A 233,056-nucleotide genomic window follows, 5' to 3' on the forward strand; every position below is an offset into this window, starting at 1 on the left:
AGGTGTGGGAAGGCTGCCCGGGGCTCCTGGGAGCTCAGCGGCCCCTGGCTGGCCACCCGGCCCTGCTGCTTCTCCCCAGAGGCCCGGCCTCCGCCTGCGGTAACCGTGTGAGCAGGGGGGATGAATGGCATTCCTGCCGAGGGCCGGAAGGCATGCGGCGGGGCCGGTTTGGCCACTGCCCGCTGTCCCGGCAGCCTGGCATCAGGCGGAACCGCTGATCAAACAGCCCCCGTCTGCCTGGGCACCCACGGAGCCTGGCCTCAAACCCAGATCCCAGCGGAGGGGCCACCAGGTGGGCTTTGGGAGGAGGACACGCCCTTCCAGGGCGTGGAGGGGGGCACTCAGGAGAGAGCCTTGGACTTGGCTCTCCTTGGCTCTTGGTCCAAGTCCTGCCCCTCCCAGCCCCCCAGGCACGGCAGCCTCTGGCATGGCTCTCCCCATATATATGGCCTCGGTTTCCCCATCTGAGGGCAGGAGGTGGCCGGGGCCAGGACTCTGTGGTTGATGGGATCTGTGGGACCCGAGCCAGGCCCGGGCCGGGGAGTTTGGCAGGAGGCCCCGTTCCCCGCGAGACGGTAAGCGAATCCGCAGCGGTGGCTGCAGCGGAGCGTCAGGGTCCGGCTACTCCCACAGGGCCAGGAATGAGGAAGGAGCGCGGAGAATGCCCCGGCCCCGGTGCCCAGACTATACTTATTTCTTGGCCACGGTTCAACCCCAGCCCCGGCCTCCCAGGGCCGCCCAGCACATCCTCCAAGGGCCTTGCCTGAAGCGTCAGGCCCACACCGCCTGGCCCCACCTGGGGGCCCCCTGACCCCCACCCCCAGGCTGACATCTTGGAAGCGTTTCCCTCGGCGGCCCCCCGCCCCCCCGATGTGGTGGCTTGTGGCACTCTGAGTGACACCTGTGCCCCCCAGCTCTGGCCCCTCTCTCTCAGCTGACCCGGGGCAAGCCAGCTGCCTTCCTGACTCTGCATTTGCCCAGGAGGGGCCTTCTCCAGGCCTGTCTGCCCGCTGCTCTCAGAGTCACCAGGGCAGGAGCGGGTCATGTGGGCTTCCCTGGGTAGGACCAGGGACACGAGCAGGGGGAGCCCGGAGGTGCCGGGACGCATCTCTGCCACCTATCAATTCATTCATTCATTCGCTTGCTCTTTCTCTCATTCAGCCTTGCGGGAGGCCAGGCCCTGATCTGGCCCCAGGGACAGCAGTGGCTCACACCTGGCCTTGACCTCCAGGGGCTCTAGATCTTTGTTCCGCTGCTGCCGTAAGTGGTGCAACCCCATTCTAGTGGTGCAACTGCGGACTGAGGCAGCCTGGGAGACAGGAAAGGGCTTTGGACTGGCTCTGTCCCCCGCCCTGCCAAGCCTCAGTGTCCCCCTCTGTAGAATGGACCCAGGGGAGCCAGCTCAGTCCGGCCAGGTCAGAGTTCTGGCTTCCGTTGTCTGGAGGACACCCCTGCCCACACTTTGCTCCCAGGCCGAGCTTTTGCATGGGGTTTACCCACTGTCTCCCCACAGGCCTACCCAGGCCATCTGGTGACTGAGCCCACAGGGAGCCCTGTGGCCGTGGTGGGCAGAGACTCCCTCCTCGCTGTGGCCTTCGAAGGCCTCCCTGAGCCTCCGTCTCATCTCTCACAGCTAACTCCTACCCCACACCCACGCCAAGCCCCCGGCCCTGCTGCCCATCAGCCTCCTGCCCGGCCTCTGCTCCAGCTGGGCTTCCTAATCTTTCTTCTCCCATCCCTCGCCCACAGCCCTGGATCCCATAACGCCACCTTCCCCAGCAAGCCCGCGGGGCTCCGGTTGCCCTCTGTCCCAGCTCTCGTCCCTAAGGGCACAGGTCTCATTGCAGGGATGGCCTTGCCCTCCCCACCCGCCCGGGCAGGCTGAGGGCCCGGGGAAGGGAGCAGGTGTGTGGGACACTAGGTCTGGTCCATGGTACCTTCAACCTTGACGACGCCCCTTCCCCAGAGTGCTCAGCACTAACTTTTTTATAGATGGGGAAACCGAGGCACAGAGAATAACGGGATGTGTCCAAAGTCACACAGTGGGGGAGAGGCAGAACTAGGCTTTGAAATCAGGCCTTCTGGAATCTTCCCTCTACCTAACTCACATGCCCCAGGGCCCCAGGGCCTTGTCTAAGGCTGTTTCAGGGAGGGAGGGGATGACAGCAACACCCTCTCATCACCAAGGACAGTATGGGGAAGACTGGGCTAAAAAGCAGTAAGCAGGACCTGGGTTAGACCCCCGGGTGAACTTCCCAACTCCCAGAGCCCGGAAGAGGGTAGGGGTCAGGAGGGCAGAGGGCTGGGTGGATTGTGGGGGGACAGAGCTGTGGCCCAGGGGGAGGGAGGGGCCCAGGAGGGGGAGGGGTGAGTGGGAGAAACAGGGAAGGGGGTGAGGTCGGCTGAGCAGAGCAGTGGGAGCTGCCCCTGGGAAGAAGGGCCCTGGGGCTGGTCCCCCCCACCTGAGCCAGGAGGCCCGGCTGAATGTCAGCTGGAATCTCACCTGCTGTAGCCCCGCCCCCAGGCCCAGCTTGCTGCCACCTCCCTTGTCTGTGATGCCGCTGGTCTGCTCATCAGGTGCTTGGGCCTCCCCAGACTCTGGGGAATCAGAACTTGTAGGTCTTAGAGGGCCTGGAAGTCACAGGCCTGGTACCCACAGCAGTGCCCGGCAGAGGCCTGGAGGTGGACAGGTGGTTGGCCAAATGCACTGGTGGGGACGTTTAGGGGCCCACCTGCAGCTGCCTGGGAGGTGGGCACTGCTCCTAGGGTGCCAGAGGTGAGCAATGCCCAGGCCAGGCTAGCTTGGCCAGCTCCCCCGGCTGGCCTGTCCTCTGGCGGCCTGGTCTCCCTGCCTCTCTGAGCACCGCCAGCATCCTGCAGCCCCCTGGGACGCTGTAGAACGGAAAACTTGCACAGCCTCGCAAGGAGGCCGCCCAGATGCAGACGAAGCAGGCCCCAGATTGGGAGTCCTCTTACTCCACCTGCAGGCAGAGGCCAGTGGCCGGCAGGGCAGCCAGGGCTGGGCCACCCTCCAGGTGCTGGACACAGGTGGCCTCGCTCGTCCCCTGTGGGTGGCCAGCCCACCCACCCTGAGGCCCGAGGGTGGCCTCTAGGACTCCAGACCTTCCAGACTCGCCCAGTGTGGGGTCCTGCTGGCAGCACTGGGCAGGACCGCTTGGAGGCCCCTGCAGGTGTCTGCAGCTCTGGAAACCCCTGCCTGGGCCGGCGGGGCTGGGCCACCGCCGGGGCCATCCTGCTGCTCTGCCCTGTGCCTCCCCCCACAGCCGCAGAGAGGCCTGGGGGGCTTTGCCCAGATCCCTCCCCTGGTTTCTGGCTCAGACCCCCACTCTGGCAGCCCCGCCTCTCCTCTCGCCCAGGCAGGATGGGACAGTGCATCCTCCATCCGTCCGTCCCCACTTCCCTCCGTTCATTCCTCGTCACTGCTGATGTCCCCGGGGCCTGGAGCTTGGCTGGGCCTGGGCCTGGCGGGTCCTGGAGCTGAGTTTGGAATGAGATCCTCCCTTAACAGCCCCAGGCCGGGAGGGGGGTCCGAATAATGACTCGCTGGCCCCGCCGCACCCCACTAACCATTCCCGAGGCTGGGGTGGACAGAGGAGGGGCTGGATGCCCGCCTTGGGGGGACACAGGGCTGTCAGCAAAGCTTCCTGGAGGAGCAGGCGTCTGGCTGAGACCTCGGAGGAAAGGAAAGGACGGAAGAGATGCGGAGGGAGGCCAGAGGAAGAGAGACGCTTCGGGCTCAGGATCGGAGGTGCGTGAGGGTCTGGGGTGACCCTGCGATGAGCTGGAGCGACATGGAGTGTGCGGGGACTGGGCAGTGGGAAGAGTGGAGACGAGGCTCTGGAAGCTTCTGGAATGACAGAAGGGAAGCTTGCCTTTGAGCCTCAGCTTTTCCAGCAGGTGTCAGGAATTCTCGCTGCCCGCTCCTCCTTTCCCCAGGGCCAACGAGGTCCCGCGCCTCCTGGGCAAAGCCAGCTGGCTTCCCTGACACCTGCTATCTGTAGCCCCCCGAATGCATAGAAAAATCTCCCAAACAAGAGCCCCGGGCTGGGAGGGGTGTGCAGACGAGGCCTGGGCCCTGGAGGCGCTCCACCCCTCTCGCCAGGGCTGTCCAGTTGCCCTATGTGGCTGTCTGCTCCCAGGATCCTTCTCAGACCCAGGATGGCCCCGACTTGGTGGTCACTGATCAGGCCGCCTGGGCTCCCCAGGCCTCCCACTTTGAGCTACCAAGGTCAATGCCGGGACTCTGAGCTTCTCCTTGTCGACTCGTCTGGGGAGGGGGCACCTTGCCTGCTGAGGAAGCGGGGGTGGCCTGGTCTCCGGGTCCTGACACAGACAGGGGGACTCACGCCTTCTTCCCCTCCTGGGTTCCCAGGAAGACATATCGATTAAATCTCAACAGCAAACACTCTAGGGGAGGGAGGGCAGCTGGCGGGTGGTGGCAGAGCTGAGTCACCAGGACTGTTTGCAGAGGCTGGGGGCGTGCCCACTGCGGGAGGGGCACTCCCTGATCCCAGCTACCCCACCGTGTGGAAAGGCCTCCGGGCCACTGTGGTCGGCCAGCACCGCTCACAGAGGAGACTCTGGGGCAGCCCTCGCAGGTCCAGTGGGGGACAGGCCTCAGGCCACGTTAGCACTTTCTCGCTGCCTGAGCTACTGGAAGGAGGGAGCTGCCTGTCGATGGAAGAATTCAAGCACGGTTTGATCGCTGTGTGATGGAGAAGGAGGTGGGCAGCCCCCAAGGTGCTCTGATTTGTGAGTCTCAGAGGCTGAGGGTCTGTGCTTTTCCTCTTCTTCTTGTTGTCTTTTTAGGGTCACACCTGCGGCATGTGGAAGTTCCCAGGCCAAGGGTGGAATCAGAGCTGCAGCTGCCGGCCTACACCATAGCCACGGCAACACCGGATCCTCAACCCGCTAGCAAGGCCAGGGATCAAACCTGCATCCTCACGGATGCTAGTTGGGTTCGTTACTGCTGAGCCACGACGGGAACCCTCTGGGAGGCTGCACTTTCTGTCTGGGCTTCCTGGAGCCCTGGTTCTGTGGTTGGAAGAGGTCTGAGTTCTGGGCCAGGGCCCGGGTGCGGTGGTGATGGGGGTGTGGGGCTCTGGGAAGGCCACCTGGCCCAGGTCCCCTTCTCCTGTCCTTGACCCCGGAGTGTCCTCTGGAGGCGAGAAGTGCTTTGTCTCACCCTGATTCATTTGTTTGACAAATATTCCTGAGTGCCTCGCCTGGGTCAGGCACTGGGGATGCAGCGAAACCCCTGTTTACTGGGAGCTGACAGTCTGGAGATAGTGTAAGACACCAAGCATCTATTAGAAATGTAGGAGTTCCCTGGCGGCTCAGCCAGTTAAGGATCTCGTGTTATTGAGGGTTCCTGTTGTGGCTCAGTGGTAACAAACCTGACTAGAATCCATGAGGATGCAGGTTCAATTCCTGGCCTCGCTCCGTGGGTTAAAGGTCCGGCATTGCCGCGAGCTTCAGTGTAGGTTGCAGACATGGCTCAGATCTGTTGTTGCTATAAGGGTGGTGTAGGCTGGTGGCTACAACTCCAATTTGACCCCTAGCTTGGGAACAAAAAAAGAAAAAAAGAAAAGAAACAAAGGATCCTGCTGCTGTGGTGCGGGTTCGGTTCCTGGTCTGGGAACTTCTGCATGTCACGGGTGTGACCAAAATCACGAACTAAACATCATCAACCCTACAGCACTGGGCGTGGGAGAAGGCCCTCGGGGCTAAGGAAAGCAATGTGTAAGGTGGGCGGGTGGTCAGCCTGAGCCGCGGGGAGCAGGGTCAGGGGGACAGGAGAGGAAGCGGCAGAGAATCTTCCAGGCAGAGGGACCAGGTAGGCCGGTGGCCTCGAGGAGAGAGAAGGGCTGTGGGCTGCGGGGGCTGCAGGAGGCTGACATGGCTGGGACAGAGTGAGGGCAGGAGGGCGAGGACGGGTGGGTGGACGGGCGGCAGGCTGGGGTGCATGAGCCCCCGTGCAGGGCCGGTGGGGGGGGCTTTCCTCCCCCGTGACAGGTGCTGCACGGTTGCCGTGATCAGTGCCTTTATCTCCAGAAGGATGGACTAGGCCCTCACGGGAAACGTAGGGGGCGGGGCGGAAGCAAGGAGACAGGTGAGCAGACAGGTGGGAGACCTGGTGGATTCCGTAGGTGACCAGGCCCTGGACAGGAACCCCAGGGAGGCGAAGGCCGGAAGTGGCCCAGGTGGGACTCACTCCAGGGCACGCGGGGTTGGGGAGGGACCAGGACGCGGGCCTGTCTCCTGCTCAGAGCCAGGGGCAGGCTGACCACAGGGCCTCTGGGTCCTTCCTTACCTGTCTTGGTGTCCTCGCCCGCTGTGCCCCAGGTCCCCTCTGTAAGCTAGGACGTGAGGGCCCGTCTAGGGGCTGTAAAGAGGGTGCCGTAGGGGTGGGCATCCCTTCCCCCTCCCGCTCGTGAGAGCAGCGCTGTCTCCCTGGGGAGCTCTGCCTGTGAACAGAGCCCTTGCCAGCCTCCACCTGCACCCCCCCACCCCCCCCAGGCCTTGGAAAGACAAGAGCCTGGCCCTGGTGTCCCACGACTTCCCAGTGTAGCTGGCTCCTCATTAGCATATCTGGCTCAGCCTCAGGGCCAAGAGCCCCAGGTCCCGACCTGTCCCTTGCCCTCGGGGTCCCCTCAGCAGGTGCCCTTCCGGTCTCTGGTTGCTCCTGGGGGCTTCTCTCCTGTGGACGGCCCCCTCCTGTGTCCCTCACAGGTGTCTCATGGCCATGGGGCCAGCTGTGATGCCCATTCTCTGCCTCCCTGGCCAAGTGGTCATTGACGTCTTTGACCCACGGGCTCCTGCGGGCAGCACCCGGCCTGTCCCCAAACGGCCCTTCCCTCTCAGGGGACTCCCCAGGGCCATTTCCCTGGACAACCCCCCAACAGCCTGGCCAACCTCCCTCACTGAGAAGCCACCCAGAATGCTGCCCCGTGCTGCCAGGGCACCCCGGCCCGTGGTGTGACCAGGCCACCTGGCAGCACCGCTCCTTGACTCCTCAGACCCCCCTGGAGCTGGTCACACGTCCTTACCTCGCCCTCCACCTGTGCCCTGCTCCATCCCCCGCCCTCCTGATGCTCCCCCTCCCCTACGGGCTCCTGGTCACCCCTCAGCTGGGACGAGGCTCCTTCAGGGCACCCCGTCTGTGTCACCCCCACCCTGGCTGTGTGACTGCTGTCTGCTTGTTAGTGGGGGAGGGGTTACGATTACTATCTGGTGTGGGGGGGCCAGGACGGTATCCAAGCCCCTCCTGTTGCCCCCCACCCCCGACGTGCCCCTGGCCTGCCAGCCCAGCGCTGACGTGCCTCCCGCGCAGCCGTAATGGGCACCTTAATCCCATAATCATTTTCTGATACCTTCGTGCTCCTGTCACCGGCAGTTAAGTCAAAACTTGGCAGGAGACCCGGAGCGCCAGGCTAGGCCCGCCGGGCGGGTGGGGCAGGGATCCCCGCAGGGACCCAGATGCGCCTATTTTTAGCCTGGAGAAGAAAACTAAACCCCAACACATACATGCAACACAAATATTTGTTTTTATTCTTAAAAGGGCTCGAGTGGCGGGTTTGGGGCCTGCAGCGCACGCTTGGCTGGGCCACGCTGGCTCAGAGGAGGCTCGCCTGTCCCCACACGCCCCAGCCAGTGCTCCCTCCCGAGGCCCCCACCCTGCCTCCCAGGTCCCCACCCACCAGTGCTGTCCCCTGGGGAGCCAGAACCGCAGAGTGAGCAGGCAGCTTCCTGCCTCCTGTCCAGGCACCTTGCCCCACCCCCTGGAGCAGCCACAGAGACCCCAGGCTCCCGGGACGTCCCCCCTGCTCGGGATCCCCTGTTGCCCTCGGACTGGCCATCTGTCAGCCCTGTGGGGTACAGACATGCCCTATTTGGGGGTGCCACCGTGACTGCCCCTGTTGGCTCATGCCTGGCATCCCTTACGAGGAAGATACCCTGGGGAGGTCAGCCCTCGGGCGGGGGAGGGGGTGCATAGGAACGGCCCTGCTGCAGTGAGGATGCAGCCCAGCTTCCCTGGGTGCTGGGCAAGGGGGACGGATGATCCCTCCCGCGGCTGCGCTGACAAAGGACCACAGCTGGGCGGCTTGACACAGCAGACATTTCCTCTCACGCTTCTGAGGCCAGAAGTCCAATGTCAAGGTGTGGGCAGGGGCGCCTCCCTTGAAGATTCTAGGGAACGAGCCTTCCTGTCTGTTCCAGCTCCTGGTGGCTGCCAGCATCCTGGACTTGTGGCTGCATCACACCAGGCTTGGAGGCTAGTATCTTCCAACCTCTCTCGGCCCCGTTGTCACACGGCCGGCTCCTCCGTCTCGGAAGGACACCTATGCTGGCCTTGGGGGCCCACAGATAACCCAGGATGACCTCCCATCTCAAGATCCTTACCTGCGTCACACGAACCTTATAAGGAAGCACACCCAAGCTCAGCATTAGCACTTGGATGTCTCCGAGGCCATTATTCAGCCTCCTCCAGACAGCTTTGGCTGGCAGACTCCCCAGAGCCCCCCAGAGGCAGCTCCTTTTGAGAAGGCGGCAAAGCTGGGGGGCTCCACATGGCAGAGGGCAGCCGCTGTCTCCAGAATTGGGGTTTTGGGGAGCAATGCAGAGCTCGTGGCTGCACCCCAGCCCATAGGGTATGATTGCTGGTGGGGTTGCGATGGCTGCTCTGGAGTGGAGCAGGTCTGCTCCGCCTTGGCTCACACTCACAGGCTGTGTGCAGGGGAGAACTTACCTGAGGCCAGTCGGGGTGCCAAGGGCCCTCCTTGGTGCTGGTGGGGAGTGAACCTCCAATAAACAGCGGCTTTAAATACTTTCCTGACTCTGCTCTGTCCCCAGCCAGCCCCTCCTGCCCAGCTCTGTCGGGCTCACCTCTGACTTGGTCAGGGTCTGCCCGGGCCCTCTGGAATCCCTCCTGTCCCCCATCTGCCTGTCCTCCCCCTGAGTGGTCACCTGCTCAGAGAGACCCTCCCGGGCCCCCAACTGCAGAGGCCATGTCCACAGAGCTGGCTCTCACTGAGCTCATACCCCAGGGTTCTGGTTGCTTCCATAAGCATGTATCTGGAAGGCCCATGGCTGGCTTGTCATCATGGAGGCCCAGGGACAGGGCCCAGGGCACAGCAGGACTAGGGCCATGTTTTGTTGACCCAGTCAGTGGATGGATATTTTCCAGACATTGGTTCAATGAGAAAATGCCATAAATACCAGAAAACAACAATTCGTAAACACAAAACCAAAACCGCGAGGGGGGCTAACAGAGGAGCCAGCCAGACTCCAGAAACCCTGGGAACACTGTATGCCCCGCCCCCTGGGCCCGTGGTCCTGGCTGGGGCCAGATAACTACACGATCAGGAGCCCAGGTGGAGCGTTGGTCCAGTGAGTGCATCTCTTGAGCGCCACTGTATGCCAAGACTGCCCTGTCCTGAGTGCCAGGTCCAGGGACTCTCCTGGGGTGGGAGACCCTGACGAGGTCCTAAACCCCTCCCGAGGGCCTAAGAGATCTTTCTGGAGAAGGATGTGAGGCTGGCCATCTCCCGCCGTGTCCTGGGGCCAAGGACACCACGGGGCTCAGGGCTGTTTTTGGTTCTCTTTTCTTGGCTGGGTTTTTTTTTGCAGCATGTGGAAGTTCCCAGGCCAGGGATCAAGCCCGTGCCACCGCAGTGACCCAAGCCCGTGCCACCGCAGTGACAACATCAGATTCTTTCACCACGAGGCCACCGGGGAACGCCTTGTTTTTCAAACCAGATCAAACAGAAGGTTGAGACGAGACCCCGCCATCGTCGTGCACACAGGCAGGCAGAACTCCGAGATGTGTCCTCAGTGATTAAAATCCTAAACCCTCTTCCACCTCGCGGCCAGCGTGTGTGCAGGGAGAAGGGCCCGGGGTGCGGAATCACAGGCGTGGCCAACTTGGGGGGCGGGCACAGAACCAGTAGCGCTTTCCCGCCCGGACCTTATTTCCAGAAGGGGGTAGCGAGGGGCAGACCTTGGGGTGTGTTCCCTGTGGCCCGGAGCTCAGGGCAGGGGTCCAGGTGCTGCTCGGGGCAGGGGTTTCGGGCCCTCCGACCCCCCTCTGCAGAGCAGCTCTCAAGTGAGTTTTCTAAGTCGGGGTTCCCCAGGATGCTCCGTTTGAGAAAGGTCTCTGCCATTAGAAATGTTTGAAAACCACGAAGGAAGCCCAACCCCGCAGTTTCATGGAAGGTATGTGAGGCTCAGAGAGGGGAGCCCTGGTCCCCTGGCCTCCCAAGCCTTCCCGTGGCCCCTGTGGCCACCGAGACACTCACCGGCCCTGGAGCTCCATGGGCCAGACAGCTGCACTGGCCCCCTGGCCCCCATTTGCCAGAACCCAGGGGCTCCCCGCCAAGCACAGGCTCCCTGCAGCTGGCCTCCCAGCTTCTGCAAACCCACGGGGATGGCCTGGGACAGAGCAGCCCAGCACTGGTCCCATCACCCCACACTCAGCCGGGGACCCTGGGGGAAGGTCCTGGTGGGAAACCAAAGCCAGGAGGTTCTGTGCTTGAATGTTCCTAAGAGAAAGACAAGTTCTAGAAATGCTTGGAGAGCCTTTGGGCATGCTAATTAGTCACTGAGGACGTGGGTCAGGGCAGGTGGCACAAGGAAGCCTTGTTCCCTGGTGCAGGTCGGCTTACCTGGGCTTCTGGGCATGACCCCCTGCCATTTCCCAGGAGGTCTGGCCGCTGCTGTCCTCTGTTGGCTGTCTGCCTCTGCAGAGGGAAGGTCCTCCAGCCAGAGCTGGGCACATGGGCGGAGTCCCCCTGTGCCCCATGGGTGGGCGGGGGCCTCGGCACTGACTGATCGCATGAGGGGACAGTGCAGCCCACCAGCCAACACCACCGCGACTATAGCGCTCCCGCTTGGACCTTGTGGGGTGAGAAAGAGCCAGAAGGAGATGCCCAGCAAGGAGGCCGGACACAGAGCCAGAGAAAAGCGTCCAGGGGGAGACAGGGTGCCAGGACTCCCAGGACCACCCACCCTCGGCCTCCTATGGCCTAATTCAACTTTCCAGATCCAACTGGTGGCAACAGGGTGGGACTTCAGGAGCCAAAGCCCTGTGCAGGAAAGCCCAGGGAGCTCCAGGGCCGGTGAGTGTCTGGGTGGCCACAGGGGCCACGGGGAGCCCTGGGAGGCCAGCAGGGTCAGTCCAGGGTGCGCAGGGCTTGAAAGCACCAACTCTGCTCCCACCCCAAAAGCATGGCAGCCCCCTGGCAGGGCCTGGTGACGTCTGGGGTCCGATCCAAGGGACAGGCTCTCGGGTGTTTGTCACTGATGGTTGCCAATGTCATCAGGAAGCTCTCTCCTCCTGGGCCTGCGCCCAGCCCCTGTCCCAGGACTCCTAAAGGCAGGAAGTAAAAGAATGAGCTACAGGATGGATGGACAGAAGGATGAGTGAGCGAATGAAGGAGACGCTGAAAGCATCAGAGGAAGTAAGGAAGGAGCGAGCCAGGGATCATCTGAGGAAGAGCAAACCCACGAGCAGAAGCCCTGCCCGCAGAGCTGACCGCCTGAGTGGGGCGGGGGGCACACGCCCAGGCAGGACCATGCTGGGCGGCCAGATGGGGGTCAGCCCCGGCCCCTGGCCCCAGGGCCTCGATGGCTGATGGCCAGTAGGTCTTTGAACAGCCCAGTGGTTCCTACGGTTCTGCAGGACCCGTGAACTTGGCCCGAGTGGCCCACCCTACACCCCTCAGGGCTCAGGCCCCTCCCTTCCCTGGTGCCACTGGTGGCCCAGCCCCGGGGGCTCACCTTTCCTTCTGCAAGGGGAGCCTCCGGTCCTCTCTGCTGGGTGCATTGCGCATCCTTGAAGAGAGGTTCCCACGTCACCTCCTCCAGGAAGCCTCGGGTACTGCGCAGACGAGGCTGCTGACCCATCCCAGCGGCCGTGAGGGGCTATGCCATCCTCCTGTCACACTGGTTCCCAGGGCTCTTGCCACGCCCAGCCGGACAGGTAGGGCGAGGGGCCTGGCCCGTGGGAGCGCGTGGCCTCCATCCCGGGCTGCTCCCCTGTCACCGCCTGGAGCTGAGGCCCTGCCGCCTGCCTCTCTGGACTTCGGTTTCCTCTCTGTAAAGTGGGGGTTTCTCCTCCGCGAGAATTAGAGGGCGCAGTGTCAGGTACATAGAAGGCGCTCGGCCTGGTGTTTGCTGCTGAGAGCGGCCAGTGAACCCAGAAACCCACCTCCAGGGTGCGAGAGAGCCACGCGCCGCTCGGGACAAGAGGCTGCCGGTCAAAAGCATCTTCCTCCTCCCGGCCCCAGACCTGCTGCACTCAGCACCACAGCGCCAGCCTTACCCGGGCCTGAGCCGCTGGGGTTGCAGGGGGCGCTCATGGTCAGCCCGGTGCCCGCTGGAAACCCCGGGGGGTCACAGGACAGGCCCGACTTTGGGTGGTTCCTCTACTGCCTGGGCCTTTTCTTCACTTGTTCAGTGGGACTTGCACCTGCCCTGCAGGGTGATGTCAGGGGCCCATGAGGTCCCAGGTGCCCATGGTGGTGGCTGCTGTCACAGTCAGCAGAAGGGAGAGTGGTTTATCTCCATGGCCTTGTACCATTCCCTGTGAACAGTGACATTCGCTGACCTTCCCTGGTGACAGTAGGGCTGCGGATGGCGCGTGGGAGGCTCACAGGCTGGACCCACTCCTGCCCCACATTCCCCGGCTCTGGTTGGGACCAGGAAGTGGCCTTATTGTCCTGGGCCCAAGGAGTCCCCTGAGTTCTCTCCGTGGGACCTCACGGCCGTCACAGCCACATCCCAGCCAGGCCCCACTTGGATGAGCGGTTGGGGCTCCTGCCTTTTCCCGGGGATGCCTCGGAGCTCAGGGGGTGGGGGGCGTGGGGCCACGGGGAGCCAGGCAGGAGAGCTGGCACTGGGGGGCTCTGGCCTTAGTACAGACGGTCCCTTCTGGGGCCTCAGCTTCCTCGTCTGTGGCCTGATAATCCCAGGCCCTGGGAAGACGCCCCGGACCCTCCGCTTGGGCCCAGGGAGGTGACCCCTGGGGTTTTCACTGGTTGCCCCGCCCCTTGGGGTAATTGAGAAAGCGGCTTCCTTTTAATTAAAGTTCTGCAGAGGCCTGAGCGCCCCGGGAAAGGAAAAGCGGAGATGCAGGATAATTAGCCGGACAAAAGGCAAATCCTCTTAGCATCTCCCTGGGCGATGGCAGGCTAATTGGCTGATGCTCCTGCCACCCGCCCCGGCCAGACACCCGGCTTTCCCGAGCCTCCCGCCGTTCGCTGACCTCGAGGCCACACCTGCCCTGCTGTCCAGCGTGGGAACCCAGCGGGGACTCAGCTTGCCCTCTGATCTCCCTGCCCCGCCAGGCCCTCTGCTCAGCCCCTGGTCCCTCCCTCCTTGCCCCTCGGAGCCCGGTTGAGCCGCCCTGGCTGGTCCCCCTGGATCCCTCGCCGCCACAGAGGCACGCTTTCCTGTGGCCACGTTCTGGCCACAGAGCGCCCTGGACCTTTGCCAGGGCCAGCCCCTCTGCCTGGCAGGCCCCCACCCAGGCGACACCCCCTCCCGACCCCAGACAACTCCTCCTCCTGGGGCAGGACTGGCCGAGCCTCTCGGAGACCAGCCCCCAAGGCAAGAACCCCCCCTGTGGCCCTCGGAGCAGGTGGCCTGGCTGGCTGCAAAGCCCAGCTCTCCAACTGGTCCCTGTCCTCTTCCGTCCCTGGGCAGGGGGAGAGTCCCATCCAAGGACTCGGGGCCCAGCACAGGCCAGCACACAGCAGGCACTCAAGGATGGCCAAGAGCCGGCCGAGCTTTTCCACAGATTTGGTGTGTGAGCAGGAGGAGGGAGCTGGCTCCGAGGAACTGGGAGGTTATCAGTGAACAGAGGCAGGAAGGAGGAAGCGGGGAGGGGGGAAAGGGGGGAGGGGAGGGAGGGGAGGAAGGAGGGAGGGGGAAGGGGAAGGAAGGAGGGGGGAACCAGGGAAGAAAGGAGTTCCCCCTGTGGCTCAGCAGGCTAAGAACTCAGCTAGCATCCATGTGGACATAGTTCGATCCCTGGCCTCACTCAGTGGGTTAAGGATCCCACGTTGCCAGGAGCTGTGGTGTAGGTCACAGATGCAGCTTGGATCCCGCGTTGCTGCGGCTGTGGTGTAGGCCGGCAGCTGCAGCTCTGATTCCACCCTAGCCTGGGAACCTCCATATGCTGTGGGCGCGGCCCTACAAGAAAGAAAACAAAACCAGGAAAGAAGGGAGGCAGAGAAAACAGGAAAGAAGATGGGGGGGCAGGTCCTGATGACCAGACCTTGGCACCTGCAGGGTCATCAGACCCCCCGAGGGCGCCAAGCCCAGTGGGAGGCCCAGGCCGCTTCCACCCTGGCTGACAATCCTGAAACGCCCGGTTTTCCAGTCCTGCTGTGTGAGGCCTTTCGCTGGCCGTGGCCCCTGGTTGGATCCCAAGGCCGCCGGCACCAGCATCCGTGTCCACCGCCCTGGACAGAGCGAGAGCACCAGGCCTGCTTCTGGCTCAGGCGAGGAGGCGGGGCAAGTCCGGGCCCACGGTCACGGTCACGGGCTGAGCCTCTGAAGGGCAGGGGTGCCGGGGAGGGCCCCGTCCCCCGGGCTCCGTGAGGAGTGTGGGGCCCAGAGGGGGGCAGGCCTGGCCTGAGGTCACCGCAGGGCTCCTCGGGGCAGCCCTGGGCCCCCTCTCGCTGCCCCCACCCTGCTGGACGGTGAGTCAGCCCCACAGCGTGGTCTGAGGCCTCGGGCTGCGGTGGTGTTTCCAGTTGCGGAGAGAGGAGAACAGATGTTTGTTTTTCTTGCAGTGAAGGGGGGTGGCGGGGGCGGGGGCGGAGGGAGCTGACCCTGCTGGTTCTCACACTGGTACAGGCTCCCCCGGAGCCCCCGAAGGAAGGAAGCCTCGGGGACAGGCCGCCGGGGGGTTGTGGGGCCGGGGCCTCCCACCACACTCCTGGGGCAGCCGGCCAAAGCCAATTCCACAGGCCAGTTCCTGGAGCGGGATGGTGGGGTTTCCGAGGTCGGGAAGGAACTGGCAAAGCTCCGTTCATGATGTCACCGGCCCAGCCCCGGCCCTGGCCCAGGCCCCAGCCCTGCCACCGCCTCTCGGGGGCAGGAGGCACCCTGGGGGCTGCGGCGGGGCTCCCGGGGAGGGCTCAGGTGCCTGTCCCAGAGGGGCCCTGGATGCCCCTGCCGCTGGACACCTGGCTGCTAAAGCCACCAACCCCAGGAGCCCCTGGGAGGTGGGGACCCAGCGTCCCCACTGGGGCCCGGCCTCAGTGGCATCAAGGGGGTGTTTCCTGAGCCAAGAGAGCATTTTCCTAAGACGCAGTGATTCGCCCGTGCTGGATGAGAACAGCAGACCCTCCTTCCGTGGGAACAGGGACCCCCCGTCTGGCCCAGGGTCCGAGGTGCAGAGTCACCGGGGCACGGTCTGCAGCCCAGATGCCCCCTCCCGAGCCTCCCAGGTCACGGACCCCTCCCCGCGGGGAGAGTCTGAGCCAGGGGAGCCATCACCTTCTCCTTTTCTGGGATTTCAGCTTTCTGCCGCAAACACTATTTTTTCTGGAACTTTTTAATGAAGTACAACCCACAGGAAAGTGGACACAGAAGTGTACAGCTCGACGAATTTTCGCTAACCAAACCCTGCACGTAAGCGGCACCAGATCAGAAACAGAACGGGGCCGGCTCCCGGAGGCCCTGAGCCCCGCCTGGCTGCGGTCCCACCGCGGCCGCTCCTCACTCCTGCCGGCTCCATACCTCGCGGGCACGGGGCCCAGCCTGGCCCTCGGCCGCCTGGGGTCTGGGCTCCCCTCTGCCTTTGTAAAGGAAAGCAGCACGCGAGGTGAGCCACAGTCGGGCTAGCCGGATCCGGGTGGTCACAGCACCCAGTGTATGTTCTCCAAGCTTCACGCTCTGCATGTTTTATTCTTCTTTTTTTTAGGGCCACGCCTGCGGCCTATGGACGTTTCCAGGCTAGGGGTTGAATTGGAGCTGCAGCTGCCGGCCTATGTCACAGCCACAGCCACGCCGGATCTGAGCGACATCTGCAATGTACGATGCAGCTTGTGGCAATGTCGGAGCCTCAACCCACTGAGAGAGGCCAGGGATCAAACCCGCGACCTCGCAGACACTATGTTGGGTTCTCAACCCTTTGAGCTACAACGGGAACTCCTGTGCATCTCAAAGAACACACTTTCTAGGGGGCAGGTGTGCCTCTGTGAAGCTGGGAATAACTTTAGCTTTGCAGCAACAAAGCAAAATTGTGTTGGTGAGATTTACCCACACTGTCGCGTGTGTGGTTCTAACTCATGTAATGCCCTCCCCTCTTTTTTCCTTTTTGGGCCACCCCTGGGCATCTGGAGTGCCCGGGCCAGGGGTCAGCTCCAAGCTGCAGCTGTGACCTACTCCGCAGCTGGGGCAACGCCAGATCCTCAACCGACGGCACGGGGCTGAGGATTGAACCTGCGTCCCAGTGCTCCTGAGATGCCATCCTCGCGCCCCAGCGGGAACTCCACCTCCCCCCCCTTTTTAACACTTTTGTTTAGAGCTGTTTTGGTTTACAAAAAACAGAGGCAGCAGTGCCGCCCCGTTCTACACACCCCACTGCTCACCCCCGAGGCTTCCCCGTTATAATCCTCTCCCACTAGTGTGGCGCATTTGTTATGACGGATGAGCCTGCTGTGAGGTATTATTATTCATACAGTCTAGAGTTTATTTATTTTTATTTTTTTAATAAAGTCTGAAGCTTACGTTAGGTTTCACTCCGTGTCATACATTCTATAGGTTTTGACAAAGGTATAGGGACATAGGTCTACCGTTATGGCATCGTCCGGAGTGTTTTCACTGCCCCAAACATTCTGGTGCCCCCCCCCATCCCTCACCCCCGGCCCCGCCCGACTCCTGCAACCCTGGTGTTCTTACTGACTCCACAGCCTGGCCTTTTCCAGAATGTCAGAGTGGGGATCATACGGTCTGCAGCCTTATCAGACTGGCTTCTGCACTCAGTGATAGGCATCGAAGGTTCCCGCATATCTTTTCATGACGAGAGAGCTCATTTCTTTTCAGCACCGAAGAATATTCCATTGTCAGGATGGACCACGGTTTGACTATCCATTCACAGGCTGAAGAAGATCTCGGCTGCTTCCAAATGTGGGCAAATTATGAATAACACTGCTGAGAATGTCCATGGGCAGGTGTTTTGTGTGTTGGTTTGGTTTTGTCTTCTTAGGGCCATACCTGTAGCGTATGGTCAGCTCTGATTAGCCCCCTACCCTGGGAACCTCCATGGGCTGCGGGTGTGGCCCCAGGGAAAAAAAAAAGAAACCCCACCTGTCTTCCAAGGCCGCACGGTTCTGCATTCCCACCGGCAACGAACAAGAGTCCCCGCTGTTCCGCGTGGGTGTCAGCACTTGCTGGTGTTGGCGATCTGGATTTTGGCGGTTCCGACAGGTGTGCGGCGGTGTCTCACGGCTGCTGTGATTTGCATTTCCCTGATGATATGCGACGAGAAGCATCTTTTCGTGTGCTTATTTTCCGTAACTAGGTTATGAAACAAGCCATTGCACGTGCTGCTTTATCACCATCGGTGGGGTATCTTTTCAGACTTTTTGCCAATTGGAGACATTGAGCTGTTGGCCTCATCACTGAGTTTTAACAATTCTTTGTATTTTTTGGGTCCCAGGCCTTTACCAGGCGTGTTTTACAGATAGTTTCTCCCGGCTGGGCTTCTCATTCTTTTGCCATTTTTCTCTCGCAGAGCAGAGGTCTTCCATTTGAATAAAGTCCAGCTCATCAACGATTTCCTTCAAGGACCCCACCTTTGGGGCCGTAACTGAAAACTCATCCCCAAGGCGTTCCCCGTGTTATTTTCTAGGAGTTCGAGAGTTTCACATTTTGTGTTTACACCCATGATCCATCGTGAGTTCGTTTTTGTGAAGGCTGTGAAGTCTGTGTTCAGAGTCTTTTTTGGCCTGTGCCTGTCCAGTTGTTCCGGTGCCACCATTTGTCAAAAAGACGTATCTTTGTTTCTTTGTGTGGTGCCTTCATCAAAGGTCAGCTGACCGTGTGGGGAGAGGGTGTCTCTTTCTGGACTGTCTGATCTCGTCCGTTGATTTACTGATTTATTTGTTCGCCAAGACCACGCCGTCTTGATTTCTACAGCTTCACAGCCCCGGGTATGGTGCATTATTTTAGCTTTCTAGTAAGTCTTATGGAACACTCTTTCTTTCTTTCTTTCTTTCTTTCTTTCTTTCTTTCTTTCTTTCTTTCTTTCTTTCTTTCTTTCTTTCTTTCTTCCTTTCTTCCTTTCTTCCTTTCTTCCTTTCTTCCTTTCTTCCTTTCTTCCTTTCTTTCTTTCTTTTTTTGTTGTTTGTCTTTTCAGGGTTGCACTGGCGGCATATGGAGGTTCCCGGGCTAGGCATCCAAGCAGAGCTATAGCCGCTGGCCTACACCACAGCCATAGCAACATGGGATCCTTAACCCACTGAGTGAGGCCAGGGATTCAACCCGCCTCCTCATGGTTGCTAGTCGGGTTTGTTAACTGCTGAGCCACCACGGAAACTCCGGCACACTCTTTTTAATTAAACATGATGGCCCATACTATTTTTAAGAGATGCTGCAGTAGGAAAGGCTCTGCCTGCTGTTGCTCTGCTGTTTAGGGGTGTCTGCTCTGCTCGCTCCCTGGTCCCTGGCGGTCTCTTCCAGGCCCCAGTGGGCCCCTGGGTGGCAAGGCCAGGAGGGGACGGGGACCCATCCTCATCTCCCCATGGTTGGTGAGTTTGGTTTTGTTTCTCGGGCTTGTGGTAAGTGTGTGAAGGTGGGGAGAGGGGGGACTTCCTCGCTGTGGGTTGAACATTAACCACTCCATCAGCCAGATCAGGCCGGGTGGCAGCGGAGGCGGGGGGCCCCCAAGGTGGACGTCTCCCACTCTGGCTTCCTGTAGCCATCACAGAGAGAAGACCCCATCTGCGCAGCTGCAGACTCGGGGGTGGGGGGGTGGGGAGAGGGAGGCGACGAGGAGGGGAGCCGAGACCCCGGGGGACCTTGGGCAAGTCACTCCCTCTCTGAGCCCCTGTTTCCTCACCCACTAGATGGGCCCTAGTGCTGCCCAGAGAGGAGCAAGGCCACTTCAGGCAACTGGCAGAAAGCCCTCTGCAAACTGTAAAGTGCCAGCCAGACCGGTGAATGGTAAGGTCAGCTGGAACGTGAGCCTGGGCCGGGCTGCCCAGTGAGGTGTGGAGATGGGCTGGGCGGGGGCTTTCCGGCACCTCTGTCCCCAATGCACAGGTGTCTCCCTGTCCTGAGGGACGGGGGGTGTATCTTGCCAGGCAAGCAGGGAAGGCGCAGGAGGTAATGGGGCCCCGGACCAGGGCCCAGCTGCACCCCTGCCCCAGCTCGCTCCCTGGCAGGCCATCTGCCTGGTAAAGCGCTGCTGTTGAAACCACACAGGGCTGGTGCTTCACGAAGGAACTCCTAAGAGATAAGCTTGAAGGGGGAGGAGTGTATCCTGCCACCCGCTGGAACTCCAGGCCTGAGAGTTTAGACTCTGCTCTGGGCCAGGTGGAGCCACGGAAGCTTCCTGAGCTTGGAGGGGATGGTGGTTGGAGGGAGGTCACCCTGGTGGGCCCCCTGGTCTCTGTGATTTCCAGGCCCCTCTCAGGACATCTGTTCCCTTGACTAAGAGATGGTCCATCTGGGGCTGGAGTGAGGCCTCATCGTGCCAAGGATGTGAGGCCCCGGGTGGGCTCGGGACACGAGGTGGCCTCGGGACCAAGAGCAGCCCCGGTTGCACTTGGCGCCAGGCTGGGGTCCTGATGGGGACCCCGGGGCTCTCGGACATGGTTACAGCCCTGGGGACGAAGCCCAGGTCAGCCCAGTCGAAAGGGCGGGCTGGTGCATAGTAGGCCTGGCAGTGCCATTTGTCAAGCCCACCAAGCCAGCCGGGGCTCCCCCGGAGGACATTAAAAACTGGCCAAACCAGTCACAAGTGCAGGCTCCCCAGCCAGCAGCTATTCCTTCCCTTTTTACCAGAAGCTTCACCTTTCCCACCTCCGAGGCCAAACGGCCAGGCACAGTGGCTGGGTCAGATACCATGAGCCTCCCTCTGCCGGAGGCCCGGCCTCCCCTCCTCCCCTCTCCGGGCTCCCCACCTTGGCCCCCCACCCTCTAGCAGCCCTGTCTGAACTCAGATGCCCCCTGGCTCCTCACCTCCCTTTTCTGCCAGGCTGACTCCTGCTCACCTTCTGAGACAAAGCGCCTGCCCCGCCTCCTCCAGGAAGCCCTCCCTGCTTTCTCTTCGGGCAGGGCCCTGATAACGGAGACCCAGGGTCCATGGGAGCCCTGCCTGAAGGTCGGGACGGCTTCCTGGAGGAGGTGATGATGGAGCCGAGGTTTAAGTCAAGAGGAGATCAGTAGGAGTTATTGGAGAAGGAGGGTTAGGTGGGCCTCCGCTGGCCTCTCACAGCTTTATGGAAGTGGGCAGGGTGCATAGCGGACAAGAAAGGGAGTTCTGGAGACCCCGCTGGTCTCAAGTTTGGCTCGACCCCTCCTTCGCACTGTGACCGTGACCTCGGACCAGTCACTCAACCTCTCTGTGTTTTGCAAGAGGGCAGTGGTCGTGGGGACCAAGTGTGTAAAGCAGTAGGATCAGGGCCAGCAAGCGTGGGGACACGGCCCCCCCCGTGGCCATCTCATCACAGATGCGCCTGTGGTGAGCTTATCCGGCTCCATGACAGGCTGGCTGGGGGCTCGGAGACCCCAGGAGCCTGTTCTGGGGGCCAGGAGCTGATCCAGACAGTCTGGGCCTGGAGGGAGCCTCCAAACCCCTTAATCCCAGGGAGGGACAGAGATCCCAGGAGTGGAACAAGGACCCTGGGGGGGGGGGACAGAGACCTCAGGAGTGGGTCGAGGACCCCAGAATGGGGACAGGGACACCGGGGGAGGGACAGAGACCCCAGGGGAGGGTCAGAGACCCAAGGGGAGGGACAGAGACCTCAGGAGTGGGACAGAGACCCAGGTGGAATTCCCAGGATTGTGACAAGGACCCGGTGGTGGGTGGGGGATAGAAGTCGCAGGTGTGCCATGGGACTGTCCAGGTCCAGGAGGGGCCGAGGGGAGAGTGGGGCTGGCCCCGGGCAGGCCAGGCAGCAGTCAAAGCTGGGAAACGAGTCAGTTACCGTCCAAACAAGGACACTTTTGGAAAAGGATGAGGGACACGGGCAATCATGTCAATTACCAGTTGTTTGAACCAACAAAATGGGTATTATTATGATGGTAATTCTATAAGTGGCTGTATTCAAAAAATCTTTTGAAACAGTACGATTATTTCTGACATAATTTAAATACATTTTATCTGTGCCCATTAAGTCCCATTTAAAAAAACAAGTCTCTCCCAAATACTGATTAAGAACATGAAAAACCGCACGCAGAAGGTCGATTCTTGGCCACGCAGGCACCTTTGCGCCCTGCTGTCTCTATTTGCTCCTGGAATTTCTCTCCACTGTGTTTTGTTTTGTTTTGTTTTGTTTTGTTTTGGCTGTGCCCACGGCACACAGAAGTTCCCAGGCCAGGGTCGAACCCGTACCACAGCAGCGACCCGAGCCGTAGGAGTGACGACACCAGGTCCTTCACCTACTGTGCCACCAGGGAACTCCCGCAGTGGACTTTTTTTCTAATACGGTCTTATTATTTTCAAAGTTTATTTCCATCAATCTTCCAATCATCTCCAGAGTTGCACATCATGTGAGTGTGTGGGTGCCTGTGCCCAATACTCACGTTTTAGGTGACAAGAGTCTTTGACTCTAGAGCTGGGGGACCTGGGGAGCTCAGAGCAGATTCTGTAAACAAAGCAAGTCCTAGATTCTAATATTTGGTGTTGAGATGTGCAAATACGCCAGCCCTGGCGTCCTCACGGACGCTGTCTTTGGTCTCCACTCAGGATGTAGAAGATCCAACAGCCAAAGACAGACACACGTCATGTCAAGTAAATTGTCTCCTTTCAGATTCTTCTTAAGGAGTCTTCAAACGGAGATGCTGTGAAACGGTGGGCCTTTTCCAGCCCATCCTATTTCAATCCAGAGTATAAATGTGGCCACTTAAGAATAGGAACTCCACCCACAGATGCTTCTCAGGTGTTCAGCTATTCCCGCGAGCGACGGTACAGTTACAGGATGACGGCTTGTCACCTTCTCTCTCTGGCAAGTGGGATCAGCTCTCATGCTTTTGTAGGGATGGACTTTAAAGCCCTCTGGTTTAGAAGTTGCATTTTGAATCCTTGTCATCTTGTAAAGTCTTCAACATTGAAAGTCTTTGGTGCTCTATTTTTTGAAAGACCTGATTAAGGACTTATGACTTTTTTTTTTTTTTTTTTTTTTTTTTGTCCTTATCTGTGGCATATGGAGGTTCCCAGGCTAGGGGTCTAATCGGAGCTACGGCTGCTGGCCTACACCACAGCCACAGCAACGCCAGATCCGAGCCATGTCTGTGACCTACACCACAGCTCATGGCAACCCTGGATCCTCAACCCACTGAGCGGGGCCAGGGATCAAACCCACGTCCTCATGGATATTATTCAGGTTTGTTACCACTGAGGCACGATGGGGACTCCCTGAGAGATTTTTTTTTTTTAACAAATTGCAAATGAAATTTAGAAAACTCATCTCCAGATATTTGTGAACCTCCTAGGTCTTCGGCTGATTTCCTAGAGCTGGGCTCCAGAGGCGCTAGGGCTGAAGGGCTAGATGGGGCGGTGCCATGTCAGCAGAGAGACACGGCCGTTCAACCCTGGCCTGGGCATGTAGGTGAAACACGTGTCCAGGCTGATCACCACAGCTGCTGCTGCTGCTGCGGCTGCTGCTTCTTCTTCCTCTTCTTCTTTTTCTGGCCTCACCTGCGGCATATGGAGGTTCCCAGGCTAGGGGTCCCCTTGGGGCTGTAGCTGCCAGCCTACGCCACAGGCACAGCAACGCCAGATCTGAGTCGTGTCTGCAACCCACTGAGTGAGGCCAGGGATCAAAATTGAATCCTCACGATGCTACGTCAGGTTCTTAACCCTCGAACCACAAGGGACCTCCCAGATGCCCGGAGCCTCTGACCTGCCACGTACAGTCGTGAACTCTGTGCGTGTCAGAGCCAGGCTCCCCTCGCCTCCATTGGTTCATGAAGGTAATGGGACCACAGCTTTACCACCAGAATCCGTGTGGCTCTCGACCCCGCAAAAAGAAACCCTCTTGCCTTCGTGCTGAACTCCCAGCAGAATTTACGAACGTGTCCGCAGTCAGGTCACCCGCATCGCCTGAAGTGACCTCTGAGCTCTTTACGGTGGCGGCATAAATGGGGTGGAACACCTGCTATTGGGGGGGCCGTGTCCGGAAGAGGGGACACTCGGCCCCCAGGGGTCCCGAGTCAGGGCGGCTGCAGCACCCCCCTCCCAGGACTCTAGCCAGCCACCCTGCTCCTGGAGCCACAAGGGTCCCCCTGGGAAAGCTCTGGGGGGGAGAGCTGAGGGGTGAGAGGTGGGCCCCGTGCAGACCCCCAGGGCTTCTTCTGCCGACTCAGCCAGCCACCGTCCAGAGCGCAGGGCTGGGACCACAGAGCGGTGGGAGACAGGCCCTGGGCCTGTGGGTGCCGCACCCAAGGCGAGCCAGGGCAGAGCCCGGTGTCTGGCCGCACCTGCCTCCTGGGGTGAGAGCCAGGGCACAGCCAGGATTGCTGCCCACAGGGAGGGGGGCCCAGCAGGGCTCTGCCAGGAGGTGATGGCTCCTTGGGGACATCCCAGCTCCATGTCGGCCACAGCCTGACCTGCCCCCACCCTCACGGCCCTGTGTTCTGGGTGAGGTTTCCAGCACCTCCGTGACCACTGAGCCCTTTACGACCCAGCTCTCAGCCCTCAGGAGGTTCCGTGGAACACAGTTTGGGAATCACTGGGCAATGCCCACCTTCCACCCCGTTGCTGTGAGGGTGTTCGGAGCAGCTGGAGGCCTGGCCCAGCAAAGAGAGCCTGCGACGGGGTAGCTCCTGGATGTCTCACCTGGGGAGGGCTGCTGCCTCCCTGTTCGGCCTCCAGCTGTGCCCTCCCCACCGCCTCAGTTTCCCCACTTGTACAGTGAGGTCACTGGCCCTTCCCGCTGTCGGGAGCTGCTGCCCTGGGGCCCTGGGCACGTGTGCAGTAACGACAAGGTCCTGGGTGGGTCCACAGAGCTCGGGGGCTGCTCATACCACTTCAGACCCTGTGGGGCCCCCGTCCTGCTCGCTGTTACCGTCTCTGCCCAGGGCCAGGCCCACACAGGGAGGCCCAGGAGTGGGCAGGAGAACCAGCCCCCATGCCACTTAGAGAGGCTGCCCCGGCACAGGCAGCCCTGCCAGTGGCCAGAGGAGCCCCCCGAGGCCAGCGGGCTCTCCACAGAGGCTGCTTTGTGCGACGGACAGTCACTAAGCTCAGGTCTTGGGCCCTGGTCAGCCCTTCCCTTGCCTGGGCCTCTGTCTTTCCGTCCAGAGCTGCCTGGACAGCCCCAGGATGAGATGGCCACGCCGGGGTTCAGGGATGGGGCTTCAAAGTGTCCAGGACCCATGGGGTTCCTGTTGCGGCTCAGCAGTAACAAACCCGACTAGTATCCATGAGCATGTGGATTCGATCCGTGGTTCCACTCCTTGGGTTAAGAATCCAGCGTTGCCGTGAGCCGTGGTGTAGGTCGCAGACGCAGCTCGAATCTGGTGTGGCTGTGGCTGTGGTGTAGGCCAGGAGCTGCAGCTCCAATTTGACCCCTAGCCTGGGAACCTCCATCTGCTGCGGGTGCAGCCCTAAAAATAAAGGTATAAAATAAAATATTACAAAGAGAGAGAGAGCAAGGGAGGCACCTGTGAGCCAGGGTTGTGCGCACAGCGGGCTGGCAGAGGCAGGGAGCTGGCGGGGGCGGTCCTGGAGGTACCAGGAGGAGTGAGGCTGGGGGCTGCTGCAGCCCCCAGGAGGGGGGGGGCAGGGGCTGGGTCCAGGCCATGGGGCGGGGTGGGGGGTGGGAGCAGTCAATTCGGGAGGCCTCTTTTTTTTTTTTTTTTTTTGTCTTTTGTCTTTTTGTTGTTGTTGTTGTTGTTGCTATTTCTTGGGCCGCTCCCACGGCATATGGAAGTTCCCAGGCTAGGGGTTCAATCGGAGCTGTAGCCACCGGCCTACGCCAGAGCCACAGCAACGCGGGATCCGAGCCGTGTCTGCGACCTACACCACAGCTCACGGCAACGCCGGATCGTTAACCCACTGAGCAAGGGCAGGGACCGAACCCACGACCTCATGGTTCCTAGTCGGATTCGTTCACCACTGCGCCACGACGGGAACTCCCGGGATGCCTCTTAAAGGTGGAGCCAGTAGGACTGGCTGATGGATGGACTGTGGGGCGAGAGAGAGAGGAGACCAGGAGGTTCAAGGTTTTGGTCTGAGGGCTATTTGCTGACCGAGACGGGACGGGCTGGGGTTAGAGCAGGGGGGAGGGTAAATGCAAGGATGACGCCCTCCCTGGGGAAACAGGTGGTCTTGGAGTGACAGGTGGTCTTGGGTCTGATGGGATCACGTGGGCGGGAGTGCAGGACGTGACCCCCTGGGGCCCAGCCCTGGCTCTTTTTTCTCCATGGCAGCTTGGTTACTGCACGCGTCCCAATGCCTCTCCTCGGCTGCCTCGTACCCGGGCCTGGCACTCTCGCGCGGTCTGCTGGGCACAGAGCCCTGTGGGCAGGGGAGGATGGGGTGACATCCTCAGACTCACATGCAATAGCTCTGATGTTTGCAGATTAGAAACCAAGCTGAGGCCCGTGGGAGGGGGCGGTTTGCCCTGACCCCACCGCGTTAACAGGGCGAAATCCGCCACCAGCCTGCGGCTCCCGGTCTGGGGGGGCAGTTCCTCACGGCCTTTTCCAGCTGGGGACTCGGAGCTCGCGGGGCGGTTCCTCGCCCCAGGCCTCAGGGCCAGCGCTGCGACGTGGACCCTGGAGTCACAGACCAAAGCCGCTGTTTTCCCAGGGCTCACGCCTGCCTCTGGGCCTGTGGGAATTCTCTGTCCCCAGAGCCTGAAAGGCCAGAGGGGCGGGGGTGCTGAGTCCAGCTGATGGAGGGGAAAGGGCCGCGTGCTTTTTGTGGTTGAATTATCCAAACACTGAACCGCTCTATCCGCCCGGGCGGCTGTGAACCGACCGGCTTTGTGCTGCTGAGAACAGCGGGGTGTGCGAAGCCAGACAAAGGCGGGCGCTGACGCGGCCTTTTCCATGCACCGGCAGGGAGAGAAAGGGCCGTGGACAAAGCCCGGCCCCTTCAGGGGGGCGGGGGCTCCGGCTTTAGTCACGGTGCGGCCGGCGGGAGGTACACGGGGGCCCCGCCGAGCATCCCGCCCCGTCGGGCTGCCTAGAGTGGTCAGGATGGGAACTGAGTGCCCGGAGCCGACCTGCCAGTGGAGGGGAGGGGACAGCTCTCAGGGCTGCAAGGCCCACCTCCGCGGGCGGCCTGACAGGGACACCGAGAGACACCCCAAGTCCCCAAGGCCATCAGCACCCACCCAGCCTGGCCCCAGGACTGGTCTCACCACTCCTGGCTGGGCAAAGCCACCCAGCCCAGCAGCCAGCAGCCCCTGAGGGGAGTCCAGCCAGCAATGGGCCAACAGCAACATCTTAGAGTGTGTGTACAGTGGGGGCTGAGGGGGCTGGGGGGGAAGGGAGTGGCCATCCTCAGAGCTGCAGCCCTTAGGGGCTGGGGGACAGGCCCACCGGCTAAGGCTGGGGGCCCCCTTGTCCTCACTATTCTGGTCTCTGGAACCCAGCTCTGCTCCAGGCATAGGTGGCCCAGGAGGGACCCGAAGCCGAATGCCAGGCCTATGAGGCTCAGAGAGAGGCCCCAGCTGGACAGGAGACCCAGCGGGAAGTACACGCGGAGCCGAGCCCCCTTGGCTCCCTGGGGACTGTCTGAGGCTCCCAGGCTGTGCCCCAATCTGTGGATGGGCCATGTCTATGCCCGGGGCCCCGGGCGCAGGGAGCCCCAAGCCAATGCGGGAAGCAGGTGGGGCAAGGAGAGTGCTTCCTCCTCAGGCCAAAGGCTTTGAGAGAGGGAGGAGCAGACAGGGGCAGAAGGAAGGAGGGGGTCCTGGGCGTGGGCAGGGGGTCCCCACGAGCCCTGAGGTCACAGAAGGGGGAGGTGCCGTTTTACCAGAAAGGGGAGAAAGGGGCGCCCAGCTCACTCCTGCCTTTCAGGGAGCCTGCCTTCTCGAGGCTGCCTGGAGAACGAGGCAGCGGGGAGGCCCAGCTCCAAGCAGGTGGGCCAGCGGGAGGCCGCTGTGGATGGTTCCAGACTGCATTTGGTGGAGGCGAGGGCTGCTGGTGGAGGCGGCCGTCAGGAATCACCAGGCTGTGCTGGAAGGGGGGGTGGCGGGGGGTGGGGGGGCTGGGCCAGCGGGGGGCCGTCCTTCTCTGGGGGGCCTCCAGACACCAAAGAGCAAGCCCTGCAGACAAGGACCTGACCTGCCGGGCCTGGGACAGCCTCGTCACACGCCACAGTCACATCATCTAATCCTCAGAACTGCCCGGTGTGCGTTGTCACATTTCTGCCCAGAAACCGCAGCTCCAAGGGCCTGGGAGTGCCTTACCCGATCCCAGCCCACGGCTGACCCCGAGCCCCCATGCCATCCTGCAGAGCCCCTGCCCTGTCCCTGCAGGTGAGCCCAGCCCACCTGGGGACCCGGAGCGCCCACGGGCGCCCAGGGCGTGGCCTGCTGGGAAGACACCTGGGCGTCGGCCAGGCCGGGCCTCACCCTCCAGCAGGCAGAGCAGGTCCCCTCCATGGGGAGGGGGAGCCCCCAGCCTCACCCGGCCCGCACGGTCCTCGGAGGCCTGCCCCAGCTCCCATCTGGGTCCCATCAGCTCTGCCCTTGGCCAAGAGCGTGTGGCGTCCGTGGGAGGAGGAAAAACAGCCGCAGGGCCCGCCTGCTGCCGACAGGCCTGGCTCCCCCCCAGCTGGGAGGGCGCGTTTCTGATGAGGAAGCAACTCGGCTGATCCATCATCCCCCAATCCCCCATCAGGTGGTGCCCTGGAGGCCGCCCAGGCCCCCGCCCGGCCGTGGCCACCAGGCTCCGGCCACGCTCTTCCGCCAGGATGTGACTAAAGGCCTGGCCGAGGCCTGTGGGCCACCGGAGCGGGGGGGCGGGGAGCAGCAGGGGCCGAGCGGGCACTGAGGGGGTCAGGAGTGGGGGTGGGACGACCAGCCGCTGCCAACAGGTCCTGGGAGGCCTGCCCGGCTTCCAGCCCAGCCAGGCCCGGCTGACCCACGGCAGACAGCTCTGGGTTTGGGTCTCTGCTTATGCCTCCTTCAGGCCCCGAGCCTCCACTTCCCCAACTGGGAAGTGACCGCGAGAATACTTGATCCGCAGGCCTGTTTGATCGGCAGGAAGCAAGGGCATGGGCACACATCCCCTGGCAGAGCCCTTGATCTGAAGCAGGTGCTCAGTGAATGGTGACTTGCCCTCTGAACTGTCCAGAACTCAGGGACTTGGCCAAGGGTATCAGAGAGACCTTCTAAAGGAGGCGGGGATGAGACCTCAGCCTGCATCTTGGTCTCCTTACAGGCCATCCCACCGGGCTCAGCAAAACTGCCCTAAGGTCCTATAGCAGCCAGGCCTTGGGTCCAGGGTCCAGGGCTAAGGATCCCAAGATGACCAGAACCTGGTCCTCACCCGTAAGTCTGCCTGGCCCCTGGCCCCTGCTTCATTGGACAGGGGTGCAATCAAGGAGGGCTTCGTGGAGGAGGGCTTAGTGGATAGAACAAGCACACGTCTGCCTGGCGGATGAAGAGAAGGAAGAGCCTGCCTGGGCAAAGGCCTGGAAGGGAGGCTGCACGTGGCGTCCCACGTGGGATTGAGAACCTGCAGGGAGGGGGCAGGAAGGAGGGGGAGGTATGCAGGGTGGGGCCCCAGAGCAGGGGCACAGATAACGGAGGCCCGTGTGGACAGTGGCTTCCGCAGTCCTCTGGGCCCGGGCGCCGCCGATGTGAAGCATCTGGCAGTGAACCCCCAGCGTGACCGGCTCTTCCGGGGCCACCTCTGGGGGTGGCGGGGGCGGCTGTGTGGGTCACATGTGCTGGGAGCAGGTGGGCAGAGCTGCCCCAGACAAGGAGGCGGCTGGACCGGCCTATCCCTCGGTGAGTTGGGCCCTCTCTGCTCTGTCCAAGGCAGGAGGTGGGGGCGGGGGGTTGCTATGGTCCCCAACCCTGCAGGTGGCTGTGCGGGCTGCGGGGCTGGGACGCGCAGTGGGCATGCTGCTAAGCCTGCGGGACCCGAGGCCGCCTGGGAAAGGCATCTGCGTTGTGGATAATGAGGGCGGAGGGAGCGAAAATTCCAAAAAGCTTCTAATGTGTTTGGAGAAAGCCTGTGAACTGCCCGAATGCTCGGTCACTGCTGGTCACCGCCTGGCCCGGCCTTTGTTCCCTGGCCTCTGGGGCTGGAGTCTGGGGGTCAGGGGGCCTCCTCACCGTCAGCAGAATCGGGCAGGTCCTGTTCAGACTGGGGGCGGGGGGTCGCCACCCCTCCCCCACCTCCGGGTCGGCCTCCCTGAGCACGGGGCCCACCCTGGCCCCCCCAGGCCACAGCAGTAGTGGGCAGGGAGGCAGGTGGTGGTGGCAGGGGGGACAGTCAGGGATTGGGGGACACCCTGAAGGATGAGTGTGAGGAGCAGGGGGGCCAGGAGCCCCAGGGGCCTGGGGAGCAGGCTGTGGGCGGTGGTGCCCGGCCCTCTGTCTGAGGTTGGCCTCAGCTGTGTCCCTGGATCCAGAAGCCCCCCTGCTCAAGGGCCAGGGCCCTGCTCGGCCTCCTTGCTGATGGAGGCTCCACAGGGGGCTCTTCCGAGGTGCGTACCCCAAGCTGACTTCCCGCCTGGTTCTTGAGGGGTTGGAGGCGCTCAGCCTCCAAGAGCCCGCCTGGCCTGCAGCTGGCTTCTTGGTGGCTTTTTCTCCATTCAGGTCCCACAGAGCAGACTGGCCGGTGCAGGATCCTTTCGGGAAAGAGACCACTGGCTGGGTCCCGGAGGGCGGGGGAGGGGGACGGTGCTTGGCCTCAACCTTGAATGAGGCCCGGGATGGGCCTGCACTGAGAACCTGAGGCAGGTGCTCCAGGGAGCGGGGTGACATGCGAGAGGGTCACGTCATGTCACCACAGCTGGAGCCGGGTCAGAACTGAGGGTGAGGTCTGGACCCCCAAGCAGGGGCTCTTGGTGCTAAATCACCTTTCCTGGAATTGCTAAGCACCCACTGCTCCCCTGGTCATGGCCAGGCCATTCTCTCCAGGTGTCAGTGACAGGGCCAGTGACAGCCACCTCTTGGTGGCCTCTCAGGAGGGCTCTGTGCCAGGGACGTGGCCTGGGCCCCTGCCGTCCTGGCTCCAGTGTCCACCCTTCCGTCCATCACAGACCCTGAGCACACTTGAAGCCTTAGCTTGGGGCCGAGGCATCCACAGGCCTCTGGTCCCCTGGCTCCCGAAGGCATCCCTTTGAGCCTCTAACAACAGAGGCCATTGGGCACCTCACTGCTCTGGACTCAAGAGGGATGAAGACTGCCCCTCGTCTGTGTCCAGCATCTGGCGCCAGTGACCCCATCCTGGCCAGGGACCAGGCACTGGTCTGTGAGCTGTGCTCTGGGAGTCCCGCTGGAAAGCGGTGTGGGCTGGACCGAGGGCTGGACAGGCCCTGGTATCTGGAGTTCCCTCCTGATGGACACCGATGCCATCCTACCCGAGGACACGGAGGGACCCGGCTCGCGGTCGAGGATGCCACGCGCCCTGCCTGCCTCAAGCGACGCCTCCAAGCTGGGAATTATGGTTCGCAAATATGTACTTACTTGGGTTTGCTTTTGAAAAGGTTAGGATTTAAGTATCTCTCCACAACACACGCAGGCCCAGCTACATCCGAAATTACAGAGCAGCCAGGCGCAGGGGCTGGCGTGTGCCGCGGTTTGGGGAGGAAGTGCCCCCAGGCCCAGGGGCTGGCGTGTGGGCCACACCGCCCAGGGAGGGGTCTGTCTGAGCCATGCCGCCTACCTGAGCCGTGGTGGCGAAGGAGGGTTTTCAGGGCACCCTGAGGACAGACGGAAGCTCCCCCCGGGCTGCACCCACATGCCAGGATGGCTGGTCCCTTGTACCAGGGAAACGACACAGGCTCATTGTCATCCCCCCCCCCCAGCCCCTGGAGCCGAGTAGCTGCTCGGAAGATGCACGAGGAGTTTGGATTTCAGACGTGGGCTGGCACTGGGCCCCCTGGGCAAGTTCTTTCCCTCTCTGTGCCTCAGTTCATCATCTGTAAAATGGGGGTAAGGCTCTTGCAAGCAGAGAAACCCACCCCAGTGCCCACCGGAGGCAACCCCAGGAGGTCTGGGGGCGAGAACGGCACGGGGCTGGGCAGACGGCGGCGGGCCCGGGCGTGCATGTCCCAGCACAGGGCCTGGCAGGTCCCACGTGCCCAATAATGGTGGCAATGATTGTTATCACAACAACATTGTTATTCTTGGCTGCGTGCAGACCACCGGCGGGAGCGAGGGCGGCGGGGCGGCAGCGGGGATGCCAGGAGCTCTCTGCAGATGGTACAGATAAAGTCGGCGGGAGTCAGGAGCAGGCTTTGGGGAGGAGCCCAGCGGGATGAGGCCGGGTGCCTGGGACACGGAGAGGTGCCACCACCCCCCATCCCCATCTGTAGACCAGGGCCTACATTCTGCAGCTGCAAAGCCAGGCTCCCCAGTCCAAGGGCTGGGCCCCAGCGTTGGCTCCTACACCCTCCCACCCAGCCTTGTCCCCTCCCTCTCCATCCATCCTGGCAGGTGTGGGGTGGAGCCCGCTCTTTCCCCTAGAGCTGTGGGGCTTTGGGAAAGGGAGTCAACCTCTCTGTCCCCAGGTTCCTCTCTGCTAATAACAGTCACGCTGTTTCCCCAGGGCCGGGTTGTCGGGGCGCAAGGGACAGCCCAGCTGCTCAGCCTCATGCCAACGATGCTGCTCAGGTCGGCTCTGGGGACAGTGTCTTGAACTGCCAGGCCAGAGCTGGGACCCTGACCCACCGTCCAGGCCCGCCTGGGGCCTCCTTGGCTGCTTTGGCCAATTTGCTTAACACAATGTCCGCAGGGTCAGTCTGTCGGCCGCTGGAGTGGGAGGTGCCCCCGGGTGGGGACGTGGACGAGGGGTCACCTGGGACTGGTGCTGAGGTGCCCCCATATCCTCAGCAGGGGAGCGGGGTAGGCCCCGCCCCGGATCAGAAATGTGAGCTGCGTCTGGAGGGGCTTTTTTTGGCTTCAGGTGCGCAATGCTTCCTTGTGTTAAACCCCCGGGAGCAGCCTGATTGGGGAGGGGGCAGTGGGACACAGGCGTGGGGGAGCTCGGAGGCCAGTGGCAAGGGCTTGTCAGGGCAGGGAGTTGGGGTGCAGGTGACCCTCCTGTCGGGCTCGCTCACCCATCTTGAGCAATTTTGGCCCCAGTCTCTGATGGACACATCAGGGAGCTCTGGCCCGGACGGGAGAGGTCTCCACAGCTACAGCCTCCTGGACAGAGGGGCTGGCCTGAGCCTTGGCAGCTGGGCAGTCCAGGCCCCCCACCCAGCCTGGGATGTGCCAGCCTGGGGCCGGGCACGAGGACACGCAAGAGAGGCACAAAGCCAGGGCAGCCTGGAGGCCGTGGGGCTCAGCCCCCCGTACCTGGTTTCCTGGTCTCTGGGGAGATGAGCGGAGGCCCCTGGCCGCGCCCGAGTGGAGGAGAGCCCCTTACCATCGCGACTGTTCCCGCGTCACACCCACCGCCGTGTTCCCAGGGAGAGTGGCCAAAGGCAGTGCCAGCTGGGACATCCCAGCGGCCTGGCTCATTCGAGCCATCCCTCAGGATGGCAACTGAGGGAGCCGCCAGGCGGTCAAGTGGAAGCAGAGGCCTCCCTCGCTTCACTGGCTTCGCCACCAGAAACCCAAACCCAAACAAAACGCGGCACCAGCCCCCACCCGTGCCTTTGTGTCTGCAGAGCCTTCTACCCGCTGGGACATCTGTGGCTGCCCCGGCAGGGGACAAGGCGGGAACAAGGGCCACATTCTGAATGGGGTCTTGGGGTGTCTGCCTTCACCAGGGTCCCCGATCCTGGGGCTGGGGTGGGGGTGGGGCATCGTTTGGGCCCCACCCCCCAGGGCCCTGGGCTGCCTCCTGCAATCTCTCCTCAGGGCGGTCCCCGTTGCCTGCCATCCCTGCTGAGGGATGCCCAGGGGCCTGTGGGGATTGTCCCCGGGCCACCTGTCCTGTCCCGGGCGGGCACTGGGGTCACGCCAGCTCTGGTTCATTCACACGGGCTGAAAGGAGGCCCTTCCAGGCAATTGCCCTCCTCCTGGCCGCCTCTGAACCCCGCAGGGGGAGGGGCGGCCCAGAGGCAAACAGTATTTTTTCTGTTCTCTCCTGCACAAACGGAATTCAATTAGGACAGAGGAAGCCCAAGCCCAGCCAAACAGTGTTTTAAAAATCCTGCAGGAGAGAAACATCCTCCCCCACCCTCCGAGAATCAGTCCGTGAATCCATGCGATCAGTGGTTCCTGTGCATTTTCCTCCCCGAATGCATAGGGTACTGCCAGAAAGTTCTCTCCCGCACGCAGCCAGGGAGGCCAGGCAGTAGGGAAATCTGAGCGAAGCCACGGATGCTCACTCCAGCCGCTGACCCTGTTCCTGCCCCACAAACTGGGGTATGAAAGCAAGACTGTCCTGAGAAGAGGGGGTGGCCAGCAAACCAGGCCAGCTCTGCCCCCTCCCTCTGCCAGACCCTGGGCAGGTCGCGGGGGTCACTGGGCTCTGAGTGAAGAGAGCTTCTCGCCGCTGTCCGGCGGCCTCCTCCGCTCTTAGTCCGGCCTTGGCCGCTACTCTCGGCTGCTAGAAGCAGGCAGGGAGGGCCGGGGGGCCTGGACACGGGACGTCGCCCTGGGTGGCTGGATCCTTGGGCCTGCTTCCGCAATGGTCTCTGACACCAGGCCCCTTCCAGGCCACTGCCAGGGCCCCAAGAAGCCGTTAGGCCTAAACAGTCTCTGCAGAGTCCCCTCGGTACACAAGGAGCAGCCCCCTTCCCAGGGGAACCCCCCAGAGCCACCTTGATGGCCAGGGCCCCACTTCTTGCCTGAGTTTGACCTTCACCTTCTTCCTCTTCTTCTTCTCTTTCTTTCTTTCAGGGCCGCACCTGCAGCATATGGACGTTCTCAGGCTAAAGTTCCAATCGGAGCTGCAGCTGCCGGCCTACACCACAGCCACAGCCACGTGGGATCCACGTGTCTGTGACCTACACCACACCTCATGGCAACACCGGGTCCTTAACCCACTGAGTGAGGCCAGGGATCGAACCCGCGTCCTCATGGATCCTAGGTGGGCTCATTACCGCTGAGCCACAGAGGGAACTCCGGGTATGACTTTTTTGGAAGAGGATTGAGGGTCAGTCGAAATGTCCTGTCTCCAGATGCTGTGCGTCCCCAGAGACTCACTTTGCAGAATATCAACATGAAACCAGAAGAGAAACAGACCAGACTTTAAAAAAAGAGCTGCCTCTTCTGAGTGAGGTCCTGCTGTACAGCTCAGAGACCTGCAGCCGGTCTCTTGGGATAGAACAGGACGGAGGATAACGCAAGAAAGGGGGGATTGTATATATATATATATGGGTCACTTTGCTGCAGAGCAGAAATTAGGACAACACTGTAAGTCAACTATACATTAATCTATAATTTTTTTTTTTTTTAAAGAGCCACCTCTGACCCTGGGTGTGGCGAAGTCAGCCCTTGACCTCAGGCTGTGGGAAGCCCACGGAGCCGAAGTCCAGGTGTCTGGGTCAAGGCCCCTCCACCCCTCCAGACTCAGAGCAATTTGGCAGATCCTTGCTGCAGAGCCACCCCTTCTGGGGAGCGGGCAGCTGGGAACCAGGATCCAGGCCCTTGGGGCAGATGGGTGGGGTGGCAACATGTCAGTGCCACACAGAGGCGTCTGCGTGCCAGCTCCTCTGGGCCACGGTATCTACTCTTTCCTCTCCCTGTGGGGAGACCGCCTGCCCGGCTCCGCAGCCCCCACCCCAGCTCCTCTGCTGTCTCTACTCCCAGGAGTAGCCTGTTTTGCCCCAGGCATGCTGGCACCCTGACCTCCCCCGGCTATGATCTCCCCGAGGGTGGCAGCCCCTCTCCTAGGCCCCCAGCCCCAGCACAGAACCGGCACACAGAAGGGTCCGGGGGGACTTTAGCTCCGACCCAGTGGCATCAGCGTCCTCGCCGCTGAGCGGTGAGCATCCTGGGGAAGCCACCACCGGCCTCCCTGCATGTGCCCCTGCATCCTGTCCCGGGGACACTCGTGCCACGTACCCAGGTCGAGGTGGCGTCCCCTTGGGGAAGAGCAGGGCCTGGCACCCAGCCTGGTGCCGTGAAAGCACGGCCTCCCTGCCCCCTCCTCGCTGCCCATTCTGCAGATGCAACCCGTCCAAGGCCGCCAGCAGAAAACACCCGCGTCTCAGCAGAGCACTGGCTTAGCTGCCTTTGATGTTCTCCCCCGGAGGGCGACTTGGCCTGGGGGACTGTCGCGGACTGCCGTGCACTAATTAGTGCTAATTAGAATCTGACGGCCTCGCCAAGCCTCCCTGTCCTGCTGGGGCAGGCGGGATCCCAGAAGCACGTCTGATCTCGAAGGGAGTGGAGCCTTTGCTGCAAAAAGACCCTGTGGGTAGCTGGGAGGTGGGTGTCTTTGTGCCTGAGAGCTGGCTTTGAGGACGTCGCTGTTGGAAGCGATTCTGCTCAAACGTGTCTGACATATTCCAAGGGGAGGTGGGACAGACAAACGCACGCCTCTGAGAGGCGTGTGAAGAGGAAGAGGGGCGGGGCCGGACCAGTGTCACCTCCAGCCATCTGTGCAGAGGCACCAATGGGGCTTCACCGGCCAGGGTTGCCATGGGAACGGTCCCCGAATGGAAAGGGAAGGTCATACCCTGAACCCCCCTCCCTCCCTCTTCCTGGGAACCCCTCCAGAGCCGGGGTGGCCACCGACCCCTGGGCCCTTGCAAGACCTGGAGGGGACCTGGAGGTGGCAGGAAGAGGTCCCCGGAAGCCTTCCTTTAATAGGTTAAAGAATGTTCAGGTTATCTATTTCTTTTTTGAGTGAGTGTTGGCTGTTTGCGTCTTTCAAATAATGTGATAGTTTAGGGTTTTGAGTTTCTAGGTATAAGTTTGTTTATAATTGTCCCTTATTATCCTCGTAGTATCTGTAGAATCTGTAGTGATGCCACCTTCCTCATTTATGATTTTAGTAATTAGTATCTTCTCTCTTTTTCCCCTAATTAATCTGGATAGAGTTGAATCATTTTTACTGATCTTCCCCAAAGAGACAGCCTTTGATTCCACACACACACACACACACACACACACACACACACACACACACCAATTATTTTTGTTTGTTCTAGCTCATTGATTTTCATTTGCTCCTTATTTATTTTTTATTTTTATAGTATAGTTGCTTTACAATGTTGTTAATTTCCTCTGTGCGGCAAAGTGATATGTATTCCTTTTCCTGCTTTTCTCCATTATGCTTTGTCACAGGATGCTGAACCCAGCTCCCTATGCTCTCGAGCAGGACCTCGATGTTTACAATCTTCATTTCTTTTGCTTACACTGGGCTTAATTTGTTCCTCAAGGTTCTTTTTTCTTTTTGGCTGTGCTCGCCAAATGCAGAAGTTCCAGGGCCAGGGATTGAACCCGTGTCGCCACCGTCATCCCAGCCAGAGCAGTTATCTACCCTCTGTGCCCCCAGGGAACTCCTTCTTCTAGGTTCTTAAGGTCTTTGAAATCTTTCTTCTTTTCTAATATAGGCATCTCGTGTCTAAAGCTAAGGTAACTTCTGCTGTAACATCATCTCACAAATTCTGATATGTCGTTTTCATTTTCATTCTGTTTTAAGTTTTACTTTGGATTTTGTCTTTGACTCATGGCTTCCAAATGTTTGAGGATTGTCTAGATAGCTTTCTATTCATATCAGGTTTCTGTTATGGTCAGAGAACATACTACTGGTAACTTCAGTCCTTTTACATGTTACGAACCAGAACGTGATCCTGGTAAATGCTCCATGTGTAGGCAAAAAGAATTTTATTCTTCTTTTGTTGAATAATAATGTTGCACAAATCTTCTCTATCCTTGACTGATTTTTTTTCTCTTTAGGGCCACACCCGCGGCGTATGGAGGTTCCCAGGCGAGGGTTTGAATCAGAGCTGCAGCTGCCGGCCCACACCACAGCCACAGCAACACCAGATTTGAGCCACATCTGCGAACTACACCGAAGCTCATAGCAACACCAGATCCTTAACCCACTGAGCAAGGCCAGGGATCAAACCCGCATCCTCGTGGATAACAGTCAGGTTTGTTACCGTTGAGCTGCAAAGGGAACGCCCATCCTTCCTGATTTTTGTCTCCTTGTTCTTTCACAACTGAGAGAGGCGCCTTTAAATCTCCCTCCTTAACTGTGACCCATCTCTTCCGTCAGTTCTATTAGTTTTTTTACATAGTTTGAGATATTGTTGGTAGATAAATGTTTACGATCGTTGCATCCTCTTGATTAATCGACATCTTCATAATTGTGAGTGGTCTTCTTTATCCCTGGTTATAGTCTTTCCTCTGAAATACACCTCAATGATATCCCTAATCAGCTTTCTTCTGGCTCCCATTGTCATGGTATATCTTTTTCTACCCTTTAGCTTTTAGCCTATTTGTATTTTTAAATGTGAGGTGCTTTTCTTGTAGACAGTATGTCGGTGAACTTGGATTTTGTAAAAATTTAATCAGATAATTATAATCTCTGACCTTTAATTTAGACGATTTACATTTAGTGTGATAGCTAATACATGAAGTCTCTGTGTTTTCTATTTTTTGTTCCATCAGTGATTTGCCCCCCCCCCCCTTTAGAGTTTTCTTTTGGAGAATCTTTTATTATTCCACTATCTCAGTTGTATCGCTTTGTGCTGTTATCTTAATGGTTGCTTTAGGGTTTATAGTATAATCCTTAACTATCCGAGACTACTCTCAAGAGGTATTATGCCGCTCCACCTGGTGTAGTATAAGAACCTAATAATAAAATGGTATACTTCCACTTTTCTCCCTCCTGGCTTTTATATGATCGCCAGGCATTTTACCTAATGCATATGTTTGAATCGTCAATTACTTTACCTAGTTAATTAATCTGTAAGATTAAATTAATCTTCAAAAATTTAAGCGATAAAATTAAGCTTTTTTGAAGTGAACCGTTCAGTGGCATTTGGTACATCCACACTGCTGGGTAACTACTCCCTCTACTGAGTCTCAGAACACTTCCATTGCCTCAAACTATGATCTCATCCTCATTAAGAAGTCCTCCCCGTTGCCTCTTCCCCTCGACAGCCATGCATCTGCATTCTGTTTCTATGGATTTGCTTATTCTGGGTACTTCATATAGTTAGACTCAGGTGATATGCGGCCTTCATATCTGGTTTCTTTCACGTAGAAGGATGTTTTTGAGGTTCATCCACGTCATAGCACGTTATCAGTACGTCTTTCCTTTTTATAACAGGATAATACGCTCCTGTATGGATATACCACCGTTTGTCCATGGATAGATATTCGCATTGTTCCCATCTTTTGGCTGCTGTGAATACTGTTGCTATAAATATTGATGTACGAGATGTAAGTCCTTGTTTTCAAGTCTTTTGGGCATGTATCTAGGAGTGGAATTGCTGGGTCATGTGGTAATGCCATTTATCTTTTTGAGGAACAGCCAAACCATTGCCACAACAGCTTAACCATTTTATAGTTTTACCAGCAATGTATGAGGGTTCCAATTTCTCCACACCCTTGCCTACATTTGTTTTCCTTTGTTTGTGTGTTTTACCCATAGCCATGTGAAAATGTGTAGAGTGGTATTTCAGTGTCATTTTAATTTTGCATTTTCCCTAATGATTAATGATGTTGAGCAGCTTTTCTTTTCTTTTCTTTTCTTTTTTTGCTATTTCTTGGGCCGCTCCTGTGGCATATGGAGGTTCCCAGGCTAGGGGTCGAGTTGGAGCTGTAGCCACCAGCCTACACCAGAACCATAACAATGCAGGATCCGAACCATGTCTGCAACTTACACCACAGCTCATAGCAACACCGGATCCTTAACCCACTGAGCAAGGCCAGGGATCGAACCCCCAACCTCATGGTTCCTAGTCGGATTTGTTAACCACTGAGCCATGACGGGAACTCTGAGCATCTTTTCATGTGCTTGTTGGCCATTGCATATCTTCTTTGGAGAAATGTCCTTTCAAATCCATTGCCATTTTTAAATTGGGTTGTTTGTTTTTGTTGTTGAGTTTTAAGAGTTATTCACACATTCTGAATATCAGACTTTTCTTAGATATTTGATTTACAAATATTTTCTCCCATTCTGTAGGTTGTCCCCCTATCATGAAAATGTCCTCTGATACACAAAAGGTTTTAGTTTTGATGAAGTCCAATATATCTATTTTTCCAAAGCCATAAAGATTTTAACTTTTATGTTTTCTTCTCAGAGTTTTATAGTTGTAACTTTTATATTTAGGTTGTTGCTCCATTTTAAGTTAGTTTTGTATATGGTGTGAGGTAGGGGTCTGACTTCATTCTTTTTCATGTTGACGTCCAGTTGTCCCAGCAATTGTTGAAGAGACTTATTATGTCCCCATTGAATGGTCTGGGCACACTTGTTGAAAATTAATTGGTCCTAGATGTACGAGCTTATTTCTGGATTCTCAAATTTATGTCTTTGGTCTATATGCCTATCTTCCTGTCTGTACCACACTGTTTTGATTACTGTAGCTTTGTAATAGGTCATGAAATTGGGAAGAGTGAGTCTCAAATTTATTCTTTTTTTTCAAGATTGTCTTGGCTATTTGGGGCCCCTTGCAGTTCCATATTAAACTGCAGATGGGCTTTTCTATTTCTGTATAAAATGTTGTTGGAATTTTGATAGAGATTGTATTAAATCTGCAGATTATTTTGAGTAGTATTTCCAGCTTAACAATATTAAGTCTTCTGATTTATGAACATGAGCTATTATTCCATATATCTAATGTTCCATGTATTTTTGTACTTCGATCTTCTTTTTAATTATGTTTTTAAGAGATTTGAATTTTAAAAAATATTATGTACTTACCCATGTAGATACCATTTCAAGTGGTTCTCTCTCTTTTTTTTTTTTTTTTGGTGGCCACACCCATGGCATGTAGAAGGTCCAGGGCCAGGGATTGACCCTATGCCACAGCAATGACAATACCAGATCTTTAAGGGCCACTGGGAAACTCCAATTTCCTGCATCTTCATTCCTTTATTTAGACTTCTATTTCCAACTAGTTTTATTTCTCCTCTGCATGAATGACTAACATTTCTTGTATGTGTACTACTGATGAATTTTTTCCTGCTTTTGTGTTTGAAACTCATTATTTTGCTTTTCCTTTTGAAAGCTATCTCACTGGACATATATTTGCTAACATTTTTTGTTTTAGAGATAAGTATAGGCTGATTATTTTTGTCTAGTATTTTTTTTCTTCTAGTATTTTAAAGGTATGTTTTCACTGTCTTTCCACTTGCAATGTTTCCGACAAGAAATCTGCTGTCATTCTCATTTTCTTCCTTTCTATGTGATTTACCCTTTCTCTCGCTTCTTTTAATATTTTTCTCCTAATCACTGTTTTTGAGCAATTTAGTTACGATATGTCTTGTTCTCCTTCATGCTTATTGTGCTTGGAGTTAACAGCTCTTGGATTTGTGGGTTATAGCTTTTATCATTTTGGAAAATTTGTGGTCATTATTTCTTCAAAAAATTTTTTTTCTTGTTCCCTGCCTCCTCACCTTCAGGGACTCTAATTACACATATATTAGGCTGCTTAAAGTTGATTGGTACTCTTTTCACTGGGGGATTCTTTTTCCTCTCTGTGTTTAATTTCGGATGGTTTCTATCGTTATGTCTTCAAGTTCACTCATCGCTTCTGCAATATCTAATTTTCTGTGAACCCTATCCACTGAATTTTTAATCCCATGCATTGTAGTTTTTGATGAAGTTTGATTTATCTTTTTTATCCTCTATGTCTCTACTTTATTATTTGAACTTGTGGAAGAATACTGTTAGCTTGTCCTTCTCACTAAATCTAACATTTGTGTCTATTCTGGGTCAGTTTTGACAATTTAGACAATTCTCATTATGGATCATGCTGCCTGCTTCTTTGCATGCCTGATAATCTTTGATTGAATGATTGACATTTGTAAAACAAAAATTACCTTTGGGGGCACTAGATAGCATTGTATCCCAATAATTATTCTTGAACTATGATCCGGGAGGCAGCTACATTACTTGGAGTCAGTTTGACCCTCTTGGGTTTTGCTTTGGTGATGTATGAGGTAAGTCTGGGTGAGTAGTCGGTCTAAGGCTAATGTTTTCCACTATTTTTCTGGGGTACTCTCCCCTCTTCCCCCAAATGCCTCACTCACCAGAATTATGATTTTTTCCAGTCTAGCTGGTGGGAACAGGCACTGTTCCCAGCCTTATGAGAGCACTGGGCACTGTTTTCTCTAATCCTTTAGGATGATGCTCTCGTGGGCCTTGAGTGGTTTCTCACACACTCAGGGATTGGTCCTCTGGGAAATACGTGAGGGGGACTCTGTGCACAGTTCCAGGGCTGTCTCTCTGTGCAGGCCTCTCTTCTCTGATACCAAGTCCTGTCAACTCGAGCTGCTGTGGTTCTCCTGGACTCTCAAGTCCATCTCTGGAACTCAGGGAGTCTCCTGGTATCTGCCTGGGCTCCCTTTCCTGTTCTGTGACCTGGGACCGCTCTCAAGGCAAAAAGCTGGGGACATTGCAGAGTGCACCTTGCTTCCTGCCTTTCAGGGGTCATTTCATCACCCAATGTCCAATGTCTTGAAAACAGCTATTTAATCTGCTCTGTCTGGTGTTTTTGATTGTTTCATGTGGTGGTAAAAATAGCCTGTTACTTCATCTTGGCCAGCAGCACTCTCTCTTTTTAGGCCAAGCATTGGCCGCCTCCCTCTTGCTGGGTTGTGATCCCATGCAAAGCTGGACAAAATGCCAGCCCTCTCCTGACGACAAGTCCTCCCCACTCCCTGGTGGTTTGCAGGGTTGGGGCAGAAGAGTGGGCAAACTTACAGAGGTTTCAGCAGAGACAGAGAGAGTGAGAGTGACATAGGATTTTGGGTACCTGGCCTGGGCAGGGAAGGACACATTATGTGGACAGAGGCGAGCCAGCTAGACCCAGCCTCCTGGGAAGCTTTGGTTCACACGGACAAAAAGAGCCTGGTGTTCACTGAAACAGCCAAGTACCCCAAGTTCTGGTTCCGGTTGGTGAGCAGACAGCAGTTTTCTCCTGAGTTGGGGAAACAGACAGATGACCCAGCAAGAAAGGTCCAGGGTGTGACGGGCCAGGAAGAAGGGGGAGCGCCTGCTGTGGCTCAGCGGGTTAAGAACTCAGCATAGTGTCCATGAAACTGTGGATTTGATCCCTGGCCTCGATCAGTGGGTTAAGGATCCAGTGTTGCCACAAGCTGCAGTGTAGGCTGGCTGTGATGTAGGCCAGCAGTCGCAGCTCCGATCCGACCCCTAGCCCAGAACTTCCATATGCTGCAAGGACAGCAGAAAAGAAAAAGGAAGAAGAGGAAGAAGGGTGAGAACTTACCTACCTAGGTGAGGGCAAAATGAAATAATAGCCAGTCAAGGGGCTTCCTGCAGTTCAGGGTGCTTCAAGCTTAGCCTAGAATTGTGGTTTCCACAATCACGGCTCCTGCTCTTGAGGCTTCTGTGCTCTGGCACGTCCCATTGGTTGTCTGGTTTGGTCTACACAGTGCCCAGCATGGTCACTCTTATCCATCCCCACTTAGGGGAGGTGGCCACTGGGGCGGGTGCTGGTGGCACTGTCCTCACAATGTCCACAGCTGGCCTGGGGGAGAACACGACCCTTGGAATCGGGAGTGAAAGGTCATGCAAACTACATCGTCCCTCTGGCAGGGCCCTCGCCCGCAATGAGGCTGCTGGACCAGGTCCTCTGGGCAGGAAGGGCCGGCTGGTGCTGACTCAGGGGTCCAGTCCGATGCCAGGGCCACCATGACTTATTCCCAAACTTGGGGACCCCTGACTCCCTAAACAATGGCAGCGCCAGCAAGTGCCTATGTGAGTGCGTGCCTGTGCGTATGCGTGTGCGTGTGCGTGTGTGTGTACATGCGCAGGCGGCCGTGGGGACCCCTAGAGGTCTGAGTCCAAGTCTGAGACTGGGGCCACTGAATCTCTCCAGCCTGTGACTGTCACAAGAATGTGGCAGGAGGGGTTAAGCTGGGAGCTAATCTGGCTTTGATGCTGACCCACTGAGCATCCAGGGCACGGGGGTCAGGACCACCTGCTCTGGCCCTGGATGGAACGCTGAGTGCAACCCAGCCCACCCAGCCGACTCGAAGCCTCTTGAAGGCTGAGGGTGGGGGCCCTGGGATCAGAGACAATGTCCCCCAGACCCTTTCTGTTGGGACTCATGGTTCTCAACAAGGGGCCAAGGGACCCCCAAGTTATTCACTCAGTGGACACTTAACGTGCACCCACCACGCACCAGTGCTGTTCCGGGCACTGGGTATGGAGCAGTGGGTAGAGAGGGAGCAACCCCTGCCTCCATGAATCTGAGGAACGTAAAAGCGGCGGCGGGCCAGCTAGATGGCTGTTAAGTGGAGAGGCTTGCAAAGCTGGGGGGGAGGCAGGGCTACTGCGGGGAAGAGGCTGCGCTGCAGTTTCGCTGAGAAGGTGATGTTTCAGCAGAGACTGGAGGTGAGAGAGTGAGCCAGGCAGACAGCGGGGCAGGGACAGTTTAGGTCAAGGGAAGAGCAGGTGCCAGGGCCCTGAGGCGGCAGAGAGCCTGGTCCATCTAAGGGGCATCTTGGGCCGACGGTGGGGGTGGGGCTGAAGGCGAGCTGTAGGGAGTTGGGGAGGGTCTGGAGCTTGGGGGAGGGTGCTCTGGGCCGGACATAGTTGGGGGGGGTCAGAATTTTACTGTATTTAAAGCTTTAGAACTGGATAGATTTCTGAGGAGAAGCTCCACCAGCTACACCCGGGAGAACCCCAGGGTCCATGAGCTGGGGGTGAGAATAAGCCCGCAAAGAAGGCAGCCAGGGCAGGTGCTGAGGGAGTCGTCAGGGACGTGAAGGGCTTCGGAGGCCTCGACAGGCGCCTTCTGTGTCCGGAGCTGAAAGACAAGCAGACTCTGGCTGGAGGGGCGCGGGGGGCAGGAGTGTGGCCCGGGGGCGGAGGCACTAAGGCGTCAGGGTCACGTCTATGCTCCCGGCTGCCGGGCAAGTGCTTCCTGCAGCCATGGAGCGGGCAGGAGGCTGGACTTAGCCAGGACAGGGTTTACGCCAGAAAAGAAGTCCCCGTGGGAGAGGGGCCCAGGGTTGAGGGTGTGCTGGAGTGGGATGAACGCTGAGCCCAGTGCAGACGGGGGTGAGGAAGTGAGGCCTCGGGAGATTCTGGGCAGGCTGGAGGCCGGCTGGGAGGAGACGGGAGGCAGGGGGTGTCCGGGCACTGGGCGCAGGATGCAGCTGTTGGCAGTGCCCAGTTCCAGGGAGGGAACTTGCCGGGGAGAAAAGGTCTCAGCAGGGTCACTGCAGGCACTCTCGCGGCCTCGGTTTCCTCATCCGTAAAACAGAACAATGGCGCACTGACCTTGGAGACCGCGGAGGGTTAAGTGCGGTGTGGACAAGTGTCTCAGGATGGTGTCTGGTGAAGAAGCGTCGCCTGTTGCCCCCACCATCCTTGCGGGAGGAAGGGGCGCGAGGAACGGAGAACCGGGCTGCCGGGACCAGCTCTGCAGGTGGGACGATGTCCAGGAACCACTGGGGAGAAGCAGGGGTGAGTGCGGACCTGAGGCCCCGGGAGGGAAGGAAGGGCGGGGCAGATGGGGGGGGCCCGGGGGCAGGGTGGGGGCTGGGGTCAGGAGATGGAGTGCGGGGTGTCGGGGGCGGGGTGGGGGGGGAAGGTGTCTGGGTCCTTGGGGGTAGGGAGGGTCTATGTTCCTGGAGGTGGGGCTCTGGGTGCCTGGGGAGGAGGGGGTCTAGGCCCCTGGGGGGAGGGGGGTCTGACTTCCTGGGGGGGGATGGTATCTGGCTGCCTGGGGGGAGGGGTCTGGGTGCCGGGGCTCCCCGCTGCTGCATGTCCTCCTCTCCCTGCGAGGCCATCCCCCAGAGGGCAGTGCAGGACCGCCTCTGGGCAGCACAGCCTCCCTGCGGCGGGAAGCCGGCTCTTCCCAGAACCCCTCCACCTGCCTGGATCGGATTCCACGCTGGAAGCTCCAGTTTGTCTTCCTTCCGGGCCCTTGGCCCCGGGTTTAATGCGTCAAGGGCCCAGCACTGCCCTGAGCTGCTGGGCGCGAGCGTTCAACCTTCAGAGCAGCCTCGTGAGGTGCTTTACTGTCATCATCTCTGATTTGCAGAGAAGGCCCGAGAAGGCCCGAGAGGTCAAGCAACTTGCCCAAGGCCACACAGCGGGGAAGGAAGGGGCTGAGGTTCGAATCGGGGAGGATTCGGTGCCAAGGCGGGGCCTCGGGCCCCTCCACTCCGCTGCGGGGGTGCGGTGCGCCCTGCTACTGCTACCTGGCCAGCCCCCGACTCTCCCAGCGGCCTGGTCCCCTCGTGGCCGTGCCACCACCTGCAATTTCATTACTTATTTGTATCGGGCTCTACAGTCGGCCCCCTGGCCCCTGCCCCCGAGGGCGGGGACCTGGTCTGAGGGCTCAGGGCAGTGAGACCACTGCTGACTGTGGACAGAAGGGCAGGAAAGGACCCCCTCAGGGCACTCACAGGGTTCTCTGGTCCTTTGATCTACCCCCCTGGCCACTCGAACCACAGCAGCCACCAGGAAGCTCAACTTTTTCCCAGGGGATGGAAGCCGCAGTCCTCGCCCCTCCCCAAGCCAAACCTTGTGGTCCTCAAGGCTCAGCCCCCGCCAGTGGGGAGAGGGCTGCGATGGCTCGGGACTGCTCTGGCCTGGTCTCCACGCTCCCCACCACCTGCCTGGCCCCTGGGTCATGGTCTGTCCACGCCAGGGTCCAACTCCCAGCCAGGCTGTGCCCTGGGGGGAGAGTATGAATGAGTGACACCCCCCCACAAAGGAGGGCAGAGGGGGGCAGGGACCCCAGGAAGAAGCAGGAGAAAGCGGAGGGAAACAAGAGGAGGGGTGGAGTGGGAGGGAGGGGGAGCGGCAATGTCAGGAGCTGGGGGAGGACAGGAGTGGGGGGGGCAGCTTGGCTCCCGAGCAGATTTATTATTTACAGGATATTAATCGCTGGGAACAGAGTGCAGCTGGAAACCCTCTAAGTGCCAGCTACATGCCTCAGAGAACACCCTACTGGTGCAGGACTCTGGGAACAAAGGCTCCCGTAAACACCTCCCGAGGTGTGGAATCTCTGGGTGCATCAAGGACCTCACATCCAGACGCCCAGGTGGTGAAACCTGAGTCGCCGATTGGCTGGCTGCGCTGTCTCCCGGCCTGAGGACGGTGCGCCGCTGCCTTCCGCACGCGTGAGTCACCGGCAGGAGCAGGGAGTTAAACACCCAAGTCACCCCAATTACAGCGTTATCAATCGGGCAATCGCTCTGCAGCCCAACCCAGTGAAACTGGAGAAAACGCCAGCTGGGCCTGGCCGGGAGGAATCCAGCCCTTGGCGAGGACGGCCTTGCTGGCAGGGGCCTCGGTGGTCACGCCAGGCCACCAGCCCTGTGTGGTCCAAGTGGGCAGAGGTGTCAGCCCCGTTCCACAGCCATGGACGTGGAGGCTGCCCCCTGACCCCTCCGGAGCCAAGGCCGCTCCTATGGCTCAAATGCCCAGCAGAGTATCCTGAAAGAGAAGGCTGCCTGGAAGGGGCAGTGGCCTCCGGTGGCCAAGGGCGGAGGGTATGGGGGAGACTCAGGTCGGCCATGTGTCACCCTCTTGGCGCTGGGATGGTGGCTGCTCGGGGAGCATCTGTTCTATGGACCAAGGAAGGCATCTGAGTGACTTCATCAACCTCAACTAGGAGGCTGCCACGATCTCCATTTCACAGATGGTGAAACTGAGGCACACGGAGTCCGTCACGTGCCCAGCATCACTCAACTGAGAAGCAGCCCTACTGACCCCAAGTCCACGCTCCTTCCACGGTGACCTGCCGCCTTTCCGTCCCGACGTGAAGGTGGACCAGCAGAGCGAAGGCACCCGCCCCATCTGAGTGGGTCTGTCCAATGCCCCACGTGTGCCCATGAGGTGTGCGCTGGGCGAATCCACACCGTCTGCTGCCTCCGACACGCTGCGGGCAGGTGGCTGGGCCTTGGAGAGCGGGGAGGCCAACTACGCTGGCCCACCCACGAGCCGGGAGCTCTCCGTGCTCTTAATCAGTAAGATATGTTTCTGGAATAAAAACCACATCAGCATTTTTATTTTCAAGTTCAGACAAGGTTTTTTTTTTTTTTTTCCCTTCCCAATTTTCCCTTCCCATGGGCGAGGCTAATCCTCTTGCCTTGAATGACAGTTCTTTAGACTTCGCTGTGCACATACAGAAGTAAAGAATCAATGACAACTGCACGGGGCGGGGGGCTCTCTCTCCAGATTTCGGCCAGACCGCAGCCTGTGATCACGAGGCAAAACGTTGAAAAAGTGATAGACAAGTAGCCACGGGGCCAGCTCCGCGGCGCGTCCAGCCCCGAGTACAAAGGGATGGAGATTGTCCTGCCTGCCTGCTCCCTTTAACCATAAGCCCAAGCACCTGCCCCGGGGCATGGGGACAGGTGGCCCAAAGGTAGATGGGCTCCCCGGACTGAGAGCGAGGAGGGGGGACAGCTGGACGAAAGCTAGACCTTGGGAGACAGATGAACTGAAACAGCAAAGAGCAGAGCTGGAGGGGCCTGTGGGAGGGGAGGAGAGCGGGGCCATGCCAGGGGACCAGGGGTGGGCCCGGGCTCCAGAGGGACACAGGCAAAGAAAACGGAGATCAGGAAAAAGCCTCTCCTGCAAGAGTGGGGCAGACACACCATGGTTACAGAGCAAATATTAGAATTTCCTCCCCCCTCCCCTTAGTGCCTTGCGGGGTGCATTCGCGCTAAAAGTCTCTGCCCCTGGACTCGAACCTGACTTCTATTTAATAAAGGGGTGCAGGGGGAGGGAGGCACGTTCGAGGCAGTAGGTTTGTTGGGCATGTGTTTGGAAGCAGAGCCCAGGAGGCTGAGTCACAATTAGGCAGGTGAAGACGAGGTAACACCGGGAGGAAATTCATCCTGGCAAGACTCGGTGGGGTTCTCCTGGCTTTCTCAACAGGGTGATTCTTCACTGTGGGGTCTGTGGCAGGCATTTAGGGATGTTTGACGCCCTGGCTCCTGCCCCCTGAATGTCAAGTCACGTCCTCCCATAGCCGCGGTGACAACTCACGCTCCCACGAGTTCCCAAATGCCCCCTGGCGGGGGTGGAGGGTACTGCCAGCGGAGAGCTGCTGCGGTAGAAATCAGGCTTGTGCCGAGCCTATGCGTGTGCGCGTACGTGCGGGGAGTCGGGAGGGATGGTGCTTAGAGATGAGGCTGTGGAGAAGCACGCAGCACCCAGACCAAACTGCCTGGAAAGGCATGCTGGGGGGTAAGCCACCCTTGGAGTGGGGGGATGACGTGGCTGATTCATGTTCTAGAAACTTCGCGCTGGCTCCCGGGTGCGGCATGCTTCAGAGGGCGTTCGGACTGGAGACAGCGGCCTGGGATTTTCTTGGTGGAAAGTTCAATCGCCAATTCAATTTCTTTAACAGATATAGGGCTCTGTGGATCTTCTATTTCTTTTTTTGTCCATTTTGATAATTCATGTCTTTAGCAGAAATCATTTCAATTTTCTTGGGGTTTTTTTGCACACACATTCCTCTTTCCCTCATTTTCCTTTTCATGCCTGTAGGATTTGTAGTGATGTCCCCTTTTTCTTGATCTTGTTAATCTGTGGGATTTTTTTTCCTCGAGCAGGCTCACTGGAGATTTGTCAACTTGATTTTTTTTTTTTTTTTTTTTAAAGAACCAGCTTTTGGTTTTACTGAGTTTTCTCTGCTGTTTGCCCATGTCTTATTTTATTGATTTCTGCTTTTTAGGGTCGCACCTGCAGCATATGAAGGGTCCCAGGCTGGGGTTCAATCGGAGCTGTAGTTGCCGGCCTACACCACAGCCACAGCCACACCGGATCCTTAACCCCCTGAGGGAGGCCAGGGATCGAACCCGAGCTCTCTACCATCTGTTGCTCAGGGTTCCTAGTCGGATTCGTTTCCACTGCACCACGACGGGAACTCCTGATCTCTGCTTTCCCTGGTAGTTTGCTTTCTTCTACGTCCTTGGTCCTTTGTGTTTCACTAGCTCTTCTTTTTCTAGCTTCTCATGGTGGAAACTTCAGATTGATTTAATCTCTCCTCTTTTCTAACAAAACATTTAAAAGCTCTCAATTTCCTTCAACACAACTTTAGCTGCGTTTCAGAATTGTTCATGTAGAGCTGACCTTGAACAACGTAGGTCTGAACTCTGCAGGTACACTTAGCCCTCCGGTTGCCCTCAGACACCATGGTGCCACATGCTCCCGGACGGACTGAATCCGCAGATGCGGAACTTTGGCCATGGGGGGTGGGGACAATGGGACTTGAGCATCTGTGGATTTTGGTATCTGAGGTGAATTCTGGAACCCACCCCTCACAGATACCAAGGGCTGGCTGTATTCTCTTCTTCTTATCACTCAAACATTTTAAATGTGTTTTATAATTTTTCTTTCACCCACAGGCTATTGGGCAGTGTGCATTTTCATTTCCAAATATTCAGATATTGTCCAGGTATCTTTTTCCAATGGATTTTAATTTCATTCTCATATGGCCAGAACTTAATTCTGTATGTGATGTGATACATATTCTGTATGACTTCAAGCATAAGAACATGACATTAGGAGAAAATTCTGTGAGTAAAGTGAAATGGAAATGCAGCTGCTAGAAGAAAACGTAAACACATTATTTCCAAACATGAAAAGAAAGCACATTCTGTCTATAAAATGGATGTGGCGGGAACTACATTTTTCTACATGTCAATTCTGTTAAAATCACTTACAGGAGTGATGTATTCGTTTTCTTTAAAGCCTCTCTACCATCTGTGGCAAATGATATTATTTGTAACTCTAAAGACTTGAGCTGTAGAACAATATCAGCTTGAAATGTTGGTGTAGATTTTTTTCAAAGTTCTTTTAAAAAAATATGAACCAAGAGTCAGAAGACAACGGAGCTAAATAATGAATGAAAGGGTGTCTGGAACTGGGGAGTTGTGTGGGGTTTTTGTTGTTGTTGTTGTTGTTGTTTTTAGTGAAACTTGAGCCTGTTGGAAAGGACGCACACAGGAGGAAGAGAGAGACCCCCCACCCCACGACCGTGACCCGGGATGGCATCCCTGCTCAAGTGGAGGGACCAGCCCCCAAAGAAGGAGGGCTGGAGGGACCGGTGGATGCAGAGGCAGGAAGAGGAAAGAGACATTTGGGGAAAACAAGCTCTTGCAGAGCCTTGTGGAGCTCGTTGCAGGGGTGCAGGTGGCATGACATAGGTGGGTATGGCGGCGACTGCTATGCACGCTCGCTGCAGGCCCGAGTGTCCCTCGGGGCACCCAGCACAGCTGTAACCGCACTTTCTTTCATGATCTGGTCAACGTCTGCCTCCCTCGGCACACCGGGGGCAGCACGGGGACCACTGACTGTCCAGACGCAGCGCCCGGCAGAGTGCCCGGCACTTGCTGTTTGCTGGAGGAGGGATGGCTGGCCAGGTGTCGGGGTCACAGAGCACAGCTGCGTGAAAGTCACGATGCGCTGTGGTGACCATTTCCCGGCGGCCTGCTGTGCAAAGGCGCCAGATCCACGCCCCCACCCCACCCCCTGCAGCGCCACTTCTGAGTCAGTGGTCCTGGCGCATGAAACACTCTAGGCAGTCGCCGCAAAACCCAGGGGTTCGTGGGAGGTGAAGGTTAAGGTGAACCTACGCCCTTGACAGGGCCCCTGGAGAAGGGGCGTGTTATGGGGGTTTGGGACAATGGGCAAGACTTAGGGGAACAGAGGGAGAAGGATCCACGCAGGTCGGGGGTCAGGGGAGGCAGCGGGGCAGGGCTGGGCGGGGCTCCTGTGCCGCTCCCGCCACGCCCCCTGCGGGGGAGGACCCGCCCAATCACCGAGCATCTTCTAAAAGCGAGCCCCTGCCGCAAACCGTCAGGTTAATCCTCGCTGGATTCTGGCCTGATGGAAAAGAGGTAGGCGCTGGCACTCGGAGATGCCCGGTAACTGGCCGTCCCCAGATGGGGACGCTGCCGGTGGTGAGCGAGGCTTTCTGCTCTGCCAGGCTGCCTCTTGTTTTGCTTGGTCCAACACCTCTGCAGCCGCCAGAGTGAGGGTCTCCTGCTGGGGGGCGGAGGGGGGGCTTCGCACCGTCTCAGGCCAGGGCCCAACTCCTTGGGGGGGCACACGAGGTCGCCCCAAGTTCCCAGAGGCGCTGTCCTTCCGGGCTCCAGGCTGATGCACACGGGCTCCCTGCTCAAAACGCCTTTCGAACCCACAGCCACGGGGAGTGGCCGCCAGAAGCCTTCAGGAAGCCTCTTCTGTTCCCACGGTGGCTTTTGGGGCCCAGGGCTGCAGCTCCTGCTTCGAGTCGGCCTCCCCCATGACACAGGGGGCTCCTCCAGGACAAGGGCCACCGTGGTTTATTGCTTTGACCTTCAGCACACACGGAGCACTTGCACTTGTGTCTGTCTGCTGGGGCCGCCAGAACAAGGTGACAGACTGTGACTTAAGTCCCAGACACCCAGCCTCTCTGTCTGGAGGCCAGAAGTCTAAGACCAAGGTGTCAGCAGGGCGGGTTTCCTCCGAGGCCTCTCCTTGGGCTTGCGGACGGCCGCCATCCTGCTCCTGTCTGTGAGATGGTCCCTCGGAGCACGCACGCCCCTGGGGTCTGTGTCCAGTTAGACTGGACCGGGGTCCGCCCTAACAGCTTCCTTTTAATAAAATCACCTCTTTAAGGGGCTTCTCCCCCGATTCAGCCACATTCTGAGGTCCTCGGGTTAGGGCTTCAACACACGGATACGGGAGGGGGGACAATCCAGGCCTCAGTGCTAAATACCCATCAGGCCCAGCCCCTGCCAGCCCAGCGGGAATGCAGAGGGGCAACCAGGCAGTTAACATGGCCAGGGCCAGCGGAGGGTCCCTTCCCGCCCCAGCTGCAGCAGCCTCCACTGCAACAGGACACACACAAGCCCCCCCACCCCTAGGACCCTGGCAAGGCGTGATGGTTCATCCTGTGTCAACCTGACCAGGCCAGGGCATGCCCAGACAAGGGGTCCAACACGGTTCTGGGTGTGTCTGGATGACTCACACTGGACCCGGTCTGCGTAAGCGAGGCAGACAGGCCTCTCCAGCAAGCGGAAGCCTGAGGGCAGGTGGGCCCCATCGTATTGCTTGGAAGCCCCGAGAACAGAGAAGCTGACCCTCCCCTGAGACGGAGGGCTTTTCCTCCTCCCGACCGCCTTGAGCTGGGACTGGGTTTTCTCTTGTCTTTGGACTTGCAGTGAAGCTGGCTTTCGCTGGGGATCAAGTTCACAGGCCTTCAGGCTGGAACGTACACCCCCGGACTTGCAGCCTGCAGATTTGGGGACTGACCAGCTCCGTGACCACAGCTGCCAGTGCTTTTCATCGGTCCCTTTTCTGCGCAGACCCTGACAGGGCCCCTTTCTCAGGAGAACCTGGTGCCAAGTGGCTGCACCATCCTCACCCACACAGACCAGGAGACTAGGGCTTCGGGCCCCCGAGCAGGGCTTTCCTCCAGGGCGAGAGGTGCCGCCGTGCTCCTTTCCAAGCCCCAGGGCAGCACCTGCCTCCTCCTGGCTCCAGGGAGGGCGAACCGCTCACGGCTTGAGTCAGGCCTGCCAGGTCCTGCCGGCCAAGGTGCCCGCATATTTACTTCAAATGAGGACTTCCAAAGTTCCCGGCCACGGGCCCCCTGCTGAAGGGAGTGCTCTGGCTTCATATTCTCCGCCTCCCCACCCCTCTGTCACCATCTCCCGCTCCCTGGCTTCTCTTTTTTTTCTTTTTTGGCCACCCTGCAGCAGATGGGGTTCCCAGGCCAGGGATCAGATCCCAGCCGCAGTCACGACTTAAGCTGCAGCCGTAGCAACGCTGGGTCCTTAACCCACTGTGCAGGGCCGGACATCGAACCAGCATCCCAGTGCTCCCGAGGTGCTGCTGATGCTGTTGCACTGTGGTAGACACACCTTCTCTCTCTCTCTCTTTTTTTTTTCTTTTTATGGCCGCATCTGTGGCACATGGATGTTCCCAGGCTAGGGGTCAAATCAGAGCTGTAGCTGCGGCCTACACCACAGCCACAGCAACACCAGATCCGAGCTGCATCTGGGACCCACACCACAGCTCATGGCAATGCCAGATCCTTAACCCACTGAGCAAGGCCAGGGATCGAACCTGCGTCCTCAAGGATACCAGTCGGGTTCATTACCACTGGGCCACAACAGGAACTCCCCCCTTTCGTTCTTGAATTGCCCTGGCCCTGGCCCGACCTTCGTGCTCAGCTCTGGGATCCCTCTGTGGGCATGACCCCTGGCACTGCTCCTCAGGCTGCCTTATTCTTTAGGCCATTCGTGCCAAATGCACCTGCCCAAACAGCCCTCGGCCGCACGAGGAGGGGGCTATGAAGGGCCAGGAGATGAAGTCCCTCCCCGCATGGCAAGCACGCAGGGCTTGACGTCACACCTGGGTGCTGTCCCCACCACCTACCTTCCCTCCTTCCTGGGGTCAGGGGCCACTAGCGCTCAGCGGGCGGCAGGGGGAGGCACAGGCTACCAACCGGACACAGCATGGCCGAGCATCACGCAGGCTGAGATGCGGCCACGGAGTTGAATTCTCGCTAAGAGGAGAGTACAAGACGCATTCGAGTCCAGGCCGCTTCCTTCAAAGGAAACTGCCTGCCCTCTGCTCGGCCTCCTTCTTCCCAAAGGCAGGAAACGAGCACTGTGTGGTCACCCAACTTCAAGTGCACACACGGGGCGACACCCCGGAGAGGGCAGAGCAGTAAGACACGGAGGAAGTGGCCCCCGGCTGAGCCCAGGGCTCTTGGCACCCACCCCGCCTGCCTGTCTGCCTCCAGGGACAGCCCAGCGGCCACTCGTCACGTGAGAAGCAGCAAGCTTCATGCTGGCTGGACCACTGCCGTCTGGGGTCTCTGTTAGAGCGGCTCAGCTTGCGCCCAGCGGAGCAGGTGAGCGTGTGGGTGTCCTGCAGAAAAGGACAAAGCCCAAGGGCACAGCCCAGTGACCTGTCGCAGAGGGAAACGCCTGTGCGACTGCGCTTCGCACGCCCCGTCTAATCCGCTCACGGCCGTCACAGACACATCGTCCCGCCATCACTCACCACTGGGGACCTCAGCCCTGCTGAGAGTGGCCCCCGGCCCCTGCTGCGGTGAACGCACCATGCATGTCACCATGACACGGCTGAGGACTGGCTGTCCCAGTAACCACCAGTCGCCTGCGTCTCCAGGATCAGCCACGCGGGTCTTTCGGTTCCATGCGACCCTTGCGGCGGAAGCGCCGGGCATCCTGCTCAAGTTCAAGCTTAGTGGATAACGAAGGCCAGGCCGTGCCTCCCCGTGGTTACAGGGTGGGGCCACCGACGCCTCCCGCAGCAGCGTTTGAGGAGTCCTGTCTGCCCCACATCCTCCTCAACAAACACACGGTGTTGTCAGGCTGTTTACGGTGACTGTGCTGGTGGGGAGCGGGGCTGCTTCACTGCGGTTTCATCACTTCCTTGATTACCGACGAGGTTCTTAGTAATCCACTGGGGAAACGGGCGTCGTCTTTGTCAGCTGCCTGGTCAAGTCCTGTCCCCCCTTTTCCCGCTTCGTGACTGGTGCATAGCTCCCTACATATCTGGGAAGTGAACCCTTTGTCAGTTGCGTGTGTTTCCAATAGCATCTCCCGTGGCCTTTTTCTTTTTTCTTTTTTTTTTAGGGCCACACTGGTGGCATATGGAGGTTCCCAGGCAAGGGTCCAATTCGAGCTACCACTGCTGGCCTACACCACAGCCATAGCAACACGGGATTCGAGCCGCGTCTGCAACCTACACCACAGCTCACAGCAACGCCGGCTCCTTAACCCAGTGAGCAAGGCCAGGGATCGAACCCACAACCTCATGGTTCCTAATCGGCTTCGTTTCCACTGCGCCACAATAGGAATTCCTCCCGTGGCCTTTCGGCTCTCTTGATGGTGACTCTTTCATTTGTAATAAAGCCCATCTCGATAGCTCTCGTAACACGGCTGAGAAATCTCACCCTTGACGACTGTGGTGAGATTCTATATTCTAGGATGTAGCGCTTTGCTTCTCCCACTCAGATTTACAATCCAACTATAGTGGCTGATATTTTCACAAGATACGAGGCAGGGGTCAGGTTTCCTTTACCCTCTGCAGACAGTCAATGGTCTCAGCAGGACTTGTTGAAAAGACCACCCTTTTCTGAGCTCTGCCAGTGCCACCTCAGACATACACCCAGTGCTGGAGCTCCTGCTGTGGCACAATGGGATCAGCAGCATCTTGGGGGCGCCGGGACGCAGGTTCAGTCCCCCGCCTGGGAATTCCATGTGCTGTGGGTGGCAGCATCCTTAGAATGCACGGTTTGCTAATAACGTGTTCAGGGTCTTTGGAGAGGCTCTTATTTGTTCTTTTCTTCCAACAAACATCAGATTTTGGGATCAGGATCGTGCTGGCCTTATAAAGTGAGTTGTAAACGGTTCCCTCTTTTTCTGGAAGAGTCTGTGGTTAGCAGAGTTTCTAAAATGTCGCTAGAACTTGCAGCTGAAGCGATCTGAGCCTGGAGTTTCCTCTGTGGATGTTTTAGAGATTTAACATTTAAACTAGAAGATTTTAATTCATTTTGTGTCTGTTTTGCCCCCTTTTTTTTTTTTAAGGAATTTGTCCATGTCATTTTAAAGTTCAAATTTATTAACATAAAATCATGCTTATTAGGTTATGGGTCTTATCTTTTCTCACATATGCTTTTTAAGGTAATACATCTCGGAAGAGCTTTAGCTGCAGCCCCCGTCTCTTGCTATGTGGCTCTTCCATTAATATTCAGTTAAAAATATTTCCTAGGAGTTCCTTTTGTGGCTCAGCGGTAATGAGCCTGATATCCATGAGGTTTCGGGTTCGATCCCTGGCCTCGCTCAGTGGGTTCAGGATCCAGCGTTGCCGTGAGCTGTGGTGTAGGTCGCAGACGAGGCTCAGATCCCGCATGGCTGTGGCTGTGCTGTAGGTCGGCAGCTGTAGCTCTGATTCAACCCCAAGCCTGGGAACTTCCATATGCCATGGGTGTGGTCCTAAAAAAATAATAATAAAAAAAATTTCCTAATTTCCATTTCTTCATTTTTGACCCTTAGGTAGTTGAGAAATAGGCTGTTTAATCTCTAAAGTTGTGGGGATTTTCTGGTTAGTCACCTTCTTGGTATTGATATGGAGCTTAATTGCACTAGGGTCAGACTGCGTTATGTATGATTTCACCCCTCTGAAATGGGCACGGCCGAAGGACCCGTCTTGGCAAGCGGGTCCATGAAGACGTGCAAAGAATGCGAGCTCGGCCGCTCGCCGTTGGGCGTGACGCTCTGCAGGCATCAAATCGGGGCAGCCTGGCAACTGCCCGGATCAGAGGTTTCTTGTGGGTTTTATCACCCACTCGGAGAGGACGGCCGTCTGCGTGCTGATCCCGTGACTCCAACCCGCTGTGCAAATGAGGGGGTGGCAAGAACATCCCCCAGGGGTCTCTCCTCGCCGGGCTGGGGGCCCGCGGAGACGGTGGGGGGAGAGAGGAGACAGAGACGCAGCCCCTGCCCTCTGCTGCTCACGATGTCGGCTCCGCTCATTGAAGGAAAAAAGTCCTCTGAGCCAAGTGGGGGTCAGTGAATTTTCTCTCCCTGTTGCCTTCTTGGAGACATCACAAACTGAAGCTTGAACGCTGACTTTCAGGCGTTGTCACCAAAAGCGAAATCGCCCCCGCCTCTCTTTTTAGACTCTCAATATGGACACTAGAGCTTTCCACTGAACCCCACGTGGCTCTCATCCTATCTTCTGTACCTCTCATCGTTTTGTCTCTGAGGGGTTCGTTTGGGGTATTTTCAACCTGTCCTTCCCGTGCGACTTCTCTTTGGAGGCTGACCTCAGCGACGGATTTCTTGATTTTCATTCCATGTTCCTCAGTTCCTGCGTTTTCATTCACTCTCCCTGCACAGCGGGTCCCATCGTTTGCTGACGTTTTCGGTGTGACTTGTCAGGCTTGTCTTTTGTCTCTTCGGACGCCCTGAGCCCAGGTATTTTAAATGTGTCTGTTGGCGCCATCCCCTGGAGCTCCTGTCTGCCTCTGTTGATTTTCACATTCTGTTGTCTTCTCACCTCAAGCTATTTTTGACCGAGGGCTACAGAACCACTACGAGAAGTTACACAGATAATTGGAGGCCTAAGAGGATGCATCTTTTTCCAGAGGACGGATGTGCCACATACCTGGGTCGGCAGGGCTCCGGATGCCTGGTGGCACAGACTCTGGGACTGAAATTCTGTGAAACTGAGTGTGGTCTCTGGCGTGAGCTATTTCTGGTTCACTCTTCCTCTTCCAAGGCCGCCCCTGGGGCCCCGACGTAAAGAAAGGCAGGTGTGCCAGGCCACAGCCATTACCCAGTGCCTCGGCCACTTTGCTTCTTCTCCGAAGCAGAAGAGCAGCCGGGATGCCAGGCCTGTCTCCTGGCCTCTAGCCCCAGCCCCCAGCCCTGTCATTTTTCACCCTCTCTTGTTAGCGCCTTGGTACCAGCACAGAGTAGTTTTAAAAGATGCTTGGCCTGCTTTTTAGTTCCCTTCAGGGAAGTTTGGTCAGAATTACCTGCTAAGCCACTGTCGGGTTTGGAGGTGCCCTCTCTTTTCCAACATAAATAGCTCTGAGAAAATCCCGAGCCTCTCACCTTCCTGTTCCTCCTGGATCGCCCTCGGTTGGCATCCGAAAATGCACACACAGCTTTTTCGCACCAAGACGTTCACTGCAGCACCGCCCGTGAGAAGCAGAGTAACAGTAAGAGAATGCTTAGGTCTATAATGTTAGGACATTTCCATGATGCGGCCATCGAAACCTTTTTGGGGGGCCTGGCCCATGGCATGTGGAAGTTCCCGGGCCAAGGATCGAACCCGCACCATGGCAGCGACCCGAGCTGCAGCGATGACAACGCCAGATTCTTAACCTGCTGCACCACAAGGGGAGCTCCTAAACCTCGTTCTATGAGGAGTTTTTAACACATGGAAAAACCTGATGCTAGAAGGTCCAGTGTAGGATTATAATGTGAACTCCGTGTGCTCGTGGGCCCGTGGCTTTGAATGTCACTGCCACCTGAAAACAATGACTCTAAACAATCATTTCCAGGACTGACCTGTCCCAAACAAAACACGCATCAGAATGATTCTCCAGGCATTCCCGTCGTGGCGCAGTGGTGAACGAATCCGACTAGGAACCATGACGTTGCGGGTTTGATCCCTGGCCTCGCTCAGTGGGTTAAGGATCCGGCGTTGCCGTGAGCTGTGGTGTAGGTTGCAGACGCGGCTTGGATCCCACGTTGCTGTGGCTCTGGCGTAGGCGGGTGGCTACAGCTCCAATTAGACCCCTAGCCTGGGAATCTCCATATGCTGCAGGAGCGGCCCCAGAAAAGGCAAAAAACAAAAAAAAACAAACAAACGAAAGAATGATTCTCCAGTCAAACTTTTCCACCTCGGCAAAGTATAGAAGCATCTATCCGGTTGTACAACAAAATCTTAGGACTTATTCTTGTTTACTTCATTTTACTCCCATCCTCACCAAATAATCCATCAGCAGATCCTTCTAATTCCACCCCCTACACACGTATCACATTCAAACCCCACTGTCCACACTTCCTAAGTCACCTGCAGCAGCAGCCTCTCAGCGTTTCTCTGCCTCCATCCCAGACGGTGGAGAGGCGGCCACGGGAGACGGGAGGGGGTCCTGTCGCAACCAGCACCTGCCCATGCGCCGCAAGCAGAACTCAAACTCCCCTGGGACCCTGATGGGCTGCTCTCCTGGCCCAGACCCTGAGGCCTGGCCAGTCCGTGGGCCTCTGTGCATCCTGCTTCCTCAGCTGGGAACCTCTCCCGCAGTTCTCTGCACAGGTGGCACCTTTCAACCTTCTGGCCCCAGGTCAGATGTGACCACCTCAGAAAGGACACCCCACTTACTAGGGATAGACTCACCCTCTTTATTTCTTTGTGGTGTTTGCTACAATATGCGATGCTCTTGGTTTTTGTGGGTTTCTTTGGGGGGGGGGCGCTGTGACTATAGCATGTGGAAGCCCCAGGGTCAGGGATCGAACCCAAGCCACAGCCGTGACAATGCTGGATGCCTAACCTGCTGAGCCCCCAGGGAAGTCCACCTCTCATTTTCACCTGTTTGTTTACTTCTTAATTTTCTGCATTCTCATCAGAACCTGAGCTTCACGAGGGCACCGGCTGTCCCTACCTTGTTTACTGCTGTAGCCCCAGGAGCTTGTGGAGGACACTTAGGCTCAGAGCGGTTAAACAACCGGCTCAGAGCCCCATAGCTGGAAGAAGTGGAGTTAGGATCTGAACTTGGATTTTTCTAACTACAAAGCCCAGAGTCTTCCCAAGAAGCTCCTCCTGCTCTGTGTCTAGAGTCGCAATTAGGCAGTTCGGCTACGTGTACTTCCTGTGCTTCTGGGGAAAGAAGCCACGTGTTTCCCTCATTCATTCCTTTCTAATCAGCCACAGCCAGAAATTATTACGCGTTCACTGCTGTGTGGCCATTGGGCATTGACCCCTGCAGCTCCACTTCCTCATCCGCATAATGGGATTAATACTGGAACATACTGGGTCGCATACATGACAATTACATGATTAATATTTTTAAGTGCCTTCAAACACAGGAAGGCTTACACAATATCTGCTAAGGAAATAAAAGACGTGCTGGGTGCCTCCTGTATACCAGCACTGTGATGAGGGGGGTGCAAGAAGACAGGACGCGGCTTCCAGGCGCCTCCATCCAACACATGCACAACGAGGGTGTTAAAGGCTGAGAATGCCTGTCGGGGGGAGGAGCCTAAATGTCCATCGACAGATGGCTGGATCAAGCAGATGTGGTACATATACACAGTGGAATACTACTCAGCCATAAAAAAGAAAGAAATCATGCCATTTGCAGCCACACAGATGGACCTAGAGATGATGGTACTAAGTGAAGTACTCAAAGACAAAGACAAGTACCGTGTGACATCACGTACAGGTGGCCTCTAAAATACGGCATGACCGAGCCTTTCTACAAAGCAAACACAGACTCACAGACAACACACTTGCGGTTGCCAAGAGGGGAGGAGGGCTGAGAGTGGGAAGGACTGGAAGCTTGGGGCTGGCAGGTGCAAACTATTAATATACAGGATAGATAAACAATAGGTCCACCTGTACCGCACAGGGAACTGACTCCATACTCTGTACTAGCCTATAATGCAAAAGCATAGAAAAAGAATGTGTGTGTGTAACCGCTCACCTTGCTGTACAGCAGAAACTAATACAACATCGTACCTCAACTATATGTCAATACGATGAATTAAAAAAAATTTTTTTAAATGCCTGTAGAGCAGTAAGAGTAAAAACAGGCGTTAGTGACTGTGGACCACATGCCAGGCTCTGTCCTAAACCCTCTGGCGAACTCATTAATCCATCCTTGTCTCCTCCTAGAGGGTGGAGGCATTATAAGCCCCCTTTTAGTGATGAGGAAGCGGAGCTTACAGACTCTGCCCCGAGTTAGGAGGTCAAAAGCGGGCCGGGAACCGCGGCCCTCGCTTCGGAGTTTATGCTGTCAACCCCCGTGCCTTACAGCGTGGTTGTGACAATAACACGCGTGCTGTCGCATACCACGTAAGCCCTTGCTTAACCGCAGGTAAGAGAAGCAGAACGCAAGGCTGCGGGTAGACGAAACATGTACATTATGTTGTTTAAACAAAAAGAAGCAGTTAATGCAACGGTTCTCATTCAAGGTTTCGACTGAAGCAAGAATGAACCATTAGCAAAACCTTCCGAACGTCATTTCTGGAGTTCCCGCAATGGCACCGTGGTTAAGAATCCCACTGCAGAGGCTCAGGTCACTGTGGACGTGCAGGCTTGATCCCCAGCCCCGCACAGCAGGTGAAAGGACCTGGCGTCGCCGTGGCTGAGGCGTAAGTTGCATCTGTGACTCGGAACGGATCCGGGCCCGGGAATGTCCAGATGCTGTGGGTGTGGCCATTAAAAAAAAAAAGTTACCGCCACCGAGAAAGTCTAACGAATGAGTTTTCTCTCTAACCACTACACTTACAGAAAAAGCCTACCTTTAAAATGTATACATACTGCGGATGGTAAATCAAATTTATATTATAAAATGTCATGGAAATAAGATTCGATCTGCACATTGCAAATAAGTCTATAAGTGTGTAGGGAAGAAGAAAACATTCTATCATACAAATATAAGGGGGGAAATCTGAATTTGGGGAAAAAAAGGGTTTTTTACTTGATTTTCCACCGTCAGGCCACTGTGGCTGAAGATGATCAGAACCTTGGACAGCACTGAGGGGCTCTTCCCGCCGAAGGGCTGGTTTTGTGGTGGTCCTTAAGTGTTAGGGTACTTCCCTCTTTTCTCTGCATTTAACAGTTGTCGTAATTTTACCTCCTCTTGTATAAAAACTGATTCCTTTATATGTAGAACTTAACTGATAATGGAAGAAAAATATATATACACACAATTTTTTTGTCTTTTTAGGGCCGCACCTGCGGCATATGGAGGTTCCCAGGCTAGGGGTTGAGTCGGAGCTGTAGCCGCCGGTCTACACCACAGTCACAGCAACACCACAGCCACAGCAACGCAGGATCCGAGCCCTGTCTGCGACCTACACCACAGCTCACGGCAATGCCAGATCCTTAACCCACGGAGTGAGGCCAGGGATCGAACCCGCAACCTCATGGTTCCTAGTTGGATTCGTTTCCACTGCAGCATGACAGCAACTCCCCCAATTAAAAAAATTTTTTTTCCTAATTCAGCTATTTGTTTTCACTTATTATTATTATTATTATTATTTTAATAGTCATTTCCCCAATACAATTTTTTTTTCTGCTGTGCAGCATGGTGACCCAGTTACACACACACACACACACATTCTCTTTTCTCACATTATCTGGCTCCATCATAAGTGACTAGACATAGTTCCCAGGGCTACACAGCAGGATCTCACTGCTAATCCATTCAAGAGGCAATAGTTTGCATCTATTAACCCCAAGCTCCCCAACCCCCCCCCTCCCCCCTGGCAACCACAGATCTCTTCTCCAAGTCCATGAGTTTCTTTTCTGGGGAAAGGTTCAGTTGTGCCATATATCAGAGTCCCCTCATTTTTTTTCCTAAAGTCTTCTTCTGGCAAACAAAGACTGGCATTTTTGCTCCAGCACCTTTGTTTACTCTTTCATATTATTCTTCTTTGCATAATTAATAGAAAATAAAGGATAATGAAGAATCATTTAAATAACATTTAAATCCCAGGTGTTGGGGCAGCGTATCAGTGCCTTCAGAAATTAGTGGACATACGTAAGAGCTTAATTTTTGATTTAAAATTTACTAGTTGGTAGCACACATGCCTGCCATCATTCCTCTTCATTACATTTTGCCAAGCGGGCATCTTTTAGTCGCTTCCAAAGCGTGGTGCTTAGACTCAGAAGCTACTGAACAAAAATGCACCTACGGTGAGCTTCCAAAAACACCCAAACCCAGGCAATGTATTCATACGGACAAATTCTGATCTATGTTACCAAACTTGTGAAAACAAGTATTTTTGAAATAGCAACGCCCATTGTTAAGGTATTTAAAAAAATCATTCTGCAAATCCTTGGACTCAGTGTCGAGCAGAAAAGCTCTTCTCTGCTGTCTTTGAAAAGAAAGCCGGCGAAAAAACCGAACTGCTTTGTGAGTGTGCTCTCGAAAACCCTAATACGGTCCCAAAACTCGCTGTGACCATTCCGGCTCCTTACAAATGTTGTCAGGCTGGCCTGCCTTTAAGTTTTTTTCTTCCTTCTAAATGACTGATTGAGGTGGCGCTTTCATCCTCGGCAGCATGTAAAACAGGGGTCCTCAGCAGCTCCAAGGCCGCTGGCGGAGGACAGGGGAGCTGTTGTGCTCGGGAATTAATCTGTCCAAAGGCATCAAAAGCGGCCACAATGCAGCCATCAGCGTGTTTTCACCAGGCAAGCCCCGCATTTCCTATTTAGAAAACACATAACCAGCGCCCCATTCTGAAGCCTCACAAGCCCCCCTCTTATTTATCTGTGTTTGTTATTATTTGGCTTCTGCCGCCCTGTCTGGGGGACGCCTTGCTGTGCACGCATCCATTGAGGGAGGACAAAAGAAGTGTCTATTGCCAACTTGGTAAAGCAAAGAGGGACTCCCACTGCTTCTTCCCTCTGGCCAGGCTTCGATGGCGACAACGGGGCTTAACTCTTTGTGTCCCAGAAGACGACGACTCCTTTGTGCGCTCTCAATTTTGCCAAGGATGAAATGTCACCCACGGGAGAAAAAAATGTCATTCGTGGCCTATTGCAATCCCAGAAGCTGGCGTCTCTCCAGCCACGTAGAGGGCATCAGGGACCGGGGGGGAGACGCGTGTGCCTTCCTCACACCCTGACGCTGTTTTGCGACAAAGCGATGAAACTGCTGCGGCAAAGGCTTGCGCGGCCTCTGCCCGGGGCCCAGTCGGGTTTTCCCCACAACGCCTGGCGGGGTCCTTGTCGTTTCCGGCGTGGCAGCGTCCACAGGAGTTGTGCAAAATCTCGCTAGTTTAGTTCAGTAACCTGGTTGTTCACGACGATGACACGTTTTCAGGATTCACAACCTCATCTCCCGTGAGAATTTCTGCGTCGACTGCGTGAATGAGCCAGTGCTTACAGAGACTCTAGTGCTCGTTTCATCCGGTTCTCCCTCTGAGTCTGTCTGTCTGTCTATCCATCCACTGAGAGAGGCGTGGAGGGGGAGAGATTCAAGACAGACAGACACAGGCCAAATTAACGACCCCCCCCCCCAACCACACACACCCCACCCGTCCAGTTCCAGTGAAGCAGCCGCCAAGACCGAGTGGTGGGCCTTTGCCAAGACGGAGACCAGTGCTTTTAATTTTTAATTTTTTTTTTCTTTTTTGTCTTTTTTGCCATCTCCTGGGTTGCTCCCAAGGCACATGGAGGTTCCCAGGCCGAGTCGGAGCTGTAGCCGCCGGTCTATACCACAGGCACAGCAACGCAGGATCTGAGCCGCGTCTGTGACCTACACCATAGCTCACGGCAACGCCAGATCCTTAACCCACTGAGCAAGGCCAGGGATCGAACCCACAACCTCATGGTTCCTAGTCGGATTCGTTAGCCACTGAGCCACAAAGGGAACTCCAAGCGGTGCTTTTTAAACTCGAGAAGACACCGGGGCTCTGTTACACGGTGGCCCCGGACTCCTTCCCCTCAGGGGCCTGCAGGTTGGGGAGCAGACCCCATGGCTTTAGCGAGCCCTCTGTCTAGGACGACCCGGACCAAGAAGAGTTAATGGTCCCGCCACATCCCAGAGGGCCGGGGCTCAGTGACAGCAGCCCAGGACCTGAAGGGGAGAGGGACAGCCTTCTATTCTTTGGGATCGTCTCTCGAATTAATTAACTGGAAGTGAGTCTTGTCAATGTTTTGGAAAGGCAGCAGGGTGAAAAGAGATGGCTAGAATTAACCACAGTGAGAGACGACTTCAGCGCTGCCAGGGCTCAGAAAAGCCCGGGGAAGAACAAAGAAGGAAAGAGGCCGACTCGCCGTCTGAAGGAGCCCGCGGACCCCAGCAAACTTCAAGGCTTTGCCAAGCAAGCGACGCGGGCTCAACAAGAGGAATTTATTATCTGCAGCCACAGTAGGTACAATTTTTCACTTAAACGCACAGGGTGTCTACAGGACAAAGGCAGAACGGACGGGATTTTAAAGCAAAGAAACAACAGAATGCTCATGTCGCTTTTAAGCTTATCCACACTGAACTCTAATATCTAAAAGATTCACAGGTTCTTGAATTGGTACTGGAGAACTCTTCAAACACTTGCAACTCCACATACGGCAGGTGATGGGAAAATCCATGAGACAGATGCCAGAAGTTCAGACTCGGGGATGAGAGTTCACTCACTAAGAAGAAAAAAGAAACAAAATTGCAGATTAACAGATCCATTTACAAGAATGGTGGGAAAAAAAAAATACAGAGAATTTGGGTCAATGAGAGAATAACGGGAGAGGGACCTGAAACGACCCAGTAAATACAAGTTTTCTGTTCTTCTCACTGTGGTTGACATGGGCTAGCTTTTAAAGACAATCTAATTTCTGGCAGAAACTTTTATGCCACGTGAAAAATTTTTTCTTGATTTTGCTTTTTAGGGCTGCACCTGCGGTGTATGGAGGTTGCCAGGCTAGGGGGTCAAACCGGAGCTGCAGCTGCCGATCTGCACCACAGCCACAGCAACGCCAGATCTGAGCTGCGTCTGCAACCTACACCACAGCTCATGGCAATGCTGGATCTTAAACCCACTGAGTGGGGCCAGGGATCGAACCCGCGTCCTCAAGGATACTAGTCAGGTTCATTACCGCTGAGCCACAGTGGGAACTCTGCCCTGTGACAATTCTGACATGCCTTTTCTGTTTCTTCCCTAGAATGAGTCTGAAACTTCAACTTTTTTTTTTTTTGGTCTTTTTGGGCTACACTTGCGGCATATGTAAGTTCCCAGGTTAAGGGTCGAATCACAGCTGAAGCCGCCAGCCTACACCACAGCCACAGTAATGCAGGTTCCAAGCCACATCTGTGACCTACACCACAATTCATGGCAACGCCAGATCCTTAACCCACTAAGCAAGGCCAGGAGTTGAACCCATGTCCTCATGGATGCTAGTCGGGTTCGCTAACCACTGAGCCAGGACGGGAACGCCTGAAATTTCAACTTTTTTCCCTGTTTTGTTTTTGTTTTTTGTTTTTCTTTTTTGGATGCACCTGCACCATATGGAAATTCCTGGGCTAGGGATCGAATCCAAGCCACAGCTGCAATCTATGCCATAGCTGCAGCGATGCCGGATCCCTAACCTGCAGCACCAAGCCGGAACTCCTGAAATTTCAACTCTTAAGAAAATGGCAGTATAAACACTGAACAAAAAAAATTATTTGCAATTAAATTCAGCACTTTCTTGGCCATCTTGGAAGGCAAAATGCTCCCGAGTTCTCTTCTTTGTTTCCCCTTTTTGTTTTTTGGCTGCACCTGTAGCATGCAGAAGTTCTTGAGCCAGGGATTGAACCTGCGCCACAGCAGTGACAATGCTGAGCCCTGAACCTACGAAGCCACCAGGGAACTCCGCCCATCCATGTTCTTATGGAGCAACTGTGTCCCAACCACGGTGATGGGGAAGCAGGGACCACTGTCTATGAACCGAGAGGGTGGCCGTACTTACCAGCTGAGGTGTGTCACTAGCAGACTTCAGGATCAGCTTGTCCCCCCTCTTCTCAACTTCAAACCCCATTTTTTTAAGGAGGGACGGGTCCGCCAGGCCCTGCTCCTCCATCTTCGCGATCAAATCCTGGTTCCGGCTGTTGTCCTCGGTGAGGTTTCGGATGGCGTACACCACCCACTGGGTTAGAACTGGAGCCAGAGTGAAGGAATCTGCCAGCACGCTCGCCGGGTGCAGAATTACTGGGAGCATGACTGGAAGAGGAGGAGCGGCTGACACCCCCAAACCCAGTATCAATGCACTCACTTTTCTTGAGGATGCACTGTGATATGCGTACCAAGTGGGAAATCACTAAAAAGGTACAATACGTCCTACGTGGTGTGTGTGTGTGTGTGTGTGTGTGTGGTGTCCAGCAAGAGAGGTACTTGATCAGGATTTACTGAATGAACGAACAATTCGAGGCAAAGGCTTAGTGTGGCTGCCTCTGAATTTTATGAACCCAGACACGCGGGGAGGCGAGCACACACACACACTTGCTGGATAATTACATTACTGAGTCACCAGGGAAGGAGGAAGCGTGTTAGAGAGAGTCACCATGGTGCCAGGTTAGAATCAGACAAGAAAACCATCTGTCTAAAGCCAGCCCGGTGTCCTAGGCGCTGCCATGGAGTGTCCCTCACTCCCTCTTGGAAAGACGAAGCTAGAAGCCCTCGGAAGGGCTGGCTGTTCAGGGTGAATCCTCGTGCTCCTGAGAAAGCCCCTCTTTCTCTTCGCCCCGCTGTGCCCCAGGCCTCGTTTTAAACGCCATGCCCGGCCTCCTTCGGGCGTTACTGTCTTCTATTCAGCTACCGGGAGCTGTGTAAGCCTCACCAGGCATCAAGTTGCTACTGTATGTCGTTCTAGAAAAAAAAAACATGTATAAAAACTGCTGCAGCCTTGGATCCAGGGGCACAGAGAGATGCCAAGAACAGTGGGCCTGGCACCCTCCATTGGTTCAGAAGGAACAGCGTGCCAAGCGTGAAATAAACACATTTTCCAATGAAAGGAGGCCGCCCTGCCTGTGATCAGATGGGAGGAGCGAGAAGTTTCGCTTTCTCCTTACTACCAGACGTTTCCCACACAGGCACTTGTGACGCCAGAACGGGGGTGCCTGTGCCCCCAAAAGGTGTCAGGAGGGTCGTTCAACACTCCTGACCCTGACCGAGACCCCAGATGAGCCGTGAGGCTGCGCCGAGACCCTCCCGCTCCCAACGTCAGCGCAGGAAGCCACAGAGACAGGGCTGGATGTTCAAAGACAGTGAGCCCAGCTGGGCCCCTGGTTCAACACCGCAAAGGAAAAGCCAGTACAGAAGAGCCTGTCCACTATTGCTGGACGATTGTACGGCAGGCATCGGGCTAGCTCTGCCTTCAGGAAGTGTCTTCTGGTCGCTCCACCTCCATCCCTCCGACGCGGCCCAAGCTGGCCCGCAGCGCTGCCCAGGCCTCTGAGGCTCCCGGGGGCTGGCGGGGTGGGGGTGGGGGTCCACCCGGGGCCGCCCTGATCACAGGCGGACCCCAGGCTGGGTCCAGCTGCCAGCTGGCCTGCCTCTCCAGCTCCTCCAGGACAGGCCCCGGGGTGCAGGAAGAAGAGGCCGGCAAACGTGTGCAGAGTAAATGACCCACTGGTTTTGGAGGGTTCGCATCCAAACCACTTGTGGGTGTGACTCACCTTTTCCAAAGGGCAAAGAATGGGAACGGCTGGTGCCCCGCGGATGAGAGGCCATACTTAGCTGTCCCCTTTGGTGGGGACAACGTTCTCCTCTCGCCACTTATCTGTCATCCTTTCACGATAGAGCCCAGGTCCGTATAATTACACGTCTGGATGTCTTTGGGGGAGATGAAGCCATACAAATACTCGCATGCGTAAAACCTGCATCTGAATTGCTCCTTCTCTTCCACAACCACCAAGCCCCACTCTGCGACAGGACAGAGAGGAAAAACAACGATCCCAGGCGACAAAACCTTCGGAAACGTTGGTAAATTTCTCTACGGGGAGCCATCTGCTATGATCAACTTCTCACCGGGGGCGACACCATCAGACAGACGCACTTCCTCACGGGCTGCGGGAACGGAGGGGGCAGAGCCCACGAGGACTGACCGAGGAGCAAACACCGACTCCGGCGCGAACGTGAGTGAGGCTGGCGATCGGCCGTGGCCACCGTAACTCTAACGCCAGGCGACAGAAGCAAAACACGTCTTTCTGAAGCTTCCTGGCTCTTCGCTTAAATATAACTGAAAGGAAGAGAACTCAAAGTGCCAGAAACGCACTGAAAGCGCCTCAGCCTCGGAGGGCTGGTCGGCTCCGGGATCGAGGACTCCGATGCCAGCCTCGTCGCCACCAGCTGCCAGTGCTGAGTGTCTCCGGGGGAAAGATCCACCTTCCAGGGCGGCAGGCTGTCCAACGGAACCCCTGCAAAGGGCGCCCACATCCCTCTGCTGCCAGGGGCCCGCCACACCCTCGGCTCCGGCCACGTCACCACGCCAGGCGTCGCCCGTCTGTCCACATGAGACCCTGACCCACGACACGTCCTTGCTCGCCTGTCCTGGGAGTCCGCCTCTCCGTCCAGCTACCCCTCACCGCCAGCTTCGGGTGGACTCGCCCACCACCCGTTTCCAGAACATTCTCCCCTCCTCCCCTAGTTCTCACACTGCACCTGCGTAACTGCCCACGAGTCTGTGAGCTTCGCGGGCAGGAGCCGTACCCACTCCTTCTCCGCGTGCCTGGCCGTGGATCGTCAGTACGTGCTCGGGGACGTGATGCTGGCTGCGGCTCTTTGCAGCTCTATCGCCCTGACACCCTGTAAAGCCCTCGTCAGCACGCGTGACGTCTCGGTCACCCCTCTGTCCAAGCTCGGTGCCGGGACACGTCTGCTCGACGTCAGCGCGAGCGAGCAGGTGCTGTCTCCCATTCGCCGTGTGTGTGCATGTGCACGGAGGGGGCGCGGGGGCACTGCAGGGACCCACTCGGGCTGTGCTTTTCCTTCTCGTTCTTGGAGTGGTTTCCTGGCTCAGCGCGTTGCAGGGTTGAGAGATCAGACGAAAGGAAACCAGTATCAATGCAACTGGGGCAGAAGCTGGACTGTGTCCCTCAAAGGCCCAGGACAGCAAAACCCCCGAGTTCCCGTGTGGACAGGCAAAAGGGCGGATCTGATTCCTGTGCCTGGGCGGGGCGGGGGCAGGGGGTTTTGCAAGTACTGTTACAGCATCTTAGCATTTCATCGTTTTAAGTGTTTAGCAGCTCATTCCTGTAGAAAAAGACACCCAAACCACCCAACCACCAATTTATACGTAAGAAAAGAGGAACACGAGAGCAACGAGAATTCTCTGGATGGGCCCGGGCGCCTCTCCCGTTAGGGTGCTGCTCTCCGGGCAGGCGGGGGCCGGGGGGGGAGGGGTGCTTCAGGAGCCAAAGGGACAGTAGCCCCCTTCACGGGGAGCAGATTCCTGGCGCAGCCTCCACGTGAATGGAAGCCGCACTGAGGCCCAAAGCAGAACAGGCCTTTCAGTCTCCGTCCAAGTGTGTTCGAAGGGCAGAAGGGTGTGTGAGTGGGGGGCACGGGGGAGAGGGGGAGTAAGGCCCCCCTCGGCACCTTGAATATCAGAAATAACAGACAGGTGGCAGAGAGACCCGCAAACACTTCACTTAACCGCGTCCTCACGCTCTGACGTGGCCTAAGCAGAACGGATCTGAGCCCCCCTCGAAGGAGGCTTTCCCGACGTGAGAACACCGTACCGCCCCGTCTGCCTACGGCTGGGCCCTAAGCGAGCCGCGGCATCTGGGGTCTGCACGGTCTCCAAATGAAACACCAAAGGGCCTCTGACTGGTCCCAATTTCCAGTGAGAACATCTCAGCCCTGCTGTCCAGGGCCTCCGACTTAATTCAACAACCACATTTTCACAGCGATTCCCTTCCATTTGTGTGGAGAAGAGAAACACTGGCGCCCCATGCGCTGCTCCAGTGCACGAGCCTGGCTTGCAGGTGCACTGGGCTCCCCCTCGGGCTGTGGGGGGCCGAGCCCTGGGCGCCGCCCGGACCCAGATGGCCCTGGGTGTCCCGAAGGAGATGAAAGCGAGTCCCAGTTAATATTCACATGGCCCTCTTGTTCCCCCGCTCAAGAGACAGAAAGCCAGCCAGAGTGGGGGAAGATTAAACAGCTTCTAACGCCTCGAATCCCACCCACACGTGAAGTGCCCCATTGTCCGCTTAGCTGGAGAGGGAGAGCTTCTGGAGTTGCCATGGCTACTGCAAACAGAAGGCCTGAGCCTGTTTGCTACCCCACTGCCTGCGAGGAACCCCGCGAGCAGCACTGGAATGAAGACGAGACTGAGTGGCTGGCTTTGGACCAGAACCCTGCGTGTCTCGAAACGAGCAGAGATGTGACGAGATGGGACAGGAGCAGAGGCTGAGAACGGGTCCTGGACTCTGAGCACTGGTGCAGCCGGGGGCGCATCCGGATGCAGAAAGACTCAGGCTCAATGCTGGGCCCTGCAGCCCTGGACCAGTGAGGCGACGGGAGACCACGCGAGACACAACAGAATTCCACGACAATGCCATTACCAACCAGCAGACTGATGCGCCACACTCACTTGTAAGGTCAAGTCGGCTGAGTCAAAACGTTAACATTGGAGCTGATGAGAAAAACGCCACCTAACCGAGAAGAGAGCCCAGACGCCCGCAGGTACCAGAATGAATGGTACCGAGTCCCGCGGGATGACCAGGACGCAGGTGACCGGGGAGGCAGCCCCGTGATGACAGGGACTTAGCTCTGGTCAAGGCTCTCGCGTCTGCATCGATTACAATTTATCTTTTGCTCTCAACTTCCGTTCATGCCACTCAGATTGCACACTCTTCTCGTTCAGCGCGTTAAAGTAGAAGCCTTTACCGTGCAGCCTCTGCTCCTGGCCACCTCACATGACGCTGGAAACCAGGGCTTGACAAACGATGGCCCAGGTTTTTGCACGGCTGCAAGTTAAAAATAGTTTTATATTTTTAAATGGCTGGGAGCAAAAGTGGAAGAAGCGTACTAATTGGAGACCCATGAGAATGTTTTGCAATTCAAACTTCAGTGCCCGTAATAAATAGTTTTGCCATGCTCATTCATTTATGAAGTGTCTGTGGCTGCTTTTGTGTTGCAGAGACTGAGCTAGAGGTATAAAGAGACAGTATGGTAAAGCCAAAGATATTTATCCAATTTAACTCTTTCCAAAAAAGGTTGTCAAACTCTGGACTAGAACGTGGAAGGAATCAATAAATGTTTGTTGAATGACTACATGAGCCTTTAAAATTACTGGCACTGAAACTATTGAAATTTATACTATTTAAATTAAGGCAATCTTATTTTCTTTTTAGGGCCATATCTGAGGCATATGGAAGTTGCCAGACTAGGGATCAAATCGGAGCTGCAGCTGAGGCCTACACCACAGCCACAGCGATGCAGGATCTAAGCTGCATCTGTGATCTACACCACAGCTTGTGGCAATGCTAGATCCTGAACCCACTGAGCACAGCCGGGGGGCACTGAATCCGCATCCTCACAGACACTACTAGAATAAAGCAACTTAGGAGTTCCTGTCGTGGCTCAGCAGTTAATGAATCCGACTAGGAACCATGAGGTTGCGGGTTCGATCCCTGACCTTGCTCAGTGGGTTCAGGATCTAGCATTGCTGCAAGCTGGGGTGTAGATCACAGATGCGGCTTAGATCCTGCATCGCTGTGGTTGTGGTGTAGGCTGGCAACCACAGCTCCGATTAAACCCCTAGTCTGGAACCTCCATATGCCACGAGTGTGGCCCTAAAAGGACAAAAAGACCAAAAAAAAAAAAAAAGGCATTTCCCGAGTTCCCTGGTGGTGCACCGGGTTAAGGGCCTGAGGTTGTCACTGCTGTGGCACAGGTTCGAGCCCTGGCCTGGGGACTTCCTTGTGCTAAACCGCTGCCCAGGGACCCCAAGGACTCCCTGAGGCTTCTGCTGCTGGAGGGGGACCACAGGTGGCACCGAGTGGAGACAGGGCTCGAGAACCAGCCCATAGCTCGAAGAGTAAGACGCGCTGAGGGGTGCAGGAGGGGTGGCAACTTCCCTAGGAAGACAAACGGGGGCAGGGGGTGTCCGGACGAGACAGGGTCCCCGCAGAGGGAATAAACCTGGAAGTACACTGCTCCTGTGCCTGTGCAAAGGGCCCCCCCACTTCTCCCGCCCGAGTTAACTCTACCTGCAAACGCCAAGAGATTCTTCACGGCCCTGCTGAGGGCATTCTGCCTCTGTCTGCATCTGTTAAGATTACCGTTTGCTCTCAACTTCCGTTTATGCCACTCGGACCGCACACTCTTCCCGTTCGGAGCGTTAAAGCAGAAGTCTTCACCGTGCAGAGCCGGCTCCCCGCCGCCTCACGTGATGCTGAGAACCAGCGTGTGTTCAGGAACCACCACCCACCACCCATCCGGGCTCCCCTCCTCCTCCGCCAAATCGTCGGTCTGTCTGGGATCTAATTGCCCTCCGCATTTTTGCCTTTTAATAGGAGGGCACATCTGCAGTCCAAGGGCTGCAGCGCCCGCCGTGCTGACACGCACTGTTCTAGGTTTGCAGTGTAGCCTGAGAGCACTTCCGGATCCACGGGCGTGTTCGCTCTGCTTCGCCAATCAACGGCCGACCGTTAATACTGACCGTGGTTCAAAAAAGAAGAAGAAACACCAGTAGAAGAGGGTGGGGAAAGAAACTGCCAGGTCTGTAGATTACAGATCACCGTCTGGAAAATACAACATGATATGTGTGCTTATCATGGGCTCCACGAAGCAGCAGCGTTTCGGTCCTTCTTGAGGACAAGAGGCATCAGAGACACCACCGCTTGGACAGCTGAGGCTTTTTGGCCTCTGAATCCCGAGGACACTCAACATCAAAGGAGGTGGTACCAAGGCCCGAACCAAACGCTGCTGCATCTTGGCAGACACACCGAAACCTGCAAGGGTCAAGCAGACAGACTCCAGCGCGGCGCTCAACCCAGGCGCTTCTCCGTGATGCTGCAGCAAAGACCACGTGCGCGTCCTGGCTCCGCACGGGCTGCTCTCCCCGAACTGACCGTCCAGAGGGAGGGACCGACGACGGTCACAGGGTTAAGGCCTCGTCTCCTCTCCGGTCTCCGGCCCTCAAGGCTCTGCTTCCTCGCGTCCTCACACAGCGAAGCACCGAGGAGCTGCCGTCCTCAGCCCCTCTCCGAGTCCCAGGCGGACAGAGCACACGCGTCCAAGGGTGGCTTCCGTCACCCCCGCTGGCGGGCCCGTGGCAGCGCGGGGACGGGAAGGTGGCACCCCCGCTCTGGCCCACGCTCTCCCGACTCCAACGCGGCTGTGGCCGGGCGAGGGCGGGGCTCGCAGGTGCCCCACGTCCACAGAGTCTGTGGGAAAGGACCCTCCAGCACGGAAACTCCTCCTGCCCACATGTGGGACTCATCTCACTCGCCACTTCAAAGCCCGGCCCGCTGCCCAGAGGCCAGCCCAGCAGCTGGGCCACACGATAGGTTTCAGATCAGAAACCACCAATGCCACTTCTAAGAGCAACCGCACGGATGCACATGCTTGGGGGCAGCGCGTCAATGTCACTTGAGACTCTGAACGGGCCACTGCCTGCGACATGCTGAGCAGAGAGCCTGGCACGTAGCAGGCGGTTGCTAAACGGGGCCCGGAAGAGTCCCTCTGCAGCCTGTCCTGCTGGGTGTCGCTGACTCCCAGAGCGGGAAGGCACAACGCCACCTGCGTGCGGGCTCCTCTCTCACTGTGACTCCCAGCAGCGACACAAGGAGGAGGGTTTCAATTATTTATTTTTACGCGGAAGTTCAGGACCAGGGATCGAACCCGTGCCACCGCAGCCTCCTTAACCTGCTGAGCCACCAGGGAACCCAAGTCCCTGCTGAGTGAATGCTCCCCGCTGTCTGGCCTCCACCTAAATAAGGGGGTGCCGCCCCACTTCTCCTGTTAGATCAGACCCCCTCCCCCACTGCTACCTCAGCCTCTAGGCTTCGGGGGCCACCTCACCAGGGAGAGGCTTTCTGGACACAACAACGTCTAAGGAAAAGACACGGGCCCGGTGCCTGGCTGAGGTGCCAGCAGGGGGCTGTGGCGTCACTGGAGACGGCTGGGCTCTGACAACTGAGAAATCCATGAACAGAAGCCAGGGTGAGCCCCGCAGACACACAGGGAAGCTCCAGGCCCTGTTTTATCCACGACTGTTCTCTTTGGGACAAAGAAACTGCTGGCTGGAATCAATTTCTACCCTCCATGTAAGCGAAGCTTTGCAGGAGGAATTAAGTGTCTCTCCCACAGGCTAAGATCGCCAGCTTATCTGCATAAAAGAAGAAGAGTAAAGACAGGACGGCAGCAACCCTCAGAGCCCCAGGCACACAGTCCGGGCCGGGGCTGTTCCGTCTGCGCTCACCAAGACAGCCCTCCATCCTCACAAGTGCACCCTTTGGGGGGACCATCGCCCCATTCTACGGACAGGGAAACTGAGGCACAGGAGGCGGATGACTGTCCACAGTCACGCAACCTGAAGCGGTGGAGCCTGCGCCTGGACGCAGCTCCAGGGTCCGCCCCTGCTGCTCCTCAGCCCTCTGCAGGGACCGCCGTGGGCGAGGAGAGGCAGCTGCAGGAGGCCAGGGCCCTTCTTCCTCCCGGCCGGGCTGAGGGCAAGCTTCTCAGCTCAATGGAAGGAAGGGCAGGTTTTAGGACACTTGAAACACAGTCCCTTTCTCTGCAAAGAAACTTCCTCCGAAGACCAGGTGAGCGCGCCGTTGCCAGGGAGAGCGACCATCCCTGCAAAACACCTTTGGGGATGAACTCAAACCGTTCAAAGTGAAATTACAACACGGAGTAGAAAAAGGTGAGTAATCCCGTCTAAATGATACCAGATTGCTACTGGTCTAGTGCCGAGGACATCTGAAACGAATAAAGGGTCAAAACCAGTCCTAGGACACGATGGCTTCGATGACGACCACCAGCGGTGTGGGGCAGCCGGCGGACCTGGGACCAGACAAGGCACGGCAGGTACCAGAGCCAGGGAGCTCTGGCACACTGCGTGTGCGGGTGCCCGGGCATCTGGGAATCCCTGTCCTTGGCCCAAAGGTCGCTGGTCTCCTGGGGACGATCCGTGCTGGGGGCACAGGCCCAGCAGGCCCCCCCCCCCGCCCCCGAGCCTGCTCCTCCCAGGAAGTCGGCAGTCGGGGCGATGGGCCCGCAGGTTTGAACAGGCCCAGACGTGCAGGCGCTTCGTGCTGTCTGCTGCCGTTTCTGTTCCTAACGGGTGAGCCGGGGGCTGGGTGCACACGTCTAATCCCGCTCCCCTCACTCGGGGAGGGGCGCTGCTGCACCCATTCTGAAGTCAAGACAACCTTTGGTGGAAACCTGTAACATGCAAGCAACACGAAGCAGAAAGAAAGGCCCACTGACACCTGAGACTGTTTCAAAGCCAAGTGGCTGTGGTGGTGGTATCGAGCTCTTTCTGGACAGCTCTCTCCTAAAACTTCTGCAGGATTGGACATCTCAGTCTGGCGGGGGGGGGGGGAAACACGCTTCGTTCAATTATCAAAATCTGAACCTTCCCCATGTTTTTCGTCTCCTCTATAAACGGCAGGCTTTTTGATTCTTACACTGGAATCAGAGCAGGTGACTTTGATGGAAACACACCTGAAAGTCTCTGAAGAAGTCGTCACGATCCGTCCACTAAAGTGACAACCACGAGGCACTTGCTGGACGCCGGGGACATAAGAACTCGCAGGACAGTCAGCCCCCTCCCGCTGGCCGGCCTTGTGGCCTTCACGTTCCAGAGAAGAGGCAGGCACTGGCCCCCCAGCGGAGCCTCGGGGGAGGCGTGATCACAGCAGGACACGGTCGGGCCGGAAGGCCTCTGTGAGGAGGTGACACCGAGCTAAGACCCTCGGGATTAAAGGAACCCGGTCCCCGGGCGAGCTGGACGGCTGTGCTCGAGAGGAAGGCGCAGCGAGGGGGCAAGGCCAGAGCCCCGGGGATTTCAGGCTGTCGTGAGGAGCCCACTTTCTCTTCTACCGCAATGAAAAGCCACAAGTGGGGACAGGGTCCAACCAGGTGTCCACACGGCAAGGGGAAGATTCTGGAACGGGACGGACCTGGGCCCAAATTCCAACCCTGATAAGCTGGTGAGTCTGGGCCATGTCTGTAACTTGGCCAGGGTAAACCTGGACGGGCCACACGTGACGGTGACAGGAGGGGACACCGCTCACTCGTCCTGCCCAGCACCGCGGGGTCCACCTGTCTCACCCTTGGCCCCGTGCGACATGTGACCTTGACTCTGCCTCGTCTCCGTTCCCCACGGCGGCCAGGGACAGCCCAGGAGTCACCAAGTCCAGGGTCAAACCTCCATTCCGGCTGCTCCCGGCTCGGGGCCTTGGCCAGTTACAAACCCTCTGCCTCAACTTCCTCTCCTACAAGATGGGGGTAAGAACAGCATCTACCTCACGGAGTGACCAGACCACAGACCCCAGGGCCTGGCAGGAAAGAGGCACCAAGTGTCGGCTCTTTCCGTTCAACCGTCTGATCTGTTATTAGTCAGTCACTGTGGCAGGGGGTTACCTTGAGATAAACAGAGCTGGGCTGCAGGTTACGGACGTCGCAGGAAAGGCCAGACCACCCACTCTACGTAACAGGCAATGGAGCCCCCTGTCTATTGAGTTCTCAACCCCAACTTGTCCTCCAGCGGCCATCCCACTGCAAGGACATGTGGCCGACTCCAGGGCCCCTGGGGAGTCACTGTTGCCCAAGCAGCATCTGAAGCCCATTTCTTCCAACACGACACCCTTGTCTTAGGGCTTCTCCTTTCTCCCTTTGCCAATTTTCTCTTGGGGATGGAGAGCAAAGGCAGATGCCAACGAGGAAGGGAGGGAGGGAGGGAGAAGCAGGGATGGTGGGTTCGGGCGTGCGTATCTGGTTCCTCAGGAAGCTTCGATGACGTGTGCGTGCGACGCAAAGCCCGCGGCTGCGGCGGTGCTGAATCTCGAGGTCTCCGTCTCCCTGGAACGTTCGCTCCGTGCGGAGAAACAAGCATATCACTAACTGGACTCGCCGCTACACCGTGAAACGGCAGGATAAATGAAACAAGAAAAGGGGGCCTTATCGGAGCAGGATGCTGGAAGACCCTCAGGCGTAAACAACCTTTGCTCTGACGGGTCTGAACCTGGACGTGGTGACGGCTGGGCCGTCACAGCCCCAAGGGGGAAGTGAGCAGCGGGTGGCCAGTGTAGACGGGATGGAACCCTGGCAGAGAAACAGGCTGGGAGGCCAGCGGAAGAGGAGGAAGGCCAGGGCTCTGGAAGGGAAGGGCTGCGTGACCGTGGGGGTGACCGTGAGTTGGGGAGGCCTAGGGAGAGGCCCCCCCCCGCCCCCGAGAGCACCAGGGTAAATCCGGTGCTTTGCCCCCAGGGCGCTCACGAGCAGGCAGAGGTGGCAGACCTGGAGCGGGCACAGAGGAGGCTTCCTGAGGGAGAGGCCAGGGCCCCTTTCCAGGGACGCCGAGGGTCTGTGCTCCAGCCTGGCTCGTGCCGTGCCCACCCACGCCGGACGGCAGGCTCCTCGGGTACCCCTTTATCCCCAACAGCTGGGACGATGCCCAGCGCACTACACAGCAGGGACTCGGGTAACACCTGCGGAATGGACCAGCCAGCATCCAGCAACACAGGACAAGGACAGCGCAGGAGAGACTGTCCACACGCCAAGTGCCATGCGCCTGCTCTCCGGATGGCAGCGTCATTGAGATGAAGATGGCATCACTTTGGACGGAGGAGGACAGAGCGCACGCACGCACGGGACAGTGACAGTGACTCGGGGACAGAGGAGGACAGAGCGCACGCACGCACGGGACAGTGACAGTGACTCGGGGACAGAGGAGGTCAGAGCGCACGCACGCACGGGACAGTGACAGTGACTCGGGGACAGAGGAGGTCAGAGCGCACGCACGCACGGGACAGTGACAGTGACTCGGGGACAGAGGAGGACAGAGCGCACGCACGCACGGGACAGTGACAGTGACTCGGGGACAGAGCGCACGCACGCACGGGACAGTGACAGTGACTCGGGGACAGAGGAGGACAGAGCGCACGCACGCACGGGACAGTGACAGTGACTCGGGGACAGAGGAGGACAGAGCGCACACACGCACGGGACAGTGACAGTGACTCGGGGACAGAGGAGGACAGAGCGCACGCACGCATGGGACAGTGACAGTGACTCGGGGACAGAGGAGGACAGAGCGCACGCACGCACGGGACAGTGACAGTGACTCGGGGCAAGATGGCCCTGCAGAGCCGGGGTCAAAGTAAGGTCTTCCCAACACGGGGACAACCCAGGAGGAAGCGGAAAACCCGAGCCCCCCCGCATACCGCAGACACTCGCCACCGGCAGGTTATCGGGCTGAAGCTTTTAGATGAAAACTCGCTGTTGGTCAGACACGAGCTAACGCAGGAAAGCAGCCGTCGGGGTGACCGTCAGGCAGAACCCGCCCTGCGTGTCCTCGTCCATCCCAGCCCCTGGCAGGGCGTCTTCAGGGCGCTGGTCCCACGTGCTCCCCATGCACCCTCGGTCGGGGCCCACCTCCTACGCTGGTGGCCCCAGCGCTCAGCACGCGGTCGCCTGTTCCTTCCCAGGCTCACTCGCCCCACAAGGGCTTAGTTTTCTTAATCTTTGGGTTCCTGAAAAATAAGTGACTCCAACCTCCTGCTGAAGATGATGATGGCAACACGGCAGCCCGGGGACGGCCGCTGAACGTGCTCAAGAAGGCTGTTCGCACAGAGGCTCGGACCAGGCCCTTTCTGTAATCGCTAAGTTGGACTAAGGTCACTTCAGGAAAAAATACTGATATTAGCCAGGGACGCCGGAACGCATTTCTTTCTTTCTTTCTTTCTTTCTTTCTTTCTGTCTTTTCAGGGCCACACCCGCAGCATGCGGAGGTCCCCAGCCTAGGGGATGCTGTGCTGATGCTGTAATAATATAGTGGATACACGTCATTACATATTTGTCCAAACCCGCAGAGTGTTTGACATCAACTGCGAACCCTTCAACGATGGCCTTTGGGCCATAATGGTGTGTCAATGCAGGTTCAACTTTGGTTTAAAAAAAACAGGGAGTTCCCACCACGGCGCAGTGGAAATGAATCCAACTAGGAACCATGAGGTTGCGGGTTCGATCCCTGGCCTCGCTCCGTGGGTTAAGGATCCGGCGTTGCCGTGAGCTGTGGTGTAGGTGGCAGACGTGGCTCGGATCCTGCGTTGCTACGGCTGGGGTGTAGGTGGGTGGCTATGGCTCCGATTGGACCCCTAGCCTGGGAACCTCCATGTGCCGCGGGTGCGGCCCTAAAAAGACAAAAGCCAAAACAAAAAACAAAAACAGTACTCCTCTGGCGGGGATACTGATAGTGAGGGAGGGTCCGAATGTGTGCGGGCTGGGGGTGTCTGGGGGCCCTCTTGCTGTGAACCTAACAATTCTCTTAAAAAATAAGGTCTTTAGAATTTTTTAACGGATGAAAAAAAAGGAATATAACAATAAACAAATATTTCATATAGATCCTTTCTCCTTTCTTTTTTTTTTGGAGCGTGTGGAAGTTCCCTGGCCAGAGATTAAATCTGAACCATGGCTAAGCAAATGCTGGATCCTTAACCCACCGCGCCGCAGCGGGAACTCCCTAAGATAGTGTCCTGTAGTTTCAAAAGCCAAGTAACTTCCTTAGGCAAACTCACGACTGCCACGCAGAATAACTAGTGACTAATAATGATTAAGTATTGCTGACACGGGTTCCCAGTGCCACTCTCGCCCTCGAGGTACAATCCCCGGATGGCATTCGCTGAATCATTCAGCCACAAGCTGCGGGTCCTTAAGAATAGTAACTACTGGAAACGCACGTTCACACAAGGTCCTGTTTCTCTCTGAAAGGGACTTCGCGTGGTGGCACTTACACATTAATAGTGACCACTGGGACATGAAACGAAGACCCAGTGTCACGTCCAGGCCAGGTGGCTCAAGTCACAGGAAGTCCAGGGACCAGCTTCCAAGGTCACCTTCTCACTGTCCAGCCCTGGTCCCCGCCCAGCTGAGGGGGGGGCGAGGGGGACGTGGCCACGTGCAGACCACATGGTCCAGGCAGGCACCTCACCTTGGAAAAGGACAGACCCCGCCCCCCCAACTTCCGTGACAACAAACCTCAAGCAATCCTGTTTTCCGTGCAAGTAAACGTGACGGTGGGACCAGGGCACACGGACCTCCTGACCTCTGGGAGACAGGGAGGTGCAGCCGGCAACCCGGGCTGAGCCAAACAGCAGAGGCCAGGGGTTCGTGTGGCCCGGGGTCAGCGTGCGTGGGGTCGGGGGGTGAGGGGGGGAGACGCAGGTTGTCGCCAGCCTTCACACGCCAACGTGTTAGTGGTGACGACAGGTTAAATTTCTCGCCTCTAGGATTTCAGAGCTGTCAGAAAAGCAGAGGCACACACCATGTGAAGGAGCAAACTGGACGGACTGTGGTCTCATTTGAAAGTGGTCTGACTATTTGCCAAGACGCCTGAATAGGGAAGCAGAACCCACGTTTGTGCAAAGCCTCACTCAGGACATCACATCCCACGCCTCCAACCTCTCTCTGGCTCTGAGCCCTGGGGAACTGGGTGATAGGAGACCACAGGGGCTGCAGGACCCAGGGCTTCTCCCCACCTTCTCCTTGGATGGGTCTATTCAGATGCTGACCGGGCCCATCAGGGCCCCTGTGCACGTGCCGGAGCAGCAGCTTCAGAGCCAAGGCCACCTGGGACCTCACACTCGGCCTGCCCTCGCCCGGGGCCCCAGGGGGGCTTACCCTAGGGGAGGGTAAGAGACTCCACGAGAGGCTTTAAAAAACCAAGTCAAGTCACTGGGAGACTGAAGTTTATCTTTTTAAAGCCAAACAGCACTAAGAAGTTTTAAATGCCTGCTCAGCGAGTGAACACATGGCCACTGAGGGTTCCTGAGCTGCTTACGGCTGGGGACACAGACACCACCAGAGGACAGCCGTCGCCCTCCAGAGGGGGAAAGACTGATTCCCGCAGAAAGACGTCCTAGCCACTCAGGCTCTGAGCGTGTGGATGGGCAAAGTAAGGCGTTAAAAGCAGAAACGTTATCATTTTGGGAATGCAGCACAAGCGCTCCTCCGGTGTGGAAGTTCGCTGATACCCTTTGCAAACAAGGTCAAGTTTCGCCAGCTGTGCTGCTCCGAAATGCTTAAGGCACTTCCCTGGTCGCCTCCCTCTGGCGGCTGCATGGCAGGGGCCCGTCACGAGCTAGTGTCCCAGGAAGAAATGTACAGAATGGAAGGTGTGTCTGTGTTTATTCTCAAATCCCCACACTCCCCAAGGTGTGGTACTCGAATCCAGAATTTCCACAACGCACACGAGACATCAAGACTCCACGAGTCCTGCGGAAAAGACACCTGCTTGCCACAGACGCTATACCTACGTATCACGTAGAGGCCTTCGCTCACGTAAGAGCAGTGTGAGACACGACAGGAAAAAACACGCTTTGCAACACACGATGGCCACGCCCCCTTGGCTTGACAGGGTCCAATGGGGGACACAGACGCCACCGGGGATAGACTTTTCCGGAGGGAAAGCGTTACACATCCAGGTATTTCCAGGTGATGTGGTCACGGGGTGGCAGGGTAACCGCTGAACCACAGACGGAAATCAGGCTACCTGCTTTCTGGGAAGGCCACCCTCTCAGGGCTCAGGTAGCACCCTCATTATCGCCCGAGGCTAAAGCAGGGCCGTGAGCAGAGACCACGTGCCAGATGCTCAAGAGGACTAACTCAAGACTTCGTGTCCCAGACAGCTCAACTGCTACAGGTCACCCAGGAAAGAGCACCTGACAGATACACCAGAGGGCGTGAAGGACGCACCTGCTCGGAAGTCTGGACACCGAATCAGGGCCACAGCACAGACAGGCCCGGCCGTGCGCCCTGACCAGCTGCGGCAGGGATCTGACTCTCTGAGCCTTACTCCTTTCGTTGGCAAAATAACCGTCCCCAGAGATCCCATCATGGCTCAGCGGTTAGCAAACCGACTAGCATCCATGAGGACACGGGTTCGACCCCTGGCCTCAGTCAGTGGGTTAAGGATCCGGCGTTGCCGTGAGCTGGGTTGTGAGTTGCAGATATGGCTCAGATCCCAAATTGCTGTGGCTGTGGTGTAGGCCGGTAGCTGTAGCTCCGATTCGACCCCTAGCCTGGGGCCCTCCATATGCCGCAGGTGCAGCCCTAAAAAGACAGAAAGACCAAAAATAAAAATAAAATAGGAGTTCCCAACAAAGAGGGTTGTTAAAAATAAAACTGCGCAAGATAACGTAGGTAAAGGGTTTGACACACAGAAATAACTCAATAAATGATCTTTAAAACGTGAGGTGCAACAGAACGCACCCGCCCTACGAGTAACGTCTTGGCAGGTGTTCTCACGGGGACACCATGAAACCCCACCCAGAGGAAGATCTAGAACACGCCCAGCAGCCCACGAGGCCCCGCGTACCCCCACCCCAGCAACCTCCACCGTCCTACCTCCCAGGGCCACCACTGCTCCGACCGCTACTGCTGCGGATTAATTCTGCCTGTTCTTAAGCGTCACATAAGTGCAATCACACAGTACGTACTGGCCTCTTTAGCTCAGTACCACATTCATGAGATTCACCCATGTTTGTTTTGTTTTGCCTTATGGCCACCCTGGCGGCACATGGAAGTCTCTGAGCCACAGGTTGAAGCCAACCCAGCCCACAGCAGCAGCAACACCGGATCATCGGATCCTTCAAGCCACTGCACCAGGCCAGGGATCGAACCCACACCTCCACAGTGACCCGAGCTGCTGCAGCCAGGCTCTCAGACCACGGCATCACAGCGGGAACGCTCATCGTCTGTTCCGCAGGGAACGCGTTCTTTACCGCATACAGCATTTCGGGGGATGGATGGACACCCACAACTGACCTCTGCTACTACGATGACCGTGTGGGATGCTTGCACTTGGGGGCTGTTGCAAACAACGAGAGGGCGCCCACGTCTTCCGACAGACCTGTGTGCGTGTCTCCGGGGCATGTCCCCGGGCGGGACTGTCGGCTCTCCGGGCAGCTGTGTGTTTAGTGCTAGCGACCTTGCCAAAGGGGGCAGGGTCTTTCCAACAGACACGTCAACTTACGAAAGCTCAGACTGCTCCACGGCCTTGAGCCACTGGGTACTGCCAGTCTTCGTCTTCTTTCTTTTCTTTTTACAGCTGCACCTGCAGCATATGGACAGTCCCAGGCTAGGGGTCAAATTGGAGCTGCAGCTACAGCCAGCCTACACCACAGCTTGTGGTAACACCGGATCCTGAACCCACTGAGCGAGGCCAGGGATCAAACCCATATCCTCGCAAAGACCATGCTGGGTTCTCGTCCTGCTGAGCCACAAAAGGACTCCCCCTGTCCGTTTTCTCATGAGCCGTCCTGGTGGGTTCTGCATCGTGGCTAAAAACGGCATCTCCCGGACGACCAATGACACCGAGCTGTTTCCACACGCTTGGGGGGCCACCTGGATTTCCTCTTTTGTGACGTGCCATGAGCCTTCTGTCCATTTGTAAAGACGGAACTACCCTTTCCTTGCTGTTGTGCTGGGGTCCTTTATAATATGGTGGATATAGGTCCTTGTCAGCCATATTCAAGGCAAATACCTTCTCAAAGTCTTTCTCTTACGGTGAGTACTTTGGGTTATAATTTTGATGTCTTAAGACATCTTTGCCTATCCTACGATAATAACCGTATTCTCTTGTGATGCCTTCTAGAAGCTCTTGTGTTTTACCTTCCACATTAAGGTCTATGATTCATCGGCAATTCATGTTGGTGAGCGGTGTGAGGAAGGGGTGGCAGGGGGCTTTTTTTCCCCCCTTTCGAACAGTAAATCGGTCTCGCACCATTTATGGAAAAGACCATCGCTTTCCCCTCAGCCACGGTGGGACCACGGCTGCGTACGTGTGAGTGTGTTTGCGGATCCTCTATCCTGTGATATGACTATAAATTTCACCCCTTACTCACCCTGCAACCACAGAGGGGCATGTACCTTTTCCCCAAAGCCATCGACAGCTGTAACAGGATATTGCACAAGAACATGCATTTGTTGAGAAACTATAGGCTGGGTCCTTTGCAGACTCGATGACATTTCGCATTCGCCATAACCCTGTGGGGGTAGGTCCCACTTTAGACAAAACAAGCTATGACTTAAGTCAAGTGTCTAGAGGTTAAGAAGAGGCAGAATCTGCGTCTGTCTGGCCCCAGAGTCCTTGCCACTGTGTCATACTTCCCCGACATAATGTCACTGGGGGACAGACGGTCTGGTTATCATTCCGGTAAACAGTTACACGTCTGTACACAAGTGAAACGGACAAGTGAGGCTTTTCCGAAAGCAAGCAAGCAAGCAAGCAACCCCAACCCTGTGTGGACTCTCATCTGATCCCTACCCCCTCCCCCTCCAATAAAAACAATATAAAAAAAAAAAAACAAACCACATCAAGGACAACTGATCAAAACACAGATCAAAAAAGAATCAAAGAAAAACATTTCAAATAAAGTTCAGCTGTTTCTGTTTGGAAATAACAACAACAAAAGAATCCCACTTGCCACAATAAACTGACAAATAAGAAATTGACTGTGGTAGCGGGGCTGGAATTTTCCGATGGCTTCTGCTACTATGTCATTTCTGCGGGTGACCCACAAGTGAGCTGGGCAAGGGAACAGCTGGGCGCTGGCTGGGCGTGTGTCCCTGACGCAGCCGCCGACGAGGACAGGGCTTCGGAGCTAAGCAGCCCTTTGAGATGCTGTCCTCTCCCTGGAACTAGAAACTCTCCCCAGTTGGTCTCTAGAAAGGGGACAGTGGGCCTCCCAGCCTCATTCCCAGCTTGGGGGAGTGTTTGGCTTAGTTTGCTGTGACTTGCCACCTGGAAACTCCTCATCCCCCAGAGAAAGTCTGTTCAGGGTCCTAAACCCAGACGTCCCACAGGGGACAAGGAACTGGTACCCTAAGGTAGCAGGAGCCCTCCCTCCATCCCGCAGGGATGTGTAAGGGCAGGGACACAGCCAGCTGGTCCAGAGCCATCAGAGGAGGGAGGTGTTTTGAGTCCGACAAACTCATCCTTCATGGAGATCCCCCCACACACTTAAACTACATCCCGAGCCTTCACCCCTTCGCCTGGCTCTGTCTGTCCCTTTGGGGCCAGGTGTCCTTCTGCCTCAAGTCCTCTTAGAATTTCTTCTAGGGTGAGCCCAGTGGTGAGCAACGAATGAGCTTGTTTAAATGTACGCCTGACACTAGCGCTTTGCTGGGACTGCTTCGGGCGCTCAGTGTTTGAGGGTGTACGGTCTGACTTAACGCCAGCATTTCCAGCGAAGTATCTGCTGCACCCTTTGCATCCAGTATCCTACATCCAGAGCGTCTCTACCTTTCTCGTTGGATGGGCTTGGGACCAAACCTGGAGGGGAGACAGGAGGCCAAGGAAGAACTAGCCTCACAAGTGGCTCCAAGCTTTCCGACCCGAGCGACCGGATGGATGGGCTATTCCCCGCTTCGTGGAGAAAGAGAGTCATTTCAAAGGAGAACACGGGCTGACGAGTGCGTTCACACGCTTCGTCGTTTGCGCAGTGTCCCTGGTCACCCCGCACTGGCACAATCCCCGGGCGCCCTGATGTCCTTACGTGAAAACTCAGCCCGGTGGCAGTGACCACTTCCTCCAGAAGGGAACCCATCTTCCTCGCACCTCCTCCCGGGTTTTCTTCACATCCTGCCGGCTCCTCCTCCTCATTCTCCGTTGTCACGTCCTCTTCGGCGCGAGATTTAGACGGAGGAGGAGTACTTCCGGGCCTTCCAGGGCTGGGGAATGGCCTTCTCACGCTGGGCCCTCTCCCTAAGTAGTCCCACCATGTGCGCCTCCACTCCTTGATTCATTCAACGCGTCCCAGACGCTCTGCCGGGCCCGTGGCACGACAGGGACTCCTGGAGGGAGGCTGTTGCCATCATCCAGGCACAAGGGGACAGCGGCTGGGGCCAGGCCGGTAACCGCGGAGATGGGAGAGAGGCCTGCTGCTGGGTATTCTGGGGGCTTCGCATTTCATCTATTCGCCCAGGTCTTTACCCCGTTTGATGCTTAAGACAGACCCTGCTTCCGCGTCCCAGACTCAGGTCGCCAACACCCTGCTTTAGCATTTTGCTTGTGCATCTGTCCTTTCAAACGCAGCCTGTCTAAAGTTCAACTATTAACACCTCTGCAAAATCATCCCCCCCCTTTTTTTAAATAAATGCAGGGATATCTCCATCCATCTAGTTGCTCAGGGCAAAAACCTGAGAGTCCCAGAGGCTGTTTCTTTTTTATTCTCCTGTATCCAAAGAATTAAAATATATATCAACGATAGCAGCATATAAACTGGCGTATGTGTGTGTGCGTGTGCGCGTGTGAGCACATGCACACATGCTAAGTGGTCCTATATTATCTGGGACGTGTGTAAAGGTTTAAGAAACATTAGATTTTTCCTGGTTAAAGATGTATGTTGTAATTTCCCAGGGACCTATTAACAGAATAGACGGGAAAAAAATAACTAAAAACTTTTAAACTAGAAAAAGAAAAAAACTGAATTACATAAAACAATCAATCCAAAGAAAGCAAGAGAGAAAAAGAAAACAAAATAGGAAGGAAAACAGAATAGCTAAAGTATACACAGATCAGTAACTACATTAACTATAAATGGCTAAATGCAACAGCTAAATGACAAAGAAACTAGATGAAGAAGAAACCAACTATGCCACTGACAACAAGTACCTCTGATACCCAAAGTTAAGAACTTCGGTTCATCCAAAGAAGCTATAAAGAGAATGACAAGGGAAGTTGCAGAATGAGGGAAAGGAAATATGAGCAACACATGTAGCTTCTATCCAGAACTACTATCTAGAATATATACAGATCTGTTACAAATTGTAAAAAGACAACCCAGTGACAAAAGTGGATAAAGGTTTTGATCAAGCACATTTACACACGCACCCACACAATCCAAAGGGCAGATAGGCACTTGAGAAGGGTCAGGTCAGCCAGGCAACCAAGTGGAATCTTAACCACAGCAGAAGCATGGGGGGGGGGTGCTACGAGAGCCAAATCCCAGGGTCCTAACAAGGTAAACAGAAGACACCCAGATCTGCTCTTTCAGGAAACTGCAGCAAAGCCTATCGCGCAGATACGCAAAAGCAACTACCAGAAGAAAGAGCTGAAAGAGTTAAACTGCAAAGGGTGGAGGGTGGAGCCACGGTTCTCAGTCCCCCATTCAGTAGCTTCCAGCATTAAAAACACAAAAAAAGACGCTGATGCAGATTTATTATTTTGCTGTATGAAAAATACAGCAAAGACAAAGACACAAGAATGGGGGCCGGGGGAGTGAAGGAGGGGTGAGGAGGCCGGGCCGGGGTAGCGGCGCAGAGGAGCGGCGGGTGGCTTTATTCTGCAGGCTGCGTTAGTCTGCCCTATTTGCTCTGGCCTCCAGGAAGCCCAGCTTCTAACTCACGAGGCGCTTCTACAGACTGGATCCCCAGGCGTAACATGTCTTCATTTCGGAACGTTCAACCACCACCCTTCCGTTGCTCTCCTATTTTGGTAGGCAGCCCATGTCTTTAAAATCTAGTAGGCTGGGAGTTCCCATCATGGCTCAGCACGATTGAGCTCAACCAGTATCCATGAGGACGCAGGTTCGATCCCTGGCCTCACTCAGTGGGTTAAGGATCCAAGTTGCCATGAGCTGGGGTGTAGGTTATATTTTCTTTTTTTTCTTTTTTTTGGCTTTTTAGGGCTGAACGCCCAGCATATGGAGGGCCAGGCTAGGGGTCTACTAGGAGCTGTAGCTGCCAGTCTACACCACAGCCACAGCAACACCCGATCTGAGCCACGTCTACAACTTACACCACAGCTCATGATAACGCCAGATCCTTAACCCACTGAGTGAGGCCAGGGGTCAAACCTGCAACCTACTGGTTCCTAGTCAGATTTGTTTCCACTGCGTCACGATGAGAAGTCCTGTGGTGTAGGTCATAGATGCAGCTTGGATCCCGCGTTGCTGTGGCTGTGGTGTAGGCTGGTAGCTGCAGCTACCATTCAACCCCTAGCCTGGTAACTTCACAGGCTGAAGGTGTGGCCCTTAAAAAAAGGGACAAGACTAGATTTTCATAAACCAAGCTCCAAAGAGTTACTAAATATACCTAAAACTACACATGTGATATTCTGCCTTTCCTTGACAATTCAGAGGAGATGCTGAGATCTTGCAATGCTTTGTTATTTATCGTTTTAAAAACCAGTTATCTATATAGATTGGGCTTTTTGTACTTTTTCTTTTTTTTAGGGCCACCCTTGAGGCATACAGAGGTTCCAGGCTAGGGGTCTAATCAGAGGTACAGCTGCCGGGCTACACCACAGCCACAGCAACACCAGATTCGAGCTGCATCTTCGACCTACACCACAGCTCACAGCAACGCCAGATCCTTAACCCATTGAGAGAAGCCAGGGATCGAACCCACAACCTCCTGGTTCCTAGTCGGATTCGTTTCCACTGTGCCACGACGAGCACTCCTATCTATCTATCTATCTATCTATCTATATATATATATATATGTATTTTTTTTCCATTTAGAATTCTGAGTAATTTCTCCCCTACATGGATAGGTTACTGTGGTCTCTCTGTGTTCTGTCCCCACCCAGTGACTCATAAGGAGGCAATTTAGGAAAGTGGCTAAGAATCAGGCACACACCGAGTTTAAATTCTGGGTCTGACCTTGAGGGCACGTCTCTGAGGTTCTCTAGGTTTATTCGCTCATCTGCAAAGGGGGAGGAGGGTGATAACAGCATCCGCCTCGCAGAGGCGTCAGGACTCAACACGGCAACACGAGGGACCACACAGTAAGGGCCACGAAGGCTTCCAGGGGGCGGGGAAGGAAGGAAGGAAGGAAGGAAGGAAGGAAGGAAGGAGTATCTGGGAGGAGAGGCTGCCCTGAAAGACCCCAAGCACGAACCCCATGCGGCGTCTATGCTTTCTTTACCAAAGACCAAAGCGTAGTGATCAGAACCCTGTCTCAGGAGAAGGTCAGTTCGGGGACCATTTAAGCAAAACTGGGCTCCTTCTTTGTTTGTCATCAGTCATCTTTTTCATCAGGAAACAAAACACCTGCTGTTGCACCTGAATGTTCCTGTCCTGCTTTTTTTCACTGCTTTCCTGCGATGGAACGCATGCTTCTTTGCTTTTCCTTTCCTTTTTGGGGGGAACTAAAAGATTTCAAAACTCTTTAATGAGCGCCGTCTGCAGTGCCTGATTATAATGCAAGGCAGGGAAGCCCCTTGCTTTAACCTTGGGGAAAAGTCTTCGGGGGCTGTTTGTCTTTCCCCGACGGAGCCTAGCAGCTCTCGTGCTCTTTAAAACAGGAGAGTTCCTTTTACTGCTAATCAGACAAACGGCAGTATCTTTAGCACCAATAATAAGCATTTCTCAATCTACTTACTTTGAAACACATGATTTTCATCAGCTCCTTTTCTCCTCTTGGCAGAAACCACAGTGAGCATTTTAAAAATAAAATCCCCTTCCTCCTGGGTCTCCTAAGCCCTAGGCGGGGCTCCTCACAGGCTCCCCCTGGGTTCCGGCCTCAAAGTCCTTGCCGTGGCCTGTTCACCCTTAAACAACCCCCCCCAACAACCCACAATAAGCACAAGGCCACACGAAAGCCACGGCAGGGGACTGGGCTGAGCCGGCTTCTCACCAGGGAAGGTCTCGAAATTAAACAGCTTCCCTCTCAGACCTGGACAGGCCTGGCTGCTCAGCCCTGTACCAGACCAGTGAGTTGCGGGGCAAGACGGCGGGGGAGGGAGCGGCCGGGATAAGCAGGTGCCCTGCAGAACAGCTTCCAGAAGGATGGTCAAACCGGGCATGTGAAAGAGCCAGAGTCCCCAGTGCAGCAACAGGGGGACCAACACAAGACAGGGACCAACGAATAGCAGCATTCGGGGCCCCTGACACGGGTCCCCGGGCTCCCGAGGCCTCACAGGGCCCCTCGTGGTCTGTCTCTAAGCCACTCTTAAAATGCTTCGGCCACAGGACCGGATGCTTCCCATCTCTACGGAAAAGCATGAAAATTCCTTACACTGACCCCGAGGGACACATACAGTCTGGACGCGTGACCTTAGCCCCATGCAGGGAACACAGAGCCAGCGGGGACCGTCTGCCTCGGGCTCTTCCAGCACAGCTGGGCCGTGCGCTGGGGCAGCGTGAAAAGCGGAGCTCACTCCCCTGCACAGGCTGAGGGGCGCGACCCCAGCTGCCTGACTCTGAGGAGGCGGCTTCGGTCTCAGGAACAAGCCAACCAGAGAGCCAGCCGCTGCCTCCAGAACAAGCAGCAGGGAAAGGACCGGACGGCCGAGGCCCCCACGGGCGACCTACTGCTCACGAGTCACAGGCAAGGATACAGGGGTTGCTGTCGTCGATGCCGCAGCTGTCCAGGATCAGGGGAATGCCGTCCAGCTCGCTGACCTGCGGGGAACAGAGGAGACACACTGTGTTACGCGGGAGATTTTATGGGCTGCTCTTTTGTTTTTTTGGTCTCTTTAGGGCTGCAGTCGTGGCATATGGAGGTTCCCAGGTTAGGGGTCGAGTCGGAGCTGTAGCTGCCGGCCAACACCACAGCCACGGCAATGCGGGATCCCAGCCGCATCTGTCACCCATACCACAGCTCACGGCAATGCCGGATCCTTAACCCACTGAGCGAGGCCAGGGATCGAACCTGCGTCCTCATGGATGCTAGTCAGATTCGTTTCCATTGAGCCACGACAAGAACTCCCTTGCGGCTCCTTTTCACTTCCTTGCTCACTGCAGTCATAATACTGGGGGGAAAGACCCCGAAAGACTTAAGCATTTAAATTTAAATATCTGAATATTTTCAATCCAGAAATCTTTAAAGACAGACATGGAAACACAAAGTGATACTTTATTTTTCTCCGCACCCTCTTCAAGAATGCTGGGCAAGGAGTTCCCGTGGTGGCTCAGTGGGTTAAGAACCCAACGAGTACCCCTGAGGTTGCGGGGTTGATCCCTGGCCTCATGGAAAACAGATTTTTTTTTAATCCTGCACCCTCGGCATATGGAAGGTCCCAGGCCAGGAACTGAATCCGAGCCGCAGCTGAGACCGACACCACAGCTGCAGCAACACCAGGTCCTTGAGCCCATGGAGCCAGCGGGAACTCCAACCAAGTTTTCATATTAAAAAAAAAATGAAGGGTTAAATAACGAATGAGTGATGGTTACAGGGCAAAGCAGAGGATGAGGTCGACGAAACAGCAACAGAGGAACAGGGCTGGATCCGGTGAATGTTCCCGGGGGTACAGTTCTGACTCTGGAACCTGGATACGTTCTACACAATTTTAAAAATGAAATGGGTCATGCATGTTAACTAAACTTATCAAGGGGATTAGCTCACAAATACTGCAGCAGGAAGCTGTACACTGAAGTTAACGTAACGTTATGGCAATTCTACCTCAATTTTGAAAATTCTTTTTTTTTTCCCCTCTTGTCTTTTTAGGGCCTCTCCCGAGGCACATGGAGGTTCCCGGGCTAGGGGTCTAATCGGAGCTGTAGCCACCGGCCTGCTCCACAGCCACAGCAACGCCGGATCCTTAACCCACGGATCGAGGCCAGGGATCAAACCTGCAATCTCATGGTTCCTAGTCAAATTCGTTTCCACTGCACCACGATGGGAACTCCTTGAAAATTCTTAAAGTTATAGAACAGAAACAGACTGATCTGATGACATGTGAGACAAAGAAAAATTATTTCACAAAACTGAACAGTACTTTGAGGCGAGGTCCCCAGGGGGCCACGTCCTGGCCTCAGAGAACCACAGAGTCTCACAGTTGCATGGTCGCCTCAGTGCCATCAACACTGGGACTGGCCCTCTGAACCCTTATTTATAGACTTAAAGCAGTGCATAATTAATGTCATAAGGAATCAAGATTTTCAGAATAAAAAAAGGAAGTAAAAATCAAAGTTCCATTTACCTTTAAATTAAGTAACATTAGCACAAACTCATGATGTATTTTTCTTTCCAAAAAATGTTTATTTCCTAGCTGTTCACTGAAAAGGCCTAGAAGCAAAGACAAGCCAGTAGCAATGAACATTCCAAGCTTCAGCCTAAGGATGCTTTTGTTTTTTTTGCCTTTTCAGGTCTGCACCTGCAGCATATGGAGGTTCCCAGGCTAGGGGTCCAATCAGAGCTGCAGCTGCTGGCCTACACCACAGCCCCAGCCACACCAGCTCCAACCTGTGTCTGCAACCTACACTTGCAGCTCATGGCAACACTGGATCCTAAACCCACCGAGCAAGGTCAGGGATCGAACCTGGATCCTCACGGATACTAGTCAGGTTCTTAACCCACTGAGCTGCAGTGGGAACTCCAAGCCTAACGATTCTGAACACCATGTCTGCCCGAAGGAAATCAGATCACAGCAGCTGTGATGCACAAACTTGCTGAAGGCAGGAGAGGAGAAATTTAATTCCTGTAAATTTTCCTAGGCATCGGATGGTGGCTAATGAACGATTATTTAATAGCTTATCCAGCATCTACCAGGCAACGACTGACACTTTAATGATTTCATTTAATGGTGACAGGGCGAGGGTAGGCACTATTGGTTCCATTTTACAGATCCGGAAAGTGAGGCTCAAAAGCTAGGTACCCTCCCTGCAGTCACTCAACTAGTAAGTGCTATTCAAAGCGAGGTGCGAGAGCACTAGTCTGTCTGCAGGAACAGCGTGTGAACAGACTGATGCTGTTTGCTGAATTGTAACAAAGTTGAGGCTTGAATTGTCTATGTCTTCAAAATTTTTTTTGGTAAATTTCTGTTGTCGCCCATCAATTCATTTGTCGTATCTTTTATAAATACATTGGTCCAGGGTGGTTTGGGAGACAGAAAGCTATCCCTCTGCGGCAGCCAGTCCGAGACGCTTCCGCGTGGAGGGTCTGCCTGCCGCAGAGGGTGGACCTCCGGGGTCTGAGAGGCACAGAAGGCCAACTGGAAGTGGCCCACCCGAGGCTGCTTCTCCATGCAGCCCTCCCTCCCCACCCCGTTCAGAAACCTGCCGGGCACCCACTGGCAGGACAAGGGGTGCTGCCCACGAAGTCTCCTAATGGGAAAACAGGGCTGGGCCAGATGCACCTGTGCTGGGATGAAGAGGACAGGCCCAGGAAAGGGGCTGGGGACGGGGACAGAGAGGAGGGAACCCACTCATCGCACCAGCTCCTTGCGACTGTGTGACCTGGACCCTCCTGGAGCACGGGCGCGTCTCCACAGCAGAGGAACGGGGCATTGGCTTCCCCCTGGGACCACATAGTACGGGGCCCTCAGGGGAGGCCTCCCCGCAGAGGGATGGTTAGACATTTAGCTCAAGATGAGAAGAGCGAACAGAGACTAAACACACACACACACACACACACACACACACACACACACACACACACACGTGCGGGGTGCGTGCACAGTTGGGGGGGTAGTGGGGAATGGGGGGGAGAACATGCAAAGGCATGGGGGCGGGGGCGGCAGAAGGAGCATTCGGGGCTCAAGGAACCAGGAGGCAGCACGGCCCAGGGCCAAGAGCGAGGTCTGGGCAGCCAGGGAAGTGGGGACAGAGTCTGGGTCTGCAGCACTTCTGAGCCACGTAGCTTCAGGGAAATCACTTCACTGCTGAGACTTAGTTTTCTCGCCTGTGAAATGGGTGGTAGGACCCACTTCAGAGGGTGCCTGTGAGAACGGAATGGCTGGCTCTGAGGCCCCAGCACAGCGTGAACACTCCAGGCAGGGCAGCGGGGCGACAGCGGTCGTTGTTCCGCTCACTGTTAACGGGAGGAGGCTCAGGGCTGGCTCCTGAGAGCACGAGGGAGCTGGAGGGCACCTTTCACGAAGCTGAGCCGCAATTCTACTTTGTATTGGACCAAGCTGTGCATTTCTCTCCAAAAACCAGTTTTGGGGGGAGGTAAGTGCGAAATAAAGCACCCCAGATCTCTTATTCGATGCAGGCAAAACATCTCATTTTCCTGGGGGTGGAGGTGGGGGGAGCAGAATTCTCAGGTACGTTAAACGGGTAAGATTTTCTTTGAAGGAAACAAAATCATAGGCCAAGAACGGACTTTTTTAGGCCGGCAGTAAGAGGGAATTAAAGCGTTCTGGAAACTCTTGGTTACCCTGGAGCCGTGCCTGAACGGAGGGTAGGCTTTCCTAGAGAAATATTTCTCATTCATACGGCCACAGTATGAAACGATGCAAGATAACTTTTTATAGAAATTCATTAAAGGTTTACAACATACCTGACCTGCTCTAGACGAGGACCGGCGGTGGCATTATGACAAACACACGACTGCACGCTTATGAGGGAGCACAGGTTCGGGTCCCTGGGAAGAGACTCCGTGGGGGCAAAACCTTCAGGAGGAGTGACTGAGCTACAAGGCGCAGCACCCAGCTCAGCGCCACAGGTTTCCTGCGGCCGCTGGGTGCGCAGCTTGAGTCGGGGGCAGGGGAAACAATTAGGAAATTAACATGTTTTCTTCTGTTCGCACTTCGTAAAACAAGGAAGTTGTTTGTTTTTTTACCTGACATGTTGGGAACGGATTCTAGACCCATAATAAATGAGTCACGAGCTACGGTTCCTATCAAGGAGCCAAGCTCAGTCAACACTTACGGGGGTAAACACCTCTCCACAAAACAGTTAGTCTGGCTTAAACAAACTAACATCTAGCCTCTGGAAATAAAAGGGTAAACAGCAGGAGAGCTTACCCATTTGCTAACTGGGTTCTCTGCCCCCTCAGCCCCCACTAATCCCAGAGAAGGCATTCTGCACAGCATGCAGGTCCAACGCTAATAACCTGCAAGCTTCTCTGGGAAAAGAGATCAGGGTGACAAAAAACACAGCCTCGAATTATTCTGGCTGCTCACACACTGAAGGGTGAACATGAAGCTCAAACAAAACAAAACAAACAAACAAACAAACAAAACCCCCTGAAGAACCATAGGAGCACCGAGCGGAGGCAGCACTGAATCTCCGACGTAAATACATAGTGAGTTAAATGTACCTTTTCCATGTACTTAAATACACGATGTGTTAAAACAAACACTCAAAACAAAGACACACAGACAGCATCAGGTCCTCATGCTGAAGTGGGCGGGGCGATGCTCACTCAAGGCTTTGACCCAGCGATGATGCTATGCTCAGAGGTGTGAGCTCAGCAGGCTCAGAGCCCCAGGCGGAGGAAAGGGATGCTGGTAGAAATGGACCACCTTGTAAGAGATGAGGGTGCACCTGCCCATGGGATGAGCTCAAGGGCCACCCCAACTGCTCAGAGGAAAGAGGGAGACTTTGGGGGGGCAGACGGACCTCTAAGGGAATTCCAGGTCAGCCTTTTAGCCGTGGAACTTGCGGAGGTTCTGGATGTCGTGAAGCCTAGATTTTACTTGTCACAAGAGGGTAGGACCCACCGGGCAGGGATGGAGCGAGGGTTACCTGGGAAAGCATTCAGCCTCGTGCCCGGCACAGGGGAAGGACCTGGGAAGGGCAGCTACTTGTATTATGACTTGAACTTGGTTCTGGGGTTCTATTCCTGGACCACCCACACTGGAAGAGGGCTGGGCACACTAATCCTTCACCAACCACAGGTTGTTCAGCAAAATTCAAAAATATAAAGATTTGTTTCTACAGTCACAGAAGATTCGGTAGGCATGGGTTACACTGAGTCAGTCCGTGCTTTTCTTGGCTGTCTCATGAACAGGGTCTACCTCTGGGTTACTACCCCACATCCCTCCTCCTCCGAGGGCCAATTCCAAGTCTCCCGAAATACGGCACTGTTTATCTCTGTATTGCATTTATTTCCATGGCGTTTCGTGCAGCTTATTACCGTGCATTTCACGACCGAGATGCTGTTGTTTTTTAGATTCCACATAGAAGTGTTAGATACTGTGTGTCTTTGACTTAATTCACTTTTTTTTTTTTTTTTTGTCTTTGTAGGGCTGCACCTGTAGCATATGGAAGTTCCCAGGCTAGGGGCTGAATCAGAGCTATAGTCGCTGGCCCACGCCACAGCCACAGCAACACGGCATCCGAGCCTCGTCTGCGACCTACACCATGCTCATGGCAACACCAGATTCTTAACCCACTGAGGGAGGCCAGGGATTGAACCCACATCCTCATGGATACTAGTTGGGTTCATTAACTGCTGAGCCACGATGGGAACTCCAGACTTACTTCACTTTATATGATAATTGCTAGATCCATCCATGTTGCCGCAAATGGCAATATTTCATTCATTTTCATGGCTGAGTAGTATTCCATTGTATAGATGTACCACACCTTCTTTATCCACTCCTCTGTTGATAGAAACGCAGGTTGTTTTCATGTCATGGCCGTCGTAAATAGGCTGCTGGAAATAGTGGGGTGCATGTACCTTTTTGAATTACAGTTTTCTCCAGCGATACGCCCAGGAGCAGGACTGACAGAACGTACGGTAACTCTATTTTTAATTTTATAAGGAACCTCCATACTATTTCTCATAGTGGCTGCACTAATCTGCATTCCCACCAACAGTGTAGGAGAGTTCCCTTTTCTCCACACCCTCTCCAGCACTTGTTTTTTGTAGAGCTTTCGATGACAGCCATTCTGACCAGGGTGAGGTGATACCTCATGGTAGCTGTGATGTGCATTTCTCTAATAACTGGCAATGTTGAGCATCTTTTCAAGTGCCTTTTAGCCATTGATACGTTTTCTTTGGATGAAGTCTATTTAGATCTTCTGCACATTTTACGATTGGGTTGTTTTGTTTTCTGATATTGGGTTGCATGAACTGTCTGTATATTTCAGAAATTAAGCCCTTGTCAGTCGCATCACTTGCAAATATTTTCTCCTAGTCCATAGGCTGTCTTTTCTTTTTGCTTATAGCTTACTTAACGGTGCAAAAGCGTATAAGTTTGATTAGGTCTCATCTGTCTATTTTTGCTTTTATTTCTTTCGCCTTAGGAGACTGACCTAAGAAAACATTACTACAATTTATGTCAGAGAACGTTTTGCCTATGCTGTTGTCTGGGAGTTCTATGGTGTCACCTCTTACATTTATGGTCTTTTAAGCCATTCTGAGTTTATTTTTGTGCATGGTGTGAGGGAGTGTTCTAACTTCACTGATTTGCATGTGGCTCTCCAACTTTCCCAGCACCACTTGCTAAAGAGCACAGCCAATATGATATGTGACAGTAAAAAGCCAAAAGCCTTCCCGCTGAATTCTGGAGCAAGACAAGGATGCCGACTCCCACCACTTCTTCTTCTTCTTCTTTTTTTTGCTTTTTAGGGCCGCACCCACGGCATATGGAGGTTCCCAGGCTAGGGGTCTAATCAGAGCTACAGCTGCCGGCCTACACCACAGCCACAGCAACACCAGATCTGAGCCATGTCTGTGACCTACACCACAGCTCATGACAACGGCGGATCCTTAACCCACTGAGCAAGGCCGGGGATCAAACCCGCAACCTCGTGGTTCCTAGTCGGATTCATTTCTAATGCGCCACGACGGGAACTGTGACTCCCACCACTTCTATTCAACACAGTATTGGAAGTCCTAGCCACAGCAACCAGACAAGAAAAAGAAATAAAAGGTATTCAAATTGGAAGAGAATTGGTAAAACTGTCATTATATGCAGATGACATGATATGCCATATAGAAAACTCTAAAGACGCCACACAAAAACTATGAGAGCTAATAAATGAATTAAGCAAAGGAGAATGATACAAGATTAAAATAGACATCTAATGCACTTCTTTATAGTAAATGATGAAATATAAAAGAATCTAAAAAAACAATAAATATGTATAACAATCACTTTGCTACACACCTGAAACTAACACAACATTGTAAATCACCTTATTTCAACAGAAACTTTTTAAATGAAATACAAGAAAGTTAAAAAAATACATGTAAAAATCGTGTTCAAAAAATACCTAGGAATACACACAACCAAGGAGGTGCAAGACATACACTGATAAAGGAAACGGAAGACAATTCAAAGAAATGGGAAGATACTCCATACGCTTGAATTGGAAGAATTAATATTGTTAAAATGACCATTTTCCTGCCCAGAGCAATCTAGAGGTTCAATGCGATCCCTATCAAACTACCCATGACATCTTGCACAGACCCAGAGCAAATAACCCTCAAGTTTACATGGAACCAGGCTGCAGCTGTTTGCAGAATCCTGACCCCAGGCAGGCATCCAGAGCCCCTCCAGCCGGGACGAAGCAGAATAAGAAAACGGGAGGCCATACCATGAACTTTCACCTCTTTGAATTTTTAACTCACGTGGGTGGGGCATCTGACTTGAATGTCTTTGGACTTTAATTTAAAATGAAATGTAATCTTTGGATTTTACTATCTCCCTGGGAATTTGGTAATGAGATAGAATTAATATTCAAATATAGAGTCTCTCTTGCGGGCATTTTATTATTACAGGGAAGGTAAGGCCTTTAGCTGGAGTAGCGGGATACGGAATGAATTTTCTGCCTTGAGGTCAAAGTGATTTTGGAGTTAATTTGATTCATGTATTGGTCTGACCCACTTAAGAGTCTCCTGGGGCGGTGGGGGGGGGGGCACCATCTCGACTCCCTCCCGGTGGCCCAGGACAGAGAAGGGCGTGGATAGAGGCGAGAGGGGCCTGGAGGAGGAAGAGGAGTTCTGCAGACTTACGTTTCCCTCCAAAGAAAGGACACACCTCTGGCCCACACATCAGCGCAACAACAAAAAGGAAAAAGGACTACGGGGTGGGGGTGGGAGATCTTCTCTCAGGGCAACGGAGAGAGATGAGCCAACACAATGCTCCTTGGCAGCTCTAGGCTGGTACCCGGCTCCTTCCCAGGACAAGACATGAGATCAGTGAGTCTGGCTGTATCAAGTTCACGGTCTACACCGCAGCTACTTGTTCTCTGTCTGACGCTTTGGTTAGACATGAGCCAACACAATGCTCCTTGGCAGCTCTAGGCTGGTACCCGGCTCTTCCCAGGGCAAGACATGAGATCAGTGAGTCTGGCTGTATCAAGTTCACGGTCTACACCGCAGCTACTTGTTCTCTGTCTGACGCTTTGGTTAGACATGAGCCAACACAATGCTCCTTGGCAGCTCTAGGCTGGTACCCGGCTCTTCCCAGGACAAGACATGAGATCAGTGAGTCTGGCTGTATCAAGTTCACGGTCTACACCGCAGCTACTAGTTCTCTGTCTGACGCTTTGGTTAGACATGAGCCAACACAATGCTCCTTGGCCGCTCTAGGCTGGTACCCGGCTCCTTCCCAGGGCAAGACATGAAATCAGTGAGTCTGGCTGTATCAAGTTCACGGTCTACACCGCAGCTACTTGTTCTCTGTCTGACGCTTTGGTTAGACATGAGCCAACACAATGTTCCTTGGCCGCTCTAGGCTGGTACCCGGCTCCTTCCCAGGACAAGACATGAGATCAGTGAGTCTGGCTGTATCAAGTTCACGGTCTACACCGCAGCTACTTGTTCTCTGTCTGACGCTTTGGTTAGACGCTGGGGTTTGCAACTGCATGAAGCATGGCTCCCGCATTCTCACATCCCTTGGCTTGTCCTGAGATGTCGAAAGCTATTTGCTGAAAAAACTGCATGGGTGTGAAGGGGGCAGAAGAGCTCTTGTGACTGATCCCATCCACACGCCCACTAGTCACGGTCATCAAGGTCCCTGTGCCCTTGAAACTGGGCAGAGAGACAGAGAGACAGCTGCATGAGAAGGAGAGGGCACATGAGCGGTAAGCAACCACATTTACCGGTTACGGTAATTCCTACCAAGGAAAGAAACAGCATGGTCACCTAGAGAGTGACAGAGGAGATGGAATTTCAGAAAGGGTGGTCAGCTAAGACTTTTCTACAAATTGGTGATATCCGTGCTAGGACCCGCACCATGAAAACAGGGCAGACACGCAAAGATCCAGAGGGAACCGAGTACAGCGACTCCCGGGGAGAGCTGAGCCTAAGCGCCTGACGGAAAGGCAAGCAGCACGGCTGTGTGCAGGGAGAGGAAGGGCCAGAGCCTCTGGAGCGGGGGTTCCTAAACGCGGCCCCTGGGGCAGAGCACAAGCATCGTCTGGGCACCTGCCCTTCAGAAATGCAAAAGCCGAATAGGAAACCCCGGGGTTCGTTAGGGGTTAGGGCCCGGCCAACTGTTTCTGCTTGGTTTTGCTTTTCTTTCTTTCTTTTTTTTGTTTTTGTTTTTGTTTTTTGGGGGCCCCACCTGCGGCATGTGGAGGTTCCCAGGCTAGGGGTCTAATCGGAGCTGTAGCCGCCGGCCTATACCACAGCCACAGCAACGCTGGATCCCAGCCTTGTCTGTGACCTACACCACAGCTCAAGGAAACGCTGGATCCTCAACCCACGGAGCGAGGCCAGGGATTGAACCCGCCACATCATGGTTCCTAGTCGGATTCCTTTCCGGTGCACCACGACGGGAACTCCCCGGTTTTGTTTCCGATGGAAGTATAAGTGACCTACGATACTGAGAGAGTCCCTGGGGCACATACAGTGGTTTGCTACTTGCACACGTTATAAGACACCCATCCTGAGAAGTCCAGGTACCACCCGTCACTATGCAGAGTGATGACAATACGGTTGACTGTATTCCCCGTGCTGCCTATTTTGTCCCCGGGACTCACTTATTCTGTGACTGAGAGTCTGTGCCTCTCAGTCTCCCTCACCTGTTTCACTCATCCCCCTCACCCGACCCTGTTCTCTGGTGAACACCTGTTGGTCCTCTGTATCTATGAGTCTGTTTTATTTCGTCCGTTCATGTTTTGTTTTTTTTTTCAATTCCACATCTAAGTGACATCATACAGTATTTGTCTTTCTCTGACATTTCACTTGGAGTAATACCTTCTAGGTCCATCCATTCTGTCACAACGGCAAGATATTATTCTTTTTGTTTGTTTGTTTTTAGGTTTTTAGGGCTGCACCCTGGGCACATGGAAGTTCCCAGGCTAGGGGTCGAACTGGAGCTGCAGCTGCCGGCCTACACCACAGCCAGCAACGCAGGATCCTTAACCCACTGAGTGAGGCCAGGGATCGAACCCGAAACCTCATGGATGCCCGTCAGGTTTCTTACTGCTGAACCACAACGGGAACTCCAGATTTCATTCTTTTTTTACAGGTGAGTAATATGTGTTTCCTTCTTGTGTGTATGAGACGTCTTCTTTATCCATTCATCTATCAATAGATGCTTAGGATGCAGACAAGGTTGCAGCGTTTTAACAAGCCTTCAGAGGATATGGTGCACACTGAATTTTGAGAATCACTGGCACAGGGAGTTCCCACTGTGGCACAACGTTATTGGTGCAACGAGATCAGCAGCATCTCTGGAGTGCTGGGACAGGCTTGATCCCTGGCCCAGCACAGTGGGTTAAGGATCCATGTTGCTACAGCTGTGACATGGGTCCCAACTGCGGCTTGGATCTGATCCCTGCCCTGGGAACGCCACACGCCACAGGGCAGCCAAAAAGGAAAGAAAGAAAGAAAAAAAATCACTGGTAAAGAGCAGGGGTCCTCTGTCCTTATCATGAATCTGAATCACTTGGGGAGCTTTGCAAACCAGCAAGGCCTTGGTCCCACCTCATGTCAACTTAATCTGAATTTGGGGGATGAAGGGCCAGGCAAATGTATATGTCTGAACGTATTTTAAAAGCTCCCAAGGCGATTAAGCAGGGCAGAATACAATCTTGGAGGTCAGGAAAATAATTTAATTTTTTCTCAGTGTGAAATGACCCACTGAAGATTTTATGTAGGTGACGAAGACAACCCAACCTGGATTTTAAAAGGCCGAGGCCTGACTGCCACATAAGGTGCTGCGTGGGAGGGAGCAAGAGTGGCCCCAGGAGGGCCCGTGAGGAAGCATTGCACGGGGGTCGGGGGACGCAGGCCAGGACGTCTGTGGTGGCAGCAGGGACAGAAGGAATCAGGCTGATGGGAGACATATTTTGTTTTTGTTTTTTGTGTTTTAGGGCCACACCTGAAGCATAAGGAAGTTTCCAGGCTAGGGGCTGAATCGGAGCTGCAGCTGCCGGCCTACATCACAGACACAGCGACTCAGGACTCAAGCCGAGTCTGCAACCTACACCACAGCTCACAGCAACGCCGGATCCTTAAGGCACTGAGTGAGGCCAGGGATCGAACCCGCAACCTCATGGTTCCTGTTCGGATCCGTTTCAACTGCGCCACGACGCAAACTCCTATTGTGAAGATCTGACAGCAATTACTTTCCACAGCAGCAGCTGTAAGAGAAGCTCTATTCAAAGATCCTGTTTCCAGTGAGCTGCAAACAAAGAATGGTGCTGCCTGTGAGAAGGAGGAGAATAAATCTGGGGAGGAGCTGGGGGGTCACAAGCCCAACCCTGGACCCGCGGGGAGCGAGGGGCTTGGCGACGGCCGAGGGCTTCAGCTGCCATGGCCTCTGCGTTTCACACGTGGCGTAAGCAGTTCCGTGGCCTTGCCTGGGGCTCAGGGGACAGGACTGGGCTTGAGCGGCACTTTGGCATCATCTACACGCAGATAGTGTTTGAGGCCTGGGAACTGGGGCTCTCCCGGGGGGGTGGCCGCTGGCTGCTAAGGGCTCAGGACCTGTCGATGGCTTGGCAGAGAAATCCTCGTGCCACACCTGTGATCTGTGCCACAGTTAGATCAATGTCGCCAGATCCTTAACCCACAGAGCGAGGCCAGGGATGGAACCTGCATCCTCACTGAAACAACACCGGGTCCTTAAGCTGCTGAGCTACAACGGGAACTCCAAGATGGTCTTTAAACGTTAGCGTGATCATCAGCGTATTTTTCCCCTGATAATTTTCCATGGTAACTTCCTTTAGAAGCTTCTTTCCAAAGCAAATTGTACTGCTGACTATGAAACATGCCGATGGCTCATCTTTCTGTTCTGTTAAAATGACGCGGGGAAAACACGGATACACACACACACGCAGCTCATTAAAACCTGTTGATGCCAACCTACTCATTCTGTCCCAGCCCAAGCCACGAGAAGAGCAAAGATGGATCTGGTGAGAAGCTCGGCTTCAAGAAGACGGATGGACCCACGAGAAGCGCAAAGATGGATCTGACCAGATGTTTGGCTTTAAGAAGACGGATGGAGAGCATTCCCAGGAAGGAAATTTATCAAATGCCCAAGGGGAAAAGCTGCCAGTCCTGGGAAGAGGGGCTGGGAGGGGCTGGGAGGAGGGAGTGAAATAACCAACAGGGGCTGAGCAGCCAAAGGCAGCAACACAGCGAGGACCAAGAGGCACAGACTTGGTCAGAGGCAGCCAGTGAGCCGGTGTTGCCCCCCAAGACACTGCAAGGTGGAACACTCCGGCAAAGAATAGCACATGAAAAAATAAACCACGCAACAGCTATGGCAGCAGATACACTCGGAAAAGAGTTCCGAGCAAAGAACGCCACAATTCCACAGTGAAACTCAACGAAGGCGTTTATGGAAAAACAAAGAAGCATTTCAAGAGGAGTTAACACTGAGACTCCTAACAGGCCCAGAAATACAAAGAACACCACGATTAACCAAATGCTTTTTAAGCTAAACAACCAAATTCCAAGAGTCACAACTTTTCTTCAGCCAACATCTGCAGCATCTGGAATCTTTGGTAAACATCTCCTCATGAATTCTTCACCTGACGGTAAAAGCTTTGTTTAAATAATGAATGATGGCGTTCCCATCGTGGCCCGGCAGCAACAGCACTGACTAGGATCCATGAGGACGCGGGTTCGATCCCTGGCCTCGCTCAGTGAGTTAAGGATCCGGCTGTGAGCTGTGGTGCAGGTCGGTAGACACAGCCCTGATTCAACCCCTTGCCTGGGAGCTTCCATATGCCTCGGGTGTGGCCCTAAAAAGACAAAAAGAAAGAAAGAAAGAAAGAGTGAATGAATGAATGAAATGAATTGGTTTTGAAGACGTTTACAATAATCTGCTTTTGAGACTGAAAAAAAAGCGTGATTGCTTTTAAGGGAGAAGGAAGGGCCTTCCCCATGGCAGAAATTCCATACATTTCTGGTGAAGGATACTAAATCACAGGGAACAGCTGCTTCCACACTGACCGATTACGAAACAACCAGAAACCTGAGGGCTGGATGTCAGAAAGGTATTTTCCGCGGAGGTGGAATGTGAAACACCTTCGCCTGTTTGGTCCAGGGGGATGGGGGTCAGAGGCTGCCAAGCCCAGCCCTGCCTCGGTCCCTCGGCCTCGTCAGCTGGCATCCTCGCACGGGGCGATGGCAGGAAAGCTGGCCCAGGACCGAGCACCCTCTCAGCTGCGGGAAACTGCGGGAGTCAGCCTGGTCGCCCGTGGGGCACGAGCCAAAAGCTCCACTACAAAGCAGGGGCCGAGTCATCAGGGGGTGATGAAAAAAGAGTGTCTTGCACAACCCTCGGCTTCTAGGAGGTGCTCAATAAAAATGCCAGCTATGAATATCATGCTCTTTATTTATCCTTCGACTTAGGGCATTTTTGGTGCATTCTTTGTAAAGAACTTTAGCCGAAGCGTAAGAAAAAAAGTCGAAGCGTGGCGTTATTTCCCCGTTACTGTCATTTCTTTAAGGCAGTTTAATTCAACAGAACGTCAACAGCTGACCAGTGAACTATGAGACGAGCGAGGGAAAAGACCTCGATTCTGGAGCAGAAGCAGCGGCAAGTGGCGGGGGGTGGGGGGGTGGGGGGGGGGAGTGTGGGGTTAGGAGATACCACCTACGCCATGCAGAAGGGATATGCAATGGGGTCCTGCTGTACAGCACAGGGGACTCCACCCGGTCTCTTGGGACAGAACTGATGGGGGACGAAGCGAGAAAAAGAATGTGTATCTGCGTATGATGGTGTCACTTTGCCCTACAGCAGAAACTGGCACAACATTGTAGGTCAACTCGAAGACGAAGGGGGGAGGAGGAGGAGGAGGAGGAGGAGGGTTAGGATGGAGGAGGAGGGGGTGGGGAGGAGGAGGGGACAGGGAGGAGGGGGAGGAGCAGGGGAAAGCACCGATCAAGAGGTCAATTTCTCGGAGTTCCCGTCGTGGCGCAGAGGTTACGGAATCCGACTAGGAACCACGAGGTTGCGGGTTCGATCCCTGCCCTTGCTCAGTGGGTTAAGGATCCGGCGTTGCCAGGAGCTGTGGTGTAGGTTGCAGACGCGGCTCGGATCCCGCGTTGCTGTGGCTCTGGCGTAGGCCAGCGGGCTACAGCTCCGATTCGACCACGAGCCTGGGAACCTCCGCATGCTGCAAAAGCGGCCCTAGAAAAGGCAAAAGGACCAAAAAAAAAAAAAAAAAAAGGTCAATTTCTCTGTAAGGAGCGTGAACGCACGAGACTTGAACGCGAACGCACATGACTTGAATGCACGCGACCGCAAGCTCCAATCCATCCAGCAGCCTCCTTCCAGAAGCCGAGACCCCGCTGCAGGAGGTCATACCGAAAGGGATCGCGAAGCCGGGTGGGCAGAGAAAACAAATCAGCTCAGAAAAGCTGGTTTTTTTCCAGCACATCTGCGCCAACACGCACAGCTGCGTTTAGAACAAAACTAACCCAGGGAGCGCGTCTCATTTAAAATATGCGTTACCCCTTCTGCTTCCCGGGGCGCAAGGGCCACCCGTGATGCGTTTAGTGTCCAACGTGACACTTCAGCGCCTGCACAAACAGGACCCTGTCCTGAACACACTGGGCCTTTAATTTTTAACCCGTGGACAGAATCGCAATCGTTGGCTACAATGAGCTCCCTGCCACCAATAAACGTGACCTCGGAAGGTGTTTATCAACTTGCCCGTGCGTGATGTTTAAAAACAAAACAAAACAAAACAGAGCAAAGACTCGCTGAGGGCCTCATCTCCAGCCAGTGCTGGAACTACGGTTCACACCAGCCTCTGGAAGGAGTGTCCTGGCCGAGGACGCGAAGCTCTGACACCAAGGGGCTGTGTCTCCACCGGGCCTGCTCTGAGCTGTGCGTCCCCTGAGCACAGGCAGCGACCGGGCGGATGAGTGACAACCTGTCCTCCTCTCCCCTCCCAGCCAACTGCGATTCCCCACGGACTGGCTGACAGTTGCCACCGCTGCTGAAGGTGCTGCGTGGAACGCCCACTGTCACCTCCCAGGGGCAGACGACAAGGAGGGGAAGGTGACTGTGAATACAGATGCCACATTTCAGGAGCTCCCTGGTGGTGCAGCAGGTGAAGGACCCAGCATTGTCACTGCAGTGGCTTGGGTCCCTGGCCCGGGAACTTCACAGGCGCAGCCAAAAAAAAAAAAAAAGACATTTCAGAAACATGCATATTGTTAGAAACATTATTTGTGCTGCTAGAGAACAAGAATGGAAAGAAGAAAACCTATACTGAGTATCTGCTCATGGACCAATTTTTACCCCCAGAAATGTGGTGCTGGCAACAGCTCTGCAAGGTAGGAATCAGATGACGAAAATGAGACTCGTGAGGGTGAATTAACTTGTTCACAGCCATCAAGCTGAGTGCGCGGAGTGGCAAGATCCAGCTTGATAAATTTTATTTTATTTCATATTTTTGTCTGTTGAGGGCCGCACCCATGGCACGTGGAGGTTCCCAGGCTAGGGGTTGAATCGGAGCTGTAGCTGCCAGCCTACACCACAGCCACAGCAATGCAGGATCTGAGCTGCATCTGCAAGCTACACCGCAGCTCACAGCAATGCCAGATCCTTAACCCACTAAGCAAGGATTGAACCCGCGTCCTCATGGATACTAGTTGGGTTCGTTAACCGAGGAGCCACAATTGGGAACTCCACTTTGATAAATTATAAAACGCATGTTTTTTTCTAAGTGCCCCAAACACACCGCAGGAGGACAGATTTCAGGTCTTCAGAAAAGAGAATGGCTGGAATAATGTTAAACTCGCTGGAAAATCTCAAAGGACACGCCTGAGAGGGCACAGGGCTGAGCACGGGAGAGGAAGGGGCCGTGGGAGAGGCCCGGGCTGCTGGGGGCAGGCCCCTGCCCTGGAAGCTTCGGAAGGATGGGAACGGAGCGTCGCCAGCCTCGGCCGACCCAGGAAGCTGCCCTGGGCAGCAGGAGGGGACCCCGGCCACTGCTCTGGTCCCTCAGGAATCTCATCATTAGCCCAATCTGCTGTTCAGACTGGATACTCAATGCCATCCTCAAGTTCACCGAGGTTTTTCCTCTGACTTTCCCCTGCGCTCTTGAGCCCGTCCAAGGAGCTCTCATGTTTTCTTTGGGTTGCGATAGTTTTTAGTCCTGACATTTCCATGTGCATTTGCTGTCACTCTCCGAGGTCTCGGCTGAGATCTTCTACTTCTTCATTTGCTTCCATTGTCCCTAACTGCTCAGCGAAGCACGTCCGTGAATGCGGCTTGAAAACCCTCATCAGGTAATTCCAGCATCTGCGCGCGTCAGGTGTTGGCATCTGCTGACTTGCCTTTTCTCATTCAAGTTGAGGTTTTCCTGGATCTCAGTATAAGGCATGATTTTTAATTGTACTCTGAACCATTTAGGGTATAATGTCGAGACTACGGATCTTTTTTCTTTTCTTCTTTTGCTTTTTAGGGCCGCACCTGCGGCATATAGAGGTTCCCAGGCTAGGGGCTGAATTGGAGGTACGGCTGCTGGCCTACGCCACAGCCACAGCAATGCAGGATCCGAGCCGTGTCTGCAACCTACACCACAGCCCCTGGTAGTGCCGGATCCTTAACCCATTGAGCGAGACCAGGGATCGAACCCGCAACCTCATAGTTACTAGTTGGATTCATTTCTGCTGTGCCACAACGGGAACTCAAGAGACTATGGATCTTAGGCAGATGTCCTGCTTCAGCTGGCCTCCTCTAACCCTTGAAAGTGGGGGTGGGACAGCATCGGGTTGCTGCCATGTGGGGGTGAAGGTCCGGGTCCCCCGCTTGGCCTCCTTCCTGCTGGGGAGATGGTCAGACCATGGCTTCATACCCATTATTCTCAAATAGGTGGGAGCCCCGGTTCCCCATGTGTCCTCACTCACGGCAGGGTTGGGGTCAAAACCCCGGCTGCCACTCAAGTCCCCCTGGCACCTGCCAGCAGGGTGAGGGGTACCTCATTCTATTCGGGCGAAGGTTTAAGTCTAGGCTCCCCACTTGGCCTTTGTTGATGAGGGCAGGGCTCACTTTTTTCCACGGTGCTTGTCTGGAGAAGGGCTGTCTTGCTGGAGTTCCTGCTGTGGCTCAGCGGGTTGAGAACCCAGCTAGTATCCATGAGGATGCGAGTTTGGTCCCTGGCCTCGCTCAGTGGATTAAGGATCTGGCAAGCTGGGGTGTGGGTCGCAGCTGCGGCATGGGTCATGGATTCAGCTCGTGTCCTGCGTGGCTGTGGCTGCGGTGTGGGCTGGCAGCTGCAGCTCCGATTAGACCCCTGGACCAGGAAATTCCATGTGCCATAGATGTGGCCCTTAAAAAAAAAGAAAAAAAGAAAAAGAATAAGTTTGTCTTGCTAAATTGCTGCTTTCTCGTCCTTTGGCTATAAAGAGCAAGCTTCTTTGGGGGTCTTTTTTGGTCCGCACCCATGTGTCTGGATTGATAGCTTCTCTAACACCCGGTCTGAGAAACACGAGGTAAAAAGGAAACCCAGGGAACACACCACGGGCCGCCCTGCAGCCTCGAGGCCCCTGGGCAGGCTGCCTCTTCTCCCACCTTCGGTGTCCAGTGTTCTAGTTCTGCTTCGCAGCAGGGAGACAGCCAAGTGCAGCTACACCATCCTGACCAAGAACCAGAAATCCAGCTCCCAGCAGACTGTTCTGAAGGTGCCAGAGATAAAGAAGGAAGTCCACGACCAAGGTGAGATTTCAGAAGAAAGACCAGGTGCACTTGTGCAAACAAAAATAACTGCAGTTACTATTTACTAAGTCTCTACCCAGCGCCGTTCGTGTTACACCAACTATGGGCCCTAACCCTCCTAAAGCCTCCGAGGTAGGGCTTCCTGTTGTCCCATTGTCTCAGGGGGGACAAGCTCCCACAGGGTGACTCCCCACCCCACAACACGGCCAGGGTCTGGACCAAGATCAATCTGACCCTAGAAGCGGAGCTCCTGAGCACACCCTACCTGAAGGCCTTCCACCACCAGCCAGCCTCTCAACCAGGCAGGGGAGGGGCCTTTACTCACGCCCTCCTCTCTGCCTTCAACATGGGCCCGTGATTAGCAACTAAGACATACACAGGCTGTCCTGTACCCAGACAGGCCTTTTTTGTTGGAATTTTTCACAGATTTGGAATATTTGGGTATTAAAAGTCATATAAAGTATTAACTCTCTCCCTCTCTCTCTCTCCATATATATATATATAAAATTTTTCCTTATATTTTTAAGGGGCATGACTCCTGATTGGGTTCATTGCAGTATATCTTCCCCATCTTATTTCAAGTGACTTTTCAAAAACATATTACTAATGACCCTAAAAATGAAAGTTCCAAAAGAACAGCATGTTTTCAAATCAAGCCCAGATGATTTTTTTTCTTTGTACTTTCCCAAAGTGTATATGACGTTTATTGGGTCTCTGCCAGATAACAATCACAAGCGGCAGATTTCGAGCCTCAGTCTGGACATCCGCAATTACCCAGGACAATCTGGAATTGGTCATTGCCCATCAGATGGCCTTTTAGGTATAAACAATTCCTCCAGAGTCATCTGCAAGGGGGAAAGCATTATAGGAAACAGGATGCTGTCTAATAAACACCACAGAAAAACAGTGCCCACTGAGAACCTGCGGCCACCAGCAGGGGGTCCCAACCACGCCCGCCCCCGACAGCAAGTCCAGTCTGGGCAAGCTCCCAGCTCTGGCAGTTTCCCTCTTCTCCGCCTTCAAGGATCACAACCAAATAACCCAGCCCTCTTTCCCTCCGGTCCATCTCCTGCCTCCTGAATTGTGCTCTGGAAGCTTAGAAGGTTAGAAGTGGGAAGTACCTTGGGTAACGAGATCCATCAAAGCTGCCACCTTCATGGTAGGCAACTCTGAAGGTCAGGAAAGGAAGCTTATCTTGATTCAGGTGACAAACCGGTAACTTCTCCGGAAGGGCCGGGCCCTGTTCCAGTACGTGCGCCCTGTACTTAGAAACTCAAGAAACCGTAGGGTCACGTCATTATGTGAAGGAACAGACAGCGGGTTTCTGGCGGGAGAGAAAAGCAATACCAGGCTTTCTCCTTTGCAGGGTTTGGTCAGAGAAGAAACTCACAAATCACGTAATGAGCGCTGAAAAGGACCTGGAAAGACTTGGTCCCATCTCCTTACTTTACAAACCAGTAAATTAGCAATATTAAGTTACTGCCCCCAAACTATGCAAGTGGGGGCTCCTAGGTCCTGGGTCACCGTGCATCCACCAACTATCTCCACCCTGCCCCACACATGCCAGGGGCCCGAGATCTAAAAGAAAATACTCAGGTCCTAGGACCTCGTGCACGTGCACCCCAATAAAACAAGACTGTTGGCACCCGAAGTCTATAAAGAAACTAATGGCCACGTCATACTTTCAAACAATAACCTTCAGGCTTAAAGCGCAATCACCACCCCTTCAACGATGATCAGCCTAAGCGCATCCTGACCGCCCGAGGGCGTTTTCTCCCTGCTCCTGGATTCAAAGCACTTCAGGCGGCCCAGGGATCTCGCGCCGACGGAGAATTTAAAATATAGAATGAGCATCACATCCCAGGAGTTAACTCCAACTTGGGGAAATATGATTTCGAGAGACCGGCGCTACCAGAGGCGCTGCTTTTCCTGCTCTCATCCCCATCTGCACAGAGCTCCGTGCCAAGAACCAACTGCGAACCTCCCATTGCTCTGACCTGCTGCCCCAGTGCCACCGCCTTCGTTGCTCGGTGGAGAAGACGCACAGTTTCGCACGAGCGCTTCTCTCTCCGTTAGGTTAATGGCACCGGCTATGCTCCTTATTGACTCCTGGTTATTCACGCTTTCAATGAAAACATTAGGGACAGTGAAACGTGGAATTTCAAGGCCTCCCACCGGGAACGGTGCTCCTCCCTGCCTCGCGCGCTAACAACCCTACACGCAGCGAGCACCACGGCCCCCTGTTCTCATCATCGCTCTGCCAGGGAATGTTCTAAATGTGCTTTTCCAAGTGTTCGTTCATCTCGCTGTCTCCGTGAGGTGTCACTATCCTCGCTGCATTTGTGTCACCGGAGTGTCGGCTCCAGAAGGGCAGGGACGCCCTGCTGCCCCTCCTGAGCCTAGAACAATGCTCGACCCACAGCAAGCGTGCAATAGTCACTGAATGAATGAACGGCTCAATAATAGTCCTAGAAGCACAATATAAGGTGCCAAGAGCTTAGATAACTTCATCAACATCACAGGGACTGAGTGGCCCAGCTGCGACTCGATCAGGAATTTCTTTTTTTGGGGTCTTTTTAGGGCCACACCCACGTCATATGGAGGTTGCCAGGCTAGGGGTTGAATCCGAGCTGCAGCTGCCGGCCTGCACCACAGTCTTGGACCTACACCACAGCTCACAGCAACACCAGTTCATTAACCCACTGAGTGAGGCCAGGGATCAAACCTGCGTCCTCATGGATGCCAGTCAGATTCGTTTCTGCTGAGCCACGACAGGAACTCCTAAATCAAGAATTTTTGATTGCAGGGTATCAGGGGTCAGCCAATCTTTATTTTCAGGGGCCAGAAAATAAAAAGTGTAGGCTCTGCAAGCCCTGCAGTGGTCTCTGTCACAACTACCTAACTGTGCTGGTGTAGTGTGTGGGCAGCTGGGTCTCGATAAAGCTTTATTGACAAAAACCCGCACACTGCCAGCCTCGGTGTGAAATCCTCGCAATAATCGAGCAAGGGAGATTAATGTGAACCAGAGACTCAGCCATGAAGGGCTTCAGCCATGAAGGTGCCACAGTGGGTCTGAAAGTTCATGCTCCTTCTATTTATTTTATTTTATTTTTTTGCTTTTTAGGGCCGTACCCACGGCATGTGGAGGTTCCCAGGCTAGGGGTCGAATCGGAGCTGCAGCTACCAGCCTACACTGCAGCCACAGCAACGCAGGATCCGAGCTGCATCTTCGATCTACACCACAGCTCACAGCAATGCTGGATCCTTAACCCACTGAGCGAGGGCAGGGATCAAACCCGCAACCTCATGGTTCCCAGTCGGATTCGTTTCCACTGCGCCACAACAGGAGCTCCCATGTGGCTCCTATTAAGCCTCACGGTCTCCAAGACCCACCATGTATTCAGAACTAGCTTCTGCACTTTGATGCTACAGAGCAGACGATGCCAACTCTCGCTGGCATACTGAAAGGGGACCCGTGACCTCAGCAGGCTGCTGGAGCTCAAGTGCACAGGCAGGGGGTTCAGGGGCGTGTGCAAGCACACAGACACAGTTAATCCAAAATCTGTTCTCACAAGAAAATCTGACCTCACATTAAGCAGCATGATGTGGAAACAATGCAAAGACTCCATCTGGAAGACAGGCAGGGCACAGGATTGGCCATTTTTGTGCTCGCAAGGAAAACAGCCTAATCAAAACTAAACAGTAACCTGGTTAAACGTGAGGCTGAACACAGCTGAACGCATTAATCATCAGACAGGATAATAAAGGGAAATATGCAAGCTCTCTCCCAACTGTTTACCACTTGTATTTTTCTTGGAACAGAAATGCATTTTATATATTATATGAACCTGCAAAAAACACATACCTGGTAAAATATTTAAACACATCCTCCGGACTAAGAGTATTAAAACATGAAATATTCCACCATCATCAAAGAATCTGGAGTTCACAAAGGTTTAAACAATCCACCTGCCTCCGGCTACGGTCACAACAACTCAACTGCACTTTCTGCGAACTGGATGATCTGGACAACGGCAGGCTATTCGGCACGGAACAAAGTCGGACACACTCCTCCTTGGAGCCGGCTGATCGCAGCAAGGAAGGTACCACTTAGGAGTGATGAAGCAAAACTGAAGTAGAAAAATCCAAATCAATTCTTTTTCAAATATAAAAGTAGCGTTTGGGTTTAAGACTACTGTTCACATATATAACATCATTCAAGTCCAATGCTGTCCACCATGCAACTGACATGAATGTTGAACATTTAGTAAAAAATCTACTGAAACATTATGTGCCAAATGCTATGGGAAAATAAAAAGCTGAGAAAGTCACAGTCCCCCTCGTCAAGAAACTTACAAAAACCTCACATTTGTCTCAGACTCGCTGGCACAAAAACGAATTTAATTAGACTACAAATGCTTTACAAACAGCAGCAGCAGTAGTTAATAATATTTTGGAGGGACTTTCAAATGCCAAGTATCACTTGATGTGCTTTTCCCATACATTATCTTTAGTGCTTAGAACAGCCCTGCAAGATATAATGGAACACATGCCTTATTTTTCTCTATTTCCTCCAATGAGAAAACTGGGGTTCAATCATTCCTGCCCCCAGATCGCACAGCTGTGAAGCTCCTGAGCACCTCCAGGATTTAGAATCAGGTCTGCCTGGCCTTCAAGTCCAAACTTTTCTTCCATATCATAGTTGAAGCCCCTCAAAGCAGGGTTCTAACTTTTGAGGTCAAAAAGGGGCCTCAGGGAGTTTGAGGACCCCTGTCTATTGCAAGGAAAACTTTGTATGGCTATGGGATGGGAATTTTTCTGAAAGGAAAAATTTTTAAAGGAGGCAAAAAGAAAAAGAAAAAAAAAAAGGATGCTCAGATAAAATACACATACATGTATCAGACCTGCCAAGTATTATCGCCGTCCTGACAAAGCCTTTCAAAAGCCTCCTGCTCCCACCTGTTTATGCAGCTCTGCAAAGAGGGACTTATCCTTTCTTCTCTGGCCCTGAGACCAGAAGGGCTATGCCACGACCCCACCCTGGAGACTCCCAACTCTCCACCAGAATGGCAGGGACTGCCTGCTCTCACTTCCACCCGGAGAAATGCACAAGGCCCAGGCCCCAGGTGTGAGTCCCAAGACAAACACCACTGCCGGATAGTCAACTAACTGGAGCCATTTTTGCTTCTATGGAAACCAGAAGATTCATCCTTCCACCCTCTGTCGGCGTTTCTCTGGAGGGGCAGTCCTTGCACACAGAGGGGCTCTAATACGCTCATCAGCCGCTGACTTCTCATCTCTCTCACACACACACACACACAGACTTGAGAGAGGGCTGTAATAAACAAAGGTGATGCTGCACAGCTTCGAGGAGGCGCGTGTGACAGTGCTCTGTCAAGGGCTATAAAAAGATCAGTTATTATTAACACATTTAAGACACAGGTAAAATACAGTCTACATTTAGGTTTTCAACAGAAACAATGGAAACCACTGCAGGCAGCCTTTATACGGAGGGTGATTTGATTTCGGCAGGACATCATCTCTGGTAACCATAGGATCACAGGGTCTGTTACCACCTTGGTTTTAAGGGCGTGAAAATTCGGGTTCAGAAAGCTCATGGGACACGCGTGCTGGTCCTGGGCTCTCTGGACCGGGTGCCTCACGCAGAGGGTGCGGGGCAGGCGGGATGGAGCCAAAGGGCTGTGGGTGGCGGTACCCACGACAGCACCACTTCATCTCCCAAGCGCCAGGCTTCCTTTTTTTTTTTTCTTTTTGGCTACACCCTCGACCTGTGGACGTTCCCAGGTCAGGGATCGAACCCGAGCCACAGCAGCAACCCAATTGGCTACCAGGACAACACTGGATCCTTAACCCACTGAGCCACAAGCTCTAGGTTTCTGATCCACCACAAAGGGACACTAAGCGTAGCTGGCAGGCGCACTGTAAGGGGCTGAAAGGTATCACCAAAGTATTTACTGTTGCAGAGTCCTATGCGCTAAATACGCTGAAGATTCGTGTTCACCATTAACTAGAGAGACAAAGTCTTTAAGCCAGAAAGCTCCTCAGATGCTGTGCTGCACAAAACTCCCATCAACAACAATCCGAGGTGCATGTGCATTTTAAGTTGTCACACTAAGGAGAAAAGATATTACACAGACTAAAATTGCCCAAAGCCATCTTTGGTAGTCACCCCATTCCAGCCATATGTCCCAGCGGTCACCATATTTTAATAAAAGAGAATCACAATAGAATAATTATTTCTGAATGACTCAACGAGCAAATAAGTAAATGTCTGAACAGATTAAAACAGCTACACGTGGGCTAAATATAAATTGTCAGCAAGGGCACAGCTCTTCTAGAAACCCTCACGATGTTTTAATTTTCCAGCCTTAGTCTGCGTTTCTTTCCTTCTTTCTTTCTTCTTTTTTAGGGCCACATCTGCGCCATATGGACGTTCCCGGGCCAGGTGTCGAATCGGAAGGGCAGCTGCCGGCCTACACCACAGCCACAGCAACGAAGGATCCGAGCTGCATCTGCGACCCGCACCACAGTCTGTGGCAACGCCAGATCCTTAACCCACTGAGAGAGGCCAGGAATCAGATACGCATCCTCGCGGATACAAGTGGGGTTCGTTACTGCTGAGCCACGACGGCAGCTCCCAGCCCTGACTTCTTATAAAATCTCAACTAAGCCACTTAGAGAGAAGGCGCTTAGGCTAAGAGTCCCTACTTTGAGCACTGGGACAGGGGCATGGGCACGGAGCCCCATCTTAGAACCTGTGAGAGATGCTTTTTGCTGCCAGTTAAACACCAAGAGGCCCCCTGACGTGCCACAGACCCCAGCACTGTCTGGTGGGCACACGCCGACCTCTGGCCCCTGCCTAGCACACCCCTCCTTTTCTGAGCATGGTAAGGACTGAGGGGCCACGAGGAGAACCTCTGGAAATGGCGGGGTCCTGAGAGCTGCACAGTCCGTGAGTGCTTCTGGAGGCAGGACACGAACAGTTTGGAATGATCTAGAATGGGGAGTAAAGAAGGAAAAAAAGCAGCGAACACTTTGGTGGGAGGTGACTCACTCCCACCCCCCTTGGTAAAAACCATTTAAACCCCCGGCTCCTTCTCAGGAAGGTGGCCGGGGCGATGGGTGGGAGCCGGCCTCTGCCGGCTGCTCGGGTCAGGACTGGAGGGGCAGGGGGGCCGAAGGCTGCGGCCTCTTTCAGCTCAGGCCCCGGCTCTGCTCCCCCCAGGCAGCTCGGTTTCCACAAGGAAGGGCTGGGAGACCGGGAGGGCTCCCTGCGCTGCCCGCTCTGCACTGTCCCCGACAGTGGCAACAGACGCTGGCTACACATACAGCATCGGTTCTCTCTCCACAAGACAAACAGCCAGGAACGAACAGAGTTATAGCGACAGACGGACAAATGTCACCAGGAGGTAGTGACCTGCTAAGCTTCTAAGGCAACAGCTTCATCCAGGTCACACCTTTCAGGAGCGACGGTCACAGGGCCCCCCACCCCCGGAGGACCAGGGCTCACACCTGCCCTGAAACGGGGCGGCCGGAACACTTGGCAGGAATGGTCCTTGCGTCCAGGAGACCGCAAGACGCGGTGCTGCCATGGTTTTGCGTTTCTTACAACTCAGTTCTACTGAGTATTTTGTTCGGCCCGGAAAGGACCAGAACAAGGACTCGGTGAGTTAATTCCATCAGAGGCTGTCTGTACATACTAGCTTGCCTGTGGATAAACATAGCTGTTTTTCTCTTGTTCTTCCAACAGTTGGGGCATATACATTTTTAAAACGTAAGGCTGTCTTCTTTCTTTTCCGTTTCGTTTTCTTGGACTTACTGTCTTTTCTTCAATCTTAATAACGTTCTGTTCAGGAAAAAGCGATTTGGGTTCCCATTCAGCGCCCCCAGAGAAGAGGCAACAGACATCACGGCATCATCAGAGAAGGCTGAGCAGTGCAGGAAGATGAGAAGGCAACACAAGGCGTAGAGATGGGAAAGGAAGGAGCACGACTTTATCCTTATTCCAAGAGGATGTGCTTATCTACGTACACAACCTCAGGAAATCTATTTTTCAAAACCCCTAGAATAAGCGCGTTTAGCAAGGCTACAGAAGACAAGGGCCACACACAACAATCAATCGTATTTCTATAGGCAAGCAATTGACAAGGAGGCACCGAATCTTTTTTTTTTAATACCATTTATAGGAGCGCCTTTCAACAGTGAAAGACGCCGCCTCCTCCTTCTTCGGGGGCCTGGTATAGTGCTTGCTTGGCACGCAGAACGTTTTTGGTGAATGCATTTCCTCTGTACACGGAAAGGTATACTCTGTACCTTACTCTGGGTTGTAGTAAATGGTACAAATTATTTAAATCTAATTACTCTGGATTGCAATAAATTAAAACCTGCAGGACTGCCAGGAAGATTAAAAGCTATGAGAACTTTTTTGATGGAGCACCAGGTATAGATATGTTGGTTGAACAACAGGTAAACTTTGCCACAAGGGTTTTGCCCTCTATAAGTACGTTTCTAAGTGAGGACACCCAGAAGCCGTTTCACAGAGCAGGTTGCGTCCCAGATGGTAAGGCTAACAGCCAGTGAAGCGGATTGCAGCGTTTCTGTACTAATAGCGCCATGACCTCTTGAGAGCTTTGCTAGGTGGCAGGTCCCGTGCTTTAGGCCTTTTACCTGTGAGAGGCACTCCCCCTGCCTCACAGACGAAGAGCCGAAGTCAGAGGAGTCATTTGCCCAAACCCGTTACAGCCAAATAGGACCAAAACCTCCATCTGTTCGAATTCCATGCTTTGCAGAGTTTTTAAAAGATGTCGACTGCAACCCATTAACGGAATATGAAACGAGTTTAATGGGTCATTGGCAGAATTTTTTAAAAAATGAAATAGGATAGGCGTTCCCGCTGGGGCTCAGTGGTTAACAAGCCCGACTGGGATCCATGCGGATGCCGGCTCGATCCCTGGCCTCGATCAGTGGGTGGAGGATCTGGTGTTGCCGTGAGCCACGGTGTAGGGTGCAGGCACGGCTCGGATCTCGCATTGCTGTGGCTGTGGTGTAGGTCAGCAGCTCAACCCCTAGCCTGGGAACCTCCATATGCTGCAGGTGTGGCCCTAAAAAGACAAAAAAAAAAAAAAAAAAAAAATAGAAGAAGAAGGAATAGGATAAGGTAACGTAGAGATGTTTCATGTATCACCTAAGTATTTAGCAAGAGCTGCACATACTGTAACAAATCTCGTGGCCCATTGGGACAAACGATGGGCGAAAGATGGGGAGACCACGTCCACGGCCTGCGCCTGTGATTCTGTGTGAGTTTGTGTACTCGTAGGTACCTGAGGTTCCAAATGAAATGCATTTCTTACTTTTCCTTAAAGTTCAGAAGGATTTCAGGGACGTTGCAGGGGGCTCTCTGAAGGGGCGGGCGGGGCATCAGACGGGGTTCCAGAGCTCCCTCGAATGGACCAGAACCAGGCTCTCCCCAGACCCCCAGTCCAGCCTGGGAGACACAGCTGAGCAGCCGGGCCTGTCCGGGATGGCAGACGTGAGAAGGGGTGAGCCCCTTGCTCCCGCGCCCAGCAGCCTCCTGCCTTCCCTGCCCAGCCTTGCTCTTTAGCCAGCGGTTCCTTGGATCGCGTGACCTGGAGCGGCCCCCGGCTGGCCCTGCTGCTCCCTGCGTGGCCTTTCAGAAGCTGTCCGCTTGGCAAGAGACGACCAAAGAACTTTCATCCCTCGGGAAGACGCTCAGTCCGCTGCTTTGGCTCCTCGGGGCTGTCTTTTCCCTGTTCCTTCATGGGCACAGAGATGGAGCCCCTGTAGGGACCACGGTCCCCAGGCCCTCTTGTTCCAGCACAGTCGCCGCAGTGGCCCAGCAGGGCTCCTGTGGTTTCCCGCTTGGAGGCCCGACAGGCCATTCCAGCCACTCTGGCAGCCCCCCCACAAGGCCACCCAAGCCCAGGGGCCCCCGGACAGTTCCGTCTCCCCTAGGGTCTTCTCTGAGGCTGCTTTTCTCCTTCCTCTCTCCCGCCACACCAGAGTTAGAGAAGCCCTGGAACACGCAGGTGGCCTGCCTCCTTCTGCACGACTGACAGGAGCCGTGGGGCTCTGCTGGAGGGAGGGCCCGCTCAGGGAAAATTCTAGGAGGCTGTTTCTTCCGGCAGGTGGACCTCCCCTGACTGCGCTGGGGACTTGGTCAGGAAAAGGGGATGCAGGCCCGATTCTGCAGGACCTTGGAGCCAGCTCAGAGTAGCTGTTATCTACGTGAACAAAGACTCCGTACCGCGCGGGCATGGCAGGCTGCCCAGGTCTTCCTTAATCTGGAAGGTGCCCTCTCCTCCCCCCTCTGCGTCACACACGATGGCAGAGGCTGGCTGTCCACCTTGCACGCTTCCTCGCCCTTGGGACGGGGGGACCGCATTGCAGCGATGTCTTTTCCAGGCCTCTCTACCCCTTACGTCTTCTCTAAACTGGCAGATAGATCCAGAGGTCTGGTCTGAGTCGATTAATTTATTTTAGCACAAAGACATCGCAAGGGACGGTGTGCTTCTTAGGCCTGGGACCAGGAAGTTTACAGGACACATGGTTTCTCCACTTCAGTGACTGCTCAGTGGCTTCTGGTGTTGGGGGCCGGACATACCTGTCACCCAGTTCCTTATCAGCTTCCTACCCTAATGGGCTCCATCAGTCACCTATGTTGGCTACTGAAATCCAATGGTTCTTTAAGAGGAGCGAAAGTAAAATGGTGATTTCCTTATGATACTCTTCCTTCTTCATGGATTAGCTGCACTTCTTCTACAAGCGTCTTGGAGTTCTCTGGTGGCTCAGTGGGTTAAAGGACCTGGAGCGGTTGCTGCAGTGGCTTGGGTCGCCGCTAAGACCCAAGCCTGGTCGATCCCTGGCCTGGGAACCTGGCCAAAAATAAAAATTAAAAAAGCGTCTCTCATTACCTCTTCGATTGCCCCCCACATACAGCTCAAACGTGAAATGCAGGTACATGCTGGATCCTCTCCATTTGCCAATTTTCAGAATAATGAATTAGCGCCTTGGTGGCCTTGGAAAGTGATTAAAGAAGTCTTGCGCTTCTAGCATTACATCTTGTATCATGAACATACAGATTTGTATGTGTTCGATGTGTTCCAAGCATTGCAGTCATCTTTCGTCTTCATCCCCAAACCATCTTTGGCCAGTGGACAACCCTTAGGTGGGCAGTTCTGTCCGTGTAACGCACGTCCGCTGTTTTCTTTTCTTTTTTTTTTTTTTTTTTGTTGTTGTTGTTGCTATTTCTTGGGCCGCTCCCGCGGCATATGGAGGTTCCCAGGCTAGGGGTTGAATCGGAGCTGTAGACACCGGCCTACGCCAGAGCCACAGCAACGCGGGATCCGAGCCACGTCTGCAACCGACACCACAGCTCACGGCAACGCCGGATCCTTAACCCACTGAGCAAGGGCAGGGACCGAACCTGTAACCTCATGGTTCCTAGTCGGATTCGTTAACCACTGCGCCACGACGGGAACTCCGTCCCCTGTTTTCTGCCCCACCCACAGTTGGCCATTGCTCCCAGGAGCCCTGGCTCCTTTTAGAGAGAAATGGTATTACGAAAACCCAGTCTGGATGCTGCGGCACACCGTCTCCAGTCTTTTTCCGGGACCAAGGCTGGGAAACGGCACTTTCTAGAAGGAAAAACATGAATTCATACTGCTATTTCCAACTGGACCTTTATACTAAGGTTTTTTTGTTTGTTTGTTTTTTGCCTTTTGGTCCTTTTTAGGGCCACACCCATAGCATATGGAAGTTCCCGGGCTAGGGGTCGAATCGGAGCTGCACCTGCTGACCTACACCACCAGCCACAGCCACGCAGGATCCGAGCCACATCTGCAACCCACACCACAGCTCACAGCAACGCTGGATCCTGAACCCACTGAGCGAGGCCAGGGATGGAACCCGAAACCCCACGGTTCCTAGTGGGATTCGTTTTTGCTGCGCCACGACGGAAACTCCTCTACTAAAGGTTTTTAACGTCTTTGCTTTCACACTTGCGTCACTGTCGTGCTCAAACTCTTCCTTCCTCACCGCATCAGCACAACTGCTGCTTTTCTTCATCCTCCCGTGACACACGTGGTGCACACGTGTACGCAGGTATGTAAGTGTAAACGGACCCGTGTCTAAACAACCGTCTCGCGATAACACTACTGGCATCGCTGCTGACAACACAGTGCAGTTTACAACCTCCCTGTGGCTCCTTTGTTCTAGAAGACGTCCCACTGGCACGACCCAGGCAGGTGCAACCGTTAGATCCCTTTCTCCCTCCTTCCTTCCTTTTGTCCCTCCTTTACTCGAGGAACTGCATGTGTACTTCTTCCTTTTGATGTAACCGTTTAAGTAAAACAGACGCGTGACTTTGGCATAAATACTATAAAACTGATGCATTTAGAAAATTCTAGCTCCCAACCCAATCCACTCCACGCTGTCCCTTTCTCCAAACGTGACCCGATTTTCAAAGATTAGTTCAGGGTTTATTTGTCCGTGGTTTCTCTTTAAAAATATATGCAGGGGGTTCCTGTCGTGACTCGGGGGAAATGAATCTGACGAGCATCCAGGAGGACGTAGGTTCGACCCCTGGCCTCGCTCCAGGGGTTAAGGACCCGGTGTTGCCATGAGCTGCGGTGTGGGTCACAGACGCAGCTCGGATCCCGTGTTGCTGTGGCTGTGGTGTGAGCCAGCGGCTGCAGCTCCGATTCGACCCCTAGCCTGCGAACCTCCATACGCCGCAGGTGCACCTTAAGAAACAGAGAGACAAGAAATAAAAATATATGGAATTCATATTTCTCCCGAGGTATGAGACAAAAGAGAGTACACTACAGAAGGCTTCTGCAGTGGCTGTTTTCACGCTCCGCAGCACCTGCAGAGTATACGGAATATACGGAGGACCGCCTCACGCGTGTTCCCAAGGCACATACTTCACCGCATGGTAAACCACAGCTCCCGACTGAGAGACACCGCGGTGGCTCTCACTTCTTGGAATTGTAAATTACACGCAATTAATGGTCTTCAGCTTCCGTTTCTCAAGAGCAAGACTGCTGAGTCCGAGAGGAAATGTGTATTAATTCTGCTGGACACGTTTGCACTCCTGGCCACAAAGACTGGTTCATCTGACGTTTCCGCCACACCCTCTGGGAATGTCCACTGCCCACTGGCTTGGGGATCAAGTTTACGGTCAAAGAGGTGAGAAACGGTATCTCGGCATCTAGTTTAGCATGCATTTTTGTTTGTTTGTTTGTTTGTTTGTTTGCTTTTTCTGTCTTTTTGCCATTTCTAGGGCCGCTCCCGCGGCATATGGAGGTTCCCAGGCTAGGGGTCGAATCGGAGCTGTAGCCACCGGCCTACGCCAGAGCCACAGCAACGCAGGATCCGAGCCGCGTCTGCAACCTACACCACAGCTCACGGCAACACCGGATCGTTAACCCACTGAGCAAGGGCAGGGACCGAACCCGCAACCTCATGGTTCCTAGTCGGATTCGTTAACCACTGCGCCACTACGGGAACTCCCAGCATGCATTTTTTAAAATATACATGTATACAGGCAAGTTTCAGGAGTTTAAAACTCATTGGCATTTATTTCTCTGTAAATTAGCTGTATCTTTCATATATTTTTACTAGAGCTATGGGTCTTGTTCTTAATTTTAGAAACTATTACTATATATTATGGAAATTAGCTTTCCGTTTGCGATGTGTTGCACATATATCCCCCACTTTGCCACATGTCACTTTATGCTGCTTATTTGTTTCGTGCTCTGCGGAGGCGTTTTCAGGAAGTATCTTTGACTGTGTTAAGCCTTCTGTGACCTCTTTCAGGAGGCTGTCGCTACTCTCAGTTTTTACTGTAAAACTCATTCATGTTTGCTCCTGATGCCTGCACGTTGCAGGTGTTCTTACATTTATTTTCTGACATTTGGAAGAGAAACAAACCAGTGCGTCACGTAAGATTCGGATCCAATTTTATCAAAAGATAAAGGATATCCGTTGTCCCTACACCAGTGATTAAATAGCCCTCCTTTGCCTCCGGTGATCTGAGATGCAATCTTTAACAACACGAGAGCTCCAAAACCACGTATATCTATTTCTGCGTATGTGAATCCTGCTCCATCAGCCTGGTCCTCCGTGTGCCGACATGATACTGCTTCCAGTTGTGGAAGCTTCAGAGCACAGAGACCACGCAGAATGCCTTTCTTTCGGGAGCGCTTTTATGAGAACAACCGTATTTATGAACGGCGAGATGAAGATGTGCAATTTGCAGAGCTCCCTGGTGGCACAGCGGGTTAGGGACCCGGCATGGTCCCTGCAGTGGCTTGGGTCCCTGCGGTGGCTCGGGTTCCAGCCCTGGTGGGGGAACTTCCACATGATGTGGGCGCAGCCAAAAAAAAAAAAATGTGCCATTGGCTGGGAAATCATTTCTGTTTGAGAAAACATTTGTAACATAAAGGGCTTCTGAAATATTTGCATGGAAGATTTTTTTTTAATTTTTAATGACTTTGACTTTTTCCATTAGAGTTGGTTTACAGTGTTCTGTCAGTTTTCTACTGCACAGCAAAGTGACCCAGTCACACACACACACACACATATACAGAGATACACATTCTTTTTCTCATATTACACATGGAAATTTATGTAACAAGAGGGGAGAGCCTGGCCAGGGCCAACGTGCAGGTGCAAACAGGGAGCAAAACCCAGCAACATCCAATCCCCTGTCCCCCCCCACCCCCATCACACCCCGCAGTGTGAGCCTCTGGAGCCCCACCTCACGGGGGGAAGCGGGGTTCAGAGGAGCAACTGCTCCCCAAGCCCTCAAAGACAAGCTCAAGCACGGGCAGTCGCCCTCTCTCCGTAGCTCCGGGCTCTCCGCCCTCCTACTCCTCCGCGCGTCTCTACTGCCGCAAACTCACTGCTGAGTATCCCCTGCCCTGGGCCCAGCGTTCCCTCTGGCTGCTGCTCCGCCAGGAAGCGAGTCCCGGGACCAACCCAGCCTTCAGAGGGCATCTCCTCTGATCCCCGAGGGGTTTCCACAGGCAGGCCAACTTCCCCTTACAGGGCTCTCTCAAATCCCCGAAAGGGAGTCCATCACTTACAAAACAGAAGGAACACCGTAAGGTCACTTCCACTGTAAACAACAGGAATACTGCAAACAGGGGTTATCGAGATTAACTGAGAAGGGAGCAGCCCCGATGGAGGAAGGGGGCCGTTCGCCATCGAAACCCAACCAAGGTGAACATGGACTTGACTTTCTACGGCTGCTGGTGCGCCGGCCCGTGGGGCTCACGGTCTCGTAGTTTGACACTGAGACCTCGACAGCGCGTGCGGGAGTGGCAGTGTCTGTGAATTTCAAATAAGTACACAGCTTGCTAAATACACGTGCGGTTTTGGAAGTTTGTTATTTGTTCCATCCGGAGGGTCTCATTTGAACACAGTTTTGAGTAAATTCCTTGGTTGCTTAAAAGCATGTTTGGTTCCTCTTCACCAGAGCAGGCAAGGGTGCGGTCCCGAAAAAGAGAAAACCCCATCTTCACTTAAATCTACCCCAAAGGACCACGGGGCGGGCAGGGGGGTGTCAACAGAGGCGCCGAGGGCAAAACACGAAGAATAATGATAATAAACAGCGAGTCAGACCGCGCAGCCTGGAGACAAGGCCGAGCAGACACGGATGCGCCAGACGCAGACGACGAGAAGGGGCCTTCCAAGTTCAGGCCCAAAGGCCGAAGCCACGGGAGGGGGAGGGGAGCTGTAAACGCTGTGTCCGAAAGAAGCCCCGCTGCCAGGAACCCTCCAGCAAAGCTGACAGAGGCCCTGCCGCTGGGGGGGTCCGGCCAGAGAGGGAGCCCGAGTGGGGGAGGTGGCCGGCAGGCAGGGGACCGGGTGGCAGGAGGGCCTGCGGATCTGCCCCGAAGAGAGGGAACCCTCCCACCCCAGCCCCAGCTGCAGGGACAGGGGACAGTGAGAGTGCAGAGAACTCCGATTTAGACAGAGAACAGGCTTCCGAAGTTCAGTTCAGGGAGCTCCAGGACTGCACTGGAGACTCTGCAGACAGCGACAGGGACCTGGCTCATGGGTGGGACCTGGGGGGCAGGTGTCAAGCCAGCAGTGCGGGGCTCAGGACGAGTAGAGAGGCCACCGGAAAACTGGCTGCCGAACTGCGGAACTGAACTCATTATTAAGTAGGTACTGCAGTTTTCTCCCGGACAGGCAGCTGAGCAGGTCTTTCGGGGCAGGAAAAGGTGGCAGAGGGCCCAGGGCAGCCGACGTCCCCCGCTGTTCAAGAGCCTCGCAGACACTCAGGCACGGGCAGGTCTGCGGTGGAGGCCGCCCATGCTGCCGCCTGTCCAGGCCCCGGCCTCCCCTCCCCTCCCCGTGCGGCCCTAAAAAGCAAAACAAACAAACAAATCCACACTCTGGCCCAGCTTCCCAAGAGCCAGCCTCAGAGACACTGGAAGGAAGAGCCTGGACCAGGCCGAGTCTAGGGATGGTCTGCAAATTCACCATCTGATAGTGACCGAGCCAGACCGGTGGGAACACGACTTTATTCGTTCATTCATTCACTCTTGTGCAGCCACACCCGCGGCACAGGAAGGTTCCCAGGCGAGGGGTCGCATCGGAGCCGTGGCAGCCGGCCTACACCGCAGCCACGCCAGATCTGAGCCACATCTGCAACCGATGCCGCAGCTTGTGGCAACACCAGATCCTTAACCCACTGAGCGAGGCCAGGGATCCAACCCGCATCCTCACGGAGACTAGTGAGGTTCTTAACCTGCTGAGCCACAACTGCTACCGTTTTATTTAAAGAAGACGCTTAGTGCAGAGACACAAAGATGTCAGGTGTGTGTGCGGTGTGTGTGTGTGTGTGTGTGTGTGTGTAGCGATGTTGAGAAAATAAATAGTGAGAAGGTTTCTCCTGCACACGTTTTCCTCTGGCTGAAATAATCCACCTTATCTGCTATTATTACAAAGACAAATAAGAAATAAAGAGCCATCCCTTCCGTCTGGAAAGGAGAAGTACTGGTGAAATGTCTGAATTCCTTCTGGGGGCCAGGCCCTCTGTCAGGCAATGCACATACTGAGAAAAGCAAGCTAAGCTACCTGGCCCCAAAGACACACCGACGAGACAAGGGAGACAAACGAAACGAAAATAATTACAAAATCGCCTTCAGAGATGCCATGACAAAAGCTAGGGCCAACAGAGAAAATGAACTTTTTCACCATAGCTTCAAGCTTTTCACTTTCTCTGTAACTGCTATGCTACGTAGTTGTTATGTTCTGCAATTGTTATCACCTTTTGCGGTGAATTTTCGTGGTTCCGCTCACCTAAACCATAATGTGAAGTGAAAAAAAAATGTGTTTAAATAGGAAATTTTTAAAAATCAGAAAAACCTGGGAATCAGGAGACTCTTAAAGGCTTACGCGGTCCATCCACCTGCCCTAAGTTAGGACCACACTGTCAACAGCCCAGACAGATGTGTGGGGTTTTTTTTTAAGCCAGATTATACTTTAATCCATTAAGTACAGACAGTTTCAACCTGACTGCACTTAAATCTGCCTCTTCTGCTTTAGCCAACATTTTAAAAATATCTGCACCCCAACGGCCTCGCTTTAATCAAAGACCATTTAGACAAGCAACCAACTTTTGTTATTCCCTGAGGTGTAGCTTAAAACAGATTTTTATGTAATTACTAATAATGACTACAGGCAAAAGCAGAGAAGAGCTGGGATAAAACAGTGAGGAGCAGAGGCTTGTGGAAGACGTTCTAGTCACTGGGAGGTCCCGTCGTGGTGCGGTGGAAATGAATACGACCGGGAACCATGGGGTTGCGGGTTCGATCCCTGGCCTCGCTCAGTGGGTTAAGGATCTAGCATGGCCATGAGCTGTGGTGTAGGTCACAGACGTGGCTCAGATCCCGAGTTGCTGTGGCTGTGGTGTAGGCTGGCAGCTGCAGCTCCGATTCAACCCCTAGCCTGGCAACTTCCATATGCCGCAGGTGCGGCCCTAAAAAGACAAAAAAGCAAAAAAAAAAAAAAAAAAAGTTCTAGTCGCTGGATCCAGAAGTTTCCAAAACAGGAAAACAGACATTTTCCAGCACAAACTGTATCCTAATACCACGTTATGTTTAATTTTCAGCTTTGTAAAGGAGTTTATACCTGCTATATGGTATTAAAGTTTTATCAGTTATCTTTTTTGCTATTAATCTCCCTGTAAAGGTTAGAGGAAAATGAAAAAACAGCAATTAAATAAGAGCTTAAAGAGTTTAATTGAAAACAAAATTACATTTGAGAATATTTATTTGTATGGAGTTCCCTGGTGGCCTAGTGGTTAGGGATCAGTGCTGTCATTGCTGCAGCTCAGGTCACCGCTAGGGCACAGGGTCAATCCCTGACCCGGGAACATGCGAGTGCCAAGGGTGTGGCCAAAAATAACACACAAAAAACAGAAAGAAAATTCATCTGTTCATCCCTAAAAATGCACAAAGCACTGGTCCCAGGCAAGGCCCAGTGTCAGAAGGTAGGAGAGGGTGAGAGAAACAGCAGGCAGGTTACAGGCTCCTCGTATTTTAGATGGTATTTTAATCTCTGCCCAAAATGACCCACCTAAACACCAAAAACAGCCCTCGAAATGGTACGGCAACACTGACAAGCCAGCTGGTTTCTTTCGCAAAGGGATACCCACGGCCCAGTACCACTGGCCCAGGGCAAGAGCAGCACCCCCCGCGCTCCCGCCTTCCTCGGTGCTTCCCTCTCCTCCGCATCCCCCCCCTCCGGCCTTATCTCCGCGCCCTGATCCGGCCCCCGGTCCTCCCACTCCACACCCGGAGCCATCGCCCACCCGGTCCCCTCCCGGGAGGGGCTCTCCTCCAGGCGCAGCCACGCCGACGCGCCTACCAAGCTGGGGTAGGCCCGTTCCCGCTGCAGGAACAACCCCCCCAAAGCCCAAGCGGCCGAAAATAACAAGGCTGATTTCCTGCTCGGGCTGCCGGACAGCTGTGTGGCTGCGGGCAGAATACGCAGCCTCTCTGACCTCAGCGTCCTCGTCTGCAAAATGAGGGTTAAGTCAGTTCAGAGAGAAGGACTGAGACCTAAAGACTCGGGGAAGGGCTATTATTATTGCTGCTGCTGTTGTTGCTTCTCCCAGGGAGCTTCTGCTGCCACCCAAGCCTTAGGGCCTACTCCCTTCTGAGCTCTGACCCCACCGCATGGCTCAGTTTATCACCCGTGCCCCACGGGAATCAGAATTGCAACTGCCTCACGTTTTCAACCCAAGAGCTTACTAGAGAGGCTGGCCCACGGTCGATACCTGGGAGACACCTGCTAAGATGACGGGGACAACGCGGACCAGCAGCCCGGGCTGCGAGAATAAACCCCATCAGGGTCCCCCGGTCGTGAGGACATGTTCCCGAGGCAGCCGGCGGCAAGAAACCGACGACACATGAAAAGAGACCGAGACGCCGTCTGAAGACGGAAAGACGGGCCAGGTTTCAGGGCCCTGGACAGGCCCCACGCGAGCCAGGGCCTCCAGGACCCGAGGGACGGGGACCCGTGGGCACAAGTCGTCTCCACTGCGGGAACCGAGCACCCCCAGGACCTCACCCTGGTCCCCCGTCCTGGAGGCTGGACGACACGGTGGAGCCAAGTGATGAAAACAGAGACGTACGTTCTGCCCAAACGCAACACCCCGTTCGTTTAAAGCCTGTGCCTGTTGCCCGCACGGGAATTAGGAAGAGAGAGAGGAGCAGGCGGCGGGCCTACCCACTGCTGGTTTCCTCAGCCCTCCACTCCCTCCAAATCGAGAGCCTGGGGACGGGCAGGAAGGAGAGGGAGGGGACACTGAGGGACAGGCAGGCAGACCTGGCCTCTGCTGCCGACGCAGCTAAACACCCCACATCCTGAAGTCCGGGCCCCGCACCAGGCACCTCAGAAGCCCTTGCTCCTGCTTCAGAGCCAACAACAGGTGGCAGGGGGTGGGGGGGCAGCCCTGGCCTCCATCCCTGGCCTCCATCCCTGCCTTGGCCTCCGCCACATGGTGCAGCCTTGTCTCCAGGCGGAAATGGGCCTCCCAGGGGGCACGGCCCTCCTCTGCCTTCTAGCACCTTCCTCTGGGCTCTGCGTTACTTAAGGGCTGGGGTCACTTCTTTCACCTGCTCCTCTCCTGCACTCAGCAGGGCGCTTGGCACACAGTGTGAGCTTAATAAATACCTGTTTCTCGGGCAGTACAGGTTTTGCGTTACCTTCGAAGATATGAAATACACTGCCTTCAGATAAGAGCGTTACCTGTAAGTAAGAAGAATGGCTGAGTTACGTTAGATCTTGGTAAGGCGTAAAGATGTAAATCGCTTCTTTTTGGGATATGTATGAATCCGACTGTCAGGATTTATGAGTCCATAAAAGCCATATATTTACTGGGCGGAGCAGACAGAAAGCCTGGAATGCATAACAGCACGGGAATTCTTGCTATAAAGATTACTGGTGCCTCAGGCTTTTAAAAAACGAGATGCCACACGAAGCGGCCCATCAGGAGCTTGGTCTAAATATAAAACATTACACAGCGCGCTCTCAACCCCACTTGAAATGACGGCTCCTGGCACTGCGCTGGGAGTGTGGAGGCCTGAGGGCACGCACAAGCACCCGGGCCAGTGTGTGTTCAAATTAACACCTGGCAACCGAAAGACAACACCTTCCAGATAATTGTCAGCGCACCGAGCATTTCCAAGGCTAGGGACGGGCACCAGAACACATCCGGAGCAAGCCTGCAATCCGGGGTGGTGTCCTGTCGGGAACTTCAGGTTTTCCAGATCAGAACTTTGAAATCTGTAAGGTTTGGAACCAGAAATCACGATGTACAGCAGTCGAGGGGCGGCCCCCCCCCCAGCCACGAACATGTAATTTCCTAAAACCAAAACAGGTTTTTCTGCGCTTTCGCCCACGTCCGCAGTGGCTAGAAAGCCGGCAGGACGACACGTAGATGCTGGAGGTCCAGGTAACTCTTGAAACAGCCCTACTACGGGGACTGTAGACCTACTTTGCACACAAAGGAGGTGCAGGAGCCCTGGAAGCTCAGGATGATGGGGGCAGGATAGGGCTGGGAGGCTGACGCCAGCTGGGGTCCCCTAACCCCTGCACATGGATGGCACTGCTCTGGGGACAAACAGCTAAGCCACTCTCAGCTAAGCCACAAACTTTGAGGTATCGGTGTTGCTATCGTGGCACAGCAGAAAGAATTCTGACTGGTATCCACAAGGACAAAAGTTCGATCCTCGGCCTCACTCAGTGGATTAAGGTTCTGGTGTTGCTGTGAGCTGTGGTGTAGGTCACAGAAACAGCTCAGATCCTGCATTGCTATGGCTGGGGTGTAGACTGGCAGCTGAAGCTCCGATTCGACCCCTAGCCTGGGAACCTCCACATGCTGCAGGTGCAGCCCTAAAAAGACCAAAACAAAACCAAAAACAAAACCTGTGAGATTCCAACTCGTCTGAATTTCTGCATCTCGTCTCAAAGACCGAACTTGTGTTTTCTTCTCTTTTATGAACATAAACAAAACTAATAAACAGTATACACCGAAGTCTAACACATGCTGATTTAACAACTGCAGCCTAAATGAGTATGTCTGATGGGAGACCGTCGTCAGGGCTTCAGTTTCTAACAAGGCCAAGCTGAATTCTTTATAAAAACTATAAAAGAGAAGAACGCTTAAGAGAATAAAATATCCATTAATTGGCACATGAGAATTCTTAGTCACAATGCTGCATTAACTAAACCTTCAAAAGCAACCTGTCACCGTCAGTACCCTAAAAATGCCCTGAATCCTGGGAGCATGTGAACAAAGTTGGGTTTTTTCAATCCCATCCCTGTTTACTGATGCCGGGCTAATATTCTTTTTCTAAAACTGCCAGAAGTGATTTTTGAAGATTAAAAACAAAGCCGTCTTCGACATCGTACAGAAAGGCCTGGCTTCTTTCTCGCTTCGAAAGGCTCAATGAAACATCCCCTCCCCGCCCCCCCCCCCCGAATACCTCCTCCAGGGGCCGTTGAGGGGAAAATTCTCAATCTGCCCAAATGAAGGGTGGAGCCCCCACCTCCGGCCAGGGTGCCCACCTCCTGGGCCTCTACTAGCCTTGCTGCTGGAGCAGCTGGAAGGGGAGGGGCAGCTCGTGGGCATTTTAAAAATCAGCTGGTACGGCCCCTCTCTGCTCAAGCTAGGAAATACTTTTGCTTGGCTGGGCTGGGTTTTGGTTGGGAGGGGGGCATTTAGGTGAAAGCTGCCAGGGCTGAAATTCCAGCAGGCAGGGGACACGCCTTGGCCCTCCCTGCCCCCAGAGGCCTGCCAGGCGGATTTTTCTGTCTGTGCCCCCGCCCCCCCCAAGCAGCTCCTGGCTCAGACGGCCCAGCCAGCCTCCTCCACACGCCCCCCCCCAGCCCCCCCAGGGCAGAGCTGCAGGAGGAGGGCGTGGTCTTCCCCAGAAGCGCGGGAACCCGGCTTCTCATCCCAGTTACCATCCTCTTCCTCCACCTTCGTGCCCTGGCCGGGCCTCCGAGGATGCAACCGCAACCGCAACCGCAACCCCGCTCCTGTCCCCACTCAGCCGTGGGAATGACGGACCTTTAAGGCTTCCTGTTGGCGTTTCCCACTGGGTGACCTCGGCACCGTCCACCGCACCAAGCAAACTGCCGGGAGTCAGACCCAGCCGCACATTCAAACCAACTCCGCAAAGGTCGGAGAGGAAGGCGGGCCGAGCGCGGCTTGGGGAGGGATGGGCAACACCAGACGGCACCACCACCAAACACCCGGCCTGAAAACGGCAGTCACCCCCCATCCGCCTTCTGATCAGCTGCCCCGGCTCACAGGGGACCGGGGTTCCTGCACGTCTCAGCAGAGGGGCTGAGAGGGTGTCCAGGACCTTCCCCCAAGACCTTCGTCAAACAAAACCCAGAAACACCCTTCGAGAAGTTCATCCGAGCTGCTCAGCTATTTTCTTTTCATGTCATTAGATTACTGTCTCTCAATGTTCTCTCTGCTTCCGTAGGTATATGTGTGTACAAACGGAGATGTGTGTGTGTGTGTGTGTGTGTGTGTGGTTATATGTGGGCAGACACTTTCCTTTTTTTGTCCTTTTTTTGTCTTTTTAGGGCCACACTGGTGGCAAATGGAAATTCCCAGGCTAGGGGTTGAATCAGAGCTGTAGCCGCCGGCCTACACCACAGCCACAGCAACGTGGGATCCGAGCCGCGCCTGCGACCTACACCACAGCTTGTGGCAACGCCGGATCCTTAACTCACTGAGCAAGGCCAGGGATCGAACCCGCCTCCTCATGGCTACTAGTCGGATTCTCAACCCGCTGAGCCCCAGTGAGAATTCTGACATTCTCTTCAATAAAGGTGTACAATTTTGGAAATGTGTCTTTCAAGACTATAACTCAGAATCGTAACTACTTTAAAACAGGCTGGATACGCGCGAAGAATCACGTTTATTCCTGCACCTGAAAGCCGCCTGCTGGATGTTCCGTGTGCACTGATTTACACACGAGAACCAGAGTCTGTGACCATGACGAGAAACCGGAAGCAGGTGTCTCTGTATCGATGTCCCCGCAGACGAGAGAGATGTGGCCAAAGCCGAGTCTGCGCCAAACGCACGAGAAGGAGCAGGCAGTCGGGAGGCTGCGGTGCCTGGTCCAGCGGGAGGGTCTGGAGCCCGGGCTCCCGGGTTCTCCCGTGGCTCCTCCACGGACCGGCTGTGACCTTCCGCAAGTCACTTCACCCTGATGGGCCTGAGTGTACAGCTCTGAAAGACGAGGATGACGAGGTCACCTATTCTAGGACATCCTTGGGGACAAACGCACGGGCGCAGATAAAGCGCCCGGAAGATGCCTGTCGCAGGAGGCGCCGCGCGAGGCACCACCTGAGGCTGGGGCTTCTATCACTGTGGCTGCTTTGTTACTTTTTCAGGGCCTCCAGGTGTAAAGTTTTCTCTCTCCAAATCGAAATAAGTTCTCCCGAGAAAACGCAGGTGCTCCCCGGCGCAGCCAAGTTCTTACCACTAGAAGCGCAGAGAGGATACGTGAGGAAGGGACCCCAGGGACTGAGCTCGGTGAGAAGGGGGGGCCTGGCCTCTCCTAAACCATAGCGCGGAGTCTGCTCTCAGCAAAGACGGAAATACATCACACAAATTTGTCAAAGATGCCTCCTCTCCAAGGAGCAGCTGCATTGTAACCTAGGTCTGAGCTGAAGGCAAAGCAAGGATGACCATGAGCAAGGAGGATGGAGGTTATGGGGACCCAGCCACTGCCCCCCACCCGGAGGGCAGCCCCACAGGTGCTGTCAGTGCTGTGCAGGCACAAGCCCGCCCCAGGGAGACTGAAGCCACCTGCCCTGAGCGCTGACCTGGCCTCCCTTCCAGGGCCCGGCACCCAGGACTCCGGGCTCCAGGATGCTGCCCTGCGGGAGCCGGCAGGCCCGTCCTGATGCAGGCGGCGGGCAAGCCCTGGCAGCTCCCAGGGGAGGTAGCGGGCACGATGCCCGCCCCCTCCTCGGTCTGCTCCTGTCCCTGGAGCTGCATCCCCACGAGCCTGGTCTGAGAGGCTGAGGTCCTGCCCAAGGGCCTTGGCTCCCCCACCACCCGGGACGACCTGGAGCCAGGCCTTCCTGCGTAGTACTCAAGTGGCAGAAGGACAGAGTGGGACACGGGCTTTGGAGCCAAAGGGGACAAAATACAACACCTCTCTGGAACATCCCCCCCGGCACACACGGGAGGCATGCGGGAAGGGCGGAGATTCATGTTAGCATCATGAATAATAACTGAATCCTTACGGGCGAGGCCGGTAAGATCACCTCATTTCATAGATGAAGAAACTCAGACTCTGAGAAGTAGCGTGTACCACGGGTGCCTTCTCATTAGCATGTTAGAAAAAAATGGAATTTAAACTTTCTTTCCCCCTAAATCAAACTATTGCCTTTGGAATGGATAAGAAATGAGATCCTGCTGTATGAAACTGGGAACTGTATCTAGTCGCTCAGGATGGAGCTGGATGGAGGATAATGTGAGACAAAGAACGTATATATTATATGCGACTGGGCCACCTTGCTGTACAGTAGAAAACTGACAGAACACTGTAAACCAGCCGTAATGGAAAACATAAAAGTCATTTAAAGTAAAATTTAAAAATCCCCATAAATTATACTGAAAGTAAGACTATAATAAAGCTGGAAGCAGGGGTCCTGGGGGGCAGCGGGGGCGGGGGGGTGCGTTTAACACAGTATACACCTGCTGGGAGCTCCACCTGGCTGAGAAGACTCACTTGTGCGACGAAGCCCTGGAGCGGCCGGGGCACCCCGCAGACATCCTGCCACTGGGCTGCATCACCCACGACACCAGGAATGAAGAGCCAGAGGGGGATCCCGGATCCAACGGGGACGACGCCCCTGGAGGCTGGGGTTTTAGGGCACAAGGTAGGCGGCCTGGAGCCCACAAAGGCAGTGACAAGGGACGAGACCCTGCAGTCTAGAATGAGGCCCCAGCCCAGGCTGCCACTCCGTGAGAGACTCCATCCACTAGTTTGGTGAGGCTTGTGTTTGCCCAGAGCTCTGGGGGGGAGGGGGCTGCTACCAGTGGGTGCCGGGTCCAGATATACATCCAGTCCGTGTCGTGCTAGAACCCCTGGTCAAGAAACGACCTTAACAGGAGCTCCTGGTGTGGCTCCGTGGTGATGGACCTGATGAGCAGCCATGAGGATATGGGTTCGATCCCTGGCCTCAATCAGTGGGTTACAGATCCAGTGTTGCTGTGAGCTGTGGGGTAGGGCGGCAGCTGCAGCTCCGATTCGACCCCTAGCCTGGGAACCTCCATGTGTTGCCGCGGGTGCAGCCCTGAAAAGCAAAAAAAAAAAAAAAAAAAAACCTTACATAGAAAACCTGGGACTCCCAGGACTCCAGAAAGTGGAAGCAAACTCAAACTGCTGAGTGAGAGCAAGTCCACACGCCCGGGGACTACGCGACAGAAAAGAATTATCTTCAGGAAGAGGAGGCTGCATTGAAATAACAGCAACACATCACTGGGGGAAAGAACAGAGACAGAGAGAGGGAGCAGGAGGGGAGGGGGGTGGGTTGACAAAGGACAAAAATGCTACCCCAAGGACCAGAAGTGGTAAAGACCAGGGAAGATAAGCAAGGCTCAAAACAAGAGACGCACGGAGCACACATGAGGGAACAAACGCATCTGGAAAAGAAGAGGCCGCTTTTAGAAATGAGGAGATTTCAATGACTCGACCAAGACAAACAGCCCTGAGACTCCCAGCGGCACCCGTGGAGCTCGGAGCCCGTCGGCTTTTGTAAACAGAGGCCAGCGTGGAGGGGCTGGCCAGCCCTCCTCTCCAGGCTGTGCCCCACCGGCGCCCCCATCCCCGGGGCCTGGTTAGGTCTGGCACAGGGCAGGTGCTCCCAGACACCTGCTCGAAGATGCGATTCCACCTGCAAAGCCAACCCTCTCCTCCGCCGGCCTCTTCCACACGCATCTTTAAGGCCTGGAGCCAGGGGCTCTTCCCGAAGCTCGGCGGTGGGCCATCTCTGCCAAGCCCTCAGGATGTTTCTACCGCTCGTCCTGGATACTTTTCACAGCCACGTACTCTATTTTCACACCTGTCTCCCCCGATTCAGTGTGAATTCCTTGAGAGTCGGCCCTGGGCCAAATCCGCGTCGACACCCCCCCCGTGCCCAGGGTGCCAGCTGGTAGGCAGCATATGGCAGACGACAGATTTGTTGAGCTGAACGCAAAGCTCTGGCCACGATGCCAAAGAGCATGCCCATTCATATCTGGAGCCAAAATCACTCCCGATTTTACTCGCAAACGGCAGTACAGCAGCAGATGAGATACCAAGCTCCATTCCACAGCTTGAGACGAAACAGCACTCTCCGTCCATCAGAACGTGACGGGTCTGAAATTAAATTCTATCCGAACAAGATACGCAGGAGGCTTTTACGGGGGCGGGGGGGAGGTCTAACAGCAACTTCAAATGGGGATGAAAAAAGGCTTTGCCCAGGAACGCAACTTTGATCCTCTTAATTTTCAGTTGCTGCCAGGGGACAAAGACAAAACCACCCAAATATGCTGAAGATCAAAACTGTTTTAGATGTGTGACAGACAGTTCCATTATCTATCTTTAGAAAAAGAGAGAACTCTCTAATATTTGAAATAAGAGCACTTTGCTCATTTAGCAAAGAAAGGAGGCCTGGGGAGAGAAAACGCAATTTCACCATATGTCAGAAGGACACAGATTTTGTCAAGTGGAGCTACGTGATGGAACTCGTGAACACGCGTGCACTCGGCAAAGGCAATGCACCCAACTCAGTGAATCCCAATGCCTGTGCAACACTCAGCACTCTGGAAGAAGAATAACCTTTCTGATTTTCCCCCCCCGTCTCGGTCTCTCTCACACACCCCCTCCCTACCACCTCCATCCCAGCTACAATCTGTTGGCAAAATTATCCAGATCCTATGCAATGTTTTACTTTTTCAAATCCTCCCATTAAAAATTGTAATTAAAGGAGTTCCCTAGTGGCTCCGCAGGTTAAGGACCTGGTGGTGTCACTACAGTGGATCGGGAGCTTCCATTCACCACAGGTCTGGCCGAAAAAATATACACAAATTGAAACTGAATTTATTAAAGCCCCCAGCCCTTGGGCAGGAAAGGTCCAGAGAGTGCACTGCTCTGAAAGCAGAACGAAAAAAGAACCGCCTTGGTCACCAGTGAATTCCTCGTGCTCTCCTTCTTGTCACAGAGGAAACCAGAATTCTAGATTCCTGCCTCTTTCCTTTCTTTTTTTTTCTTTTGGTCTTGTTAGGGCTGCACCCTCGGCATATGGAGGTTCCTAGGCCAGGGGTCAAATCAGAGCTGCAGCTGCTGGTCTACGCCACAGCCACAGCCACACTGGATCCGACCTGCGTCTTCGACCTACACCACAGCTCACGGCAATGCCAGATCCTTAATCCGCTGAGTGAGGCCAGGGATCGAACCCGCATCCTCATGGATACTCGATGGGTTCATTACCACTGAGCCACGATGGGAACTCCACCCCTTTCCTTTCTTTATAGTATTTCCTTGTTGTTATTAAAGGGATTCACGGAGTTCCCGTTGTGGCTCAGCTGACTAGCATCCCCGAGGTTGCGTGTTCGATCCCTGGCCGTGATCAGTGGGTTAAGGATCCGGCTTTGCCGTGAGCTGAGGGGTAGGTCGCAGAGGTAGCTCTGATCCCTCATTGCCTGTGGCTATGGCATAGCCTGGGCAGCTATAGCTCTGCTTGGACCCCTAGCCTGGGAACCCCCACGTGCAAATGCAGCCCTAAAAAGACAAAACGACCAAAAAATAAAAAGTGATTCACGTTCCCTGTAAAGACTACAAAAGGTACGTGGGAGAAAAGAAGCCAGTCTACCAGCCAGAGGCACTGCTATTCATGCTGCAGTGTATTTCTTTGGGGTCGTTTTGCCAGGCACCCATGTATTTCTGCAGGTGTACAAGGGACACAGACACAAACATATAAAAGCGGGGCTGTGGGAGAGCCCATGTGGTATCTTGCTTCAAGCTCCCAGGGACCATGGTGCCCAGGAGTGTGGCACCGATCCAGCGGGTGCCCTCTGAAGTACCGGCTGCCTCTCACGTTACCTTAACTCATGGAAACGTCTCCAACGATGGCAAAGGAGGCTCTTCTTCCCAGCATTCTCCACGATGCCGAAGCCGGTGTCAGCACCACGCGGCTGACGATGACGCAGCACTTACCCCGTGTCTTCCGTGGAACGACCTCGGCCAGAAGTGCTAATGTGACCCCGTTTCTGGCTGAGTTGCAGAGAGGCTAAATACTTTGGTCAGGGCCACCTCGTGACTACTTAGCAGCCCCCAGGTTTACACCTCTTTAGGTTGCGTTGAGCCTGAGTGTCTCATTTATTTACGGTCGAAGGCAAGACCACTGTCATTGTTTGTAATCCATAAAATAGCCTGGGTTATTCTGGAAAACAAACGTCAACGAAGTACCATCTGGATTTCGACGGTTCCATCACTAACGTGTTACTCTTTAATCAATTCCAAGTTTACTCGGGTGTTTATTCCAGGCGACATTAGCTTTTCGAAATAGTACACCAACTATCCTTGGTTCACATTTTTTTTGGGCCACCCTGTGGCACATGGAAGTTCCTAGGTCAGGATCAGACCTGAGCCACAGTTTCCACCGACTGTGCCAGGCCAGGGATCGAACCCGCACCCCAGCGACTCCAGGGACACTGCTGGAGAGAATGCCACAGCGAGAATGCCCCCAGTTCACTTTTTTTTTTTTTTGTCTTTTTGCCTTTTTGCCTTTTCTAGGGCCACTCCCACGGCACATGGAGGTTCCCAGGCTAGGGGTCCAATTGGAGCTGTAGCCACCGGCCTACACCACAGCCACAGAAACGCAGGATCCAAGCCACAACTGCAACCTACACCACAGCTCACGGCAACACTGGATCCATAATCCACTGAGCGAGGCCAGGGATCGAACCCGCAACCTCATGGTTCCTCGTCGGCTTCGTTTCCTCTGCGCCGCAACGGGAACTCCGAAATAATTGTTTTTACTATTAAACACAAATCCGTTTGAGACCCCCCGCTGTCTAGAAACTGATGGCAGGGTGTAGTACAGAAACCTGGACCCCAGGCTCTCACAAACCGCGGACTCACCACGGGCAAATGACTTCCCCACTGTTTCCCTTTGAGAATCTAGGATGTGTGTAAATTACGCCTCTGAGAAATAGGCGCGTCCCTGGAATGCTGTTTTCTACAAGAATCTCAAGGAGGTCACAGGCTACCAGAAGGCTTCAGACCATAAAGAAAACAGTTCAGCAAGAACTAAGGAATGGGACTGTTGCCAAGACAAAGCCAGCCCCGCCTGGCCCCTCTTACAAAAGTGGGGCCCCCTCTTCAGGACTCCCACACGTGGGCCCCAGATTTCAAACGTCTCCTTCTCCAGCTGATGCGGATGCCTGACAACAGCTGGAGGGGCTGGGTCTGCAGGTCAGAGTCCGCCCGCTGCTGCTCCAGGCCTTCCGCTTCCTCCAACACCCAAGCTTCGACGAGCCAGGGAGACAGGCGCTCGCTCACCGCCCCTTAACGCCTCTGTACACGCACGAGGTCCGCAGCAGGCGTTAAAGCAGACCCTGTGCGTTCTGCCTACAGGGCCTGTAAGGAAGCCACCGGTGGGATGAGGGGCGGAGCCTCCAAAGGGCCTCCCCAGTAACAGTAACAGACAGCAGCAGACTATTAGATGTTATTTCTCCATTTATATGTTCGGTATGATCCTTCCTTTTTTTTTCTTTTTGCCATTTCTAGGGCCGCTCCCATGGCATATGGAGGTTCCCAGGCTAGGAGTCCAATCGGGGCTACAGCTGCTGGCCTACACCACAGCCACAGCCATGCAGGATCCAAGCCACATCTGCAACCTACACCACAGCTCACGGCAACACTGGATCCTTAACCCACTGAGCGGCAGGGATCGAACCCACAACCTTGTGGTTCCTCGTTGGATTCGTTCACCACTGAGCCACGACGGGAACTCCTGATCCTTCCTTTTAAATAATGCGACGCCTCTTCCACAAAAAAACAAGCTCGTCTCTCTACGAGGGACAGAAAGGGGGGTGTGGGTCTTGAGAGAGAGCACACTTAACCTGCAGCACACGAAACCACGCTACGTGTCCTCCGGAGAGGAATTTCCACTTCGTTTACTGTAACAGGAACTGTACGTTCAGGAAACTAATGGGGACAGTTTGATTTATGAATTTTGACGTATTTCTTGAACGGGGATTACATTACAAAGAAGTGGAATTCTAAGCAAGCCCGCGCTTGCCTACACATTCAATCTTCAAATCAAGACGCTGGGGTCCTGGGCGACGGGCTGCAGACAGAGGGACACTCACACACGGCCACTGGGCTGGGCCCTAGGCCTCAGCACATGCTCCCGACGCAGAAAACACGGCAGCTCTTCCCCAGACGGCAGCCGCAGAGACATCCCACTCCGAACGCCTGTGCAGTCAAACCGAGGAGGAAAAAAATCCCGAGATTCTCATCCTCACGAATGTTCTCCCATTCGCTTTCGCTCTGCCTGCTCCCCAAGCCCCACTCACGGGAAAAGCGACATAAACTCCGAAGACAGAACACGAGGGGGCCTTTAAACTTCCTAACTCCCCGTGAAATGCTGTCCGCAGCCTCCTATGTAAAAACGCGCATGCAGTGGTTCGGCACTGAGATGAGCTACCTCTGCTCATTTACACTGAGACCAGGGGTGGGGGTGGGGGTGGGGCAGGGGCCAGTGGTGCTAAAGCAACACATCTACTCTGTCAGAGGCTTTCTAGAAGAATCCACCTTTGATCCCTCCAACCTCATAGGGTTAAGCGGAACCATTTGCATTTTATGCACGGCGAAGCTGAGATTCAGAGAGGCTGAGTCACTGGCCCAAATGTACACAGCTAAAAGAGGGTGAAGCGACCGGGCAGGCCTGGGCTTCTCCGTGCCTTGTCTGGACGCTCTGCCCCATTTCGAGCTTTCGGTCGGCTGTAAGGTTCCCCCACAAGCATCGCACCTATCTATGGGTCCGAATGTCACGAGCCGAGGGAAGACAGAGGAGCCAGCGCCGGGAGAACCCAATGCCAGGACATTTTCAAGAGCCCGCCTGGAATCCCCCAATTAGTCAGGCATGGAGTTACGGTGGTAAAGCTTCCTGCCAAAATGGGCCAAGGTGTGTCTGGGAAAGAGAGCGGATTAGCCATTATCATCCAGGAAGATCTAGCGAAAGGAGCTTCATGAAAGACTAACTATCAAGCGAGGAGCAAGGAAAAGTGGGGGTGACGGATGATGAGCAAGGAACCAGGCTTGCTAAAAAAATTCAATGACACCCAAACCAAATTTTGCACCTGCCATGGTTTTGCCAGTGGTCACTTTATGTACGTAAACTGTACGTACACACAGTATCAAACTAAAGCCTTCTGTATCAAAGGAAACTAACAGTAAATAAACAAACAGTATCAAACTAAACAAACGGTATCAAACTAAAGCCTTAATTAAAACCAAGAGCATAGGTGTGCTACAACGGGCACCAGAATTAACACCCAGCAGTAGCTTTACACCTGGAGTTGGAGGAGACCTAAAGCCGGCAGGGGAAGAGTCGATGGACAGGTATAGAGGCTTTCCTAAGAGCGGGGCTCCTCGTGCAGGACCTTGAGTTCTCAAGGCCAAGTCAAGGTCAACGGGGTAAAGACTGCAGGCTGGGAACCCCACAGTGGGCTGGCGTAGACCAAGAAGGCAGGTACATGCTGGCCTCGCCCGAGGACAGGGCCAAAGCCTTGCGACCCCAACGCCCTTTACCGCAGCACAAAGGAAACACTAGCTCACACCTGCCGAGGTCATTTGTCTGCGGAACACTCGCTCACTCAATGAACTGGGTAACTACGAAGCCAGCCAGCACCGCTGCACGAAGCAGACGAACCCCCGATAAGCACAACGACCTGAAGAAAATAATCAGGAAACAGCAACAATTTTTTTTTTTAAGTTTCCTGATTTAATAGGCAAATGTGCTGCTTGAGATCCCTTTAAGTCGAAAGAAATCATTTTTTAAAAGGCTAAAGAGTTTGCCTGCTCAGGGCTCCTCATGTTCGAAGATGCAAAGCTGAAAGGTGCCCCTTCCCCTCCAAAAAAAAGAAAGGCAGCTAAAAAATAATGTTATGAATGCTTAACAATTATAAATTTAGTCTAAAACTTTAATGGGAAAAAGTGCAATCAGATCTACAAAGCCTACTAGACTTTGGATTTTTTTTAAAAAAAAATTGTTTTAAATTATGTGCAAATATTATGCTATGCAGATGTCCTTACAGTCTAAAGACAAAGATGTGGTTCAGTCAAAAAAAAAAAAAAAAAGGCAAATTACAATAAGTCAGAATATACGCAAATATACGCTAAACATAAGACATTCAAAAATAATTACAGAACCCAGAATTTAGAGGAAACATTAATTTTCATTTGAAAACACTGTTTTATTTCGTCTTACTACATGCCTTTCTTTGCAAATATAATCATGAAATTTTAGAGCAAAAGTAGGCTCCTTGGAGAGGAGGGCTGTGTCGTATTTGCTTTACAGTTTCGGCGTCTAAATCAGTGCTCAGTATGAAGTGGACACTTAAAATATTTTAAAAGGAGTTCTCATTCAAGAAAAGCGTGTCCTGAAAGCTTACTGGGCAGCGGGTACCCTTTAGACGCGGGGGAGTCACGCCAAGGGTACATAAAGCGCCTCAATGAAAAACCTATCACCGAGATTTTTTAATACATGTAAGTGAAAGCCACCTCCACAACAGGCAGGTGGAACTGGAGTGGCCTACCGTCTTTGCACGCTGAATTTTCCCACACAGAACGGGCTTCGCTTGAAAATGAAGTTAGGCCTGTAATGAAAGCTTTGCGTGGGCACATGTTTGAACACATGGGATCAGGCACCAGGGCGGGTGCCAGGGAATCGTCTCCATCAGGAGGGCGAGGAGGCGGAGCTGAACAGCCACGAAACCTTCAGCAGAATGGATGCTGCAGCCCAAACGGCGGCTGGCCCGCCTTTCGGAGCGAAAAAGCAGGCGGAGGGACTAGAGCACCTGCTTATCGATGCTGAAAAATGCATTTGGCGTTACCAAAAAAACAGCAAAAACCATGTCTGGTTTTTCTTGTAATGAAGCAATCACTTAAAGACTTTATAATAAAAAGGAAGGTATATTCTGATTATTTTTTTTGGTCTTTTTAGGGTTGCACTCGCGGCATATGGAGGTTCCCAGGCGAGGGGTCAAATCAGAGCTGTAGCCGCTGGCCTACGCCAGGGCCACAGCAATGCCAGAACTGAGCCACATCTGCGACCTACGCCACAGCTCGCAGCAACGCTGGATCCTTAACCCACTGAGCGAGGCTAGGGATGGAACCTGTGTCTGCACGGATGCTAGTCCCGCTGCGCCACAACGGGAACGCCTGATTTTTTTTTTTTTTTTTGGATGTAATGTCCTGAAGATGCCAATTAAATCTAACTTTTCTACTGTGTCATTGAGGATCTCTGCCGCCTTACTGATTCTCCGTCTAGAAGCTCTGTCCACTGATGTGAGTCGGGCGCAAAAAGCACTTGTGACAACACGGAAGACTAGAGGATGGGGAAGGAAAAAGCAAACCATAGTCTCGCAGAGCAGCAGCCACGCGATGCTGCCTTCGTGTTCGTAGCATTAACACCTGTGTGTTTCTTACAACAGAAACCAAAATAAAACTCTCCATTTCAGGTCCACAAAGGTTTGGAAGGAAACTAACCACAATGGATGAAGCAAGAAGGCACCAGGTGAACGGGGCCCACAACACAAGGGAAGAATAGAGACACCAAGTATTTCAATCAACCTTTTTTTTTTTTTGTCTTTTGTCTTTTTGTCTTTTTTTGTTGTTGTTGTTGTTGTTGTTGCTATTTCTTGGGCCGCTCCCGTGGCATATGGAGGTTCCCAGGCTAGGGGTTGAATCGGAGCTGTAGCCACCAGCCTACGCCAGAGGCACAGCAACGCAGGATCCGAGCCGCGTCTGCAACCTACACCACAGCTCACGGCAACGCCGGATCGTTAACCCACTGAGCAAGGGCAGGGACCGAACCCGCAACCTCATGGTTCCTAGTCGGATTCGTTAACCACTGCGCCACGACGGGAACTCCGAGACACCAAGTATTTCAGAACACCTCCACCCTGGGACTCGGGCAAGGGAAGCCTAGAGATTCCCTTACAGCTCCGGAAATACAACCATGCGTCACGGGCACAGACTCAAGAGTTCAAGAGTCACGCAAGACGGACGGGGTCAAACAAATTTCTGAGCAGATTCTCAAGCTGCGGCCAGGCGACCTGCCCCTGGAGCACAGCCCAAAGGCACATGCAGAGAGGAAGCTTATGGCCCTTCCGTGAGGCCGGTGCTGGCAGCTCCCTGTTGGCATCGGGAAGGCTGCTCTTGCCACGGGCACCAGGGACTGAGTGGCTCACCTGCTCCTCCCGAGAGGAGCAGGCACTGGATCTCCCTCCCAAGGTGACATTGGCTGCTGCAAAGCATGCATCGGATGGTACTTCCCATTCAATAAATGCTAGAGCTGGACCGCTCTTAATCCCACTCAGTCTCTCTGAGCCTTGGTTTTTTCATTTAGAAAAACGACACCATCTCTTCAGCCTTTTCCACCCAGGTGTCATGAGGCCCCAAAGAACGAAAGCAGACGAAAAGAACTTTGTAACAGGGAAAGGGCCCCGTGACCAAAGGGGGTGCCATCCAGCAAGTGGGCACCGCACTCAGTGCAATGATGTCACACGGACAAGCCAAGAGACCCGGCTGGGCGGAAAAGGCTTCCGATCAAACCTCAGCGCCATCGGGTTCGTGCGCAGAGATTCTAGGAAATGGGTGGACGTAACTCCGGGATTCGGGCTTGACCAAGCAAGGATGGTCCCTGTATGCTTCTGGTGTGAGTGTCACCATGGGGGACACCTGTCTTATCCATCAGCACCAAGAAGCACCAAGGCTGGGCCCATCGAAGTCTGATGAGTGGATGTGAGCAGCAAAAGCACAACGGACCTGAACCAAGGATGGGCCCGAGGGTCCTGGCGAGCCTGGATTTTCCAGCCTCCAGCATCTTCGATCTCAAGTGATTGCGAAAGTCTATTTGCAACTGCTTCCTGGAAAGCTCCCAAATGAGAAGCGCAAGCTACAGGGGAGGGAGCACAGGCCCAGCAGCTCACAGCACACAAGTCCAAACTCTACTCTGGACTCTGCGGCTCCAAAACCAGTGGCTTCTCCCTCAGGTGTGGCCAGCAGCACCTGCTTTGCACGGCTCATGCAAAAATTAGAGCTGTAATGCAAGCAGCTCACTGAGCACGATGCTGGGACAGAGCAGACACTAAACAAATCATCAGTCCCTTTTCCCTCGGGGTGAAGAATGAACTACTTTAGGCTCAATGATGCAAAAACCCCTCTGTTTTGTCTTTTGTTTTTTTGTTTTTAAAGCTCTGCAACAGCGGCATATGGAAGTTCCCAGGCCAGGGGTCAAATCGGAGCTATAGCTGCCGGCCAAAACCACAGCTCACAGCAACGCCGGATCCTTAATCTACTGAGCGAGGCCAGGAATCAAACTCACATCCTCATGGATACTAGTCGGGTTTGTTAACCACTGAGCCACAATGGGAACTTCCCAGACCCCCCTCTTAACTCATATCTTTAGTCTTAGAGCAGAGAAAGGGCCAAATATCCCTTCAGGCCCCAATCTGCAGAGAAGCGGGCCAATCCATCCAGACAACACAACGAAAATGACCAGGAGGGTGACAAAGACCTGCTACCTAATCATCCGATTCTCCAAAACTCGAACTAAAGTCAGCAGGTGCTAGCGAAGCCCCCCTCCACAAGGAGCAAGCTCCCGTCTGTTACACCCGGACCGAATCAGGGTTTGGCTGCAAGACGGTGACCTTGTGTTAGAGTCTTTGGGAGGAGGGAACAAAAAATCCCACAGGCAGTGCTTTCAGGTTCAGGCTTTTTGTTGGCACAGGGAAACAGGTAGGAGAAAGAGAGGCTACTCAAAGAATGAACCCCTCCACCACGTCGAGTGCTTGCTCAGAAGTCAGCAGTGCGCTTGGGAACCGCACACGGGAGGGACGCACCGCCGACGTCCCCTGAGCCCCAGCGCCTCCCCCGCAGCAGCACGTGGCCTCCCTCTGTAGGTCCTCGAGGGGCAATCGGATCCTGGCTTCTGCGAGTTCGTTCCCCAGCCCGTGAAGGGTTACTCCACTTTGTTCCTTGGAGATGCCCATCCCAGTGAGCAGCCAAAGGTAGTTCAACCCCCTGGTGTGTGCGCCCCAAGAAAGGCAGGCTTGGTCATTAAAAAGGTAAAGTGTTTTACGCTCTACCAACTTTCTCTTACCAAAAAAAAAAAAAAACATCATTCCAGTAATTTTCCAAGAGTGGATCACAGCAGCCTTCCACTCGTACCTGATGCAGGGGAGGAGGCATCGGAAGAAAACCCTGGCAAGACAGAAGCAGACTCGTTCACCAGGAAACCTGGGGTCCACTTGCCCTGCCGTCTTTTTATCCCCCCCTCACATTATGGCAATAACTGGCCCTCATCTAGTTGGCACAAACGCAGCTTCTAAGGGCAGACCACGGAGTTTTCAGAGATTTAATATTGACACCTTACGTGCATTTCAAAATATTGGGAAGAAAGGCTTATGAGGCTATTATCCGCACACGCAAGGCACAGAGATCAGTTCAGGTTTGTTTTTTCTGAAGAGCGCGATCCGTAAAAACGGCGGGGTATTGAGAGTGCTTAAGTGTCTATTCTGGGTTTCCAAATGTCTAGGCTTCGCTTTTCCTTTGAGAATTCTCTACATAAACAGTGTGCTTATATGCACCGACTCAGGACACACACTGACGGCTGAAAAGAAAGGGGACTCGCTCAAACACACGAGGGGCAAATACAGTGCAAAATGATGAAAATACGAACCCTGATAAACAGACAGACAGGCCATTTTCTGTTCCTCTGCGGTCATACAGACACAAACCTGCACCTCAAGCTGCTTTCTAAGCACCTCAGGGTTTCATGCTTTGGAAAGGGGACACATTTCAGATCCTGAACATGATATGCTATCTAAAGCCACACCTGTATGACACAGACGAAGGACTGGTCTTACCTTGTCTTGGTTCTCTTTATTCTTGTAACACAGGTTTCCGATCAGACGAATGAGATGAGACTTAAAGCCTTCAGCCACGTTAGTGATGTCGCCCTCTGCTTTTATGGAAGCACAGGGGCTGAAGATGCTAGTGGTATCACTGCCAGCTGCGTGAATCAGTCGCAAAAGATCTGTAACAGAAGAAGACACCTCCTTTTCCGTGGGAAAAAAAATTCAGCGTTCGGTCCCAGAAGCAAATCTAATTAATGGGTGGATTAAAAGAAACGCAAAGTAGAGTAACGAAAGCATTCTTTTTACGATTGGGAGGCTCTTCGGCTTTTGCTTTAGAATTTTCATGACCCTGGTTGGAGGACATAGGCCAAAATGATAACCCAACTTGGGTTTTTTGTTTGTTTGTTTGTTTGCTTGCTTTTTAGGGCCTCACCTGCAGCATATGGAGGTTCCCAGGCTAGGGGTTGAATCGGAGCTATAGCAGCCGGCCTACACCACAGCCATAGCAAGAGCACTATAGCAAGAGCAAGGCCGGATCCACTGGGCGAGGTCAGGGATGGAACCTGCATCCTCATGGATTCCAGCCGCGTTTGTTTTTGCTGTGCCACAATGGAAACTCCCCCAACGCGGACTTTCTATTTATCCACAAAGAAAAGTTAGCTAAAAGTTTTCCACCATCTTTCCTAGGAAAAGGTTTCCAATTCCAATTTCTCCACGAAGGAACTCACGTGACAACTACAGTCAGCTGTGTCTAAAATGCCTCCTATCTATCATGCAGCATATGACAGAAACCAACAAGCATGGGGCTTTTTTCCTCACTGTCCAGATGACCAGAAGGCAGTATGCGTTCTCCATCTATCTACTCTGGCTACACTCAGAAGAAATAGCTGAACGCTGCTACACTCGATGAAATGTTCCAGGCAGCCTGTGAAAGCAGACAACCTTCCAGAAGTCTTCTAAGTGTTTCCACATGATCTAATTTAACCCTCTGAACAAAGTTACTCAAGGCAGGTCACTTTCCCAGCTTTATAATGAAGAAACTGGGCTCAGAGGTTAGTTACTTGGCAGAGGTAGGCTAACAACCCATGTTTGCTCCAAAAGCATGCCTCTTCCACAATGATTCAGCCTCTCAGGTTTGTGAAGTCCTTTTTTTTTTTTCTTTTAATGGCCACGCCCGAGGCACATGGAAATTCCCAGGCCAGGGATTGAATCGAGCTCCAGCTGCAACCCATGCCACAGCTGCAGCAACACCAGATCCTTTAACCCACAGCATCTGGCGGGGGATCAAACATGCACCTGCACAGCGATCTGAGCAGCTGCAGTTGGATGCTTAACCCCCGATGCCACGTGGGATCTCCTGCAGTGTCTTATCTTAATGATCACTAAAAGCAGTGCATTTGTCATAAAACGCTGACGAAACTTCTTCTACAGCTCATTGCTCATTCATCGACCCATCTAGATACAGATTCATCTTTCTGAGCATATGGGTCTCCAGATTAAGTATAATTTTTTTTTTTAAGAAAAAAATAGCAAACAGTGAATAGCAGTCATAAGCATGACTATCCACAAGGAACAGGTTGTACATGTATTATTTTGCAAACAGCTTTTTAGCAAAGATGGTACCATCAAGCAATGGCTTCCTGTTTACAACAGTTTTCTTGTAAGAACTGAATACATAATTACTACGTGTAAGGCACTATTTATTCTTCACGTTCCATAGGGTAATTGGGAAAAATTTACTAACAAATACGGTCAAATTACAGTAATATAAAAATCGCCATCGGAGTTCCTGTTGTGGCGCAGTGGTTAACGAATCCGACTAGGAACCATGAGGTTGAGGGTTCGGTCCCTGGCCTTGCTCAGTGGGTTAAGGATCCGGTGTTGCCGTGAGCTGTGGTGTAGGTCGCAGACGCAGCTCAGATCCTGCGTTGCTGTGGCTCTGGTGTAGGCGGGTGGCTACAGCTCCGATTGGACCCCCAGCCTGGGAACCTCCAGATGCCGCAGGAGCGGCCCAAGAAAATGGCAAAAAGCCAAAAAAAATGCCATCATCATAGAAACCCCACCACAACCATCATCACTGCAACCGCTACAGATGGAACACCCTGTCCAGGGAGCTGTGTAATAGGCATGAATATCCCCATCTACTAACCAGGCATCATGGACAGCAGGTAAGCTGCCAAAGCCCGCGCTGTTACCCCAAAATGACGATTCCTTCCAAGAAAAAATGTTCCCCCCAAAATCTCAAAAAAGATACTAACACATTGAAAATCAAGGATCTGTGTTTGAACTTACACGACAGTACGACAGGTCAAAGATTTCTTCACTACAAATAATAACACGTGTGGTCTTTCACTCACCAATCACTCTTTCCAGCAAGCCAGGAAAAACCTGTAGATAGCCGAGCAGATCGGTATTAGCAGTCATTTCACAGAGGACATCAAGAAGCCTAATTGTAGCCAGTGCCTCCTAAGAAGACAAAAAAAACCAAAAAACAAAAAAACATGACTTTGAAAGCAAGCTACATGATTTAACAGTGAGAGATAACTGTAGAAGCATGAAACCTCATATAAATATTCAAGAAATAAAAAATACTCCAGAGACAGTGCTTGTCACACATCTAAAAAGAGACACACCATCGAGAAACAGAAGCATTAAATACTCACAGGAACAACCATTTTCACTAAGAAGCAGACATCTGCCAGGAAGAATGCAAGATTATGTGTCATTATGTGTCTTCTTGGAGCAAAGAGTCAGAAAAGTTCTTATTCAAGCAAAAATACCTTCCAACAGTGGAATAAATGTTCAAAATTACTAGCTATGTACATAACATTTATGCAAATATTTTCTTTTGAATGTGTTCCCAGCAAGCAAGTTCTACTTTAACGATACAAACACCCCATGAAATACATTAATTTCTTGTCCACAGGAATCCTGTAAAATGCTGTGGGTGAAATAACTCTGGCTGCGAGAACGTGCATTATTTCTGGGTAAATACAAACCTATAGGCAGTATCTTGGTAGGTTGGAAAAGACAGCATTTGAAAACGTTCGTTCACGTTAAGTACGAAATCAATTATTACCAAATAGACCACCAACCGTGTACGGCATGGCTTTAGGCTGCCGAGAAGTAAAATTGCATCTATTCTTTTATTTTTAGGGCGGCACCTGTGGCACACGGAAGTTTGGAGCTGTAGCTGCTGGCTGTGGCACCACCACCGCAACGCGCGATCCGAGCCGCATCTGCGAGCTGCACCACGGCTCACGGCCACACCAGATCCTTACCCCACTGAGCAGCGTCAGGGATTGAACCCGCATCCTCGTGGATATTAGTTGGGTTCGTTATCGCTGAGCCACAACGGGAACTCCATAAAATTTTAAAAGGCCATGTTTGCATTGATGATTTTTAACTTCCTTTTTTCTTTTCTTTTTTTTGTTTTTTTTCTAGGGCCGCTCCCATGGCATATGGAGGTTCCCATGCTAGGGTTCTAATCGGAGCTGTAGCCTCTGGCCTACACCAGAGCCACAGCAACGCGGGATCCGAGCTGCACCTGTGACCTACACCACAGCTCACGGCAACGCCAGATCCTTGATGCACTGAGCAAGGGCAGGGATCGAACCCGAGACCTCATGGTTCCTAGTTGGATTCGTTAACCACTGAGCCACGACGGGAACTCCTTAACTTCCTTTTTAAAGCGCACATTATGTGACAAAGTGCACTGGATGACATCAGCGTAGGTCAGAAGGATAAGAGGCTTCAAGAGAAAATACAAATTACTTCCTTTTAAAAATTCTAAATACGTATTTATTATTCTCCAATTAGGAGGTAATATTTTAATGGCGTATTCTGAAATCTGAGAGAGCAAGAAACACCCATTCTCTTTTGGCATCTTTAATTTTGTCCAATAGCTTTCACTTGCTGCTTTAAAGAGTTAGGGGAACTATTAGATTAGAAGTCTGAAATCAGTATGAACAGACGTGTTAATTACATGGTGAACAGACTCAAGCAAGTCCGTGAACTTGGCACGGCGTGGGCATCCGCTCGCGTTAACTGGGGAGCCGCCCGGATTATCATCACCTTCAGATGCCACTTCCCTGTCAAGAAACGGCTGACCGGCTGTGAGATCTGGGGCAGAACATACTGGATCACCCTGGACACCCTGTCATACCAGAGAGCAAGGCTGCTGTCAGAGCCGCCTCGGATCACGTCAGAAGGAATCAGAAACAACCTGAAGAGGCTCCCCCCGCCAGCAACAGCACACCGGGCACGAGGAAGAATTACTGCTCAAGCGGAGGGAAAACAAACCAAGTGGCTCATAAGCCATGACTTCATATAATGATTGAAGCGAAACTCAACAACTCATCGTCCTCGGACGAAGCCGAAAAATCAGCTCAAGACGCTGAAGGCTGATTATCGAAGAGGGGAAATCAAGTATTTATTCCGCTTTTCTTTTTTTATTTGTACTTTTTTTTTTTTTTTGGTCTTTTGTCTTTTTAGGGCTGCACCCGTGGCATATGGAGGTTCCCAGGCTAGGGGTCCAATCAGAGCTGTAGCTGCCGGCCTACACCACAGCCACAGCAACACCAGATCCAAGCCGAGTCTGTGACCTACACCACAGCTCACAGCAACACTGGATCCTTAACCCACGGAGCGAGGCCAGGGATCAAACCCGCAACCTCACGGTTCCTAGTCGGATTCGTTAACCACTGCGCCACGACAGGAACTCCCATTATTCTGCTTTTCTTCAAGATGTACCTTGTATAACCAAGTCGTTGATGAGGAAAAGTTTCTCTTCATAAAATAGTCCAGCTAAAAAACATGGAAAGTGAATGACAGAGTCCAAACACCACCACTGCACAACCCCAAAGAATTAATGGATCTGGGCAGTAATCATTAACAGCTGCTAACTTTACAAAAAACAGCCAGACAGTACATGCCTCTGGATGAAAGTACTTATCACCAACAATGAAATATACTAAAAAGAAAAAAAAAACAAAAAAACAAAAACTAATCCAACTCTGAACAAGCCTCTGGAAGGAACCATCATTCACAGAAACGCAAGGGAAAAAAAAGAGCACGTAAAACCCCACCACGGAGAGACACTCAGCAAAAACCAAACTGCAGGAAACTCCATGGGTGAAACGATTCAGTTCAACAGACAACGACAGAGGAGGGACAAAAGGTTGGGAGGGGGAAGAGGAAAGGGAACCTATTTAAAGCAACCAGGAGGAGTTCCCATCGTGGCACAGCAGAAACAAATCCGACTAGGAACCATGAGGTTGCGGGTTCAATCCCTGGCCTCACCCAGAGGGTTAAGGATCCAACATCCCAGATGCAGCTCGGATCTGGCATTGCTCTGGCTGTGGTGTAGGCCAGCAGCAACAGCTCCGATTGGACCCCTAGCCTGAGAACCTCCATAGGCCACGAGTTCGGCCCTAAAAAGACCAAAAAAAAAAAAAAGCAACCAGGAGTTCCCTGGTGGCCTAGCCATTGAGGATCTGGCATTGTCACTGCTATGGTGCCGGCTGGATCCCTGGCCGGGCAACTTCCACATGCCACAGTTGTGGCTTCAAAAAAAAAAAAAAAAACAGGACACAGCAAGCAACAGAATTGCAATATATGGCCATTTCCTTGCATCCTGATTCAAAGAAATCAACTTAAAAAAAACTCTTAGGCAATGGAGAATATTTGAATACTGTTTATTTGGTATTCAATTTTTATCGCTGGTTTTTTTCAGATGTGCTAATTATAATTCACTTACATATGAAGACTCCTCATCTCTTACAGACACATAAAATACTGACTGATGAAATACATGGGCGCTCTGTTTGAATCCAGAGCAACCAGCCTGAGAATGAGTGGGTTGTGGATGAAACGAGAATGTAAACGAAGCAGTTAAATGATGAAGCAGGTGATGGGGTTTCAAGACACGTTTTCTCTTAGTCTACATTTGAAATGTCTCATGATCAAAAGACCAAAATAAAATTAGGGGGGTGGGGAGTTCCCTTGTGGGACAGGGGGTTAAGGATCTCACTAGATGTCGCTGCTATGGCTCGGGTTGCTGCTGCAAAGCAGGTTCAATCTCTGGACCAGGAACTTCCACAGGCCGTGGGCGCGACCCAAAAATTAAAAAAAAAAAAAAAAAAAAAAAAAGTTTTTTAATAAAAAAAACAGGGGGTTAGAAGAGATGCTCTAAGTTTCCTTCCAGCTCTAAATTCTGTATCATCTCAAATAAACCCCAAGGAAAATTAATCCATCCTCACATAACACATCTCTACTTTTAATCATCAGAATTCTTTTATTAACGAAGTGTCTCTATAATGAGCAGCTGGAAACGAATAATGAAATAACAGCCAGGAAAAATGACTCTCTTCAAAAATAAGAGCACTCAGCGAGATATGCTTTCAGTGTTTCTAAGTATTATAAAACTATAGTCATTACACCAGGCACTCGCAGGGGAAAAAAAAGATGCAGGCAAATTACAGGAGCAAGATTTTGAAGTGGGTAAAAGAGAAGAACGAAGATTAGTCTACTGTCTAGATCAGCAGTTTGGGTTCCCTTTGCCATTCCGTGTCTCTGAGCTATTTTACAGCATTGTCAGTGGCAGAAAACTGACAATAAAAGGCAAATGATTCTTGTCAACAGAAATGCAGATGATTTCTGTCTGGCTGGAATGCAATTACTGCCGTGTGCACAGACCAGTTTCTGCATCGCTGTCAGTGCATTTCAGCATTCCTTTCTCGCACAGGAATTCTTCTCAGGGGAATTCTTTACCAGTGGACAGTATCTCCTTTATCGCATGTAAGCATGCACCTCTTTGAGTTCTTACCAGCTGTTAATATCCTACTGGTTTCCTCTGTAAAAGGTTAGAAATCCAGACATGGGTCCAAAATTATATTAAGAATTCAACACACGATTTGGGCGGCATTAAGCTTAGCAGAAAGGATGAGATTATTCACTAGGTGATAATGATACAATAATCACCAGATAACATTTAGGGGACATTAGCTATGTACCAATTAGTATCCTAAATGATTACATTAAAACAGAAGTCATTTGGAGTTTTCGTCATGGCTCAGTGGGTCACGAACCCGACTAGCATCCATGAGGACGCGGGTTTGACCCCTGGCCTCGCTCAGTGGGTTAAGGATCTGGCGTTGTCGTGGGCTGTGGTGTTGGGCGCAGACTCAGCTTAGAACCACTGCATTGCTGTGGTTCTGGCGTAGGCCGGAGGCTACAGCTCTGATTCGACCCCTAGCCTGGGAACCTCCATATGCCGCTGGTGCAGCCCGAAAAGACAAAAAGACAAATAAAAAAATAATTTAAAAAAAATAAAACAGAATTCATTTTATAGGTAAAGAAACTGGGGCACAGAGAGGGTAAGTAAAATTCAAGATCTCACATCAGTGAGAGGAGAAATCCAGGTTCAAACCCAATCTCTCACTAAAGATTATAGAATCCTGGAGAGTTAAAAAACAAATAATGCACTTTTTTACTCAAAAATCAATTCCAGATTAATTAAAAACGCAAAGTACTGAAAGAACTAGACTATCAGGTGTGTATTTCCACAATCTAAGTGGAGATGATTTTACTAAATATGTAAAAAAAACTCAGAAGGGGAGTTCCCTTCGTGGCTCAGCAGTTAGCGATACCAACTAGGATTCATGAGGATGCCGGTTCGATCCCTGGCCTCACTCAGCGGGTTAAGGATCTGGCATTACCCTGAGCTGTGGTGCAGATTGCAGATGAGGCTCAGATCCCATGTTGCTGTGCCTGTGGCTATGGCAGGCAGGTGCGGCTCCACTTCAACCCCTAGCCTGGGAAGTTCCATGTGCCTCGGGTGTGGCACAACATAAAGCTAAACTGACTCTTAAATCTTAAAAATTAAGCATGCTGGAACTGACAAAAATATACCCCAAACTGGAAACAAGAGTTACTATGAGAACCTTAGACTCATTGTATAAAGAAACACAAATAAAATCTCAGAATTTTTTGGTCTTTTTGTCTTTGCAGGGCCACACCTGTGGCATATGGAGGTTCCCAGGCTAGGGGTCCAATCAGAGCTGCAGCTGCCGGCCGACACCACAGCCACAGCAACGTGGGATCTGAGACGCATCTGCGACCTACAGCTCACAGCAACGCCAGATCCCTCGTTGCTGTGGCTGTGATGTCGGCCGGCAGCGGCAGCTCATGGCAATGCTGGATCCTTAACCCACTGAGCAAGGCCAGGGATGGAACCCACGTCCTCATGGATGCTAGTCAGGTTTGCTAACCACTGCGCCATGACGGGAACTCCAAAATCTCAGAATTTTAAAGCCAAACAATTTTATAAATTACAAAATAGATGCTATAAAACACCTATTTTCATTCTGATTTTTAGGTTCTAGCGTCGCAAGAACTTTACTGGACATCCTGCCCTAAAACTATCACCGATGGGTAAAGGCAGCAGTTTGCTTGTAAACCAGCTGGAAGAGGCAAGAGTGGAAAACCCTGATGAGTGGCATTTGCTGCTTCCCATGGAACAAATACTTCCACCCTGGCTGATTCCAAGCTACCAGGAGCTGAACAACCAGCTCACAAATTTCTGAATATTCAATCACTGACCCTCAGAGGCTGGTAGGAACGAGCTCCAATACGTCACTGGGTTTATGGCAGCCTACTGGCAAACACACCATCAATTCCTAAAAACGACTACGGCTTTTTTATATGAAAAGATCACATGTATACATTTATCAGCACGAGTCATGAATGTGTAGATAGCGAATGTTCAAAAACTGAACATTTGGGCGTTTCCATTAAAAAACTATCTACAATTTTCTATCTATTACCATATAATCATTCTTCCTCCCTTTAAAGAAAAAACTGAAAAATGTAACTTCTCCTGGAGTTCCTGTCGTGGCGCAGTGAAAAGGAACCCAACGAGGAACCATGAGGTTGGGGGTTTGATCCCTGGCCTCGCTCAGTGGGTTAAGGATCCGGCATTGTCATGGGCTGTGGTGTAGGCTGCAGATGTGGCTCGGATCTGCTGTGGCTGTGGCTGTGGCTGTGGTGTAGGCCGGCAGCTGTAGCTCCGATTGGACCCCTAGCTTGGGAACCTCCATGTGCCATGTGTGCGGCCCTAAAAAAAGCAAAAAAAAAAAAAAAAAAAAAAAAAAAAAAATATATATATATATATATATAACTTCTCCCACACATAAAAAGTGACATATGATAACTTCTTACAACATTAAAATCATCTACACCATAAGTGCCTTGAAAAAATTTAAAACTGGTGATGTAACAGGTTCATTTTCTCTGTCTCCTGGAGAGTTCACTTTTAAAGCACAGCTCACTGCTCCTCCTGCTGGAAACAGACACAAATCTATCTCCAGGAAAGAAAGCAGCCTGGGAGGAAGACTCTTCCTCTACCGAGATATGAGAGTTAAAATACTGACCTGTCCGTGAGAGACCTACCACGGCCTGTACGACCCAGCACAGAAAACCAATAGCCAAGAAACCTTGAAAGAAGTATTTTCCTGGAGTTCCTGTTGTGGTGCAGCGGAAACGAATCTACCTAGGATCCATGAGGTTGCAGGTTCGATCCCTGGCCTCGCTCAGCCGGTTAAGGATCCAGCGTTGCCGTGAGCGGTGGTGTGAGTCGCAGATGCGGCTCAGATCTGGTGTTGCTGTGGCTGTGGGGCAGGCCGGCAGCTGCAGCTCTGATTCGAGCCCTAGCCTGGGAACTTCCATATGCTGTGGGTGTGGCCCTAAAAACCAAAAAAAGAAGTATTTTCCCAAAGAAGGAAATCCACTTCCACAGTAGAGCAGCGTAATCGTGGCCCACGATCACACAGGGCGCCCCGGGAAGTGCTGCGGCCCAGGGTGCGTGCTCCCCACCTTCCCTTGGCGGTGGGGTACAGCCAGTGGGCCTGCCAAGGGTGAGCCTGCCCCCCACCCCCACCTATCTGCCCAAGTGACTCCCTCTCCTCCTGGATCCCACAGCAACGAGATAACCTCTCTTATGTTTCTGAACTTCCTGAAATCAGCACTGCTGAGCTACAACACATACGCCCTAAACAACATCCCTCTAGCGTGTAGAGCCGTGTCGGCGTACACAGCTACCCAAAACACGGTGGACACCCGAAACACCACCCCCTCCCCTCGACAATCAATCCCAGCCCTCCACTTCCAGCCTGGGTGACACCCGATCCGATCCGCTTTGTGATCCAGAGGTTCTGGCCGCTGTGGCCTTTCACAGCCATGGAATCAGTACAGTCTCAGGCCATGTCCACTCCGCGTTTGCAAATCATCTCTCCGTGGTTACGTCAGAAGGACATTCTGGGAGTTCCCGTCGTGGCTCAGTGAACGGATCGGACTCGTATCCATGAGGATGCAAGTTCCATCCCTGGCCTTGCTCAGCGGGTCGGAGATTCGGCGTTGCCATGAGCTGTGCTGTAGGTCACATCCGAGGCTCGGATCCTGCGATGCTGCGGCTGTGGTGTAGGCCGGCAGCCATAGCTTCGACTCAACCCCTAGCCTGAGAACTTCCATGTGCCACAGGCGCGGCCCTAAAAAAAAAGTACATTCCTCTTTTATTATTATTATTATTACTATTATTTTAGAGCCACATGTGTGGCATATGGAAGCTCCCGGCCAGGGACTGAATGTGAGCCACAGCTGCAGCAACACCTTTAACCCACAGCGCCAGGCCACGGATCAAATCTGAGCCTCCACAGTGACCTGAGCCACTGCAGTCAGGGTCTTAACCCACTGTGCCATAGCAGGAATTCCAAGGTACAGTCTTTTTTTTTTAACTGCTGAGTAGTATTTGAGAGAAAGAACAATTCTACCTTTAAGACAGAAGGGAGGGAAGGAATAGACAAAAATAAAAAGAATTCCCAAGATAAACAGGAGAGAAACAGAATTACTGTACGCTAGTGTCCATGCTCTTAGCAAGGAAAAGACCCTAGGGGTTCTAGAGCAGGCACGGGGAGAATTTCTAAATGTACGAAGACAAAACTACAAAGACACTTTTTGTAACTCTTCTAAAATAAGGATATGGGAGTTCCCTTGCGGCCTAGGAGGTTAAGGACCCAGCATTGCCACTGCAGCAGCTCCAGTCACGGCTGTGGCTTGGGAACTTCCACACGCCTCAGGCACAGCCAGAAAAAAGTAATAAATTAAAACTAAATTCAATTCAGAGTTCCCGTTGTGGCTCAGTGGTAAGGAACCTGACTAGTATCCGTGAGGATGTAGGTTCGGTCCCTGGCCTTGCTCAGTGGGTTAAGGATCTGGCGTTGCTGCAAGCTGTGGTGTAGGTCACAGATTCAGCTTGGATCTGGCGTGGCTGTAGCTGTAGGTTGGCATCTGCAGCTCTGATTCGACCCCTAGCCTGGGAACTTCCATACGCCAAGGGTGTGGCCCTAGTTAAAAATAAATAAATAAGGATACTGCCTTAGCTTGGGCTGCTATAACTAAATACTACAGGCTGGGCGGCTTATAAAAACAGCATCTCTATCGCACGGCTCTGGAGGCTGAAGGCCAAGACGAGGTGGCGGCATGGGACCGCTGACCTGGCTGCGTCCTCACGGGCTGGAAGGGGAAAGGAGTCACCCCCGGGGGCTCTGCCCTCATAAACTGATCGCCTCCCAGAGGCCCCACCTCCGAACCCCATCACCTGAGTCACCAGGTGTCCGACGAGGATGTCTGGAGACGGGGCGCCCCCACCAGCGATCCGTCCAAAGCAGAGCCATCACCTCGGTAACAGGTTTAAAAGCTTTCTTCACGTCACGGGTTCTCCCTCTCAGCCAAGACCACGAAGCCCGTGCTTACCTCGTCGCCGGTAGGCTGCTCAGCCGTCAGGTGTAGCACAGCCCTGCACTGGTCCACAAAAGCGCTTGCCACCAACTCGGCGTGGCTCAGGAACACAGGGACGTCGTCCTTGGTCAGGGGCTCCTCTCCCGCTATTTTGGCTATCGTGAGGTCCAAGAGGGCAACCCTGGACGACACCAAGGATGTGTGCGTGAGTATGGGATGCACTGGACGACGCCAGACATACCCAGAGACCACCGTCAGAGAGGCTTTGATGTTTAAACCCCTTCTGTATAATGCCCAGCTAGGGAAAACATACTTTTTTTTTTTTTTTGAATACAGTTAATTTCATCGATTACCTATTTTTCAAATCTTGATTTCTTTGGTGTGACTTGGCAACAGAAACAAGCATCTTTGGGGTCCATTTCTTTTTTTTTTTTTTTTTTTTTTGGTCTTTTGTCTTTTTGGTTGTTGTTGTTGTTATTGTTGCTATTTCTTGGGCCGCTCCCGCGGCATATGGAGGTTCCCAGGCTAGGGGTCCAATCGGAGCTGTAGCCACCGGCCTACGCCAGAGCCACAGCAACGCGGGACCCGAGCCGCGTCTGCAACCTACACCACAGCTCACGGCAACGCCGGATCGTTAACCCACGGAGCAAGGGCAGGGACCGAACCCGCAACCTCATGGTTCCTAGTCGGATTCGTTAACCACTGCGCCACGACGGGAACTCCGGGGTCCATTTCTTTGAGCCCTGGAACATGGCACATTTCAGAAATCCCTCCAATTACGCTGTCTAATGCCTCTACTATAACGGCGTGAAGTGAGGTGGGCTGGCATTTAGTCCCCATTTACTGCTGAGCTAAGGGTTTTACACACGGTTGCTCTCTTCATCTACACGAAAAGTGCCCAGGGGGCTGTCACTCCAAAGAGGATGAGGAGGAATGAGGGCCAAGGCAGGTCATACCTGGGGGAAAGGACCCCAAAGCAGGCAGGTCTTGAATGAATGAGGGCAGATCCCGAGGCAGCCAGGGCCGAAGGTGGGCTCCAGGCGGTGGGAGCAAGGCGGCCCAGCTGCCCCGGGAAGGCCCTGGGGGCCAGAGATGGACCACCTGCTGAAGGAGGTGTGGGAGCCGGCCCTAAAATGAAGTAGATTTCCCACCTTCTTTTCTTCCTGTAAACCCTCCACGGCTCAGCAGAGGCACCTCTACCCATTACTAGGTGATGTTATAAGATGGGAGGTCTAGGGAGTTCCCATCGTGGCTCAGTGGTTAACGAACCCGACTAGCATCCATGAGGCTGCGGGTTCGATCCCTGGCCTCGCTCCGTGGGTGAAGGATCTGGCATTGCCGGGAGCTGTGGTGTAGGTCGCAGACGTGGCTCAGATCCCACGTTGCTGTGGCTCTGGCGTGGGCCAGCGGCTGCAGCTCCGATTAGACCCCTAGCCTGGGAACCTCCATATGTCGCAGGTGCAGCCCTAAAAAAAAAAGTAGGAAATCTGTTTTTTCGAAATCACTTATTTTGACTGTGGATTACATCTGCCATCCCTATTTCTCCACCGGAGCGCACAGGGGTGCTGAAAAGCACTGCACAGTCAGGGAAAACCGAGCATCGTGTGGGCTGTCTCTCTCCTCCCAGTTGTGAGGGGACCGCACCACGTACTCGACAGAATACACAGTTTCTAACAAACGCCATTCGCCACTGACACGGGCACTCGGAGGCGAAGGTCGCAAAAGCAGAAAGACCCGGTCAACGAGGCCGGACACTACCGGTCTCAAATTATCACAACCTCGGCTTCGCTTCCTTTAACCCAGAAAGCACCCCCAGGCTCACCAGACACAGTCCTCAACTCAGAATCAATCCGTAATTTTCCCTCTCCACCACTGGCTGCCGTCAGCACTCCACTTCACTTCGGAGCGTTTACTCATGGACATTGACATTTAAGCAGGACACACTCTGTCCTCGGAACTATGATTCCTGTTTGATTAAAAAACTGACAGAGGAGTTCCGGTGGTGGCGCAGCGGAAATGAATCCAACGAGGACCCATGAGGTCGCGGGTTTGATCCCTGGCCTCGCTCAGTGGGTTAAGGATCTGGTGTTTGCTGTGGCTGTGGTGTAGGCGGACAGCGAGAGCTCCGATTGGAACCCTAGCCTGGGACCCTTCATATGCCACGGGCGCAGCCCTAAAAATCAGAAAAAAAAAAAAAAAAAAAAACTGACAGCCATGCACACGCAAAGGATTTTAAAGTTATGTTTAAATTGATGCCTTCTAGAATTTCAGAAGCCACGCTGGCACTATCCTGAAATGAGTAAGTTATTCATGAGAAGACTGGAGGGTGGGAAATGAGGAGAGAGTGAGTTTTACGAACATCCTAGGGCAGGAGGAAACATTCCATAAGTCTGGAAATAAAATATCTGTAATTCACATTCAAGGGCAAACATCTCCAACACATGTTGAATTTATATCTGGACAACGCCACGTGTTTAATGTGTCGCATGGCATGTCTCAAGGCCAAGAGTCTTATTAACCTGAACAACAGGCTGACCAAGATACAGGCAGACAGCTGCTGCTAAATTAATCTCATGAGTCCCTTAGTAAATTGCAGACGCAAGAAGTTCTGGGTGTTACAGGGAAAGTGGTCACTGACTTTGGCATCAGACAAAGCTCAAATGGCACGTCGGCTACGTGGGTAACCCAGGCCAAATACCTCTTTCACAGGCTCTTTTTGAGGATTCAGTGACAACGGCTGTACACTGCCTTCCGAACAGAACAGGAGAAAGTCCTGGATGCAAGGATCAAGGTCACGAGAGGAGGAGCAGTGACAGTGGCAGAAACAGCAACGCACATCTTCTGAGGGAGAATTACAAGCCAGGCACTGACAGCTTTGTGTCTATTTCCATTAATAATCGCAACGATTTCATGGTGTGCCTACCATTATTCGTCTCCTTTTACCCAAAGTAAAACGCTACAATTAGCCTCTGCTCTTAATTACTATGCTACGCCGATTAGAAACCTGAAAACGACACAAGCTGTTTTTCCAAGAGCAGCTAGTTTAATTGAATATTGCTCCAATGCACCGGGAAAGGGGACCAGAAAATTGAATAAACACAGGCTCTCACAGCTGCCCTGTGAATTGACTTTGACCCTGAATCCAAAATATCTTCACCAAATACATCACCTGCCCAAAGAAACTACAGGGTGAAGGTGCCAACCAACAAGTGACAACGCAAAGAACCAGCCCAAGAGCCTCAAAACTCAAAGGTGCCCCTCCCCCCAATAGCAGGGTGGGGGGACCTTTCACCACCGCCCCCAGGGGACCAGCAGCAGGGGCTTAGTGAACACAGCATCTGTGTTACCGGCTGAGCCCCCAGCCAGCCGGACACGAACTCCGTAGGTTGGGGCCACAGCCGGGCATCCTCAGGGGGTTCTGATGTGGGTTCCCAACTGGAAGTACCACAATGCCACCCCCCACCCTGCAGTCACCAGCGAGGTCCCTCACCCAGACCACAGACCACGGGCCACAGACCACGGCCCAAGTCTGGAGTTCTCACGGGATGGCAAGGGCGGAAGTCAATTCATGACGCAGCCTGATGAGAAAAAGTCACCTCCAACCCATCAACCTGCCCACCTACAACTCTGAACACGGAGTCACCCACTACTGCCCGGAACGAGTCAAGAGGGGACCCAGGACGCTCTACTTCAAGGCAGAGCTGGGGGACCTGCCAAGACCCCCTCCCACATCAGTAGTAAACTCGGGGCCACCATCTAGCCGGTCCAGTCCATCACCTGAGAAAGCCTGGAGCTCCCAGGTCACGCCTCGGCCCCAGAATTCTCTCTGATTCCCAGACGGCTCTGCGAGTGGTGAGGTGACACCTCCCGGGCCTGGCTTAGCCTGTGTCACCATCGAACGGAGCCTGTGTCTCGCTTCTCTGTTCTGTGCCATTTTCACCACGGAACACAAGCTCCAAGAAGGCAGGGACTGGAGTTCCTGTCGTGGCTCAGCAGTAATGAACCCAACTAGCATCCATGAGGATGCGGGTTCGATCCCCGGCCTGGATCAGCGGGTTCAGGATCTGGCATTGCCATGAGCTGTGGGGTAGGTCACAGATGCAGCTCGGATCCCGTGTTGCTGTGGCTGTGGTGTAGGCCAGCGGCTACAGCTCCAATTAGACCCTCCCCTGGGAATTTCCATATGTCAGAGGTGCAGCCCTAAAAAGACAAAAATATAAATAAATTAAAAAATAAAAACAGAGGGCAGGGATCTTTGTCAGGGGTTCCAAGTAGGCAAATACCAACAAATATTTGTTGAATGAAGGCCACACTGCCGAAGAAGCCCGACCCTGCCCTCTGCCCGTGTCCCCTCTCCCTGCCCTCCTCCAAGCAGCTCTCATTCCAACCAAGCTGGCCCTCTCTGTGCTCCCCAAACACCTGACTCTTCCACCGCCGCTCGCCCTGCACTGGTCCCCCGACTGCAAAGTGTCTACACTCCCTCTCCACACGCGCCTGGCAACACCACCTCCCCCACAGGCTCCTGTTATGCTGCCACTTCCGTGGAGCCTCTGCCGACGCCAGAGGCCACGAGGGGCCCCCCACTCCCCTCTCCACGTCCCCAAGCACAGTATTTGTTCCTCTCCTGTGGCAGCTGCCAAACATGTTCCGTGTGACAATCAATGCCCCTAACGCCCCAGCGGGCTTCTCTAGTGAAGTCCCCAGAAAGGCTAGGATGCTTCAGGGGAAACACCGGGTCTAATGGACTCTGAAGGACAAGGGACGGCGCCCCGGCCGGAGCAAGGAACCGAAACCCACGCACTGAGGCAAAGCACATCAAAGCCAAACGGCTAGAGCTGAAACCAGAGGCTGGGTGTCTGTCCCCACGCCTTTTCCTCTGTGTAAAGCACTCATCCTTCTGCAGGCAGGCCCCTCTCCCTTCGTCCTAAGTGGCCCAATACAGCACACATGTGCGGGTAGAACTGCTTCCCCACGGGCCTGTGTGCAATTGAGAGGACACAACAAATGAAAGCACCATCTTGAGCCAGAATATTTGGGGTGATGGTTCTGGAAAACGAACTCTGCTGCAGCTGGCAGTCGGGCTGAGGCTGTCACTACATGGGAACTGTGAGCCACAAAGACCGGCCTTCAGTGAGACCTAAGTCCCCAGGAGACCAGGGCCTCAGAGCGCCATTCGTGCCCCGAGCCAGCACCTGCTGGGAGATCGCGACGCCCAGAACCCCGGGCCTGGCATGACATCGACGGCGGAGAAACGCCCCGGCCAGCAGACACGAGGAGAAGTAACCAGGCGGACGAGAGAGAACGATTCTCCGCTTAAGGCACTGGGCCCGCATGTCCTCCGCGGTGCCCTGGCGAAGAGCTTCCGTTTTTCCATACTCGGCAAATGTCACCTCACCCTGATCAGCTGCGCGGGGCTCGGGGTGGCAGTCCTCAGCCCAGACTCGGAGCCAGGCTGCCTGGATCAAGTCCCGCCTCTGGCACCTCCTAGCTGTGTGCCCTCGGGCAAGCACATGGCCGCGCAGTCTCAGGGCACGTGTCTGTGACGCGGAGGCAGTAAGGGCACCCGGCTGCTGGGGCGATGTGATGGCTGAGTTAATATCGGCAAGGTGACGAGGACAGCGCCTGGCGTGCGGGACAGAAGCTGGCCACGGGTTCGTTCCAGTGTAAATGTTTCTGCGGATGACATACCCACGTTAAAGGAATTCATGACCACGGCCCAGAACGTGGCATGAAGGTGACCCTGGCTCTTAGGTGACATCATTCAGAGTGAGGATGGGGCGGCTGCACGTTAAATTCTGCCGCCCCACACAGCCTCAGAGAAAATAAGCCTTTTGAAAAGAGCAAGGGCTCATCCTAGGATCCCACCTTCATCTCTCGTCGTGCCTGAGAGGATGGCAACTTCGTGTCTGGTGTCAAAGGGAAGCAGTCCTACCTTCCATCCCGGGAACAGGCTTGCTGGCCTCCTTGGGGTCTGGACCTCTTGGCCTTGGGCACAAACAGAAGGCACCGGGGCACAGCTCGGCTGCCCCCCAAATGTCAAGGACAGCAATTGCTTTTGAGTGACCTTGCTGACTCCAGCATGGTAACAGTCTGTCACCAACAGGGCACAATGATGCGACGAAAAAGCAGCATCCCTTTCTCCAACAGGAATGGGTTTGGCAACTGAGGTGTTCTCAGCATTCAGCGCACTGCAGACACTCGAGGCGACAAGTTCAGTTCAAGGTAGAGGGCCCGTCCGCCTCTCCTCCAGACCAGAGGACACTTGTCACAGACCGCGGGTGTCCCAGAACCCACTCCCCAGAGCAGGGCCTTTGGAGGAAGGAAGGAAGTGACCGTGAGAGCAGATCTGGGGTCTGGTGTTCTGAGCATACAGTATAAAGGTGCTGAGAGCCCCAAGATAAATAAGCCCAGAATTTGAACCCCCCGCCACCTGCCAAAAGAAAGTTAATTAATGAAAGAAGCTGCAGGCGAACAAATCGCCTAGCAACGGCACGCCTGACTTCAGGGTTCCCCAGGCTTTTCGGATCATCAAGAAAATTTTCATCACAGGCCTCCACCATGTGCAATTTATGGACACCCTAGAGCTGTCACACCAGGGTAAATATTCATCAAGGTCAACTGCCTCCCCCTTTCTTTAGACACCCCGCAGATCTAAGACGCTGTTCCGATACATGATAAGTTCTTGCCGTCCTCACAGGCTCGGCCTGCACGCCCCGCCCTGCAGGCTAGAGCTGGGGCCCCAGGGGAGCCCCTAGAAAAGGATGGCTGCCACCAAACAAAGGACAGGAGCCCCGAGAAAGGGCAGCAGCACGGCTGAGCGATGCGGAGGCTCCCTGCACTAGAGACTCGGGCAGGGGCTGGGGTCCCCGCTTGGTCCCCGTCCTCCCCCTCGGCCCTGGCAGCTCCTTGCAGGCACCTTCCCAGGGCGTCGGTGTCCCAGAGACTTCCGCCTCACTATGTGACACCCCTGCCCCAGGACACGGAGGAAGCCAGGAAGCAGGGCGATGTCGGGCTGAGCTGCGGCCACAGGGACGCCCAGCGCTGCCACCGGGAAATCAACAGCCCCTGCAACGAGTGTCACCAGAACCGGCTGGGCCGTGCCGCAGCAAACCGGCGCCTCCTGGGGACCTGAGCCAGACGACTGATGCCTAAAGTATCAACGGGGACATCATCACAAAGACATGTTTCGGTGAGTGGTTGGCACTCGAGGCTTCTGTCCCAATCCTGTCCTCACACTGATTCTGGTGGGTGTGAAGGACACAGACGCACTAGACTGGAGCTTCTGTCCTTGAAGACGACACATTCCGGCGGAAAAGCGAGTGACTGATAAACGGGCAGGTGAGGATGCAAAGAACTGCTCCTGAGAAAGCCAGGGGAGCCGACGGACAGCAGGCGCCAGGTGCAAGGGGCTCCACAGCAGGAGGGCACTGTCGCCAGAAGGAGCAGTGACAGTCGGGCCACTTCAGGCAGAGAGAAGGACACGTGCAAAAGCACAAAGCCACAGGGAGGCCTGGGAAAGGAGAGGCACTCTGGCGGCGACAGCATGGTGACGGGGGCAGAAGCAGCTGGAAACGGAGCTACGTTTAAAAGGGCCTCGGACACCAGACCGCGGGATTTAACTGCATCCTGTAACAGGTGACACAGCCCACTAACATGGCAGGACAGGATCCGGGCTGGCGGTACAGCAGCAGGTAACAGAGGAAAAGGGAACACAAAAATTACAACAAGCTGGAGTGCCCGTCGGGGCTCGGAGGGAACAAAACCAACTAGGATCCATGAGGACGCAGGTTCCATCCCTGGCCTCGCTCAGTGGGTTAAGGATCCAGCATTGCCGTGAGCTGTGGTGTAGGTCGCAGATGCAGCTCGGATCCTGCGTTGCTGTGGCTGTGGTGTAGGCTGGCAGCTACAGCTCGGATTAGACCCCAGCCTGGGAACTTCCATATGCTGCAGGTGTAGCCCTAAAAGGCAAAAAAATAAATAAATAAAAAATAAAAAATAAATAAAGGAGGGGGAGGAGGGGCCATCTGAGCAAGAACTGCGTACGGCGTGGGGAAGAGGAGCTACAACCTTTCCTGTAAATGACGATGGAAAATGTTCAGTCTGTCACCCTCGTTAGGAAACGGGTCAACAGGTGACCAGGGAGCGCTGGAGAGGCACACGGAAAACACGGGCTTGGATAGGAAAGGACACTCAAACCGCGTCCTCCCCGCATTCAGATGTTCCTCACGGCCAAGCGATTCGCCAATTCATAGCCCTGTTCTTCTCGTTACTTATTTTAGGTCAAAAACCTACAAACGAGGAGTTCCCGCTGTGGTGCAGCAGGTGAGGGATCCAGTGCTGAAGGGTCAAGCCCCGGCCTGGCGCCATGGGTAAAGGATGCAGCACTGCCCCACCTGCGGCTCCAATTCCATCTCGGGCCCAGGAACTTCCATATGTCACGGGTGCAGCCACAAAAAGACCGACAAGTAATTCTTTCTCTGCAACAGAAGTAAGCACGTGACAGGGGTGCCAAGGGACGCGAGATGCATAAACATAGCATTTAAACTGACTTGAGGAGTTCCCGTCGTGGTGCAGTGGTTAACGAATCCGACTAGGAACCATGAGGTTGCGGGTTCGGTCCCTGCCCTTGCTCAGTGGGTTAATGATCCAGCGTTGCCGTGAGCTGTGGTGTAGGTTGCAGACGCGGCTCGGATCCCGCGTTGCTGGGGCTCTGGCGTAGGCCGGTGGCTACAGCTCCGATTGGACCCCTAGCCTGGGAACCTCCATATGCCGCGGGAGCGGCCCAAGAAATAGCAACAACAACAACAAAAGACAAAAAATAAAAAAAATAAAAAAAATAAAAAAAACTGACTTGAACTTCTCCCTTTTGTCAAGGATACTGAAGAAGAAAAACACACTGCTTAACAAGACTACAAAGGCAGGCATAAAGATTAACTACTGGAACTTAAATGTATAGAAAGAATTTCAAAACCCCGGCAATTATAAAAATTGTGACTACAATCAAAAGATTAACATTTTTTTCAGGTTTTTGATCATTAAATCTGCGACTTCTGACTCCGTTTCATTTTCCTAAGGCAACAATTCCACTGAGATTAGGAAAGACGAATGCGACGGGAATGGACAGAGTCCCCGGGCATCATTTTATTCACGTCTCTAACTTTACAGGTCAAGAAACTGAATCCAAACACAGTAAAAAGACCTGGGTGAGGGCACACAAAGAGTCGCTATGACAACAGGGCGCAGAGCCGAGGCCTCTGAGCTCCGAGGTCCGAGCTCTTCCCACAGCAGAGCAGGGAAGGTCGCGGATGGGTGTGGACTTTCTTGTGTCCATGAGGATACAGGTTCGATTCCCGGCCTCGCTCAGTGGGTGAAGGATCCAGCATTGCTGTGGCTGTGTTGGGGGCCGGCAGCTGCAGCTCCGATTAGACCCCTAGCCTGGGAACCTCCCTATGCCTTGGGTGCACCCCTAAAAAATAAATAAATAAATAAAATAAAATACCCATGGGGAAAGTATAAAACTAACGGAGTGTACACCAAATCACTGCAGCAGTGATGAGAAGGAGCACACGGCACCCACACAGCTCCCACACACGGCCACATGAATCACGGTTACAAAATCTAGGGACGAGCGCGGCATTTTGTTCGTAGGGGTTTTTAACACGCCTTTCCTGAATAGTGGCGCCAACCTGGATTCTGCAACCCTACGTAAATCACTGCCTGTTGTGGCTGAGCTGTAATGTTAACCAGCCAATTTAAAACCATTACTGACACAGAAACATGTATTTAGAGATTTTGTGCCAACTAAGAAACCACACGGTTTTTCAGTCATGTGTACAGGATACTCTATATGGAATGCTAAATACTCAAAACCGCACTGGTTTTGGGGGTTACCTTTCTTGATTGCTCATTTTGGCATACATGGCTTTAACCAATTCCGGGCTTTTCAGAAAGTGGTCTGTAATAATCAAGAACCTACGGAAAAAAGGAAGAAAAGGTTCGGTTACTAGAAACACAGTAACACAGACATGGTCTTATCTACTTTACAGGCGTGTCTCAGACATACAAGCACTCCTATGGACCGAATGCTTAAAATTCTTTATTGAAACACAGCTGATTTACACGGTTGTGTCTGCCTCAAGCATAAAGCCCAGGGGTTCAGTTACACGTCTATATATTCTTGTGTAGACTCTTTCTCATGAGAGCCCATTACGAGATCCTGGGTCTAAGTTCCCTCTGCTCTGCCAATGCTCCTCGTTGGTTGTCTATTTCTGTTTACCGAATTTTCGATCGGCTATAATCTTCAAACCTGAACCTCCTAAGGTTCACATCCTATAGTCCCATGAGCAGCTAAAAGACAATAAAAACCCTCCAACCAGTCTCCTCCCATTTTACGGCGGAAATGTGTATTGAAATGCTGCAAAGGTATCCAAGGGTCTTCATCAATGTCGAGAAAGGGAAATACGTCGCTGTGGTTTTAACCAATAAAACGAAACTGAGCTGCCACTGCGTTCAAGTACAACAAAACATATTAAAGTGTCTGCGCCAGAAGCTTTGGTCCTAAAATGAACCCGAGAAACGGACGTGTCACACTTTTCACGGAAACCCGCGCCAGCAACTCCGCCGTGAACACTGGGCTTGATCTTCTGCTCCTGGAGCCTCTCAAGTTACTAAGAAAACACCCTCACTCTCAAGCACCGCACTCATCTCAGCGGTGACGGCAACGTGTGGAAACCCGGAGGCAAAAAGCAGAAGCGCGTTTCTTCAAAGTACCACTGTGACAACGAAAAAGACTGACTAGGGCTACGAATTAATTCTGCACCGTATTTACCGGAGGGCATCCGAAGACTTAAGAACTCAAGGCGACCGTGGAGAACACGACAGGAAAGCACTAAAGATGTTCACCAACACGGTTCATTTAAGACTTGGTAGTAAATAACGTAATAAAAGGATGCTTCTTAAGGAGGAGCGCCGAATGAAGCGTTAACCACCAAAACCCACGGTCGCTTCCTATAAACACACAATCTACTGGCCTGGGAACCTCCACATGCCGCGGGAGCGGCCCTAGAAAAGGCAAAAAGAAAAAAGAAAAATCTACTCACATATTCCCTTTCTTCCACAACCTTTCAAACAACTGATCTATGCTAGTGGATCTCTAACCACAACGGGTAATATTCGAAATTCTCCGTTTTCACATCAATTTAGAGAGGTGATCAACCTGGGACAACAAAAGTCATGCGCAACAAAAGTGCCCAAAAGGGGGAGCCTAAAGCTCCTTCGTAATTCACCTGTTTGGGGCGCAAAACATTTTCCCACAAGGACTCCCCCGCCGCAGCACCGGGTCCCACGCCCTAATTCCAAACTCTAAGAGTGGAGAAAGATGCACACATAGACAGAAACTTAGGGAAAAATGTCTTGGGTCAATCAATCCAGACACACACACATCATGGAATACAGAAACCACAGGGTTCTCCCCACAGGAGGGCTGGGGGAGGGACGAGGGCTGGGGCCGGAAGACCAGGCCTTCGGCGACTGACTCCCTGGCTGAAGATGGAGGGAGGGCTTCTGCATTAGAGGTGACAAAAAAGGACCTGGAGAAGCAGCACGAGGGAGAGAGCAGCAGTGTGCTCAGGGAACTATAAACAATGCAAGGGTGGAGTTCCCGTCGCGGTTCAGCAGTAAGGAAGCTGACCAGTATCCATGAGGACACAGGTTCGATCCCTGGCCCTGCTCAGTGGGTTAAGGATCCAGCACTGCCAATGAGCTGAGGTGTAGGTCACAGATGTGGCTCGGATCCTGCGTTGCTGTGGCTGTGGTGTAGACCGGGAGCTATAGCTCGGATGTGAGCCCTAGCCTGCCTGGGAATCTCCATATGCCACAGGAGCACCCTAAAAAATAAAAAAATACAATAGTTCTAGGGTTTAAAGAGGGATTCAGGACTGAACACTCACACCCGTGCATGCTGCTGGCAAGCAGCCCTCAGAACTGTGGGCAGAAGAGAGCATCCTTGCCAGGTCTGGTGCCACCCACACCTTCTTTCGTGAGACGGCTCATTAATAGCCTTTCTTTTTTCTTAATCAACTTTGCTGATCTTTTCAAAAAGCCAACTTTTTGCCTTTGTTAATTTTTTCTGTTTTTCTTTTTTTTTTTTTTTTTTTTTGTCTTTTGTTGTTGTTGTTGCTATTTCTTGGGCCGCTCCCGCGGCATATGGAGGTTCCCAGGCTAGGGGTTGAATCGGAGCTGTAGCCACCAGCCTACACCAGAGCCACAGCAACGCCAGATCCTTAACCCACTGAGTGAGGCCAGGGATCGAACTCCCAACCTCATGGTTCCCAGTCAGATTCGTTTCGGCTGCACCACGACGGGAACTCCGACGTCTGTGCTTTTATTCTCTTCTTTCTACGGAGGATTTTACGGTGCTCTTCTCTTCCTATCGTCATAAAGCAGAACCTCAGGTCACGGGCTTCAGCCCTTCCTTCTTTTCGGATAGAAACACCTAAAGCTATAAATTTCCCTCTAATCACGGATTTAGCTTTACCCCACCAATTTCATACGCTCCTCCTTCACTTAAAAGATTTTCTAAGTTGCCTTGTGATTGCCTCTTTGACACATCCATTATTTAGACAGCTAACTTCCAAAGTCTTAGAATTTTTCTAGACTGCCTTGCTGTGGTCCTCTAGGCTCACGGTGGCCGGAAACACATTCTGTGTTGTCAATCCTTTTCATGTATTTACTGGGATTTTTATAGCCCAGATGCGGGTCTAGCTCGGTGAACAGAACACAGACAGTTGAAAAGAAAGTGGTGTTTGCAAGGGTTGGATCCACGTTCTGTAAACAATGCTCCTTCTCTCAGGGCTACGGACGTTCTGGGCAAAAGACACGAACATTTCACCTCCGACCTTAAACAACTGCAAAAGCAGACAAGACACATGAAGCAGCAGCTTGCAGACAATAGACAAGCAAAGCTATGAGTCAATCGGTTGTGGGAATAAAAGGCACTTGGGAGAGTTTCCTCCTAAATGAACAAAAAGCCCTAAAAAAATGCATTTTGAATGCCATCTGGTCAACATGTTTACAAGAGCCTCCAGGCCTGATGAGTGGCCTGAGACACCCTAAGTGCAGGAAAGAGTGAAGTTGCACCTGCTGGAATGTGTGCTGAAGAAGGGGCCTTGAACGGAAAAGGTTTTCCACATACAGGGGCGGTTGGGGGACAGGGAATGGGGCAAAGACGGAGGAAGGATGGGTCCCTGGTGCTCCGTGCCTGAGACCCACCAGCATTATCTGGAGCAAAAGTGAAAAGCAGCTCCGTACTGTGACCTCTATACCAAGGTCAAGTCCAAGGAGATCAAACACTTCAAGAACCAAAAGCGAAAGGAAACGACACTGGGAAAAAAAAAAACCTAAGCAGAGGAAAAGCCTTCACAGCTATGATCAAAATCATTCTAAAAAGACTGGCAATTCCATGTACTAAAAAGAAAAAAAAATTACATGAAGAAAAGTACGCCTGCAAGCAAAGTCAGAAGACAAAAAAGTATGGAAAAGGTGGATTTTGTTTCATACAAAGGATCAATATTCCTCATTTAGAAAATATTCCCATATGTAGATAAAAAGACTGACATTCCAATAGAAAAATGGGTAAAGAAAATAAGGAAGCAAAGAGAGGAAAGTGAGACTCTGACATGCAAAAAAAAAAAAAAAAATCTGTTAACAAGAAAAATACAAAATAAGACCACACCATGATACCAGTTTATACCTTGGCAGAACTGGCAAATCCAAACTTTACTAGACCCCTCTGTTGGCAATGACACAGGAAACCAGGGTCGCTCAAAAGGTGCCAGGGGCGGGAGATGCGGGTGTCACGTCTACCAAGGATGCCACGCAAGCGTTTGTCCCAATCACCGCAGTGCATCCTCTCTGACCCAGTAGCTGCACTTGGGAACTTATCCTACTGCCACCCTGGCCCGCACGCAGCGTGACACGCGTGCCAACAAGGCCACTCTCGGCGGCACTCTGTAGTTCCGAACGATTAACAACCTAAACGTCCGCCAACGAGGGACAGATTAAATACGGACAGTGGGAGATGGGGGGTGGGGAAGTTCTCTACCTTCGGACACAGAAAGATCTGGAAGATATTCCAGGTAGGAAACAAGTAAAAGACCCAAAGGCGTGATGAGAAGAAAGAAAGAAGAGCTTCCCTGCTGGGGGGCTGGGGTGGAGGAATCTGGCGGGTGGCGGGGCGGGAATTGGATGCATTCGGATATCAGAGCTACGCGGGCGTATTATGCAGCAGCAGAGAGTTAAATGTCTATCTTATGCAGCCGTATATCCAGGCAAAGCCATCCCAGCCTTATTTCTCTTTAACAGATATTCTGCTGCGGAGTGAGAGCATGGCCGCATCTTCAGGGGAAGATCAGTCGGGGGCCTCTGGCTCCTCAGCTTCCCAGGGACACAGCGGATGATGGAGCCAGTTCTCAGGCAGGCACGTTCAGTCGTTTGTCCAAAGTAACACTATGTCTTGCCATCTCCGAAGCAACCAAGAGCTGAACCAACCTCCCCGCTGCACCCGAGCACCTTAGCGGTCCCGCCATCAGGGCATCCAGAAGCTGGGTCAAAACCGCATCGCTGATGTCCAGTCGGCCCTGCTTCCTTGCCAAGAGGAACTAGACACACGAAACACATCATGGACTAAACACACGTCCGCCCCGGCCCGACGGCCGCTCCCCACCCACGCCTGCCTTCAGCTATTCGTTTAAGCTCGAATTTTCTGGAAGCCTCCTCACCCCCGGACCAGGGGACCCCCCTGCCACGCGAGTCCTGGCACCCCGTGCTTCCTCTGCCCGCATGTCCACGCTGGCTGCGCCGCAGGACAGCTCCGCTCAGGGGCAGAGTGGGCATCCCAAGTGTCACACGGCCAAAACAGAGCCCCTGAGACACCCCCATCCCCACCCCCAACCTAGAAAATGTTTTTACATGTCACTAATTAGACAAAAAATGTGATGGAAACATGCTCTGGAAAACGAACGCCCCTCTCCCATGCGATCCGAGAAATCAAACCCACAGTTGCTTAACCCAGCAACCTTGAATTGACAGCGCTTACAAAGCGGCTACAGAAAATAACCTTCCTTCTCCTGTCGGTCTGTCCGATAACATTCTCAGTGGCTTACACGTATCCTTAAGCTAGAAACCCATCAGTCCATGGATTCCACGGTGATGCCGCTTCTCCTAGAAACAAAGGAGCCGCAATACCATCTCTGAAAAAAGAGCACAGCGGCTGGATTGCCTGGATGCTGCAGGAACAAGGCCCGTGGACTGGGCTGTCACATTCGGATGAATTCGAACGCCGAAAGTCAACCCCTGGAATCACCTAGCGTTACCTCAGAGCATGAAAACATCTTTTACGCCTACAGACAAAAGAAACAGACACTTTTAAAAGGACCCAATCCCAACCACTCGAAGCGAGTTTCTGGGCGGGGAGCCAAAGCCCTTCCCGCCACCGAGATATTTAGGTGTTTCTCAAGCACCCAAACACGAGGTTCAAGGTCACCGACACCTACAGTTGGCCCTTCCAAGCAAAGATACTCAACCCACCAAAGCCAACACCACCGACCCCTGTACTCCCTTTGTCAGCCATCCCATCATGCTAGGAGGCGGGAGGCCAAAAAGTAGGCATTCCCCAACTTTTAGGGACGGGTTCAAACACAACAGTGAGAAAGTAACGATTTTGCTGGTAGCCTCTGGATATTTTGGGATCCCATTTTATCTTCTTCTTTTTTTTTTTTCCTCTTTTTTAGGGCACCACCCACGGCATATGGAAGTTCCCAGGCTAGGGGTCCCATCAGAGCTGTAGCCGCCGGCCTACACCACAGCCACAGCAACATGGGATCCAAGCCACGTCTGCAACCCACCCCACAGCTCAGGGCAACGCCGGATCCTTAACCCATGGAGCGAGGCCAGGGATTGAACCCACAACCTCATGGTTGCCAGTCGGATTTGTTTCTGCTGCGCCACGACGGGAACGCCTGTGACCCCAGTGTGGTTCCCCAAATGCCGAGCTCCTCTCCCACAAACCGAAGTACTCCGCGCCTGGTCCGCAGACCGCGTCGGGCACCACCGCCACTTTCCATCCTTGTTCCTGGCTCCATCTGGTGACCTCTGAACTATCAGCCGAGCTATTCTGAAGTAAATTAAATACCCTCCCCTTTACGCCTCCTTCCCCTTTAGTCCATTCTGTGAAAAAAAACTGCAGTTGGTTAAAAAAAACAGATCTGAGATACTGAACAAATAAAACAGAATTCAGCTCCAGAAAAACTTCTCTAAGCGAGCTGCCTCCAGGGCCTCACCCGTCATGTTTCTGAAACATCTGCACGCTGACGGACGGCTTCTCTGTCAGGCATGATGGCATAATATTCGCATGTGCCAACCCGTTTGTCTGCAAATGCTCATTCCAATACAAATGAATGCTCAGGAAAGCAAATAACGGAAAAAACGAGTATCATTTCAACACAACAATAAACCTGAGACTGAAAAAGGCCGACACTGAAAAAGGGCATCCCTCGCCTTTGAGACGCAAGGGTGATCACTGGCAGCTCGAGGCTCCCACCCAGGGACCATCCGTGCCCCAAACACACTGACCACTATGTGGGAACACGCATAGAAACGGAGCTTACAGGAAACAGGAGAAGAGCGCGCTGACAACAAAAGCGAGAGGATTTCCCTTGTGGTGCAGCAATTTAAGGACCCAGCGTTGGGTGGGTTGCTGCTGTGGCGAGAGGTCGACCCCTGGCCTGGGAACTTCTACACGCCCAGGGCACGGCCAAAAAAAAAAAAAAAAAAAAGAAGAAGAAGAAGAGAGAAGAAAAGAAGAGAAGAAAAGAGGAGACGGAGTTCCCATCATGGCGCGGCGGAAACGAATCCGACTAGGAACCCATGAGGACGCAGGTTCAATCCCTGGCCTCGCTCAGTGGGTTAAGGATCTGGTGTTGCTGTGAGCTGTGGTACAGGTCGCAGATGCAGCTTGGATCTGGAGTTGCTGTGGCTCTGGCGAGGCTGGTAGCTGTAGTTCCAATTCAACCCCTAGCCTGGGAACCTCCACATGCCGTGGGTGTGGCCCTAAAAAGCAAAAAAAAAAAGAAAGAAGGAAGGAAAGAAAGAAAGAAAGGAAGGAAGGAAGAAAGAAAAGAGGAGGGAGGGGAGGGAAGAGAAGAGAAAAGAGAGAGAAGAATAGCAACAACATTTTTGATGATTTTTATAATGATAAAGGAGTCAATTCCTTAAGAAGACCTAACAATTACAAACACGTAAGGGAAGCAAAAGCAGACAGAACTGAATGAAGAAGGAGAACATTGTCCACTTTCAATGAGCAGAACGACTAGACAGAAGGCCGCCAAGGAAACAGATGACTTGAGCGACACATAAACCGACGAGGCCTAGCCAGCATCAACAGAACACGCCGCCAAAAACCGCCCGTGATACTCTGCAACACACACAGAACATTCTCCATGATGGACCGGGTGTCAGAATAGGAAACACGACTTGATACATTTTAAAAGAGTGAAATAGGAGTTCCCGTCGTGGAGCAGTGGTTAACGAATCCGACTAGGAACCATGAGGTTACGGGTTCACTCCCTGCCCTTGCTCAGTGGGTTAACGATCCGGCATTGCCGTGAGCTGTGGTGTAGGTTGCAGACGCGGCTCGGGTCCCGCGTTGCTGTGGCTCTGGCATAGGCCAGTGGCTACAGCTCCGATTCGACCCCTAGCCCGGGAACCTCCATATGCCGCGGGAGCGGCCCAAGAAATAGCAACAACAACAACAACAACAGACAAAAAGACAAAAGACAAAAAAATAAAAGAGTGAAATAATATACAGTGTATTCTCTGACCACAATGGAATGAACTTAGAAATCAATAACAAAATGAAATTTAGGAAACACACGAATATGCGGAAGTCAAGCAACCAACTGCTTCATCACTAACGAGTCAAAGAAAAAAACCAAGGGGAACTTAACCTATAATTTGAGGTGAATGAAAAATGAAAACACAACAGGCCAAATTTTATGAGATACAGCTGGAGCAGTTCTCACAAAGAAAGGTATAGTTGTAAATGCCCACACGGAAAAGGCAGATCTCGTATCCATAACCTAACCTTGCATCTTAAGAAACTAGAAAACGAGCAAACGAAACCCAAAGTGAAGAGGAGGAATCACAGCGGGAATAAAATGAAATAGAGAACAGAAAATCAAAAGAGGGAGTTCCTGCTGTGACTCAGTGGTAAAGAAACCAACTAGGGTTCAATCCCTAACCTCGTCCAGCAGGTTAGGGATCCGGTGTTGCTGCGAGCTGTGGGGCGGCTCACAGATGAGGTTCAGAGCCCGCGTTGCCGTGACTGTGGTGTAGGGCAGCAGCTGCAGCTCTGGTTCGACCCCGAGCCTGGGAACTTCCATATGCTGCAGGTGCGGCCCCCAAAGGGGAAAAAAAAAAAAAAAAGAAGAAAAGAAAAAAAAAATCAAGAGAAAAATCAATTAAAACTCCAAGTTGGCGCTCTGAAAAGAGCAAAAAAACCTGACAAGTCTTAAGCAAGAGCAAACCAAAAAAAAAAAAAACCCAGAAGGACCGAAATTACTAAAAATCAGGAATACAGTGGGAACACTCCCACCAACCTTAAATGAATAAGAAGATTCTAAGGGACGACACCGAACAGCTGTGGGCCAAGACGTGAGACGGCCGAGGCCAAACAGACAAGTTCCTGGAAAGACACCAGCTACCCAAACCGACCAAAGAAGAAGTAAACCTCTGAGGAGACCTGCAGCAAACAGAGAGAGCATCAGTAACCCAGATGCTCCCCGTGACAAACAGCCCAAGGCAAGGGAGCCTCGCAGGGAAGTCTACCAAATACTTCAGGAGGCATTAACACCGATGCACCACAAACTCTTCCAAAGGTAACAAAAACAGAGGAAAAGGGGCACTTCTCAACGCACTCTGTGAGGCCAGATTAACTCGATACCAAAACCAGAGACATCAAAACAACAACAACAACAACAACAAACCTACGAGCCAACATGGCTTATCAATATAGACACCAATAATCCCCCCCAAAATATGACCACGCCAAACCCCGCAACATATAAAAAGGTTCTAGACCATAAGTGAGATTTATCCCAGGACAGAAAAGTTGGTTTGACCTTTGAAAAAGCAGTCAGGGTAATATACTAAGGTAACACGAGAGAGGACAGGAAACCTCAACGGACGCAGGAAAAGAATCTGATAAACTCCAACATCAGTTCACGATAAAAGCAGTCAACAAACCAGAGGTGGAAGGGAAGGCCCTCGCTCTGGTGAAGCGGATCCAGGGAACCCACAGCTGCCACCACACTCGTGATGAAAGACCGAGAGCTTCCCGCTAAGATCAGGAATAAGACAGAGACGTCTGCTCTCACTACTGCTCAACACTGCCCTAAAATTGAGAAATCAGGGGAAAAAAAAAAAAGAAAGAAAGAAAAGGCAACTTGGTTGGAAAAGAAAAAGTAAAACTACATCCATTCGCAGACAGCATGATCCTGTGTACAGAAAACCCTTGAAAAAAAAATTTGTTTAAACCCTGTTAGAACGAATAAATGCGTTTAGCAAGGTTGCAAGACATCAAATAAATATACAAACACCAACTGCCTTTCTTTATACTACCAATTAACATCCCATAAGAAACTGACACCATTCCATTCACAATAGCATCAAAAAGGATAAAATAAGTACTTGGAATAAATTTAACAAATGATATGCAAGACTTGTACACTCAAACATTACAAAACATCACGAAAGCAATTAAAGGCCCAAATAAATGGAAAGAGATCCCCTATTCACGGACTGCAAACCGTCCTCTAGTTAAAATGCCAATATCCCCGAACTGATCTGCAGATTCACGTCATGGCTCATCAAAATCCCTGCGGCTTTTCTGAAGCAAACTGACATGCTGATCCTAAAATTAGAATGTAGCACAAGGGACCCAAAACAGACAAAAAAAAAAAAAAAAAGCTTGGAAGAGAAGAACCAAGCTGGAAGACTTAAAATCCCTGATTTCAAAACGTATACAGAGTTACAGTCATCAAGACAGGGAGAGGCTGGGGTAAGAGAAAATCTGGGGAAAAACCTCAAAGCTGACAGAGCCCCGGGAGCTGTGGGACAGCATCCGAGGATGACACTTACACGACCAGAGTATCAGGGCACTGCTCCCCCCAGCCCCTGTGACCTCGCTCACACCCACACGGGCCGCAGAGGCAAAGGCCTGACACCGTGGGCTCCTCCTGGAACGTGAGACGAAGGGGCTGCTGGGAGACGGGTCTGGGGAGGCACTGTGCCGATGGAGCTTCCTGAGCCCAGCCCTGAACACACAGGGCCTCACAACTCATCCCAGGCAGCCGGCCCCCTCCGGCCTATGGGACAAGGTCACAGGGATCGTGGCAGAGTCTCCTGTTCTCCTTCCGTCTTTTCCCCGCCCACTTAAGGAACAAACTGTCTCAGTCTCAAAGGGACTTGTGCCTTGATGGGCCACGGTCAGCCGCAGCCTTGGCCTCACCATGGCGAGACGTGGAGTCCCTAAAGGGGAGGAAAGAGAACGGGGCTGAGAAGGATTCACACAAATAATGGCTAAAAAAATTCCAGAATTTGGGGATATAAACCCAACCGTTTTGGCAAGCTGAAGAAGGAGTTCCCGTCAAGGCTCAGGGGAAATGAATCCAATGAGGAACCATGAGGACGCAGGTTCGGTCCCTGGCCTCACTCAGTGGGTTAAGGATCCAGCATGGCCATGAGCTGTGGGGTAGGTCGTAGACACGGCTTGGATCCCGAACTGCTGTGGCTGTGGTGTAGCCCGGCAGCTGCAGCTCCGATTCGACCCCTACCCTGAGAACCTCCATGTGCTGCGGGTGTGGCCCTAAAAAGGGAAAAAATAGAAGACGATGTTGAAGGAACCCAAACAGGAAATGAGCCAAAGAAGCCCACGCCAGGACGTGGTAATTAAAACAAAGACTACTCGATGAGAAAACAGATCAATAAAAAAGTTCAAAAAAATTTAAACATAATAAAACACAAAACAAAAAACACCGAAAAGACACAGAGAAACCTTAAAAGCAACCAGAGGGAAAGGCTGCATTCTGTACAGGAGGAAGCGATCTGAACGGCACAGGACTTCTCATCTGAACAGACGCCCACAAGACAGTGGCAGCCTCCAGCCTTCCATCCGCTGCCGCCCGAGGGGCTCATCTGCAGAGCCCGAGGGCGCCTGGCATTTCCAGGCCGGGCTGTTTCCCGCGCAAGGCGTGACCTCGAAGACTTCCGTCCCCCTGCGAGAGCCCAGTCCAGTGGCACTGCCCCTCTCTGCCCTCCCGCTGAGACACTTTCCTTGGGCAACACACGTCAAGTTGCAACTTCTTGGTCAATCACTGCAACTCCAGCGTTGGCCTGAGCCCCCCACCAGGACGGCGACCTGCCCAGGATGCTCTGAGGCCACCACGCTTCCAGGAAGATGCTTACGGCCACTCTGACTCCGGCTGCTTCCGGTGAGCTTCCACCACGTCGATGGCAATGTTGAGGTTTTCCTCCAGTTCCTTCATCCTCTCAGAGCTGAGGGATGTGAACAAAATCATGGACGAGTAGGCAACGATTTTTTTGTCTGGATGATTCAAGCAAGACCTTCCGAATAAAGAAATCAGGGTGTTAGCCCGTTTCGGCAACATGATAAAACACAACCCAGAAAGAAGGAGAAGAACCCCACTCGCAAATTCGGAACATACGGATGTGTTTAAGGATTTCATGAAGGACAACACTCTGAAACAAGCACAGGATTTACCGCAAATGTAGCAAACGCAATATTAGTCACACACTAAGCATGCAACGTGAAAGCGGCAGGTGACTCGCGACTCAGAAGTTAAAAGCAAATAACATCTGATTAGAGAAAAAGAGAAAATGATGACATTTATCAAGCATGAAAACGAAAAGAAGGAATGTGTGTGTGTGCACTACTGAACCGCTTTCTTGTGCAGCAGAAATTATCACAACGCTGCAAATTAACGACGTTTCCCTAAAACTTGAAATAAATAAGGCGCTAAAATGTTCATGCTTGTGAGAAACATCAAAAGGCAAAAAATGACGATTTCCACGACAAAAGACATTCCTGTAGCAGGGTGAGGGACAGAATGTTTAAGGGAAGATGATATGTTGGCAAGAAATAGAATCTGGAGCCAGAAGCCTCAGTGCAACTCCTGGTTCACCCACCTACCAGCCAGGCGATCTCTGAAAGGTCCCTAACTTATTGATTTCTTGATTTTCAATTGTATTATGGGTCATGCACGATGGCAGGATTTTTTTCCCATTTAAACTCAAAATACCCTTCTAGAGGAGGTTTTCTCCTCGATCATAAAAAAGACCACGCCGACTTTACCGCCCCGAGGGCGAAGAGCCGGTACCTGCCAAAGCGGAATTCAGACTGGGCTGTATCTGAACCCTAAACACACTCACAGTCATGGGACCTCTTCCAGTGTGTCTTCGGACATAAAAATGGAATATCCCAACAAGACCCCCTCGGCCCGGCTCAGAGGGCTTTCCTGAGGACCAGAGCTGAGGACGTATGTAAAACCAGCACGTAAACTGCCCGGTTCAGGGGCCTCTCCCCTGTGTCCTGTGACACCCGGACTTGTCATCCGTTCTTAAACATGACCGCCTGCGAACCTATTCCTCTGTCTCCCCAACCACGGCACGGGCTTTGGGGGGCCATGACACTGTCCAAGTCACCCCGCTCCATTCATCTAGCACAGAACCTGGCAGGCAGTAGGGGTTCAACAGGTTTTAAAGGAATGAGTTCTCCAAAATGCACTTTTTTTTTTTTTTGTCTTTTTAGGGCTACAAGTGAGGCGTATGGAGGTTCCCAAGCGAGGGGTCGAATTGGAATTGCAGGTGCCGGCCGGCCTACGCCACGGTCACAGCCACGCCAGATCTGAGTCACATTTGCGACCTACACTGGAGCTCCTGGCAACGCCGGATTGTGAAGGCACTGAGTGAGGCCAGGGATCAAACCCGCATCCTCATGGATGCTACTCAGGTTTGTTGCCACTGAGCCGCAACGGGAACTCCCAAAAGTGCGTAATGTCTACAGCTTAAATTTCGTAACCCTTTCTTCCCAACCTAAGCCCAACTATTTACCATAAAGGTTGCGTACCATCAACTCGCATTATTTACAGGAATTTGAGTACAGGCTCAGTGAGCTAGAGATAACATGTGAGTCCAGAAAACCCACACACCCAGGGGAGGCAGCACAGAACCCAGGCAGCGAGGATTTAAAGAGTGTAGGCTTTAGGAGTTCCCGTCGTGGCGCAGTGGTTAACGAATCCGACTAGAAACCATGAGGTGGCGGGTTCGGTCCCTGCCCTTGCTCAGTGGGTTAAGGATCTGGCGTTGCTGTGAGCTGTGGTGTAGATTGTAGAACGAGGCTCGGATCCCAAGTTGCTGTGGCTCTGGCGTAGGCTGGCAGCTACAGCTCCGATTAGACCCCTAGCCTGGGAACCTCCATATGCCGCGGGAGTGGCTCACGTAAAGGCAAAAAGACAAAAAAAAAAAAAAGAGTGTAGGCTTTGGACGGAAGGCCAGGTCGGAGTCCGAGGCCAGCTACTCAGTTTACCAGAGGTGAGCGTCAGTTGCCTCACCTGTCGGAATGGGGGCAGCACTGCTGTCCTGGAAAATACACAGAGAACACCCAGCTCAGGGCAGTGACACAGCAGCCGCTCTGCCGCGTACACTGCTGCTGCCAACGACATCCCATTGGTTGGCAACAGAACCTGGATTAGAAGCCAGGCCTCCTGCTCCTAGACAGGGCCCTTCCCACTACCTGTCCTGCCTCCATCACCTGCTCACCTTCTACCTCAAGGATCCACCTTTCAGGCACACGGCTGGTCAAAACACAGCAGTAAATCGCCAGGAAAAAGCACCAGGAACCCACCCAGTTGAAGAGATTGGCAAGCCACTTTTTATGCTTCTCCAGTCGACTAAAAGATATAGCACCATGCTGAACATATAAGAGATGCTCGGTTAAGGAGTTCCCGTCATGGCGTAGTGGAAACGAATCTGACTAGGAACCATGAGGCTGGGGGTTCAATCCCAGGCCTCGATCAGTGGGTTATGGATCAGCATTGCCGTGGACTGCGGTATAGGTTGCAGACATGGCTCCGATCTGGTGTGGCTGTGGCTGTGCCATGGGCCGGCAGCTGCAGCTCCGATTGGACCCCAAGCCTGAGAACCTCCATAAGCCGCAGATGTGGCCCTAAAAAACAAAAATAAATAGACAGATAAATAGATAGATAGATATAGAACCTTCCCAGAGACCCAGGAGACCCCCTGGGGCCCCCTCCCAGCTGGAACTGAACCCGCCACCCCCTCCAAGAGCAACCACTGTCCCGAATCCTGATACCAAGTGTGAGTTCTTCCTGCTTGGGAACTTCATCCAAGCAGAATGGCAGAAGCGACGTTCGAAAGACGCTTCTGGATGCACTTACAGAAAGAGCTCGGGGAAGGCGTGCATCCACACCACACGCTGAGAGGCTTCGTTCCGCGAGGCGATGTTGCCCAAGAACTGCAGGCCGCAGCGGAAAGCTGAGGGTTAGAAAGCAAACCGGGTGAAGAGACTTTCGGAACCCCCAAATAAATTCATCTTGATGAGAAATGTTCCACATGCTATTTATTAAACAGGAAGCTTCTGTCGGCTTCTTTTCACTCTAAGACTCACCCCAAGGCAGCTCTGGCCATGATGTTGACATTAAAATGCTTTGCCAGGGAGGGAGTGGGAGGGACTGGGAGTCTGGGGGTGACAGATGCAAACCATTGCCTTTGGAAGGGATGAGCTATGAGATCCTGCTCTATGAAACTGGGAACTGGAGTTCCCGTCGTCTTGGCGCAGCAGTTAACAAATGCAACTAGGAACCATGAGGTTGCAGGTTCGATCCCTGGCCTTGCTCAGTGGGTTAAGGATCTGGCGTTGCCGTGAGCTGTGGTGTAGGTCACAGACGTGGCTTGGATCCTGCGTTGCTGTGGCTCTGGCGTAGGCCAGTGGCTACAGCTCTGATTCGACCCCTAGCCTGGGAACCTCCACATGCCACGGGAGCGGCTCAAGAAAACACAAAAAGAAGACAAAAAAAAAAAAAAGAAAAAGAAAAAGAAAGAAACTGGGAACTGTATCTAGTCACTCAGGATGGAGCATGATGGAGGATAATGTGAGAAAAAGAATGTATATATGACACATGACTGGGTCACACTGCTTGCCGTACTGTAGAAAATCGACAGAACACTGCAAACCAGCTATAATGGAAAAAATTAAAATCATTTAAAAAAATAAAAAATAAAAGCCTTACCAAAACTATGTAGTCGATACAAAATTACCTTAATTTTTAACTTAATTACAAATTAACTCGTCATCTTCAAAAGACTGTAAATGTAGACACAATACACCTGCAATCACGGTTAATATCACTGGAATACATGCTCCAATTCGAGACGGTTACTCTTAGGCTGCGTCTTTTCCTTTTTTTTTTTTTTTTTTAGGGCCGCACCTGCGGCATATGGAGGTTCCCAGGCTAGAGGTCCAATCGGAGCTACAGCCGCTGGCCTACACCAGAGCCACAGCAACATGGGATCCGAGCCAGGTCTGCGACCTACATCACAGCTCACAGCAACGCCGGATCCTTCACCACTGAGCGAGGCCAGGGATTCCTTTCAGCTGCGCCACGACGGGAACTCCCTCTTGGGCTGGTCTTTTAAAATCTAACAGTTTGCTCTTTAAAACAAGATGTGTAAGATACAAGGCAATAGAAGTACTGAAAGATAAAGAATGGTAAAAAGTTATACACAGGCAAATACCAGCCTACAAAGGTAGTCGTACGCGACTTAAAATCGCATATAATTAACTTTAAGGCAAAAAGGATGATTGGAAATTTTTTAAAGAAATTTCAGGATTACTTAAGTCACCAGAAAGTTTTACCTTTACACCCAAATCACCTAATTATGGTCTCAAATATAAAAGAAAAATTGACAAAAGTATAGAGGAAAGAAAAATCCACAATTAAATTCAGCGATGATAATACACCTTTTTTAGTGACTCACAGAACAAGCAGACAAAACTATCAGCATCTTCAAAAGATCTGAATAAGATTGAGCAACAGCCTAGGAGATAGCTTTAGAATATTTCGCCCGATCAAACTGCAGGACACTGGTGGAAATCCAGGATGTTAACAACCAGCGCTGGCAAGGACGTGGGCACCAGGGACCCTCGTGCCCTGCAGGTATAGGTGCCGAAGGCGCAGCCACCACGGAAGACAGTTTGGTGGCTTCTTACAGAAGTAAACATGCTCTCGCCGCACGTCCCAGCAACCGCCCTCCTTGGTATTTACCCAAAGTAACTGAAAATTGACGTCCACACAAAACCCTGCCCGTGAATGTCTACAGCAGCTGTACTCGTAATCGCCAAAACGTGGATGCAACCAAGGTGTCCTTCAGGAGGTGAAGGGTAAATAAACTGTGGTCCATCCGGACAGTGGAATATTACCCAGCACTGAAAAGAAATGAGCGACCAAGCCAGGAAAAGACATGGCAGGAGCATACATGCATTTTACGGTGAAAGCCAATCCGAAGAGACTCCAGACTGTGTAACCCCAACTCTAGGACATTCTGGAAAAGACAAAACCACTATGGAGGCAGTAAAAAGGCCAGTGGTTGCCAGGGGTTGGAGGTTGGGGGGGACGGTGTCTGGGGGGGAGCCCAGAGGACGTTCGGGGCAATGAAACGACTCTGTGTGAGGCTGCCAGGATCGATACGTGTCATTACACATTTGTCGGAATCCACAGAAAATATACCTGTGTACGTGTATTTCCGTACACACACACACACACACACACACACAGAGAAGCAAGAAAAAGCACTCAGCCCACTGGAAAACCACCCAGCAGGCTGACAAAAATGACGGTCAGAAAATAATACGGTGTTTGTGAGGTCGCGATGCATTAGGGACTGAAGATTCTCTGAAGTTCGTTACACCCAGGAGGTCTGCTCCACAGACCGACTGAAAAGCTTTGACTGAGCACCAGGGATCCCGGTCTCTTAGCTTCACCTCCAGCCCTTGACAGGTCTCCTCCCTCCCCGGGCGGCCCTCTGGCCAGGCCTCTGCAGCTGCTGTTTCTCCCGCACCGTCCCCTGCAGGGACCAGCGTCCCCGTGGTGAGGGCCAGCCCGGCAGGACCAGCCGGCAGTGCCCAGCAGCCAGGGCCTTCCTCGGGACGCCCCTGGGGGCGACCTGCCTGGGCACCCAAGGGTGGGTTCCCAGCAGGTTCCAGCAACGCCACCCCGCGGGACTTCGCCACCACCCAGTGAGCCAGGCCCTCCCCAGGCAGGTCTGGCCCTCAGGCCTGGGGGAGGGACAGGCGTCTCAGCCCCGGGCCAGCTGCTCCTTCTATCTGCAAGCCCTGTGTGCTTTGGCACCCTCTGCACATCTTCGGAGTCAACCCCTTGTTATTTCAAGTCTTTGTGACAGTCAGTCATGCTTTGTTTTACATTTTCCCTGTTCAAATTACAGTGTGGTTTCCGTCGCCTGGTTGCACCCTGGCTGGCACAGCAGATGGGGGGGCGGGGAGGGGAGGGAGCGAGGGAGAACCGGCCCCAGGGGAAGCCAGGAAGCCAGCGTCAGGCACAAGGCTTAGAAAAGAAGCACAGAGTTCCTGCTGTGGCTCAGCAGGTTAAGAATCCAACACAGTGTCCCTGAGGATGCGGGTTCATTCCCAGGCCTCACTCAGTGGGTTAAGGATTCCGTGTTGCCACAAGCTGCGGCACAGATCGCAGATGCGGCACAGATGCCGCACTGCTGTGGCTGTGGCGTAGGCCGGCAGCTGCAGCTCCGACTCAGCCCCTTACCTGGGAACGTCCATATGCCTCGGATTCAGCCCTAAAAGGGAAAAAACAAAACAAAACTCGATCGCTCAGTACCAAGTCAGGCAAAGAGAAACACAACTATTTTTTTACTATTTATTTTTTAGATTTCATTTCATTTCATTTTTGGCCACACATTCAGCGCGTGGAAGGTCCTAGGCCAGGGGTCGAACCTACACCAGAGCAGCAATCTGTGCTATGGCTGCGGCAACGTGAGATCCTTAACCCGCTGTGCCACAAGGGGAACTTCCCAAACTACTTTTTAACCAAGGAAATTTAATATATGGAATTAGCTGAAGGCAACACTGAGATTAAGGCCACAGGAAATTACCTACCACCCTTAAAACCAGAAGCATGAAGGGAAGAAGAGAGGATATAGGACCCAGAAGCCTGGAGCTGCTGTGGAGCTGGACCCCGGATCTCTGTGGAAAGGGGTGCCAGGCGATGCTGAGCCCTCTGGCCGGGGAGGCAGGGCCGGGCTGGCTCCCGGGGGCGGCTCTGAGTGACCGCTGCAGGCCCTCTGGGTGCGAAGGATGCAGAACGGGAACCGATGGCAGCCATCCAGGGGAGACAGGAGCAGCAGGCAAGACGCCTCCTGCCTCTGGTCTCCTCCAGCATCCCTCACCGGCAGAACCTCCCAGAAAGCAGGCGAGAAGTGTGTTCATGGAGCCCCGGCCCCAGCAACACGAAACGGCACAGGCACCAAGCCCAAAGCTGAACAAACGACAGTCTCCTAACTAGAACATTAAAACAACCACTGGAGCTCCCGTCCTGGCTCTGCATAATAAGCCAACATAGTGCCCCTGAGGACGCGGGTTCGATCCCTGGCCTCGCTCTGTGGGTTAAGGATCCGGCATGGCCGTGAGCGGTGGTGTAGGTCGCAGACGCGGCTCGGATCCCGTGTTGCCGTGGCTGTGGGGCAGGCTGGCGGCTGCAGCTCCAATTCGACCCCTAGCTTAGGAACCTCCATATGCCATGGATGCAGCCCTGAACATTTTTAAAAGTTAAAAAAAAAAAGCAGTTCCAGGGCAGTCCACGCAGACAAGAGATGTGACATGATCCTGAGACATGAGAGAGCTCAAGACACTGCTGGGAACCAAACGGCAGCAGGAATCCAGCCTCAGGAACCAGGTCCCAAGGCCAAGAGGAAGCAGGAAGAGCCACAACCAGCCCAGGCAGAGTGCCCACCAGTGCCACACACTGTGTCCTACGTGGGTCAACGCATGTCACCCACGACAACCTTCTGGGTTCGGGGCTAACGGCCTCCTCCTGCGCACAGTACCCAAGGCGTGGAGGTCGTGCTGTCCCTCGAGGGGCAGAAAGCTTGGGAGAAGCAGGACTGGCAGAAATGGTTGGGGGCTCTGCCCCCAGAACAGGAGTCATGGCTCATCAAGGAAGGGGCCACAGGAGAATTCGAGAGGAGATGAAGGCTCCGGCTCCACGGGCATCCCCGACAGACAGCGACCAGGAGGCATGTTTTAGGGCAAGAAGCCTCCCGTGTCCTGCAGCCTCCCCACCCCTGCTTTGCCAGGAGGCAGCCTAGGGCCTGCTGACGTGGCCCCCGAGCTTGGGCCCTTTGCCCTCACACCTCAAAGGCAGAGCCAAGGGTGAAAAAGGCTGAGCTGTGGGATGTGCCCGTGTTACTCACTTATTCACAGTAACCCAAATCAGGCACTTGAAAGAGGGCTGGGAAACCGTGGCCCAAAAGCAAAACAGAGAGGTAAAAAAGTATGCGATGGCAATGCTGAACCAGGAACCTCAAAACGGAATCAGTGGAATACTACTAGGCCATAAAAAAGAACAAGAGGATGCCATTTGCAGCAACATGGACGGAACTAGAGATTCTCATACTAAGTGAAGTAAGTTAGAAAGAGAAACACAAATACCACGATACCACTTATACCTGGAATCTAATAAACGGCACAAATGAACCTTTCCACAGGAAAGACTCATGGACGTGGAGGACAGATTTGTGGCGGCCAAGGGGGAGAGGGAGGGCGTGGGAGGGACCGGGAGCTTGGGGTTAGGAGACGCAAGCTGCTGCATTTGGAATGGATAAGCAATGAGATCCTGCTGTGTAGCCCAGGGAACTATACCTAGTCACTTCTGATGGAACATGATGGAGGACAATGTGAGAAAAAGAATGTATACATATATGTTTGACTGGGTCCCTTTGCTTCCAGCAGAAATTGACAGAACACTGTAAACCAACTATAATGGAAAAAAAATACAAATCATTGAAAAAATATTATAATCTAAAATGAAGCAGGATGGAGTTCCCGTCATGACTCAGTGGTAACAAACCTGACTAGGAACCATGAGGACGTGGGTTCAATCCCTGGCCTCGCTCAGTGGGTTAGGGATCCAGCGTTGCTATGAGCTGTGGTGTAGGTTGCAGACACAGCTCGGATCTGGCGTGGCTGTGGCTGTGTCCTAGCCTGGGAACCTCCATATGCCGCAGCACGGCCCTAAAAAGGCAAAATAAATAAATAGATAAATAAGATACAATAAAGCGGGACACAAAGCTGCAAGTACACATCCAAACCCATACATACAAATACGGAAGAATTTTAAAAAAGGCACTTCAGGGTTTGTGTGGTGTAGCCTGCACAGACAATGATCATTTTTCTGTCCACGTTTTTTGAGCTTTTAAAAGTTACTCTGTAAGGAAACCATATTTTTTTAATTTCTTCATACTCTGTAATGCAATTTTATAAAATGTTCATAATAAAAATACCTTCATTTTGAATCTTAAGTCGTAGCTTAAAATGACATTTATACGTCTACTGAATATTTTAGCATATTAACCCTGAAATCCTTACACAATTTAATTTGACGCACAAAAAAAAAAAAAAAAAAAAAAAAAAAACCCTAACAACAGGAGTTGGTCTGAAAGTCACCCAACCCCACAATTCATCAGGCAACTAAAAATTAGCCCTCTGAATCAGAACACAATTCTGGGAAGGAAGAGGTTTACAGATGTCCCCAAAACCAGAAAACTCCAGACAAGTACAAATGACAGTTTACTTTTACCAAACAGCTTATCAGCTGATCTTTATGTAAATACTGCAGATGTTACCAAGCCCCTCAAAAAATCCCAACATTATTTTTACAGATTAGAAAAGAATAAAGGCCAAAAACAACACCAATAACTCAATTAAAGTAACTCATGCTTGTGTTTATATAAAATTTGATGAGCATCATGTATTCGTCACACCACTGCAATTATTCTCTGAAAATAATACTCTAAATATTATTTTGACAACGTAATTATAGTTCTTACCTCAAGAGCGGTAACAAAAAGCTGGCACAGACACCCTGCTAAAAATCGAGGGAGAAGGTTCTCACAGAGAAAGAGTCAAAAGACAGCACAGGCGCTATATTAGGAACTAGAATAAAAGATTTGTAGTGAACATGCTATAAAATTTGTCTACGTTTCATTAGTTTTGTTTTTTTGGGTTTTTTTTTTTTTTTTTTCTTTTTTAAGGCTGCACCCGCGGCATATGGACATTCCCAGGCTCGGGGGTCAAATCGGAGCTGCAGCGACCAGGCTACACCACAGCCACAGCAATGTGGGATCTGAGCCGCATCTGCAACCGACACCACAGCGCCCGGCAACATCAGATCCCCAACCCGCTGAGGGAGGCCAGGGATCGAACCTGCTTCCTCATGGATCCTAGTCGGACCCGTTTCCACTGCACTGGGACAGGAACTCCCTTAAGTTTCATTAGTGAACTGAAGTTTCATTCTTGGATTCCAAATAAAATTTAGTAATATTTTTAGCTGCCTTTTTGAAGAAAGCAGTGAGAAATATCACTTAACTCCAATGTTTTTCTCTCTCTCTCTCTCTCTTTTTTTTTAAATGGCCAGGGATTAAATCTGAGCCACAGCTGCAACCTGCACCGCAGCTTCAGCAACACCGGCTCCTTAACACCCTGTGCTGGGCTGGGGATTGAACCCGAACGCTCACAACGACCCAACCCGCTGCGCCCCAGCGGGACCTCCCATGTTCCTTCTTGCCTCAGGAATATCTTTTCAACTCTGTCAATAAACACAAGCCGTCCACAAAAAGCTGAAAAACTGAAAAAATTAAAGAAGCCCTAAATACATGGAAAAGATGTTTCATATTCACAGCCTGGAGGACCCCACATCATTATTAAGACGGCAATTCTCCTTCAAGCGATCTATAGAGTCGACATAACTCCTAGTATCCACAATATATAAACAACTCTTACCAATTGACAACAAAATTTAACGGCCCAGTTAAAAAACTGGGCAAAGGCCTTGAAGAGACATTGCCCCAAAGAAGATTTTACAAATATCCAAAACACACATGAGAAGATCCTCAGCCTCGTCCGTCATTAGGGGAATGCAAATCAAAACCACAAGGTAACACCTCACACCCACCAGGATGACTACAATCCAAAAAAAACCCAGAAATTAAATGTCAGCGAGGATGTGGAGAAACGGGAGCCTTGTACGTGGTGGGTGAAAATCGCCACCACGGAAAAGGTTGGCAGGTCCTGCAAGTTTTAAATATAAAATGGATGCGGCGTCCCATTCATTTAGGCAAATACCCGAAGGACCGGAAAACGGGGGCTCCGATGAGGACAAGTCCCTGCGCAGGCAGGGAGCACTATTCTAAAACGTCAAATCGCGGCACAAAAACCAGAAGAGAGAAGCACCCCAAATGCCTATGGACGAAGGAATGGATAAACCGTGAGATATCCACACCATGGAATAGTATGCAGCCGTAACAAGAAATGAAGCACTGATACTTGCTACGGGGCAGATGATCCTTGAAAAACACGCTAAGGGAGGCCAGGCCAAAAAACAGGTCATCTAATGCCACAATTCCATTTATACGAAAACTCCAGACTAGGAAACCCACGAAGACAGATGCTCCTGGTGAGGGCCAGGAGCTTGGGGAAGTGGGAAACCGACAGCAACGGCCCAGGGGGTCCGGGGTTTGTTCTGGGGCGGTGACAAGGTCTCTGGTTAGACAGAGGTGGGGGGTGTACAGTATCGTGAATGCACCACATGCTACTCGTTTGTTTTTTTGTTTTGTCTTTTTAGGGCCGCACCTGCAGCATACGGAGGAGGCTCCCAGGCTAGAGGTCGAACCAGAGCTGTAGCTGCCGGCCTACACCACAGCCACAGCAACACCAGATCCGAGCCGCATCTGTGACCTACACCACAGCTTATGGCAACGCCAGATCCTTAACCATTAAGCAAGGCCAGGGATTGAAACTGCGTCCTCACGGATGCTAGCCAGATTCATTTCCACTGAGCCTTGACAGGAACTCCTGATTTTAAAGCGATTAATTTTTTTGGGGGGGACGTTCCTGGACCAGGGAGCAAATCTCAGCTACAGCTATGACGTCTGCCGCAGCTGCAGCAATGCCCAATCCTTAACACGCTGTGCCACAGCAGGAACTCCCTAAAGTGGTCACTTTTGTGGTATGTGAATCTCATGTCGATTAAAAAATATGAATTAACTGATACAAATGCAACTACCTAACTGTGAACAACCCTCAGTATACTTCACATGAAACAGGTCTATAAAGACCTACACGCTGACGGCTGGACATCAGTGAAGAACCAAGCCACCAACCAAACAACGAATTTATTTATCAGTGACAAACTGCTCCATAAAAACTTTCAGAAATGTGCTCCTTTAAATATTTTCTTAGATCATCTATTTGCTTCAACGAAGAGAAAAAAAATGAATCCTGAGAAGGGATGACATAAGCTTTCACCGTATGTTGCCAACACGGAGTGTCCCATTTTTTGTGGCAGATGTGGGATAGAGAAAAGGGATAATGGGCTGAGGGGGACACAGAATCACAGGAAGATTTTTTTTGTCTTTTTACGGCTGCACCTGTGACATATGGAGGTTCCCAGGCTAGGGGTCGAATCGGAGCTGCAGCTGCCGGCCTATGCCGCAGTCACAGCAACACGGGATCCGAGCCGTGTCTGCAACCTACGCCACAGCTCATGGCAACACCAGATCCTTAACCCACTGAGCGAGGCCAGGGATCGAACCTGCGTCCTCAGGGATCCCAGTCGGGTTCGTTACTGCGGAGCGGCGACGGGAACTTGTTTAAGATGGAAAATAGGAGAGCACCTCACACGCTGATGCAAGGATGTGGTGGAGAGGGGAGGGGAAAGACGCCTGGGAGAAGCGCTAACTTTAGGAGAAGGGTTTCCGCGTGGGCGTGTGTGGACAGGATGCTATGCGCACGTGGAGGAGGCCGGCTCCGCGCTGGTGGGTATTTAGTCACGGCGTGTGCACCCTGCTTCCTCTGGGCGGCTGATTCAGGAATACATCATTGCAGGAGACACCGAGTCGGTCCTTCGGCTCCGTCGGTGACCCAGTACCCACCCCATCAGCGTTGCTCAGCGATGACAAATCCAAATCGCAGTAGGTTCTGAATGCGCTCTGAATTACCACGCCACGGTCGGCCTTCAAAAGTAACCGCCCTTCCACGCAAGAGAGCGAAATCTCTATTTCACAGCTGATTCTTCCTCCCTCTCTGTTGAGCCCTGGGGCTTACTGTATCAGAAAGTGGAGCTAGAAAAATATGTTAACACCTTAAAACCCTTTCCAGCCCAATCCTGCGCCCTACCAAACTGAGAAGACTCGAGAAATCGTTGCTGTTCGGAAAAAACTTCGAGCAAACACTTTGTGTGCAAATACTTGGACAAGTTAATGAGTTCAAAAAATAATTACACGGAGTTCCCGCAGAGGAAACAATCCGACTAAGAACCATGAGGTTTCAGGTTCGATCCCTGGCCTCGCTCAGTGGGTTAAGGATCCGGCATTGCTGTGGCTGTGACCTAGGCCGGCCGCTGGAGCTCCGATTAGACCCCTAGGCTGGGAACCTCCATATGCCACAGGTCCGGCCCTAAAAAGGACAAAAGACAAAAAAAAGTAATAATAATAATTACAGTGTCCCGAAGGAAGAATTCTAAATCAAAGAGAAAGGTGCGGGAATTTTCACAAATGAGTTTTAAGTGAAAACACTTAGAAAGCGGAGTAGCAAGAGAATGAAACCGAGCCAGGCAGCACCTCTAGCAGCCTGTTCAGCCTGTTTCCCTCTGGGCCTTGGTTTCCAAGCTTGTGAAGAAAGACTATCCACTCAGGCGCCCTCCTTTCTCATAGTGGCCACCACATGACATTCAGATAAGTGGCTTCACTTCCTACAGGAAGTATATAGTGCATATCTGTATATGAAAGCACTTTTTCTTTTTTTTTTTTGCCTTTTCTAGGGCTGCACCTGCAGCATATGGAAGTTCCCAGGCTAGGGGTCCAATCGGAGCTGTAGCCACCAGCCTACACCACAGCCATAGCAACACGGGATCCGAGCCGCATCTGCAACCTACATCACAGCCCACGGCCACGCTGGATCCCCAACCCACTGAGCAAGGCCAGGGATCGAACCTGCGACCTCATGGTTCCTAGTCAGATTCATTAACCACTGCACCACGACAGGAACTCCAAGAGAGTTCTCTTAACATTGACATATTTTAGTTTAGATTTTAGGTGCTTTTTGTTTTGTTTTGTTTTTTTAAACAGGCTCTATTGCTCGTGTCATGCTTCCTTCTCTGATTTTTGCCTGTGTAGCCCTCATTTACTGGTGCTTCATTAGTTTAACATTCTTCTTGTGCAGTTTATGGAGTTTTTAAATGCTGCCTCACATGTTTCTTCTGAAACTGCAATACTTGCAATTTTTATTCTTACACTAAAGTGAAGACTATTTGACACTGTATGGGATTTTTATACTCGAACAATTTCACACAAGGGAAGACAGGTTAGCGTTTTTATGGACTTTCCCCATTACCACTGGATTCACTTCAAGTATTCTCATACTAGACAGTGTTATGGAATGGCGACAGGACTCTCCTGGGCAAATTATTTATTGTGTATGTTGCTTTAGAACATTTCAGACCTTCTAATCTATTCACTTGTACTGAATATAATTTTTAAAAACTTCAAGACAAAGTATACAGTGCACATAAATCAATTTATAAAGTGATGAAGACATGCACATAAATCAATTTATAAATCAAATCTTTTAAACACTGGAGCAGCTAGAACAGTAAAGTAAGAATTCTGGTGGGAGTTCCCATTGTGGCTCAGTGGATAACGAACCAACTAGTATCCGTGAGGATGCAAGTTCGATCCCTGGACTTGCTTAATGGGTGAAGGATCCGGCGTGGCTGTGGCTGTGGTGTAGGCCAGCAGCTGCAGCTCCAATTCAACCCCTAGCCTGGGAACTTCCAGATGCTGTGGGTGAGTCCCTAAAAAGCAAAAAAAAAAAAAAAAAAAAAAAAAAGTAAATATTTGTGGGCTTCCCGCTGTGGCGCAATGGGTTAAGAATCCGACCCCGGTGGCTCTGGTCACTGCACAGGCACAGGTTAATCCTCAGCCCTGGGTCCTTTGGGTTAAAAGACCCAGCGTTGCTGCAGCTCAGCTTCAATCCCTGGCATGGGAACTTCCGTATGCCGTGGTGAGACCAAATAAATAAATAAAAAGTTAAGTATTCGCTGAATTATTACTAAAAAAAAAATTTTTTTTAGTCTTTTTTTTGCTATTTCTTGGGCCGCTCCTGCGGCGTATGGAGGTTCCAAGGCTAGGGGTCGAATCGGAGCTGTGGCCGCCAGCCTACGCCAGAGCCACAGCAACGCGGGATCCGAGCCGTGTCTGCGACCTACACCACAGCTCACGGCAACGCTGGATCATTAACCCCTGAGCAAGGGCAGGGACCGAACCCGCAACCTCATGGTTCCTAGTCAGATTCGTTAACCACTGCGCCACGACGGGAACTCCTAAAAAAAATTTTTTTAACCTCCAATCTAGTACCTTTTATAAGCTGGATACGTACATTAAGACGTTCTTATTAAATAACTCCAGTGTACCCACAAGCACTTCAACTCCTTAGATAAAGACATCAAATGCTAGCCTTTTGTTTCGTTAAATACGACGTCATGACAGTAACCCCTGTCCGAAGGAGCCGTGTTGACGCTAGTGGTTCGAGAAATAAAAACATTCAAGAAAGTCTGGAAAAGCTTCCTGGTCTACAAGTTAAGGAGCCTGGCTTTCCTCTTAATCCCGTATCAGCGGCTGTTAACGACCACAGCTAACTTCCCTCTGCCACGCTGTATATGTGACTTGATGTATGTATGTAATGCCAGGCTCTTCTCACTGGAATGTAAACAGAGGTTTTTGTCTGCTTTGGTCACCATTCAGATCACACCCAACACCCAGAATAGGACCGGCCACTTCCATCCCAATCAAAAGACAGTGTAGAAGCTCCCGTCGTGGCGCAGCGGCTAACGAACCTGACTAGCATCCGTGAGGATGCAGGTTCGATCCCTGGCCTCGCTCAGGGGGTGAAGGATCTCGAGTTGCCATGAGCTGTGGTGTAGGTTGCAGGTGCTGCTCGGATCTGGCATTGCTGTGGCTGTGGCAGAGGCCGGCAGCTATAGCTCTGATTGGACTCCTAGCCTGGGAACCTCCATATGCCACAGGTGTGGTTCTGAAAAGACAAAAAATAAATAAATAACAAATTTTAAAACAGAAAAAAAAGAAAAGACAGTGTATCACTTTGCTAGGGCTGCCATAACGAGGTACCACAGACTGGGTGGCTTAAACAATACACATCTTTGCCCAGGAGTTCCCTTGTGGGGCAGTGGGTTAAAGATCCAGGGTTATCACTGCAGTGGCTCTAGTCACCGCTGTGGCTCAGGTTCAATGGCTGCCCAGGACCTTTCACATGTCACAGGCGTGGCCAAGAAAAAAAATAAAAATCTGTTTGCCCAGTTTTGCAGCTAGAAGTCTGAGATCAAGGTGTCAGTCAGCAGGGCTGGTGTCTCTTTTTTTTCTGCGGCATATGGAAGTTCCCTGCCCAGGGACTGAACCCATGCCCCAGCAGCAATGCCAGATCCTTAGCCCCCTGCACCACAAGGGAACTCCAGGGTTGGTTTCTTCCCAGGCAACTCTCCTTGATTTATAGATGGCCGGCCAGCCCTCTGTATCCATCTATACCCCAATCTGGTGTGTCACTGTTCTTTTTTTTTTGTCTTTTTGCTATTTCTTGGGCCGCTCCCGCGGCATATGGAGGTTCCCAGGCTAAGGGTCGAATCGGAGCTGTAGCCACCGGCCTACGCCAGAGCCACAGCAACGCAGGATCCGAGCCGCGTCTGCAACCTACACCACAGCTCACGGCAACGCCGGATCGTTAACCCACTTAGCAAGGGCAGGGATCGAACCCGCAACCTCATGGTTCCCAGTCGGATTCGTTAACCACTGCGCCACGACGGGAACTCCTCAGTGTTCTTCTAAAGACAGCAACACACCAGCTCAGGGTCTGGCCTCCCTTTCCCTTACGTATCTCTTTAAACGCCCTGTTGACACGTGGCCGTTCTGAAATCTCCAGGGATTCGGATTCAACATATGAAGGGGGGAGGGAGGTGGACCACAACTTAACCCACGACAGGGAGAGGAAAGGAAGTTACTACAGGTTTTTTCATGATAATTCTTTGATATCACAAGTGAGGTTTCTGCGTATCACAAAACTCGGAACATGGGCTGTAATGCAGGATGTCGTACTCAACGCAGTGGCATTTAAATCCTTTTCAAAGATGTAAATAACCCATGCATCACACTGCCAGTTACCTGTCAGCAGGGATTCCTGCTCCACTCGCAGCTCTCGAAAAAGAAGAATCAGATCGACAGCAACACCGATTGTATCCAAGTTCCTGTGTAGGGGTTTTTAAAAAGACAGAGTTAGGCACATTCTTTTTCTTAAACCTTCACTTCGAGCAACGATCCCATGAATGCGGAGACTGCGGGTTACGAGGTCCTGCAGCAGCCGGAACAAGGGCCCTCCGAGGCACCACGTCTTAATCCCCAGATCCGAGAACGTGTTAGTTTACACGGCGGCCCAGGGACCATTACAGTCATGAATAAATTAAGGGCCTTGAGATGAAGAGAGCATCCTGGATTAACCAGGTGGGCCCAGACTATCACAAGGGTCCTTACAAGAGGGACACAAGGGGTTTGAGGAAGGAGACCATGAGCCACGGAAGGCAGGCAGCCCCTAAGAGCTGAAAAAAGGCAGGAAAAAGATTCTCCCTACTGCCTCCAAGAAGACTTAGCCACGCCGACCCACTCCAGACTCCAGACCCCAGAGCTACACCATGAGAAGTTTGTACTGTTTGAAGCCACTAAGTTTTTAGTAATTTGTCACAGTAGTAATAGGACACTAATTCGGTGGCAGAAATGGGGTGCTCCTGGAACGAATAAATATGCAGAAGTGGGGAGTTCCCATCGTGGTGCAGCGGAAACGAATCTGACTGGCATCCATGAGGATGCAGGTTCCATCCCTGGCCCCGCTCAGTGGGTTAAGGATCCGGCATTGCTGCGAGCCACGGTGTGGGTCGCAGACGCAGCTCGGATCCCGCTTTGCTGTGGCTGCGGCGTAGGCCGGCAGCTATAGCTCCAATTCGACCCCTAGCCTGGGAACTTCCATATGCCATGGGTGCAGCCCTAAAAAAGAAAGAAACAAAAATGTAGAAGTGGCTTTGGAATTTGACAAAGGATAGAGGCTGGAAGGGTTCTGAGAAGCATGAGAGCAAAGGCCGAGATGCCTTGAATAGACTGTTGGCAGAAGCGTGCACGTGGAAGGCGATGCTGGGGGGTCTCGGGAGGAAGTGAGGCACACGTGACCCTCGCAAGTGCCACACAGGCAAGACCCACAAGGTTTGTGAGAACATTGCACCGGCAGAAATGTTCTACCAAGTTGAATGTTTCAACGCGAGTGAAATGCACAGAGAAAGGGTGAAATGAAAGAAGGCTGTTCAACTCCCAAAATTCGACAGGCAGGAAACAGGCTGATTAAAAACCATTGGGCGGAAAACACGTGTTAGGCTCCACCTTCCGGAGGAAGGGAAGACGACTCCGGGGACCCGCCCCAGGGCAGAGAGGACTCTCGCCCAGGCCTCAAGACCTGAGTCTCTGCCCGAACGGACTGTGAAATTGCTGGCGGTCAGTGACTCCTCTTTTCCCTCAATTTTCTCCTTTCTTAGAGGGTAAGGTCTAAAACCGTTAGCCGATGCCTGTCCTACCCCTGTATTTTGGGAGCAGACAGTGTGTTGCTGGTTGTCTCGTTTCATGTGTCCCGAGATTAAAAAGGAATTCTGGCTCTGGATGAATCATACCCAGAGTCTCACCCGTGTGTCATGTGGATGCTAAGATCTGGGACTTGTTAGCTGATGAGACTCAGATGAGATTTGGGACCCGAGTCGATGCTATAATGGATCAAGCTTCGGGAGAACGTGAGAGGAGAAGAATGTTCTTTGCACGTAGGACAGACATGACACTTTAGGGGCCCGGGGGGGGGGTCTGTGACAGGCAAAACACTGACTCCCAAAGATGTGCACATTCTAAACTCTGGAAACTGAGACTATGGTACCTCATATGGCAAAAGAGAAGTGATACAGTAAGAAATATGTGTTTGATCTCTGTCCCCAGTTCCTGGCAGCTCCGAAAACCCCTGGCAGCTCCTGTGTGACCGGAGTGCCTTCTTAACACGTGTTATTCACGACAAACCCCTGGCAACCAGAGTTGAGTTTACGCTAGTGAGGTTACTTACTGGGCCTGCAGGGAGCTTGGGGATGGGGGCTCGAGGAAGCAAATCTAAGATGAGACGCCTGCAACTTTCAACCCCGACCTCCTACGTCTGGGGAGAGGAAAGGGGCTGGACACGGAGCTCGATCGCCCGTGGGCAATGATTTCATCAATCAGGCGTCGATGAAGGGACGTGCATAAAAAATCCTCAGCAGTGAGCTTGGAAAGCTTTGGAACGGGTTGATGAACAGGTCCAAGCACTGGGAGGACAGGATGCCTAGAGAGGGGACAGAAGTTCTGTGCCCTGGCCCATCCTATGTGTACGTTCCAGTGGCTGTCCCTTTGGAGAAAACTCGTAACAGCACGTACAGGGCTTCCCTGCGTTCTGCGAGTCACTCTGCTGAATTATCAAACCTGAGGGGTGTCATGGGAACCCCTGAATTTGTGGTCGGCTGGGCAGAAATGTAGTCGGGGATGCCCTTCGCAGCTGGTGTCTGAAGTGGGCAGTCTGGAGGGACTGAGTCGTGGCGTCATGGCATCCGACTAACTCGAGGTGGGTCCACCCAGGATGGAACTGAACTGTGGGACACCCGCCTGGTTTTGGAGAATCAGAACTGGCCAGAAGGTGCCAGCAGAGACTGTCTGGGTGGGATTCAATTAATGGGTGGAAGATGGGAAAGTTATCCTGGGTGGGTTGCCAGAGGGTCAGCGGTGGGAAAAGATGGGGCGCTTCCGCTTTGGAGGTGGGAGGAGGGGGCTGCGAAAGAAGGAAGCAGGTGGCTCTAGAAGTCAGAAGAGCAAGCGGATGGAGCCTCGAGCAGAGACTCCAGAGCTGAAGCTTTGCCACAGGAAACCTGACTTTGGACGTCTCACCTCCCTCCAGAACTGCCCGAGAACACATCGGGGTTGTTCTAAGCTACTGAATTTGGGGTCCGTTGTTACAGCAGCAGAGGCAGCTCATACAGCTCCCTACCACCCTCACCACTTCAACCAGAATTAAAGCCAAAACATTCACCGCCTGCGAAGAGGGTCGGAGTGGGCAAGGCTAGGATTCGAGCTCTCCTCCCCAAGGCCAGGCGGGTGGACAGCCACGGCCCTTCCCTCTTCATCCATGAATAGGATGCGGGGGGCGGGGGGAGCTCAGGAGCCGCCGGCACCGCCTCCCACAGAAGCAGCAGCTGTTGCACCTCTTCCAGCTCTTGCCTCCACCCAGACAAAGGGTTTCCAGGCAACGGGCCCACAGCCTGCTTCTGCGTGGCCACATTTGGGGGGGCAGGGGTGGACTCTAACTTCGTGACATGAAAATTATATGGAATTCAAATTTCAGTGTTCACCAGTGAGGCGTCACAGGGACACAGCCTGTGTGTTTGTTCACGGACTACGGAGGGCAGCTTTCCCACTGCGATGGGCGACCTGGGCCCCTGTGACAGTGATCTCGAAGCCTGGACTCTTGGCCCGGCTCTCTGCAGCACAAGCACAGCGACCCGGCCACAGGGGCTCCGTTTCCGAGCCACGCGACTGCGTTCAGCAGTTTAAACTCCCTATGCCTCTCGCATCATCTGTTCTGCTGTGTTATCCCCCGTGCGCCAGGCATCCTTCGGCAGAACAGAATCCCAGGCCACGCGAAGTGCAGTGCACAGACAAAAGATGTGACAAGATCTAGGCTTGAGCAGCTTCGTGCCTCTGGCTTAACTCTTTAATAACTGCACACATCCGAAAACTACCGCGGGGCTGAGATCTGAATCCTGAGCGGCTCGGGAGTCATGGCTTTCGTGAAGGGTGGCCTCCAGTCCTCCCCGGGAAACCTTTTGCTGCATCTCTGACTCCAACTATAGTTCTGCCGGGAGCTGACGGCCAAAATGGGTGGAATTTCCCTTTAAATTCAACGGTGACTATTGGGGGAGGGATGCACGGAGGGTTTGGGATGGACATGCTCTAAAATTTGGTTGTCACAACTGCTGTACACCTATAATTGTAATAAAATTCACTGAATAATTAAAAGAAAGAAATTCAATAGTGAATAATAATATAACCCTAGAAGGATGGAGGCAGAAACACTAACCTCCTTAAAGGCTCATTTTCATTTCAACCCGCCCACAAGCAGCACGTGCAATAAGAAGACACCACGACCGCACAAAACACGGCCCTTCCTTTAAGGCCCTGAAGACGGTTTGCTATTTTATTTGCCGCAGTACTTATTTTTGTAATGTTTGTATTTTTCTTGTTTATATATTACTTTTAGACCCCCAAAAGAAAAGCAACATTGTTTTCCAAGACAGGAATATTACCGTGACTTTCACTGTCCTACCATCCCTGAGGCTGGGACAACATGCACCTTCCAGGGCATTGCAGCCAGGTACAGGCACCAGGCACAGGCACCAGGCACAGGCACCAGGCACCAGGCACAGACACCAGGCACAGGCACCAGGTACAGGCACCAGGTACAGGCACCAGGTACAGGCACAGGCACCAGGCACAGGCACCAGGCACCAGGCACCAGGCACAGGCACAGGCACAGGCACCAGGTACAGGCACAGGCACCAGGCACAGGCACCAGGCACCAGGCACAGGCACCAGGCACCAGGCACAGGCACCAGGCACAGGCACAGGCACCAGGCACCAGGCACAGGCACCAGGCACAGGCACCAGGTACAGGCACCAGACACAGGCACCAGGCACCAGGCACAGGCACCAGGCACAGGCACCAGGCACCAGGCACAGGCACCAGGCACCAGGCACAGACACCAGGCACCAGGCACAGGCACCAGGCACAGGCACCAGGCACCAGGCACAGGCACCAGGCACAGGCACCAGGCACCAGGCACAGGCACCAGGTACAGGCACCAGGTACCAGGCACAGGCACCAGGCACCAGGCACAGGCACCAGGCACAGGCACCTCGGGCATTTTACGCTAAGTGATCTCACGTCAAAGGCGCAGCAACCCCATGCGGAAGTCCCTGTGGACCCTGCTTTTCTGAGGGGAAAGCTGGTTCTCGGCAAGGCGAAGGCCCTGGTCCCGAGGCACGTGGCCGCTCCAGGGACGGCACAGTCACACACGACGGCGCCGACGGGCGTCTCCGGGAAGGTACGGCCACTGCTCCGAGGCCAAGCTTTGCAGGCAGACGGTGTGGAGTCAGAGAGAACATTCCAGGCTCTATGACTTACTGAATGAGTAAGGCGCCGTCAAGTTCTCTAACCTCTCTGAGTCACAGCTCTTCTTTTGTAAAAATGGAAAAATAGTAGCAGACTGTTTCCTGGGTTTGTTCTAAGCATTAAACAAAGTGCTGCGGGTCAAGCTCTCGGGACGGGGCCGGGTGCTGAGGGCAGGCTCACCCATGCTCGCTCGCCCCCTTCCCCTCGAGGCTGGCTGGCGACACACAAAGCCAAGTCTGCACCAACCCCTCGAGGTCTGCCCTCAGGCTGTCCCTTCCCTGCTCTCGTCACACTGGACGGTCTGCTGCCCGGAAAGGGACAAAATAAACGAGCCTCTGGCCTGCTGCTTCTAGCATATAGTTATATTTCTTAAATGTTCACCATTACTGCCCAGACTGTCAGTTTCCAGCCATGTGTCTGCAAACGGATGCCACGTTCGGTTCAGTATTGAAGTTAAACAACCCCGGCTCTTTTCCCTTCTCCTTTGATCTGAAAAAACCTCATTAATCACATCAAAGCCTCAGGTACAAGACTGTCTAGGCAGCGCAGGGAGCCCTTCCACCGGCTTCTGGACCAGCTCAAGTTCACTCATCACAGCGGTGACAGGGAGGCCTGGGGCTCTGTCTACATTCAAGTCCAGGGGAGAAAATGGAGCAGGCTTTGCGGCTTCCGACTTCATCCCAAGCAAAAATTTTTAATAAAGAGTTGATGCCATAAAATCAAAGAAGAAAGGAGCTCAGCTCTGGGAGGGGGGCTAGCACGTGAAAGAACAAGAGCAGCACGAGGCCGTCCTTTTGGTCATCTTTGTAACTGCATCGTAGGACAGGTGGAAGGGGAGCTGGCAACTTCGCACAATCTGAAGGAGACCTTGAAGATAAGGCATCTTAGAAATTCACAGAGTTCCCACTGCGGCTCAGCGGTAACAAATCCAACTAGTATTCATGAGGACAGGACACGGGTTTGATCCTTGGCCCCGCTCAGTGGGTTAAGGACCCGGCGTTGCCACGAGCTTCAGTGTACATCACAGGCTCGGCTCGGATCTGGCGTTGCTGTGGCTGTGGCGAAGGGCGGCCGCTGCAGCTCCGATTCAATCCCTAGCCTGGGAACTTCCATATGCAGCAGGTGCAGCCTTAAAAAGTGAAAAGAAAAGAAAGAACAGGGGAGAGAAAAGACAGAGAGAAGGAAGGAAGGAATTCACATAGTGCAAAGTAAACACACCAGGGCAACTAATTAAACCACTAAAACTAATTAAAACATTTGCAACTAAGAAACATGAGCTCCAGAAACTGCACATGCAGCTAGGCCGGCAGAAGCTAGAATCAAAGCATCAAAACCAAGGGCAACCCATCGTGCTACGGAGGAAACATTACAAACCAAGCAAGAGGCCTAAAGAACCCCTCGTGCTGCTCATGCGGCTCCCTCACACCCTCGTCTAAGGGCCCCACGGCCAGGCCACAGAGCGCCTCTCCCCGGAGACCTAAAGACGGCCTCCAGGAACACTGGGCGGCTGGGATGCCAAACATGACCGGATGACGGAGCAGCCGGGTCCCCAGACAGGGCAAGGGAATCGAGGTCTCAGGGCCTTCGGAGGGCGGTACCTGATGGAGTTCTGGTTCACGGAGCACTCGATGCAGGCGTTGCGGAGGCACCGGAAGCACTCCGTGATCAGCTGCAGGCTGGCGGCCAGGTGGTCCACCTGCGCTGGCTCCCTGCAGGCCAGCTCGACGGCGCGGGAAGACTTCTTCAGGATGTCCAGCACTCTCTGGAAGATAGTCCTGGGTGCCGTTTCTCTGAAAAAGGACACAACCGTTACCAACCGGGGGGGAGAAAAAAGCCTCATCTGCAATGTCCTTTTCGGACGCTGTCTGTACTCATCCCGGGGGAAGGCGGCCAAGCCTGTCTGTTCCAGCGCCTTGATGTACCACGCGCTGGGCGGGGCGCTGTCCTTTCCCGCCTCCCCCCATGTCAGCTCCTTTAATTCTGCATTAACCTAGGAAGCCGACACGGTCGACACCACCGTACAGAGAAGGTCACAGAGGCGGAGGGGAGTGAAGTGGCTCGCCCGCATCCCTCCACCAAGAACGGCCCAGCGACGGTTCCACCTGCAACGGTCTGGCCTGGGACCTCCCGGCCCTACGACAACCCAAGTCCCCATTTTCAGTGCTTTTGGTTATGCACCCGCCCTGAATGCAGAGTATCTGCATCTCACGCTCCCGACGGAGAGGAGATCCGTGTCCACTGTCCCCCAGGAGGTACCCAGAGCGAAATGATGAGAAACGACATTCGCGGAGAATCGCCAGTATCCACGCTCAGGGTCAGAGGAGCCGGCCACACGGCTCGGAGCGGACACAGTTGCAGCCACACAGATGGGGGCTGGGGGCACGGGAAAGCAGGAAGGAGCCAGAGAGAGAGCCAGAGGGCGCGCCCTTCCCGGGGATCGAGGGCCCAGGGGTCAGAATGAACCTGGGGCTGCCCCCCAGGCGCCTCAGCGCCCCCAGGCCTCTCACGGCAGGTGCACGGACCGCACTGGGGCTCGGTCCACAGCCACGCTGTGTGCGGCGTGGCACCGGAATGCCAGCCAATTTCCGCATTCCACCAATCCCTCAAGAAACAACGATGTGCCCTGACGGTAGAAGAACAACTGTGAGCCGGCTGAAGAGTCTCCCGGCGGTACAAAACACAGGGCAGGCCCCAAAGTGCCAAGAACACACCCACGGGTTTAAAACATCCTGCGAGCGCCCAGGGTGACTGTCATTTTCACAGCCAACGAAAAACCTGACGACCCCCAGCCGCCCCAGCCGCGGAAAGCTTTCATGACTTTTATTACTTAACCTTCTAGTCACTGAAAAGCAGAGCTCCCCAACTCGAATAATCCACAATAAAGCGCTTTTCTCTACCGCGATGACGCAGGAATGCGCGTTTGCACCGGGACATAAAGAGGCCGAAGTGACTTCCTCCTGCGGGTCCCTCGCAAGCCACCTCTCACCTCCCCACTGTGACTGGTCTTCCCCGATGTCACCCCTTGAAATCTTAGCATCCCTTTTACTCAAAACTGATACCCAGTGCGGCCAAAGCTTTGAAATCAAACTGGAACAGAGGGCACAAAACAAAAGCTCTGTTGCCAGGGCGACTCGGGAACTGATGTTCCCGCCTCAGGGCAGTTAGGAAACTCGTCACCTGTGCCGTCAGTGACGCCTGAGGTGCCGTGCTAACCTGTCACAGATTCACCAGGCCTTTCTCCTTCATCACACCCTCAACCAAAAGAAAAATGTGGCGCTGAACTCAAGCCAGTTAAACGACTCCTGAAATACAAATAACCATCAGCAGAGAGAGCGACCCCGGCACCTCTACCCGGCGCACAGGAATTCTCACTGCGCCGTGGAGAGAAAATAAATTGGGTCGGCTGTTCTCCCCGGCTGCACACTCACGAGTCCTGAACCCCAAAGCAGGTGCAACCCTCTGGGCCCGTGCAAACATGGGCCCTCCGCCAGAATCCCTTGCACACCGCCCCCATCCAATTCTCTGCTTGGAAGAACCCGGAGGGGGGGCTCCTTCTAGGCCTCTGGAAAACTCGGAGCCCTGGAGAAACTCCTCTGCTACTCGGGGGACCCAGGGGAGTCCCTGCCACCTCCAGGCTCCACGGGGACTCGGCCCAGAAGAGTGGACACAAGCCCGCCTCAGAGCACCTTCTGCTCGCTGGTCCATCGCCCCAGCTAGACGCCAAACCCCGGAAACACACAGACCACTTTCTATTTTTCCGTATCTCTAGGGCCCAGACCCACAATCACAAACTGTAACTGTTCAAGTTTAAGACGGACACGAGACCAGTCACTTGGAGCGGCATCTAGCAGGAGGCCGGGACACTTACCGAGCAGGTGCCAGGCCCCGCGCGGCCAAGTTCACGTGCTGGGCAGCAGCAACTGGAAAAGGGGAAGGCCGAGGCCCAGCCCAACTCATGGACGCCCAAGAAGAAACCCACACACCCCGGACCCAAAAGTGTGACACAAATGGCCTGATGTGAAGATGCAGATGCTCTGTAACTGGTCCTTAAGAAACATCTTAATCTCTCTTCCCCACCAAGTGACACAACGGGCAACTTTAAGGGGGAGGGAGAGGTGAGGAGTTGTAACTCGATTAACTCTATTTGAAATTTCTTGAAAGCAGGAGTTCCCGTCGTGGCTCAGCGGAAACAAATCTGCCTAGGATCCATGAGGCTGCAGGTTCGACTCCTGGCCTCCATCAGTGGGTTAAGGATCCAGCGTTGCCGGGAGCTGCGGTGTAGGTCTCGGCCTCGGCTCGGATCCAGCGTGGCTGCGGCTGCGGTGTAGGCCGGCAGCTGCAGCTCCCATGAGCCCCTTAGCCTGGGAACCTCCATATGCCTCGGGTGCGGCCCTAAAAAGAGAAAAATAAATAAATAAATTTCTTGAAAGCAGAAACTATTTCTCAGATGTCTGTATCCCTCTCTCAAGGGTGAAAAACCTTTCCTCTAGAACCATATGGTAAATAGCTATAGATTTTATTCACTGTATCTTCATACCGTGTGATAAGTAACAGCTCTCATCAGAGGTCAAAAAAGCTTTTCATTAAGAGTAAATGCTGTGGAAGCCTTTAACGCTTCTCCAGAGCCTTGAAAGAGAGCTACTGGGCATATCGCGGATCCAAAGCGCTCCGTCTGCAAATTCCACGTGCACTGTCGAGAGGGCACAGCTACGTGTGTGTGATAATTTTAACAACAGTGGAATCACCAGGAAAGATGAGTCAATCGTTCACATATTACAAATGTTATTCCTAAGAAGGACTCTGCTGTCACTTCTGCCGTAGCCAAACTAACACAAAACAGTCACAAAGCCTTTAAAAAGCTTAGCTGCTTCATTCACAGAAGGCAGAAAGTACTTAGAGGGACAATTAAAAATTCCACCGTTAGACATTCCTTTGAGAGAGGAATGCATCCCCTGAAGACACCGTATAAATGAAATGTTACATTACAGAACAAAAACAGCCTCTGAATTATACCAAAGGCAGGATTTCATTTCCCTCAAGTTCGAACAGATCTGAAGGTTGAATCTTGGCAGGTCCTGCTGAAGGAAAATTAAAGAAAACCACCAGTGACCATATGCAGCAGGCAGGTCTAAGTCACCGCCTGTCCACACAGCACGCGGCCAGCTCGCCAGGTGGGAACTGCTGACCAGGGAACTAACTGCTCCTCTTTAGAGCCCCACCACGAAGCCTTTTATCCTCGTCAAAAGACTTATTCTGATACCGAGAGTTAATTAAAAACGGGCACACATGGTTTAGAGGGCTTTAACCACCGTCACTGAGCAAGAGATAATTTCCTAAAATTGAGACAAGTTGCTAGATTAAAGTAACAATCACTGGTTGTGACTGAATACCAGACACCCTGCTTATTATTGAGGGCGATTCAACAAAAAACAGAACATAAAAACATTTCTTTCTCCTGCCAAAAACAGCCTTGGGCAAAAACTTGAAGTTCATCTTTGCAGACCTCAAAGCTCTCCTTTTCATACTCTCTTCCCCTCGGGTCACACCCAGGACTCTCAAGCGGTCCCTGAGACAGAGCTGCAGGGCTGGGGAACTTGCTTTGTAAAGGGCCGGACAGTCAATAATTCAGGCTTTGAATGTCTGACCATCTCTGTCACAACCTCTCTGCTGCTGAAACACAAAAGCGGCCCAGACAACAGCGACACGAACGGGCACAGCCGTGTTCCAGGAAAACTCCTTCTACAGACACGGAAAAGTGTTTTTAATTTTACTGAAGTAGAGTTGATTTACAGCGTTGGGTTCGCTTCTGCTGAACAGCAAAGTGACTCAGTTATACACACACATATTCTTTTTCATATTCTTGTCCATTATTTTGTTTTGTTTTTGTCTTTTTTTTTTTTTTTTTTTTGCTGCACCTGCAGCACATGGAAGTTCCCAGGCTAGGGGTCAAAACAGAGCTGCAGCTGCTGGCCTACACCACAACCACGGCAACCTGGGATCCAAGCCGCATCTGCGGTCTACACCATAGCTTGCCGCAACGCCAGATCCTTAACCCATCAAGCAAGGCCAAGGATCGAACCCCCATCCTCATGGATACTAGTCAGGTTCTTAACCCGCTGAGCCACAACGGGAACTCCCATTAAGGTTTATCGCACAATATTGAATACAGTTCCCTGTATGGACCCTGAAATATAAAGTCCATGTAGTTTTCAAGTGTTATGAAATTTTTTTGTTCATTTATTTTCTCTTACCGTTTAAAAGGTAAAAGTCATTCTTAACGCAAAGGCCATTTAAGAACAAAACAAAACACAAAAAACAGATCAGAGTTTGGTGACCCCAGCTTTAAAGTATTCCAAATGTATCAGTCCCTCCCCACCCCCCCAAAATCACATGCTTCCCTCCTTCCCAATGTCCTCACCACAGTCAACACTCATCTCCTCTCACAACAAAGAGCCAGAATCCCAAACCCATGATACCAAGTAAAGGAAGCGGAGCGAAGGTAAAATGCAGAGGTAGACAGAGTGTCCAGAACAGACCCCTGCACACAGACAGCTGGCAGCCAACAGTGCTGGCCCCAAAGATCCTGGGGAGGCCAGAATGTTCCAGAAGAGATGCTGGAGCCACTGTCAATCATACTCAAAAAAAAGCCTGAACTGGAGCCTCACTTCCAATCCTACCAAAAAAGTAACTCCAGATGGATTTGGGAATATATGTTAGGCAAAACTACAAAACTATGGAAGAAACATATACAGAATGTCTTTACATCCTTAGCGAGAGAAAGACTTTGTACATGAGACCTCAGTAAGAACCGTATTTAAAAACCTTTTTTTTAGGGCCGCACCTGCGGTATATGGAGGTTCCCAGGCTAGGGGCTGAATCGGAGCTGCAGCTGCCGGCCTCCACCACAGCCACAGCAACAGTGGATCCTTCACCCACTGAGCAAGGCCAGGGATCAAACCTGCGTCCTCGTGGATATTAGCTGGGCCCGTTACTGCTGAGCCACAACAGGACCTTCCTGAAAACCTTATTCAGAAAGTGATATTTGAGCAGAGAACGGAGGAAGGTGAGGAAGCAAACTCCGGACCCTCCAGGGGGCAGGGTGTGGATGGCGGCAAAGGAACAGCAGGTGCTCGAGGGAAGGACGAGCTGGCCTTAGGAGGGAGCCAGGCTGCCAGGCTCTGCAGGCCACTGAGAGGGCCTCAGCTTTGACCCTGCTCTGAGGAGTGTGCCATCACCCGACTTTCATTTTTTTTTCTTTTCTTTTGTTTAGGGCTGCACCCATGGCATATGGAGGTTCCCAGGATAGGGTTCAGATGGGAGCGCCAGCTGCCGGCCTACACCCCAGCCACAGCCACGCCAGATCCGAGCCACGTCTTTGACCTACACCACAGCTCATGGCGATGCCAGATCCTTATCCCACGGAGCGAGCCCAGGGATCCAACCTGCATTCTCAAGGGTACTAGCTCGATTCTTCACCTGCTGAGCCACAACGGGAACTCCAGACTTCCATTCTTAAAGGATCCCTCTGGCTATTCTGTAAGGACCTGGTCATGGCCAGAGAAAGAAAGACACCAGGAGACCAGTTAGGACGCCACCCTTGGAAAAGTGGTAGCAGCAGACACAGGAAGCCGAGATGGAGCCAGGAAGATGTGTTGCCAAGGAGTTCCCGCTGTGGCACAGTGGGTTAAGACTCCGCTGCAGAGGCACAGGTTCCATCCAAGGCCCTGCACAGTGAGTTAAAGGATCCAGCATCGCTGCAGCTGCGGCTCAGATGCAATCCCTGGCCCGGGAACTTCCCTATGCCAAGGCACGGCCATCAAATAAAGTAAGACGTGATACTAAGTGGTGAGGAGGGGTATTTGAGAAAGGGGAGTCCAGGCTGGCTCCCAACACTGGCCCCAGCAGTAGGCGGACGGACGGATCTGCTGTTCACAAAACGGGAAGACAGCGGCAAAGGAATGCGGACCACGGGGGATGCGGGGGCTCAGCTTGAGATGTGTTAGATTCGAGGTGCTTATTGGAAATAGAATTGGAAGTGTGCAGGAGACACACGGACACACGAGTCCCGGGATCAGAAGAAACATCCAGCTAAAGCAAAATGTGAAGCGTTTCCGGCAAATGCAATAAAGCCCCCAGACCGAATGGCATCGCTGTGGGAGTGCCGGCAGGGGAAGCGAACTGAGGACCGAGCCTCAGAGAAGGGCCAATGAGACAGGAGCATCAGAAGCAGCTGGTGTTCCGGACGCGAAATGAAGAAAGTGCTTCCGGGGGAAAGATGTGATGCGCTGAGAGGTCAAGCAAGACGAGGATTTAAGGTGAAGAGCAATGGACTTAGCAACTGGAATCGTTCATGAGAAAAAAGAAACCGCAGTGGGTGACTACAAAAATCTCTTTGGAGACGTTTTATTATAAACAGGAGGCGGGGGGAACATCAGAGAAATGGGTGAGAGATTGGTCTTACCGTGGGAAGAATTACAGCAGATCTATAAACTCAAGGATAATTCAACAGAAAAGGTAAATCTGACGATTTAAGAGAGGGGAGTTGGCTGGTGGCCTAGTGGTTGAGGATTCAGCATTGTCACTGCTGTGGCTCAGGTCTGATCCTGGGTCCCCGGAACCTACACGTGCCTCAGGAGCAGCCGCAAAAAAACAAAAGGGGAGTTCCCGTTGTGACGCAGTGGTTAATGAATCCGACTAGGAACCATGAGGTTGCGGGTTCCATCCCTGGCCTCGCTCCGTGGGTTAAGGATCCGGCGTTGCCATGAGCTGGGGTGTAGGTTGCAGATGCAGCTCGGATCCCATGTTGCTGTGGCGCTAGTGTAGGCCGGCAGCTACAGCTCCTATTAGACCTCTAGCCTGAGAACCTCCATGTGCCGCAGAAGCGGCCCTAGAAAAGGCAAAAAGACAAAAAAAAAAAAAAAAAAGAAAGGAGCTGGATCAGCAGACTGTGGGTGTTGGTGACACTGAAGACTTGGTGGAGCAGGGGACCTGGAGAAAGAAGATGCAACAGGCCGCCAGAGTGGGGCTCTTGGAATTAAGACTGCGGAGGGGCTGCAGCCACAGTGACTCAGAAGGCCTGGGGCGTGGAGTGAACGGCTAGATGGGGCCAGGGGTGGGGTCAGGTTCACTGAAGCAAAGTCAAGGAAAGGAAAGCCAGGGTAATGAAGGAATACAGTCTACGCAATACTAAAATAACCAGGATTTAAGGCAGGAGAAGGAATGCAGGATTAACAGTGCACTAGAGCTAAATTCTTCAAGGAATGAGGCAGAAGGACCCACAGGGCTTTTAACAGCAGGAGAGGTTATACAGGTGGTATGTGTACTCTGATGGCATGAGATGAAACGTTGGAGGGGGCACAGAGCAGAGTTCTGGAAGCTGCAAGGACCATCACCACACCGCCACCTTCAAGCCAGGTGGTACACGGGAGCGAGGGACAGCCTCCCACTGGGAAGTCCTTCTGGGAAAGGTGTGTCCTTACAGGTGAGCCGTACTCCAACAGATCAAGAAGATGAAAAGAGCGTTCAGAGAGGTTGAGGACACAGGCAATTTTGCTGAGGACACACGGGAAGGGTTTTTCTTTTCTTTCTAAGGCCGAACCCACGGCATATGGAGGTTCCCAGGCTAGGGGGTGAATCAGAGCTGCAGCTGCCGGCCTACACCACAGCCACGGCAACACGGGGTCCGAGCTGCACCTGTGACCTCCACCACAGCTCACGGCCACACCAGATCCTCAACCCATTGAGTAAGGCCAGGGATCGAACCCACACCCTCACGGACACTATGCTGGACTCCTAACTCGCTGAGCCACCGTGGGAACTCCACGGGAAGGGTTCAAAGCCGAGGAGTCAGGAAATCAGTTTGTGAAGGTTGAGAGGTTATTTTGCATTGAAACCACAGGTCAGCTTGGGGAGAACGGATGCCCCTATGTTGTGAGATTTCCCATCTGGTAAAGAATTTGTTTTCTTTAACGTCTCTTGGTAGTTTTATAATATTCTCAACGAGGATGACAGCCGCTAAACTCACTGTGCTTACGACGCGCCCCGCACTTTCCTAAGCACGACGTACACAAACTCCGCAACGGCGATCGTAACGAGCACATCACTCGCGGCCACATCGTCCTCTTAACCCTGATGAGCCTTCTCCAGGCTCCCGGCCAGCAGAGGGCTGACTCGGCCACCGCTGGTCTCGGGGTTCCTCTGCCCAGGAATGAGTGTCCTTGCCCACCGTCGAGGGACCACACCCTTGGGTGCAGGGACCACGACAAAAGCCTGGAGGGACGAGAGACCTAAGAAACGCTCCTCTGGGGGCACGGCTGGCCCCGATCCCAACCTCGCTTATTTTGATGTGCTGGCTGAGTGTTCCTGTCCCCTGGGTCCACTGGAGATAACCGAATGGGGGGGCGGCTCCACTGACCGCATCTGTGTTTTGCAGTTGAGTCAGCTCACCTTACCAGACAGTTCCGGGGGGTACTCCAGCTCACGGCCTAGGCCAAAATACAGGAACCTGTCATCACACCTCCAAAGTTCTTTTTATAGAGGCGCCTAATTGATGCCTTCTCGCAACAAAGCCGATCTGAATCATGGTTGAGTCAAGAGCGCACACGGCAGCCTCAGCCAGGCTGACAAGGCGCGTGCCGGGGGGCGGGAGTTGCCTTGTTTCATTTGTTGTTGTTTCTGGTGCAGCCAAAGACTCCTGCCGGCCAGAGGCTCGGGAACATGTGGGGAAAACCTACATGCATGTGTGGACACGGGGATGACGGCTTTGCTGCTGAGATCTGGATCATGCCGACCTCTGAAGTGTTCAATTGACTCCCGTTTTTATGCAAGTGAGTCAGCATACGGATGCCGGCGTGAGGACCAAAACATTCCCCCCTGCCATCATCGTCAGCTGTCATGCTGGAGATTTCTCCCTATGGCTCCTACTAGCCTTTCCTCTACGCTCTTTCCATCTAAGGGCTCCAGCAAACTCATTCATTAAGGAAATAAAAACCCAATCCAGTGCTCCTCGTGTGCCAGGTCTCAGAGGAGCCGAAGTAAAGAAGAAGAATTCGGCCTTCGGTTCTTCTCTTTCTGGTGGGACTGGAAAGTGATTACGTGACCAGAACACCACCACTCTGGTGTCTTTCTTTGAAACAGGTAAGCACGCCATGGCCGTGGCAAGGGGAATAGGGTCAGAAAAGGTGTTCAGGGAGTTCCCTGGTGGCTCAGTGGGTTGAGGGCCTGGCCTTGTCACTGCTGTGGCTCTGGGTGCAGCTTGTGGTGCAGATACAATCCCTGGCCTGGGAACCTCCGCATGCCACGGGCATGGCCAAAAAAAAAAAAAAAAGTAAGTTAATGAAATCAAATAAAGGCTTTCAGTAGGAGGTGAAATGGAAATTAATTGGGGGGGAATGAGGAGTGTGTGCATGGGGAAGGGCATGCAGTCAGAAGCTTACTAGGACTTAAACTTTAATATTACTTCATATAAGTCTACCAGCATTTGAGCTCTTCCTCCTTTGGGGGTGCGGACTGAGCTAAAACACAGCTACTTACACTGTACCGGCTACAGCTGCATCAGCAAACAGAGCCTGGCGCATGGCATACGGGACGTGATTAAACCGACGAACGACGCCCGGATAAACTGAACTAACAGCTTTTGAGTGATGAGAGCAACTGTTGCTGACCGGCTCTCTGTCAGGGCCAAGAAGGGACCTGCTCATGCCAGCCACTGGCTCTTCACTGTTCTATTCAGGTCAACACGTATGAAGCCCCCAGGATGGCCCAGGCCCTGTGACAGAAGATGCCACTGAGAAGACAGACCCTGCCCACGACAAAGTCACAACCAAGTCTGGGAAGGAGGTAAAAGGCCAATTTTATTATGAAATGAAAGTACAGTGAAGAAGGAGCTCACATTTTAAATACCTTCCCTCCACTCCAAACAAGGTAATTATATGTTTATTTCTAAAAATGATAAGTGTACCGCCCAACTTTAAAACAAGGTGTAACGTTCCCCAGTGGCTCAGCAGATTAAGGATCCAGCATCACCACTGCAGGAGCTTGGGTCACTGCTGTGGCACAGGTTTGGTCCCTGGCCCAGGAACTTCTGCATGTCGAGGGCTTGGCCAAAAAACAAAATAAAAATAAAATAAAACAAAGTGAGGGTCTCCACACACTAGAAACGGACTGGAAACTTTCGGCTATAGTCAGGTTTAAAACCAGAGAGTGGACAGCGTCCAAAACAGCCATCTGCACTTGAACTCCGGCAGGAGGAGCGGGACCAAAAGCCCCTCACCCTTCGGACATCAGAGCCCCAGGCAGAAGCCGGCTTTGGGACGGGCCTCCCCTGCGTCGGAAGGAAGAGGAAAGCACGGAGCCCTGCAGCCTGACGTGGGGTGATGTGCAAGGCTGTGCGCCTCCAGCGCCGCGGGAGGCGAGCGAGCGGCAGGGACAGGACCAGGCCCCAGAGGCTGGCGACCAGACACCCAACATCCGCAGAGTCGCTGTGACACAAAGCATCCACACAAGGGAAATCTGATTTTAGGCTACAGGGTCACGGGGAAGGAGGTGGAGGAGGGGGCGACTCATTACCCAGGAAGGAGTGAGCCCAGAAAGGGAGAAAAAGTGACCAAGATGAGCCAAGTCCAAGTTCAAAGAGAACTTTAACCCTAAGAAAAACCGGCCCCTTCCTCACGACTCCCGGGGACCAACCTGCAGAATCTGGGCTCCCAGGCCCGCTCTCGACAGCGCTGGACCAAGCCCCGGTCAGGACAAAGAACGCCCCCATCGGGGAGCGCAGAGAGGGACAGGGTGTCCCTGAAACCAGACCCACGGAAAGGCCTCGCTGAGATTCTCGGGCCAGCGGGCAGTTACTGCACTGGCAGGAGTTAACCCCCTCCCTGGTCACCGCAAGCAGACCTGGAACGTGGGGAGTCGTCTCTGGTCTACGGATCACCAGAAACAGGCGGAGGCGGCCGCAGACACAGAGCCCAGCCGCCGTGCAGGTGGAGGGGAAGGGGAAGCCAGGCTGGAGCTGGGGATGGGAGGGGACTGTATCCCATTACTGCCTGGGGACTGTGGCTGCACAAGCTCCTGTCTAGGTATTTTCTTTGAGACTCCAAATAGCTGTGACTGAGTGGACAGGACCAGGCGGGTGGCGGGGGGGGGGGGGTCTCTGGAGAAGAGAGATGGGGACAATGCCCAAGGCGTCCCTGCCCACACACCCTCAGCCCGTCTAGGTAACCACCCTGGGGGTGCAGCCCTGAGTGCAGACGATCCAGGGGCGCATCCTGCAGGGGTACCCAGGGGGACGGGCCCAGCCGCCTCCCAGGTACCAGCTGAGCACGGCACCCCTGCGGTGGCTGTGTCCCTCCCCACACTCCCGACCAACGGAGTCACCACGTCCTCACCTCAAACTCTGCTTCTGGGGGAAAAACCCGAGGGCCCCGGAGGCATCTACGGAGAGGGTTTTTGAGTGATCAAAAACTCAAGACAAACCCAAATACCCCTCAGCAAGAAAACCGGCAGATAAGCTAGGAAGCAATCTCACCATGGTGTGTTTCACCGCAGTGGAGATTCACGACCTAGCTGTCTGTGCAGGAAAGCTGGTCGCACCCCAAAACACAAAAGAAACTGAAAATGCAGGGAGTTTCCATTGTGGCTCAGGGGGTTATGAACCCAACTCGTATCCATGAGGATAAGGGTTCGATCCCTGGCCTCGGTCAGTGGGTCAACGATCCAGCATTGCCCTGAGCTGTGGTGTAGCTTGCAGATGTGCTCGCATCCCACGCTGCTGTGGCCGTGGTGTAGGCTGGCAGCTGCAGCTCTGGTTCGACCCCTAGTCTGGGAACTTCCATATGTCACAGGTGTGGCCCTAAAAAGCAAAAAGCAAAAAAAAAAAGCCCACCACAGAGCATAAAACATCCAGAACACCTATTAGAGAGGGAGGAACAAGACTGGAACATGAAACAGAGCCCCGACCTGCCGGGTCCACCTCCCGCTACTCACACCTTGGCAGTGACCCTTCAGAGGGCGCGGCAGCCAGGGCACGTCATCGCCAAGGTTATAAAGACAGCCCAGCTTCACCTGGAGATTGCCCTCTTGGATCAATCACTTTGGGACAAGCCAGCTGCCAGGTCACCAGCAGCCCCAGGGAGGGGTCCCTGTGGCGAGGAACTGGAGCTTCCGCGAGCTTGGAATGCCCCCCTTCCGCCGGGGTCAGGTCCCCAGGAGACACAGACCTGCCCACAGCTGGACTGAGCCTCCCCCGAGGCCCTGAGCCAGACCCACCCAGCTCAGCAGCTCCCGGATGCCCGAGCCTCCTAAACTGCGAAATAACCAATGGCTGTGCGTCCGAGCTGCCAGCCTGTGGGGCACGGTGTCCTAATACCAAGGTCATTAACGGTATCAGTAATGTTTTGGGTTTTAACATCTGTCGACCGTGTGGGTGAAATGCACGGGTCCTCGATGGACTCCCTGTTACATCAGCCTCCACAAGGCCGTTAACGCTCTCGTATCTTTGTGGGTTTGACATGACAAGAATTTAAAAGTAAGCAAACCAACAAAAGCACCAGAGTGAAAGCTTCAGTTTCCTTTTCCTTACAGTAAACAAGTTTTCTAAAATGTCCATTCCTAAAACACAGTCACTCCGTGCAAAATCACCTAAATTCCTCCTCTCGAGCCCTCAGTTATCTTCAAGTATTCACTCTTTTACTGGACTTTTTTCTTTTCACATATAGATACAGCCTGTTTTTCATATCATCCTCCGTCACGTTCTGTCCCAAAAAGACTAGACACAGTTTCCGTGCTGTGCAGCAGGACCCCACTGCTTATCCGGCCTCAATGTAGGTATGTATCTACTGACCCCAAACTCCCCGCCATCCCACTCCCTCCCACACCCCTTGGCCACAAGTCTGTTCGCCAGGTCTGTGCGTCTGTTTGTGTTCTAAATAGGTTCATTTGTGTCATATTTTAAATTCCAGATATAAGATATCATAGGACATTTGTCTTTCTCTTTCTGACTTACTTCACTCAGTATGAGACTCTCCAGTTGCATCCACGTTGCTGCAAATGCCTTATTCCCTTCTCTTTTATGGCTGAGTAGTTTTCCACTGTGTATCGTTTACTAGAAATTCTTATAGCTTTTTAAAATTATTTAAAATTACTGAAATACTTTTCTACCAAAGAATTAAGGATTTGGGCAAGAAAACACAGCCTACATCTTTTGCATAAGAAAAACCAATTTTCTTCCACTGACTGAGTTATTAAACCTGTCTCTTATACTAAAGGGCTAGAGGCAGTTCCAAAAGCCTATTAAAACAAGAACCTGGGGAGTTCCCATCGTGGCTCAGTGGAAACGAATCTGACAAGCATCCATGAGGACGCAGGTTCAATCCCTGGCCTCTGACAGTAGGGTCAAGGATCCAGCGTGGCCGTGAGCTGTAGCGTAGGTTGCAGATGCGGCTCAGATCTGGCGTTGCTGTGGCTCTGGCGTAGGCTGGTGGCTACAGCTCTGATTCGACCCCTAGCCTGGGAACCTCCACATGCCGAAGGAGCGGCCCTAGAAAAGACAAAAAAACAAAAAACAAAAAACCAATAACCTGGAGTTGCTGCTGTGCTGCAACGGGATCGTTGGCATCTCTGGAGCACTGGCACACAGGTTCAATCCCCAGCCCAGCACAGTGGGTTAAGGATCCAGTGTTGCGGCAGCTGTGGTGTAGCCTGGACCTGCTGCCTAGCCTGGGAACCCCATATGCTGTGGGGCGGCCAAAAAATAAAAAAACAAGAACCTGATCATGGAATTAAGATGAAATTAAAGCTTTATAAGCACTATTTTAAAACATGCAAAAATGGAGTTCCCATCATGGCTCAGTGGTTAACGAATCTGACTAGGAACCATGAGGTTGCGGGTTCGATCCCTGGCCTTGCTCAGTGGGTTAAGGATCTGGCGTTAACGTGAGCTGTGGTGTAGGTCACAGACGCGGCTAGGAACCCGCGTTGCTATGGCTCTGGCATAGGCTGGCGGCTACAGCTCCGCTTAGACCCCTAGCCTGGGACCCTCCATATGCCATGGGAACAGCAATAAAAAAGACAAAAAAATTGAAAATAAAAATAAGAAATAAAATATGCAAAATTCTCAAGAATTACCACACATTTCATTTTTCACTCCTGATTTTGACAAGCGCCTGTAATAACACTGGTACTTGCAGGGCGCCAACTACCTACCAGGCACCATTCTGGACTCTATACACAGCACATCCTAAGACCTGTATCGGCCAGACAAGGCAGGCATTATTATAACACCCACTCTTCCGAGGAGAAAACTGAGGTTCAGACAAGTTAAAAATACGGGCCAGTTCATGCAGCCAGTAAGCTGCAATACCTGGATCTAAAAAACGAGACCTATTCCTTACCAAACCTTTTTCAGAGTTCCTGTTGAGACTCAGCAGGTTAAGAACCCGACTAGAATCCATGAGGATGCAGGTTCAATCCCCGGCCTTGCTCAGTGGGTTAAAGATCTGGCACTGCCACAAGCTGCAGCAGAGGTCCCAGATGCAGCTCAGATCTGGTTTGCTCTGGCTGTGGTGTAGGCCGGCGGCTACGGCTCCGATTGGACCCCTAGCCCAGGAACTTCCATATGCCATGGGTGAGGCCCTAAAAAGACGGGGGGGGGACTTTTTCCCCTAAAACCCACTACCTGAGTCCAAAAGGTATTTCACATTGGCATATTTCTGGGGGGAGGAGAACTCAAGTTGTTTAAAAAAACAAAAACAAGGCAATTTCCTGGTGGCCTATCAGGTTAAGGATCCGGCATTGTCACCGATGTGGCACAGGTCGCTGCTGTGATGCAGGTTTATCCTGGCCCAAGAAGTTCCATATGCCATGGGTGTAGCCAAAAAACAAAAACAAAACAAAAACCACTTCGATCACTCTGCAAAACAGCCCTGTGTTTTTCAGAGATCACAAAAGGCTGAGGTAAATCCCAGCCCCACCCCGGAGGAAGGAGATCTCAGGGCCCAACCCGATGATGGTAAGAGGTGGGCTAGCCCTGCAGTGCAGGACTCCAAAAGCACCCTCCGAAGTTCCCATCGTGGCGCAGCAAAAAACGAATCCGACTAGGAACCACGAGGTTGCAGGTTCGATCCCTGGCCCCGCCTAGTGGGTTGAGGATCCAGCGTTGCTGTGAGCTGTGGTGTAGGCTGCAGTCATGGCTCAGATCTGGCATTGCTGTGGCTGTGGTGCCGGCCAGCAGCTGTAGCTCCAATTCAACTTCTAGCCTGGGAACCTCCCTATGCCATGGGCATGGCCCTAAAAAGCAAACAAAACAAAACAAAACACAAAAGCACCCCCATATTGTGGTCTGTGGGGACAAGGAGCAGAAACCCCCTGCAGTCTGCAGGGGCAATGAGAAGAAATTCCCGGTGGCCCATGTACCCCCCTCATCCTTCCAGGATTACTTCTGGCTTTTTCCAGATTCGGTCTCAAGCATTTCACTCCCCAACCTACCCATCACCTCCTCCCACCTCCGACTCGGAGGCGAGCACGGGTCTGGCATAAGTGAAAACATGGAACAAAACCCGATTCACTCACTCTAACTGTACTGAGAACACTAGATGCCCCGTTCTCTCCTCTCGGAGCAAACTTTAATATTCAAATACATTGTTTTACCAGTGACACCTCTCAACTAGCGAGCAGAGACCTGTGACACTTCCACAAAGTCCTCTAGTCATGCTGGCTGAGACTGCACTCAACTAAGTTTCCAAGGTGGCAAGAAGACAAATCCCTTCACACCCAGAACACTGAGATATCATTTGAAGGGTACGTCAAACCCAGGCCACCAACACCGCCCACCAGATACGCACCCCTCGTCCTCCTTCCAGTGGAGCCCTGGCCCCCCCGACAACCGCTGTCCACGTCTGCACGGCCACCGATGAGCTTGGCCACGTGTCGAAATTCAGAGTCATGCAGCACCGGCTCTGCCTGGCTTCTTTCACTCATGTGTTTTGTGTACACTGTGGTTCATTCATTTCAGCTACCAGGCAGTCCTAGCCCTTCTCCCGCTGATAGGGCCCCGGGCTGGCTCTAGTGCTTGGCTATTTCCCACGAGGCTGCTATAAGCCTTCTTTCGCAAGCCTTCCTGGACCTTATGCCCCAGGGGAAATACCTAGGGGCACAGGCACGTACACAGTTAACTGTGAAACACTGCCAGTTTCCCGAAGCGGCTGCACCATTTACACTCCCATCAGCAACGGGCAAGACTTCTAGCTGCTCCATGGCCTTCCCCAAATCTGGAGCTGTCATTTACCCCTCGCCATTCTCATAAGCATGCAGAGGTATCTCACTATGGGTGTTTTTTTTTTTTAATTTATAACAGCTTTATTGAGATTATAATTAACACAGTGTACAAGTCACACATTTAAACTATGCAATTCGATGGACTTCGGTACATTACATTATTAACTTTTTCAGTTGTAGTAAAATACACGTCACATAAATTTGCCATTTTGACCATTTTTAAGTGTAGAATTCAGGAGCTTTAATTATATTTATAAAAAAATTATATTCATAATGTTGTACAGCCATCCCCACTGATTCCAAAACTTTTTTAACACGCCAAACTCTAACCATTAAACAATAATGGTTCCTGCTAACCTCTCATCTCATTTCTGTCTCAGTGAATCAGCCTATTCTAAGTACTTTACAGAAGTGGAATCGTACATGTGTCCTTTTATGTCTGGCTTCATCACTTAGCATGTTTTCAAGGTTCGCCGACGTCACAGCATGCATCAGTACTCCATTCCTTCTTATGGCTAAATAGTTTTCCATCTTAAGCACACACATTTTGTTCATCCATCTATCTGCTGATGGACACTCAGGCTGCTTCCATCCCTTGGCTGTTGTGAATGATGCTACAACAACCACTGGCATCCAAGTATCTGTCTGAGTCCCTGCTTTCAATTCTCCTGGGCACACACCTAAGGGTGGAACTTCTGGGTCATGTTCTGCTGAGGTTTCTGGGGTGCCAACAAACTGCTCCCCATAGCAGGTGAACCACTTCATGGTCCCACCAGCGACATACAAGGGTTCCAATTTCTCCACATCCTGACCAACACTTACTTTCCACTTTTTTGGTAACAGCCATTCTAAAGAGTGTAGCGTGGTATCTCATTGAGTTAACTTGCATTTTCTTGGTGATTAATGATGCTGAATACTTTATCATGTGTTTGTTGGCCACTTATAGATCTTCCTTTGCAATCAGAAGAGTTTTTTGCCCCATTTTTTATTTGGGTTGTCTTTGTATTGTTGAGTTACAGGAGCACTTTATATATGCTAAAGCAAATCCTCTGTCAGACACACGTACGGCAAATACTTCCAGCCTAGGGCGTGCCTTTTCTATTTTCTTAATGGTGTCTTCCAATGAGTGGAGTGTTTTTACTTTGATGTCTACTTTCATCATCAGTTTTTTTCTTGCATGATTAGTGTTATCTGTGTCCTGGATAAGAAATGTTTGCCTACACGCGAAAAGATCACAAAGATATTCTCCCATCTCCTAAACATTTTATAGTTTCAGCGTTTATGTTAGAGTCTACAATATATGCTAAAATATTTTTTGTGAATGGTACAAGGTATGGGTTCATTTTACTCCAGGTAGATAACAAGCTGTTCTACCACCATTTACTGAAATAGTTTCAGACGCATTTTGGTGTAGGGTTTGCAAGTATTTTGGAAGTGGCCTAAGCATTCCTTACACAACAGTCAGCGTTCAATAGGCAATAAGACCAAAGGACTAAACACAGACAACAACTGACAATAGATGGTTACCAGGCACATTCTCGAAAATAACTATCAATAACACAATGACTTTCAACAGAATAATCCGTTAAAATCAAATGGAAATTCTACAACACAAACACTCAAAAAGACGACACCTAACCTAAGAACACAGTTTAGACACAGCGGAAAAGAGGATGAGAAAACTAGAAGCCAGATTCGTAGAAAATTTTCACACTGAAGCTCAGAGAGAATGGGAAATATGGAAAGGAGGCTGTGAGACCCATAAAATACAGAGAAAGGTTTAACCTGTGACGACAGCCCCTGAAGGAAAGGATGGGAGAAGCAGGATCTGAAGAGGGACTGGCTGACAAGCTCCTAAACTGTTCAAAGACATCCAGTTCAAGAGGCACTGTCCAAGCAGGATAATTACAAAAGAAGCCACCATCTCTGTCCTCAAGGGCCTGGCATTCTGGAGAGAGACAGAGACTAAATAAGAAACCACTACAGTTACACGGTATGTAAGACTTGAACAAGAGTTACACAATAGCAGCAACTCCACAAGAATTTGTGAAGCCGCTACAATGATCAGACTGTACGAGAGATGCTAGAGATACAGTCAGTGAGATGCACAGACTTTATTTAAGACGCTTGTGTGATGGTATCAGTTCAAGCGTGAGAAGAACTTACAGAAAGTAGGATCCAAATGCTACCTTATCTCATGAATACTCAGAACCAGAACAGGACCTTCCCGACAGAAAAAAATAAATGACAGAGCAGCAGTATACAAGAGAACTTTCTGGAAGGGTGAAAACAGTGTCTACCTGCAAGGTCCAATCAAGTAATCACTAGCCACGTGCGCCTACCGAGGGCCTGAAATGTGAGAAAGGAATGTAATTAATAATTTTACCTATTGCTAACCATGAGGTTGCGGGTTCGGTCCCTGCCCTTGCTCAATGGGTTAATGATCCGACGTTGCCGTGAGCTGTGGTGTAGGTTGCAGACGCGGCTCGGATCCCGCGTTGCTGTGGCTCTGGTGTAGGCCGGTGGCTGCAGCTCCAATTGGACCTCTAGCCTGGGAATCTCCATATGCCGCGGGAGCGGCCCAAGAAATAGCAAAAAAAAGACCAAAAAAAAAAAAATTTACCTATTGCTAATTCATTTAAATTAACTAATTTAATTAATTTAAATAGCTGCCTGCAGCCACTGGCTTCACGGCCAGTGGAGGTGCACGGCCTGGCCCATTTCACGTGGCTCCATGCATTAACAGGGCGTCTGGATAGCTCACAAATGCTGAAGAAATACACCACAAGGGTAACTAAAAGGTTGGTAAATAAAACCTCCAGGAAAAGGCTGAAAGCAGAATTTGTAACGTACTGATATCTTCCTTCGTTCCAGAGAGAATTTAACATGACTGTAAAGGCTCACAGCACAGCAAGAAAAACCATGTGTTAAATAAACGTTAAAAATGCCGATACATACGTGAAACAAGAAGTATAAAACAAATTTAAAATAAAAAGAATTACCTTCCACAAAGAGGAAACAGCTGAATAGCATCCTAGTACTGATATTTTATGACCATAAGCACTTTTCTTTTATGGATTTTAGTGGTTAAGACACAATTCAGGAGTTCCTGTCGTGGCTCAGTGGAAACAAATCTGACTAGTATCCATGAGGACAAAGGTTCGATCCCTGGTCTTGCTCCGTGGGTTAAGGATCCGGCGTTGCTGTGAACGGTAGTGTAGGTCGCAGACGTAGCTCTTATCTGGCGCCCCCTAGCCTGGGAACCTCTATATGCCTTGGGTGTGGCCCTAAAACAGACCAAAAAAAAAAAGAAAGAAAGAAAGAAAGAAAAAAGACACTACTCAAGGGGTGGCCACGGAAGGTGCATCTCATCCCAAGGAGGCACATTTTGGGCGGCACACTGACGCCCTTCTGCTGTGGAACACCTCCCCACACCCGGCCGTTTAAAACACCACGGTCAAGGGCTCACCCAGGTCGGCGTCTCCCCTGGGCTCACACACGGCTGCGGGCTTGCCTGCGACTAGAGACCCACTCTGCCAAGACGGTCATGCCCCAGCTGCTGGCAGAAGGCCTCACCCCCCACCACCCAGATCTCTCTACCTGCCTGAGTGTCCTCGTGACATGACTGCTGGCTCGGTGAGTGACCCCAGAGAGAAAGCAAAGAGGAAGCTGCCGTGCCTTCCGTCTCAGAAGTCACAGGCTGCCACGTCCCCCACGTCTACTCTTTAAAAGCAAGTCGCTAAGTTCAGCCCACGCTCAAGGGGAGAGGAATTCTGCCGTTTCACCAATTACTTTCTCACTTTCCTCGGTAGGTCTGTGCCTTGTCTGCTGTTTTTCTCTGTGCTCCTCTGAGGCCTCCCTTTCACTCTATGCCCCCCCCACCCCCCAGCTCCTGACGCCCTGGCCCATCCTCCCTCCTGGGTCCATCAGCAAGGGACGGATCCTCTCCAAGCACCCTGGACGCTAGAAACCCCACGAGACGCCTCGGAGGGGCGACGAGTGATGTATCCAAAGACACACAAAAAAGCAGAGGCAGAACCAGCACCAGGGGCCTGTCCTACAAACCTCGTGAGGGAGTTTGTGCTCCCAGGAAAAACTCACACCTTCACCTCCTCCTCCTCCCCAACAAGTCAAATGGCCCCCGAGTCCTGTCCATTCAACCTGGAAAGTACTTTCCAATATTTATCCTGCCCCTCCCCGCAGATGACATCCTAAATTCAGGCACTTTCTCGTTCCCTTGGGCTTGTGCCTCAACTTTTTGAAAGTGCCCTCCCTCCAGCCTCCCCCTAACTTATCCCCCACAAGGGCAGCCAGAGATCTCACCATGCCCTGCCCTTGAAAGAGCCCTCAGGTTCCCCATAAACTCCCCTCAGAAAAGACAGAGTCAAGAAAGGCCCTGCAGGAGTTTCCTTGTGGAAGAGCCGGCAGAGTCAAGACTGTGGCACAGGTTCGATCCCTGGCCCAGCAACTTCCACATGCCAGGGGCAAGGCCGAAACAAGAGGCCTTGCAGACTGGCTCAGGATCTTGGACTCATCCTCCGGGTTATAAAAAGGACCTGTTTGTTTGACTGTCTCCCCGCAGCAGACACTTTACCTATTTGTTCCATTTAAGCCCCTCAGAGGCTGTGAAAAACCTGCATGGGGTCCCTTTGCACACACTGCTCTTTCCATTAAGCCCTCTCATCTTGTGAACCGCGCGTCAAAAGTAATCCAAAGCCTTTCCTGGACAGCCATCCAATGGACAGTTCCCTCTGTGCCACCAGCTCCCCTTGTCTAGACCCCCCCTACAATTTCTGTGCACAGCAGTGACCCTAACACGCTTGAAAAAAGGGATGCCACAGTCATCTCTGCACGTTGAGTGCCTGGCAAAGAACCTGTTTCAGAGCAGGTGCTCAACACAGGTTGATGACAGGTTACTGATTAAAAGGAGGGTCCATCATGGTCTAGATATGCTGACGCATGCCCTCACCCAGCTGTCTCCCGGGAGTATCATACCCACTAACCCATCTCCCCAAAAGCCCAAGGAGCCGTGCCCTGGGCTCTTAGCACTCGCAACAGCTCAACGCCTCAATTACAAATGCTACTGTAATTTCAAGCGCTCAGACCCAGAGGACAACCTGGACTTTTGTGTTCCCTCTACTCTTGGTACATGCTCCCACGACACTGCATGAGTACCTGCTGGCTCCCCAGAACAGGACTTTCCTGAGAAGGACTTAGCAGGTTCCAACTTCATCACCTAGCACACGGGGGACCAGCCGCAAATGTATGAAATAGTAACATCAGCTAACATTTACTTAGTACTGTGTGTCACGCAGGTGCCAAGGATTTACTATGCATTACCTCATTTAATCCTTCCAAACAATGTCACCAGGAAGGTACTGTCCAACATTGCTCCTGGGAAACAGACAAGGAAAGGGAGGCCCGGAGAAGACCAGAATGAAAGCAAACAGGCATTGACGGAGGGCACCACGTCCTTTATATGTTCACATGCTTTATTTCATTTATTCCTCCGTACAATTCGGCAATGAAATCATGTATTATAGTCGCATCGTTAGGCAAGAAATCTAAGGCCTGGAGACACTGCCCGATAACGCAGAGCCTGCAGGGCCAGGAACCAAATCCAGGTCTGCCAGACTCCTGGGCACCTTTTACAATGGCGATCTGGCCCTTCAGGGGCACAGCCAGGATTGACGTAGCTCCACCGGGGATGCAAAGCCTCGACTGACAGGCAGAAGGGAGTGGGACTCAGGCCGCCTCCCACCGGGCACCTCTGTAACGCGCCTCTCGCCCAGCAGCACGCACGCTGCCCCCGCGGGGGCGGGGGCGGGGGGGGCTGTCAGGCTACTCCCAGCGGGGGCCGAGGACAGCACCTTGCACGTAAAGGGGCGCCCTCCACGCGGCTCGACAACAGAGGAGACACGACGTGACCGGGGCTCACGCGTGCTGCGGGTGCCCCTTCCCGCGCCCGGCTTCACACCTGGACTGCCGAGTGGGGAGCAGATGGCGGCCCCCAGGGCACCGCGGGGACCCGCGCGGGGGGACCGCCCGGCATCGGAGCCCGGCGCCCCTCGAGGGAGCGCGGCGGCCTCCGCCCCGCAGCCGTCCGGGGGGAGGGGGCGCCCCGCCCCGCCCCGCCCCGCCCCGCAGCCCGGCCAGGCCGCCCCCGACGCTCGCGCCGCCGGGCCGTTACCGATTCCGCTGCTCTTTGAAGAGCGCCGTCAGCGCGCGGAGAGCCTCCAGGTCCTGGATGGGCGCGGGCACCATGACGCCGGACAGCCTGGCGGGCGGCGGCCTGGGCGCCGCCATCTTGCCGCGCGCAGCTCGGGCCGAGCGGCCGCCGACGAGGAGGAGGAGGAGCAGGGGCCGGAGAGGCGGCCGCGGGGGAGGAGCGCGCCCCGCGGGAGCCGGACGCCGCCGCCGCCGCGCCGCTGCAGCCCGAGGCCGAGCGAGAGAGCGCGAGGGCACGCGCAGGGCTGGCCACGGCCGACGAGGACGCGACGGCGCGACGAGGGGAGGGGGCGCGGGCGGAAGTCCCGCCTGCAGGGAGGGGGCGCGGGCGGAAGTCCCGCCTGCAGGGAGGGGGCGCGGGCGGAAGTTCTCTGTGAGGGGGCGGGACGTCGAAAGGGCGATGGATCCTGGAGGAGAAGCCGAGAGGGGGCGCTAGGACCGGCTCTCCCGCAGGGGCGGAGACGACCTGAGGGGGTCTTGGTGGGAGGGGGCTTGGGGGACATGTGCACCCCGAGGGGAGACGCAGGGTGAGGGGGGCCTCGACAGGAGGGGCTTTGGGAGACAGGTGCACCCCGAGTGATAGATGTGGGCAGAGGGGGCCTCGACAGGAGGGGCTTTGGGAGACAGGTGCACCCCGAGAGGAGATGCAGGTTGAGGGGGGGCCTCGACAGGAGGGGCTTTGGGAGACAGGTGCACCCCGAGGGGAGATGCAGGTTGAGGGGGGCCTCGACAGGAGGGGCTTTGGGAGACAGGTGCACCCCGAGGGACAGATGCAAGGAGGGGGGTCCCAATAGGAGGGGGCTTGGGGGACCGGTGCACTCCGAGGGGGAGATGCAGGCTGAGGGGGTCTCGAAGGGAGGGGTTTGGCGAGACAGGTGCACCCTGGGGAGCATGGGAAGGGAGGGGAGTCCTGCAGAGGCTCCCCACCCCCCACAAGAAGGCTGAAGACCTTGGATCCTGCGGTTTGAGTGGGTTGATCAGTGCCTGCACAGATCCACTAGGAGCTGGAGCAGACTGTCACCAGCTTGCAGGTTTCAGACTCCGGAAGCCCAGTTCCCAGGTCTTGGTGATCATTTACCAAGGCTTCTTGGGGTTAGAATGCGTCGTTCCAGCTCTTCAAGGGCTTAATATACAATTGGAAGTCAGGGATGGGCCAAGTGGCGTCAAACATGATGTGGAACCTGATGTCAAGCCAGTACTGCCCATCCGGAGCTGGAGTCTATCAGACCTTCCATGGGTACGACAGCCATTGGTCATCAGATGGAAGTGGCACATCTGGGACTGAGATCCAGCAATGCCAAAGGCAAAAGAAAGTGGCCCAAGCTCTTGCCCTCCACCTCTGTCACACTGGCACATGTCCTTAAGCTCTCATCACCTCTGGCCACACCCAGAGGTGTGGTCTTTTATGATCAGATGGAGAAGGGAAAACAGCCAGCTTGGTTCACAGATGGGATTATTTGGTGTGATGTTCATTTCTGATATCCACTGTAGTAAATTATGACAAATTTAGTGGCGTGAAACAACACAAATTTAGTATCTTACTGTTCTGGAGTTCAAAAGACTGAAATAGATCTAACCAGCTAAAATCAGCAAAAGATCAGAAAGAAACATTAAGGAAACCCTTACCACCACATCAAAAAGAGTAAAGTACCAGAGTTCCCACTGCCAGTGGGTTACAGGATCTGGTGTTGCTGCAGCTGTGACATAGGTGGCAGCTGTGGCTTGGATTCAGCCTCTGGCCTAGGAACTTCCAAAAGCCTCAGGTGCTTCCATAAAATTTTTTTAAATGTAAAAATAAAAAGAATAAAATACTAGGAATAAACCTACCTAAAGAGACAAAGGATCTTTATTCTGAAAACTAAGATGCTAATGAAAGAAATAAAAAATGACACAAAGAGATAGAAAGATATACTATGCTCTTGGATTGGAAGAACTAATGTTTTGTCAAATGACCAAACTACCCAAGGCCATCTCCAGATTCAATGCCATCCCTATCAAATTACCCATGGCAGTTTTCACAGAACTAGGAAAAAAACCTGTAAATTTGTATGGAAAAACAAAAGACCCTAAACAGCAAAAGTAATCTTCAAAGAGAAAATCAGAACTGGAGGAATCAGGCCCCTTGACTTAACACTATACTGCAAAGCTACAGTAATCAAAACAGTATGGTACTGGCACAAAAACAGAAATATACATCAGTGAAACAGGATAGAAAGCCCAGAGATAAATCGAGGTGTTGACAGGAACAGGCTTGCATTCCTGGAGCTGCTAGAGTTTGTTTCCTGGCCTTTCCAGTTTTGGGGGCCACCCACGTTCTTTGGCTTATGGCCCCTTCCTCCACTTTCAAAGCCAGCCACAAGGCTGAAGGGTTGAGCCCTTCACACACTGCCATCCCTCCAGATCTTGTTTCCAACATCACATCTCCTTTTCTGACTCTCCTGCCTCCCGCTTTCACCCATAAGAACCTTTGTGATTGCACTGGGCCCACACAGATAATCCAGGCTAATCTCCCAACTCAAGATCAACTGATTGGCCACCTTCCATCTGCAACTTTCATTCCCTCTTGCCGTGCGAGTTGCTATATGCACAGGTCTCAGGGACCAGGATGGGGCCATCTTCGGGGACCATTATTCTGTTTAACCACTCCCGGTGTGTGGGTACGAGCCAAAGTGGAATGTGGCTGGGTCCAGCCCCCTTCAGGGCTGGCTTTGAAAGACAGCAGTAAGTTGACATCTTTTTCTTTTTTTTTCCTATTTAGAGCCACCCCTGCTGCACATGGAAGTTCCCAGGGTACAAGCCAAATCAGAGCTGCATCTGTAACCTACACCAAAGTTTGTAGCAAGGCCAGATACTTAACCCACCGAGTGAGGCCAGGGATCAAACCTGCATCCTCAGACACTCTATCAGGTTCTTAACTTGGGAACTCCAGTTCTTTTTGATGCGATGGTAAATGGGATGGTTTCCTTAATTTCTTTTTCTGATCTTTTGCTGATTTTAGCCCAGTGAGATCTATTTCAGTCTTCTGAACTCCAGAACAGTAAGAGACTACATTCGTGTTGTTTCACGCCACTAAATTTGCCATAATTTGCCACAAAGGAGATGAGAAATGAATATTACACCAAACAATCCCATCTGTGAACCAAGCTGGCTGTTTTCCCTTCTCCATCTGATCATAACAGACCCCCGTGGGTGTGGCCAGAGGTGATGAGAGCTTAGGGACATGTGCCAGTGTGACAGAGGTGGAGGGCAGGAGTTTGGGCCACTTGCTTGTGCTGCTTACGGAACCCACATCCTCACGGACGCTGTGCCATGTTCTTTACCCACTAGGACACAACAGGAACACCAGCGAGTGAACATCTTAAGGAACAGAGCTTAGAGTTGTGGGCCTGGTCAACTGGTCTACCATTTTATGCGGAAAGAGAATTGGCTACAGATCAGGATGTATATGGACCTATGGATGGTAGCAAATAGCTTGGCTGCTGGGTCAGAGCCCTGAAGGAAGAAATATTAGAAAACGGGGCAGAGACGTCTGGGGAAGAAGATGTATACGATCTTAATGGACACAAAGAACAAAGATGGCTGTATCCCCCGCTGACACCCACCAGAGGGCATCTGATACTCGAGAGGCATGGGGCATCTAAGCCGACAGAATGACTTTGGCCATCAGCCTTTGCGGCCAGCCACCCTGGAGCTGACACGAAATTCTCATGGGCTAATGCGCCATAGTGGCAGGATGGAGGGCCCAACAGCACAGGCAACCAGCCGCTAAAGCTGATGCATCCGCTGCCTCCTGTCAAATGTTCAGTCTTCTCCCTCCCCTAATCCTGCATCCTTCACCCCACACAGGTGTCAGTCCCTAGAGGAATTCCCAACAAGCTCCCCATGCCCAGATCTCTATCCCCGACTCCCGAGGGAACCCCACTAGGACCAGTTGCTCAACAGCTACTCATTGGGTGGAATTGAACTACCTGCTTCCATCGTGGTCCATGCCATCTTTCCACCTACCATGGAGGAAGGCTGCTGAGACACCCATCCAAGGCTGGTGATCCAAGCCTCTAAGAACCCATTTCTTTCCTAGATGCTTGACTGACCCCAGAACCACCCTCTGTGAGCTTCCGTAATTCATCCCCCTGGGCTCGTCACCGCCCCAGAACATAACTGCACTCAGCGCAGGTAGCACTCTTTTGCTAATGACGGGGTCCAGGGCGCGGGGGAGGGTGCCGTCTTTGAACAGGTGGAGGCGTCTCTTCTGGGCTGGGTGGGCAGTGAGTGAGGACAGGAGGCCGTAACACACCTTGCCCACCCCACACCCAGGCCTCCACTCTCCGCCTGGTCTTAGCCAGTGTGTTCTGCGTGCTCGGTCATTGAGCTCTGCGTCTTCCTTTGCTGGCACGTATACCATCACTCTATGTAGGCATGGGTTTGCTTATCTACTGCCTGCCTGTCCTCCTAAAACGTGAGCTTCTTTTTTTTTTTTTTTTTTTTTGTCTTTTTGCCATTTTTGGGGCCGCACCCACGGCATATGGAGGTTCCCAGGCTAAGGGTCAAATCGGAGCTGTAGCCACCGGCCTATACCACAGCCACAGCAACGTGGGATCTGAGCTGCGTCTGCAACATACACCACAGCCCGCAGCAATGCCGGATCCTTAACCCACTGAGTGAGGCCAGGGATGGAACCTGCAACCTCATGGTTCCTAGTCGGAGTCGTTAACACTGAGCCACGATGGGAACCCCAACATAGCCTCCTTTTTAAAACATTTCGCTGAAGTCTTGTGGTCTTACAATGTTTCATTCTTTTCTGCCGTATAACAAAGTTATAGACATTATTCTTCTTTTCCATATTCTTCTCCATTAGTTTCATCACAGGATACTGAATATCGTTCCCTGGGCTGTACCGTAGGACCGTGTTTATCCATCCTGTGTATACCGGTTTGCATCTGCTACCCCCCAAACTCCCAATCCTTCCCCCCGCCCCCCTGGACAACCACAAGTCTGTTCTCTAGGTCAAAGACACTACCTCTTGTTACCACTTAGAGGCAATGGAACCTGAGCCCAAGCACTGAGCTTCCGGCTCCTTATCCATGAAATGAGCATAAGTGAGATCCTGCAGTAACGAGGCAATTGGCGCGGTGCACACACTCGGAAAAGTCCCCGGGCAGGTAGGGGCATGGAAGCAGATGGCGTCTGCGTCCAGCTCCTCTCTTCCCTTTGGGACCCGGGAGGCAGAGCCATCTGCTGGGGGAAGACGCTGGAGGTTTGGGATAGACGCCAGAGAAGGAGGAGGCAGGGCCGTGCGAGTGAGCAGCTGAGCCCGGGCACCACGGCTCTGTGGGCACCAACATCCTTGGGGTGGGATTTCCTCCATCAGCAGAGAAGCCGGCGGGGGGCGGCGAGGACAGGTGCTGGTGCTGATCCCTCGCTCAAGTTTGGCCGGATGAGCGGGGTGGAAGGACGGGGTGGCGGGGGGAGCACGTGAGGCCGGTGGCCCGGGACGGGCTGTGATGCTGTCCGCCTGGTGTGGAGGGCTGGAGCCAGGAGGCGCTGGTCCACGTGGGCAAAGCCCGGGGAGTGGAGATCAGGCTGAGGTCACAGGGGGGCGTGGTGGGACGGAGGCGTGAGAGGACGGGCGGCATCGGAAGCTGTGGTCAGGGAGTGGGCTCCTGGAGGGCACTTGGAACCGTCCAGTGATGACAGAGCCCGGGGTG

General features: G+C 53.0%; 1 protein-coding gene and 3 long non-coding RNA genes across 11 annotated transcripts; 2 read left to right on the forward strand and 2 right to left on the reverse strand.

Moving 5' to 3' along the window:
* Positions 1–42,384: 42,384 nt before the first annotated feature.
* Positions 42,385–47,481, forward strand: LOC106510257 (uncharacterized). Of its 2 annotated transcripts, XR_014845599.1 has the most exons (4): positions 42,385–44,916; positions 45,250–45,465; positions 46,337–46,583; positions 47,078–47,481. It is a non-coding gene; the product is annotated as an uncharacterized LOC106510257 (long non-coding RNA). The 2 variants fall into 2 exon arrangements; XR_001308621.3 differs by lacking the exon at positions 42,385–44,916 and having other exon boundaries at positions 45,364–45,465; positions 47,105–47,481.
* A 17,546-nt stretch (positions 47,482–65,027) lies between these two features.
* On the reverse strand, positions 65,028–227,658 carry ATXN10 (ataxin 10). Of its 7 annotated transcripts, none has more exons than XR_014845595.1 (12): positions 227,314–227,658; positions 204,452–204,643; positions 197,747–197,829; positions 183,652–183,748; positions 180,641–180,799; positions 169,013–169,093; positions 157,933–159,302; positions 149,686–150,492; positions 147,338–147,507; positions 91,177–91,240; positions 66,628–66,815; positions 65,028–65,322 (listed from the first exon to the last, which is right to left on the reverse strand). XR_014845595.1 is itself a non-coding variant. In XM_013997462.3 (12 exons), the coding sequence occupies exons 1-12, from the start codon at positions 227,427–227,429 to the stop codon at positions 65,320–65,322; spliced, it is 1,428 nt and encodes a 475-aa protein (XP_013852916.2). In that variant the 5' UTR covers positions 227,430–227,658; the 3' UTR covers positions 65,028–65,319. The 7 variants fall into 7 exon arrangements, 2 of the variants coding, with proteins under 2 accessions (XP_013852916.2, XP_013852917.2); XR_014845594.1 differs by having other exon boundaries at positions 149,686–150,689; positions 157,725–159,302; XR_014845593.1 differs by having other exon boundaries at positions 149,686–150,567; positions 157,035–159,302.
* LOC146403076 (uncharacterized) lies at positions 67,094–72,486 on the reverse strand. The gene is made up of 2 exons (XR_014845598.1): positions 72,418–72,486; positions 67,094–72,104 (listed from the first exon to the last, which is right to left on the reverse strand). It is a non-coding gene; the product is annotated as an uncharacterized LOC146403076 (long non-coding RNA).
* LOC146403077 (uncharacterized) lies at positions 159,298–225,604 on the forward strand. Its single transcript, XR_014845600.1, has 4 exons — positions 159,298–159,637; positions 160,580–163,392; positions 218,129–218,442; positions 225,526–225,604. It is a non-coding gene; the product is annotated as an uncharacterized LOC146403077 (long non-coding RNA).
* Positions 227,659–233,056: the final 5,398 nt, after the last annotated feature.

Source organism: Sus scrofa, chromosome 5 (assembly GCF_054392235.1).
Source record: "Sus scrofa isolate SSC_HxYL_T2T_F1_AM1 chromosome 5, Sscrofa_HxYL_maternal_Yorkshire_Landrace_v2.0, whole genome shotgun sequence".
In the NCBI taxonomy this organism is placed as follows: domain Eukaryota; kingdom Metazoa; phylum Chordata; class Mammalia; order Artiodactyla; family Suidae; genus Sus; species Sus scrofa.

Excerpts from the sequence above, each read along its gene's own strand:
- ATXN10 (XM_013997462.3), bottom strand. The coding sequence starts at position 227,429 with ATGGCGGCGCCCAGGCCGCCGCCCGCCAGGCTGTCCGGCGTCATGGTG. Across the intron at positions 180,800-183,651 it reads GCCTTCCCCGAGCTCTTTCT|GTCTTGCTTGAATCATCCAG; the intron begins GTAAGTGCATCC and ends TTTATTCGGAAG. Across the intron at positions 169,094-180,640 it reads CAGCCGGAGTCAGAGTGGCC|GTTCTTGATTATTACAGACC; the intron begins GTAAGCATCTTC and ends TTTTTTCCGTAG.